Genomic DNA, 240,962 nt, shown 5'->3' on the forward strand with positions numbered 1-240,962 from the left:
CATTACAAATTAACAGTGGTCCTAGCAAAGCAGTGGGCTAAGGCGTGTCAAATAGTGATATGGATAAAGAAACCCAGCATTTTAAACTGTCAGAGCTGGGAGCATAGCTAGCCTTAGAACAAATTAATCACATATTGTCAACGCAAAGTTGCATCAAATTAACACATCGGATTCCAGCATATTAATGTGAGAATGCTTTCACCTGATTATTACTGCAAACCATTGCCACTCTCTGACTGCAAAGATATAATTAAATTGCTAAATAGAAAGTGCATATAATATCTCTGCATGCATTTAGGATGCATGAGCTGAAAAGATCACATCCTAGTAAGTGACAGTTTCTATTTGTGGTGAAACTTTACTTTTTTCCCCCTTTTTATTTACTTGGAAGTACTAGAGTATGAAATTAGAAAAGTTAGCAATGTTATTTGCTCTCTATACAGCTTAGGTGAAATACAGGTTTAATTTAACTGATATGCTATGCTGCGTATGAGTACATAATTAGCTTCACTCTTCTTCATCCTTTCCTGGGAGGAAAGAAGGGGGAAGACAAAACACTTGGCATAAAAGTTCAGAGTTTTAGAACAGAATAAGAAAAAGCGGGCGTCTAAATGTTGCAAAAGATGCTGCTAATTTATCTTAGATAAGTTCCTGGTCAATTTGTTTGAAATTAAACTGCGTTAAAACCTGTAAAGATCAGATATTGTCTAAGTTTGCCAAAAGTTTATTACATGTCCTGTGTATATTAACATGTGTTTGCTTATGAATTTGAATTACTTGCAGAAAATCTGTCTTGAACTTAAGTGCATTCATGGCAAAATGCTCAGTTTAATGAATTTGCTGATGAACAAAAGGTAGTTTTGTAACAAAAATAAATGTATTTAATTATCCTTTATAAAAATAGGTTAAATAATAATGGGAAAGTAATCAGCTGAGACTTTCTACTTTCCTTTGTAACCTTTCAAATAACATCAGGTGAAAAGTACTGCTTTTCACCTGTGCCTTTTAAGCTTGTGTCTCTTAACACTCTGGCTTCATGTTCTCTTTCACAGTGTCTTCTACACCTGGAACACGCTCTCTCTTCCCTGCCCAAATTCCATTTCTTTGCCCGGTTGTCTTGTGTTAATCTCTCATCCCTTAAATTCTTATATGAACCATTATCACAAAGATTGTGTTCAGGCTTGATTTTAAGTGCCTTATACAGATTGCTTTTCTTGTCAAAGGCCTTTGTATTTCAGCCATTTCTAAGTTAATGTGCTCCTCTCTAAAGCGTGCATGAGTACTGGAGATGTTGTGAAGTTTATGGACTTACTGGCATTCGAACTTGAATTTTTTGAAGTTTATGTGACCTTACCCATGACTTTTTGTGCATGGCAGAAGAGTGAATGGGGGACACACATTAATTCTCATCAGGATGGGGAACAAGAAACATACAGAGGTATAAACACATCAAAATAGGACTCACAGGGACTCGCAAACCCTGTTACTGGGATGAAGGGGAATAAAGAGCCCTTGGCTTCGATGGTGGGGCTAGGGTAGAGTGCCTTATGGAAGAGGGGGAGAGAGATAATTGTAGCTACTTTTACAAACTTAAAAACTAATGTAGTTTCCTGAACGTGCACTGATATGAAATCAAACACTAAAGGTTCCCCTTAGTAAGGGGGGGGAAAAAAAATCTCATGCTTGATATACTGAAAACAGTGTTGTAAAACGTTAAAATTATTGTATAATTTTAACAGTGTACATCTCTTCAAATTTGCCTTACTATAGCTGGCATCACTCGCATTTTCATTTAATTTTAACAGACGGGTGCCTACAAAAGAAAGCTTATACTACCTTTTACATCTTTAAAACTTTTTTTTTCATTTATCAAAAACAGTTTGAGTAAATATTTTACATATTTTAAGGAAATTAATAATGACCATAATTCAGGTTACATTAAGCTCTTCTGTGAGACTTAATTCTCTTTAAAAGACCGTAACCTGTCTTTAAAATTCTCTTTAAAAGACCGTATCTGTCCGGTAACCAGATCTATTATGGCCTTTTGTTAGGATCTGTTTTAAGTTTCCTAAGGAAAAGGAAAGTAAGTAACACAGAGGTTCAATCTGAAATACTTCGAAATGTTTGTGAAACATGGCACTTCCTACATTTCTGCCTTCATATTCTCATAGTGCAGTACTCGGAATAGTCGCCTGTCCTACAGCTGTTCTAAAAGCCAGGTGTGGCGCATGCTACGTTCGTCCTTCAGGAAAAGGGAAATGCTGGTAGCGAAGCAGATTCCGTTTCTGCCATTTATTTCATTTTGGGTTTTTTTGACGAAGTTCAGTGAAGGCTGGGGGGGTGGGAAGGGGGAAGAAGATAGTGTGAATAGAGAGATGAAGATTTAAGGCGAAGGGAGGCTGGGGAGAGTATGTTCAGCGTGGTGAGCGAGCTTTCCCGTAGACTGCGTGCACCTGCCGAGTTCTGTACTTGTGGTTTTTGCCTTAATATGCTTAACGTGTATGAGTTTGGATGGTCTGTGTTCATCTCTTCTTCTGCCAACATAGTCACCACTGATGAACAGACCAGCCTTGCCTGATTTATCAGATATGAAACAGATTTTGTGGCGAGTTTCCTGGGTTTGGCGTTAAAAAAGAAAGAAAGAAAAAAAGTTTCCTTACTTAGCAGTTTCTTTTATTAAGAAGTAACAAGCAGAAGGTACACTTTGGAGCCACAACTGTAAGATACCAGCCTTTATTTTTGCGAGAGAAATCATAATTCTGCTTGACTATTTAATTTCAAAAAATACTGTGAAGAGAAGACCATTGGGAGTACAAGTGGGAGCTCACTAACTGCTTCTGACCTTGCCCTGAGCAACCAGAAGACTCGAGATTTTGAGGGAAAAGCGAGTTCTTCTGCAACATACAAGCTCTTTTCCTTAATAGGAAATGTTATAAAAATCTTGAAAGGAAAATAGCTAGTTAAAATAAAATATGTAGAATAATTTTAATGAACTGGCAGTTTAGCGATGTATTTAAATAAAAAGCATTTTCAAAGCAATGGTCATTTAAAGCAACTTAATTAGAATTAAAGAATTTTAAAATAGATTTTATAATGCACTTGTTAATCTTTTGGTTGGATCATATTGTATTTTATTCTGTCTAATTGATTTTTAGCAATTTACTAATGTCATTATCTTTCCCTTAATTACAGATCAAACCAAGTGAAAAACGTATTCGTAAGTTAAGGTTCTTAACAGCCAAAGAAATATGGATTTGGTTTATTAGCAAATGTTTTTAATGTCTGATATTTGCAGGAGGATTGAATGTATACCTCTAACGGACATGTTTATTGTAAGAAACTTTTCTGAGGGAGATGAGTATTTTTTTAATTTCTCAGAAAATAGTCTTTTAGACTACACATTTATACTGACCCTTGTACTTTAAAAATAATTTAAAAACAGTGACACTAATTGTGAAGTAAGTGAATTTAAGGACTCTTTTATGGGTCTGTACAGGCACCTCAATATCACTAAAGAAAGAATTCTGGTTTTCTAATTAAACATTTAATCTACATGGAGCTGTAATAAGTGTTTTATTCTTGTTTCCACTACAGATCTGAATTTTCATAGTCTTTATGTTGTTTTATAGCACATTTTCTGAAATTAGAACCTAGAATTAGGTTCCTAACCACATACAGAATATTTTTATTTGTTTTTTTAATTAATTGTTTTAAATGGCTTTTGTCTTGAAATGATTTCAAACAAGAATCCAGCCTTTCCATTAAGTCAGCAGTGGACATACCTTGTGTCTTGTATTTATACATTATAGACTTTTCTTAAAGTAGTATTTTCAAGCAGAAATGTGCCACTTGTTTCAAATGCATTATGAGTAGGAAGTAAAGATCTATCCCGTATCCAGCCACAAGTGTAAAGCAAATTTATGAAGATAGGGTGTAATTATCAGAGAGAGATTTTACCCAAGATACTGGGATTATTAGACCAGTCTTCTGAAAAGTATCATGAAAACATTAATTCTGCAAAAAGCCAGGAGTTCAGGTTTTTCTCAACTCAGTCTGGGTTATTTGTATTGTTTGAGAATGTACATTATATGCTGTGTTAAATGGTATATCAAAGTAATTTTGTGTGCACAACAGTGGCAAAATCAATACTTTAATTAGGCAGAGTTTCAGTGCATATGTATAGATAATGTAAATATTATTTTCCAAAAGAGCTGGTTATAAAATTTTCACAACCAGTCAGTTCTGTCTATAGTCATGCTGCTAGTAGAAACGGAGACGATTCAGACACAGAAAATGTGTTAGGTTGCTATCACTACAGTTAATTAGAATTTCAGATTTCTTGGAAAGATAAAGCCATGGTCTGAACTTTGCTGCAGATTTGAGGAGTTTTGTTTGATAGTGCTGGGGAAGGGGTAGAATTAAGTCTTACAATTCTTTATTCTGCACACTAAGATAATTTTTCGTAGTTACCTTGAACTTAGTTACCCTCTTGATGTTGAGAAAGCAATGTCATACTCCTTTGTGTTCTCATTTCTTTCTGTTTGTAGGTCCTTCTTTGCAGAAGAATTAGTAGAAGCTATTAGTAGTTTTGCTGTTTCTGTCTCTTGTTCGCTGTGTCTGCAAGAAGAATTCAGGACTGGGTTCAGCAGTATTAAATGCAATTTGGCAGTAAAGCCCTGTATGGCAGTGTAACCCTGTTACTTAATCTCTGGAGAGAAATCATCAAACTGCAGTAGACTGCTGAGAGATCTTTTACCAAAGAGGTTTTGGTATTTTTCTTGGATTTAGTTTCTGTTCTTTTTGCATAAAGAGGAAATAGTTTCATTTGACAGAGCACTAAGGCGTTTATTCTTTTGTTCATCGATTTTGAACTACAAAAACTTTGACTATATTGCTGAAATCATGATTGTTTAAGTTTAATTTGAGTAAATGAATATACAATCTCCCTGACAAGTAATATATCCAAGTGAAACACTACATTATTTTTGTTTGTATAATCTTGCCTAGATTATTTGTCCTAGATCATTTTCTGAAGGCGGCATGTTTTATCCCATGACTTTTCTTCATGATAACAGAGTTGGGAGGAGTAACTTGCTGGTCAGCATCACATGTTGTGAGCAGCTTTGCAGTTCACTGCAGTGGTTAACAGTTATGATGTTCTCAGAAGTACCACGCGTGAACAGGCCATTGCTTTTCCCTTGCTATGTAAGCATGGCAAATCAGACAGCGTGATTAGTGTCTTGGGTTGTCTGGGTGAAGTCCCAGCTGAACTTATTTGACTTGTTCTTTGAGCCTTTCTGAATAATGTAAATGGAAACTTCAGTTTAAGGGACAAGCTTATGGAATGACTCTTGATGTGTATATATAATGACTGATGCTAAGAAAAAAAATCACATAGTACAGGAAATAAAATCCCATCTTCATGAGCAGCCTGACTGCTACATCATTTTCAGTCTCTCTGATGGTTTTTAAATTGAGGGGGAAAAAGCTGTTGTGATAATGTCACTAAACACTGCAGAACATATTTCCATATAAAAACCTGCCTAGATAGGAAATTCCAGTTAATAATAATTCGGAGAAAAACCTGTAGTAAAACTTGAGTGTGTTAACTATTAAGAGTTTAATTTGAGCTCTGGGGGAAATGATCTATCTAGATATGTACAGTAAAAATGATGAGATTTCAGGCAGGTTTTACAGATGATTTTCTCTTTCTTTTCAGGAATAATTGAGTCCTTTTAATGATAAACCTTGGTTGGTTTCTTTGAATGGTCTGTATGTAATTAGTTGTAACTTCAACTATTGAAATGTTTTGACAGAAAATATATCAGTTAGCCAATAAATTCTTTCTAGCATCTGTCTTAAGTATTTGTTCATTTTCTGCAACATACAGCTTCACTACTTCAGGTCAAATTTCAGATCCAACTCTGTTTTCTTTGTTACCTCTATCCTTTCCTTCAGGATGAGGGAGAATAATTAAACAGAACATCTTTTCCTAGCAGCTGGAGTCAAATTCCAGCTGACTGCAGCACCTGTGAAGATTGTACCTCTGCCTTCGGGCTGCGTGGTACGATGCCAGCCGTGGCTACATGGTGACGATGTGTTCAGAAGTGCACAGATTCGTCGTCGTAACGCGACTGCCCTTCTGTGAGCTTCAGATGGCAATAATGCCAGTGAATGCAAAGTGTCTGGTTTAGACTAATTAGAGGGATGATTTGTGAAACGTTGGCTATTTATTTAATTAATCACCAGCACAAAGCTATAAAACCCATATTTTAAAAATCCCTGTTAGTTTGCCATGTGGTTAATAGATTGTGGCACATTAAAAAGTGACATGGTGATGTATTAAAAATGTTCCACCTAAGGTTGGCTAATGTCCTCAAGGAACTTAAGCTGTCTGTTTTATGCAACAGAAGCTAAGGATTAAAGCCTCAGACCTGTTTAAGGACTGAATATTTGTAAAAACATTTATCTTTTGAATAGCATCTGTTCATTAAAATATCTCATGGCATATTTCTTGACATACAAGTAATGTTTATGGCATAGTTATAAGTTTTTGTTGCATTTTGTTATTACAAAAAATTACTCTATTCCTCAGTATTAGATTGTAATGTTTATTACTAAGTAAAATGTAAATAATTCTTCCAAAGTAGGCCATTCCTGTTCTTCAGTATGTGTAAACTAAGGTTAGTTTCATAGAACAAATGCCTTTTTGCTGCAGCTATAGCAATTGTATTTTGATAAATCTGAATGTATGTTTTCATTCTTCAGCAGAACTATTGGAACTGACTAGATAAGAGCATAATATCCCTAGTTAGCTCAATCCCATCTCAGTCGATATGAAATTCAGTCCTCGAGAGAAAGGCATCCCATGTACTGTGTTTGACTTCCATGATGCTGTAGGATTTGTGCTGACCTGCTGCACAGGAGGGGCTTTCATTGCTGGCAAAATGCCATTTGAATATGACAGCATTAAAGATGAACTGGATCCATTTGTCCTAAAAATGATACTCATATGAAAGTAAATGAGGCCTGGACTGTAAAAGGGGACTGTGGTCCCTCCATTTCTAAAGGATGTGCCAGAAAAAAATCATAACAGGAGATCATATTTACAGCACATTAAGTAAAATATTTTTAAGTGAATTGTATAAATGAATACATGTTACTATGATTGAAATATGCTGTTATAAGAATTGTATTTATTATTCCTTGCTTAGGACTTACCCAGTTTTATTAATTGTGGGAGTGAATACCAAGAAGGAACAGGCAGTAATTTTGGACATTTGATTAGCTGTTTATATATGTAAATCATAGTTTTGAGGTGCATATAAAAAATTGTTCAGGTGGAAGCTTGGAAGGAAACTGTCCAGCTCTGGAGGTTATGTTTCTCAGCTGTGTGTTGTATAATTAACTGGTACATTAGGAGGGGGGCTAGAATAAAACATGAGTATGTTAATGCAGCCTGGAGCTGATGTTGTAGTGATCATTGCAATGCAGATAAAGCATTTCTCATAACTGCTGCTGCCTACTGGAGCCTTTGAAACATCTGGACCTTTAATTGAAAAATAGTGTGGTGCTGTACAAAGCAGACATGCTAAGTGAAGTCAACAATTTAGAATAAAAAAAATTGTGTGTTATTTACCTTGCAGTTAAATATTCATACTTTGTTATGCTTTGTATAACAGGAAATTACCGGGTTAAATTTTTATGAACAGTGACAACATGAATAAGATAAATTAAGTATTTAACAATGTTAATGGAATTTTACTTTGTGATCTGCTAACTCTGCAACGCAAGCTATGATGATATAAAGGAGAATCCACTCCTGCTGGAGGAACGACTCTGAGGCTTCCTTTAAAACCTGTTCTCGGGATCGGCAGGCAGTAGTATGCTCACCTGCTGCAACTGTTCAGTCAATTTTGTGTTGTCCCATTGGTATGGCTACTGATATTTTTGATAAGTGACTTAAGAGTAATAAAATTGATCATAAGACTTATAGTAATGAAATATATCAACACTGGCTTAACCACCTGATGAAATAAATATCATTCTTATTTTGCCATTGTAGGGTAGTACGGCATGTTGGGGACTAAAAGGGGTAGAACTACCCTGTATTTTCGTATGAACAATAGGACCTAGCTTTATTCCTATGGATATTAATATAACACGCAACTGAACAGGCATTTTCTCCAGGCCTGTTTTAAGGCTGTGTAAATAAAATGAACAGACTATGTAGTAAATACTTAACCATCATGTTATGTTAGGTGATGATTTACTCACGGCACGAGGAGCTGCTCGTCGCAGCTCCGTGTTTCCCCCCGGGTAGCGTGGGCCTCGGATGTTGCTGCCGAGGGTGCTCATCGCCCGCCTGGCAGCCATGGGTGCTCTCTGCGCCGGATGCCGCCAGTGCCATTATATCGCACGATAGCGGAAGGGTCTCTGCCACATGCTTATTGAAAGCTTTTAAAATATTCGATCATCTGAACTTTTTTTATCACATTATTTTTTAGAACAGCCTTCTGTACTCATCCCCTCAAAAGCTGTTTTATTTAGAGGTGCATTGACTGCTTTATTTCCAATTATTTTGGATGAAGAAAAAATTACTCTAAAATACGACTTTGTTTTTAAAAATGCAGACCTTAAGAAATAGTGGTTTTCATGAGCTTCTTAGAAAAATTTTCTTTGTTGCCATAAACATTTCTGCTCTAATCTGTTAGAACTTTTGTTTGTGTTTGAAATCTATTAGCTCAGTGTTTACGGTTTTTTTCCCCCTTCATGTATTTTCTATGTATTGTTTAAATACATTTTTGAGTGAGTTATGTTTAGGACGAGATTGCTGCATCTCATAGTAAAACCAAATACCCTGTCACCTAAAACAAAAACATTTCACTTAGTTTAAAAGTGAGAAGAAATTTTGCATTTGGAAAAGGATAAACATTTGTTTCCATTTTGTATAATGTTTAACATGGTTTGCTGGGAGGTGAGTCAATGACTTGAATTAATTATAATTACTGGAGAGACGTATACTGATTGAGCAAATAAAGTAGTAAGCTCATTTGTGCCAAGGCCATCTAATTAAATGCTAACTTTGGATAAGCTGGATGTGCATGAAAGATTAATTTTAAGAGGTTTTTATGACTCTCACTAAATAATGATTCAGTAAAATCTTTGCATTATATCATTAGAGCATCTAATCTTAAAGTGATATAACATTTAGTCACAGAACTCTATTGTACAGGAAGATGCAGTAAATTATTATTGTTGAAAATTAATCATATTTTTCTCTAGGAAATGTTTATGGACTTTATTTTAATTTTCTACTGCAGTGTGCAGTAAAACAACTCAGATGTGAGAAGGACACAGCATACATGGTTTTCTCAATGACTATTTCATTAGCTTCCCGTTATCCAGGTACTTTAGAACTACATTTAGAAGTAAGTTGTCCTTGGGGTAGACAAAATTGTACCAAGTTTCCTATATAATCTAGGAGACTAATGGCCACACTGTAACCTTTTCGAGAAATACATCATGTAGTGTTGGAGAGAGGTATACATTCTTTAGTGGCCTTTGATTGAAAGTTGATATTAAATCTTAGAAAGACTCCTTGTATTCAAAGAATTGAAAGAGTATCTATTTCTTATTTTTAGATTTAACATGCTATATTTAAAGCATATTGACTTTATTATAGAATAAAATCGGGATAATGCTGAAACTGTATGAAGCCAATGAAAATCATTCTATATGCAGTTTTCCTGTCACAACTGTAGTAACCAGAATTTATATAATTAAACACCTCAGCTCATAAATATAATCCTACAAAATCTATGAAAATTCATAATTTGAGTTACCAGTCACATCTTTCATTCATGCTCCTATGTCTAGAAGTTCCAACAACATACATACATGCTGTTGTGCTACTTGTATAGTTATACTTAGCCCAATAACTTTTAAACCATTACTGTATATCCCCAAGGATTAGTGTACTATCATGTGTCTGTGTTTATTTTAGACAACTTGGGATATGTGGATTCACAGGAGCAGTAGTCGTAGATAGCAAATTATTCTTTTAGATGTAATTTGTTTATTGGTCGCTGTTACTTTCATTTTTAATTACAAAAGTGCATAAATATAAATTGAACTGCTTAATTCATTATAAAAAATAGAAAACAGGTATTTGTGAATTCAGCAAATTGTACTTTTCAGCAATGTCAAGTGTCAAATAACAGACATAATTCTGTGCAGTTCATAAATAGTAACAAAAAATAACTGTAATGTTATCTTATATAGCATTACAGTTATACAGTTCTTATATAAGAACAAAGATGTGCTAACCACTGAAAATTCTAAAGGTAGTTAAGAATTATTTCCTAAGTAGAAAACCCAGAAATATTAAGAAGCTAAGTGATTTCTTTGTGTGCACACTACCTATTAGCAATAAGTTGGGAAGTAGTATCCCTGTTGCTTGCCTACTCAAGCCCGTGTATGCTGCACAGGGCCATGTCTCCTCTGATGAATCCCAGTACTGTATGTTTGATGATAACGTGTCATTTTTGCTTTGCATGAGATGAAAATATTATAGAAATAGCAAATTGAAATTTTCATAAGAGCAGACTATATGAAAACACTAGGTAGCCTTAAGAGAATCTATTAATAAAAATATTAAGAAAATTTTGTTTGATCTATTGCATGTGTTTTGTGTGTATTCAGTTTCCCACTTTCTTAAAGGATTGGTAGAATATAACATTTCTAACAATAAAAGCTTAATGGAATCAGATTTGTGATTTCCTAGAAAATTAACGAGATATTTTGTCAATTTTATTCCAGACTTCATTTGTCAGAATATACAGTGTCCACTGACAAGCTAAAAGAATTTTTTGACAAATTAACTATGCCACAGGTGACAGATCAGGAAAATGTTAATTTAACAGCCCCTTTATGCCTCCCAGATTTATTGGAGGCTATTAAGGAAACTCCAAATGGTAAGGCCCCTGGCCCTGAATAGATTTTCCATTGAATTTTATACAGGATCTATTAATAAAGTTTGCTGCCTTTTTGAATATAGGTAATTGTACTTTATCTTCTGGGTATGTTCAACATTTACAGTCAGAATCCAATTTTTAGTTTGGGGAAAAAAGTAGTTATGCTTCCAGTAGTGTCTGTAATCTGGTTCTGAATGATTCCTCCTAAAGAAGTGACTATAAGCAACACATAAAATCCACAAGTTATTACTAGTTAAATCCAGTGTGGCTAGATCTTTGACTCTTGGCCACCAAGACACATAATTGGATCCCTTTTATTCAGTCCTTCCACCTACAAACCCTTACCTAATAAGCTTCGAAAAGGTAAGTAATTGAGCTCTGTGGGACTTCTTGCACAATTAATATTTTGCAGGTTCAGACTAAGAATATGGATTCATTCAGTCCAGTAGACAGGTACCTGATGTTTTGGATTTCTAACGCTGGTTCAGAACAAATGTCATCAATTTGTAATAAACATAGTGGAGATCTCCCCAACCCCCTTTGACTTAGTGATTGATCAGTCTAAGCCTTGACCCATGTATTTATAGGGCTTGCTAATTTTTCTTGCCTAATGTGACAATGAATGTTCTCATTATTAATTGAAATGTCTAATCAGCTTCTAAATCTAAGGTTTCGGCCTCTGTAATATCTTGTGGCAGTCAGTTTTAGAGCAGTTGTAATTTATACAAATATTTTATTTACTTTTTTAAAAATCTTGAGTATAATAGTAATGCTTTTGAGCCATTTCCCAGCAGTGCCACTAGTGGTATTGTTCCCCTGGTTTATAGGGTAACTGGTATCCTAATGCATGTATGAAGTACCTGTGTTTTAAGCCACATGTCATCTTCATGTTCATGCTGAATGTTTGTAAGCTAGAGAATAGTGATATTGGTAGTGGAGGGATTTGGACAGGCAAGACGGTAAAAACTGACTGGATGAGGCAGTGGAGATTTGGGGATGGGGAAGAATAAATTAAAAAAGGTAGCACAATGTAGGGCAAAGAAGGAAGAGAAGCACTGAAAGACAGTGTAGGACCTTATTTGTGATAATTGTAAGATCAGGTCCATAAGATGTATTCATTTTATCAGTACAGATTTTTTTGGATTAGAAGCTTATAAAACAGTCTGCACTTGTACTAGTGGCTAATGGGGTCGTCTGTCCTTTTTGCTTTTTAGTTGTAGTTCTCAGCCTCTTTCCTTTTCAGTCCTTTTTCTGCTTTTGTGCTATGTATATCAGTTGTAACCTTAGCAACAATTCTAACATCTGATTGTCAATTTTTCTTGGATCTTCATTAGTAAGTCTAAACTTTATTTTTGATCCTGACCTCTTTGGGTTTAAGACGTAACTAATTCAACACACCCAGGATTCACAATAATTTACTTGATAAGTGCTATTTACTGATTCAAAAGTAAATGTTGTTGAAACAGCAGGCCTCCCATTCTGACTGGTATGTCCAAACATTACCATAATGCAAGCAATATTCATAAATTTATGCATGTTAAGATATTCTCCTGGTCACTGTTTGCACCTGGACAAAGACAGGAACAGAGTTTGAGACTGGAGATTCATTATCTGATATTAGTTTAGTTTCCCTTAAAAATAAGCCTTGCAAGCAGGAAAGCAAGAGGAGGGGAATGGAGGGAGAGAAAGAAAGAAAACAAGCTGTTTTGTAGCAGTTACAGTTCTTTTGTGGTAATGTTTTCATTGGAGAAGTAAGGTTGTGGGTATAGTTGTTATTTTAGAGAATCAAAGGCACACAACAAGTAAACACTACAGCTGGATGCGTGCTTTAATACCTTCACTGGATCTTCTTAATTTGGAGTTAAAATTAATTTAAGAAAATGCCTTTAATCGCTCTCTTGCACATTAACATCTCTTGCCAGTTGCACTAGCGGGACATTAAGGCTAATCCAAATAAGCCTATGGCATGTCCCACATTCTGTGGAACGTGGCATTTAGCATTTAACGCAAACTTTATAGATCTTTATGTTGCTGTGTATTTTATGTTTTATATAGGTCTTAATCACCATAGTACCAAATAGATTTATTTTTTTTTTAATGCAATAAGTTCCAACAGAAAGCAGTATTAGTTTATACTTGGTTGTCTTCACATAGTTCAAAGTAGCTAAATGTGGGCTTAGCTGTATCTGCGATTTTGTCTTTGTCTTGGCAAACAAAGATCAAGCCTAAGATTTGTTTATAACCATATCTTAACCTCTGCATATGATTGACATTCCCTTTTTTTCACACTTTTATCCCTGGGTTCCGTTACCCGTTTTGCTTTCCCTTGTATGAGCAGTTTATGGCGTCTGTTAGCTGGTTGTGAACTAACCTTTGTTAGTTCAGACAGTTCCGTTGGTTCAAACAGAAGCAGTCACTGTTTCTGAATTTGTTTGCATCTAGAAGATCGACCCTTAAGTCTCATTAATTTATATGTGCAGACCTCTGTCAGCTGTGACAATCTCTTCTCATTCCTCCTTTCTGCTGGGAGGTGCTGGTCGGTCTCCCGTCTCCCTTACCTTTTTGTACCTGGAGAGTTTCCCTGCATTTTATCCCATTGTGCATCCAGGTGTGAAATCCTTTGCCTCCTTTTGTGTATCAGCAGGTATGTAAAATTGAAGGTGGATGGAATGAAAAGAGAAAAGAAAGAGAATGAGAACAGCCCCAAAGTAAAGCTGGAAGGAAACTAGAAGCATTAAAAAGCCAGTAGCACTGGCAACTTTGACATGTATTGCAGAACTAGTTTAGCCAGAGAAACTGAAGATGGTGATGAGACAGACTGCTTTGTGAATTAGGATGGAAGATGCCAAGGTACCAAAGAGAGAGTGATAGCTGTAGTAACAAGGGAATGTGAATTGACAGTTTTGCAGTTGAGAGAGGTAAGCTTTTCAAGCAGTGGGAAAGAAGTACAGAATAAAGCAGAAATGTAGAAATAGGAATAATGCTAACATTAAAGACTGATAGAAAAGCATTTTTTGAAGTTTTAGGTAAGCTCAATAGTTCTGCTTTTCTTAGATCTTGTACGAACATGGAATCTTGCAGTGAAGTTCACACTTTTTATGGAAATCTGTGAAATCATTGTGAAATCTTTCATATAATTTTTACCGATGCAGTAAACAGCATTAAAAGAATTGGAATTTAAACATTCAAACTTATTTCAGTTTTAAAAGTCATAGTAGTGTATTTTAATCTTATTACTGAAAGGAACTCGGTCTATAACAGATTTTGTATTACCTCTGTCATACTTTGTCTTCTATGCATTCTAATAAAACATGTTTTTCTCAACAGGGTCATGTTGGTACAACTGCAACCAAAAAAATTGATGTCTACCTCCCACTGCACACAAGCCAAGACAAACTGCAGCCTATGACAGTCGTGACGATAGCAAATGCCAAGGTGCACGACCTGATTGGACTAATATGCTGGCAATATACAAGTGAGGGCCGGGAACCAAAACTAAAGTAATGTGCTTTCTTTACTACCTCTTGATCTCTAATTTTCTCTTCTACGGCCCTTTTGCATAATGAAATGGATTTCCATACCAATATTTTTATAGCTAAATCTTACAGAAACCGCCTGCACATTTATCAGTATTTCCTTCTGAGCAATACAAATGCATGCATATCCATTTCTGTTTCAGTTCAGCTACCGAGTACTGTGTAATGATAAGCATGTGAAACCATGGATCTGTAAATGAACCCTAATTTCAAAACACTGTGTTAAAAATAATATAAATCTTATCTCTTCTAGTGTCATGGAGACGTCTTTTATTTTATGTCCCATCTATTTTTTTTTATAGTGTCCCTAATGACTAAGATCACAAGTATGTCAAATAGAATTTAGAATTCATCTGTAATTCCCTTCTTTTGTTTGTTTTGGGAAAAGGTACCAAGATTCTGACTGTCTTTTGTCTGCACCATACCAGGTTCCTCCTACAGATTCACAAAAAGAGGAATCACTGTACTGGGTGACAGAGTGTCTTGGAAGCATTATTAGTGTTCTGATGAAACCATATATTACATTTTAACTATAATGCTTAAAATAAGTCAGTCAGAATTCTATCATAGAATACTAGCATTATTATTTACTTGCTTTCAGTTGTCATTTTGCTGACATAGTGACCTTGATTAATATACACACATTAAAATATTTCTGTTTTTCTAAGAATTGACAGGTTTAGGGGCTAAAGGTGTATTGTGCTTTTCTTTCCAGGTAATCATCCTGGAAAAATAAAAAAAAAAATAAAAATATTCAAATAAGGATCTTGCAAACAAAATAAATACTAGTTTTGTTTGAAAGTATGAAAAAGTTGTATTCTTTATAACAAAAAATTATTAGTTATGCACTATTTTATAATTGCTATAAGACTTTGACCTCAATCACCTTGGCTTTTTGCAAAAAAAAAAAAGATCAAAATCTGTGTCGTCCTTTAGAAATTCTTGGTTTCAGTAAATCGATGGATTTTTCGGCATCTTTGGTAACCATTGCTTACCTCTTCATTGTGAAAAAAATTTGCCCTTAAATTTGTGTGACTAAATAATGGATTGAGTCTTGCCATGCTGGTGATCTAGCATTGTTTAGTAAAAGCCATTACTTTATCTTGATAGGTCACAGAAGTTATATAAAAAAGGTACTTCAGACCCACTCATCTAAATAACTTTGCTTTTAAAAGAGTTATATAAAATCCAAAGAAATACTTCCATTTTTTTGCTGGGTCATAGAACATGAAATAAGACATTAATATAGTTTATTACAGAGGCATTAATAACGGTTATTAGCTGATGACTTTTCTGGTGCAAAGAAAGGTTAACAGTTCTGGTTGATGTTTTTATATGAGCCAGTCAATTTTTCATGTTTCAGATTTCCTTTGTTCCTGGAATATTTGTTGAATGTTTTTTTCTTTGGTACTGTATTTTATAGTTGTTGCTCTTCCAGCATTTTTCAAAAATGTTTGAGAGCTCTATAATCTTCTCTGCTGCTATAGCACAGTTGTAAGGGGAAGACATCTCTGAAGGGGAAAGGGAAGGTGCTGAGAGTTAACTTCAACTCCCTTTCCTTAGGATCCTGCAGGTTGGCTGATTTCTGTTTAGTAGGTGAAGGGCAGCACAGAAAAGCAGCCCCTCTTGAAGACAGAGCTTCAGGGATGTTGGTGCATTGGGTCTAGGATTTCCCTTAGATCTTCTGAAGGAGAACATTTATTTAACGCCTTTTATACGGGAGAAGGAATGTAGAATTATTTGCAGACAATGCCATTTCATTTGCTGTTGTTAATTTCTGTTCTATAAATCATGCATTCAAAAAAGTATCCTTTGTGTATTATTAGCTTATTTTTTAACAAGTAAGACACCACTAATGTCAATATTTGGACACATGAATATATTTCAGGAACACAGCACACCTCAAATGGAACAATGCCAGTGGGTAGAAGTAGTCCGTGAAACATCATTGCCCACAGCAAAAGTCAGCAGTGGGAGGAAATGAATTTCACTGTCTGCCTTGAAGGATAAGATATTATGAGGTGTCAAAGAGTGATCATGACCAAGGAGGCTGTCCAATGTACTCAAATCTCAGGACAGAAATAATAAATAATGGAGGCTGAGGAAAAATAGCTTTTTGTAGGTTACACATTCTACATTTTGGTTTTGGCCCTGATTGAGTCAGTTTAGTCAGTATTTAAAAAAAAAAAAAAAGTATAGTTGTGAAGTTGCATTAAAATACATATAGATAATGTTTCAAATTTTACATACACTGCATGGAAAATGGCAAATATACTTACTATAAATACTGTTGGAGAATAGTGACAAGGTTATAGACTTAACTGTGAGAAACAGCTCCTCTGCCTTTAGGAAAAGATGTCTTGTGGTAAGATTCTTTTTCCTAAAAAGTAGATATAAGAGCCTACAGTGAGTGAGTACTGGATGACAGCTTTGAGGATGTTTTATATACATTTAGCCTAGTGGGTTTTTTTATTATTATTATTTTTTGTCTCTGTTCGCTGTCTTTTGATATGAGGAATCACTGACAGTGCTGGCAACTCTGTTCCTGGCCTGTTACATATGAACTTGAGTCATAACCCACTGGACCATTCTGGTGCCAACCCCTGATGGATGTGCTCTAATGGTTCTGTCTACAAAAAACAAACAAACAACCCATATATACTATAAGTATAAATTCTAGTGATACACAACATTCAAATAAACTTCCTTATTTTAGAATTTAAGAAGACTTACGTCCGTTCCTCACTGTAGTTAAGTTTTGAATTCTGTCCATAGCAAATGCAGATTCTCAAGATTTTGAACCTTGTAATTTGAATGCAAAATTCATGACTTTGATCTTATGCTGGTGGAGGTTCAAAATGCAAAACACGTTTACCCACTGGACTTGTTTTTTCAATAGATTACCTGTAATAGGTATTAAGAAAGTACTTGGTGTTATCTTCACTAATTATTGGGACCTCATCTATTTTATGTTGCTATTTTGATCTCATTCCAGATTATAATAAATGCTTGTAATAGCTCTGAAGCAAGCGTGTGTGAAAATAGGTACGATTTCAGTAGGCAGTTCTTACGTCAACACCTTAAAGTGTATGTTAATGCAGCATTTGCTTTGACAGAACATCAATGTCTGTATTAGGTCATTTATATTTCGATTCTTTTTTGCCACGGGTAACATGAAACAGTCTCTTTTTTAACACAAATGTGTGTTTTGATGAAATTCTGATTTAGCTCATCAAAATAAGCAGATCTTCAAGGCTGTGACTTAGCTTTGTTAACGTTCAGGAACCTACTCCATGTCTGAAGACATTTGCAACCCCTTTAATTTATGAGATGTAACAGACCTTGTGTCTTTGCAGTATAACTGGTGTAATATAAAATGGTATCACCACTGCCATGTTTGGCATTTGAATTGCTTTGAGACCATACTGAATGCGTTCTGTTGCCTGCATGTCTATATGTTCCCTTAGCTTTAATGAGTATGATGCAAGTGCATCAAGTACCAACTGAAAATGGTAACTTTATTTACCTAGAACTTTAAGCACACATCAGGCTGCACATCGAAAAATTCTGTCAAACACGTAGGGCCCTGTATTAGAAAATTAGCAGGAGACACAGAACATGGCTCTGTAAAGACAGGCTTTGGGTGAATATTCAGACTAGAATGTCTCATAACACAGGGTGATTTTTAAGTTATTTTGGAATGGACGTAATGAGGATGCAAAGCTTTCTTACTGTCTGTTGGTGGAAATCCAAATAGAATCAAAGAAGAATACACTTGCGAAGGACCTAAAAATCATGCCGGGCATTTCTGTAATCTGAGCAGGATCAGCTGTATCTGTACATTCACAACCTGTTTGTCTAGCTGATTCCTAAAAAGACTTGCAACAATGAAAGCCGCAAAACCTCCCTGAGCACTTTCTTTGTTTGGGTCGAAGCCCTTGCAGTGTGTAAACTCTGTTGCCAGTGCTACCTTTGACCAGCTTTCCTAAAGGTTACTTAAATGCTCTTGAAGAAGTTAAAAACTAGTTCTACAGTGATGTTCCAGTTCTTCACAACAATCCGGAGACTCATAAAAGTTTCTTTAATAGTATTGCAGAATTTCAAAAATTTATAGCGACAAGCATTGCTGGATTACCTTTTTGTTAGCCATCCATTTAGCAAATTTACAGTTTACATTAATATTAATGCATCATTATTACCTGTTTTATATAATAAATATCTTAAGTCGTGACAGTGTGCATATAGATCACCTGGACTAGCACTCTCAATAAAGCACAGTTGCAACCAAAGGTTTGTGAATTAATTGAGAAAATTGCAAATCAGGTAGTCAGTGAAATAATTCATTGTCACATCCAATCAATAAACTTTGTAAATCAACTCATTTAATTCAAAAAATGATCTATATAGATCAAGCGACCAATTAAACAATTAGCATACACTTTGCAATTAATTAATTTAAGCATCAATCATGCAATTAAAACTCCAAATTTAAACTGCAGAGTTTAGAAACATACTGCCATGTGAACATTCAGGCTATACTTCATGGCTCTGGAAAATGTCTGAATGATGGCAGATTTACAATAACAAAGGATACTTATTTGCAACTGAATAATTTAAATATTAACATTTGAAATAGATTTTAATATTAGGAAAGTATGATTAATATTATGTTTTGTATGGATGGATAGAGTTATTTCCCTATAGGTCTTAGTATGTGGAAAGAGGCTTAGATTTTGTTTTGCATCTTCTCCATGCAGCATCTGTTTAAAACCTCCTGTGTTATTTAGTTCTGCTTGTTAGTATATGCTAATTTTTAACAATTGGTACTGTACTGAACACTGTTTTTTTTTACTTTCCTTGTAGCTTCTCCCTTAGTTTTTGTTTATTACACTGTTTAGATATCTGAGATAGTTCTCTACTTTGCAAGTATACATTCAGTAAACTTTTTCACTGTTGCTTGATGTATAAGAGGAATATATGGACACTGTTTGTCCTTAATTCTAAAATTTAATGGTCATATAAATACATTTCCACAAATGGGGAAATAGTATCACCTGCTTTATGAAGTCATGAAACTTTTGTAGACTTTGATGTATTTTAATCACTGATCTGTCATTATTTTGCTTACAGTTCAGTTAATGCTGAAGTAAGACTTGAATCTTTATATAAATGTGTCATCAGTGGCTTTTAAGTGTATTATTTCTGTAACAAGTGTGTCTGCTTGCTTATTTTCTGTAACATTTAGCAGTTGACATTGATCTGCAGAACAGCGTTTGTTGTCTAGTTTCCCTCCTGAATAAATTTGCTTTTTGTCTGTTGCAGTGACAACGTCAATGCCTACTGTCTCCATATTGCTGAGGATGATGGTGAGGTTGACACAGATTTTCCACCCTTGGATTCCAATGAGCCCATTCACAAGTTTGGCTTCAGCACTCTGGCCTTGGTTGAAAAGTACTCGTCTCCCGGCCTGGCAGCAAAACAGTCGCTCTTTGTTCGAATGTGAGTATGGATGCGAACTTTGCAAATTATCTTAACATCTGGGCGTCCGTGCCACCTCCACATCTTTTTTTTTTTTTTCCCCCCTCTACTTTTCTTCATTTGAATTTCATAAAATTCAGGGGGCACGTGTATTTATGATTCTTTGCAGATGATCCTGCAGTATAGAGTCTTTCATGAGGCAGGTAAGAAAATAAATGCTGCTGAAAGTACCTCAGATGAGAGACTCTGAATCTAAAACTACAGAGGGAGGAAAAAAAAAGTTGTTGATTAATTTGGAAAAAAATAAATTATCGCACTCCTGCTAATAAGTATTTGAGCTCATAATCTTCATTTTGATCCAAACACGATGCTTATTTATGAAAAATATTTTGAATAACAAATGAAATAACATATGTAATAGGTGTGAGAGAGTTAAAGTTTCCAAAACATTGATGCTGGATGAAGATAGTTTACCCAGAGACCTTTGCAGTACATACCAAGAACTGATACTGCTAGTCATTTTTTGACTTTTTTGGGAAAATGTGTTAAATTTTAGCAGAAGAAATATACATGTATGGTGTTTGGGCATCCAAGAGATGAGACACATGAATCTTCTTTTTAAGCTTGATAGGCAAAGTAGTGAATTTATATTTAAAGACCAACTGAAAACATTTCTAATTGGTAGGCTAAATAACAAATAATTTTAAATGCAATAGTTATAGAGTTTTTTAATAATACTGCTCTGACTGAGGAGGGAAGTGATGAGTAAATAAAGGTAATAGTTAGAATATGACTAGAGAGGCCACTGTACAGTCCAGAAAGAATCAAAGAGGGAGCCTCCCACACAGTACTTAATCTTGAAACTGTCCTGTTTGTAGTTCAAGAGGAATTTGATATGTAGTTCTTAATAAATTAGTATCAGTAGATATATACTGTGCTTGACCGCCATTATTTTTCCTTACTTGTGAGAGAAGTGTCTTTTAAACCACAAAAAGCCTTAATTACTAATACACCGTATTAGTAACATAAGTCACTTCTTACTTGGGAAAAATATTTAATGTTTGAATTTCTCAAAATGAAAATGCTAATTTAGCTTTCCTGATTGTTTTTGCAATTTTAATAGAGTATTTTAGAACATAAAGGATTATTTACATTTCAGAATCATACAGCTGCTTCCAGTTCTGAATAATCAGACATAAAAAATGGTTCCTGACCTATTTAATTCATTTTTATATTCATTATTGTGGACTTTGTATCTTAGAAACGGGTCTAAAGTGTCGTACTGAAAGAGATTATTGGAAATCCCACATGTATTTCCCAAAGGCTCATTCATTCCTTTCCATTGCATTAGCTCATTGGAAAATAAAGTATTCTCTCAACAATATTTAAAAATAAGTTATTTAAGGTAACCATATTCAGCTTTGCTGAACTGGATGCTGTCATGTGGCAGCTTGCTTATACAAAGAGGGAATGAAGCCGTCTTTCAAGTCGTGTTACAAGGTCCTTTTTTGTGTTGTGCAGGTTGCAATCCCACAGTTGGGCCAGGCAGCTGACTGCTTTTCTTCCTATGGGATTGCAGAGTATTTAGTTTCCACTATCTGACTGAGGAATGCTGCATGTTTTATCTGAAAGATGGAATCTCTCTCTCACCTGCATGCATTCTCTAGAGTCAATGCTCTTCCCATGAATTTGATTTGTAATTGATTTTTCAGACAAAAATATCCTTTAAATCCTTTAAATAATATCTTGATTTTTCTTTTTTTTTGTAAAGTACTGTAACAAAATGTGAACAGTTGCTTGTATATTTTAACAAGTCTTTTTTCAGCTCCCTTCTTAATATTTACGAATGTTTTTTTAGCAGGCCTAAGGGTGACTGCACAAAATGTGCTCACAATGTCTTCTCTTTTGTGCACAGATATATCAGCTACCTTTCCACTTTCAGCCCTGATGCTGCTGTTACAAAAAATACCGTGACAAATTATTAGATGCTTATTAGGCAGTTCCAGAGAAGTGTATAGGAGGGGTTGTCAGCAGTTACAAGAGGAGTAGCTAGCCATATACAAAATAAGAATAGTGTTGGCAAAGTGGTGCAGAATTCACAAAGATTCGAAAAGCCAGAGCTTATCAGGAGAGGGAGAACAATTTTTCTGTAATGTGAGGATAGCTTTTTTTTTTAACAATAGTAGACTGAAGCATGTCAGTAAGATGCAACTCTAGGAGTTGGTGATATCCTCTTAGAAAAAGTAACTCTTTCATGGCCTTTTAAAATATCTCAGGAGAGGTGAAAGACAAATTTTGAGTCACATTTTTCAGGCTTTCACTGTGTTCATCCATTGAAAAAGAGGGAGCAAAGGAATTAAATTTGACAGGTTTCTTTTAATACAAATATGATCACATATTCCTTATTAGTAGGTAAAGGCAGATTATCTTTTGCTTTAAAATATTTTGTGGTCATGTGAGTTCAGTGTTTTGTATCCTAACCGGGCAGGCCCTGCCGATTAGAAATAGGACAACCGCATCCTAAGTAGTGCTTTTCTGAGAGAGTTTGTTCTTTGTATCCACATGTTAGTATGAAATTGTTTTTACTTCCTATGTAAATGGTTATTAATAAATATTTACATTTAAATTGGATTTTTAATGTGGTTCCTAGAATAGAAAATTGTTTGGTCATCACTCGATCAAAAGATGGTTACTACTGTGAGTTTAAATGTATATGCGGTCTCATTTTTATAGGAATTTGTTTTAAATTCTACATCTTCCTTTTCTGTCATCCTACTAGTGCATGTAATTGTGTTTTTATGTCTTGCATCTCTTTTTTTTTCTCCTCATGCTAAAGTATTTCAGCTGCTGCTTTGTCAGGCTTGTGACTTGTAGTGTTTATTAATATTGTATCACTGTTGAAAGAAGTTGATGCTTCTGAGAAGAAACTTCATGATGAAGCATGATGTTTTATTTCAGATCTCACCCGTCCTGTATTTTGGATATATTCTCAGATGTTGTGCAGTTCGCTGAGCTGACAGTTATGGAACCTCGCCGGGGACCCTATTTCAGCAGGACATATTTGAGCAAAAACAGTTTGCAGAACTTTATACGCTTAAACTCCTGCCAAGGCAAACTCTTACCCACTTGAGTTAGTTATAAATACCCAGTGGTAGTGGTTGGAAGTAGCCTACAGTGCATTTTATATTCTGAGCTGAATGTAAGTGTCTTTGTGGTTATACAGAGTAGTAAATAATTGAGTTTGATTAGGGAGAGGGACCTCATTATCCCCCCACCTGTGCCCAGCTGGTAGGGGAGGGTCGAAATGAAGCCATTAGCTGTCTCTCTTACTGGCATCTCAAAGAGCTCAAATACATCTGTGTCTTATTTTCTTTTCTGGCACAATCAGTCGAGCAAGCTAAGCAGGCATGACCGAATTTGGCAAGTTCCAAGGACTCTGGCAAAGTTACACAAGGAGAAGACGGAGGGCAGTCATTCTGGCTTCTAACTGCCCATTAGTCTAGCGAGTTATGTTTTTGGAAAATGTCTGTTGTGGAAAGGAGTACTTTGTCCAATGTCAAACGCTGCATTCTCAAACAATCCTCTTTGATGTCGAATATGATTTGTCAGAAGGAGTCAAACAAAGCACTGCATTCATGTAAATGCAGACTTTGTGAGATGGTGAAGTAATACCTGGAAGACTTGAACGAAAGTTGCTTAAAATAAATCTGTACTATCATTTAGGATTTTTTTTTCTTGGAAATTTTATCACAACTTGACATGCTGTATCAAATGGTGTTTCTAGGAGTTGTAACTCAGCTGCCAGTTGGCATATAGATGAAGTTTGGCAGTGCAGTTCCTCTGCTCAGTAGCACCTTTTCCTGTTTTAATATTATGTTTAAATTGCTTTGACTATTATGTATGTTTTTTTCAAAGTAGCACCACTATTATACCTGGTAGATTAAGGTTTGAAACATTTTTAAAATATCAAGCTTTCATAGTACATTTACAAATTCAAAGCTTTGAAATGTGTATTTATTCAGGCTAAAGAAGTGCTCCCCGATAGGCCTGTTACCAGTTTTTAGATAGGTGTAGGTAATCTATAAAATATATTTTAGAATATTCATAAAATGCAAATTTAAGAAAATTAACATAGGTGCCTAAATTGAGAAGGTAGGCTCCTGGGAAGCAGGGAAAGGTAGGATTCCAGGAAGTGAGTCGGAGCAGAAAGGTAACTTGTTAGATTTCTAATGTTAGATTATGGTAGTGTCAAAATATAGACAACTAAGCCAAAGAGCACAAGAAGTTATCTAAGGCTAACTTTAGATACACAAAAGCAATTTTATTTAGACTCATAATTAAAAATGTGGCTGGCATAGTCATTCTGATTCATAGCATTACGCATTTTATCTTAAAAAAAAAAAAAAAAAAAAAAAAATTACCCGTCTGAAGTTAAATACATTGTGCAAACTGGGATTTTTAGTCTTAACTCTGACTCTGTGCTGATCAAGTGGAAATCATTATTAGTCACTCCCAGGCACTTTCAACCATGCCAGCCATTTTCTGCAGAGAGCTTTAAGTGCTATAAATTCCACTTCATTAAAAAAAAAAAAAAAAAAAAAAAAAAAAAAAAGTTGTTCCAGGTTGGAAAAACAGCTTTTGGAAAAGTTTATTTCTCATTCAGAACAGAAGCCTTTCGTCTTCTAAGTGTCATTTTTTTATGTAAACTGAGCCCGTGGAGAAGATGCTGCAGAAATTCCCGGCCACCTCTGACCCCCTCTCCCCCCAGAACCACGTCCGCGGCTGCGGAGCTCTGCGGCTCTTGCCTTTGCTGTTTGTTTTCTTTTTCCTCCTCTGAACCTTGCCACCCTGGCTCCAGCACTAAGGCTGTAAAAGAAGATGGAAAGCCAAGTTACCTCAGAATGATCACTATCATTAACATTCACGGGTGGTTCACTTATCATTCCTGACTGCACAGACATGGCAGCCGTTATGAAACGTCCACAGGTGTAGCACGATGATACATATTACATTGTGCCACAATGGATTTATGTATTCTGTAACAAAAGAAAAGTGTAATGAAAAAATACAGAAGGTAATCCTTTATTCCTCCGCTGCACAATTTATCAGTAATGCCTGTGGATGATAAGTGCCAGGGATTTCCTTTGCTTGATTTAACCTTGTCACCCAGGTATGTTTTTGTAAAATGACAGAAAATACAAGCTAAGGAATTTCTTTGGCTTCCAATTTGTAAGCAGCAGTTCTAATTGATAAAATAGCATGTGTTTGTCCCACTTTCTAGTGTGCTGACTTAAAATAAAAGTATCACGTATTAGCAGAGTATGCTAAACCATACGTAATTTATAATCGTAATTAAGGGTATGCTGGAATAAGGTTGAGCAAGGGAAGTTCATGCACCCTATCCATACAGAGCGTAGCTGAGAAGCTGGCAAGGTAAGCTGGGACGTGTGTTTCTTCCAGAAGAGCCTCACTGTGCTGTTTGCCTATAAAGGAGGATAGCTGTGGATTGATGGCATTTCAAACGAGCCCGTGCTGAAGGGGAGCTCCAAGATGCTTTCGCTGTTGACTGGTGCTCCGGCGTGCCAGGGATAGTGCTCTACTTCTCCCTTTCTCTGCGGCGCAGGAAATGTGGCCTGACACACTGGCCCCATCCCAAGATGACGGAAGAATCTTTTTGGTCTGGGCTTCGGTCCACTTTCAGCTCAGATTTGTGGGTTTGCTGAGTGCTAAAATGTCGTTCCTGAGGTTCAGTGGTGCATTGTTGGAGGAAAACAATGCTGCGTGCTTGTTAAGCTGGAGCAGAGCAAGGGAAGAATAGTGCATGTGAACTCTGATTGGCATTTCAAATGCTTTTGGCTTTGTTCCAGAGCAAATATCCCAAAGTTTACAAATGTGGGGTGCGCTTTACATTTCATTGCTCTTGCCAAAGTCTCACTTACTGGAGAGCACACTAAATATAGTAAAACACAGAGGTTTTTCTTATTTTGCTTTGATCAGTAAAATAAACTTTCAGAGATTGTTCTGGGATGAGATCCAGCTTCTGAGGCAAAGAATGGCTGTGGTTCAGCCATGATTTAGTAACAGAGTGTCAGTAAAATTAGTTTGACAGTTCTCAGGCCAGCTGCTCAATAGACAGAATTGACCAAGTTAGAGTGGACTGAAACACTAGTAGGATCAACAACAGCATGTGCTTTTTAACAGCTGAAGTGTCAAGAATTGAAAGGCAGTTTTCCATTTTTGGGAGGTTACAGAGATGTCTCAGTATTAGCAAACCCAAATTAGGGCATCGGCGTTGAGTTGCCGTCGGTTGTTTCGCCCTCAGCAGGAAGCGTGGCTCCCCATAGCAGAGGTTGCAGGCCCTGCTTTGTGAGAAAACCCACTTGGAAGAAATCTTACGTTTGAGGGGGAAAAAAAGAAAAATGGTGGCTCTAGTCTATTTGGACATAGATTTTTTTTTTTTGAAGGCTTTATCTCCTTTCTTGGTTTTCCTTCAGTATTTTAAACTATTTTCATATATTTTGGTTGCAGTTCTCTTTAAAATATCCTTCTGTATTGCAGAATATTTTATGAATTACTTGAAGACACTGGATGCCTTTTGAAAAGTAAAGTTTTCACTTATCTCTGTTCTGTGTTGTTTCAGTGCTTTGAAAGCATTGCTTTTTTCTGTAGTGATTCATTGACAAACATCATAAATAACTAAAAGGGGAAAAAGTAGTTTCCTTTTTATAATTATAGTATAATGTAATGTTTTCTTTAAAAAAAAAAAAAATCCCCAAAATTTATCTCAGCCGGTCAGTCAAGACAAGAACTATAATGAATTTGGGAGGCTACCTAAATGACACAAAGCGAGGTGAATCAGAGAGAATGAAATGCTCCACATTACTTAGCGCATTGCAGGGTTCTGTAGCAGGTTAAGGAAGAGACTTGCTCACCGGTAAAGGGACTCGAGGAAAGTCTCTGCTTATTGTATGACATTGGTCAAAGCCCCCAAATCTTGAGGCGGTTCTAAGGGTAGAAATCTTACAGTTATAGAAATTGATACTCCCTCCTGTGGAACAGTGTACTCGGTTCTGATCATTCCGTATTAAAAAACATATGGCAAAAATAGAGGGTGGGGAAGTAGATGCATGAAAAGTTTGGGAATATTTGGTTTGGAGATGAGTAAGGCAGATTTAATAAATGGTCTAGAGGACATAAATTTGGGGCTTTTAGGTAGCTTCATTTTGCCAGGAACAAAGGGAAGTGAGAAAGAAATCCAGTGCGACTAACCCGCAATTCAGGAGAAGGCAATGTGGTTTTATACCATGCAGTTTGTGGAACGCTCTCTCGGGGGTGCAGAGCCCCCGTGGGGAGCCAGGGGACATTCTGGAAACAAATCTTTGTTACTTGTAGTGCTGTTACGGCAGCTATTTCTAGTTTTATGTGATGCACAAACGATACAACCACATGCCAAGGGAACAAGCTTTGATGGGGGAAGAAGCCTCCCCTTGCTTAGGTTATTCCATAATTACCCACTGCCCATTTCTTGACCCTTTCTCTTCAGACTGTTTTACCCGCTGTGGGTGGTATGATGTTGCGCTGAATAACTTGGGGTAAGGAAGGTAGTTCTGTGCTTTCACGGTTAGGTAGAAGGGGACAACATGTGCTTGCCGTCCGGATGTCTGTAGGAAGAGCGTGTGTGACCTCCAGAAGCGCCGTACCCGTCCGACGGCCGGCGTGCACGCAGGCATGCAGTTACCTGTGCGCTGCCCGCGATGCGGCTCATGGCCAGGATTAGGTATTAATGTGTGTGAGGGCTTAAGGTGTCATTTATTCTTCTAGGCTGTTTCACAACATGGGCGAGGGATGCCACATCTGAACTGATCCGAACTCATACTCTTCCCAGAGTTTGTGTCTGACAGCGACATTTAATGTGGTTCTGTTTTTAATGATGTAATTGTGTTGCTTGGATTGCTTTTGAGTGCCAGTTGCTTTTAAAATATTCCAGCTGTGATATTCATATAGAACTGTACTCCCTGATTAAAATTCTCAATTGCCAGATAAAAGCTCCTCCTCCTGTCTAAATAGCTTTGTGCAATAGTTTGTTCGGTGCAGTGCAAAGCCTTCCCCGTGGGTGCCTAGCAGCTCTAAAATTTCCGTGGGAACTGTCTGCAGTGACATCTACTGACATGAGCAGAGATTGACTGCAAGGTCTAAGGGGCAAAATTTACCGATATATTAATTCAGTATCTCTTTTATTATATTGTCACCTTCTCTGCTTTCCCAGTGATGCCACTTCCAATATCTGGCTGTCCGTATCTTCCATAACTATCTCCTGCTGTTTTCAGTGCTTGCTCCAAGCACGGAATTCTTCCATAGGCAGCAGCCAGGACAACTTTCATAACAATTCCTGTAAGGTCCTATGCTATGATGTTCACAAAAATATGTCCAAAAAAGCATGGTATTTATATTTAAAATAATGCTGTACATTAATGTTGCTGAAAAGCTGTTGTTGCTCTGGCTTTTGTTCTTCCATTTCTCCTTAATGATTTGTTAGATGCGTCATTGGGACGTGTATGAAAAGGACATTGCAAACTGTTTCTTTTTGTATGTGCTCTGAAACACTTAGCGATATTTAATAAGGAGTATTTGAGGAGTTCTGTGTGTACATTTGCTCATTTTTCTTTTTTAATGACAAACACAAACTGGTCAAAAATTAAGATGAGTTAGGAAAATTCTTTCACACCTTGAATCTCAATCCATTTTCTTCTTTTTGCTTTTTGTTTCTGCCTTTTCAAGGGAGTTTTTTCAGTTTCTCTTCCTAACTTAATTTACAACACAACTTTGTTCATTACTATGTCTTAAAAGTACTTTGCTTGTAACTCTAATGAGGATAGTAGTAAGCTGCCTGATGATGACTGTTTCAAAACATGCATGTGCATCTGTCTTGCAGAAATGCTGCTCATGGATTCTCACTTATTCAGGTGGACAGTATGAAGGTCACCATGAAGGATATCTTACAAAAGGCCTTAAAGAGAAGGAAAGGATCACAAAGAGGCTCAGGTGGGTTATTTATTTTATTTTGTAGAAGACAGAGTGTTTTTCCATGAGCATATTTTACATCTCTTTTTAACTGTTGGGAAGGATGCTCAATTTTTTTTCAGTGGGTATTGTGATTTTCAACACCACTTGGAAGCAGTTCTGTGCACAGGTTACATTCTAGATACTAGCAAAAAGCAGACAGTGAAGGAGCTGCATAACATTTGCTGCGAAGCAATATATTAATTACTGCAAATATTTATTTATGATGACAAAGCCATTTACATCCAAGTCCAGTTAGTGGTAGTTTGAGATGAAGGGTGGAAGCACAGAAAGACCAGTCTTTGATACAATTTCTATGCTTTTAATTTTTGTAAGGCAATGGTGCTTAATATGATTTTAAATAATTTAAAGGATTAGTTCTTACTTGTAGAGAAAAAATATTTACTTCCTGCATTATTGTTAAAATACTACTATTATAGTAAAGACAACATTTGAAAAAAAGAAAATGTACAGTACTTCCGTTATATATTAGAGCAATGCTTTTCCAGGCTATAAATGTACATTCACATACATATTATATATTTTTTTTAAAAAGTACAAGGCTGAGATATCTTTTCAGCAACAAGAAATAATTATTGTGAGAAATTGCACTGAGTCTTGTCAGGCAACAAAAGAACTTTAATATAAACCTATCTATACACTAGGTAAAGATAAGCATCTTGTCTTTGTAAATGAATGAAACCTCCTTATATCCCCTTAGTTTTAACTATGTGAAAAGAAAATAAACCCTGTTCTGTTTAGAAAAAGTAGTTCAGTGCAGTTTTTAAACGAGTGTATAATCTGTCATGGATTTAATTAGCTATCTTCAGATGAAAGCTGAAGTTTTAATAAAAGTTAGAAGAGATAACACAGTGAAGGACACGGATGAGCTGTCTCAAGGCCATATTCCAAGGGAACGATAAGAGCTGTAAAAAATGGCAGAGGAGAGCAATTGAATGAAGCAATGAAAATCTGATTCTCGTAAAAAAAAAAAAAAAAAGAGAGAGAGAGAGAGGAAAAAAAAAAGAGGGAGAGAGAGGGAGATGCTGGTAGGGGTGGTTGTAGATGAGACCCGCTAGCGCCTGCAAGCAATTTGGCTGCTTGCCAGGAGTCATTGTTCACCCTCGGCTGTGGCGGCTCGGTCCAGATGTGCCAACTGCACGTTGCGGCTTTTGCCAGCTGACTGCGCCGTTTGATAACCAGCTCTCTGGATGCCCATCACTGGCCGCAGAGATAGAATTAAATGATGATGATCTTCCCACAAGTTGGGAGAGGAAACAATGCATATAAATCTTGATTTCATCTCAGCGTGAGAAGTCTTTATCCATCATCACTCATAATGAACAAGTCGTTAGCTGCGATGAATGGTGTTCTGTTTTTTTCAAACACCTCTTTTGTTCACTTTTTGGGTGACTTTTATTTATTTCCTGGGGTCAGATTTCTCTTCCCTGAAGGGAGATGGCTAAAGGATTCACTTAGCTCAATCTTTAAACTACTTTCCTCCTTCGTGTAACAGATGTTACTCTTTGTCCTTTTGAAATTTATTTTTGCTTTAATTTTGTTACTTTTATTCAGTGGTTTAGAAAAGGAACGGAACTGTCGCTTATTCCTTCAGCTAATACATTAATTTCTGCTGTCTTGGCACTCCTGCTCAGAAATCTCTGTAATAGCAGTTTTTCCGGAGGTATATAAGCATATATGTATTTTTCTGAATTTTTAGATTATATAAGAAATCATTTACATTTACTTTACATAAATTATCCATGTGACATCTCTCTTTGAAATATGATCGTCATCCTTGTTGTGGATATAAATCATAACTAAAATCTGTTTTTTTCATTGCTTATATGTGTATTTATTTTTGAACATATAAACAGATTTGTAGAATTAAACAGTGTTCCTTGCAAATTTCGGTTTAACCTTGTGTATAGATAGGTCCAGAATTAGAACATGCAGCTGTAGGTTTCGTGAATTGGGAGTCACTGCTGGAAGAGTGATCACTCTAGAGAAAGCTTTTTGCTTTTTTTCCCCCATATTCCTGAATTTCATAAAATAAATATTTTTTATTTTTAAAACAGTGAACACTCATAGTGCATTATTGAAATCATATAATACTGTCACATGGGTGAAGCGATGTCTGAGATTCAGTATATATATATTAATATGGTAAATCATAAATTTAACTTTGTTATTCCAATTATTATTATGCTTTCCCTATCCAAAACTGTGACTCATCAGTTAGCAGACTTTTTTTTTCGGTCTTGCCTTTCATCTTTAAAACAGCACTGTATTGCAAAAAGTGCAGCTGTTTTCACAGAGGGATCCACTTGCTTGCACTGCCCTCTGGATCTGAAACAAGCCATTTACAGTCCCCCTATACTGCTGTTAGCAGAATGGGATGAAAATGCTGCCTGAGATTAAAGGACAGTTAAAACTCAGAATGCTACCCGCTGGGCATGGATTGACTGGAGATGGAGTAGAAAAAGGTCTTGTCTTCATTCTTCATCTGACACCAGATTTTTCATTTTTGGAGTGAATATGCCTCTTACTTTCATTGGGAGATGCTCAGATAAATGGAATTTAAGATCAGACTATTAACACAGTACGGTTCTGTGCCTTTGTAGTTTAAGTCATTATCAAGCAGTGGATTAAGATGTCAAAGTTCTGAATAAAAGAGGATATAATTTAGGAAAAGCATTTCTTCTCATTCAGCAACACTTCCTTTTAAGTTAATTGCTCTAATTTCTTTAAAAAAAAAATAGACTTAATATGTTTACTTAAAGTATCTGTAATAGTTTAATAAAAGTGGAATGCCTGTGAACTTTTCTGTATGTTTTCTATGTACCTACAGACCATCCTTCACAGGACAAATGAATTTATTATGTTTACAGTCTATGTTATTTTCAAGTGTTCATGTAAGAAATTGCTTTCTGAGCTGTTTTCACTACTGACTTCCATGATGTTTTTCAAATCGGTCCTGTGTTTATGGGAGAACGCTAACCTTGGTTGGTTGTTTTGGGTGAGGAAGAAACTGAAGAATTGCTGTTGCGGAGTCTGGCAGTGGACATCCCAGTATGACAAGAGCTAAGATACTACACTAGTTTTCTCCAGTTATTTTATTCAGCTAGTAATCTGCAGCTCACAAGTAGGTTTTTCAATGAGCTATTGAGTCCCAGGTTCCTGAAAATCCATATGCCTAGGTTACCTCTGTGAATCAATGACCTTCTGAGTTTCTCTGTTTTTGACTTTTGTTTAAAAATGCCATTACCATCCTTGTAGCTGCCAACCTTTACCTACCTTCTGAAGCATGAGACTGGTAATGACAGAGTTTGTTGTGACAAATGGTAGCACAGAGCTCAGTTTTTTAGAAGTTCTGTTTTAATATATGCACTGATGTTAATGTACAAATATATGTTGGGTGAACTTTCTCCATACAAATATTACAAATGTGTTTATTTCAAAATCCCTTTTTTGAAAAGACTAAAGCTGGGTATGGCTTTTGACTGCAAATTAACTTCAAGTCAAAAATAATTTGTTTGTAAGATATAGGTCAATAGGTTGTGATAGAAGTGGTTTATGACCTTATTTCATAACAAGTAGCATGAAAGAAATGGAAAAAGCATTTTAATTATATTTAGCTCTTCTTAGATATTGTGTTAGATTAAATTATTGCCAACTATACAAGTTACTTTGCATTCTTTGCAGTTGTCCTTTCTTAGTGTCACACAACTTTTGCCTTGAAGGTATGAACATTTTTAGTATTGAAAGCTACTGATCATTTTTAAATAATAGTCTTTGAGTAAATCAAGGGGAAACGCAAGTGGTAAAATCATCTGTATGTGTTGTAATTGAGAGAACCACACCCCGTAATTCATTTCATAAAGGCTGTACTGAAGCAGTGTTTTGGGAACCTCACAAGCAGTTCCACACTGGACAGCAGTAGGGGGTTAATGGGAATACTGTATCACTTCTTGCCACATGCCCAAATAACGAACTGGAAGAAGTGTGTGCAAATGGTGGCAAGTTAGGGAAAAGCCTGTAACAAACAGTCAATGCTACATACTGAAGATAAATCGGCAGAGGAAATTGTTGAGGCAGATGTTTAATTAGTTAGAGTAAGGCTGGATAAATCAGGATAGGAGTTGTCTATGCAGATATGCTGGTTTGCCTTGCTTTTCTCAAAGCTGGTTTCATTGTCTTTAAAACTAACTGTCCTTTTAGCTTAGGAAAGAAGCAACAAAAGCAGTCATATAACCTCTCTCCTATTGTAATGGATTTCCGTGTGTACACTCATAAAATATAAAATGTAACTGATGTTTTCTTATGGTAATGAAAAATAACTAAGTAGAATACTTTATATTCAATTTATTTAACCTATTGCATGCTCAGAAGCATGTACTGCAAATGCATGTTTTACATGAGAGCTGGAAATAAAACACTCTTGGTTGAGGAATGAGCTCCCAGAGGAGGCTGGTCTAATCCAGAGGTGTACCACCTTGACAGGGGCTTAGTGAAATCTTTCATATAAGAGAGTTTTCTCAAAAAAAAAAAAAAAAAAAGGATAACAGGATGGTGAAGGAAGAGAAGTAAGGATAGGACCATATCCTAACCAAGACATTCCACAGTAGTAAAGAGGGAAAAGCCGAAGGCTCCATTAAGTTCAGTAGGGACTTTGTTATGCATATCAAATTTACCTGGACAGTGCTTAGATATTATGGTAATGGCAGTGGAGAGAACCCTAATATATGTAGATAATGTCAGGATTGCTATGTATAAACTTGCTGTATGTAGAGTTCTTTAAAAATGATTTTGGAAACTGTGGGCAGTCCAGCAGCTGATGGTCTAAAATGTGGCAGATCTGAAAGGGAACCACATACTTGAAATCATGAGCATAAGAACTTCTCATTCTTCCTGAACTTGTCAGTGAAAATGTCAGATGTGGGGGCTGTGTAGATTTTGGACAGATACAACAATGGAGTCTTGAAATGCTTTTTGGAAAGTGAGATTTGGGTGTTTTAATACTCAATATAATTATACTCCCTAGAAATCAGTAACAGTCTTAATATTAATTTCAAGAAGGAGTAGACTTTAGGCATGCTTTCAATACCCCAGGCTCGTGTTTTGCAGATCAAGTCCTGGAAGAAGTACAGATAGCATTGTGTAAATGTAAAATACCATTATCAATATATCTGTTAATTTACACTGCTGCTAAACCATTTTCCTAGACGATCAATCTAGTGTTTATTTCTGCTGGTCCCACTTTTACCAATACTTACACGTCATCCAGTTAGCCAGTAAGGCTTACCTAGGAATTTGGGTTATGGTAGACATACATTTTAAAATCCTTCTTTCCAGAAAGGCACTCTGTTTCACCAAAGAAAGAGTAGTTGTTCCAAGATGAAATGCAGAGACCCTTGTATTCAGATACCATAGCACAGCTGAGTCGCGGTCTGACAGCATCCCACAAGTTGCAGTGGGCGAGTAGATCTTATCAGTCTTTCTGCAGCTGGATTAAAGCCCACTTTCAATATTCTTATGAAGTATGTTTGCATGGCTTACTACTTTAAGAACATAAGAAAGATGATGACTTTGTTCTTCATACTTTGTGTATCTTGATGCCATGGTAATTCTCTAATCAAATGCATGCAGAAATTGTATGTACACTTGAAAGCTATCTTCATCTTCCTCTCCTTTTTCAACTATCCCATCCCTTTTGCTCTTCCACAGATATGTTCTCTGGGATGCCAATTGGCCTTTCCTCCAGAGCTTAACTGTAAAGTAAATAAGAAGGCAAAGAGAATAAGTACAGAGGGTTTGTTTTCAAACAAATTAAGCGTTGATGTCAGTATATAAAAACTGAATGTTCTTACAAGGAAATGAGAAAGAAAACTAAACAATGTGAAATGCTGAAACATTAGAATAATCCTGCCTGTTTCTGGTCCTTGTCAGCTTCTCTTCATTTGAAATTTCATGTGAACAGAGAAGCCTTGTCTGATTAATCTTGTCTGATTTTAAGTAGAAATTCTTTGCAAGATGAACATGCTACTGATTATTATTTAATAGCTGCTTCAAACTGTAAACATCCCTAAACCAGGAATACTCAATCCTTTTAGGAACAAAATGCTATACAAGTTTAATTGTTATAAACAATATCTTCTGCCAACATTTCACAGACATGACCTGTATTTTCCGTAGGTTAGTGTGAGAATTATTAGCTTAGTATTCTGTTCAGTTTGGAGAAAGTCTAACGCTTTTTTTCTATAAATGAAAACAGCTGCTTTACAATAACATTCAAGTCCCCAACAGCTGTCAACTATTTCTTTTTACATTCTTTAAAATGTGTAAAGTGACCAAAAATAGTCTAAAATAATCTTACTAATCTGGATAAGTATATTATCTCACTGCCACAGGAAAACTGAATAATAAGGAAGGGGGAAAAAAAATCAAGAAACAGGGATAGAACATAAAAATAAAAGCTTCCATATCGTATTTTAGTCTGTAACATGGAATCAAAGGAATTATAATTTTAAAGGCCTATTAAAATAATCTGTTCCATCACCCGGGTAACTTAGAGCTGTGGCGAATGGTACAATCTATTAATGCATGTTCTGTAATGGTTTATTATTTTTGTGTGTAGTTTTTTGCACACAAAGCTATTACGTTATCTTTCAGAAATTTGAGAACAGTAGTTCAAAGTAAAGAATTCTGATAAATAAATGAGGCTTATCTTTAATTCAAAAAGCAACTAAAAAAAGAGATCCAAATCTTATTTGAAAATGCATTTTATAACATACCAGTTTCAGCATGACTTTTAATGGCAAATTTAATGTCTAAGACATGCTTTTGAAACTGTTTGTAAAGACATTTTATTCAAAACTTACGTGAGAGATAAGCAAAAACTGTAATACTGTTTGTATGAAAAAGCACTTATTGTCAAGTATTCTGCCAGGCCCAAGGGAAATTGCAAGGATGCAGTAAAATGAAGGTTTTCATTTAAACTTGTCCCATGATTTTCCTGTTTCTGGAGTATTTCAGCAGTTATGTTTGTAAATACTTGGTCCTGATGCTGTGCTGCCATATTCAATTTGTCTTGTTCCTCCCGGCCTCGGATGCTAAGGAGAACTGGCATGCTCTGAAGTGCTGGGAAGGGGCAAACAGCTTTGTGTCACTGCGGCCTGAAAGGAGGAAAGCAAGCACATCAGAGAGGAGAGGAATTGGGAATGAAGTGGTGGCGGCAGAGAGAGGATAGCTGGCAGTGAAGAGAAAGGAAAGGAGCAATTTATAACATGCATATCCCTTTGTGGAGCAGATTGTCTTCGGTTCTGAAGGCACGTATATTCCAGTGGGCTTCTCAGTGAATCTGGTACCTAAAGCACAAGATCAATGTCTTTGCCCATTTAAAATGCTGTTCTTCTAAAACTGCATCTTAGACTTTGAATACTGAATCTGTTTCCTGCAATGTACACACATCAATTTTAATTTCTAAATTACTGAAAGTTAGGTCTTTCAAGAAATATAAGGCTGTCACTTTTTAAAGTATCCTTCATAATCTCAGAAACAGACTACAACTCTTCTAAAGTTTCTCAATAGGTTAAACTCCTTGGAATCTTGTGGTGTTTGCCTTTAAATTACTATTAACATTAATGAAAATGTGTCTTGTTATTCCCTATAAATAAGTGTTTTCCTTTCAACAGAGGATTAAGACTGATGTTGACCTGCAGCGAGTTGCTAGCAGGTGCCCTGCGAGCCCGTGCTCTCGGAGGGAGAGGTGCCGCTGGGCGCTGCCGCCTGGAGGAACGGTCTCCTCCCTGCCTCCCTCCTCTCTCCGGAGGACTCGGCTTGCTCCCGGGGCAGGGTGCCGCCGTCTGCACCGCCACGGCCAGGGCTGCCGCAGCACTGGGAGCATGGGGGGAGCTGCCATTTTCAAGGGAGTAGTTATATGTGACAGGTAAACGGGAAATCAGGAGAGAACAAAGCATGGGCAAAAGTGCTAATTCTGAATATCTTTCAAACGGTCCCTGTTTTACCATACCATATGGTAGGGATCGTCAGAAAGGAAGCGCTTTGGAGAGGTGGAGTGATAGAAAGCAACAGGAGAGGGGGAACTAATGAGTTGTAGATTTTAAGGCCAGGAAAGAGCCATTAACTCTGAACTATTTTCTATCACGGGCCAGCAAATCTCACCCAGTCATCTTGTACTGCGACATCAGCATGGGGTAACTGGCAGAGTCGCACCTTCTGGGAAGGTGCGTGGTGTTGGTGGGGTCTAGAAATGCAGAATCCATCTTTTTATTTGTTCTTGATATTAAAAAACAATGCTCTAGATCTTCTGCTTCAGCATCCACCTCCAGTTCTGGGCTGGCTTTAACGCACGCATGCTGGGGGGGGGCTCTGAGCACAGGCAGAGCAACCTGAGAGCATTGGAGGAGAGAGATGGGGGAACAGGGGACAAAAAGAAATGACTGGAAAGATATATGAGAAAGGAGAATTAGGAAGAGAAAAGAAACCACGTAAAACCACAGCACTGTGATTAAAACGTTTTTAAGAGATGAACCATGATTAGAATGAACTGTCACTTAAATAAATTTGACATTATCATTGAATGATGGTAACTAACTGAAGAATTTAAAATTTTTAAGTAAATAAGTAGATTATGCATATGTTTGCACTGACTTTTAAAGAGATGGAAGCCTCAGCATCTGTGGCAGTGAAAAGCAAATTGATTTGGATTTCCCTGCATTTACATGTGTGCGTTTCTACTTAACGGGCAGTTTTGAGTTTCTGAGGTCTTCAGTGCTTTGTTTTGGATAATTATAGCATCCCTAAAGAGTTGTCTAGCCTCAGTTATGAATAGCTTTGTTCAGGAATTCTCTGTTTTTCTTTGCGTGAAGCTGTTTATATTAGAAGGATTTAAATTAAAAGACGCCAATATTAGTAGATCCTTGGTGAGGCTGTCTCCTGCTTGCTGCTCGTGTTTCACAGAAGAGGAAATGTAGTAAAGAAGGTGCGAGTTTAACTGCATAGCCCACCGTTGCCACACTGCTCTCCTGCTCCCGTCTGCCCCATTGCCAAGAGCGGTGCGGAGCCGTGGCGCTGGCCTGACGCTCTGCTGCGGAGCAAGGCGCTCTGCCTGGCCGCGGCTGTCTGAGCCGCCTACCAGCACCCTCGTTCCCACGCGTTCAGCGAGTTGTGTGTGCGTCTGACGTTGCTTTGTTTGGCCTCTGCCATGATGTGTGTGTTAGGTTTGCTTAGTATTTATTTAGCAAAATACCTTCCATAGGGTTGCTGTTCTGGGAGGATAAACACTCCTTTGCCGCAGAAGGTGCAGTAGAGGCTCCTTGAAATGATTTCCTTTCGCCTGCAAACCTCATCTCTGTTTGGCAAAGACTATAATTTATTTTATATATTTATTTAATTTCAGCAAACCCTTTCTCACCAGTCTGCGGGCGTTGGCCAGGCACTGGCATGACTGGGCGATGGGGACGTGAGCACCCGGGGAACAGCTCACCACGAGCAAAGTTTGTGGATAGTTTGTCAGAACAGAAATAGCTCGTTAGTCCTGGGCATTTAGACTGATGGGATTCTGCACATCAGCCAGAACTGCTGATGAAAATTTTTCATGTCTGGACTCTGAAATGAATGTGAAGGATTGAAATGAGTCAATTTTAGAACTGTTGGTATTGAAATCTTATATTTATTGTTTTTTCTGGATTGGTAATAAAGCTGGAATTTATGTGACCTTTTAAATTCTATAGTTCAGTGTTTGTATGATAGAGACTTTTTGTTTATTTTATACACTCTGATGAGAGGAAATATTCTTGATATACCTGGTACATGCATGGGACCATCTCCTTCCTGCTGGTTTTTGTGAAGCCTGAAATGCATCTGTCTGGGTGGCTGGATTACTCCTTATTGCAACGCTATTGCTTACACATCTGTACCCAGGGGAAAACACCTTTCTGACTTTATAATCCGAGTCAGTAATGTAGAGACCTTATTTTGATGCACATCTCAAATAACCATCTGAGCTTGGATTACAGGATGTTCATATTAGTGCTGTCTTTTAGGTAGCAGACTGTGGAGGTGGCTTAGTGCACGTTAGCTGTAATGTATACCTCCCTGGCAGTGTCCCATACAGCTGATTGCCTTGACATTTTTTCTTAAATTCGTGATTTAAAAAAAAGTTTTCTGGATAATGTATTTCTGCCATAGGTACATTACATTATGGATCAAACATGAGAATTTCTTACTCCTTTCAGCTTTATTTAGGGGTACACATTGCTAATGTAGAAAGAAAAGAAGTCTGTAACAGCGAATAAATAAAATACTTCTGTTAATATGCTGCTAATACCAGTTTGCTGCTAGTTATAGTGCATGCTTTCTTGTCTACAAGAGCAACACATAAATGAAGCGTGGTTGTTTCTTTTTAAGGGGATTTTGACTAAATTCTTTAATTTCACTGGCTGTCAAGGTAGTGTTAAGTAAAATGCGTTTGAACTGCTGTAGTTTTTGTGTACTGGACTAGATGTCAGAAACCTTTGCCATCACTGGAAATTCTGTCACTCTGGATTTACTATCTGTTTCCCACAGCTGAATTCTTAAGCAGTGTGATTTAACACCTTGGCTCTCCATCAGCCAGTCCTGGCATTTATTTGAATGCATTACACCACTGGTTTCCATAAACTATTTTACAATTGTTTCAAATAAATGACTGTTTATTTCTACAAAAACCATCTGTATTTCTGTGGAGAGCAGCAGATAACTGTATGTAAAATTTGGTAATGTCACAACAGTGCAAGTTAAGAAAAACAGATTGGACTAAAAAAAGTCTCATGCTTGTTAAGGGTTTGTTTTCACTGTTTAAATATCATTATTTATTAAGCAATATTTGCATTTTTAATGATAAAATCTTTATTCCACTTCAGAGGTGTTGAGGGGCTTTGGGGATTTTTAGCGGATAAACAGATTTAAGATGTCCTCATAGCAGTAGGATTTGAGATATAAACATTCTGGCTTTTCAACTATTTCCTCTCAAACTGTTTACATATTTTCTGTTGTTTTATTGTCATTGCCAAACACACAATGAAATCCTTGCCCCTTCTGTCATGTTCTAAGAAAAATTCTGCAGCAGAAGGCCCGAGACCTCTATCTGTTCTTAGTTTCTGTGTTTTTCATAAGGTATTGGTGCCTTTCCTTCTTCAGTTCTCTTTTGTTTATATTCTTTGTTCAGTATTCATCTTGCAACCAAAGGTCAGCATCTCGCACTGATGGGAAACCCAGGCTTCCCCCGCACCTCTAGAGAGCTGCGTTTCAGTGAAGACCTTCCAGAAGATGATGGCATGGCTCAGATTGTGTGTTCCCAGTCAGTGCTGAATGAATATCCAGATTGAACTGTTCTACTTCTTCCATATGCTGTGCACGTGCTGGCAGAGTGAAAGCTAGAATCCGTAGCCTAATACTTAGCACGACTGATACATTTTGCCAAATTATTTGAAATGATAGAGATACATGAACTCTCTTCTTTTTATGGCCTTGTAATAGTGGTAACATATTTCCAGCAAATGTTTTCTATAGCAATAATAAAAAAATGGTAACAAGAAAAATAAATATAAATATAGTTTAAACTCAAAAGAAATCACACTTTCAAAACCTATGGTTTGAGGAAGAAAGCAGTAAATCATATGTACTTGCAAAAGAAGAATCTTAAAATAGGAAAATACCATGGACATCAACGTTAAATGTTTATCAGCTGCTTTCTTTTGACTGCTTTCCTGTCTTGCCTCTGTACGTGGACAGAACCTGAAACATAGTCCTGTTTACTGTTTGCCTGGCATCTACTGCCTTGGCTCTTAGGGGAGGACAGCCAAAGTGTCCTTAAATTTCTAATTTTTCATATGTTACTATGGAATTGCAACCATGCAGGCACAGAACGCTTAAGATGCTGCGTGGCTGGCATTGCTGCGGAGGTGCGTGTGGTCTTACGCTTTCCTCCCAGGTAGCACGGACTGGCGTAACGCGGTCTCCTTCGTCCCCTTCCTCCTCCCCAGTGCAGTGAAGCTTACCGCTAAAGGAGTGCGGCAAACAGAGGCTTTGTGAAAGAAGTAGAGCTGAAGGAAAAAGCGGGACATGGTAATCTTTCCAGAGTATGTGTGTCTCTGAGTGAAGGCAGAGCGCCTTGGGATGGGACTGGAACTGGTCCCGCGGGGACAGGGAAATCCCCCAACGGCAATGTAAAAACTTTTAGAATTGTTTAGGGTTAACGGGGCGAGAAATAATGTCCTTCCCCATCATAGACTTTCTGGCAGTCTCAAAGGTCCGGGCATTGCTGACTCCCTGGGGACGTGTCTATCTGTTGTAACAGTGGACAAGTTTTAGTACTACTATAATACAGTAGCATATTCCCCTTTCTGCTACAGGCCTCAGCAGACTCCAACGTTGTAGAGGTTGAAGATGTTCTCATGCCAGAGCGCTGCTGTAGGGAGAAGCTGTCTGAGGAGATGTGCCAGCAGAATAAGTTTTAAAACAAATCTACAAACAGTAACAAATCGCCATGACCAGATAGTAGTCACTGAGAGTTTTGGAAGAGCTCGAATATGAAAACGCTGAACTGTTAAACATGATGTATAATATACTGCTCATATCAGCTTCTCAGAGGTATGGAAGGTGGCAAACATTACCCCTATTTTTGGAAAGAGCTTACGAAGAGACTAGTATATCTTGACTTTACTATGCAAACTGTAAAATTGTAAAATGAAATTGTTGCAAAGAATGGGATTAGTAGATGACATATGGACAAATATGATATACTAAGGAAAAAAATTGGCATAGGTTTTGTAGAGGAAGTGCCTCAGAAACCTGTGAGCAGTCTTTGAAGAAGTCAGAGACCCTCTGAATAAGGATGATGTGTTTTATATAGCAGGCGTCGACTTCCAAAAAGATTTGACAAAGGCTCATAAAGCAATTAAGCTGTCACAGGATGAGAAGGAGGATCCTCACATGGATTAATAATTGATTAAAAGACAGGAAACAAAGAATAGGAATAATGGCCCTCCGTTATTAGTAACTAGGTTACTGGTGGAGTTCCAGTGGATTTGGTAGAACCTGCATTGTTCAGCTAATGTGCGGCGTGGAAAAGGAGGTGAATGCTGATGTGACAAAATGTGCTGTTGGTACAAAGGAAGTAAGAATAGTGCAAATAAAAGCTGCCTGTGAAGCGCTGCAGAAGTATCTCTCAATGCTGAGTGACAGGACAATAAAACGGGAGAGGGAATTCAGTGTCAATGAGTGCAAAATAATATACATGGTGAAAAGCAACTGTAACTATACGTATACGATGATGGGCTCTAATTACCTTCTATCAGTCAAGAAAAGGATCTTGGAGGAGTCGTGGATAGTTCTCTAAACACTTCAGCTCGGTGCTTAGGAGCAGTCAGAAAGACAAATTGAAATTAGAAATTAGGAAAGGAATAGAGAACAAAACAAAAAGCGTTATTATACTACTGCATAAATCATGATATGCCCACATGTCAATTGTTATACTTTATCTCAAAAAGGATATTATAGAGCTAAAAAGATACAGAAGTGGATGAGCGTGAAGATGGATCAGACATGCGAAATGAGGAGTAGATGCTAAGTACAGTAGGTCTTTTCTAGTTTGGAAAAGACATGACTGGATAAAAGAGAAGTCTATGAAGTGTATGTGGTAGAAATGTAAATAGGGACAGCGTTATCTCTGTTCTTCATAAAACAAGAACTACACAGAACCAAAAGAAGCGGGTAGGCAATGATTTTGAAACAAAAGGGGATTCATTTTCTCACACAGTGCAATAAATTGTGGAACTCGTTGCCTTAGAATATTATGGAAATCGGAAATATAAAGGCGTTCAAAAGTGCTTTAGACAAATGTTTGGGCAATAAAGGAAGCAGAAGCAGTGGAGAAAGCATGGCTGGAGCTGGGGCTTTTGTGCAAATTACGGGAACTTGGGAGAGCAAGGCAAAGGCGAGGGGTAAACAGTGAGGTGTGTTGCAGAGACTAATGCTGTAGAAAGACAGTTTTAAACCAGTTTTTTTTGTTTATACAGATCTTCTTAATTTAGTTTAGGTTTGACAACTCCACAAAGATTCAAATATTAAGCTAAACCTTTATGTAATCCCCATTTTACACTGTTAACTTGTTTGCAGATTGAAGTGGGTTTTGTTTGTTTTTCTTTAAAGCGTTTTTTTTTCTTTTGGAGTGTTAGCGTTTGTTTATTGTGAGGATTCACCCCCTGACCATGGTATTCTTCATTGCTATTGAAAGTTAATAGGGGAAAAATTGCATTCCAAACATTTGAACCTGTAGTAGCCATGGCTGAACTTAGTTGATCTCTGGTGATCGGTTCAATTTAGTTACGATTTTTAGCCATTAGGCTGGGGCTGAATGATGGTGATTTGGTTGAGGCCAAATGTCTGTAGAAAATTGGCTGTTTGATAAGAGCCCTGTTATCAGAGGGGGATACTTTCTCATTTACATTTAGATGAGTATTGATTATTTATTTACTCAGAGAAGTGAGATTCGTTCCCAATCTTATCTCTCTCGTCTCTGCTTGTCAGCAGAAAGAGAGATAGAGCTCCTGACATCAGCCCAAGATAACAGCACTTTGTAGTGAAGATAAAAGTTGGAATGGGCCTTTTTCTAGTCTTGACTGAAAGGATAAGTTTTAAAAATTAGAACTGATGGGTCATGCTTTCAAAACCCCATTCTGAAGGCTTTGCAGCTTAAATGGGCAACAGAATTGGTTTGTTGCTATGCGGATGGCCATTCCCCTTTTGTAAGAGAATTGTTTAATTTGATTACGCTGTGTGATTCTCCCTGGGCCACGTTTACATTGTGCCACGGGAAAATAACGTTATGGAGTGTAGTATTTGGGTTTGTTTTCTTGTTTGTTTTTAATTCCTGATAAACCTTCCTCTGTTCTAAGGGATATCGTGTTATAATAAACTACAGTAGATATCTGTAAGCAGAAACCAGCCACTAATGGTGTGGATGGCTAAATGGGCTTTTTGACTGGAAGGGGTGGACATCGCTGAAAAGCACATCTGCACGGGAGGCATCAGGCTTGTGCATTGGGTCAAGATGTGCACAGCACGGCTTGGGAAACGAGTAGTTCTGTCCTTCTGTTGACGTTAGCCCGGTTCCTCAGCAGCTGGTAATCTCTCAGGATACTAAAAAATCCACAAGAGAGAAATTGCTGTGGCCGTGCGCACTACTGCTGGTAGCATTTGCAGTATGTGGTTTAGGCATTTGCTCCTACTTGCAGGGTATTTTACTGGTACCGTGGTCCAAGAATTGAGAACATCGATCTGCCTAGGGCAGCTTGGCTGCCAAATCTGCTGAAAAAGGGGCCCAACTTTCACGCCTTCTCCTAGTGCTGTGGGCTCTGCCGGGCCCCGAGCGAGTGACTCCTAGTGCTGGAGCAAAAGGGTTTGCTTGATGGCATAACCGCTTCTAATTCATCACGTTTGGCCATTGCAGACTGCTGTTTTGGTTCGTTCCTTCCTCTCTGGACGCATGAACATGTGTTTTTTCCAAGGCCTGCTTGCTTTGCCCCATCACCAGTTTCTCTCCCTCCAGGTATTTGTGGCAAGAGGGCAGAACTGGAGTAGGGATTTTTATTCGTTAGTCCGGTCTTTGGATATTTTGCCCCTCCAACTTCCATTTTAACATACCAGCTTCTGGCTTGCTGGTGGAACCTGGTGCACGTGGTGCAGTCTGCCGCATCGCTCGGAGGAGCGGCGTGGCGTGGCGAGGCGGCGCTGAGCCCCTGCTGGAGCAGGCGTCCTGGCGGGCGGGCAGGGAGCGCGCCGGGAGCACGTCCCTTCGCGGTGCCGTAACCGTAAAGGCTTCTTTTACAGCTCTGCGGAGCATTGCATCAGGTTACAGAAACCTGTAAAATCCAGCTTCGGTATTGCCAAATTTTGTTGAAATTCCCGGAGCAGTACTCTGTTAGGATACCATTAAATTACGTAGTTTTTCTACTATAATTACATCATTTGAACTTGTGAGAGAAGACTGGTAGTAAAACTCCTCCACAGAATTACCCTAATATTTTTCATCTGTTGTGAAGTAAAGGTCATGTAACTGTGTACAGATATTTTAACTATATTACAGAATCACAGATTATTTAAGAGTAGATCTAAAAATCCATTTACACGTTTTAATGAATTCCACAATATTTTCTATTTTAAATGAGTTATTCATAGAAAACTTGCCTCAATTTCTAGGCTTTTGTTCTGTTTCTTAGTTTATTAACAGGTGGTTAATACAACCTGGCCACAAACTGGATAAAAACAGTTTTGGTGATTTACATGATCACAGAATTCTCAAGTTGCTTCAGATAAAAATCATATCTTTTATATTGGCATGGTTGTGGTAAAGGTTATGATCGCTAACAGCTTTCTGGAGGATGGCAGGAGATGTATTAAGTGGAATGAGAATTGTTTCTGAGATATTTCATTTTCTTCTTTTAAACGTCTCTAGCTGATGGAGCCTGGGATCATGAGAGAGGATGAACCACTGCTGAGCACCTCTCTGTAACTTGGTCCCCTTGTTGTTGTGTATATGATTCAGCAATAATTTTAAGGCTTTTGTACCATTTATGTCTGTCTTATTACCTAATCTCACTGTCTCAAAAAATTAAGAGACAGCTACATCTCTGTCTTTCACCGGAGGGAACTGTGTGTGTCTAGTTGCTGGTTCCCCTGCAGTGTGTGTTTCATGCAGCATTAAGCAAATGAAAGAAAACTGTATAAATAGAAATGACTTTGTGGGGTAGGTGAAGGTGTAATACTTAAAAGTGCATTTTATGAAATTGATTTGCTCAGCTCATAACACAAGTGTTCTGGGCAACCTAAGAGGACGCCGGTGTAAAAGCGCGGTAAGGCTCAAGGAGAGGGGGACTGCGAAGGAGGTGAGCGGAAAAGGTGCACAAGGGGCTCAGCCGCGGCCTGTGCGAGAAGTGACGCTTTCAGGACGGGTTAACGTTACTACTTCCTTTATTTTGCTTTTGAATGTTTTGGGGGTGGGACAGTAGAAACAGAAGAAGTAGGAGGCTGGGACACGAGGTGGTGTGGGAGTCCTAGCCGAAGGATTCGGGCGCTGAGGTTAGCGGCTGCCTGTCGGTGGGCGCAGCGGTCTGTAGGTTCTTGCCCAGGGCAAGAGGCTTCGTCTGTGTTAGAAATGTTTGGAGTTACCTGTTTGGTAGGAGAATACCAATAATGCAGAAATTCAGATTAGAACCAACAATTCTGCAGGCTTTGTCCTTTCTGGATGTAATTTAGCATTTGGATGTTGGCTGGGAAGTGCTGGAAAGTATCTTCTACAAGCAGACACAGCAAGTAGGTTTTGCTGTCACGGGTTCTGTTGTCCTTACAAGTTTTTAAACTGACAGCAGTTTTTAAATCCAAATTGATTTATTACTTTGATATTCTTTTATAATTCAGGATATTTTGCTCCTACCTAACTATCCAGGCCTCTCTTCTTTATTTCAAGTTTTGAATCACATTTTCAGCAGTTGAGAGGAGGAAAGCTGGTGCTGTGCATTTACAGGGTTTTTTGCTGTTGCTGCTTATGAGAGATGTGTCTGCTGCTTCTGGAAGTGCAGCTGGTTTTATAAACGCTCGGAGGCAGCTCCATGGGCAGCCGCGGATTGTGCCGGAGGAGGGAGAGGGAGGAGCTGCGCTTTCCTCCTGCGGCCTGCAAAGAGCCAGCTCTGTGGCTGTTCTCAAAGTCACCAGGAAGAAGGAAACTCCATTTTACAGAAAAATAATGTTCTACTGCAGGAGCAGAATGCTCTCAGAGCATGCGGCATGCTCTTCACATGACTTCTGGGGAAACGAAATGAGAAGCCATAATTGAAAGTCTGCTGTAGTAAATTTAAAATTAATTGGCTAACAAATTCCATCTCTTAGGCATGCCATCTGAGGCTAAAATACTTAATTTTTTTTATGTTTTAAATATTTCATCATATACTATCATGACTCAAAGTCAGGAAAGCATTCAGAAATATTTTAAATACTAATAAAGAAGGAATAGATTTCATTATTTCAGTTCTAGCTATTTGTTATATTAAGACCTATTTAAAGATGCTTTGTATTACTTAAAATTTCTGAGGTGTTTATTTAGCCTAGTAGGCCAAGTGCTTTCTACAGTGCCCTGGAGAAAACGGGGGTTACTGGTGGCTTTCTGCCTGCCCAGGCTCGTGCGCGGGGGGATCCGTGCCCCCGGAGCCAGGCTTAGGAGCAGTTCCCTTTGCTCCAGCATAAGGCCGATGTTTAAAGCCCGGCCCAGCCGGCAGGCAGAACCGATTAAAAGAATATTGGCATCAAGTTTGCCTCAGAAATGGACACCTCCAGGGACATCTTTAACGGGGGCCCGCGCGGGGCGGAGGGGATGACGGCTGCCGGGCCGCGCTGCCTCCCCCCCGGTCTTCCTCGGCGACTCGCTCCGAGCCCGCAGGGAGCCGTGTCCGCGGCAGCGCCGGCTCCCACCTTTTCCCCCAGACCAGGAACCAGGCCTTTGGAAGTGGCTTTTTTCCTGCCTGTGTTCCCACACGTAGTTCAGCTTATCTAAATTACTCTTTTCATTCGTCTGTGTCCTGCTCCTATATGCTGTTAAGAGAGCAGTCCTGAAACTTTATATTGGTGCTTTTTTATTCCAGTTTAAGGATCTGTTCAACTAAAAGATTTTTAAAAAGAAGGAAAAAAGACTGTGTCCTTATTTTTTTAATAACAGTTTTTAATATATTTTCAGTAGTTGAAAGTCAGGTTTTGTAAGTACTGTCATCTTTCCTTCGATGATTAAGTTAGAGAAAAAAAGAGATCAACGCCTGAATCTTGAAAAAAATCTATAGATAAATGAAACATCTTTGAAAATAATTCATTTGAAGTAATAGCATCTGTACACGTTTATATCTGGTTCAGTTCTGTGAAGTGTATTTCTTTCATATTCAGCAGATAAAATGTTAACAGTATAGAGATCTCTGGAAAAAGATCAAATTCGTGTATCGATGACCCTTTGTGCTTCCTGCAGCTGTGAAGCTGCTAGGCGATATCGAACGCCATCTAGCATCGGACCTGTTACCTGGAACTGGGCACCTCTGCCAACGAATCAATGTGTCGCGTTATCTCCAGCGGAACCTGGTGCCGGTCACCGCTGCTGGTGCCTGAAGGAGCTCCTCAGCTCCCAAGCCTTGGGAGTAGAGCCTTTTAAGAAATACACTGTTGGTGGAGGTAGAAATAGCCAAATCAAATATCACAGAGCTGATTTTCATGACAAAATATAATAAAATAAGTCACGAAAGAGGGCATATTTTCATTCCCAGATATTTCAGTGCCGTGCACAGGCACTGCTGTGTCTTGCCACGTTCTGCTCAAGTCAATAATCGCCTTATCTGGGCAATTAAACTTCTCTAGGCTTTTTCACATCTGTGGAGAGTGAATGCATGTTTGGTTGAGCCCACTCTAAAGAAACAGTCTTTTTTTTTCCAAGCTGGGAGAGTAATGCACTCAGAGAAGCAAAGTAACACCCTTCATCTTTGGATGTGAGTAGTTTAGCTGTGCTGCAGCACATCTGCTTTCCCTTCAGAGTATGCTCCCACTTCCAGGCAGCAGGGGAGACTCCTGCAGTGCCCGGGCAAATAACCAGCTGGGCAGCACTCACGGCACTCCCGCTTTCATTATATAAAGAGCCATAAAGAGGGCAGAGCAAAGGGGAGCAAACGCAATTTACTCTTACGTGGGGAAAGATGCCCAAACAATACAATACATGCATACATCAAGATCTGAGTAGAAATTTCTTACAGCAAGCAATATCACCCATCTTGCAACGTGGGCAGGGTATTTAATATGGGAATAGCATGGAAGTGTTCATGAGAATTTTTTGTCAGTAGCGTAGTCATAGCCTTATTAGACAGTTGAAGGGAACATTTTGTTTTCATGCAGACCATCCTCCACCTTTTTATTGTATGGTCCTTCCCTTTGGAAAAGAGCTTTAAAACATAAACATCTACCTGCTTTGCTTCTAGAGTACAAATATCCTCACATTGATAGAATGTGATAAACCATCACCTTGTTAGAAAACAGATGATTTTACAAGTTACTTTATGTTTCAGGTCCTCAGTATCGGCTGGAGAAGCAGAGTGAACCTAATGTCCCCGTAGATTTAGACTGTACCTTGGAGAGCCAGAGCACTTTGGAATTCTGCCTTGTCCGAGAGAACAGTATGTTTGCCCTTTTCACTTTTGCTCTTGTAAACTGCTTAAACTCACATAAGTTATGTATTTTGGAATACAAACTGTACTGTCTGGGCAAGTAAGTTTTGACGAGACTCTCTTTCCTGAGGCACTTTTCAGTTATGCCAAAAGAATATTCCAAAGGGAAATGATTGATTTCATACCTTTTAGTAAATAGTCTGCATCCTGTTTATCACTTCTTGATTAATCTTTTTCTGTTAAACTCTGCTCTGTGAAGTTATGACCAACCCTGAAAAACACATGAAATATGAAGCTTTTTCTCTTGCAGGCACTATTTAGTGAATAAAGTGATTGGTCTGCAGTATATTTTGCCATGTCAATATTGCTGTTAGAAGAACTGCATTTTTTGGTAGCATTTACAGAAATTAACCATGCAGATAAAAGAGCAGTGGGATGATTTTTAAAGTACAAAACAACTAGTTTTCTCTCCAGCTATGCTAAAATGTTTTTACTCTTCTATTGTTTTAATGATTCTAATATTGTTTCCTTATTTATTTCTTTACAAGGAATTATCTGAAACTTACCACCAAGAAATTTAGCATAGGCCTGTGTTTGTCCTCCATACCATTTTGGTCCATCCTTCATTCTTTCCAACAGTTAGGCTCTCTGTTTTGTTTCTTTCTCATTTTAATTCAGCTGTCAAAATTTTGATTGTACTAATGAGGAAAAGTAGTAGCATCCATGTTCTCAGTTAAGCCCATGCCCAGAGGATTTGCTGCATACAATAATAATAAGAGCTTGTTTCAAAAAATATAAGTTTTTCTTTCTTTCTTTCTTTCTTTACAAAGATTAGACCCTTCCATTTATGTTTATTTGGCTATAGCTTTTCTTATTTTATCCTCAAAAGACAATAGAGCGCCCCTGAAGGAACTCCTAATTCCAGGGGCAAGTTATAGATTTTGCTCCCATTTAAGGAGTAGCAAAGTGGGGAGACAGTGAGCTGCAATGAGTTTTCTAGTAGTATGTCAGGAGCTGAGATTGATCACTCAAATTTTGCCATTCTTAGTAGGGTGGAACTTGCTCACAAAATACACTTGATGCTCCTGTTTTATTTCTTCATACAATGATTCTAAGAAACTGCAGGAGAAAATGGTAGAAGAGATGCTGCACATGAGGAAATATAGCAATTTTAACATTACTAATCAAGTCACACTCTTCCAAAGTCCAGAATTTCATGAGGTTAGCATCCCAGCTATTCTTTTTGTATCAATTTTTAATCTATGAAAAGGTGCAAAAAGCAGGGAGTTTTCCTAAGTATTGATTGAAGTACTAGCTGAAGTCATAAGAATGTCTTTTACTGAACCAATAGTAGTCATGCTTCTGGAAGTTTTGCGTATTTCAATTAAAAAGAACAAAATTTTTGTATCTAGACTATGTAATTCAAAGTGGATTGCATACGTTGCTTTTTTTAAAAAAAAAACCACACACCTATTTTCATACTCTGTAGAGGAATCCATACAGTGGCTTTTAGCTCTATCTATTTATGCTCTTAGTTGTCATGAGTTACTAGGTTCAGGTTGCCTCACTCCTTCAATGGCAAATCTGTCATAAATTTGTAAGTGGTTTAGCAGGAGGTATTCCCCCCTGCTCTGCATCAGTACAAACCTGCATCCCTGGCATGGTGCAGTGGAGACTGTTCCAAGAGGGCCTCCGAGGCCTTGTCTCAAAATAAATGTCAGTCATAATGTGGAAGGAATGCTTTTACCTTTTCCCCGAAGCGCTGCTGCAAGGACCGCTTCCCCTCTCTCCCGGACGAGGCAGCAGACATGCAAAAGCAAGCTCCTGTGCAGAGCAGAGCTTCAGAAAATACTGAATATATCACTGAGACTGTGGAGTCAAAAACGCTTTTAACTAATTACTGAGCTCTCCTGGCCCGTATTAGGCATACAACGTGCGCTTCTCTAACAGTGGCTTAGACCGGCTCCTCGGACAGCAGGTGTCCGGTACCCGTGCGAAGGCCCCGGCTGAGCTCCCCGCGGGCCGTCCCAGAGGACCGCGTGCTCTCGGCTTAGTAGATTGCAGCGGCTGCCGTTTCCTTTCCGATGCAATGTCGTAACGTAGGCTGTGGTTTCTCGTCCCGTTCATGGGTCTCATGGCCCTGCTGCCTTAGGTTTCTAACGTTAATGCTGTGCAGGTGGCAGCATAGCATAGCCGCTTCTTTCAGTCTCCACCCTAGCAAGCACTGGCATTTGCCATCCAAATCTTGGAACACATGAAAGTGAAGACAAAACAGATGCTTTGTACAGTTCAAAAGCAAGTCACTATTTTAGCTTGTTCAAGGCAAGCAGTAACCTAGGCAAACTAATAAATGCATGCATGTATTCTGTATCTTTTCTGCCTTGCTGTTACTGCATGTTCTCTGGAATGATACCAAACTGCACTAAGGAGTGCAGGATAAGTCTTCTGCTTATCGTTTCTCCCCCAAGATGTGGGTAAGTTTAATGTGATCTTCCTCTGTCCCTGCTCAGGGATGTATGTGAAACAGCCATGAAGTTAACATCAGTCAGAATTCATGCACTGTGCATGGGCTGGTTCCCCCAATACACACTGAGCAATTGCACTTTGTAGTGCTTAAGGATCTCTCTTTTGGGGGGTAAAATAGAATAGAAATAACTTGAAAATCGTAACATCAAAAAGTTATAGGTGTTTTGTGTGTTTTGTCTTATTTAAAATATTTTTAGCTTAGATATCCCAGTCAGGAAAAAAGTCTGTTATAACAGCTATTATTTTAAAATGTGCTCTTTATAGTCTCATATTCATATATATATGATATATGATGCCAAACAGCTGCTAGTAAAATAGCTGCCAGTTTCTTCTGGGGAAATACAAAGTTTATATTTCAAAGTATTAAATGAAACAAACTTTTCATTAATAAGAAATACATATGGAGAAATCCCCTGTCTATCCAGCATTTACTAATAGTATTCAAACTAATAAACTGTTTCCAGTATTTAGAACTTCTTAACTTGCTGGAAGATTTATCTTCAGACTAAAAGCCTGCACTTTGTCATGTGAAATGCTTTTATGTGAAGCAGCAAACTATTCATGGCTAATTTAGTTTTATTCTTACCATCTTACTTCTGGAAAGTTCTTTCTCATTTTATCATTAGATAGTAATTAGTATTCAAGGGAAATTGGTCTTAATATATTAAAATTGGTTTAGTGCCTTTAGACCTGTACCAAAGCCAATGTCTTATTGGAAAATGTAATTGGGGACTCTGTGTATGTAATTAATTGAATTACAATTAAGAACTTTCATTAAACAATATACTAGTACATTAAAGTAATAAAGGGACATTTTTGCAATGCAGTTAACTTTATATTTTGTTGTTTTATTCAGGAAATACAGGCTCAGGTTCTTGAATATCTATTTTCTTAAATATTTTAAGAAACCATACTATGTATGATATTTCTGTATTACCTTTGATATTGTTAATGTGTCTTTTTTATATGTCCCCAAATGCTTACAGAAGTCCCTTTTGGATAAGCTTCCTTGCTTTAGCTTTGTAGCTTATTTTCAGACTCTTGCTTCTCATGCCTCTTGTTTCTGTACTGTTTTGTCTCTTTCGACATCTGAAAATCAGGATCTGCTATTAGGAGAGTTGACTGAGTTACAAATGCAGCTCTCTCTTTCACAGTAGTTTGAGTATATGAACAAAGATACTACCTCTATACTGAACCTGGTTTAAAAAACAAACAAACAAAAAAGAGTAAAGAGCTTCAGTTGTTGCTTCCAGACTGAGAAATATGTGAATTTTCCGGATGACCATCAAACCTAGAGACTGAAAATGGGTTCCATAACTGTAACTTCTAACACACCGTAGTGCTTCACCATGGTGAGGTGGCTCGCTTAAAGTGTAGAACTGCGTGGCCCTTGAAATAATTGCTGCTTTTTCTTCAGCCCCTGCAGGCAGGCGACACCACTCAGCCTTTTTTTAAAGTAGCAAGCTGTGTTTTCACTTTTTGTGTGGTTGTGCTACACAAGCAAATTAAGCAAAGAGATGAAGAACAATTTAACTCTGACATAACTGGCGTTAGGAAGGGGACAGGAGAGATGATATGAATCAGATAGATAAACAGAAAGGACGTGTGGCTGCACAGAATACACGCTTCTGTATAGGATCCCCTCCTTCCAGCACCATCTACTGTTGTGGTTTGGCTTGAGTTTTAGACTTCTAAAAACATAATATCTGTGAGAACAACTTCACCCTTACAGCGTATACTGGTTTTATGTAGGAGATGGAGTGCTGCTCTGCCCCTGCCGGCTGCAACCATGGGGCTCAAGATCTCGAACCTTAATTCTGGCTCTGCGCACGTGCATCCATCCCGCCTTCGGAGCACTGGCACCAACACGGCAGCGCCCCGGATGCTAGAAAATGCAGCGCCTCCTCGCTGAGCTGAGTCCCACGTTACCTGGCTTCCCTGACCCAGGAGTGCGCGCGGAGCCACGCGCTTCCTCTCGTCCGTTCTTTTCCGGCTCAGCTCTGGGGGTTTTCTACCCCGCTTCTCCAAAAATAGCAATCCTATTTTGGGCTGAGGATGGAAATGCCTCCCTCGTGGAAGTCCTTTGCTCTTTGTGCAGATTCTCATCTCCCTCAGTGCCCTGTCTCTCCCACATATGGCATCAACCTCTTTCCCTTTTTATTTTCCTTTCACAAAGTAAATCTTCTCTAATTAGATAGACTCTAAGGGAAAAATACAGAGGTTATTGCAAACTTTGTATCCGTGACCTCTGCAAGCTGTTATTTGAAAGAGCTTGTTTCTGGGGCTGGGATCCGTTCTGCAGGCGCCAGCACGGTCTCTCTGCCTTCAGAGCAGCCTAGCTGGATGGGCTCTTGGGCTGAATAATAGACTGGAGCAGCCACTTTACTTGATTGTCTTCCCAAGCAGAAGCTTTTACATTCAAAAGCCACATTGTGATCTCCATTACAAACACCCTGACAGGCCTGTAAATATTTGACAGGTTTATTCACAGCTGCTTGCATGTGGAAAATATTTTTATGATTTTTCCTCCAATCAACTCTTGGAGATGGCTCTTTTCTCCATTGTTGAATTCCTTCAGTCTCATAGACATTTGCGCAGAGCTGCAGGGGTAAGAGCAATATGCCAAGTTCTGCAGTCAGGTTTTTCCCTGCAGGGCATTTCTCTCTGTTGTTACTGATATTACTGCTATTATCCAATGCACCCTCAGGGGTCTGAGTGTCTTGCCATCTTCAGACAGATGATCTGTTTTGATGGTGGAGTTCCTGGCTGTTCTCCCAAGAGCAGCAACTGCAGAAATTCTGTAAACCTGAATCCATTCACAAAGCTTCATAAAACAAAATCAGCAGAGATGGTGTGATATACAGAGGGTCTGAAATGCTTCCAGTGCAAAATCCCACTGTTCAGCTTGCTTCAGCTCCAGTAGTTAGTACTTGCACCATTTAAACACTGACAAGATATTCACATTTTATGTTACAGTGACAGCTTTTTCCCCTGGATATGAGCTGGCAGGCTGCTAATTTTCTTTCTAATACTTTTAATTTGGGGATATGGAATCTGAGATGGTTCAGCTTTGTAATAGGCTTGTAAAGTAGATATTTAGTGTGCCCACTTTGCAGGTAAATAAGCGCGGACAGTGAGGTTAGGGCTTGTTCAAGGCCAGGCAGTGGGGCTGGGAACACAAAGGCAGTACCCGGCAGAGCTTCACTGCCAGCCTTACTCCTTATGAAGTGCTTTAGGAACATTGTACAAGAGCTGCAGGGATGAGGTTAATACGCTGCTGTTCTTTGTGCTACTTCTGAATTTCTTGTTGCTGCAGGTCAGCTGGTTGGTGCTGACGCTTCATATGTGACGCTGTACTTGAGCAGCAGCTGTAGAAGGGACTGGGCATAGGAAGGAGAGCCAAGAGCCTCTTTATCCACCGTTAAAACGCAGCCGTTCCTTCTCTGGGAGAAGACAGCGAGCGGTTAGCAATGCACGGTAGTGTTGGGAGCCGCTTGGCAAAGGCGGTGTTTCGTTAGGGATAATATTAATTACCTCCTTGCACTCAGCAGGAGCGTGGCCGGGCCACCGGGGTCCACGCTGCTACGCCTGCGTCCGCCGTGACCCGTTTCTGCGTTACACGGGCTCGCGGTGACCGGCACTGGGTTTTGCGTGGTGGTTTTCTCCGCTATTTTTTTTTTGTCTGTCGAAGGCGATTCCTTCACGTCTGTCGCTCGCCAGCTTGCGCTTGCTCCCGGGGCCGCCCGGGCCACCGCGGTCCTGTTTGCCTTCCTGCGCCTCCGTGCCGCTGCGTTCCCGGGCGCGGTTAAGTGCACCAAAAGTTTGACATATCTCAGTGTACCTCCGAAGTACTGCAGCATGAGTGTTTGACATGATACATTATGATAATCCATAGTATAGAGACATTAACACAGGGGTCTTTGACAAAATACATTGTAATGTCTCTGAAGGAGCCATTACAATTTATCTTGTCATTCTGGAGCATAGAGTGGTTACAACGTTAAGATGGCTCTGCATAAATTCAGGTGGAAGCTGTTTCATTTGATTTTGGGTTTTTTTTTTCCCAAGTCAAATGGCACAGTGCAATTTGTGGCTTAACCCTTCCCCGTCCCCGCTTCCCAAAAGAAATGTTTCCATCCTTCCATCGGGAAGCTATGCGACGGGAGGCCGGCAGCGTGCATGTGTGTCACGCGGTCCCTTATGGATGGGGTGGGGAGCTGGTGTGCCCAGGGTCTGTGCAATGTGGATCTTCACTCTGTGCTCTGAACATGTGTTTTTACTCATTTAACAGCAAATACTAACCCTGCTTTTAGCGCAGATGTGAATGATCTTTATCACAAGCAGGGAAATTTGTTCCTGAATTAGGAAATAGAAAAGGGAATGCTTTCAGCAAACAGGAAAAATACTCAGTGTTTTGGGATTTTCTTCCTCTCCTAAGTTTATCCTGCTTATGGCCACTACCCTGACAGTTTGATGTGCTGAAGCCAGTGGGATGTAGTGCTGAAACTTTAAATCATCCCGTTAAAAGGAAGGCTGCTTCTGAACCAACAGTGTGTATTTGACCCAAGTGCCAGGTTTCCTTCCCCTGGGAGCTATTGCCGTTCCTGGCAAACGGTCCCATGGTCGGCAGGATCCACATATGGGAACTCACCGTTGCTCCACCGTGAGCTGAAATCCCCAAATGGGAGATGAATTTACATCACCGGAGAGTAAAAGGTCAGTGCAGGAACCATTAGAGTGTTGAGGCAGCTCCAGCTACATAAGTCTTGAATAAAATTAATACAGAAAATTTGACAAGTTTTTAGCCAGCTATACTGTAGCTTTAAGACTTATACTAAAATTCTACCATCTTGTCTGCCCATTATTAAAATTGCAGCAAAATATAAAGTTTTCATTAATCTCCTGCAGCAAATTTAGGACTCTGAACTGGCAGTTGATTCAGCTTTTAGGACCACATTAGCAGGGGTATTAAACAAAATGTGTCATTCTTCAATATCTTCTGTAAGAAGCTAGATCAGTTTTCAGCCATATTTATACCACTTTCTCTAACAGCATCTGAATGATCATTGAGAGCTGAGATGCTTTATTAGCAGCTGGCATAGAAATTACTCTGTGCAAAATTATATATTGCATTGTAGTAATGTTTAAATTGGTGTTAATCCAACGTCATAAAATGTAAAAAAATCTTTAAAGTGTGTTATATTTTTTCGGTAATTGGCATTTTGGCTTAATGAGATGTTACCTTTTATAAAGCTAGTACCTGCTGTAGTATTGAGAATACTAATCAGTAAATAAAGTGCGTGTTCTTTGCCATGGGCCTGAGATTACAAGGAGAAAGGTATTGCTAAAGTTTTAATAAGATGACAGTGTTCAGTTAAATCCCCCATAGGGGGACATGTTGAAACACAGGAAAACTGTACTAATGCAGCCATCCAAAGTGGGAGCGGAAGGTGCTGCGGTCCCTGGGGGCAGCGCTGGTGGAAGGCAACAGGCGCCTCGGCCAGGGGCCCTCTGCTTGCTCAGCCTGGCCGCCGGGCTGGCAAACTGCGTGCAGCCGCGGCCCTCCGGGACGCCAGCTCCACGCTGGGGGCCCCCAGCCCACCGATGTCTCGTGTCGCGTCAGAGCCTGTCGTTGGCATGTTGCTTAGCTCTCCGTGCAGGACGCAAATTTATATCAAAATGTCTTGTAAAGATTTAATGATTTTGGTTTCGGAAGGAACATGATAATTTCATTCTCCCAGACCCATGGACCCTGAGTGTTTTGTTCTTTCTTAAACAAATTAGCAAACAGCCCTCATGGTTTATGTCTAAAATCTTACTGCAAGCTGCAGTTGCAAGCACCATAACCATACTCGTATGCTAGCTTAATTGTATGCCTTATTTGAAACCTGTTGTTAATTATTGTTGGGTTGTTTTGCAGGTTCAAGAGGAGAAGAGATCTCAGAGGAGGACCCTCAAATCGATATAGCTACTGTTCAGGATATGCTTAGTAGCCACCATTACAAGTCCTTCAAAGTCAGCATGATCCATAGGCTTCGATTCACCACTGATGTTCAGTTAGGTAAATCAATCCATACTGTAACACTTAGGAGACTGGAACAGTTCAGACCTTTGGGCGTCTCCAGTAGCTAGCTGTCCATCACAGGCATTTTTAAAGCAGTCATCATCCTGTTGGTCTGTTTTACAGTGGAGCACGTCACTTAGGGCTGCTAGCGTTTCAACAGTTAAAAAGATTGCTTTCAGTTGAAAATGTTTGAGTATTATCCACAATCAGCTAGCATGCATTTCTTCTGCAAGAAGGCCATTACTTAATGACCCCATCTCTTTTTTCTTTAATCTGGGCTTCCTAATGGAAAGCTTCTTGCCAACTGTTTTGTTATTTTTAAATGAGGCTGTGCGCAATTAGGAAGGATGAGGTTTCTCCTTTTCTGAGGCTGAAAGATTGTCATGACCCAGTAGAATTTTGAGGTGGAACAAAAAATAACTAGCGTTCTCTAAAGGTTTTATATTGTCCCTATTAGCTTTCTGAATGCTTTTGAAAACCTGAAGGCCAAAGGATGACAGAATCTTGAATTATAAAAGCCCCATTACTGTTTTAAAATGATTGAATGGCTTTTTATCTTTGTGTTAAAATTGTGAAAATTTGATTAATGATGCATTGGTAAGTGACCTGTGACATTCCTGCAAATACCTTCCATAAAGAAATGTTACAGCAGTAAAATATTAAGGGCTGAAATGTTTACAAAATATGTTTATTCTGTAGAATTCAGCAGAATTGTTAAGCTATAGCACTTTCTGTGTTATTGTCACCTCACTCTTCCCATTGTTCCATCCTTAAGCGCATATAAAAGTATATGTCTCTAAAGTTTGTACATAGGAGGCTTTTTTTTGTTTATTTTGAACTGTCTTGTTAAGGAAGGATTTATATGCTGGTGTTGAAGCAGGACAGCGTTAGGCATGTTTTCTGCTTTTGAGCAAACTATCTGGGTGTGATAGTTTGCTTCCAGTGAAGTTTGACTCACTGTATCTGGAAACTGTCAGAAATAAGAGCTTGAAAAGGTCATGACAGATCGCTAAAGATAAATGGTTAAGGGAGAATAGCTGTTAAACGAAACAAATGGCTTAACTTGTTTAGTAGTGAAGGAGCTGACCCTGTCCACTAGTGTAAGGACCATAAAATCTCCCTTTTATAACACCCTACAAAAATGTGTATTTTTGATGGCAGTACAGTGACAATGTGATCTTTATATTCTAATTATTTTTTACAAATCAAAGAACCCCCAGTGAGGTATTCAAGGTCTGGGCAAACGGACAGCATCAAAAGCGCTAAATAGTCATAAGAATTGTGTGTTGGTGTTTTTTCCCTGGAATTTTTTTATGATACTAAAGAAGCAATGCTGTTAAAAATAAGCATTGAGGTGCTAGTGGGATTAGTGCTGCTGAGTGTTAAATGTGTTAATCTTCTGCGAGTGACAGACCGCTCCATAGAATCGGAAATGTAAAAAATCATGTCTAATATTTTTTCATGCTTATCAGTAGCTATGGCTTGGGAGACGGTGTGTGTCAGTTTAACGATGGTCAGCCACAAAGACTTCTCTTTGTACCGTTTTTATCTGTCATTAGTTTTATGTAACAGCAGTAGCAAAGTGACAGTTTTGGTGGAAGACCGAGGGCGCTGAGAAGCTGAAATCATCAGATTGCTCCCTTATTGGCAGTATTGATCACCTTGGTAGCAGTGCTGGAACATGTCTGCCGTCCAGCTAGCTGAAAAACACGGGACTATGCAGCGGTTTCACTGAAAACATCTGTGTGGCTTTTGGGGGCAGTCCCAGTTTCACAGGTTTAACGAGAAGGATGTTTAAATATGACAGAACCCAGAAGCAGGGGAGAAAAAAAGTTTGCATAATTTATTTGCATTCTGTCCAGTTGGCTGATACATTGTTAATACCTAAGAATATTATTTATTTAATCTGAATCAGTTCTGTCCTGGGTTCTATTTCAGTTGTGCAGAACAGGTAACAGTGACGTCAGCTACGTTTGGGAACTACTGTTTGCATATTGGTACCTTTTGAAACATTTTAGCTGTTTGAGGCCTCATAATTGAGTTTGAGGTCAGGTGTACTAAAAATTTTGGAGTGAGCTCGGTCTTCTCTACACTGGTGCATAGTTCTTGATAGTAAAAGGAGTTATGCAAATAACGGGGATAAGTGACCACCCTTTGAGTGATGGTTTTTATTACAGCTGAAAGCTTTAGCCATAGCAGTTTCAGGGTCTGGGGTTTTATGTTTAGCTCACGTCACACTGTAATGCACATATAGTATTATTGTCAACATTTCTACCCAGGTTCAGCCACGTTGTGAAGGAATAAGACGTATTTGCTTATGTACCACATTATCAAAATTAAAGGAAGCATATAGTCTTGGAAAATTACTGCTGGCAAGTATTTTGGAAAAAAGCGGGGGGGGGGGCAGTTGCAGAAGCAACAAAGGAAGCAAGAACAGAGCAGTATTACTGGACTGCAATATCAATGACACTTCTTTTGATAAAATGAATGAATTAAAAAAAATAGTAGGGGAAGCCTTTTTACCTGATTTTTTTTTTTTAGAATGACTAATTTGTGCTATGATACAGAGCCTCTAAAAGCCATATATATAATACTGTTCTGATTTTAGGTTTAAACACATACAGATTGTGAGAACAATAACACAAAAAAGACAACGTTCTTTGTCAGTGTGCTCTTTGGATGTGTGTGAGCTTAAGCTAGTGATGTCGAGATAAAGAAATAATGGATGAAGTATACAGCAACAATTTGCAGATAAAAATAATAGAAGTTAAAGTGTATTTTACATGATAAAAAAAAGATGAAAGAGGAGGAAGTCTGTTACATCTGAGATGGTTACAAAATCCATGCTTGGTGAAGTAGCCTCTGCTGAAAAGATTGATGCAATGGGGAGTGACCTTGGCTTGGAGCAGGAGCTGGTGATGTATGTATGAGCATCTCTCTGCTAAATGGACCCAGATTTGTAGCACTAATATACATGGAAGCCCAGAACCAAACTCAGGATGGCAATAAATCAACAGCCACTTTGGGTGTCATTTCTGGTTTATATTCCACTATTGTTCTATCACTTTAATTCATGTCACTATCATCTGTTCATCTGGAACAGTTTTATATAATTTTCCAGTGGAGTTACCTGACAAATCCTATCAAATTAACAAGGTACATTAACAGTATTGACTGACTGTGAATTCTGAAGTTGTAGGACCATACAATGAACATTTTAAAAGGATATTTCCAGGGGTGAATTTTTTTAAGGAAGGAATGGGGGAAAGGATTATTTACACACAAAGGATTTGCACATTTATTTTTAGAACTTGTCTTGACTTTTTCCAATAAGAAAATAAGAACTTGTGTCATTGACTTCATATTTTCCTTAAGCTGCAGGAAATGCCATTTTGAATAATTAACCATTACAGTGAAATAACAAAGCCCATTTTAAATAATCTGTGTAAAATTAAATTGCAAAACAAAATGGGCTCCAGATACCCCATCAGCCTGCTCATATTACCTAGTTCTAGTAGTCGTAGTATTAATTGGACTCTTGATACAGTGCTTAATTGAAATGTGATATCTCTGATGTGACGTATGTTTAATGACAAAGTGCATTGTTGGATTAATAGAAAAAGAGGGGGGGAATTACTCTAACCTATCTTACAATAGCCAGGGTTAAAATGAAGGTTACCTTGCGGTGAGCGGGCAGGACTGCAGCAAGACGCCTGCCGTATGCGTCTGTTACTCGCTATCTGCCTGCTTTGGTTTCAGAGCGCGTCAAGTACAAGTGAAAGGGCTTTGCGAATCCCACAGCCGGGACCAGACCTCAGGAACACTGGGTTAATTCTGGAGGGCTTGGGGAAGGTGTTATGAGTGTGGCATTTTGTTTTTCTTTCGCCACATCTCTTAAAAGTTTATTATCAGCTCCTGTAAGTTTTCTTGTGCTTTGGACAAAGCAAGCATAACGTATTCCGAAGCATCATAGCCAAAATCCTCAAGAGGGAGAAGGTTATCTCAGATGGCTTCCCAGAGATGCAAGAGTTACATGGTGTTTAAATACTTTTTTCCTCTGTTGCTTCCTTTTTTACTTTATCATGAGCTTCGCCTATAACTCATGACTTAAAAATGTAATTATTTTTAAGGCTCCACGCATCTCAGTATAAAAAGCACGCTGAGAAGTTTGTTCAGTCATGTCAACAGATACTAAACAATGATCTTCTGTTCCTGAGCGCAGCATAGCAAGGCTTTCGCTTTGTAATGCTCTGATAAAGACGGCTATAAATTACATTGTGTATCCCAGGGTAGAGTCCTGTTAACTGCAAACTTTCAGCCTGCTTCTGCAGAGTCCCAGATCAATGGAAAGGCTGTTCTTTCACAAGTGCAAGAATAACATTTGGAGTGATGATATAGTGAGCGTTTTCTGCTCTCACTCACAAAAGGTCTAGTGTAGGATTCGGCGTGCTAAAGTAGGCTGCGTATCCAGGTCAGCCTGCACACAGCAGCAGCGGAGCCCGAGCCATCTGGGGAAGTCCGCGTTCGGAAATGGGGCCTGGAGCCCGTGCCAGGAGCTACACAGATCCTCAGCTTGCTTTCAAAGCAGCCTCATTAGAGCTGGCTTGGAAAAGCCAGCAGTGTAAAAATGCGCAGGATCTCTGGGACTGGGCGTCTTTGCGAGTGTCTGGTTAACACAAAGAGTGTTAATATAATACTACAAATGTGTGTTGTCTTCTCATATAATATATGTAGTACATACTGCTGCGTGGCAGATAGAATAGTGACGACTGTGTGATAGTGTCTATTATATAATAGTGACGACTGAAAAAAGTAGCAGTATCTTTATATACATCTTGCAGTTCATTTAGCTGCTGCTTCCAGAACAGCTCTGTATGTGTTGGGAAGAATATTTTTTGTGATATTTCTTTTTCGTTGGTATCCTTTTTTCCCCAATAAGGTAGGAGAATAAAATGCAGATGATCAATGCAGTTTGATAATCATTTGCTTTTGGTTTCAAAAGCTTGTGTTCTTTCAAAAAACCCAAAAGGGCAATATACTTTCATCCTATTTAAGATTTATAAAGTGTGTCAAATGGCTGATATGAAATCGCTTACACAGATCACTATTGTGGCTTTCTATTCTTTCTCATCTCAGGTATTTCCGGAGACAAGGTAGAGATAGACCCTGTTACTAATCAGAAGGCCAGCACTAAGTTTTGGATTAAGCAGAAACCCATTTCAATCGATTCTGAACTCCTCTGTGCCTGTGACCTTGCGGAAGAAAAAAGCCCAAGTGAGTAGTCCTTTTTATTTATGTTCTCTCTTCTCTCCCCCTCTGTATGTGCTAGATGCCCAAAGAATTATTGCTACCATGTCCTTTTCTTTCTATAGGTGTATTTTATTCATTATAGGATGTTTTTAATCTGACTTGATTCTATTATATAGAACATTATGTATACAGATACCCATTTTATGAGTGTCCTTTTAATGCTGCTTACAGCTAATTGCATCATTAAGAGCGTTTCCTGCCCACTGTCAGTAACTGCTAATAGTGTCATACCAAAAAAACGCTGGTTTTGCCTATCTAGTCTAGCCCCATAGCACGATAGTCAAAATTACGCTTTCTCTTGAACTTCCTAACATCCCAAATGAATTTTAACAGTTGTATTCCTGGACACAAATTAGGTCTCAGATACACACTGATATTTATCAGCACAATCCAAATTTGCTTCAGCCACAGCTGCAGGATTGCCAGGGTTGTGACCTGCCACTCTAGGAGTTTAGTTGCAGGCAAACGCTGTCCGTGCCTCCCAAACGGGGCCAGGAAGGAGCGGTGACCTGGCTGGAGGATGGGTCGGGCACCGCAGCTCAGCCTGTTATCACAGAGGTCAGCGTCTGCAGCGTTCGGGGCGTGACTGCCGGAGCCGAGTGCTTTTGATTACTCTATCAGTGGAGTGATCAGAGTCTATATTTGTAGAATTTCTTTTAAAAAGCGCAAAATAGGACTGTAGGGATAGCATGCCCTGGCAAGAAAGAACCAATGGCTCCCAGTGGTATCAAAATGTAACTAGGTACTATCAAAAAGTACCTATGGTTCACACTCGGACAGATTTTATTACACTTATGCTTTTGCAGTGTAGAGATGCTGTGGATACTAAATATTAAGTATTTATCTGGAGGGTGACAGGGAGAGTTGGTGATACATATTTACTGATGTAATGATCTGTTGAATTCTTTTGGAAGAACAAACTCTTGGCTGCCGCAGATTTCATCAGCAATCGCTGAACGCTGTTCTTCTCCCATCATTACCCCTTCCCGCTTGCGTGTTCTTAGTCAAGTCGCTGTCTTCCTTGTCCGTCTCTCGGGCGAGTTTTGCTGTACGTGGGATGGCATGATCCTGAGCAGAAACCTCCCTAGCGAGCAGGCAGCTCGAAGCTCGGGACGCTCGTCTTTATAGTGCCCCAAGAGAAGGAATCGAGAGCGTAACCGTAACGGGTAATTGGCAGTTAACAAAGGGAACGGCAGCCTCTGCGATGCTTGATAAGTACCCGACTGCTTGATTTTCAGCTATGTCTCGCACCAGTTTTGCTGCTAAAGGTACAGTTTTGCGCTTGTAAATATATTAACACCTCTGGGTTTGTAGCCGCTTTTCATCATGCAAATACTTGCAGTGGTAAAACCGAGCCCACAAAGTTGGGCTTTATCTGAAAATCCAGCCTTGAGCAGCTAGGTTTCGGGCTCAGGCTCCTGGTGACACGCTGGTGCGTGCGGCCCCGGAGCTGGCCCTGGCCGTCCCCAGCCCTGGCGTCCTGGGAAGGAGGGGGCTGGCCCGCCGGAGAGGCCGCAGGCGCTGCGGCAGGAGACGGGGCACGTGCCCAAACAAAGCGAGCCGCAAAGCCCCGGAGAGGCGGGGAGCACAGCTTCAAACTCCCAACGCAGCCCGGTCACAGCGGGGGGCAGCCTGACCGAAGAACCACCATCGCTGCTGGAAGGATGCTGAGAGGTTCTGGCAGAGGTGACCTTTACGATCTGAGGGTTTTTATGTGCTCGTTTTCACGTGACCATTTGTAAATTCATTTCAAATTTCATATTAAATAAGTGTTCAGCATAATTCTAAAAGGACAAAATAAGTCTCCCTGAAATCTGCCGGCCTCTTCCAGATTCACTAAAGATGCTCCCAAAGTCATTATTTTAGGTCAGCACGAAAGACTTTTAGTGTGACATCCCAGAATGATGCATTTTGGGGAACTCTTAACAGCAGATCAGTATCTGTTGAATTTTAAATGGAAAAAAGTTATTTCAGTAGCATAAAGGAAAGAAACTCACTGTATTTCACAAGTTTTGTCTGTGATTTTTATCAGCATAGTGATATATGTTTGTAGCAGAGTTTACATCAAAAATTATTCCTGGATCTTCCTTGAATGAATTATTGCAAAGAAAGAGAGGCTGAGTAAAGATAAGCTGTTGGAGTTTTGCAATATATTTTGTTTCCCTGTTTTTATCTCTTGTAACACAAATATGCTCCATCTAGTCTTTCAAAAGTGTCCTGCAACATGTAACAGTGGTTATACAGTTATAGTGAGTGAAAACACAGTGTATTTTTTATTGAAGTGTCTGCTTTCTGTAGACATTAGCAATTAGGGCTATAATAAAGTTGAGTGCTGCTTTGCTAGACTGCCTTGTTATATTTTTGAAGAGAGGTAAAGGGTTTACAGGAGCATCCAAATATGATCTTTCTTTTTAGGTTAGGCAAGGGTACTTTGTGAAAGGAATTTGGTCACTGTGTAACTGAAGGTTTATGCAAAAATGGTTCTAATGTACATGATAATCAACACAGCTAAATATTTGATAGGCTCTTACTGTATTCTGGGGAGTAAAGAGATTTCAGAGTTTTTACTGGTACTTGTCTGCAGCAGTGTAAAAATAGAAATTGCATATAAATGTAGTGGAGTTCCTAAAGCTTATTTTCTATTGAAGTTCTATCTGAAAAGACAGGTTCAAGCAGTGAAGCTTTAGCGACATTTGTGTGAGTGTTAAAGGACTTGACGACTTCAAGGCTCACATTTTTTGAATATTTACAGATGGACTTGGAGCCATTCTAGTAGAAGCTGAAGCTTCCCTTTATTGTAAGTTAACAGAACTTAGAGTTGCATTTAGTGAAAATGGAAAGTGAAAATGGAATGCTTTGGCATCTAATTTGCCATTAGTATGGGTATTGTAGGCAGAAACGGCTGATGATTTTTGTTTGCCCTTGTAGTAGGCCAGGGTTAACATTTGAATTTTTATTTGTAAATTAAATCAGACTCTTTGAATTTAGACAGAGAGAAGAGGTAATGGCCTTACTACCTAAATCAAATGCCATTAGAACCTGAAAACACTGTATATAAACTGCTTGTTTAAATCAGGTTCAGTCTGATTATCACAAAAGATTCTGAACATTTCGAATCTTGAAAGGAAGCATCCTATCATTGAGAAATAAGATTTAAACCTTAATAAAGTAGTTGTCATTTTTATAGCTGAAAAGAGCTTTGTATCTCAATTAAGTGTACATAATACAAATTCTTAAGGAAGCAACATAATAGGTTTAATACAATTATATCCCTTTGCAATAGTGTAATTTAAAGGAAATCTGATTCTGTTAATGTCTCTTACATTATTTGGACAAGGGAGAAACTTCAGTGTCACTGAGCAGTGCATTTTTTACAAAGTGCACTGTGGACAAAGTGTGCGTTGTGATTGATGCGTTCGCTGCTGTCCCTCCGAAGGGCTGGGGTTACCAGGTTGCCTCGGCATCTGCACCACGGGAGCACTGAGCCGGCACTGATGCTCTGAGAGCGACTGGCAGATTTCAAGGTACCACTTTTAGTGCCACTGAGAATTATCAGTTGGGTAAACTTAGTTTCTAAAATACGGGCTTTTTTTTTTTTCCCTGATTGTGTGTGTTTGATGAGAGCTGCAGAAATCAAGTTTATGTGATAATTTACTTGAAACTGAAGAAATGTTCTCTATCCTTGGGTGTTTGGGGTTTTTTGGTTTTGGTTTTGGTTTTGGTTTTTTTAATAAAGCAGATACATCTCAATTTCTAGGTCAAAATATCCTTAGTATTAAGGTAGTTTAAGCAAAGGTGTTCTATAGGTCACAGAATACATTGGTAACTTCAGTTTATAATTAAATTGCCTGCTTTGCACCCTGCAGCTTAAGATTTCCTTTAAATTCTTATTCCATTGTTGCACTGGGGCTTAACAGAATGTTAACCTGGTAATAGGCACAGGGCCTCCCCATTATATGTCTCGCTATCGAGCGGTTCTGCATGACTAGTTAAAAAAGATGGCAAGAAGATTAATGAAAGCAGCCTAGTACAGAAGGGGGGTAGGTACCTTTGCAAGACTTCTAGTGAGGAGATATTAGAGCTGAACCAGAGCTTGGCTTTTTCTTTATCCTGTGACCTTTGAACCTGCCTTACTGTCGAAAGCTGCCAGCAGAGCCGACGTTTTGATTGATGTTGCTACACGAGTCAGTCTTTCCCATTGAATTCCACATCTGCAGGAAAATAGCTTTTCTAGCAGTATTCATACTGGCTGTAAGTGATAGCCAAAGTGATGGCTGAAATGCTTTTATGTAGTTTTCATTTAAAGCTAAAGGTATTTGATGTTTTAATTCAGTATCAAGTTCCTCCGGATTATGTACATTGGGTAATACTACCTTAATTAATTCATTATTGGATTATGAAAGGACCAAAAGCATAGAGAGTGTTTTAGGAAGGTGTGGATTCTTGCTGCGAAGGTAGCTGAAATAAAGATGTAGCCCGTTGGATCGTAGCCCTGCAGCAGAGCTGGGGGAAACGGGGCACAGTTACCCATGTGCTCTGTGAATGATCAGCTGTTTACACAAAATGTTTTGCGGTGGTTCCTAATATTAATGCTCTCACCATGGATAACACAGTATATGAAATAATAGAAGAAGTACATGCTGGATAGAAGACTAATCCCAGGTCCTGATCAAAGGTTAGGAAACAGATTCATCAGAGAAAATGTTGCAGACTCCGGTTTTGACCAAAAGAAATTTTGAAGTATACAACAGAAAGAAGTGAGTCCAAATGCATGTGGATGTGTTGTTTGCAGAGTGGTTAAATGCCTCAAAGAGAAGGTGCGAAGTCGCAGATGGCGCTTGATTTTGTTGTATTTTTCCATTTTCTACGGTAGGCTAAGCACTGCGCCCAGGTTAGTGACTCCCGGAGCAGCCGTCCTGCGCATGCCCCGTGCCGTAGGGCAGAAACCGGCACTGCTTTTCCTGTAGCACCGGAGAGCTTGGCCGATTCGACCGTGTAGGTTCGGCATTAATTTGTAAGGTTTCGTCCACCAGAGAAAGCGGTTGGCAGCGAACGTGTCTGCCCAGCTGGAAGAGCGGCCAGCTTGGTCAAGGCGTTGCCGTTCGCCTCGGCTGGCGGGGAGGCGAGAGCAGCTCCGGCCCGAGCGCCGCGCGCAACTTAGCCGAAACTTATTAAATACATCTGCGAGTCAATAGCCTTTTCATAAAAGTACTCTGGAGCACAATCAGGAGTGTGCATTGCCTCATCCTTTTAACAAATATGTTTTGTAGCCCTATTAAAAGGGGTCTTCATCTATCCTGTCAAAGCTAGTCTGCTGGGGTTTTTTAGTTTAATTACACTATCCAATTAAAACTCCGTGCTGCATTTTGATGCGCTTCTCCTTGGGCTTGAGTGGAGATGACATTTACAAGGCTCGCCTTCCGAGCAGACAATGCCGTGATTGATGAGGTGCAGGCGCCGGGAAGGAGGCGATTGCCATGTGGAAACACTGCTTAGTGCATTTTGATTTATTTATCATCTCCTTCCAAAACAAGGTTGCTGGGGAAGAGGTTTGGGGCAACCCTGGGTTCCACCTCGATTTTCACCATTCTTGAAAAAATCTTTATTAGTTTTCTGCCTTTGATAATAATTCAATGAAGAAATAAAAGGCTTTGAAACAAGATTCCAGATGTGTGAATAGTTACCGTAATTTGACATTAAACTGGTCGTACGCAGCACTTTCTTAATTGCAACTCTGCTTTCAGGACATCTGGAAACGAGGCCTCCACTAATAGCAATGTTTTATTATAAGCCTATGGTAGCATATAAAGATCTGAGTTGTGGGAAAAGCGTTCTTGAAATACGCTGCTCCCCGGAAGAATGGAACAGGCCAGTAAAACTGCAGCTTTTCTGTAACTCTGCCCGGTGTGTCACCCTTGCATCTGCGTCGTTTGTTCCTGCCTCGACGCTGCCTGTGTCAAAGGGGTGCGTCAGGTTTGCAGCTCCCCGCGTCAGTACGAGTTTCCCGTTGACGTCGGTGGGGTCAGGATTTCATCCGTAGCTTCTGCTGCAGTCACTACTTCTGAGGTACAGATCAGCTCTAAAAATGCACCTGCCTGTCTTGGGAAAATATCCATTACACAAAATGGGCTTAACCCCACGTTTTACACTCAGTGCAATATCCCCAACAGATCTGTATCGCTGATGGGGCTCAGGACTATATCCCTGCTAGATCTAGCTGCTGCTGTGATGCACCTAAAACTCGTAGCATCACCCTAGGCGCGTAAGAGAAGTAAATGTGTCTGTTTTATAAAGAAAGATTTTTGCAACAATGGAAAGGGGACGGGGGCTAATGAACAGATGCACGGATGGGGCTGCCGGAGGCGGGTGTCGGGATCCGGATGCCTCCGTTACCGCGAGTTTTGTGGGCAAGGTGCCCAGGGAAGGGACTGTGCCCCAGCGCTCCTGTCCGTCCTTTTCTCGTGGTTTGGGCCCTTTCGTCCACCAGTCTCAAACAAGAAGAAAATCGATTCTCTAAATGAGTGGTTTTCTGCAAGAAACTTTTCCTCCCGTTATTTATGTGTTTTCTTGTTCATTAGAGGTTTGTGAAGGTTGTTGTTTTGATGCTAATGCAATACTTGCATTTTTGTGGGACCTTCAGGCCCTATTCCAGGGTCACAGCATCCTTTTTTGAAGTATCATATATGGATTCAAAACAGCAGAGTTCCTCCCCTGAGTTTTTAGATTAAATATAACACTGGTTGATGAAGAGATGTTACATCATTTCATTCAGAAAGTTTTAAGTAAATTTACCTTTATTTTATTTTCATGATTCTTAACCTGTTTACTAGTGTATTTTTAACTCTTTACAATCCCTTCAGAGTCTGTGAAAAGAGAATTCAAGATTTAGTCCTGTTGAAGTAACACCTTTTGAAATGGTGAAAAGCCACGGTAATGTCAAATGATGAACATAAGTGTTTTGTTCTTCAGAGAGGTCTTTCTCTAGCTATTCATTGCACTGATATCTCTTAATTGTTGACTTCTGCCTTATGGCCCTGTAATGACAAAGCAATCATCAAGGAATATTGAAAAATTAACATAAATTTGCATTTCCCTGTGTTTGTTTTCTGTTTTGTCCAATTCATGAATATTCTTTTCATCCTTCATCTAATTAGTGATTTAATTCAATGGTACTATTTTAAAGAGTGGCATTGGCAAAAGAGAAAGAGCCTTTTCATACAGTCTGAGTTTGCGGGGAGATGGGGAAAGGAAGAAGAACAAACATTTCTAGTTTTGGCAGATTTAGTAAAAAAGCATTCTCTTTTATTGTGCAAAGTCATATACTCCCATTGTGTTCCAGGCAAGAGTGTATTTTTTTAGACTAGGTCTCTGCTAAAAAGAGTTTGCTACTGTGATTAAAAAGTGCAAATTTGCTTTCACCTGTACAAATTGAAGTATGATGGACTTTAAAAATCTTTTATATTTTTTACCAAGATGGTAGTTTGCAGCAATTTGCAAAAGATTTTCCAATTCTGGGGACTCTAATTCAGCAGGATTTCTCCCCTGCTGCCAGTAAACCCAGTGAAACAGTGGCGTGTCGGGGGGTTGAAGCACAGTATGCAGATTGCTGTTTGCATGAACACGGTCTCACTGAACATTGTAGGAAAGGCAGACAGGAAAAATGTGGGCAGTAGACATGCGTGCGGCTGTGCTGCTGGATTTGGAAAGATTATTTTTTATGCCATAACTAGCCTCTTTCTTCTCTTTTTTGGCAGTAATAAAAATTAGGAGACATGCCAAACAATTGAATTTAAAACATAATGCTGAGGGGTAAATGAGCTGTCCTCTTTTTCTGTGATTTAGCATCTTGCCCTTCCGCCTGAGTCTTTTGTACGCTTTTCTTCAGGTGTAACCCACACAGGGACTCGCTAGCATTCGAAAGTTAGAAAAGATTGATCAAAAACAGAGCTAAGGTCAAAGGGCGCCTGCAATAGATCTCTCTGGCAGTAGAGGATCGAGGGACTTGGGAAGCAGCAGCTGAACAAGAACGAGGTAGGTCTAAGCCAGGGTGCCGTTCTCCTGATGGCGGGTGACGTCGGGCAGCCTGGAGCAGCCAAACCAAGGGGGTAATCGGATAGACAAGTCAGCTGTTTAGATTTGTTGAACTCACATTATAGGTTGCACATACATCATGACAAAAACTTGTTATAACAGATGAGTTTCTAGAATTGCACTTGCTTTCCAAAAATGTTATAGCAGCTAAATATACATATTTTCCAGTTGTATGGCTGATAAATGCTGATTGCAAAATATTAAAATTTCCCCGTGTTCAGTTAACTCTTGACATCAGGTACCAGACACCAGTGCCCTCCTCTTCAGCAGCTCACGTTAAATATACACTTTTCGGTGGCCTCTTTATGAGGCAGTGAAAGACAACACTGATGTCTGCTGGAGTTGAACACTTGCCTTTCAAACAAACTGAAGGACAACAAACCATTAATCATGTAGAAGCGATTGTAACAAAGCCATTCGTACAAGATCTGCTTTTATTCTAATTCTAACATCAGGTATGGTAGAAACCACTTGAGCTACTGTTGTTTGTTACCAAATATTCTTATACGAAAATACAAAAACATTGAAGTTCCTATTGATCTCTGAATTGTCAAGGGTGGTGTTCTATTGGAAAGAGGTACATCACATATTTAAGCACTCTTGGAAATGGAAATCAATCTCACAATTCATAAATTCCATCTGGCTAGAATAGTAGCAGAACAAAGTGCCAGTTATGTTTTCAATGAACTAATATTTCACGCAGTAAATAGTATAATGTGGACATGGGAGCACATAAACATAATACTATAACGGGGCTTTCTAAAGAAAAGTCTTTTTAGCTTCTTTCCAGTAAATCACCGGTCAGAGTGTATAATGCCATTACGTAGCCTGCACCGCAGACCGTGCGCAACTGCGGCACGCACTGCACGTTAGGGCTTTATATCAGAGTTTGGAGGCAGTTTTATTTTGCCGTGTGACTCCTGAGGTTCGTTTCGGGAGCGCAAGTCCGTGTCCGAGCCAGCAGCTCGCCCAAAAGGTGGGAGCCAGAGCAGCTTGCAGAGTGGAGGGGCTGGGAGCCTGTCCGCTGCCGCGGCCGTGCCGGTGGCATCTCAGCGATGCCAGGAGCCTCCCTGGCGGCACCGCGGAGCTGGGCGTATCGGCAGAGACCCGTGAGCTCTGCCTACAGCCGCAGCGTTCGTCAGAACTCGTATTGGCATCTATTGCTCTAATTGGTACTGAAAGAGCTGACTCGTTACAGTCCTGAAACAAGCGCTTGAAATAAAGTAGCTTCTGCTTCCGTCAGCTGTATAAATGCTTTGGCCGGGAAGAAGGAATAAATCACTGGGTTAAAAGATGGGGATACCGAGGAAGGTTTCTTCGTCAGGCACAACGAAGCCCATGATCTCACTTAATTTTCTCACTGCTGTTCCCTTCTGTGATTCTGTGCCTTCCCTCCCCTCGCCATGTATTGCAGGACGGCGGAGCTCTGGAGGAAGCACGCTGTTGGCGTGCTGAGGTTTTGTTCTTTCTGCATCTGACGCGGGTTGTGTTTCTCCTCCCGGCGTGGAAGCAGTGCTGCAGAGCAAGGCGCCGTCCGCCGTTCGGGCGGAGGGTCTGTGCCGGTGCCGCTGACCTCGCTGAGCGGGCTGGTGCGCGTTTTGGGGGGAAGAGGGAGAAAGACCCCAAGGGAGATGGGCCTGGGGTGAGCCCAGAGCCCGTACGCAGCCTGTGGTAGATGGTTTAGACAGACGTGCGCCTCTGGGGCCCTGCCTGCGCGTCTGCTGCGGGCGGCTGACGGTCTGGGCCCTCTCGGAGGAGCGTCCAGAATGGCTGAAATGGGTCTTGATGCCCACGCTCACGAATCACCAAAGAAACATCCAAAAACAGTTAAAAAAAAAAAACTCTTTTGGAATCCGCTGGACCATATTTTCTGCAATTTTTATTTTAATTTTCAGTAATCGGTTTGTGTAGCTGTATTCAGTATTAACATGTTCAAGGGGAAATGTCGGAGCGGATGATTTCCAGCGCTGCGCCGTTTCTGCAGGAGTGGTGCACCGGCCCTTGCGGCACGGCAGAGTCAGCCCTGCGCCGTAGCCAGGCACGGAGGGATTGCCATCCCGGTTAGCTCGCGGCTAAGAGTGCCAGCGTCGTTAGTACCACCGAGGCAGCATGCGTCAAATGATTTTAAAAGTTTTTTTTGTTTTGTTTTGTTTCAACTCTTAGCCAATTTTTCAATATAGAATTTATATTCTGGATTAGGGTGTCATAATGGTGTTTAGTTAACATGCCACAATAAAATACTAAGGTCTCCAATTTTCTGGCTACAGATCTGGAGCATACATCGGTCTCTTTTTGGAAATCTGGAAAAATAGATAATGTAAATAAGACTTCAGATTAGCCTTCAGGAAAGAGGTGAATTTACAGTAATATGGTTGTTACTTTATGGATTATTAACTTTGCCCTTTGAACTGAATAAATTATGTGAAAACTGATGGAAAAGCATAATATGCAGAATATGCTTAATTTTAATTTTGAAACCATGAATGTCCATAGAAGTAGAGGATATTTTGCCTTCCTACATGTTTTGCATATAGACCTTTATGTTAAAGCTGTCCCTCCTGTCCTGCATGCGTTACTTGTAAAGGTCCCTTGCGTCTGTGCCTCTCCAAGGCAGCCACGAAGGTTTCCCTAGCTGTCATCAGATCATGTCCCTTTAATCACTTAAAACCTCCATTTGGGACTGAGCAGCAGTGAAGCCCACCAGCTAGGTACTACACAAATGAGAATAATGGTTATGCTTTAATTTTGATTGTTCTGCTTGTAGCAAGTGAGATTCCTGGGTCTGAATATCTTTTTCATAGTATCAGTGTTGCATCTTTTACATCTTACAATGACATTTTCCCTTGCCTTAAGCACCTGGGTGGGTTTGGGTGTTGTGTTGGGGAGAGGTTTTTGGAGTGATAATTCTGGGGTTAATTGGCCTTTTATTTTAAATATAACGCTTATCTTCTACATGTGATGATTATACAGTGAATAGTTACATAAAGTAGTTCTAATGTGGTAGTTTGACTGAAATATAGTCTTGGGCTGAATGGGAGCTAACTAGCCATTTGATAGATTTTTGCATTTCCTGCAGTGGGGATGTGATGGGAAAATGAACTTCACTGAACAGAGTTCAGCTGCTCCTGTAAGCCACCACTTGCCTTAAATTGAAATGACATGAGAAGCCTGTCAGCGTTTCATTACTTCCTTCTGTTGTGCTGATGGTATGCTAAGATCACCATCTGTGTTTTTCTTCTGTCAGGCACACAGGCGCTGCTGAAACTTTAGAGGAATATTCTGAACGTTTTTTCTTATCTTCACAGGTCATGCAATATTTAAACTTACATATCTAAGCAATCATGACTACAAACACCTTTACTTTGAATCAGATGCTGCTACCGTCAATGAAATTGTACTGAAGGTGAGTATTAAACTTTAACGGGACCCAAAATTCCGGGTGTTGTTGCCACTTGTTCGACACGAAGGTGTTGGAGAGGAGCAGGGAACGTACGCGTGTGCGCTGCCTCAGGAGCACCAAGGTGCTTTTAATTCAAGCGAGTCTGAGATCCGCGGGGGCTGCGGACGCTCCGGCGGCACGGAGGCCAGGCGGCACGGACCGGGCAGCGGCGGTCCGGCCGGCCCGCGGAAACCCGGAGCGGAAACCGCGGGAGCATCCCGAGCAGCCAGCTGTCCCCGGGAGAGGGGCCCGCGGGGGCCGGTGCCTGCCGGCGGCGCAGACGGCCCCTTCCCGATGGATTCCCGGGGCTGCCGGGGGAGCGAGCGGAAGGAGTTGAGCAGGGGAACATTTAAACACAAATTCCATTACGCTTCAGCGTCTCCTGTAGCCCGCGTTAATGTTATACGGAGATATCAGGAGGACTCTGGTGAAATTATCAGCCCGTCTGTGGCACTGAAATAATTTTCATGGCCACAGATGGATGCCGGGTTGGTGACTTCAACAGCGGATCAAGCAGAGGGTCGGCGTCTCGTCAGGGCACCACCTCTCTCCTTTCTTCTTACATATGCGCTTTCCAAATGCATGGCTTCATACAAAACAAAAATACTGTTTTTCACACCCTGATATTTTACAAGAATGCTTTATCAAACCTCTTCCCGGTCTTATAGCTCAATACCTACACAGACTGATTTACTGTCTGAAACACATTATCATAGTACTGTTGGAAGATTAAGCTTAATTTTTTGCAATCTGATATTTTGTAGCAATTCAAAATTTAAAAAATAGTAATTTTTTGCGTGCCATCCCTTATGCTTACTTTTACTTTCCATGTGAAGCTCACAGGATTGCTGAATAACTGACATGATAAAATATTTTGATGAATACTGTAGAAGGTGAATGTATATATTTTTGTACTTAATTCATGAACTGTTAGGCAAAATGTTTTTGCCCCTACTTTTGGCTCAGATAAACTATTATAATCCAGAACACTTGACAAATTTGAAACCCTTCATAAAAGAAGACTAGAGAGATAGATTTGCTATGAATAACACGAATATTCAAGAGAAAAATATTACTGAACGGTACTTTTTTTCTTAATTTTTCAAATTGTTTATATAGAACATTTTCTGGTTTTGTGCATAAGTTACCAGTTTATTTCCAATTCCATCAGCATTAGGAGATGCAGAGAAATCAGACTTTTCAAATTAGGCTTTTTACATGATCAAGTGAGAAAGACTGAGGCTTTATTGACCATGAAAATTCCCTATATTTTTATGCCTTAAGCTGTAATATGCAATGAAAGTGAAACACTCTACAGTGCATAAAATTGTGCAAGTTTTAAGCCACAGAATATTAACCAGCTAATGGTGGACCAAAGGGCATTTTTATCTTTTTGATTCTTGCATTAACCTTCCATTAAAATTATCTATATGATTATCACAAAGCACTGGAGATAATAAATTTAGGGAATAGCAGGCTTGTTAAATATCATTTAAAAATGCTTTCATCAAGTAAAAAGTGCCAAAACACGGGGAAACTCTGAGACGAGCTGAGTATGCAAACATCATAATGAAAGAATTATTTTTATTAAAGCTGATAAAATCCTTTATTGAAGCCCATTACTGTATTAGACCAGCGCGGTGGGTCGCCAGGCCGCGCTGCGCGCCGGGGCCGGAGCGGCAGAGCCGCGGTGCCGGGTGGTGCCGGCCGCCGGGGGCCTCGCAGGGCTCCCACCTCCTCCTCCTCCTCCTCCTCCTCCTCCTCCTCCTCCTCCTCCTCGCTCCCGTGTCCCCTCTCGGCCCCCGGCCCTGGGGACCGGTCCATGGGGTGGAAGCCTGGTGCCCGCCGTGGGCTGTTCCCCGGAAGCACCCGCGACATTAAAGACATTTCCCTGTTTTCCAGGTGAACTACATTCTGGAGTCGCGAGCAAGTACAGCCAGAGCAGAGTATTTTGCTCAGAAACAAAGAAAACTGAGCAGAAGAACAAGCTTTAGCTTCCAGAAGGAGAAGAAATCGGGACAGCAGTAACGGCTAGCCTGGAGGAAACCTGCCTGCCTCACTCGGAGGAGGGGAAGCTCCCGACAGCCGGAGACAGGTGGGAGCGAGAACTACAGCGCTCCTGTTGCCAACAGGCAGGAGCAGCCAGGGAAGAAAATCTGTATTATCCAGTCTCTCACGGTTGGTAGATTATCCCTCTTTGGTGATGGGAAGTCTCCCCTGTGACAAAAATAAAGAGCCATATCAACCGGAAAGAAGACTGTTACGCTTCAGGTTCCTTTGATTAGAAATAAGGGAATGACGTAGACTGGCATCATTTAATTACTATATTATGTACAATCACAAGAAGAGATGTGATTACATATTATTTCACAGCCTGGTTAAAATAAATTATATACATCTGTAATACACCCACGTACACACAGGTATTGCTTGTGACATGATCAAATTTCTAAAAACAAAATGTAGGACAAATGTATCCATTTTTACTATTAATAAACAGATGTAATCTTTCTCGAGGTCCATATGATGCACAGTTCTTTTGGGGGGAGGCTGCAGTCCCAGATGGCTCCACTTCTGTTGCCGAAGTGCAGGAGGCAGCCGGGAGACCCAGTAGCCGTTGCAGAGGTGCTGATTTGTGAAGAAATGTTTAGACAGTCAAGTCTTTTTTGTTCTGCCTTTTTTTTTTTTTTAATACTTTTACTTAACTCTGCTTCTCTGCTTTGCATACGTTGTGTTGGAAGTTACTTGCCTCCAGGCAGCACGATGTTTTGAAAACCAAGGCAGTGTTTCTGCAGTTAAAATGAGTGCATCTTCCCGAGTGTAGGACCTGCAGTGGTTTTCAAAGCGTGAACCAGTGGGTACGTGTCGCTCCTGAGCTAGGTGTCAGGTCTGGCTCTTTGAGACAACTTTCAGCCGAGGACTGAGAAATACCTTCACCTTTTTTTAGTATTAGACCAGTCTTTAAAAATAAAAATGAAAATCTGCTTTGTACTGGGATTTATAACTATTTTGGCCTTGTTCGTCTTTAATACGTCGGGGACGGTGTGAATGGGAGCGGTGGGAACCAGAGCTGCGTTTTGGTTTCGGTTCACCAGAGGTGTCTGTTATCAGTCTCTGAGTGGCTGAAGCTGGAGCTCTCTCAACTCTTGCAGTGGATTTTGTATCAAGAAAATGCCTCCGGTGCTAAGAGGCAATTTAAAAGACCACTGACCCTCCGTGGAAACCCGCAGCACTCCGATTTCTGCAGGTCAGACCGAATAGCTCCTCCACCATCCGCCTCCGCACAGAGACTGACCAGCAGGCAACCTGACCGGTTACAATTTCGTACTTTGCTTTTGTATAAGAAAAATCTTTCTGAGCCTTAACATATAGTCTAGGAATAAACACTAAGGCAAAGAGCTCTATTTGTCAGTTATATGTTACATTTAAGTTCTCAATTTTTAAACTTTTAGCTTGTTCCATTGGAAGAAAGTGAGTGAAGCCTTCCCGGAGATGCTGTCAGTGTGTCCTCTGTCCTCGCCACAGACCGAGAAGGCCTTTCTTTACTGTACAGTCTTCCATGATTATTACTCAGCAAAGGATAAACAAGAGAAACAATATTTTATAGTATATTACATTTTTAAATATTTTATATGCACAATTGCAGCATAGACGCAATGGAGAAAGCACCTTCAAATAATGCAATGTAAATGACTCCTTTAATCAAGTTTGTGAACTATTTAACATTAAAGTTGTTATGTGAATGTTCTTTTTGCCACGTAGTTTCAATTATTTTTAACTGAACTAAAAACTGCTTGCTTTCATACGAGAAACTACATAAGACTTCCACTTGTTTTCATGACTGTAATGCTGTTGCCATGAGCTTATATTTAAGTATTATAAGTAGGTATTCAGCGTGTTCACCTTTTGCTTGCAGTAACGCCTTAAGATTGACATAATAAAAAAACCTCGGCTGTCTCCGCTGTGATAAAGCCCCTGGGCCAGTGCTGCTGTCTGCAGGTGCGTGTGCACGGAGAGACGAGCTGCTCTTCCTGCGCTTCGGCTGCCCGGGTCAAATTCTGCCCTATCTACCGCAGCAGTTTTCTACTTTTGCCTGCTTTTTCCGCACAGCAGCCTCTGTCTGTGCGTGACACCGCCGATGGGAGCAGCAGGCACCGTGTTGCTAGCAGCCCGCGGCCCCCGGCGCAGTCTCTCCCCAGGCGCCTGCCCGTGGGAACGTGTCCCGCCGGCTTTGCTGGGCCAAGGCCCGGCCCCAGTTTATCCTCCAGGTGGTCTCGGGCCAGAGCTGAGCAGTTAAGAAGCGAGCTTACTCTAAAAATCAGGTCCAGTTTAGTGTACGGTCTAGAGGAAATCCTCCTTAAACTCTGGAAACGCCTAGCGTTTTGAGAGATGGTAGCCTCTCCCTCCTAATAACCGTTTCCTCTGTTTTATCCTTGCTGAAGGAGTTAAAGCGGGGCTCACGATCGCAATGTGTGCACACAGCTGAGCACGAATCCAGCACGGGCTGGTCTTTCCCTGGTAGTTGTAGATTTAATTGATTCAGATGGGCATTCAACTGGGTCAGAAAGCAAGCTGTTCGCTCCATGCCTTGTTCCTAGGCTTCGGCAGAGCAGGGTGGCTGCTGTCTCCTGTAACGAGGATAGCTCCTCACTCGAGTGCATCGGTGCGTATTGGCAGCATCAGAGTTTTACTAGATTTTCCCTTATTTCTGGGGCTCAAAGGGAATCTGGCCTATTTGTGCATCTGAGGCTTTGTGACCAGCTGCACGTCACGTAGCAAAACCTGCGCTCGCAAAAACCACCTGCGAGCGGTGAGCAAGCACCTGCGAGCACCTGCGACCTATATATATATATAATATAGGATTATATTATATTGCGCGTAGCGAGCGCAATGCCGGCAACCGGCAGCGCCTTGCTGCAGCAGCCCCCGTGCGGGCAGGAGCCTCCGGGGACCCGCGCCGGCGCTGCTCCTGCTGCCTGGCTTTGCCTTAAAACCGCTGCTCCCCGCAGAGCGGCACCGAGGCGCCTCCGCGGGCGTCCGGCGGCATCTCGGGCCCCGGCGCCCCTTTTGGGGAGGCTCCCGGGGTCATTTCTGTTGTGCTCCTGAAGGGGCTGGAACGTCGTCCAAGAGGTTTGCAAAAGAATAAAGTGACTAACGAGCGCGCGGTCCCTGCTGTATTCCTGATCTTACTGCGGCAACATCTGGGATGTGGTGCTGATACAGTATCCCGTGGGCTGAATAATACGGCCAGTGATTACTTAAAGCGATGTATAATACATGTGCAGAAGCGGCTTTATACAGCCATCATGCCAAAAGACTCTTCATTTAACACAGATAATTAAGCCTCTGTTTTAAACTGGATTGATAGGTTTTATATTTACTTTCAAACAAGAGAAAAATTGAATGATCCTCAGCCGCGCTTCCAGCTCATTCTCGGAGCCCGAAACTCCCACCAAGGCAGCGCTGATTTCTTCCGAGCGGAAGCGAATGCCACCGCTCCCCGTGCGGGGTTTTCTCCTTGCCCCAGCCCGGCTTTCCCTGCGGCGGATGCCGGGGCTGGGCGCTGCCGTCAGCGGCTCAGGAGCTGCGCGTTCCTGCCGCTCGGGATTCACCCACGGGGAGCTTGGCGCCTCCGTGGGTTTATCGGCGGGAGCCTGGGTGCAGCCCTGAGATTAATGGGGGGGGGGCGTTATTTATGGAGACACGTTTGTAATGGGCGCATGAATTTCATGGGAACGTGCTGCTGCGGTGGCGCGAGGCGCGAGGCGCCCGCCGCGGCTGCTGCGGCTGCTAAAATTAATGCCCCCTAAATCACAGCCTCTGCGGGTGCAGGGCCCGGCGGGGCAGCACCGTCCCCGCGGACCGGCCCGTCGCAGCCGCCCCTGCGCCCGGGGTTGAGCCCGGCGTGTCGTAGTCCGCCCGCACACCTCTGCTTAAATGCAAAAAGAAAAGACCTCAACGGGGTGTTGTTGGCTCTAAAAACCCTAAGCATGATTTGTGAACTCTCACAGCCTTGGTAATCTCATCAGAGTAATGGGATTATATTTCAAATCACCATGGCCTGTTCATTACACATTTAAACTCCTTTGACAGAGGAAAAGTTAAATAAAATGTGTGCGTCAGCCCTGGTTGACTTTCCCAGTTCTCTTTCTTGATTAGACAAACAGATGCTGAGCTCCAAAATGAAAAAATAATGTGCTCATTTATTCATTTTTCTGACAAGTCACAATAGGTTTTTAGCTACAAATGAGCCCCCTCCGCAGGGTGGGCGGCGCAGGGGGTCAGCGCGCCGCGCCGGATCCCGCTCGGAGCCCACGCTGCTGCCGCCGCCAGCACTGCCGGGGAAGGGGCCGGGGGGCCCCGCTGCCGCCGCCGCCGCCACCGCAGGGGCCTCGCCGCGGGGCCGCAGGGAGCGCCGGAGCCCCAAAGCGGCTGCCGGGTGGCTCCGAGCGGCTCCGCGCCACTCCAAGCATCCAGGGGCAGGTGGGGGGTGAGGCTGGGTCTGGCCGGGGGCGCCGGGGTTTAGCAGCTGGTTGATGCCGCGATGCTGATGTCCTCCACATTGCCGACATCCTCCGCGATGCCGATGTCCTCTGAGATGCCAACATGCCTCTTTCCCAGTTCCATTAGCAAATCCACACCGGATGGCGGGGCCAGGCCGCTCCCTGCTCAGGAGGGGGGATGTTGGGGTGCCATCAGGGAGCCGAAACACCAGATAATTAGAAATTTGCCAGCAAACACCATTGCTGCCAGGAGCACGCAATCGCGCGCAGTAACGAAGCGGTTATTAATGAGCACCCGCGAGGCTGTCATTAATTCCAGCTTTTCGGGGTCACGGACTGAGGCAAGTCAAAGCTGGCGCCGAGCCGGGGCGCGGAGGTTTGCAGACCCGCGGGGCTGCACCAGCCAGGCTCCCCTGGCAGAGCCGGGCAGAGCCGGAGGGCTCCGAGCGGCTCCCAGCTGCAGCGGCGGCTCCAGCCCCGCTCCGTGGCCTCGTGCCGGCGCTGGCGAGTGGCGCTCCACGGTGCAGCACCGCTGGCAGAGCATGTCCATGCCCGAGCCCGTGTCCACGTCTATGTCATGTCCGTGCCTGTGCCGGTGCCTGCATCCATGCTCGTGCCTGTGTCCTTGTCCCTGTCCGTGTCCATGCCCATGTCGTGTGCGTGTCTCTGTGCATGTCCATGTCTGTGCCCACATCCATGCCTGTGTCCATGCCCATGTCCGTGCCTGTGTCCGTGCCGCCCATGGTTCAGGCAGCGATGGGCGCAGGAGCAGGAAGGGCCAGCGGCAGCGGCAGGTAGCTAACGCAGGCACCGCACGTGGGTGCCGCGTGGCTCCGAGCACGGGAAACGCCATTAGCGCGGGCCGGGCCTCGCTCCGACCGTGCCGTGGAGCTGTGGCAGCTGCTCCAGCACCGTCTCCTTGGCGGCCCGCGCCAATACCGCAAACCTTCATCTGACCTCATGGTATCAAAGATTACTTATAATGAGTTAAATATGTTTTTAGCAGCTCCTTTCCACGCCGACTGCCACTGTGACTTAATTAGGGAGCCGGCACTGCAGAGATGGGAATAAATGCAGCTACAGAAACATATCTCCGTATAAATGAAAAAAGCAGCCACCACAGGTCAAACCACACGTTCAATCTCTTGCCCTGGTCCGTTCACTTGTAAATAGCTCTGCCTTGCTGGTTTCTAAGTGCAAGGCTAATGTTGGAGTGCTTGAATTAATCGTGACGCACACCTTTCATTATTGCTATTAAATTAGGTGTTGGGCGCTGATGGATTCACTTGTTGCTGGACTAAAAGCCTCGGCGACGTGGGTGTGCGCATCCATTTGGTTTTACAGCAGATTCAGGGCTTAATGTCAAGCCAGCCAGACCCGGGCGAGTTTCAGGCTCTAATTAGGGAGCCGGACGCCTCCCGCCGGCGTTCCCGACCCCGGGGCTGCGAGGAGCCTTTGCACCGCTTATCCTGCGGCCACCATTTGCGCCCCGGGCCAAGGCCGCCGGTGGGCACCAGGGTCCACGCTGGACGGCGGCACCCGGCGGCGATTCCCGCGGCTCCGATGGGTCTGGCACGGCCAGAGCGTCTGCCGGGCTCTTCGTGCAGCCCCTGGCACAGCGTGGTGCAGCACCACACGGCTCCCGGCAGCAGGGAAGACGAGGCGCCGGCGGCCGGACAAGCTGCTGCTCTCTCCCGCTCCCGGCAACCCAACCAGGACGGCGAGACCCAAGCGCAGCGGTGCCAGCAGCCCCACCGCTCGCTCCCGGCTTGGCAGCCCTGTCCGGGGAGCAGCTAAGCAGAGACACGGCCGCGGCCGGAGCAGCTCACTTCATGCTCGGTCCAGTTTGGAGCAGGGCATCGGGCTGGCGCACACATGCCCGGGCAGCTCCACGCGGTGCCACGGCCACGGGGATGGAGACGGGGAAGGGGACGGGGATGGGAATGGGGACGGGGATGGGAATGGGGACGGGGATGGGGACGGGGCGGCGAGCGCGGCTTTGTTCGGCGCTGCCGTCGTTCCCACTCCTCGCATGCCATCTTGAGGCCGCCGACTGCAGCCTGCGGGAACTGCCGGCTGCTCTGCTCCCAGAGACCCCTCGGCACCGGAGCTGTGCCGGAGCCATGCCGGAGCCATGCCAGAGCCGTGCCGGAGCCATGCCAGAGCCATGTCAGAGCCATGCCAGAGCTGTGCCAGAGCACCCGCAGCTCCTGTTGTGCATCATCCCAGGGTGACGGGACACACTGCTGCCGTGTCTCAGCCGCTGGGAAAAGCATCCCGAAAAGGTGCAAATCCCCGGTTTTGGCCCAGGCTCCTCGCGGCACTCGCCAGGCATCACTTTGTGCCCTGCGAGACGTGAGCGCCGCCGGGTTCCCGTGACGGCTCCCTGCGCCTTCCAGCCTGCGAGGGGAGACGCCGGCACCCAGCCCGGCCACGCGGCAGCAATGCGGAAGCAGCACCGGCTCCTTCCTGCATGGTGAAATTTCTCTCTTATAAAGCATAAGCCCCTGGGTTGCCGAAAGTGAAAAATTTTTAATGCCATGTTTCCGTGTGAGCTGCATTTCTGAATTCAGTATCCCTTTAGCAGGCGTTAAAGTTTCAGCGTCCTCAGGACGCGGCTGTTCCAGGGGAGGAGGCGGCACGTGCCAGGCAAAGCCGGGCAGCAGGAGCCGGGGCGTGAGGGCGAGTGGACACCTACCCCATGGCTGTGTTTCCCGTTGGAAGCGCGAGGATGCCCGGCACTGTGCCGGAGCCGGGAATGATCCCGTGCCAGGGCCACAGGCCCTGTGGGTGCCCCGGCGGGCGCCAATCCTGGCCTGCTCCTCCGGCAACCGCATGCCTACGGCACAGTGGTGCCGGGCGCTTGGCAGACGCCTTCACACAGGCAATGAAACCTTAAGGAAAATTCCTCCCTGAGGTAATGAGGGGCAAACGCAGCCCTGAGCCGGGAGCAGGCTCGTGGATGGGGATCGCCCCGGCGAGGGATTTCTCCCCCGGCTCCTCCGGGTCCGTCACCCCCGGCACCATCTCCCTTGGTGCCTGTCGCGCCGTCGAGGATCCCCCCCGCTGCAGCATCACCCCGGCGCAGCCCTGGAGGGGGAATCCAGGGACCCAGCGCTGCCGCACGCCTGCAGTGTCCCCGGCAGAGGCCAGCGCATCCCTGCGGGACGCTGCTCTCGGCTGACGAACACGAACCCGGCGGCCCCCGCGCAGGCACTGGCAACGCGTGAGCCAGGCACGCGCCTTGCTTGCCAAGGGTGTGTGCTTGTAACGGGCTTTTTTTCTTTTGGTCTTTTCCCAAATAATTTTCTGCCTTTCCATTGCTCCGGGCGACAAAATGGTGCACGAGGCCTCAGGAGGCGGGGAGGGGGGCTCCGGGGGCTCCGCATCCCGGCACGGCCCACATCCCGTGCCCAAACTCCCCGTCCGCACCCTCCTCCGGCGTTCCAGTGATAACAAATTACTGATCAGCAGCCACCGCCTCCTCGCTAATCAATTATAAACCGCGGTCCTGGTCAGCCCACACGGACCCCGCCGGCGCTGGCAAGCATGAACCGCACTACAACATCTGTAACACGGGACGTGCAGCCCGGTGAGACGAGCTGCTCAGCTGCCCCAGCCGCTGCAGGAGGCTGCAGGGCGCCGAGGGACCAAGACGAGGTGCCGTGCGCCCTCCCGCGCGGCAGCTCCGCCGCCCCTTAATGCAGATTTCCAGGGCTGAGCAGGTGCCGGAGGGGAGCACCGTGGCCCCGCGCCTGGGCAGGACACAGGCTGCACCTGCGTCTGGTGCAGGATGCACATTGCACCCATGTCTGGGGCAGGACGTGCGTTGCACCCGCACCTGGTGCAGGACACGGGTTGCACCCGTGGTGGCAGCAGGATGCAGCCTGGGATGCACCAGGCCGGCTGCGGCGCCTTTGCCCGCCGGCCAGCGCGGCTCCCTTGCAAGGGCCCTGCAGGAGCCGGGCGCTCCGAACCCTGCGGGAAACCCGCCACGGCCAAGGGCTGAGCCGCAGCCCCGACCCAACAGCAGCCGAAGCGCTGGGCGCGTGGCGGCTGGGATGCACGGCCGCGGCTCATCCCCGTGGTGGCCCCGTCCTTCCCCAGCGCGGCCGGACAGCCGGTGGCAGCACGGGGCGGCCGGCGCTGTCATCGCGCGTTTGGCAGCCTGCACCCGCTGGGGCTCGCGGGAGGCTGCGCTGGTCATTTGCAGGTCGGAGGCGGCTTCCAGCGCAGGAAGGAATTTCCCATTTCCCCGCAAAAAGACATTAACCACAACGCGGCCTGCGCTTTGCTCCCATGTCCCCAGAGCCAGCACGAGGCCGGGAACGGTCCCTCGCCCCGGCCCGGCCCACGCGACACCCTCAGCTCTGCACGAAAACGCGCAAGGCCTACTTACTTAGCGCAGGGAGCTAAAATGGGCAAAAAAGTCCCCTGGCACAGAAAAACGTGCCCGGCAGCACTGGAGGTGATCACGGAGTTACTGAAACTGTTCAGCGCCTGCCGGTGTTTGAAGGGCAAGAATAATCCCGTTAGTCCAACATCGGTCCCAGGGAAAATAGTGTAAAAGACCTGAAAATGGAGGCAATTGGTAAAGAATAGGAACATAATTAGCGCCAGTTAGCACGGTTTTATGGAAAGTAGGTCTTGTCAAAAAATTTGGTTTCGTTCTTTTAATTTAAAAGTTTAACTAATAAAAGTAACTGAGTAGCTGCGGTATGCTTAGGCTTCCGTTAGGCATTTGATTTAATAGTACATGACGTTTTGATTAAAAAATTAGCTCTATATAATATCAATACAGCTCACATTAAAAGGATTAAGAATTGGCTGACTGACAGGTCTCAAAAAGCAGTTGTCAATGGGGAATCATCACCGAACGGTGATATTCAACACTTCCATCCACGATCTGGAAGTAAATACAAAATCGCTGCTGTCAGGATTGGGGATGAGGCGGCCGAGCGGCAAGGTGCGGAGCAGCGGAGCGATGCCCTTCGCCGCCGGGACGCTCCTGGTGAGGAGCGCGCCAGCCTGGAGCGGCGCCCGATCGGCCTGCCGGGGCTGGGGAGCCGCAGGAACGGGGCCGGAGCCAGCACATGCACCTGCTGCTCCCCGGCTCGGCGGTTGCTGCGGAGGCCATTCCTGCACCACCCCTCCACCATCCCTCTGCCATCCCTCCGCCATCCCTCCGCCACCCCTCTACCATCCCTCCAACACCCCTCTGCCATCCCTCCGCCACCCCTCTGCCATCCCTCCATCATCCCTGCACCATCCCTCCGCCACTCCTCCACCACCCCTCCGCCACTCCTCCATCATCCCTCCATCATCCCTGCACCATCCCTCCGCCACTCCTCCACCACCCCTCCGCCACTCCTCCATCATCCCTCCATCATCCCTTCACCATCCCTCCGCCAGCGCAGATTTTCATCCAAAGGCAAATCCTCACCAGCACGGTGAGCGCGCCCAAGCCGCATTAATTCCCAGTTGTGAACGCTTTCAGTTAGCGAGGGGGGCGCAAGGCCGGCGAGATGAGTTCATCAGCAGCGCGGCCTCGCCGCTCGACCGCAGCGGCCGGCACAACGCCAAGGAGCCGCGCGGGGGCTCCGGCTGCTGCCGGCCCGGAGCAGCGGTGGCAGCGGGGCAGAGCCGGCGGGACACTGCCCGATCCACCTGGGCGAGCTCCCGGCTCCAAGCGCCTGCGGCAGCCCCGGAGGGCACCGCGCCGCTGCGAGGCTCTGCCAGCCCGATAAAAGATTATCAGCTAAATAAAACAAGAAGTGAGCGATGCCACTGTGCCCTGCTGGATGGAGACTGCGTGAGCAAAGTGGTTTTCTCCGGGAGATTTATCTCCTCTGCTGGCTGCAGCGGAAAGAAAGAGCCTTTCGCGCCGAGGCCGCTGCTCCCTTCTGGAGCCAGCGCCGGGCTTTTATCGTGTTTTTGAGGGAATCGGAATGCTAAAGGAAATGCAAACAGATATTCAGCCGGTAGGACAGTCGCTTAACCCCGCGCAGAGCAGGCGGAGGTTTGCACGCAGGCGGTGCGCACGCGTGGGGCGCGAGCCCGCTCCGCTCAGCTCCGCTCGGCCCCGAAACCCGGCGGCGGCCGCGGGAGAGCCCCGGGCGCAGCGGGCGGGACGCGGGCCGGAGCCGCAGGATCGCCTCTCTCGGAGGCGCCCGGTGGCCGCCCGGCAGCTGCGGGAGCCGCGCGACGCTCGGGGAGCCGGGGGGGGGGCCGCTAGTGCCGGCGAGGAGACGTGTTTACCTGGCGTTTGCAGGGAGAGTTACGGCGCTGGCCGTGATTGATGCACTCGGAGACTCGACTGCTCGGGCTAAAGCAGAACCAGCTGTTATAATATTTTAAATGTCAACAAACTAAAACTCAGCTTATGCTGAATTACGAGAGAATTTCTCTGATCCTCGGCCAGGGAGGCGCTAGGTCAGCGGGCTTCAGCCGGTTGCGCGCCGTGAATTTGGGGGTGGTTTTACAACCGCCGGAGCCCCGGCTGCAAGGCAATATGCTTTCAATAAGCAGGGAAGACGCTGCCAAAGCGCTGCCAAGCCAGGCGGCGGCTCACGGGAAGGCTCCTGCCGCAGGGCCCCGTCCGCAGGCGGCTTCCCCAAGGAGCGCGCGGGGGTCCGGGCTCGGGAGCGCGGACACGCGCCCACCCAGCGACTGCAGCGCTCAACGCCGCGGGGCTTTTGCCTTGGGCGAGCGCCCGGTGTCGAGGGCAGAGAGCCCAAACGCCAGACTCTATCCCAGCCCCCAGGGAGCCCCGAGGCTCCCAAACACGGCTTTTTAAGGTCATCAAATTTCTGCTGCGCGGAGCGATCCCCCCTGCAGATGTCACTGCGAAAATGGGATCTGAAACCGCTATCTATCGCCTCTTCTGCTGCGAGCTTCGATTTCAGATACCGTCACCCAGTAATAACTGGGCACCGATATCTGCCTCCGCACAAGCCCCCTCCACTGGAAAGCACGCCATTATATCTCCAGTAATTGTAAATATCGCAAAGTGCTCGAGTCAGCAGTCCTGCGGAATTTTGCTTTCGACATCTGCAACCCTATAAATCTTTGTCTCCTTCAGGTGAACTGTGCTCTCCCCTCAGGCTCCAATTTACATCCCTCAGCACTGCCTCCGGGAGCGGAGCCGGGCTCCGGCTGCTCCCCGGCTCCAGGCCAGGTCGCCCTTTGGGCAGGGAGCCCCTGCGGGCGCCCGGAGCCTCCCGCCGCCAGCCCAGCTCCCGTGGGAAATTCAGCGTCGCGCGCGCGCGTTGCTGTTTTGGGGGCGCTTTGCAACGGGGCGGCCGACGTCGGCACTGCGCCCTGTGCGGGATGCTGCGCCGCGCCGGGCTGGACCAGCTCCATGAGCCGGCCAGCGGCATCGCGACAGCCCCGGCCCCGTGCGGAGCCCGGCGGGAGGCTGCGGGGCAACGTGGCCCGCGGCTACCAGCTCCATGTGCTTTACGTCTAAACCTTATATTTAAGCAGACCTGTGCTGGGCTTTTTTTTTTTTCTTTTTTTAAATTGTTTTCAAAACAGATTTCATGTGGTCCCAAAATGAGACCATGATTGTAAATTAAAGTGTAATTAGCCTTTACGCTTTTATATTCATTAACTCTTCTCTGTTAATGATGCAGAGGCTGGAGCACAAACCCAGCATTATGAAACCACATCCAGGAAATAAAATAGTGATTTAGATAATGGCCAGAATGTATTGCTACTTACACGTAATTAAACAAATGCTCAATTTACACTTGGAAACATGAATGAATGTTGATTAACCCCAGCCCAATGATTCCGCTCGCGCTTTGGTTAAGTGCCGGCGCTGCTCTCGGGCTGGCGGGGAAGGGGGACAGAGCCCGGCCCCGGCATCCTGCACCTGCCTGGCGCAGGTGCTGCTGCCGCGCGGCACCGCCGGCCCGGCCCGCGGCTGCTCCGGGCTGTCCGCACGCCTCCGGCTCTGCCGGGCGCTGGCGTCCAGCGCCCAGAGAGATCCAAGGCTGCGGCAGCCGGGCTCGTCGAGCGAGCAGCGCGTTAGCAGCCAGATGCGGCTCCTCGCGGAGCGGCAGGACCCCGCGGCCGGGCTGGAGCCCGCTGCAGCGCTGGGCGCCGGAGCAACGCGCCTGCGGCCCCAGGCAGCGCCGTCCCCGCGCCGCTGCGAGTCCGGGCGCGCAGGAGGGGTCATCGCCGCTGCCGCCCGAGACGCCGCGGCCCGGGAGAAGCGCAGCAGGCCAAAGCTCCGGGCGGTTTCCCGCGCGCGATGCCGGAGGGTGGCGCGGCAGCCTGCCCGCTGCTCCGGCGGCGAGCGCCCGGCCCGCCGAGGCTTTGTCTCCTCGCTCCGCGCGGCACAACCGCCCTCCGCCGCCTGCCCTCGAATGCATCGGTTACTATGGAGACGCTGCTTCGTTAGCGCGGGAGGAGCCTAACGAAGCGCGCTTGTGCAGGACGACATTGTTTTCTGCTGCGGGCGCGGACACGAGGCGTGCGGGGGCCAGGCGCTGCGCCGCCCGCGTGCTGGTTCCTGCCCGGCCCCGCGGTCCCCTGCGAGCCCTCCAGCCACAGATGCTCGGCATCCCACCACCGCCACCGCCGCCGTGCCGGGAGCAAGGCGCCCAGGCCGTCCCGGTCCACCCTCGTGCCCCTGCAAGCCGAGCTGCACGGAGCGCGCCGGCCCCTGGCCCCGCTGCCACCAGGTGCCCGCTCCTCGTCACGCACGGCCGCCGTGGGCTCCGGAGCCGGGACATAAATCCAGCCCCTCGGCTGGGGCCCTGCAGGAAGGAGCTGGCGGATCTGGAGCCAGGTCGAGTGCCAAGCGGGGGCCCCCGCGGCTTTTCCCGATTGAGTCAGAAGCGGGCTCAGCGCCAGCACTAAGGCGGCCGGCTCTTGCCACCGGCTGCTCACGGGGACCCGCTCGAGCAGGGGGCTGGCAGCAGCACAGCAGCATCCCCGGGACGGCTGCTGGCCTTGCCGCAGCCCCGAGCCGGGAAACCCGCGGGTGCACAATGAAGCTGGGCAATGACGAGGGACGCAGGGGGTCGTTTAACACGCACCAGGCAGGTCCCGCGCGCGGCCTCTGGCTCTCTCTCGCCCGGAGCCACGCGACGACCGCAGCAAAGGCGGCGCTGCAGGAGGCTCCGCGCGGCCGCTGCACCCCGGCACGGCACGGCTCCGAGCCCGGTGGGAGCGGGAGGCGATAGCGGGCAGCACCCGCGCCACCCTGCTCCCCCCCAGCCCAGATGCGTCCATCCCTGTGCATCCCTGCGCATCCCTAGGAAGGGACGGGACAGACGGGGCTGTTAGGGCGCGGCGTGGCGGGACCCCTGCTCCCAGGGACTCCCCCGTTCACGGATCGTTGACTCAACGGGCCGCAATGGCTCCATCTATCGGGGTCAACACGGGTGCCTTTGACACATGATAGACAATAATTGCTCCTGCTTAGAGACTTTTGAGTTCATGGATCATTGACCTGATGGGCTGCAACAGCTCCAAAGGAGGCTGCAAGCGCGCTGTACACCCCTGTGCTTAAAAGCCCTCGGGAAGGAGCGGCTGTGTAACATCACAGCACTCGCGCGCAAACACCCATCCCGGCCCGTGCCGCGGCTCCCAGGGCTCGCCCTGTTAGAGAGTAATCACCAGGGACGGTTTCCGCTTCTTGTCCTACTTGAGAGCGAAGCCGTTTGAGTTACTGGAGCAGAAACGTGCTGACGGTGAGGAGCGGAGCGCTCCCGCGGCCCCAGCAAGCGAGTTCCCGATAAAACAGCCCAGAAACACCGCGGCCCGGCAGCGGCCCACGTCTGCTGCTGCGGCGGGGGACGCCGCGAGGCCGGGGTCTCCTCCGCTGCTCGTGGGAAGAGTCGCTCCCGGCGCCGCAGCCTGCTGCCGCCCGCCATCCTGGATGCGGTGCAGGGGTCGAGCTGCCTGCGCGGAGGCTGGCGGCTGCAGCCGGCGGTGCAGCACGGGCGCTGCTGCTGCAGCTGCACGAGCCGTGGGGAACGCGCCGTTAATGACGGAGACCATTATCGCGCCAGCAGGTTCCGTTCCACAGGGTCGCAGTGAGAGACCGCGATCTCCAAACCGCCTCTCCCCTCCGCCAGCTCCAGCACCACGATTAATATTAGCATCTGCCAGGCTCCGCACGGCGCCTGCTTCTCGGGTTCGGCAAAGGCAGGGGAGCAAGGGGGACACGAGGATGGAGCCTCGCAGGCTCAGCCTGCGGCACGCGGCTGCTGGGCAGCACCGGGATGGCTCCCGGCCAGGCGGCTGCCTGCGGCTCTCTGCAGCCCTCCGTGCCCTGCTCGCGCCAGCCTGGCGGCACGGAGAGGAAGGGATCCTACCACTTCGCCCAGGCCAAGACCCAGAGAAGAATCCGCAAAGCAAAACACAACAGAAGCTGCTTTCTGACAACCCGAGAGAGGAAAGGGGACAAAAAGGCTCCGAGGCAGGGTGCGAAGACAGCAGACAGAGGACTCGGGGCAGGGGTTCCCGGACCTCCGCGGATGCGGCAGCCACCGGCCCAGGCACATCTGAGCACACGGGGGCCGTGACCCACCGAGGGTGCTGTGTGCAGGCCAACACGCTGACGGAGGGCAGAGGGGGGCCCAGCACGTCCCTGGCCTTCCCACTTGGGGGACAGCTCCAGGATCAGCTGTTCCCGGGCTAGGGGGCCTAGCACACATTTCCCCTACCCAAGCCACAGGAGATGCGCAGAGCACATTTTACCGCAGCTGTTTCTCAGGCCCTACAAGCAAGCAGGGGCCTTCCAGCGAAGGGAGCAGGTTTCCCTCACTAGGCCAGCAGCCTTAAGTGTCCCTAAAAATACACATGCACACGCACAAAGAGGCAGTGTGTTCCCAGCAGGCTGCGCACTGTGCCGAGTTTGGGGCGCTGCGCAGGGGAAGTGGCCTGGAGAGCAGCAAGAGCAGCCACACAAGCTCGCTCTCATGCCCTTGCATTTCGGCTCCCACAGCAGAGAGAAAACCTAATCAAACTGCTCCAAGCCCCTTCATCTTTAACATAATACATCCAGCTCCCACCGAAATGAGCTCCTGATCCTGAAAGTCAGGTTAACCGAATGCACTGGGGTCCGAGGCAGCTCCCTAGGGACCACGGGCAGCGGGAGGAGAGGCCAGGAAGAGCCGTGCTGGGGGCTGCTGCAAGAGCCCCCCCCCCCATGGGAAGAGCCGGCCATGCCCAAACCGACCCCAGCAGCCCACAAGCTCCGTGGGGCCAGCGCGCACCGGGACAGCCTCACCCCCAAGGTCTGGAGCTCCCCTCTCCAACGGCAACTTCCAGGTATATGATTTAATGAAAGGCACAATAAGAAGTGAAACAATTAGAATTTCTGCCTCATTATCATGGTAATCTTATCAGTCGGATAATGAGGTATTAATGGAGATTTAATGTGCCTCTCATAACAGAATCCCTTGGAGAAAACACATAAGGAAATTGCTGTAAATCCACTTAATGATGGAAAGGTCCCCAAACACCATATTCCAGAGGATGAAAAATGCTGGATGCAAATGAGAGAGAATCAAGGTCAATAACACTGCAGGGACCGAGCTAATGGCAGGCCTGGATACGGGTAACGAAAACCGCACGTCGCTTCGCGGCGCCCGTCGGGCCCGGGGCGGCCCCGGTCGCGGTCCCGGTCGCGGTCCCGGCGGCGGGTGCAGGGCCGCGGCTCGGCCGCCAGGTGGCGCCGCGGGGTGCGGAGCGGTGCGGAGCGGAGCGGTGCGGAGCGGAGCCCCCGCAGCCGGAGCCCCGGTGCGCTCGGTCCCCTGCATCCCCCCCCCGCCCTCGGTTGCACTCACTTTGCATCGCTTCTGCCTCTGCTACACGTTCGTTTAACTGGGGACCGCTGCACTGCGGTCATTTTTGCGGGGCTCCAGCGCCGCCGGACCCCAAACGAGAGCCGAGCTGCGGCCCAGCGTTCTGCTCCGCCGCTGCGGGGGGACAACGGGGCGCCTTGGCGGCGGCGTGTTTCTTACCGAGGCCTTTGCACGAGCGACTCGCTCGCAGCGCTCCGAACCGGCAGAGGAATGTCTCCCCGGAGTGCGTGTGTGTGAGAAAGCCTTGAACTTCTCTGAAGCATCCGAGTCAAATCTCTACTACCTGGAAAAACATTTCCTTTAACAAAAAGTGGATGACTTTCTTTCGAAACACTGTGGTTTGAATAGAAGAAACTTTTCATTTAAAAATGCGCAAGTTTTAGTTACCAGCTCCATACAAGGCTTGTTCTGAACAGTAGGGGGATACCACAGACAGACTGAATTTAGTGAAGTTTTGAAGCTAGACAAGGTTTACAGGCAACTACACCACCACTTGCTTCCTCGATAGTCGTCCTTACAGTTCCAAGATGTCACCGCACACATTTCTACAGTTTACACAGTTATCCCCAAGATAAAATTTAGTCACTAAATTTGACTGGACTAGGTTGTAATTTTTCCAAAAAAAAATATATATATATATATATATTTTAAAAAGGGCTACACCTAGGAAAGTCTGCTTTTCAGCTACTACCTTGTAGCTAATGAGAGCGTACCTCTAGAAGCAGGATGACTGAATCGCAGTGCTCCTGAACTCCGGCCGCTCCGGGTAAGTCCCCCACCTGCCGAGCGGGCACGGCCTCGGCAGCGCATTGCAGAGGGATACCGCAGTGCTCCCGTCCTGAGGCGGGACGGCCCCACGCTGGGCTCGGCAGCTGAGCGTTTGCGACAGCAGCCACTTACTTCTTCCTCAAGCTAGTATAATAGCCTAGCTACGTGATCAAAGAAAAGAACTGAAAAGCGCCCTTTTAAGCAGCCACTCAAAGACAGCAGTGCATCTTCTGTTAACCAGGTCTTTCTTTGTGTCCCCCCCCCCCCCGTCGTCTACTCGCTGTGAGCTGTAGGTGCATGTGCGAAACAAGGTCTGCAGATATAACACAGCAGCAGTGCTAAACGGGAAACTGCACAAAGTTAGGGATAGTTGTTTATATCAGAGTAAAACTTGCTATCTCCAGCACAACTGCTGATCACATCGTAACAATGCAGAAACATGAAACCCAGTCAGTTAAACTGCTCTCCTTTTAATCAGTTTTTACAGAATAATACATTAATAATCACGTTAGAGACAAGATGGGTTTCCTGTATACAAGATTGTGCAAGCTCTTTAATTTAGATTTATAAAGGCTTTACCAGTTTCAAAGAGGAGAGGCAGTACAAAGCTTTTAAATAGAGGTAAAGCACAATTAGAAGGTACAGAACACACACTACTAACTCAGCAGAGATTAATTCTCAAGTAGTACAGGCTCAACCAAGTTATCAGCTGTTACCCAAATAAGAGTATTTTCCCCCTCCTTGTCCGCTGCTTTCTACTGTTCCCGATCTCCTATCGTGCTGGCAGCCTAAAGCCGCACAGTCACACCGCAGCGCAGCCACGTCTCTTACACTAGATTTCAGACAAACGCATTGCACCTGCTTGAAACTTTGCTAGACAGGCCTGCCTTCCACTGCTGCTCCGCTTCCGGCCTACCGAGCTTCCTCTACACGCTATTCAGCATTAACATGGCAGTGAGGTCTCAAACTTCTGCGAGAATTTGGCCTAACAGAACATTAACGATTCCACGTGATACGAACCAACACTGTGCTCACCAGAAACTCACTCGCAGGAAACAGGATCACGTTCGTGGCTTTCTTCCTGAAATTTATGGCAGTTACATTCAGCATTTGGTAGTATAAATTCTTCAAAACAAAAACCTTTAGATTTAAATAATTAATAGGCCATTCATGTTCCAGTTCTCCTTGAAGAGGATAAAAAAAAAAGTATTTAAAGGGAAATTTCATTTCATCCTAGGAATGAAAGAACCAAGGCTTTTCTTTCACTTTTCTACCTAAAAGAGGAAAATACCACCTCTGTAAAATTAAGAGGCCCAGTGATGCCAAAGCTTAATCTGGCAGTTTCTCCAGACTCACACTAACAATTAGCACTGAAGTCAGTGGCTGAGCCTCAAGTCTATCAATCTATTACTACTAACCTCCCTTCCCTCCCCACACCCTGCCCCAAAACATTCAATTCATCCTTCAGTGGTTGAAGTAATTTTAACAGAAAGCACCAAGTATATAACAACAGGTATACATGGTCGGCTGGCACCTTTTGGCAACAGTTCTGTTACTGTTTGGTCCTTTATGCACTGTCCTTTCACATTTACTACAGCACAACAAAACCTAACAACATCACTTCCTATACATGTAATTTATCATTTTAAAACAAAATGTTATGGGATACCAGGGAGAAAAATATGGATGACGTTACAGTAAGGTATCTAATTCTTTGGAAAGCCTAACTATATCAACGCTATATAGAAGACTCTTAGAGTAGGTTAAAAAATAAGAAGCAAAGGACCATCTTGCTGTTAAGATTCTTGGCTGATCTGGGGCTCACAGAAATGCTTTTTTTTTTTTTTTAATAATTTCTAAAAATTACTCCAATTGTGTTAAGTATTTTTCTACACATAAAAATGAAGTGATACAAGTTGTGAGGGAAATGAGTCTTGCCCTTTCCATAAAGGAGAGCTTTGAAAAGAGAGTCTCTGAAAGACCTGATGATGCTGATGAAATCCTTTGTGCCAAGTTTGCAAACAAAAGTAATGCACAGGGTAATCGTCAACTTGTGTCTTCATGCCATGTTTTAAACTTTGAAGACTTAGAATGAGATTGATTTAAGGTCAAATATTCTCCTCAACTAAAACTCAAACTACAGGACTAAAGGAACTTTAGTACATTGATCTTAACATCTCATATCTTCAAGTAATAATTAAATATTACAGGACACTTCAATATAAATAAATTTATATTGCTTTTAGATATGATCTGGACATATCTTCAAGGGCATATTTGTGCTTTGCTGCTGAGTGTTATTGGCCAGGGCTGTGCTTGCAATATTAAGTTACATGTTCAGCACCAAAAACCCACCAAGGCTAATTAACTAGAATATTGCAATGCTACGCAGACTGAGTTACCACAGTAAGGCAGATCAGAGGAATTCCATTTCTACCGAGTATTGCTCTTCTGCACGATCAAGTCTCTAATAGAGGAGAAAGACTATAAAAGAGAAAAGTTACCATCCCACCCTCTTACCTGTGATTACCTTGGCAAAAATGCTATACTAAATACATTAGAGTCCTAGAAAGTAAGTTTCTTTAACTAGGCCTAGACAAGTAGCACAGGCAAACTTCCAGCACTTGATACTTTACGTAAGTTGTTCTAATTTCAGTTAACCAAATGATTTTCATAACTATCAGTCACTTACGGGTTTTAATCATCAAATGCACACACACAAAAAAATCCTTAATCATATTTTGAAAAGAATGTGAGAAAAAGAACCTGTTCTGCTTTAAGATTTTGCTTCCTTTACCACTTACAGGCACAAAGTCTAACACACCCCTCTGTCAGAAGTGCAATAAACACTCCAGGAAGAGTAAGGAATAATACTGACATGAAAACGTTAAATGCTTGCTGTCCTTTTTCCACAGTAGCTCTAGCTGAAAAAGGACAGCAACTGCTTATATACAGGTGACAACCACTGGCCATCACTCAGACTATTTCATTCATGAAAAATCCATGGTGTTGTGCATAAAAACTTCTTTAAGTTCAGAATTGTCAGTTTAAGGGAAGGGTGGAGTGAGAAGTCTATAAAACACCCTGAACTGATGTCATGATATGTTTCATAAAGAACAGTGTTATATTTTAAAATATTTTATATGAACAATAAAATTTGCACCGCTGCATAGCAGACAACACGAAGAACATTTAGTAAAAACATTCACTGAAACCCCTGGCATATGTATTTAATGTCACTAATCAAAATATATATTACAGTCCAAGGTTCTGTTAAGGATCTCTGTTTGGGGTTTGTACAGTATACACAATATTTCAGAAAAAATATTACAGTAAGGTATTTAATATTAGACCTATCTATTGTAACTTACAGTCCCTCTCCTCTATAAATCCAAACCTTTAGAACACCCTAATGCCCTAGCCAAAAAGTGTTTAGCTATCTAATGAGCCCTGTCTATTATAAATTCCAGTTTCAGAAATTTCAGTAATCTTAATTACATTTTAATAAATAGTTCAGTTTGCCCTTTTTAATCTTTTGAAGAAGTCCTTCCGTTTACCAAAACATACTATGTCACAACCTGTTAGAGGTCAGAGAGGCTTTTGCTTGTTTATTCAAAGGATAACGAGTCCAAAAGATAATTGCAATGCATTAAATATAGTTATATAATATTTACATTGTCCTCTCAGACTTTAAATTTAAAGTGAAATACAATTGATAACTGATGTCAGCTACTACAAACTTTCAGTGTGGCTGGTGTTTTATTAATAAAAGGTGTATTAAGCTAGAAAGTATACTAAGTGGTTGCCCTGATTTTTCTTTTTTCAGTTTTCAATTAGAAATGAAGTGAATTATTCACGTGAGTAAGAATTCAAGAGGAGGGGTGGTGGGAAAAGCGTGAAGACTTTTTTTTTTACATGTTTTGAGATTCCAAAATACCTGAAATTTGTGGTCCCTTTTGCAGTGCCAGTATCTATAGGGAGGGAAAAAAATGCAACCAAAAGAAGAGGAAAAACCTGTTAAATTAATTTGATTAGTAAAGGTGGGTTTTAAAATGTCTCAGTTCTGTACAATATTATACAAGGAAAGTCTTGTCTTCAGCTTTTGCAGCTGTTGTACATTCTTACAGATGCTTCTTCTAACAGTCTGCCCATATATGTGCTGTTTTCAGTTACTTGCGATCATCAATAGTTTTAATGAATTCAACTGCTGCTGTGAACTGCATCCACCAGTATGATTCTTCTCCAGATAAACAATTAGCATAGAAACTACTAATGTACTGAACAGTAGACAGCAAGCAAGGTGGATTTGCCTAAGGATTAAAGAAAAAAAAAGGTACTTACAGTTTATTTGTAAACCTAAACATAAAACGTTACAAGTTACAGCACAGAAATAAAATTCTATTTGTGCAGTGATCCTCACAAAAAGTGTAATATATGATTATATAATGGGTAAGTAGGACAGTGACTGTTTACACAGACCACTCCCAATTCACACACTCAGAAGGCATAAGATTGAAAGAAGCATTTTTCCAACAAGGAAAAATGACTAGCAGGCCAAGCGTAAAAATAACACTGGTAGAATCTATAAAACAGTCATCAAGGACTTCAGCATGTAGAAAACCCTATTATTTTAACACCTTAGAAACAAGACACCATTCTCCAAACCCTCACGTTTCAAAAAAGTTCAGCAACAGTGCAAGTCAGTCCTAGTGTGGGTCTTGGTCCTGAAAGAGGACAATATTTAACATGCACAGACAACAGATGCTGGTGGACTCATCTCAAATAACAACAAAAAAACCCCACCTCAACAGCCTCCTTAGTTCCAACTATAAAGTTTGGTTGGATTCAAAAAGCTTAACCATGACCACATTTTTGAAGTTTAAATAAAAACTTGTTGAATTAGATCTGCTTCAAGTCCAGCATGCTCTCAGATATCTCAAATGCATGATTTTTCTTCCAAAAATTTGCTTATTACAAGAATTAAAGGAAACATTTTATTGCTGGAGTTTATGATCTTTGCAAGACAACTCACCTTTATGAGAACAAAGACCAGAACAGGAACAAAATCGTCTGCCCCAGGTACTGAATCTTCATTTGCCAGACTAAGCAGGTTCATGATGGTCGAACACATTCTAAGAATACACTGTACTTTGTCTCGGGGGGTTTTGTAAGCACTTATTGTGCGGATTTCAGACTGTGCAGATGGCCATGGTGCCTCCCGGAGATATACCTAGGAAAGAGAAACATGCTGCCAGTTCTAGTTTGTGCAAGCTACTACTGTGCACTACAGAGGATCTGAAGTGCCAGAGACTTAGAGGCAGGAGGCAAGGCTCTGGAGAAATGGGAAGCTCTAAGACAAATGGTTACGTTACACAATGAAGGTGGCTTCCGGCTGTGATATAATGAAAAACTACAAGGAGACAACACTAAGCGTGCAGCTAACATAGTTAGCTTGTACTGTTGCCCCCGACTTCTCCAGTACACTGTTTCAAAGGAAGATAGAGCCATATGTCTCAGTTTTCTTTAAAGCTGCTTTATGAAAGCTCAACATTTTGAGTTGTACAGTCTAAGTACTGAAATGAGAACTCTGAAGGCTGCAAACACCCAGCCTCTGGCAGACTTATGGCTACCAACCTGCTTTTAGTTATCCTGTTAACAATGAGAAAAGTGAAAACAGGGCATATTCAGAGATGTCAAGGTTGCATAAATTCTGGCTACTTCTGAAAGTTAACTTAATGACAGTAAACTACAGCCATGACATATGAACCACATTACAAGCATAAAGGGTTTGTCCATTTAAAGAAATTATCAGAAAGTTACTGCATCTTAGTGCAGTTTACTATTACTTCCTCAACCTTACTATCAGGACACAGGCAACACAAAGCAGAAAGAATAAAAGGGATTTGGATGGATTGGTGGAGGATACCAAGGTATCAGTATAGCATGTATCAGTATTTCAGATGTCATAGATATACTTAAAAGCATTATTTTTCTAAAGAAAACAAACTAACCCCCCCCACACCACAGCAAAGCCCCCCAACACACATATGAAAGTGAAGGGAAGGAGAAGTTGTTACCTCAGGTATCTGAAGTGCTTTGTGGTTTGCTGTCACTACTTTAGATAACCTCTGTATGTGCTCATGAAGGACCCTGAAAACAAACACACACACACAAAAAAAAAAGTGAGTGAGAAGTAAGCAGCAGCCAGCCACCCCAACAGCCCAAATGCAGTTTTGTAAGTATAGCAGTCACCCCATGGGATTTCCCACCAGTTTTTAGGTTGGTGTATTATAACAGAGATCTTCATGAATGTATATAATCATGATGATCTTACAGCTAATGGCCACTAGATCAGTAAGAGATGCAGAGGATTTTGCCATATGATCAAATAAAACTACACTCCCAGTAAAGCATTCAAACAGCAGGTGATCTTTAAAAAAGAACATAGAAAATACTGTATCAAAAATAGAAAATGGAATGAATGAGTCATGAGGCAGATTTTAATCACTCTCAGCAAACATTTGCAGAGCTGAAAGTTGCATCCAAACTCACTACATTTAGAATTTTATTGTTTTAGCAGTTTGTTGCAAACAAACTTTTGCACATGATGCTTGAAGTACTTTCTTGTTCTTTCACAAAACAAAAGACGACATGAGTTTGTAGGGCATCGTTGCCTTAGACAATCAAGTTGTCACATGAAGACAGTATAGCTTCCATTTGCACCAACTGCAGAAGAGAAATCAAAAACTTCAATTCCATTAACTTACTGGTCACGCAAAATATCTCCATCCTGATTAGGGTAGAACGCAAGTTTGAAAATACGATTCATCACACTGCGTTCTATAGCTAATTGCGCATCCTGAAGCTGTTCTTCGCTGGCATTCTGCCATATGGCATCCTGAGCCATAGCCCCATATAAGAACTGAAGAAAATCTTCAACTTGGGCTGTTTTATCATCTGCTGCCGTGAGTTTCTGGAAATCTGACAAAAAGCAAAAAGAGAGAAGGCTCATTTAAAGTACCAAAAAAAAAAAAAATAATAATAATAATAATTCTGATAGGTATTTCTGGAAAGGAGAACTCAGAACCCATTTCAGACTTCTTGCCAGGTAGCATGAAGGTTCCGTTTTGCCCCTGCCCTGGTGAGGGAAATGAAAGCAGAAGCACCTGAATTAAATGGAAGTTTTAAAGGAGAAGTGTACAGAACACATTTAGCAAAGCATATGGTCAAAATACTCTATGTGATATTGTGTTAATCTATTCCTCTGCAGCACCAGTTTTTATGCCTTCTTTCCACCCACCCACAGAGACAGACGCTACATCCTTGCAAAACATTCACAACAATCATTAGAACAGTTACTGGTAGGAACCAATACATACAAAGTTGTATCCAGGAGAAAAGAAAAAAAAGAAAAAATGAAAAGAAGTAAGATCAAGAAAATCGGTGCGTACCATTATCTAGCCTTACCTTTATTGAGTATTCACAGTTGCAAAATTCATATTTATCTACAAAATACAGAATGTGTGATACAGCCAAGTTAATGCAGCGTGACCAAATCGCTGGCCACTCATCGGCTTCATATTTATAGCATTCTGTACCAAGAGACAACTGCCACTCATCTGCCAGCAGCCTAAACATTACAGTTGCCAATTTCTCTTTTGGATCATCCAGGAATAGCTGCCTCCTTTCTAGGCAATGAAAGGGTTTAACTCCTTCCTGGGTCGTTGAATCTCATTACCAGAACTTTAAACCAAGTAGATACTAAGTTATCATACTAATTTCAACCTATTCAGACACATTTAATATGCAGCAGTATATACTCCAGGACCAAGAACTGACTCCAAATTTCTTATGTGCTTCATTAAGTCAGATGTGTGTCAAACAGAACACAGAAATAATTCATTTTAAGTAGGTCTGTTTTAAGAGTTGTCTTTCTGGTGAAAACACCCTTTATGCTATGACATTTTTCTCTTTCATTTATTTGATTCAAATTATCGCCGTTCCCTACATCTACTGAGGTACAACCATAGTGTCTGTACTCATAATGGAATGCTGCAACTTAATTTATCATTTATCAGTTATTCTAAAGTAACTACGTGCATTCATGCTTTTTTCATGTGGCAGATACTGGATAGTATGATTTAGCATGACTGTTTAGGCCAAGTGAGGTCAAATTACCTTTATTCTCTTGGCCTATGAAAAATGCAGACAGTTAACATGGCTTAGCTGATAAAGTAATTTGTTACATCACAGTAATCCGTCCATTTGAGCTGTTAGTACACTAGCTAAAACAAAGACTGTTTTAGAAGTCTGCTCCTCCAATCAGAAGTTGTACTTTAAAACCTTAACCAAAGAGCCAGCACCTAAATATGGAGTTAAGGAATATAAACAATCCACAGACTACATTGTTACCTTGAATAAACTCCCTTATTTTCTTTTCTTTGCTTTCTAGCAGTAACCTCACACATACTGTAGTGAAGTATCTATTGGCCACTTCTTTATCTCGCAGAACTCTTTGCAACAGCCTTTCCAAGTGCGCTTGTGTGGTTTGCAGGCCTTGGCGACATCGAGTTAAATAAGCAATATACGGAGCTCTTTTCCTAAAAAGAGAAGTGCTCTTCATTAGACTCAATTCAGACAGAATATAGTAGCTCTATAAACTGTCACATTGTAGCTGCAAGAGGAATCTTCAACTTTGTTTTTAAAATAAAGATAACTCCTGAATTAGGAAGTTCAGTCTTATACAGACTTTTCCCCCCAAATTCATTGCCCTTGTAGCACTCCACGATGCAACACTAAAGCAAATTCTGAACAGCCTCTCTTCTGTCAGAACTGAGCATTAGCCACAGTAATAAACTCAGATCAGATCAGTCTGTCTGGACTGACTTAAAGTTCCAAGCTTTTTTAATCCATTTCCAGAAGTAGGAGACAATTTCATCACATTGTGGGAAAATGGAGTTGTAATAATCCGACTTAGTAAAGTATCATTTAAATCAAAAGGGATCTTTCCAATCTGTTAGTGGATAAATACATGCATTTGGAAACCCATTAATAAGAAGATACAGAACAAATTACCTGTAATCTTCTGCAATAGATGCCAGCAGCTTTCGACAGGTCCTGTTATCAAAGCGGCTTACGCATCGCATTGTCTCTTGCAGCTGGGCCATCAAATTCTTGTCTTGGAGGTTAATAGCTTCAGCTAGCTGAACTTTCAAGAAGCACACAATTTCATTATCTAATCAAGAAAAAAGAAGAATTAAGAAAAGAAAATGTAGGCACAGTGAAGATAAAACTATGCTTTCAGATATGAGAAACATGCATGTAATAGTTTAAAACCATCACACCTAAAATAACATTTATTGCCTAAGGTACATACGAACAACTTTCCAGATATCAAAGTCTTCGTACCGTTAGCTTATTTAATAATTACAACCATTCTGAAACATGAAGTGGACCAGACAAGCTGACATATTCACCTCTCTTTAAATAAACTTAGAATAGATGGATGTGCATGCAGACACATGACACATACCAAACCAATACGAAGACTTTGTAAATCATTTAAGCCCCTATCTTACTACTGCAGGGTAATTCCCAACAGTACAAACATTTTAGGAGACTATTCTACAGCCTCAGGCTCTGCTTGCACTGTATCTGAAATACTTTTCATTAAAAAAAAAAAAAAAAAAAGGACCAGATTTAGTAGGCAGGCTTGTTTGTGGAGTAAGAAAAAACTTTTAGGGACAAAAGAAGGCCTATGTCTTCTATGCCTATGCCAGACAGAGGTTTCCATAAAGGTTGCAGCACAGATGCCACTAGACAGGCGAGAAGAGACACATACAATACAAAACACCTGTGTGTATATATAAATAAAGTTTACCTTCAGGGTCTGTGTGATCTGGTAGACCATTCCTTGTTGAATGGGTCAGCATTGGGAAGGCAACAGAATCTGCTGAACAAAGAGCCAGTCTCAATTTCTTCTTTGCATCCCTTAAAGAGGAAAAACATTTTCTTAATAAAGTTGCTGCAAAGGCTGTTTCTTCAACAAGCAGTCTTGTCTTTTTTTTAAATACTTCCTGAAAGTTATTCAACATAATTTTAATACATCAAGGCTGCCAAGATCAGTTTCAAAGAAATTTTCTTGGACACTGAACTGCTCTCCTCTCAGGAGGAAATATCCCTTCCTTCATCAGTGGGAACATGACTGTTTGAGACACTTAGAACTATGTCAGATAAAGGCACATAAAAGTTTACAATTAAGGAAGACACCACTATCCACATTAAGATTTTTGCGGAAATCAATCACACAACTTCTGCTTTTAATTCTACCTTGTACGTAAGATTAAGCATGCAAATATATTTACCTGTAGGAGAAAGCAGAACTTTGTGGCTGTGCTACTTGACTTGCAGAGTCTGGGAGATCATCTGCAGACATGTTTTGCAAAGCCTCATCACGGGGGGAGTCATGCATACTCTCACCATCCCCAATAGTCTCTGCAGAAATGAAAAAAACGTTACACTTGTTCAGTTTCTTCTATTGACTCCTCTATTCTAGTATTCATCTATTTTCTTCTCGTTATTATATGAAAAAAAAGTCCTCTGAGACAGCAAATAAGACAACTGTTCTGAATAAACAAAAACAAGTATGTAAAAATATACAATCTGCAAATCACTAAAAAGAAACTGCATCACTTTTGCATCAGTATACTTTGTTCAGTTTCCATTAAAAACAAACAACAAACCAAACACACCAATCCATGCTGACGTGAGATGTGTTAACTATGAATAAACAACCATCTCAGTGGCAACATGAAAGAGCTGTCCTTGAGAAAACTGATTTAGTTACCAGTCTCAGAGGGTCTATCCTACAGGTTAATGAGGAAATGCTTCTATTGTAGCACTCAGTTTATTCAGTTGTTAGTACTAACATTTGTCTAGAATACTGTTTTTTGTTGTTTTTTGTTTTTTTTGTTTTTAATCTTTAAGAAGAAAAAACTACATTGATGATGATTATAAAGCCAGGTTCTCACCTGCACTTTCATAGTTTACTATAGCTCCTTCACTAGGACTGGTTCGCTTAATTGCATTCCTGTATTTGTCCAGAATATCCTCTGCAGCCTGTGCCTGTGCACTGAGCCTTGGACTGGGATCATCTGAAAATGCAGCCAAACCAACAGGAGTTACCCTTGTATTGTATCAACAGAAAGCCAAATATGAAAAGTTAGACCCATGACTTTGGTCTCCGTTTTCAGCCACAACAAAACAAATACCTGCTTGTGTTCATAAAACCACAATTCAAATATATTTATAAAGTCTGAAGTGAAGGCAGAAAAAAAACAAGTACAATGAAAGTGAACAAATAAAGTCAGATCCATGGTATATTTATACTGTATACGCAAATGGTTATTGTACATTTGAAGTCTTCTAGAAATGATTAGGTAAACAAAAATATAAACCCCAGGTCCAAACCATGCTTAATTCAGCATAATCACAGAATATCACAGAAATGTTTGCAGCTATCCTGACAGCTCAGCTATGATGAAAACATGAGCTTTATAAAGCAAAACCAAAGTGAAAACTTGACTGAAGATTCCAGTATTACATGTATTGACAGAATTATGACTATATAAAAGCAGTCCTTCAAGGCAGGAAGCTATCTACTTTCTTATTCAAGAAGTCAGTTCTGAACATTAACTGCAATAGCATATACCTTGCTGTAAATAGATACCTGGTAAGCATTCCAGGATTCCAGAGGACATGTTATGAGAGAAATAATTAAGAAGATATTATTCACATACCTTGAAGTGTTGAATATCTGTCAGGCACCATGTCATCTTTGTCTTTTTCTTGTTTTTCTTTTTTTCTAAATGGAATAGGAGCTGAAAGTGCAAGGTACCTTATTAAAGACTATGCTGAGATTGAAGAAATTATAAGAAACTAGATAATCAAGATGTTTGTCATCAAATAAACATCAGCAAAAAAATAAGCCTGTCTGTGAGGTGGAACAGAACTGTACTGTCATCATATATAGCAAGCACTACCTTTAACAGACATACTACCATAAGCCAAGTAGAAAGCTTCTTCCTGAAGAGCTTTGCCTTCTAGGTATGTATGCTTTGCAGCTACTAGGAAAGGGAGCCAGGTGCCTTCCACTTTTATTTACATATTTATTTATGCCTTAATTTAGCTAATAATTCAAACTCGGGTATTGGTCATAATGATGTGAACCTGTTCTGGCAACTCCTTCCCATTAGTAAGTCTGGGAAGAAGATGCAAAGACTGCACAATGTTAAATGGAAGAGCAAATGAAGTATTAAAATACTTGTATCTACATTCATACTGAGGCTGCAAGGATTATGTTGTCTGTTTTCTAAATGACAGCCTATGTTTAAAAAAAGGCAAGAATAAGAATATCTAATATTACATACAGAGTTCTGTCACTCGTTGTCATTATTCACAGCATGAAAGCCAAGTGTTGGCTTACTTACAAAGTGAAGCTTTTTCTAGACAAAGTCTAATTTCCATTCATTCTCTGCTCCAAGAGACATCCTAAATTATCAATATTCTTCAACTGGCAAGCTACCACCCCTACTGAATTAAGACTAGCCCTCCGTGAAACTGCAATGAAGTTGATACTATACAACTACTCAATGACTGGCCTCACTAAGGATTCCGAGGTCACCAAATGATTAAGGTTAACACAATGTCTAACGAAATTTGTTTCAGCTTAGACACCTCTTTATAGTTACCTATACTTTATATTTCAGTATTTCTCTCTTTACTGTACCCCTTGCAGTTTTATAAATAAGAATCCTTTATTTCTCAAAATGAAACAGGACAGTTACTCTGTACAAAGTCTGGGTCACAGCTACTGAAAGTGATGATTTAATATCTGATGAAGCAGTAACAAGTTTCCATACAAGTGAATAAAGATTTAATAAAGCATGCACTATTAGTAAGACTATTACTAAGACACATTTTACCTTTGGGCATGGCAGACACAAAACGTTTCCGCCACCAGGGCTTGTTTCTGTCAGACTTCTCATCATCACTATCTTTCCGTTCTTCGATCTGTAGAAGGGCAAAGTCTACATTTCAGCATATACCATTCTTAAACAGTTATGCTATTTTTCAAGTGTAAAGACAGAATTTCTCCTTGACATCTACCAGCTTATGCTACATCAACTGTAAAAACAAAACTACCTCAGAATATACAAAGCCATAGGAGATTAAGTTAGAAATATCTGTCCCAAAGAGGACAGCCTACGCATCTTAAACCAAAGAGGTGAAGGAACTTAAACTTTTAAGAAAGTTACTTTTCCAGATGCTGCAGCATTTTAAGTTCAAACACTAAAACAGAGCTATTTCTGAAGTCCTGCCTAGTCAAATAAAGCTTATCAAATAAATTTAAGAAACACCAGGTCATTTAAGTCAGTCTGAATATCTGTAGCTTTAGCTTGTACAACATTACTGGTCAACTTTTAAAAGATGACAAAAGTACATTGTAATTCCTTGGCTAAACACATTTAATATCAGCTTTTGCTGGAATGAGATAAATAAAGTGGGCCTGCTAGGAAAAGAGAAGGGGGGGGCAGGAAAGGCAGTAAATACAAGCCTTACCTCTCCTCTAGAGGAGTCTTTACTGGGAGATGAAGATGATGACTGAGATGCAGCAACCAGAACAGCTGCCCCACTGTTGGTCATTGGCATAGGAAGATCCCTCTCCTCATTACCAGGACGTCTGTTCCACCCAGGATCACTCATAGGTCTCCGAACTGATGATACTATATCTGAGCTCCTACTGCGAACTAGCCTTTCTGGATAAGAATGCCTCTGCTTGAATGCTTCTAAATCGGTTGGAATTAAAGTGTGAGACCCGAAGTTTGGTAATCGGGCCTCATTACCTCCCATAGCTCCTTCCAAGATCGGTGGATCTGGTGGTGGGTGAGATGGTCTTGCATAGTGTACTTTAGGCCTCACTACGGCTGATACTCCTGGGATGATAAATAGAAAAAGCTGCATATGTTTCTTGTAAGATCTTTTCAAATTAGCCAATACTAACATAGAAGCATTGAAAATGCCCATCTTTCAGAAAAGCCTTATCCTTTACAACTTACCCTCATTTGATGACAAAGGGTCAAACAATGCAAGCAAAGAATCTGTCTGAGAAGGGGGAGATGTCAACTGACTGGCTCCTGAAATACAGGAGGAAAAGAAAATTAGAAAAATAGAGTCAGCACTGTGCTAAGAACTACCTACAACATACAGAACAAAACCAGCTGTTAATAACAGTTTTACAAAACTTATATTTTTAAGATATTCTGATATGCAAGGATCTTGTGAACTGAAACCAAAGAATTAAATCCCAAAAGCTGGGGAAATCTCAGAGAGTAGACCAAATTCCAAGAGGACAGTCAATGTAATCAAGCAGAACTAGCAAGAGAAGATCTTAGATCAAAGGGTAAAGCTGTAGTGCTATAAAATACCACAGCCTCTCTGTCAAATAGGAAAAAAAATGTTAAGCTTCTTGGCCACCAGAACTTTGAAATTTTAAGCTAGGAGAAAGTTTTATTTCACTCTCAGCTTCTGTTCCACTCCTATTAGAATGTAAAATTTATGGATTTTTACAAGTGTCATTTTAACCACTGTAAAAAGCCCTCAGTTATCACAGAATCTAGTTCTCATTTACAGGTAAGTACCTTACTTACCATGGGCTGTTTCATCCATGTCAGGACTTGTCACAGAATCTTTTCCTCCAAAGTCAGAGCTACATTCAGATCTGAGATCCTCAATCTTATTAGGAATGTCTTCAGATGTTGCACTAATACCTTACACATAACAAGAGAAGCATCTGTAATAGTCTTTCAGAGAAAAAGAAGGCAAAATCCTGAAGATCTTAAAATATTCTGTGAATGCTGCAATGATCAAGTCCTAACTTACAGTAGCACCTAGACATTCTGAAATTCTATCCTAAAATAAGATTTTTAGGATTTTTGGTTTACATCTTCAACTATTTTAGCATAGCCATGAGTACACATTATGATGGGCATTAGAAAAATGTTTCAATCTGCTAAATAATTTGCAGAAAACTAAGAAATGAAGTACCTATAAGTAGATATAAAAAAACAAAAAACTAAAACAAAAAACAAAAAAACACCACAGTAAAATTGTGATAAGTAAATGCAAGAAAGTTAGGAACCGCTTCCAAATCAACACTCCATTGCTAACCATTGCTCCTATAGGACAGGACATTTGATGCTCTGCTGCCTTCCCCCCACCACACATGCTTTGTAAGATGAGCAGAAAAAAACAAGTACAAGTAGCAAAAATTATTTCATGAGTGAAATTATGTATAATTAAAGTAAGTGCAGCAAAGTAGATGCTGATCATGTTTTAATACAGCAATGTGTTTTCAGAAACAAATAAACACACCTGATACAACGCTGAGGCCCGGTGTACTGGGACGAGAACTGACCTCCCTTACATCTGTGTCATCAGATGTGCTACCCAGCCCAGAACAGCTTTCCAGTTCTTGTAGCCTTTCCTCCTGCTTTAAGTCTGGGGCCTCTACAAAATGCAGACAGGGGAAAGAAGAGAGGAAAATTATTATTACAAATGCCACATTCCCTTAAAATTCACATACAGAAGAAGGGGTGAGGGGCTTCATTTAGTATACTAAGGTCTAAGTTAACTCAACTACTGCAACAAGAGTTTTCTCCCTACACAGCAGGCAGGACTATGCACAGATAGCAAAGTCCTAGCTCCACAAGCATTTTGGTAAGTTTTTATTCTTAAGTATTGTATTTCTTAGCTAGAGACAACAGTATACAGTTAACTCTTCATTAACTGAAGGAAACTGATACGACAGATACCACTACCCAACATTAAAAGAAAGGAAAGCAAACAGAAGTTTGCTTTTCAGTCTCTTCTTTCCTTTCTAGGCCATTAAGAAGTTTTTACATAACACTAAGTCTCTTGCAATCCTTTCCATCTTCTCTCTGCCTAGGAAGAGCTGGCATCTTACTTTTAATACCAGGAGTATTCACAAATTCTAACTTAACCCCAGGACACCAGTTTCTCAAGGAAATGGAGAGACAGATTTTCGCTTTGAATTATATGCTTCTGGAAGAGATTTGGTTCACACTGAAGGCATAAACAAACTGCAAGATTCTGACCTGAATCACTCGGTAACACTTCCACACTCCAAGCTTCACTTGTTGTTTCTGATATTGTCGAACCTGTGCAGGGATCAAGCAGCACAGATCCTGAACCTGGTAAACACAGCAAGCTGCCTAGCATGTTCTCTGCAGCTGCACCTGCAAGAGTAAAGGGAAAGTATATAGTTAAATATATGCTTTCAGAAGACAGCACTAGTATTAAAGAGCACATTAGAAATGTCCTTAATAAAGTAATTATGAAAGACAATGTTGAAAAAATAGAAGTGAGCAACCAAATAAAGTACAGGACATATGCACAAAATCCTCCTACAGAAAAGCTCCAGTTTAACCAGTGAAAACATACTTATTTAGAAAGAGAGGAGGACAGCTCTGTAGCCTTACTGTTTTACAGCAAGCAAAGTATTTTAACATACCAGATGTACCATCAAGTTACCTGCAATTTCTTGCAAACGATCTTCATCAATATTTGGATCAAAGTCACTACCCAAGACATCGGTACTCCATGTTTCACTCACGGTTTCTGATATATCTCTGTCATCGGTCAACCCCATCATATCACGGATTTCAAATTTACGGAGCTTGTCATCAAGATTATCCTGAGTTGTGGCTACAAAAAAACAAAAAGTTCTCAGTTTTTCAAAAGGCTTCTCCAATTACTTCTAACAGAAAATCTGTAAGAGTACATTACAGGAAAAAAACAAAACAAAACTAATTCTGTCAGGCAAGATATTGTTTTAAAGTAAGGTCCATAAAGCACCATATTATTAAGGTCCATATTATTCAAGAGATGCTGCCTGAAAACAGGTTTTTAAATCACATTTGAGACATAAGAAAATCTCTTAAATTACACATGGTGACCTATCAACCAAACTGATAGACAAAAGGTAATGGATAAAAGCCTACTATCAAGAAACTTATAGATAAGAACTTATTCTATTTTTTAGAATAATCTTTCTAAGACTAAGTTCTTATCAATTGAAAGGACAATATATATCACAGAATCATTAACACTGGAAGGGACCTCTGGAGATTGCCCAAATCTAACCTCCCTGCTCAAAGTTGGATCAATTAGAACAGGTTGCTCAGGACTGTGTTGAGTCACATTTTGAGTGTCTCCAAGAATGGAGGCTGCAGTGTCTCTCTGGGCAACCTGTTCCAGTGTTTGACCAAAATATATTAAACAAGAAGCTATCTAGATGCTTTTTACCAGTTCTCCAATCCAGATCACCTTTTTCCCTTCAAGGGAAAGCTGGTATCAAGCAAAATTTTACAAACAATTTCCTATAATCAACTTAAGTCTCAAAATCTCATGCAAATTCATTTTCCTAACAATGTACTACAAGAAATATTTCTATAGAAGAGAAAAACAATAAAATTTAGAAGTGATTGCACAACTGAGAACATTCAGGTGTTTTTTTTCTGAACTAGACAATTTTTCAAGCTTTTTCCCTAGAATCGTGCATTCACCATCTACAGCACCTCAGGCACTTCTACTAGAGAATTTGCACATGCCTTGTTCATGTTCTAACAGCTGCAGAGCTTCAACACCATTGCTCCCAGAAGGGCCTGCGCCAAGCTCTGATACAGACTCCCCTTCTAAATCCAAAGATGATACAGAATTGGAGCGATTTGAAGGACCTGTGAAAACAGATTGTACTGTTAATCTAACTTGAACAACATTTCCCAAACATACAACATTAACAAGCCAGAATACAATTAGCTAGAAAGATGACAAGAAATGAAGTAATTTCAATATAAAATACTGAGCTGATGATCTTGCCATTCACCATATTTTCTGAGTAGTTCATTATATTAAGATGAACATGCATTTTCTCTACTCTTGATCTCTACTCCACAGATACTTAACCCGTATCATAACTTGCACTTCATGTGTTCAGAGTGCCATGCTAATTATATTAATCTACAAATATTTTACCAAAGATGGCTGGAATCTCACCATTACCATATTTACTTTTAACCAAAAAGTCAATAAAGTCTTTGTCATTCCTTCCTGCCCCCTTCCCCTTCTCCACACAATACTTTATCTTGAGAAGAAAGAAAGAGCAAGAACTAAATTATGGAAGTTATAAAATCATGTATGCCAAGCAATTTGTACAAACCTCTTCAATACCACAAATAAACCCCAGCTTTGTTGCATCTGAGGTGCATGTAAAGGAGTTGTCCAGAGTCTGGAAGCCATTTTGACACATGGAATCGTTTATTAAAGCACAATGAAAAATAAGTCTGAGAACTCTAAGTTTAGAGATAATTTAGATTAGCTTGATAATTACTAGTGCACTTAAAGGATTTTTTTTTTCTAAAACTTATGTTTTCTCTCTTTAAATGTACTTTTTCTTCATCATTCTCAGGCTAGGTTATGCCTTTGTAGGTCAAAACTTAACTCCAGACTTTTTCCTTTGAAGGGCTAACAGAAAAGACAGGCTCTCAGGGTTAAATAGCACAACCTTTAAAATGGCAGAGATGACATGCTGTATTTAACAGAAGCTCCTTTTATTGTTAAAAAATACTAATGGACAAAACTTCTTCAAGACTTAAGTAACCCTTCACCTTCGGATATTCCTTCCAGATTATCACTGCAGAGGGAAAAGCGCAAGGTTTTATCAGGTTTACCATGGAGTTTGTTTTCATCAACAGGGACATCTCCTTGTCCGCCATCTGTAAGCTGCATATTTAAGACCTGGAGGGTGGGCCAGGGAGTGGGGAAAGGAGAGAAACAAAGCTTCCTTAAAAACCTGTTTTTCTGGTCAATTAAACAGCAAACAAAATATGGCACAATTTTTTTTACCATCTCTAGATATTAATGACAATCAAATTTCTAATACTCCATTTGAAAAAAAAAAAAACAGTCATCTCCAGAGTTAGAGCCTGGAGGGAACGTGAGACAAGCAAGAGAGTCCCGATAATAATGGAACCAGCAGCTCACTCATCACCCTGCTGTCTAATATGCTATGGAAACCGATCATCACAAGATTGCACAAGGAGCGAATCCAAACTATTGGGCATGACAGCAACAAAGATCAAAGCAGAATGTTGTTCTATGGCTGGTGAAAGGGAAGACCTAAAGGCTAACCAACATAGCCTGAAGGCGGCCATGGCAACCTAACAGCTCCACATTCACAAGAAACTGGGTCTGGTGTTTCAAATCTGAGCTGCCAAAAGTCTTAGGATCAGCGTTCCAATGCTTTGTCATCCACCTGTGCCACTCAATCCAAAAGACAGAGTATGCAGAGAGCTAACAGAATCCGTTTATTCAGCTTCTAAAAATGGGCACTGAAGTGACAGCTCAAGTTTGCTCTTAAGCATGTTGGACAGAAAAGCCTCTTCATAAATGGGAGGGTTTGGTTTTCCCACCTTAACACAGTCTTCCACACTCTACAGATATGCTAAGTGATGAAATAAACTTGTAACCATGGGAAATTTGAAAGCTACAATCCCAAAGTTCAATAAAAGAAGCTGAGGATTTTACTTTCCGTTCTGGATTTAATACCTAACTTAAGAGTCACAACCTCATTGTTCTGCTACTGGAGAGTATAAAGGCTGTACTTTTCAAAATACCTGATATTTGATAATTTTCTGCATACCTCATTTTCTGACATCATTCCTGGAGTAATCTGTGGGCCTGTCCCCAGAGAAATCACGAGCACTTCTTCTGGCTGAACTTCTGGGATGGTCTCCTGGGAGGATCCTTCATGGTCTCCATGCTGATCCATTTGAATATTTGATCTACTTCTGCTACGAGTTGCTAAAGAAAAGGTTTTAAAACATAAATGTTAGAAAGCCGTTCCTTGTTTAAGGAGAAAAAATACAATAGAAATACAGAACTAATGTTTTGCATTAGTAACGTGCATACTAATAAACTTAGAAAACACAAAGTCTTAGTAGACTTTGAGTGTTGGAACTGGTGTTTAAAATTGAATACTAGGCTGTGAAAAAGCATGTTTTTAACATAGAAGTTTAGAGAAGTAAGGTATATTGTGTCCTATTCACCTATACAAATTTCTACCAAAGATAATCAGAACTTTCAGTAATTTTAATGGATCCAGATTGCAAATTAAAATAAAAACAAGCAGTGACAGCAGATTGAGTGTTGTGGCTGTAGAGGAACTCCCCAATAGATATACTTGGAGACGGGAATATCAGAGATTTACATTTATTTTCTTTTGAAAGACTGTTCTGCCTATATAGCTTGAAAGAATCTGATACATATGCTTTAAACATTTTTAAGAACATTCATCTCTTCCCTCTTAAAACAGCAGTCATACAGCCCCACACAACCTAGAGAAACCTTCTAGTCTCATAAGAGATTGCCATTGTACTAACAAAAAGCACCAGAGAAGAAACAAAAAGATCTTGTGAAAAGCCGACTTCTGCACTTGTGAAATTAAGTGTATATGAGTTACAGAAAGACCCTTGCTAAATTAGTTCAGAAAACTATATGCCTGTTATCAACAAAAAAGGTCAAGGCTGCTGTGGCTTAAGATTTTCTAATTTGTTTAGAAGGTTTTTTCCTCCTAAAAAGGAAGAAAATTTATTCTAATGAGTGTCTCAAATCTAGATCCATATAATTTAACACCGAGTGGTTTTATTCTAATGAGTGTCTCAAATCTAGATCCATATAATTTAACACAGAGTGGTTTACTGTGATTATTTTGTGGCTCTTTATTGCACTTTTTTAGTAGCTGCATTTTCCTATGTTTGGCACCTTGGAAGGAAAAAAAAAAAGAAACGAAAAAACACCATAAGAAATCAAGATTCCTAAGAATGGCAGCATGATACCAGTTATTTCCTATTTGATCCAGGGAATACATGGCAAGCGTGTGGAAGTCACAGGCAAACTTTGCTTTTAAAATTCTCACACTAAGGGACACAAGGTGTTTTTAAAAACTACATATACACAGGAAGAGTTTCATATTGAAATGAACGAAGGAATCTGAAAAAGCAACTGACTGCCAAAGTAAACCAAATGCATGCTTAAGTATCATAGTCATGTGATATAAATAAAAGTTTTATACAAAGAATGGAAAGAGGGCATTACCCACCAAAAGGGGTTACTAGAGTTATATGAGCTGAAAGATTGGTAGCAGAAGTATCCCAGGCAGTAATGGCTGCCAATTGCTGTCCTGGATTTCGAAAGCATTAAAATGAAACAAAAGAAATCAAAACTTTGAGCAACAGAACAATTTTATACCATAAAATAAATGCTGTTGTGCCATTTCTTTATAGGCATAAGACCAGAACATTCAAAAGTGGAACACAGAGTTAGAACAATATGGGATAGGGTTTTTGTTTGGTTGGGTTTTGTCATTCATCAAGTTATACATATTTTGGTCATGTGACACTAATACCAAATCCCTCAAGTGAACAAGAATATCCTATGTGGTCATATTCCCATAAACACACATTGTAGAAGAGTACCACATTTCTATTTTAAGAGGAAATATCAAAATGGAAGAGTTCAAGATCCAGAAATCCTATTCAAAAAGAAGAAAAAAAACAATAAATACAATATTGTACTACCATATACTAACTACTGGAATTAGACCAGGAAAGAATGAAAAAAGAAGAGAGCTTTTCTTCTCAACACGTGGTCTAAGAGTTTGTTTGGGGTTTTGGGGTTTTTTTTCGTTGTTTTGTTTTTTGTTTTTTTAAACTTATTCTATCCCACTAACTAAATGTCATAGCTTCCATCTTGCCACTTTCCCAAGCAATCTTTCCCCCTAAATCTGCTTCCCATCTTCAAATTTTTCCTTTATTATCACTGCACTAGCTTTACTACCAATCACTCCAATATTTTTCTCCAGTTCAGTCCAGAGTAGGCAGCTCATCACACTTGCATCAAAAAGAAAGAAAGATACCTGATTGCCTATGTAAAAGAAAACTCCTCAGCATCTACAAATAAAAAGTGGGAATTGAAGATGTAGCCAAAGAGTAACCTAAGAGATGACTGAAAAAACAGCACAGAAAATGTAAAGCATTATTAGAAATCTTATAAGTTGTCTGCTTGCTGAAAGAATTTCACAGTTCTCCTTACCTATAGGTAATCGATTTTTTTTGTTGGCTGGAGTGCTTGCAGGAGAGAGCTGTGGGGTATTATAAGGAGTCATTTCAAGGCTGCTGCTTTTCCCTGGTTTGTTCTGGGGCAAGTTTGCCAACAGGTTTTCCAGAGCCATCCGATCTTCCTTAAGTTGGTCACTTGACATTACATTCCGCATAAAGCCAACCTAAAAATTTAGAGTTAGTGTTGGTAAGAATTGCAGCCTAAATTATCAGACCCATTTATCCTATCTGCAAACACATGGGGAAAAACATATATATTATTTCTCTTGACGAACTAAAATATTACCAGAATGGTTAGCTGGCTGTATGTCATGTAAACCACTGTTCTACTCAACCCCTCCAGAAGGTTAACTGAAGACATTGGAGGAGTTTCAACTGCACGTCCATCAATAACTACATCCAGGAAAGCAGCAACACAGCTCTGCAAAGGGAAGAAATAGTTCTGCAATGAGTGACCATTTACTAGAGATTGAAAAGAATACAAGTTATGACAAGAGCTAAATAGCTTACATAATGATGTAAGTTTTGCTTACTACTTTTAAGGTCTCAGGATAATACCATGTGTCATTAAAATCACTGAAGACTGAGTAAGGAAAGCATGCAGTTAGTTTTAGCATTTCTTTCACTGCTTTTCTGCATTCAAAACCTGTCATCAACTTAAACATTCTTCATAAGATTTAAAAAAAACCAGCAACAACAACAAAAAAGCTTCATTTCACAACAGCAGTTTCAGATGTTAAACTAAACTGCTTTATGGTAATTAAACTGCCCCTCCCTGAATCTGCTGAGCACAGTCTAAAAGCAAAACAAGAAAGCAACAAGCTGTATCACTTTCAGACTTGCACCTGACTTAACATTACTTGTATAATGAATGTATAACTTGCAGAATTACAATTAGCAAAAAAAAGGAATTTACACAAGCAAGCTAACAGTTTTTTTAATAAATGTCAGTACATCAAGAATTAGTTTCACTGTTCTGATGAAGTTAATTTCAGTATTACTAACATAGGAAAGGAAATGAAATGCTGAACAAAAAGCAAAACTGTACAGAAAAGGAACAAGTTCCTTGTGCTTGCAAGTTATTTTTTTAAACTATACTTCATAAAAAAAGTTGTCTTTTTTTTTTTCATGTTCAGTAGAAAAACAGACAGTAATTCAGCATTTCAGTTTAAAAGGTAACATGCTTTGATTTCTTTTTAGCTTTTTCTCTTAAGAAAAGCATTATGTCAGAGTAGAAATAAGAATCCATGACTCTTAATTCTAGTACTCAGTATTTTGTTCCCAGCTCTGTGCAGGATTTCACCTGCTTTTCAGTACATGTAACTCATAAATAAGTTAACTACTTGTGAAGTCCTTTGATATGACTTAGAAGAAAAAAAGAGCGAGCGAGAGGGAGGGAGAGAGCATGCGCACAAGCATAGGACAGCAGAGGGATGGAGGGATGAAGTATGCATATAAGGCTTATTCTTTTCTAGTCTTGATTCTTACTTTGTCAAATTTAGCAAGGTTGCTCTTCATACGTGGATCTCCCTCTTCAGAGCCTGTCATTGCCAATTGCTGCAGAAGTCTCCCAACCTGAAATCAGAAAGAACTGTTAGGAATACAAATTTCAAAGATTCTATTATAGAAATTAGTTAGGACAACTCTTCCATTCTAATTTTTTTTTTCCTCTCTTCATTTAATACTCCTAGAATTACTCCTGGTTGGACACAGTCTTGCCTTTGCTTTTAGGACAGAAATAAATTAAAGAAGTTTAAAAACAGCAACAAAAAACAAAACCAACCACACGCACAAAAGGCTGTTATTGCATTTAACTAGAAAATCTGCATATAGAATATGCTAGGAGTATCCACACTTCCTACCTTCCCGGAAACAAAGCATGTTTGCTTTTAGAACATGGCAGAACTGAGAGTTAAATCTAGACCATGTTAAATCTAGATATTTTTAAAGATTGTATATATTTTATTAAGTATATGCTGGGGGAGGTGAGGGAGAAGAGGGCTAATCCTTGTTTCAGAGCATATATTCCTTATTAATCTCCAACTGCAAAACTTTCAATTTTAAAGAGTCATCAACTGCAAGTCTTGTTATAATACACAAGCAGTGATACAAGACAGGAGTGCTAATGTATTTTAGAAAAGCACTGAAAGACCTCAATCAGGATGAAAGCTTCATTTGGATAATCATTATTCAGAAGAAAAAAAAAATGTTTAAAGACTGTTACTGTCCTGAAAACTCACTGGGAATACTACATAATACTATATACTATAATATACTGTGGGAATCACTTAATTGTCTCATTTATATACAACACTAAAAAGTAGGTTTTGTTACTTTTGTAAGGAATATCCTTATTCAAATGAGTATTGTTTAATACCCTCAGGCTACACCTCTGTACACTATCATTAAATTCTCCAAGTATTTGCTCAGAGACAAAATTTTGTCATCAGGGCTGGGGAATACTCTAAGGTCTAACAACACAGTACCTAGCTACCCAGCAGAAACGCTGGTCATTATATCAATATTTAATTTTTGTTTTAAGCATCTGGCATAATGTTTAATATTAGCAAAATCAGCAAAATATTAGTTTACACACATTCTAGAATTTGTCTTACAGTCACATTTATACTTAAGCTTCTATTCTTTACAGCAGCTTTTATAAAGTACATTTGCAACTCTTATAAGACATAAAGGAATACATGCTCTCAAATTTTTAAAAGTCAGTATTTTATAGCAAACGGGCAGATAAAATTTAGAGTGCGCCTTTCAGCAACTATGACATATATTGTTAGCATTCATTTTATAGGTAGCAGGAATACTTTTTACTTTTACTGTAATAACATCAGTTCTAGTGAACAAAAACACCTAGAGGATTTTTAATATAAAAAAACCTGTTTTCTTTAGACTAGCTTAAGATGACTCATACCTGCATCAGATTAAATCTTGCCACCTCGTTTATAGGAGCATCAGAAATTATCCCGTACTGTTCAGGGTTAACAATTGCAGGACAGATGAAACATGCTAGAAGAAGATCTGTGCACATTGCTCTGACCTCCCCAACCTCCAGTCTGTCTACACATGACAGCGTTTTGTACATCTGTGACACGATCCATCTCAAGCTGTGTGGAAAACAGTACGTATTTTGCTTGAGATAGCCAATGAATTTGTTCACCAAGGTCACCAGCTTGGCCTCATTGGAGTCGACCATCTCTTGGACTCTTTGCTTGAACTTTTCTGTGCCTTTCTCTCCAAATAACTTCTCCTGTTGTATTGGAGAGAATCTCTCAATTAATTTGTTTGGATCAGTTTCCAGGTGGTCTTCATCTTCAACCAGAAGCTGCATGATCGGCTCATGTAAAGTTGCAGTAAGAAAGAGTTTTGCAGAAAAGAGTCCTTCAGAGAAAAGTTTGAATAAGATGCTGAATGCACAGGTGCCTCGTCTCAAGAGCCGCCTAGGGTTGTCACTTTCCTTGAGTTCAAATTCAATCAAGTAACGAAGTACCTGTAGGAGGTAGCTCTCATCCTCCTGCATGATGCAATTGCCATAGATGGAGGTAAAGACTGTGTGAATGACACTCTGAGTGTTGTCCTGGTTCAGTTTCTCTCCAGCAACCAGACAGGATGCAATAAGCCTAGGGTTCTCTCTCAATCTGTTTAGGAATTCTCCATAAGCAGTTTCCTGAAATCCCAACTGCTTATATCCATCCACAAACTGTGTATCTTCCAAGATTTTAGCATGCTGACAGCATTCAGCCGGAGAAGCTTCAGCACTTGAAAGAAAACCATTGAAACAGTTTAAGTAACTTTTAAGCCAAACGAACTTGTTAAAAAATGCCACATGGTGAATTAACAAGAGTGCTACCAAGGAAAAAGCCTTTCCATATTATTTAATACAACTGATTTGCAAATTCAAGAATAAGTAATGTTTGTTCCCATAAACTTCAAACAGCATATATTGAAAAAGATAGTAGTTTAAACAGCCAACAAAAAAGTTTCAGGTGAGTCAGATTTCCTAGTTCAGATTTGTTTCAAAACTTTACTTTTTTATGATTAGTATAGCACAGCACTCCAGATACTAAGTGTAAAGTCTGATGAATTTGCTGCAACTCACAGAAGTTTAAGAATCTGTTTCCCTCAGCCCCTCTCTACACACCCACCCACACACAGTCACCTTGTTATGATAAGTCTGTCCAAGTTAATCCTTTGCTGCTTGGAAATCCATGCTGTGCGGTACAGCTTTTCAGCTGTCTTCAGTACATCTGCATTGAGCCTTTGAATAAGTTGCTTTTCTGAGTTTACATAGAGTCGTTCCTGCTTGAGGTGATGAGCCAGCGTGTGAATATCCAGCTTCACCATCTTTGACAGTGAGCAGACTACACAGTACTCACTGAAAGAAAAAAATAAAAAGGTGAACCCCATTAGTTACCAAAATAAGTACTAAAAGCCCCAAAGCAATAAGCAGGTTATAAACATACAGTGAACAGCAAATACTTCTATGCCCCTTCCCTATTAGCATATTAATATGCTCTCTCAAATCACAGGCCCACCTCCTAATGACCAAGTCATTCTCTCCTAATGTAAAGTTTCATAACTGCCAATTTCATTAACCACTTGTCATATCAGCACATAAGGGACACTTGCATATTACTGAATATCTTCAACTCAAACTCCTCAGGTGAAAGAGGGATGTAGCACAATGCTACAAAACTCTTGCACCACAGTTCCAATACACAAGATGAGCAACTGGCTGTTGCTTGGAGAGAGGTGGCCATTAGTACAGTTTAGGTGACACTCAAACTCAGGAAGACGAAGAGGAGTCCCACTCCGATACACTGTCTGGTGTACAGGGAAAAAGATTTTTGTAGTTACTATTTTGTTCTAAAGTATGTCCCCATAACACAGCACCATCCGAGTATTTGGATGTGGTAATCTCTAGTCCATTAAAACAAAAGAAATGTCCTCTCTCATCTGTACATAAGAGGTACCAAACTCCCAAAACACTAACTGATCATCTTTGCTAAAAAAAGAGCCAAAAGCATCAATACCCAGACAAGCCCAAAGCTTAAAACAAGTCTGAAGCCTCTGCTCAACCGTAGAATTAATTCAGCAGAAAAACATTCTCAAATATTTCAGCTCAGAAGAATCTTTGAGGTCCACGATCCAAAAATGCATTTTTAAAAACAGAAAAACTGAAACAACCTGAGGTTTTCCTATCACATCAGGGACAAAAAAACTACACAAACCACCATTATGTCTCAATGTAGCATCAACTAACTCCATAATTAGAAAGCATCTTAGTTACCAATTAACTGCTACATAAACAGAGTACCATACCATTCAAAACAAGTTCAAGGAGCTAGTTTGTCTAAAAATTAACTCTACTGAAGATAAAACCATCAGTTGCATTAATGCTAACAAGAGAAGGGGTACAACCATATAGACCAGATTATGTTTCCATGGAATTAGTCATTAGTTGCTTCATGGCTTCTTCACCACCAGAATTAACAGCCATACTAGATAATTCAGGAGAAAAAGGTTTGCCATTTAGATATAATTATATATGTCAAAGCTGTCAAGTGATCTGGTGACAAACTCTTCAAAGCCATGCTACAGTTAAATGAAAAAAACTTACTTCCCACAACCTGTAGTCACTCCAGAGGAGCTTTGCTTCACAAGACCATTTATTCCATGCGTGAGAAACTAAGAATAATTTACCATGTACTGGCCTAATGCTCTTTTTTTTAAATTGTTTTAAAGATCTGTGGTTCACTGCTCAGCATAGCAGGAGATGATCCTCTCTGAAGAATACAGATTAGCTCCCTAATTAGGCACAGGCTTTACATTTGTTGGGTTTTTTCCCCCAGTACATGGAGAAAGCCTGATAACCAGGTGCACTGACAACCATCACTGCTCCTGGAGTATGTAAATGAATTCTTTCATCTATAGATTTAACCTAACAACCAAAACCTCATCAAAGAGGGAAACAGATGCTGTTACAAGTCTTTATTCATGAAAAGTTTTAATCTAACATCTGATGGTTTAAGACCATTCCTATGAAATACGACAACCATGGATATAAAGCTCTCCAAAAAACAAAACAGCACAAAAAATAATCAAAGGGTTGCTCAAAAAAAGAAAAAAGAAAAAACAAATGCTCATGTAGTTATCCTATCTGAAGTTGAGATTAGCAAAGAACTTCAAGGATACAGTAATTTGTTTTTTTAACTATGGCAGTCTCAGATAAATAAATAGAAAAAGAAACACTGATGTTGCTGCCAAAGTTCTTTCAGAAAGAAACGATGACTACTTGCAACAGATTTCTTCTTAGTCACAGAATTTTAGAAAACACGACTAGCAAAAAAACCTGCTAGTATCAAGCCTATTACTGTATTTGCAAGGTAGTATAAGCTAATTATTAGACTTAGCTATTGATATCAGCAGGATACATTCATACAAATATATGTATTAGTGAAATCTGTAGAACTATCTCCTGTCTATTCAGATGCTTTCCACTGTAAGGCTGTACCTAAAATTTCTTAACAAGTCTTAACAGTTTTAGTTGACATTTCCTATTTTAAGGTGTCTGCCTGAAAGCTTCATTTTTCTGGATAAGAAGTTAGTCCAGGTGGTTTTCCCGTTCGTGAGCAAATATTGGGAAGGAATGAGGGAACCGCATGGGGTACCCCTTATGAACAGCCTGGTGACAGCTTGCGTTCCTAAATTTTGAAAATTGACAAGATAAATGTATTTATAATGAGTGATGCAGGTCTAGAGACTCGCCTTTAACAGCAGACATGCCAATTAACCCGCTTCTTAGGTGTCTCATATACTTACAAGTAAAGTTGCTTCTCTTGTGGAGAGTTTCACTCAGTGTCATTTTTTAATAGTGAAGATGTTTTCAGCATCAAGGATGGGCTTAGAAGTCAGTTAATGCTCAGAAAGCAAATAATACTCCCACACAATCTAGCGTCCTCATACACATGCATAAAATCCATCTAACAAGCAAAGAAAGCTACAAAACAGTAGACTAGATCAAACAACTACAGAAGAGTACTATATCATTTACGATGCCACCTGAAGAAGGGACGATATGTTTTTTGCACATACTCATGAAGTTACCCAATATAAAAACAATTTGGACATCTCCTGATGATACTGTATTACAACCATTAAACAAACAAACAAAAAAATCCAGAAAAACCTAAGCACAGAGTAACTGAGAAGTTTCACACTGTTATGCTTTAAAAAAAAGAAAAGTTATCATTAACTGTGAACTTCAATTCTGAAACAAAATAAGGCTCAGAAGACTACTACCACCTGCATCTGTGCTGCTAAATATACTGGTTCCATGACTACTTGATAATATCCTACAAATATACCACTATGAATGCATCTATCTTATCTGCCTCTACTGCAGAACACCAAATATAACAAGGGTTACAGGAGACTTGATTTGGAACTGAAATGTGGGAGGTTAACAAGTACCACTGTATTGCTGAGAACTGAAGTCCACTGGGCAGGAAACTAACTGCATGACAGCAGTTTTTATCCTATGTACAAGAAAAAAGGAACAGTAGCTTCCATGTTTTATAATCCTCCAAAAAAACAAAACTAATTTGACTGCTAGTGATTGCTACTGAAATCCCCCCTCTACAGAAGAGGGGTTCCTCATTATCTCTCATTCACCAGCCTTAAAAAAAATAAAATAAAAATATTATGAATTCACAGGAATACACCGAGTAACAGTGCAAACTGAACTTTATCTCCACCTTCCGTTTCTAGGAGACATTTGAGAGCATTAGAGCAGCACTGTAAAGAAGGTAGCTTAATACATATAGTACTTCAGCAGGCTTCAGACTGGCTCAAAAAAAAAAAAAAAAAAAGTGGCATAGTCAAACTAGTTGAGCAAGATGCACATGCTGTTACTGCTGTTCAGATACTGATATTATTAACACCGCCTATCTTGAAAGGCCAAGCTACTGTATCATTAATACATCTGTATGTCACACGAACCCCTTCCAAAAAGCTCTTCCCTTCACGATCTTTAATATTTAAGTATTAAGAGACAACAGTCACACTCTCTATCTTTCCCACACCACACAGAAGTTCACTCCACACCAGCACTTCGGACAGGATCTTTAAGAAACAGTTAGCCACAGTTACATATTTGGTAAGGGCAGTATTAGAACAAACAGAACAGCAACGGCTTTAGCTGGTACTAATTCCAAAAAGCTGTTTGGCAGACTAGCTTATCAGCTTCTCCTGAATAAAAAGGTGCCCATAATTATCCAGTTACCTGGCTTCTGACTACCAAGCATTGAACTGGAAATATTAGATACCTGTAAGTAATTGCATAAAAGAGACAATTTAGGAAATTTAGATATCCAACATTTTGATGTGGCTGAAGAAACAACACATTTTAAATAATTCCTTTTATCTACAAATTATTTATCAATCCTAGTAATTTCATTTTGATACAAAAACATTTGATTTTCTGTAAATTATTTCAAGACTGCTTAGTAGCTATCAAAAGCTGTGACAAGGCATGGAAAACTTTCCACAACAACTAAAATTATTTCACTTCACGATGCTCCAGCACATCAGCAACAAAGACTGTTAGGGTTGTGTGACCTGACAGCACCTAAGATGTTTTTTCCTACTGTCAACATGACATAAGCTTGTTTAGAACCCCAGGCAATCAATGACTTTAAGCAATTTATGTCTAATGTTTATCAAAGTCCTGGAAAACACTACATTTAATCTTCAGACACTGAATTCAAGATTACAAAGCAAGTGGTTTTGTACCATGGCATACAGAAACAAGTGACATCTCTATTAAATATTTCTGCAATTCACTTGACAGAAAAAGAGATTAAGAAAAGCAGTAAATATTTTAGTACACCAGATTCTTCGTCCTCCTTCAATATTTTCTGCTCAGGGTTATTTGCTCCTCCCGAGTCAAGCTACACAAGATTCAACTTCCAAAGCAAGTTTGGGCAGATCCGATGTGGGCAGGGCAAGGCAAGGCAAAACTGAAATCACTTCATCTTATTTAAAAAAAGAATTCCTAAGCAAGCTTCAATAGCTTCCATGCTAATTCACCCCAGATGAAAGCATCTCTTTCTTCATTAATATTTATAGTAACAACTAACAAGCCTTATTTGTTTATATAAGCTACAGCATATCTCCTAAAGTTGAGCTCAAGAAATTCATTTTTCAGTACGATAGTTCACCATGAATGGGGTTTTACTTGCTGAACTCTCCAGTTACAACATCCACCATCTCAAAACATGCATACAATATGCAAAATGCATTTCAATTAGTTACAGTTCAACTACCTAATCAATATTAATATGAAACTCATACCTCAAATTTTTTTCTGCCCAGTGGCTGCTCTGCAACCAACAGTGAAAACACTATCCAGTAAGATTTAACATATATGGGCACAGATTAGCACAACTATGACTTGGGCAAACAAGGTAGCTAACACTATTAGTATAATATAGAGGGGTTTAATCAACTGCCTACATTAGCGTGATAAACCAATAACAGTTGTCTTACGTTCTTCTGCATGGATTTCCTACACAAACAAAAACCCATCCTCCTACTTCACAACCCTCCACCATGAAACAGTGCAGGGAGAAGAGGTGAAAGTCGCTTTATTACAGGAACTACTTCATAAAAGAGAGACTATAAATATTCCCAGCACAGAGTTTAGAAATCCAAATAGCATTAGGCTTTCTTTGGAAGTCTTTTTCTTCAGCGGGGGGGAAGAAAGGGGTGGATGAGGGAATCACTAGTATTTTCATCCAAAGTGAACATCCTTTAAATCACAGAAAGATTAGTTGAAAATCATATACTTCTCACCATGTGGCAGATCCCCAACATCTACATCAATAATGATATTTAGTGATATCAAGATTTTTGTGGGAGGAACACCTTATTTCTCATGCCTTTTACAGGGCTTACCAGTAATGCACAGGATCAGTTGGCCACTAAATATCTCTTATGGTATCCCTATGTTGCATAAAATTAACAGAAGCATATGACTATGTTAAAATCTACTCCAGTTGCTTGTGATGTTAAAAAGAAGGGATCCCTTTAACTGAAATTTTACTAGTATGACTCATGTAACAGAGGTGCAGAAATTGAAATCTCTCATACTGATAAACACAACCTGTTCTCTTATTCTTATCACTGGAACTAGCTCTCTTCTTCATCCTGAAACATCTCAAATCTGCAGTCCACCATGAAGAACAACTGCTATATCAGGACAGCATACACCCTTCAGGACCTGACATACCACACACCAAAATCTTCATGTGGCCAAAGGCCACAAGACCTCAGAGAGTTAAGGGGAAGGAAAAAGTATGCAAAGGTGACAGCAGCTCTTACTACAAATAGGGTTGTACTGGGTATCCACTGAGACCCAAAGCACTACAGAGGTACTGGCATCATCAGTCCCAGCTAGCTTGCTTCCTTGTACAGTTTAGAATTTAGACCAAGTCTGAAACACAAGAGATTTAATGCAAATATAACCCTGTATCTGTTAAAGTGACTAGAGTGCAACTTCAGCAGTTTCACATTACAAATCATCGTCTAGATATTAACCATCTCTTTATCATTTCTTCTTTTTCTTACTTCATCTGCACAAAACTACCATAATATCTTGCAGCAAAAACTTCTTGAGTAAATTTTTAAACAAGTATTGGAATATCTTAAATACTTTGGAACCCTCCCATAGCAGCAGCAATCTAGAAGCCTGTTTCCTACAAGCCACCATCCTATTTGTTGCTGCTTTTATAGAAGCGCAGTATTTAAGATCTCACATACTGTCCTTGCCATTCCCCCTTCCATCATCTTCAGACTGTAGCTTCTACTTGTGAGACAATTGCACCTTCCACAAAAGAGCATTCTACCTAACAGTAAATATAGCATCATACACCCGGTTTGAGAACTTAATTCTAACAGCATGAGAAGCTCTGTTCCTTCAAAGAGCAGAGTATCATGACTTTGCAAGAAAAAAGACATAGTCATTTGATCAAGTTCTTCAGCATTAAGGTTCTATTAGTGTCAGAAAAAGGAAGTCATGATACTCTTCAAGTTGCAAGTTTTAACCCTTTGTCACATAAAAGCGATAAACGAGAGAAGGTACTGACATTTGTGCCGAGCCACTTAGAGCTAGGCAGCACATTGCCCGGTCCCGCAGCAGCTAAGCGCAGAGAGGGCCACAGCCACGAAGCTCTTTGATCCTTCGCGCACCGCTTACAGCCTCGAGAGCTGCCGGAGAGGAGACAGGAACATGGCAGGTAGGACGGGCTCCGGCTCGAGGCAGCTGACGCGCTCGCACAAGCAGGCACAAATAAACACTCAAGCAAATCTCAGGGCCAACTTGGTCACGGTCCCGTCGCCGCGGCGCTCGCCGCGCCCCGCCGCTCCGGGAGACGCGGCGCTTCCCCCCCCCCGGCCCGGCCCGGCCCGGCCCGCGGAGCGGCGCTTCCCCCCCCCCCCCCCCCCGGCCCGGCGGGAAGAGGCACCTACGCGTCCGCTCGGTCCTCGCAGCGCTGCCCCCGCGGCGCCGCAAGCCGCCCCGCTCCGGTCCCTGGAAAGCAGAGAGGGTTTTGTCAGGCCGCGCCGCCCCCAGCCCCAGCCGCAACCCCGCCGCCCGCCCGCCCGCGCCGGGGCCCGGCCCGGCCCTCCCCGCGCCGCGGCCCGCCGCTCCCGGCCGGCTCGGCTCGACTCAGCGCGGCGCGGCCGGCGGCCTCCTCCTCCCCCCGCTGCCGGGCCGGGCCCAAGGGGCAGGGCAGAGCAGGGCAGGGCAAGGGGGGCACGGGCACGGCCCCGGCCCCGCGGGGTGCGAGCGCGCCCCTACCCGGCCAGCGCCCCGGCTCCGCCGCCGCCGCCGCCCGCTCCCGCTGCGGCCCCGAGCCAGCTCGCGGCGCGGCGCGGCACTGCGCAGGCGGCGGGCGGCGGCGGCGCCGCGCTCCTGGGACATGTAGTCCCGGCGCCGTTGCCCAGGGGCCGCCCCCCCCGCCCGCCCGCCCCCGCGCCCAGGCTCCGGCCCCGGCCCTCCAAGGCGTACCGGCGGCGGCGGGGAGCAGCAGCACCGCCATCGAGGGGCGCCGAGGGGGCCGCGCCTGCGAGCCGGCAGGAAGGAGGAAGGGCGAGGGGAGGGGGCGGCGGCCCCGAAGCGGTTCCGTCTTTACCGTTGCCAGCTGCGGCGGCCGCTAAGCCTGGGCGTAACGCAGGTGTCGCACCCGCGGCCCTCGGGAGCGCAGCGGACCTGGCCCAGCCGCTTAGCACGGGCAGTCTGCTGAGCTGCGGCCGGCTCCAAGCTCAGAGTGGTGCAGGGGCGTCTTAAACGAGGCGAACGGTTTAGAGCTTCACAAAGGTTTTAAATCTACATTCCTAAAGTTTTAGAATTTTAATCTACAGCTTTAGGTGTAAAATGATCAAATCACACAGCTCATGGCACTCTGAGGTACTGTTCATGCGGTTCTCAGCACTGTGCCCCATGACCTCATTCCACTTCTCTATCAACATGCACACTGCCAACACGTAGATAAATTGCAACTGCTGAAGTTCCAAAACCTGCTAAAAACTAGTAACTTCTCTCATTGGAATGATTGAGTGCATATAATTTCGTTTTATACATGAAATTGAGACTTTCTGCCCCATTGCGTGCAGTCAGGAGCACAGTATTTTCAAACAAACAAGTTATATATTGCTGCTGTAGTAGTAATACTACATCTTAGTAGTATTGCTGTATTACTTTCTTGACTGCATTTTCCACCAATCCCCAATCAGTCCCTCCCCCAGCTGTGGTACTTTCTAAATAGCACCAGGATCTCCTTCTTTATTTAGCGCTTGCTAACCTGCCCATTCTGCACATTTTCTTCCCAGCTCCCATCTATTTTTGGAGGCATCTGGTTTGGAGGAGGAACTAGACGGTTGAAAGGCAGCTCATCTCTGAACTGAGGAGCAGTTCAGAGAAGACATTTTTGTGACAGGAAATGACTAGCTGATAGGAAGAGCAAGTGAAACCTTCTGTGTTTATTGTGAAGCATCTTTGATGTGGGCCTATTCAGTTGTGTGAAAAAATCACCCATTATGTAATCTGCTCCTGCTACTATAGGATTTATCTCTGTTGAAGAGGCAATTTAGGTAACCAGCACTTATCTCTGGGACATCTCTAGATATATCGTGCCTTTCATCTCCAGCTGCTTTCCTAACAGGTAAGATCCATAAGTGTCAACCATAAAAGTAGACCAAACAGCATGGAGCAAGGTTGTTAATAGATGGGTATACTAAATGTGAAAAGACTGCTCTGTATGGAGCAATCTAGGATGGATAATAGCAATTGCTTAATAATAAAAAGCAACATCTATAACTTTAGACTAAGACAATGATTAATGCATTACAGCATCAGAATGATTGTTACTTTGCCCTTCTTTTTCACCTCTCACACAAGATTCTCAAAAACGTACGAATGTTATTGACTGCTCATGTGATAGATGAGCCTTATACAACTTTACAGTTGAAAAAGAGGCACAGAGTGATTGAATACTATGCTAAGGTTACAGTGTGATTTATTTGCAGAATCAGGGTAGTGTACAAAACCACGACTCCCAATCTAACCCTTAAGTAATTTCTCCTCACAACACACACAAGTCAAATCTTGTACCCAGTTGAAATACCAGGGAAAATTCTCAATAGCAGGACATAATATATTATATAAAAATTTGTTAGCACCGAAGATTTAGAAAGTCTGTTCTCTCAAAATAAAATGATGGTCAGAGATGCTTAAGTACCATTTATAGTCTAACTCTGTGCTTCATGGCTCACTTGCAAATGGAATGCCTCATAATAGTATAGAATATGAGTAATAATCCTAAATGCCTAATGTTACCCAAACAGGAACCCTCCATGGTTCAAGGATTCCCACTCTGTGATTATGGATGTGGCATGCAGACCTAAGGATTGGTTAATAGAGATTTAAGCAAGAAAGTAACACTTCTTGAGTTACCAGGGCTACTTTCTTTTTCTGCCTGGATTATCTGTGCAGCTCTCCGCAACAACCAACTCAACACGAGACAAACATTGATATTTTGTATCTGTCACTCTCCAAAATTTTATCTATACATCTTTTTCTTAACTGGCACAGCTACTACCTTGAATTTTATTCTCTGATAAAAGACAATGTCTTATGTACTAGAACAATATTTTACAAACTCTAGCAAAATGAAATACAAGAAAAACGTTCATCGAACCCAAATACACAATGCATCAGCACACTGTTTGGTTTGGTACAATACAGCCAACTGCTACACTGTATTCCAAAGAGTAACGCAGAATAGCTACTGCATTTACGACCTTGTGCCCCCTACAGAGCTAAGAAAAATGAGCCTAAGGTCTAGAATTATGTAACTACCTCCTTATCTGCACAAGGTTTCCAAAGGAGAAATAAAATACTTACATTGTGTATGGTTCCCAGGACTCAGAGCTATACAGGAAATAATTCTCTTCCAATGACTAAGCTCAATAATTTGCTTCAGTCACCTCAGGATTCTTAAATGGAGAAAATTAAATAAATGTGAATGAAATGCAGAAGTAATTCAATAAAAAAAAATAAAATCCACAAACATATATAAAGGATACAAAAATACATTTCAAAACAGAGCTAACAGTAGCAAGATCAAAATGGCATTTACAGACTTATGTTGGGCCTCTCATCTCTCACCAAGTCTTTTCACAATGTCTCACTTCATTTTATTAAGAAATCCATGTAGCCAGGCCAGGCACGACTCATACAAGAGGTCATTTTTTATGGTGTTCCACACATACAGAAAGCTGTCTAAACACAGCAGTCTCTCACAGTTTGTAATTATATATGTACACTGCAATTACCTGAAATTATTTTAACTCAGATTTCAGATCTGGTATCGCCCAAAGCTTATTAACAGCTTTTAATTTAATTTCTCATTTTACGTCACTCTTTATTTCTCCAAAACTTTTTCATTTGGAGTTTTGCAGTTGGAATTTTTGACAGAAAATATAAGCAGGTAGGTATCGTCTGTACGCACGCTCAACAGACGCGAACGTTGACAGGCAGCACAGGCAGAGCTGGCTGTCACCCAGAGGATACAGGGAGCATCCGGGTGGAGGTTCGCGATGACTGTGCCCGCTCCGCCTGTGGAGTCCCTACCCCACCAGCGCGGCTGATGTAACGCCGTGCGGTGAGTTACACCGGGGCCAGGGGACGGCGACCCTGTGCCGCCGCATCCCGACTCCACGCGCTCCCAGTGCCAGAGGGGGGGCGCGTCGCTCCCCAACTGGAGCCGGCACGGCGGAGAGCCTGCGACCCGGGGCGGGCGCTGGAGCGGGGCCCAAGCGAGGGCCAGACCCCGGCCTCGCTGCGGCGTCAGGCCCTGCCTCGCCTCGCCTCACGGCGGCGGCCCGGCCGCGGAGGCGCTGCCGGGGCTTGCGGCGCGGCCTCCGCTGGGGCCGAGCGCCCGTAATGGCTGGCTCCCTGCCCCCGGCGGTAACCATAGAAACTTCCAGAACGGCCCAACCGCCCCTTGCCCTGGCCGCCGTAACGACGGCCGCCCCCAGCCAATGAGCCCCTTCCGCCTGGCTCACGCTTCTCTGTTGATAGGTCCGCGACACTGGCGGGACGAACCAATCAGACGACGGGAGGGGGGCGCCCCAGCCTTGTCATTGCGACCGCCCGATTCTCGCCAATCAGAGGAGGCCAGCTTAGTAGCAGCCAGCCAATAGAGACGTTCCACCGAGGGCGCTGCAGCCAATGGCGAGCCTCCACGAAGGAATAACGGAAGGTATATAAGGCCGGGCGGCGCGGCCTGATCGTTCAGCAGCAGTTAAGGGTTCGACGGCTGCGGTAAGCGGCGGCGGCGGGGACGGGCAGGATGCGGGGGGGGGGGGGGGGTTGCTGGGCGCCGGCCCGCGCACGTGGCGCGGCGCCTCCATTTTGTGCCGGCGGCGCCGCCTGACCGCGGCTTCTCCCCAGGGCGGCGGCGGTGACGGGCGAGCGGGCGACATGAGGCACCTCCTGCTGGCGCTGCTGCTGCTGGGCGGCGCGCGCGCGGACGACGAGGAGAAGAAGGAGGATGTGGGCACGGTGGTGGGCATCGACCTGGGCACTACCTACTCCTGGTGCGTGGGGACGGGGCGGCGGGGCCCGGGGGGGGGGGGACGGGGCGGCGGGAAGCGGCCTTTGGTTGGGGGGGGGGAGGGAAGAGGCCGGGGGGAGGGGCGGAGCGGAACGGCCTGAGGTGCCGCGGCGGGAGACTAGGCCCCGCGGGGGGGGGGGGGGGGAAGGGGGTAGAGTCCCCGGAAGCGGGGGGAGCAGGTCCCGGCGCCGCCTGACGGCCTCCCCTGTCGCCGCAGCGTGGGCGTTTTCAAGAACGGCCGGGTGGAAATCATCGCCAACGACCAGGGCAATCGCATCACGCCGTCCTACGTGGCGTTCACGCCCGAGGGGGAGCGCTTGATCGGCGATGCGGCCAAGAACCAGCTCACCTCCAACCCCGAGAACACCGTGTTCGACGCCAAACGGCTCATCGGCCGCACGTGGAACGACCCCTCGGTGCAGCAGGACATCAAGTACCTGCCGTTCAAGGTGTGCCCCGAGCCGTGGGGGGATGGAGGGGGGGCTGGCCTTTGATCGGAAGAGGAGTTGTAAATGCTGCTTTATGTATCACTTGCCCGGGGAAGCAATTGAATTGTAGAACTCTTTCGAGTTACCCTGCAGTTTTGTAGTCTTCCTGAGAGGTGCTATGGTACAGCGAGGTGGCTGAGGGGTGTAGAATTCCTATTCTTAGGGTTACAGAAAGCTAATGTTCAAATTAATGTTGGTCACAGAGGATCTGCTAACCCTTCATAAGGACAAAAACAAATAGTCTGATATTAGGAATAATTTCATGAATTGTTGGAATGTGACTACACTTTGTGTTTCTCAGGTTATTGAAAAGAAAGCCAAGCCTCATATTCAAGTTGATGTTGGTGGTGGACAGACAAAAACATTTGCTCCTGAAGAAATTTCTGCTATGGTTTTGACAAAGATGAAAGAGACTGCAGAGGCTTACCTAGGGAAGAAAGTAAGTAAATGAGTGCTACTTGCAAGAATTTAAAGCAGTAGCTTTACAAAACTAAAGATAACTGAGCTAAATCTGTGGTCTAACTCTACACTTGTAAACTCCTGTTCTCATTCTCTCTTGTGCAACCCAATTGCACGGGCTTTGGGGGGTTTTACTAATATTTGGAGAACAATGAACTTGTATCAATGTTACAAAGGTCACTTTGAAGTTACATTTTTTTTTTCCTTCATTTTTATTCCTTATTCAGGTTACCCATGCTGTTGTTACAGTGCCAGCCTACTTCAATGATGCTCAGCGTCAGGCTACAAAAGATGCTGGTACTATTGCTGGATTGAATGTGATGAGAATTATTAATGAGCCGTAAGTAGCCTTAACTATTTGGGGAAGGGGGGGGAGTAGTAAGAAGCAAAGTTTCCTAACTTGGTTATTCTCCATGCAGAACAGCTGCTGCCATTGCTTATGGATTGGACAAGAGAGAGGGTGAGAAGAATATCCTTGTATTTGACTTAGGTGGTGGAACTTTTGATGTCTCCCTCCTCACAATTGACAATGGAGTCTTTGAAGTTGTGGCTACTAATGGAGATACTCACCTGGGTGGAGAAGACTTTGACCAGCGTGTTATGGAGCACTTCATCAAACTCTACAAAAAGAAAACTGGAAAAGATGTCAGGAAGGATAACAGAGCTGTGCAGAAGTTAAGACGGGAAGTGGAGAAGGCGAAGCGAGCTTTGTCATCTCAGCACCAGGCCAGAATTGAAATCGAATCCTTTTTTGAAGGAGAGGATTTCTCCGAGACACTGACTAGGGCCAAGTTTGAGGAACTCAACATGGTAAGTATACAAAGATAGTTGCCCTAGCTTAGTTCTAAATTGGTAGCTTGTCACTACTTGGGAATGTGTAGCATTTCATATTGCAATTTTGTTATTTTTTTGAGCAGAGTATAAATCTGCTACTTGCACTGAGAAGCAAGAAGCTACCCCTTCCCAGGGTAACTAGGAAGGGGAGGGTGGGTTTACCATAAGCCAGTTGAGATGCTCTTGTTCTTTAGTGGTGTTTTTTGTACCTTAAGGCTGTGTAATTAGAGGCTAAATGTAGGTAATAGTCTTACTGTCTCCCTTTGTGTCCTCCTAGGATTTGTTCCGTTCTACTATGAAGCCTGTTCAGAAAGTTCTTGAAGATTCTGACCTAAAGAAATCTGATATTGATGAGATAGTTCTTGTTGGTGGCTCTACTCGCATCCCAAAAATACAGCAACTTGTTAAAGAATTCTTCAATGGCAAGGAGCCTTCTCGTGGCATTAATCCAGATGAAGCTGTAGCTTATGGTGCAGCTGTTCAGGCTGGTGTTCTGTCTGGGGACCAAGATACAGGTAAGTAACAGTTTCACTGTGACTTCAAGAGACTATTGGCTCTGAACAGTCATAATGGCTATTGACACAAATGCAGTAAGAAGAGAACTGAGTTAGGTTTCCTTTTCCAGCCCTTAGAATCCTAAGGCTGCTTAAGGGCTTAGTTTATAGTGATAGGATGTTGTACCTCTCTAAAGAGGATCTGAGGCTGTATCACATTCTTACCCTTTATCTGTTTTAGGTGACTTGGTGTTGCTTGATGTGTGTCCTTTGACACTTGGCATTGAAACAGTTGGAGGTGTAATGACTAAATTGATCCCAAGAAATACTGTTGTTCCCACAAAGAAGTCTCAGATCTTCTCCACAGCTTCTGATAACCAGCCAACTGTGACCATCAAGGTTTATGAAGGTAAGTGCTGCCTGTGAGAGACCATGTGAACAGCTGAAAAATGCCTCAAGTCTTTCATGCTTGCTGCTGCCTTGTTACAAAGGCTGTAGTGTATATGCTAAGTTTGCTAATCTCTATCTCCTTACAGAGGAGCAACAGAGTAACGGCACTGCCTCTGGCTGTTTAACAGCTGACTGTAGCTGCTCTGATCAAGTTTCTTGAGCTGCATCAAAAGCTGCTAGTATATTTTTCAAATATGGCTGTTTTTCCTGAGGTCACAGTTTAGAACCTCTTCAAGTAAGAGGTGATGCTGTAGGTGTGTAAATATATTGGAGTCAGTTTCAAAGTTTAACTTCAACTCTAAAATACCTGTAGCTTAGAGCTAGTGCTTCAGGAAAAAGTGCAAAACACCTAGGTAAGAAGAAAAACTTGTCACAACTAATTCTGTCTCTTCTAGGTGAGCGTCCTCTTACCAAAGATAATCATCTCCTGGGAACTTTTGATCTGACGGGAATTCCTCCTGCTCCTCGTGGTGTCCCACAGATTGAAGTTACCTTTGAAATAGATGTGAATGGGATCCTCCGTGTTACAGCTGAAGACAAGGGCACTGGGAACAAAAACAAGATCACAATTACAAATGATCAGAATCGGCTGACACCAGAAGAGATTGAGAGAATGGTTAATGATGCTGAGAAGTTTGCTGAGGAAGACAAGAAGCTTAAAGAACGTATTGATGCCAGGAATGAGTTGGAAAGCTATGCCTATTCCCTGAAGAATCAGATTGGGGACAAAGAGAAGCTGGGTGGTAAGCTGTCATCTGAAGACAAAGAAACAATAGAGAAGGCTGTAGAAGAAAAGATTGAGTGGCTTGAAAGCCATCAAGATGCTGACATAGAAGACTTCAAAGCAAAAAAGAAGGAGCTGGAGGAAGTTGTTCAGCCAATTGTTAGCAAGCTCTATGGAAGTGCAGGCCCTCCCCCTGGTGAAGAAGAAGCAGGAGAGAAGGATGAATTGTAGATACTGGCATCTCTGAATGTAGTGTGTGTATATATTGGACTCAGGAACACTTGTTTAAACTATTGAACTCTAATTTGGAATGTAATTTTGAATCTTCACTCATGAGTGGAGCTGGAAATGCTAGCCCAAAGTGGCTGTTTACTGCTTTTCATTAGCAGTTGCTTGATGCTTGGGGAGGGCAGGGTAGTGGGGGTGGGAGTGTAAATGAAAAGTGGGTTTAGAAGTATTCACAGTGGAAGTATTCTATTTAACAACTGGGTCATGTGCATTTGGTGTAGAATTTTTCTACCTGAAGTGACCACAATAAATTTGTTATTTACACTGGATTTTGTTCTGGCTTGTATTTTCTATTGCATAGCAGCACCAGCTAGCTTTACCAGAATATGAATTCTAACTAAATAGTTCAGATCATCTATTGATGTAGTAGTTCTTCAAGGTGAGATTTTTTTTTTTCAGAGGATTGTTTTAATTAGCTCTGCCCTGTGGTAGGTCTGTTAACTATGATACAAGTCAGCTTTATGCCTGAAGTCCTTGAAGTCTCTTTGGCTTTGATACTTAGCCCCACAGTCTCCTGTGGGAGAGGTGATAACAGTAGGCATGTGAAGAGATCTGAGTCGGTTTCAAAGTGTAATTTTAACTTTGAAATATCTACAGCTTAAAGCTAGTGCTTGTATTATGTAATACAAAAACAATAACAAATAGACTGGCTTTAAAGCCAAACTTCTAAGCTTTCACTGATTAGTCTGTATTTGAGTTTCCCTAGCTTTAGCTGATGAGTACAGTTCTAGAATACTGTAATTCTGTATTTGGACATTAACTCTGCTCATTAAACCTGAGAGCACTTAACCTGTTCTGTAGTGAAGGACAGTTTTAGCTCTTCTGCTGGTGTTCAAGTTCTGGGGGTGAGGAAGGGATGTTCTCTTAAAGGGTGGCAAATGCAAATCTTTTAGAGCTCTGAAGGAAAACTGACTACTGTATATGCATAGAGGTATAGTGCTGTGCTTAAAACTGACTATACTTGCATGGTGTAATAAATTTTTCTAAGGGGGGAGTAGGCTAGCCTGATTAATAGTAAAAGGTTGGGGGGGGTCTCTCCTTGGTTGTGCAGCTTCCCTGGAACCTGGAAAATAACTTTCCTCCCCCCTGGAAAGGTAGGATGTGGCTTGAGCAATAGCAGAACTGATCTTTTCAGTTTGAGTAAGAGGTTTTTATTCCCTTGATAGAACTGTAAATGTAAAGAATGCCCTGCAGGGGGGGAACCAAGCTTATTTACAAGTGCACAATTTTAATACCCTGTTAAAATCCTAGAGCTTTTGGGTCTTGGTCATAAACTACAAATCTTCTGATACTTGAAGACCACTGTGTATCAGTTACATGTTCTAAAAAGTTTGCTCCTTCAAAAGCAGGTCTTTATCTGATGACACAATGATCCTTTAGTAAGTGATAACATAGCTTTTAAGCCATATTTATATGGCTGCTTACATGCAGAGAAAGGCCAGGGCACTTCAAGGGTGGTTAGCACAGTACCATCCATTTGAGGGTAAGAACTTGTTTATTGGAGAGAGTGAACTTCAGTTACAGCCACTGCTGTAAGAACCCTGTTCAGAGAAGTGGTTGATGCTGTAAGGGATTGCAGACACTATTCAATCAGACTTACAATGCAGTCCCTGTGTATTTCCCCTTGAGTATTCATCCCACCAAATATTAACAGCAGGTGCATCACCAGGTCTTCAGCACTTGCTTTCTCCTTTTGGCTCTTCTGGAGGGGGTCAGCTGTGTCACTGACTGACACAGTTGCTCCCTGCCCAGTTTCGTCTTCACAAGTGACAGCTTCTGCATCACCGCTCTCACTGCTGGCACAAGCCTGCCAGGGAATGACGCACATGGAATGGTCCAGCCTTCCAGGGGGCAGCGGGGAATCAAACTGTAGGAGTGTCCACTGTTGCTTCTCTGCAGTACAAGAAATACACATAACTTTTTTAGCTAGCTTCACAGACTTAAAAAGAATGGGGGAACAGTGATATTGCTAGTTGCAGACTAGTTTGCAATTACATATCTTTAAAAAAAGCAGTAGAGCTAATTAATTTCAACATTGAGTGTTATACTGGTGTAATTCCAGTGCAAAGAAACTAAGATGAAACCCAAGAATTGCAGGGGTAATATATTTTCAAACAGACTAGTATTTACCATTGCACAGCTGAGAAAAATCTCCTACCTATGTGATACTTGTATGTAGTGTCTAGTGCCCCATCTGGATCTATTCCACCAAAAATGTATAAGTGGTCTTTAAACACAGCTGATGAGTGAGCAGCCCGTCCTCCTGGGACATCACCAGTGGCTGATATCTTAACCCATTTCATGTCATCTGTTGGAGAAAAACAGTATGTATCAGTAGTTACGCTTTACAAAAAAAAAATCTCAAGTTTTTTTAATGTAAATGTGATGATAGTACAACATCTCTGAAATATTTCAGGGAAACTACCCCAATATATGGATTTCCTCTATTTTAAAAGAGGGTTCACTGTAGGGTTTTGCTTTCCAGAGTTCAGACCACAAACAATGCTATTTCTTTTACAGCCAAACATCCAAACTCAGCTGCAGGTTATCAGATACTATTCTGCAAAAGTAGGAGGATGGTGTGGTTTTGAGTAAAGCTGAAAAGATGGCAATATACAAAGACTTTTCCTCCTGAGGAGTGTAACACATTTCCCTTCCCACGAAACAGGGCTGCCTGGCATTAATTAAATTCATGCTTTTTGCATTAATGTTTGTATTTCTCATATCAAGGAAAGCCAGTGTTATTAGAGACTTTCACACACTGTTTCACAGGCAAATGCCCCACTGGCAACAAGGGAGAGTTCCTCCTGCTTGAGAATGAACAGATAAGCCTGTGTAACTCTTTTCCCGCATGCTTACCTTGGCGGAAAGAGCAAAAGTAGAGTACCTCATCCTGCATCCAGCTTCCTGAAGCATATCTACTGCATTTAAGAACTGATCTTTTAGAAAAAAGGTCTCCCTGAAAGCAAAATACATCATGCAATAGCTATTGCTCTAAAGGTACCTATAGCCATACTCACTTATATCAATGCAGAACAGATCATTGTAAAAAATATCACCAGCTAAACCTCCATGTATGAAAAGTTTGGTCCCAACTGCAACCACCACATGTCCATGCCGAGGAGAAGGGGGATCACCATGAACATCTGGCTGGGACCAAGTCAAGGTGGCTAAAAATGGGAGTACATATGCATTAGGAAGAGAACTCTGGAAGCTCCACAAAGCAGTGACCCAGGACCCCTGCTGAGGCTTCCCGAGGAAGTGTTTCCAGCAGGGTCAGAGAAGCGTTAATGCCGTACTACAAAGCACAAGTAAGTCCTCAGAGGGAGTTCTGCGTGCAATTTGGATCACCCAGAAGCAGGCAAGATTGAACCAATCTGGAAGGCAAACTTTCTGGTGCATAAAGGGCCCCATGAGAATGAATGGGCCAACACCAACGGAGCCCGGGACGAGCAGTGCCGCGCGATGCTACCAGGGAAAGGAAACAGCTGCTGGGCAACTATGTCAACCCACTCTGACCTCCCTTTACATTTCCACCCCACACCTGTACACTGCTATATCGGCCCGAATTCCCAGTGCCTACATAGAGCTGCGCACGCGTCAATCACACATAACATTCACCGACCTATTTAAACTTGCAGCCAAAGCAGGAGCCCAGTATTTCCATCTCTGATTAAACCTGAAACGCAAGCCTCCCACGCGACAGACGATGAACTCGGCAGCTTGGCGTAAGGGCCCTTCCCGTGCGCAGCGGTACCTGTGTCGAACACGTGGAGCTGTTGGTCCTGCACGGGTTCGGCTCCTCTCTCGCCCCCTCCAAACACGTACAGGCGGTCTCCTATGACCGCCGAGGACGTGTGAAAGGTCCGAGGCAGCGGCTGAACGCCGGTCACTTCGGGACTCTCCCAGGTCCCTATTTCTAATTGAGAGAGGTCATTAAGGGTTTCAGGCGGACGCCCGGCAGCCGGGAGGCGCCGAGAGCGCCGTTCGCGAGGGCGCCGGGCGCGGCACTCACCGGGGTCCAGCACCTGCACGCAGCCCCGGTTGCCGGCGCGGTCGGCGCCGCCGAAGACCCAGAGGCGCGGCGGGCGGGCGGCGGGCAGCGCCGTGGCGTGCTCGTAGCGCGGCCGCAGCCCGCGCCAGCCGGCCGCGGCCCAGCGGAGCGCGCCTGCGGGCAGGACAGCGCGGTTGGCGGCGGCCCCGAGCCCCGCCGCCCCCCGGAGCCCCGCCGCCCCCCGCCGCCTCACCCAGCTCCATGAAGTGGGCGTCGGAGAAGGCGCCGGCGGCGTCGGCGCCGCCCAGCAGCAGGACGCGGCCCGGCCCGCCCGGCACGAAGAGGCAGCCGTGGCCCACGCGCCCGCGGGGCCGCTCGCCGCGCGGCGACAGCCGGTACCTGCGGGGCACGGAGGGAAGGGCTCAGCGGCGGCCGCGGCGCCCCTCCCGGCGCTCCCCGCCCTCCCGGCGCTCACCACGTCGCCGGCCGCGGGGGGCGCCCCGGCGGCAGCACCGGCAGCGCCCGCGGTGCCATGGCGGCGGCCGGACCGTGCGGCGCCAGCGAGCGAGCGAGCGAGCGAGCGAGGCGACCCCGCTTCCGGCGCCGGGCGGAAGCGGCGCTCCGGAGCCGGCGGCTGCCGCCGGAAGTTGCCCCGGTTTCCGGCTGGCGGCGGCGGGCGCCGGGCCCTCGGCGCTCCCCGGAAGTGGCGGGCCCCGCTTCCGGCCGCAGAGCCGCTGTCCCAAGATGGCGCCGCTGGACCTGGACAAGTACGTGGAGATCGCGCGGCTCTGCAAGTACCTGCCCGAGAACGACCTCAAGGTGCGGCGGCGGCGGGGCGGGCGGCGGCGGCGGCGTCGGGCCGGGGCGCCGGGCGGCGGCGGGGGGCGGCAGGCGGCAGGGCCCGGCGCTGACTCGCTCTTCTCCCGCAGCGCCTCTGCGACTACGTGTGCGACCTGCTGCTGGAGGAGTCCAACGTGCAGCCGGTGTCCACCCCCGTCACCGTCTGCGGCGACATCCACGGGCAGGTAACGCGCCGCCGCCCGCGGCTGCTGCCCTGCGCGGCGCCGGGGCGGGGTGGGGCGAGGCCCGGGCTGCAAACGCCCTGGTGCCCCGGTACTCGGCCGCCGTGCAGCGCCTGCTGCCGTGCAATGCCCAGAGCCAGTGCCCGGTGCTGTGCAATGCCGGTGCAGTATCGGGTGCCTGTACGGTACTCAGTGCTGTGCAGTGCCCGCTCTTCACAGTGCTGTGCAGGGCCAGGTGGCGGTACGGTGCCCGGTACGGTGCCCGGTGCGGGTGTGGCACGCGGGGCCAGGTGCCCCAGCAGCTGCGGCTCAGCCCCTCACGCCTGTGCTCCTCTTTGCAGTTCTATGACCTGTGCGAGCTGTTCAGAACTGGAGGTCAGGTCCCTGACACAAACTATATCTTCATGGTATGTTGAGCCTTCGCCCGCGTCTCGGCAGTTATTAAAAAAAAAGTTTAAAATTGAAATTCTGAAATGCCTGTTCGCTTTCACATCTCGCGTGTAAGGCTGTGTTTGCCTTTGCTGTTTGGCTACTGCGTATGGGCTTTGCTTTGTTTAGTAAAGTTTGAATTAGATGGTGCAATGTGGTGCAGCAAGAGAAGAGTGCAGTGCGTGTCAAACAAAGTTGTACTTGGTGGTGCAGACAAATGTTGTCCCAACAAAAGGTGTCCTGTGCGTCTGTCCAGTTATGTGTCGGGGTAGCTTTGGATGCATGCGATGACATAAAGATTGTTTCAGTTTAAAACTGAAACTCCAAATGACCACAGAACTTGTTTTCATAGAGTACAGATGCCGGGCTTCCTTTCAGCATTAGATCTCTTTATGCACTGAGAAATTAAGAATGGATCTATCACTTTGCGTTTTAATGTGACTTTCTCCATTTATGAATTTTTTTTGACTTGCAGGGTGACTTTGTAGATAGAGGTTATTATAGTCTTGAGACTTTCACTTACCTTCTTGCACTAAAAGCTAAATGGCCTGATCGTATCACACTGTTACGAGGCAATCATGAAAGCAGGCAGATAACTCAAGTGTATGGATTTTATGGTAAGTTTTTATCCAAATGATTTCTGAATAATGGTTAATGTAATAAACAACTACCTTATCTTTCCCCTGGACATCTGATTTTGAATGCAGTGCTACCTGTGGCTCTCGTAGAACTGGGTGAGAAATGGGCATAGTAAAACTTTAACTTTAGCGGAACATGTTCTAGTCCAGTGGTTCACCACTGGACTTCTTGTGCCCAAAGTCAAACCCTAATCTGGCAAAGTCTTAGCTCTTTTTTTTTTTTCCTCCAGCATCTGGGTTTTTTGTTTATTTGTTCTTAGTACCATATTTGATTTTAGAGACAGAGAAAGAGAATATATTTGTACAGAAAGTGCTTTGGTATCTTTTAATGAAAGGTTCCAGAAAAAAATCATAACGTTACTGTAATTCTCTTCAGGTTTCACTATAGCTAAAAATCAATACAATGTGTAGAATTTGCTATGGAAGCTATTTATTAACAACGGGAATGTGGGAGAATGCCACTGACTAGAAATAAGCAGCAGAGCAACTGTTCTAAAAACTGACAGAAGTAAATTGCTTGGAAATTTCTGTGTTGTGCGAGGCTTTGATAAAATCTGAGGAAATCCTGCAAAATACCTGCAACACCTGCCACAAAGAACATGCAGTTTGTAACATGCATTTTCTTGGGCAATGAGGCAACAAGAGCAAATGTAAGTGTTGACAAATGGTTTAAGGCTCCAAAGAAATACTTTTCTGTCAAGGCTACATGGCCCAGGATTGCTTACATCCAGTTTATTGCGTGTAGCTTTAATTCACCATTGCCAACTTTCTTTCTTTTTATGATTTCTTTCTGGTTTTACAAAGCTTGGGAATAATTGGGTCTTATTTTGCTTTCTAACTAAACAAAGCTACTGTAAGTCTTATCTGTAGTTAGGAAAAATTTTAATAGTACAGATAGCTTCACTATTTCTGCCTTAAATCTTCAGTGTAAAATGCTGTAATACAAACATTCAGCTGGTCTAGTCAAGGGTTTGTTCCCAGCCAGCTGCTTGTGGAAGCAGAGAAAGCATCATAAGTCATGTTGTGCGAGATCCTGTTTTCTCTGCACCATCCTCTCTATTGCTCGAGTGAGTGAAAAATGTTAGATATCTGGGTGTCCTTCCTACTAGTGGACCTAGATAACAGTAAGACATACAGCTTCCCGCTGAGCACTTACTGGTGCTTCTGATAGTATTTTTTATTACGCACTTGACTTTTCAAGTTCTGCTGTAAGTATTTGCCTCTGTTCTTATTACCTGAATTTCTTCTGATCCATTAAGAAGAAAAAAATTCTCTGTTTAACAGATGAGTGCCAAACCAAATATGGAAATGCTAATGCTTGGAGATACTGTACCAAAGTCTTTGACATGCTCACAATAGCAGCTGTAAGTGTAAATACTACATTTAAAAAATATATAAGTAGATTGTCTAAATATGACCTCTTGAATTAGTGGCCTGTAGTGGTCACGCTGGTAGTGTTCTGAGTTGGATTAAAGTGCTGCGTGTTTGACACACGTGTCCTTTTTCTCCAGTTAATAGATGAGCAGATTCTCTGTGTGCATGGTGGTCTGTCTCCAGACATCAAGACACTCGATCAAATTCGAACCATTGAACGTAATCAAGAAATTCCGCATAAAGGAGCCTTTTGTGACCTTGTCTGGTCTGATCCAGAAGATGTAGATACTTGGGCGATTAGTCCACGAGGAGCAGGCTGGCTGTTCGGTGCAAAGGTGACAAATGAGGTAATGATGCTGTTGCATGCAACCTAAAGGAATTGTAGTTATGAGATAAATTAAGGTGTTTAGCTACAAGTTCAGTGTTTACCCTAGTGGCAAACGGATTGAGGGCTGTGTGAGATGACTAAGTTTCCTGGTTAGATAGCTGTGGGTAAGCTCTGTGGTTGTGAAGAAGGTGCTCTTGCTTTATTGTTGCTAATTCAAACCAACTGCAAAAAATGAGCCATTTGAACTTAAAGTAACTGCCCAATGAGTGAGATGATATTGATGTTGCTTTTAAAAAGTATAATGCAGTGAGCAGGGGGCTTGGACTTAACATGATCTTTAAAGGTCCCTTCCAACCTCAACCCTTCTGTGAGACTAATTTTACTAGACTTTGTGCAGAAATACCTCCCTAAAGATTTGGGAGAAAAAAACACTGGAACATTTTTCCTAAAAAAAAATTCCTGACTTAATTTTTGTTACTCTTAGCGAAGGCGTGAGCAGACTTCTCTAGCCTAAAACTTGTTGACCTTGTGAGGTTTCTGAACTAGCTGCATTAGGAAAGCCTGCCTCATGGTGTATGCTGTCCTTTGTGGTCTTACTGCAGCATGTTCAGAAAATGTTTGAACATTGTGGCCACAACACAGACTTAGCCATCTCGAACAGTGACTGAATGGGTGTTTTTCAGCGTACTTTGAAAAGATGGGTCCATTCATGGCACCGTTAGCCTTAATAACGCAGCTAGCTGACAGTTCTGTGGCTAGGTCGGTGTGACTGTTTGGTCACTCTGTGAAACAAGGGGCTACTGCAGTTTGGTTCCTCCAGAGATGTTGAAGCAGGAGCCTTGAGTAGCTTCTGTGCAGCTGAAACTTGGCAGGATTCTGAAAGGAAGCTTCTGGGGCAGGTTTGGGAGCAAACCTCTTAACCAGGTGCAACACAGGGTCTTCGGGGGGTGTTCTAAACGGGGAAGGGCTGTTGTGCGGGTGATGATGTACGGTCCTTCACAGAGAATATTTACATGCTTTTCTTTTTCTCCTTTAAATTACAGTTTGTTCATATCAACAACTTAAAACTCATCTGCAGAGCACATCAGCTAGTACACGAAGGCTATAAATTCATGTTTGATGAGAAATTGGTAACAGTATGGTCTGCTCCAAACTACTGCTACCGTTGTGGAAATATTGCGTCGATCATGGTCTTTAAAGATGTAAATACAAGAGAACCAAAGCTATTTCGTGCAGTTCCAGATTCAGAACGTGTAATTCCTCCTAGAACAACTACACCGTATTTCCTTTGAGACCTTTCCCAGCCTGCTGTTTCCCTGCTCCCTTGTACTATCCCTTTACAATATACTTTTTACTGAGCACTTTGCTGCTGAAATGCTGCCTCTTGCCTTTTTTATTTTTAAATTATCTAAATTTATTGTGTATTATGGTGTCTGTAGCAAGTTCCTTTTTTTTCCTACCCTAGATTCATTTCAGAATATTTGTAATATGTCCTTGACATTTATACTACTGCATGTAGTTCTTACGTATTTCTGGGTTTAGAAGAAACATTTTCCTTTCAGAATCATAATACATTGGAACCAGGTCGATCCCACTGTATTACTCAGCTTTTTGTTTCGTAAGTTTTAAGAAATTTCAGCAGCAAAGTTACTATCCAGTGTGCACGATGGGGCTGTAAATGCATTGTGTTGTGTACACGTCCAAGATGTAGAACTGAATTGTCCCTGTTATATCTCATTTTAAGTGGATACAAAATAAAGTGGTCGAAAGGGCTGCCCTCCCCCCCTCCTTTTTTTAGGACTTCAGTTAAAAATACAGAAAGACCTGCTACAGCTATTGAATTTGTACATTAAAATAATTGTTCTGATTTTTTTCAGATACCTTGTATTTTTAATAAAGTCGTATCTTAAATGAAATCCACCTCTAGGTTAAATAATGCAAATAAAAATCCTGCGTTGGTGCCGTGAACGCGCGTCTCCTCCTTTCCGGCGAGAGCAGCCCGCCCGGGGGGGGCGGGGGGGGGGTCAACCCCCGCGGCGGCAGGGCCCCGCTTCCGGTTCCGGCGAGTTCCGGTTCCGGCGGCGGCGGGTTCCGGTTCCGGCGGCGGCGGGGCGGCATGGCGCGGAGCACGCTCTCCTCCCGCTTCCGCCGCCTCGACATCGACGCGTACGACGAGAACCGGTTCGTGGAGGAGCCCGAGGAGGCGGCGGCGGCCGAGCCCGACGCGGGCCCCGAGGTGGAGGCGCTGCTGCGGCAATATCCTTGCGGGCGCCGGCGCGGCCCGGGCGCTGCTCGCAGCGAGGCGCCGGGGCTGGGAGCGCGACGAACGCGCCGGGCGAGCGGTGGATGCAGCCGCCGCTTCGCCGGCTCCTCAGATTGCCGCTTTCCGGAGAAGCGAATTACCGCGGCTCAGCCCGCGCGCCCTCCTCCGCCTTCCCCCGCGGCCGGTGCCGCCGCTCTGACCTTGGCGCCCTTCCCCGGCAGAGCCCGCGGGAGGCGCCCGCCGGCGCCCTGCCCGCGCCCGGCGCCTGCGCCCGGCCGAGGCTCTTCCGCGGCCCCGGCGCCGCCGCCTCGCTCGCTTAGTGTTTGCGGCAGCGTTTACTGCGCGAGTTAGCTGTAGCTGTAAGCGACACGAGCGAGGGGTCTGCTAACTGCTTGTTGTGCCTCTGCTCCCTGTCTGTGCCACATCTAGCTGCTACCGGGTCTCCAGAAATCGTTCTTGTAAAGCCCGTCATTTATCACCTTTTATGGTATTCAGGATTTTTACACAAGATTGTCAGTTGTGTTGGAGTGAGTTACAATAGTGCTAATAACTGAGCGGTTTGAGTCCTTGACTTGCTGCGCTGCACAGGTGATACGCTCCAAGCTTTCCATACAGCCATAAGGAATTCGCCCGTTAACACGAAGAACCAAGCGATGAAGGTAAGTGGCGCCTCGGGGTTTCCTGAAGCGGGTTGTGTCACTGCCTTGCAGCAGTGATGCACCAACCCCTAGATTCAACAGCGGATCACTGGGGCACTTCAAAATGATGCAGTGTTACCCCACAAATCTGATTAATACCTTAATGCTGTTAATTAGTGATAAAATACAACAGTATGCTGTATTTTCTATGTAGGCTTTGTGTTCAGCTGCACCATCCATATGCAGGGTCTGCTGCTTTTCGATGCAAATAGCCTGTTAGATAGCCTGCTCATAAATGAACTCAGCTCTAATTGCCATTGGGGGGGGGGGGGACACAATGGAGCAGCTGATGCTTGTGAAGAAGAGGACAGTATTCTTTGGATAAACCAAACTTTCCTTGCTTAGAAAAGCAATTGATGGAGTTAGTGAGAATACACCTGAAACAGTGTTTGCATGTGGATTTTGCAATATGCTTTAAAACAAGGAATTTGGCCTTGCACTATCGAATTTGTTGCAGCTCAGCAGACGATTCTGCAACCCCTTTCAGTTAGCCCTTCTGAGAAAGAAGCATGAAAAAAATCCACTTTTAAAAGGTGTACCCATCCTCCTTCTCGCTGCTGAAACTTAAAGTGAAAAATGTTAACCTACTTGGTTACAACAAATAGACCAACTTTTTAAGGTAGTGGTCTTCTGAGCATTGTCAAACATAGGTCTTTGATACAGTTCCAGCTTTGCTGGTTCTAATGTTAACTTTTTTTCTTGCCTTTGCAGGAACAGGCCCAGGGAACCATGCTTAAAGTCCTCACATCTTTTAAAAGCAGTGAAATAGAACAAGCAGTGAACTCCTTAGACAGAAATGGCATTGACTTGTTAATGAAGTACATTTATAAAGGATTTGAAAAGCCAACAGAAAATAGCAGTGCAATATTACTTCAATGGCACGAAAAGGTAAGTTTCTTCGGGTGCTCTCCGGGCTCAGCCACCGGTCAGTATGGTTGTTGTCGGTGCTTCCACTGGAGCCCTCTTGTATATGATGGCAGGGGATTCATCCCAGAGGAGCACAGTACTTGGAAATTCCTTTCATCTTTGGTCTCTTAGAACTTGAATTCGTTAAGCCTTTGCCTGAATTTCAAAGTTCACCCTCAGCCAGGAGGAGACGTGAGACTTGTGGTGGGAGGGTGCAGTGTCGGCTGGAGGAAGCTCTGCCACCTTGTTCTGTGTGTAAGGAGTGCAATGGTTTCCCACCAAGGAAAAAGAACTGGGAGTGGAGATGTGATTGACTGAGCCCTGGAGCTGGCAGTGTTTCTTTGTAGTTGAGCATTTGGTTAATAGAATGCTCGGGATGCGTAGGTCTGGCAGAGTTTTCACCAGTTAAGTGCCTTTAGCAGCATACATGTCCCAGCTTAAAAGTAGGATTGAGCAAACCTGTTTAGTTTGCACAATAAAGGCTTTTGAGATCTCTGAAGAGATTCCACCTGGACCCAGGGCAGTCTGCTCTAGTTTCTGTGGAATGACTATTTTGAGATATGAGAGCGTAGGATGTGTTTAGCAGCTCTTGAACGTTCTCGTTCTTTGTCATGGATCGAGGCACATGAAACAACTGCTCTGTGCCCCTCCTCCCAGGTGGACATCTGTGCAAAATGACTGACATCTTCCCCAACTGCACAGGTTTTAAGTGCAGCACGGCCAGCTATTAATGGCTCTGTCATTTGCAAAAACTGCTCTTGCTGAGATATATAAAGACAGAAATTGTGTTTTTAATAGTGACTCTAGCTGCTGGGAACTGTCAGTTGCTTTGCAGAATGTTTAGCAGGGGAGGAGGAGAAAATATGTTCTCAGGACAGCAAGGAACATGTTTCTGCTTGATTTTTTTGTTTTGTTTGTTTATTTCCAGTGGAAACTTTTCTGTTAGCTGTGGGCTGGTGCTCCACAGTATATAAAATTACTCAACATTCTGCCCTGACTGGGAAGAAGTTAGTGCTTAGAGCATGTAGGCACACGTAGAGCATGTCTTCCTCATCGTTTTGAAAGGAACAAGGCAGGTCTGAAGTAGGCTGGGCAGTGTTTTAAAATGAAAGCTGTCCTTGTATTCTGCTTTCTGGCACTACTGGTAAGAAATGTGACTGGCTCAGGGAGGAGTCTGTGGTTCCGGAGTTCTGCCTTTGGAAAAGGCCCGTCTGTCACCCCAGGTAAAGCAGGTCTCATGACTCAGGAATGTTTGCATGCACACATCGTGTGCAAGTTCTCATTCTGCGTGGATGCTTTACTTTCATCTACGCCCTAATGACAGCAAGATGTCAGACACTGTTGATCATTGTTCTCCTTTCATAAATTGCAATACCCACTTGGCTGCATTTGAATTATGCCTTCAAAGTAAACATGCTGTTTTAAGCAGCTTTAATATTACTCATTTTGTCATGATTAAGCGCATCTTCTAGACTTTAGAAGGATGCACATTACTTAGGTTGAGGGATGCAAACCAAACTGAAACGCGCCTTTCCTCCATTCCCCATTCGGGGACATGGGAAGGGAGACAGAGTCTGTATTTTCAGTAATACACGTGACATGAGTATCGTTCACTAGAACTGAAAGATGGTTTGTCAGATTTTGGGGAATGTACGTTTCCCTTCGGATTTAGTGGTATATGGGTTACTAAATTACTGTAATTGGTTTTGTCTACCCTTCAGTCCCCCTTGGCTCTTGTGTCACTGAGTACATTTACAGAATGTCACCATATATGTATGTACTGCAGTAACATGAGTCAAAGATCACTCTCGTGTGTATTTACAGAGGGGAGGGGAGGCACACACTTCCCAAGATCATGTGAGGAGATAGGAACAAGCAAGGATCTGAATTCAGCACTGATCTCCTCAAGTAGCCTTTTTAGCTGTCATCCTAAGTTGTCTAGAGAACACACAACAAAGAGAAATCAGTGTGTGAACGTAGAACTTGTTACCACAGGAAGTTAAAGGCGGCAGCAATGTAAAAGGCACCTGCACAGGCATGAAGAGGTAGAACAGCTTGTAAACTGTATTTCCTGTTCTGTTGGTAGCAATTAGCATAAAGAATTGCTTTGTGGTCTTGGGCTAGCATAAGTTAACTGATACATACTAATGCTTTGTGTGATGGAGCGGTCGTACCAAGAGAACAACCAATGTCTGGCCTTGCAGGCTGTTGAGAGTTTTATCATGGAAACCTGACACTGCAAGATACAGTTTAGTGCCTAAATGAGACTTTAAAATGTCTTTAACATCAGCATGTGCTAGAGAAAATGAATAGATTTTTCCTAATGAACTGTTTTCAAGATTTGACAGCAAAAAACGGTAGAGTGAGAAGAAAAGCCCAAGATGCCTATGTGCGAAAAACAAGTTTTTGGAGAGGAGCCATATACTTCTCTGTTACCAAGCACAAAACTGTTTGTTCTTCTAAGATGCTTTTTGTGTGCGCTGCAGTGACTGTGTGTAACACCCATCTCCTTTTCCCATCCCCACAGGCATTAGCAGTAGGTGGACTAGGTTCCATAGTAAGAGTTCTTACTGCAAGAAAGACTGTTTAAAAGACTATTAACTTGAACCAAGAAGACGATCAGTTTTGGATCCAGAAGAAGGAATTAGCTGAAATGACACTGGTCCATCTTTATAGAGATTGCAATCTGCTGAAATACTATGGAAACCTCTTCTTGGAATGCTTTCAACTTTAAAGGTGGGGGAAGAGTAAACGTTATTCCTGTATGCTCTGACTATCAAATACAGGAGCCAAGACATTATCCTGATCCCTTCTTCTTTAAAAGGCAGAGAAAAGGCGAACTCCTGCCCCCTATTACTGTAAGTGAACAGGTATTTTGAGATGCTCCTTTATCAAAGTGCAGTGATATAAGATCCTGCGTCTACTGCTTATTTAAGAGGTAGCTATGTCTTTGGCAGATGCAAGATTCTGACAGCTTAAAGGTGGGAGAAATGATTATTAGAAAGAGGGTATTGTGCATATGGTCAAAGGACTAGCTGGACTGTGGGGCTGGTTTCATTGTAAAGTGCCTGCTGCATTAATAAAGTTCTTGGATCACATGAGTTAAGTAATTTATTTTTAGCTAAATTGTAAGTCTGCCATTGATTCAAAAGCAGACCAGCAATATACCAATTCTAAGCTAAGTGCCCACCTCTGCAAGAGTGCTCTTCAACTTCTTACAGAAGTTGTCCTCAAATGTAAATGTACTTGCTGTAGGAAGTGAAATCAAGCTCAGCTGTTCACTGTATCTTAGAAAAGGCCTTTGGATATAGTGCATAATTACCCATGACTTGATTTTACACTCTTGCCCATGCTAGGAAGTCAAGAAAATACTTCAAAACTTATTTATTAACCTATTTATGCATTAGTTTATCCTAATCTCTAAAGGACCATTTGACAGCATAATAAGCAGCTTCCTTTGAATGAGTGCAGGTGCTCCATCCTTGATTTGCCCAGATAGAAGAACACAACTACTCAAATGGTCACTGCTTCCAACTCAAGTTACAGCACCTAGGTAATAGTCTTCAGTTTCTACAGCGTCTCTCTAGAAGCTCATTTTGCACTGTGCATATGGAGTCTGACGGGTATCTGTTAGGAAGGAGACCAGGCCTCGCTTCCTTTTGTCACAAACAAGTGTGCTCCAAGTGAAGCAGCTGGTAAGGGAGGCTGTATTTCACTTGGTCTTTGTTTTTATCAGCTGCTAAAAGTGCAGTAACAACTGTCCCTGGTGAGAGATGACTTCAGGAGTCATTCCTGGCCTAATCCTCTATGAGAAATAGGGGCCTTAATTATATGGCTGACACGCCCATTCTTACCATATATAGGAAGATGGGTTTTGTTTCATTCTTTAAAATTCTCTCCATTTTAAATAGCTATAGCATCCCAGTGGAGATAACCAGAACTATAAAAGAGAAAAATCAAGATTAGCGTTTTAATCAAAAATGTATTGCACCACAAATTTGATAGTGTTTCATAATACAATCCATATTTACAGCAAAGAAGGAAAGAAATCCAATGGCCATAGAAAGGATTATGTATACCGTTGTTTTTATACAAGGAAAAAGTGCATTAGCTTTTTAATATATGTATACACACCATTCTTGCTCTGATATATAAAGAAAATTCAACACAACTAATTTATGGTAAGTTGATCCTGTAGGAACTCTGGGATCTTAAATTGAAATTGTGTTTGTTAGTAAATACATAAATCTCAGAATATTTATTACTATTTCTTCTAGGTTCCCTGTACTGCTTTTCTTACTGTTCAGCAGTAACCTTGCAAGCCAGGATCAACTTAAACCGATTAGTCATTCAGCAGCATCAGCAAGAGTAGATGAAATCCTGTCCCTTGGTCTCGGGTCCCTCAGATGCAGGGCAGGCCCAAGGGGACGTTCCAAAGAAAAAGACTTTAGGGAACAAAATCTGGGCCCTTGCCAGAACCCACAGGGTTATCCTGCCCCCACTTGGTTTCAGTATAGGAACACTTGATACAAATCTACTTTTTGATTGTCTATTTTCATGTTAAAGCAGAGCTGTACTCTTCCCGTAACTTTCCTATGCTATGCAGTTAAGTGCTATGAATCAAGTTACTAAAGACTTTGTTTGACAAGCTTCAGTATACTGAAAAATCTTGTTGTTTTTCTTCACTTTAAATAAATATAGCCTATCTACAAACTGAGGAGTGTCACTTTTGTCATAGTAATAGCTACTTTGAGTATCTGTGCCTGGCTACTTAAAATTTGGTGAGGTCAGCTAGGATATGGATTTGCAGCACATTTACTACTCCTGTAACTGACCTCGTGTGGAAGGATACTTTCAGCTTTACCACAGCGCGAGTGTGGGCAGGGAGCAGCTCACATGCTGTGACTCTAACACTGTATCTTACTGCCACCACAAAGGTCATTCAGACCTCTGACAGCAAAGCTAAGTTAAAACCCTGAACAGTGACTGTATCTATCTCCACCAGAGTACAGGTTGAATTTTCTTGAAGATATTTAATAAAAATATTGTAAGAGAACTACCAGAATTGGAGCCTGCTCATTGAATGCCACGCGTATGTAATTTTTTGAAAATATATCCCATTTTTAAGTCAGATTGATTACTGCTTCTCATTTTCATCCATTTTTCTGGTTAGTGACTAAGGACAAAATTCTGCTCTCAGTCCTTGAGGCAAGTCCCAGCTTGGTCCCCTTTTCCTAAGGTGGAAGAAAGCAGGCTGCTGGAGCTAAAATTCATTGAATAATATTTTGATTTTGCTCTCAAAAAAAAACAAACAAAAACTCATAAGCAGTGTTCCTTTTACCATGTAGTTAGGACACAGTTAATAGCCCGCTACATGTCCGTAACAGCTCTTTTAAGCATCAGTAATTGAAGTACATAAAACCACAACCAAAGAGGCAGATACTGGTTAAGAAAATCTGTTGCTAGCAAACTTGCACAGGAAAAAAACCAACAAGGTGTTTAGTACCAATATTCTTCACCCTTTGTCACTAGAGTTTTTTTTTTCTTTTAAATAAAAGGTATTTTCAGTGTGCATTTACAATACCTGTAATTCAGCTTTAAAAATTTAAAATGGTTTACTATCCCCTCTTCCCCAGGTTAACAACCTATGGTACAGACTAGTAGATTAGTTTTAAAGGCGACTGAGTATTAGGTACTATAATTAAGACCGTTTTAAATATTATTTTTCTTTAAGAAAAGTAAAATCAGACAACTCTAAAGTTGTGCTCTCAAATTAAATAATCATCATCATCAACATGCAGCCTTCAGGACTGCAGGCCAGGATATATGCACCTTAAATTACACAGTGATATGAAAAAATGCAAACTATTAATTATGTCAGTATAACAAGGCAAGGCAGATTTTTTTTTTTTTTTTTGGTTAAAGCTCCTGCTCCTGTTCTTTGAAAGGCTTTTCAAACCGTCAGGAATTCAATACAGTACTGCCAACATTCTTTTCATTGCTTGCTTTCCACAGCGAGACAAGGAAGCTTTACTGTACCTAGAGTTATTCAACTCTGGCATTTCATAACAGAAGCTGGAATCACCATCGTAACAGATGCAAATGTTAGAAGCTTGAACTGCCAGCACCAGTGTTAGTGAGGTTAACATTACCCTTTGGTGCCAAGAAACAAGACCGATGAGCACAAGGAGCTGACTTCCATTAAGAGACCATCGAGACGACAGTCCCTGGATCCAACCCAAGAGAGGTGTTTCAGTTTGTGGTGAAAATTCTCCTTGCACAGTATTACTTTTGTAAACAGTATCAAAGTTCTTGTACAAAATACTGCAATGACAGTGATTAAGACACACCTGAATTAGTGTGTTGAGTGTTCTTTTCACAGAAAATAAGTGGCTAGATGCTGACTGCCAGTTTTCAGGTTCCCTTAAGACCATGGTGTCCTTGGGCTTGAGATAGATGGCCGGATACTGCCTTTAGGAGATGGCTTTGACCCAAACCACGACATCTGGGAAGGGAAAGCACAATATATATTAGGCTAGTTTCCCACTTTTAGAGAAGCTGAAGATTTGGAAAAGAATGTAGTACACATGCATCTCCCCATCATTTGATGGAAACAACTATTTATAAAACATGCAACACTGCATAATGTAGACTAAGAAAGTGAACATAATTTCACACAGTCAGATCTGGAAGAAACAGCATCCTGCTTCTGTAAGCGAAGAACACTGAAGATAACATTTATGAATATTCCTTCAAAATAATTAGGGTAATTTAATCACAGTGTCCCTAGCCAACCTAGTATGAGAGTTCCCTGAGCGAGATGTCAAGGAATTCTCCCTCTCTTAGATTCGTGTATACTGAACATGTTTAACTTACTGAGTGGGCAGAGAGAAATGCAGAGCATCTAAGGAACTGAGGCAGCACTCATTGATGAACACACACTAATAACCACCTATCCAGGGGCATACAGAAGATCTTGTTTTATGCAGTGGAAAGTAGAAACAGATCATGTGTCTAAGTCCAATGTCAAATGACAAAACCACGAATCCAGTGTCCTACTCTTAAACATGAGATTGTCCTAGCAAAGAGCTTCTGGCTACACACAGTGCTTAGTCCACTGGGCAATACTGTGCTGCTTTTCTGAAGCACTGGAAAGTTATATTATATTTACCTTACTGAAACAGACAATTTCAACATGCATATATGTGATTAGTGCATACTTGAACATTAAGTGTTATTGTAGCTAAAGTATGGAAAAAACACTTTTCATGATCTCCCAGCATCTAAGAATTTTCGTTCCTTTTGCTGGTAGTCTACAAGCAGAACAGAACCCTTACCTTGTATTCCAAGGTTTCTTTAAGCATATTTTCTTCCTCTTGTGAAAAATTCAGTAACACAGATACAGCTTTAATTAGATGGAATGCCTGAAAGAAACCACAGTAGTTGGTTGGTTATGATGCTCTCGGTCTCTACATTCTGGATTATGGTGCAGCACAGATTTTTTGTAGGTTTGGTCACAGGCTTTTTAGTCGCAACTGTGAAGAGCAGAGCAGGAGCCTTCCATAAACCCCCAATAGATGAAGATGGCCTGCATGCTATTTCTTCTGTTTGTGTTTACTGGCTTTCTGTTCTTTAACAGTGGTTTACATATTTTAAGGGAAGACAAATTGGGCAGCCTAGTTTATTAGAACATAGAAGAAGCATTGCTCCTGTGGCACTGCATGTAGGCAGGAAAGAATCATGCCATTTTAAATATACACTTAAGTATAGTAACTCTTTAGTACTAATATTCTTAATTGGACACATCATTCAGAGACACTAAAGCAGTCAAGCACTCAGGATACCATGGAATTGCACATCTATTTCTTGATCTTACGGTAGCTACCATCTGATTTGCAATTAAGCAAAGTATACTGCTGGCATGACTTTTTTTTACCTATAACTTTTTTGACACTGAATGTGGAGAATGTAAAGGAGCTCTAAACGCACAAGGAATTAGCTCTTAGAGATCAACAGCAAGTAGTTTGTGTCTTTTTGTTATTTTTATATTTATTCTAATTTATTCTCTTCTATTTATTTTTATATTTATTCTACCCTGAAAAGCATATGGAGCATGTAATTAGTAGAGAGGGAATGTCTTGCAGTTTTGAGTTTTTAAACCTACAGATATAACTACCTTTTAAAAATTTATATTTCCCTTTCGTTTAGTTCATTATAATCTGTACTTCTAAACATACACTGTCAGCTGTTTTGTTTCACTTTGCTGAAATCAACTTCTTTTTAAGTGCAGAAACTGCACAAACTTCTTTTTAAGTGCAGAAGTGTAGAAATCAAATAGAAGTGTCCTATTTAGAACTTGCTATATCTGCATTTATTTTACATTTGCATTTAATTACATATATCTGTTGGGTAGCAGGTGGCAGTTTCTAGAGGAAGGCAGACTAGAAAGAGAAGCTAAGCATACATCTTTACCTCAGATTCCCGGCAGGACATGAATTTTAGTACAACATGTTTAAGGTATTCAAAGTTTATCTCCCTTGAGTCATTTAAATCAGAGTTGTTCGTGACAGTCACAGAAGCATTAGGCACTTCAGAATTTGTTTTTTCACGTACTTCAGGTCCCTCACTGTCAGGCCTTATTTTCTAAGAAAGAAAGAAAGAAAGAAAAAAAGAAAAAAGTGCATTGTAGACTGTGTCAGTTTAACACTGGGAGAGGATTCAGGTATGAGATGTCTAATACAAAGGGCCTGTATCCTCACAGTGGGTACAACCTGGGTATCAAGAGGACAAGCTTCTCCTCATCCTTCATGGGATCAGCAGAGAAGTGTCTTCTCCTCTCCCTAGACTCCAAGACAGAAGCTAGTTGCTGTTAGTGTTACATGTACATTACCCAAACCAGCATGGAACTGGGTCTAGGCTAGAAATTGTCATCTGACAATTCACCACAAACCTGCTTTGTGCTTTTTAAATGGGGGCTTTCTGCAAAAAGCTCAGAACAAAAATCACAATATCAGAATATTTTAAAGACTTTTTTTTTTTTAAGATAGTAAATTTTTTTTCTTGGAGAGGAAAACTGTTGTAAGAGGGATTAAAGAAGAATTTTCCCCAGGGCAGACATCACTCCCATGGTAAAACTCAGCTGAGTGGCAGCTAAGTATCAATCAAACCTCAGTTCTTCTCTCTACAGACATGTATTAAACGCTCAAGGTTACCAAACACAGGTCTTCTATACCTATCGATTCCTCAGCTGCAAAACTGGTAATCAGAATAACAGTGTTGCAACTGTTTCATTCTGTGTTGCATGAGTTGGGTGATGATGGGTACCGTCTATTCAATGAATCATTCTAGATCATTTGTTATTTATTTGCCTATATTGAGGATCCACAGATCTGCCTGCAAATACAAGGAAACTGCAAACATGCCTGGTAAAAAATTTACACTCTAGCTAGCAGTCAAGCTTTCAGAATTAGTAATACAAGTAACTGTGGCAGTAACTGCCATCTGGAGAGACTAAAAAGCATAACCCTTACCAACTCTTTCTGGAGCGTTTTTTTGAGTTCTGTCATTCTCTGCTGTAGCTGCTTTATCATCTGTAAGTAGAACAAAAACAGTGTTGTATTTTGGTATCTTGTTTAGACCTATCTTTCTGTGGCTCCAGCTTGGGCAGCACCAATTATCAGGCTTCTTAATTACAGTGGGAAAAACTAATAGCTGTTTCTGTTGTTTCAGTTTACCTTGTTTTTCTCAGCTATTTGCTGTTCCAGCTCTCTGTTCTCTTTTTGAAGTTGAATGATGTCTGCAGCTGCCACCTCTCCATTCTGTTCCATCACACGGTTTTCTGGAGGATGTAAATGTTTATTATTCAAGGCTCTTGCTGATTCCTCTAGTTCTGAAGCCTATAAAAGAGTAAATTGCAGAGGTATCACGACATTTGCAGCCCATGAACACTCCCCAGTGAGAAAGCTTTGCTGCTTATTTATTTATTACCAGAAAGCCTTAGTGGCAATCTAGTTGGCTACAACAATTTCTCACTGGCCTGCTTGGTGCTTTTCAGTCTCTATCTCATTGGTTTCATAATGGTTCTCTCAAGACATTTTATCATTCAAAGAAAGTAAGGTGCTGCCTTCTCTAAGCCAGTCACAGATCTGGCAGGAAACAGCTTCCCTTAAGAAGATAAGGAACAACAAATAACGATGGCCTACACTGCTGGTGTTTCAGGCATGAGCAAGGTGACAGAACAAACAATTCCAAGCCCATGTCATCAGGCATGATAGAACCAGAGCCTCTTGCAGAGTTATTTTTTTCCTGAAAAGTCTGAACAGAGCAGATTTGCAACTACACTCACATTTCTCTTGTGTTCTCTGGCCAGCAGGCACTCCTGTATCTGCAATTTCAATTCATCGATTTCCTTTCTTGCTGTTTCTTCTTTCTCTGCTGCTCGGCTATTACTTGCTTCTATATCAGATTGCAACTGGTGCATTTGCAGCAAGACAGCTTCACGGTCTGAGGAAGGAAAGACCTGCTTAGTATCAGTCTATGAGTCAAAAGGGAGTTGCTAATTATCCTTCTTAAACAAAGCAAGTTACAGTGACAGTAAATCCTGACCTCTTCACATTGCTCTGTCATAAAAGACAGAAAGACAATGGAGTTTAAGCCACCCAAGCTCACATACATGTCATTGCAACAGAGAAGTCTGGTTGTCTGAAACTCAAGTTTTAATACTTAAAAACGTAATTATCAACTATATCTCTTTTAAAAGAACATGGATCCCCATCACGAGTCAGGGCTCTCCAGAGAAGGAGAAGAATGAAGGCTGTGACTGTGCAAGAACAATCTTGGGGCTGAGCTGTACGCACAAACGGCTAGCTGGCACAAACGGCTACTGACAGATGGCAATCCACTGAAATGGTACCAGCAAGAAGCTAGAGTTTTGTTGCCTTTCTAAATAATGACAACACACAAAAGAAACACTGATGAGAAGTTAGGAACTGAATGAAGATAATTATATATTTTTAGTATGACAGTGTGACATATTAGTTTGCAGCTGCTCTTCAAAAATGTAAATAACTACTTTCAAGCAAGTGCAGATTTGAAAGCAGTGCAAGAAAGCAGCAGAGTTTTTGAAGGGCATTTCTTTATTTCATGTGTTTTGTGCAATACATTTATCTACAAAACAAAGTACAACAGGATTTGTTACTTATGGCGTATAAACACACAACACCTTTAGTAAGAGAAATGTGTGTTTTTTTTCTTTTAAGGATACAGTAGACTGTCCAACTGATATTGAAATGTAAGATTTTCAAAATTCTAATACATGAAAGATGGAAATAAATCTAGAATTTTTACAGTCTGTAGAAAGGTAAATGCAGAACTATAGACTACATTCAGATAAAGCTGTCTGGGATGTGGTGAACTCATTTGGTCTAACCTTGACTGAGCTGGTTTAGTTCTTCCTTCTTTTTTAGAAGCATGTCAGATTTTTCATCGATCAGCTGGTCCTTTTCCTCTATTAAGGAAGTCAGATGTGAAACCTTGAAAGCAGACAAACAAACAAACAGAATCCGTTAACAGTATAAATCTAGAACAGGTCACGGAAGGATTTCAGCGTATCTCAGAGCTTCAGAACCTTTTTTTTTTGGTGGGAGGAATGGGAGAAGAATTCTCATATCAGTAGCAAAGGCAGTGACTGGTACCTACAACCTGTACCTACAAGAGGCTGCCTGAGCTCTGTGCTAGGAACATACTTTGAAAAAGTGGTTCGTGCAGCATTAGCGTCAGATGCTACAATGTAGAAATCTGTGATCTATTCAAAGGCTCACAGAAGACATCAGCTCCACAGCACTGGCCTCATTAAAGAACAGAGATGTCAATATGCTGCCGGAGCTAAAGCATTCTTCTGTTTCTGGTAAGCTCTGTCCCACAGTTACAGATTGCCTCGTAACCAGCAGGTGGCAGCTGTGAGACAGCCACGGTGCAAAACTGCATTATTCACCATTCTACAGCTGGACCAAGCAAGCATAGATCTTCAACAGCTCCAGACAAATAGAGAAACCAGAAGATGGGACTGAATTCAGTAAGACTTGCTCAGTTGACAGTTCCCAGCTTAAACAAATGCAAGCTCACATTATCTACTAAGACCATTTTTAATAAAAAAAAAGACCATAACAAGACTATCCAGAATTTACACTTGCTTCCTGAATACAAACTCTTCTCTACCTTAGGATGAAGTTTGCAATTTTAGAGCTGCTGTGCTTCAGAGAGACATGATACAAGCACTGAAGGGAACAAAACCAACAGAATATATCATTGGGTTTTGTTTTTGTTTTTTAAGAACTGCTAACAAGTCAATGGATCAGGATGGCTGGCCCACTAGAACTACGCACCATCTCACAGACTGAAGTGCTCTGAAACATCAGTCACCTTCATTCTGAGCTTATCTGTTCATCTGTTATTATCTGGTCTTTCCTTCAGTCGTTTAAATCCAACTGCCAGAACTTGCGGTAATTGAGCCTACAAACTTATGAACTTCCCTAACTTTGCAGTCAGCAGCGTTCTACATGCTCCCGCTGAGATAACTCACAGAAGTTGATTACATTCTTGTGTACACATTTACACAGACACCCTTAACTACTGCCGTCTTGCATGCTGAAGATATGATTTTGATTAATGTTCCTGAGTATTATGATAATTAAGCCCAAATCTAGTCCGATCTGTGCAAGGTCAACACACCCAAACACATTTTACGCTGTGTCAATATTAACTAACCTGCTGTTGTAATTCCTCTTTTTGTTTTCGTGTTTCTTCCAACGCTTTGGCAATTTCAACACTGACAGTCTCTCTGCTGCTTAATTCCTTCTGCAAACCAAAGGTAATTCAGAGGTTACTTAGGAAAACTAAAATCCAGTCGGTCTCTCATCTTTAAGCCCAAATTCATTATCAAGTAGAATGCATGCATTTATTAACACATCATGATTTAAACTTCCAAATGAGACTTACTGTTAAGTTTTTACCAGTGTTGACTTAAAGCTGATAGATAGCTAGCACTCCTTAGAACTTACCATAAACCCAAGAAGTTATATTCAAAACCTTAAAACACCTTCTGGGCATCTGCTAAAATAATTGATTTTCATTTCTCTATTATTAAAACCATTATCATATCATGCCACTCTTGAGGCAGCTGCATTTCGGTGGTAGGCAAGGAAACCCTAACATTAATTTTAGAGTAATTCAGTATTCCATTTAGGTCTATATGAATTAAAGGATTACTGTTATCTGCAAATGTAAGAGCAGCACAGAAATGTATAGAAGAAGCTAAACACATCCAACATTAAAAAAAAAAAATAATCTCTTTTTAGCTTAAAGTCTGTATTACAAAGTGTCTCCTTCCTACAACTGACCTTTAAATCCAACTATGTATCCAAGAGTAGCTAGAGAAAAGACTTTCAACAGTCTAAATTTATATTCGAAAGAGTGAGCATAAGTATATATATTGGTGTGAAAAAGGAAAAAAGAAAAGAAAAGAAAAGAAGTATAACTAAAAAGCTGTAAATACCTGACAGAGTTCCATTTAGTTTTTAACCATTTTAGAAGTAATTCTTATGAATGGAATTTGATGAACTGTTATTCTCATTACTGCTAACAGGATTCAAAAGCTCTTCATGCCTGACAATATGGGAATATATAATTTCTGCCTGATTTAGGTAGATCCAAGCATTCTGTTTCAAGAAAGGATCAGCTATTTGTAGTGCTCCTCAAATGCAAATCAAGTGTCAAAGAAGATTTATGGCTCTAAGTATATACAACCTGAATCTAATGTGATTTTAAGTACTGAGAATGGAATACACTTTGCCATTAACTGTTTCTCAAACTAGGCCCCAAATTTAACCAGTCACTAACCAATTAAGCCCTTACCTTTAGCCTGTCCAGTTCAGACTCTTGTTTTTTTAAAGAACTCTCATACCCTTCTCTGCTTTTATTAAGATTTTCATTTTCCTTTTCCAATTGGCTCTGTAAAATAAAGTTGGCTTAAGTACTAAGCACAAGTATTATCATGCTTTGCTTAAACAATTAACACATCCAATGAGTTGCTTTATTCATACTCAGTGTCTCAAAGTATTAGATCTTTTGTATAATGCTAGAAGCTCTGAGCATGCTAGTTCTACAAGTTATGTCAAAATCATTTTGCAAAGACTCAAATGCCCCACTGAACAGTTTCAGTACTTACTAGCTTGTGTTGAGTAGCTGTTTTATCGAATTCCCAAGATGTTTTAAGAGCAGTTATTTGAGACTCTAGCCCAGCAACTTTCTCTTCATATTCATGTTTCACACTTAAAATCTGTTGCTGCAGTTTACTTCTTTCATTCTCTAGATCAGTTTGCTGAAGAAAAATAAACAACACTAGGTTAATAAAATAGCATTTTGAAGCTCTGATACAGACCAGACACCATTTCATATTACAAATGCCCAAAGTGAAATAAAACGGTATTTCTGTGGCAGCAGTGTCATGTATTCAAATACAGACACTAGAGTAGGAGACAAGCAGCAAGAAAACACTTGAGTAACAAGACCAACACACAGGGAATTGAGTGTCACTGGAGATGCTGAAAATCAATTTGGTACTGGTCAGTGAAACATCATGCGGAGTACTCACCAACATCTGGATCTGCAGATCCTGCTCACTAGCTTCTTCCTTGCCCTTCTTTAATGCTTCTGTTGCAATCTGTAGTTCTTGTTCCAGTTCTTTTTTCTAAAATACAACCATATATTAACTTCCTTATCCATTGGCATCTACATGCATGCAGAATGTGGAATGACTCAGTTGGATAAGTTAAACATTAAACCCCTGAAACTACACAGTTCGGAAAGACTGCCTACTTGACACATGCAGCTTTTTTCACAAACTCCACAAATTCTCTCTCCCTCTAAACAATGCCTGCACTTCAGCTGCTTAGTTCTTAGTATAGGGAAGATAGGCATGAAATCCATAGCTTCATAATCAGTAGCACTTCTCCACTCCTCAAGGTGAGATCATCACCAGAGACAATGATCGATAGGACTTTCCTTTCAAGACTAAATATGACACACAGTCTCACTTTTGGTTGAGAGCACAAGCGTAGTGAGGGGAGGAGGTGGTATGGGGCATAAAGAAGCTGGAAACAGTAGCAATTTGTAGCGAAGTAACAAATAATACCTGTGTTTCCAATAGGTTCACAGTCTCAGCATGATGAGTTCTGTCTGTTAGTAACTGCTGCCTGGTTTCATCCAGTTTCTGCTCAAGAGTAGTTTTCTGAAGATTGTGTTGGAGAGAAGAATGGGGCAAAGCATGGACAAAGATTATTTTACTTTATTTTTTTAAGATACCCTTATATGTTCCAATACACACTGGAGGGACAAATGTGCATGCATTACCTCATCGTACATTCCTTCCATGGGTAATAAGCAATGCATGTCCTAAAAGCTCTCCTTAAGATTGCACTTTTAAGCAGTCTATAAAAGTAAAACTACCTCCTTGAGAAGTTCCTGCACGTGTTCATCCCCCGAAAGATTTCTTTCTAGCTTCTTTTCCAAGGAAGACACTTTTTCCTGTAGCTGTTCAATAAGTTTATTTCTCTCATCATATTCAAGAGTCATCTGTTGGAACAAGAAATCACAAGATCTTCTTTGTAGCCAAGCTTTCATCTAATCCATTGTGCTTTGAGTTGAAAAAGTGTCATTAGAAAGAGAAAAGTCCTATTTGAAAAGACAATATGATTCTGAAACACTTTATAGACGTTAAATTTCAAACCCACTGCGCATTACCCAAGTACACATCTTTATACAAGTCAATAGTAGATGCATCTGAAAACACTTAATCTGCTCATCCTTTCAATACTAGTGTATAAAGAATTTATTAAACCTTCAGTTCTTATAGTTTCAAATAAAGCGTGAAGCACAAGCACATCTTTAATATATTTGTTTTCTAGAGAAAATTCAGTCAAAGTAAAAATACAACTAATACATTCACAGACAAGGCTCTGGGAATTAAAACTAGATCAAATAAAGTGCTTTCGGATCACACACAAACTAGACAATAAAGTACCTTTTGCTTGTGTTGTTCATATTCCAGCTTCAGAGATTCATGCTCCACCTGTAACATTTCCAGTCTCTTCTCACAACCAGAACCAGCAACTCGAGCCTAAAAATTAAAAAAAAAAAATTACTTGCTTTGAAACTCAGATTTCCAAAACCATGTAATTAATATCTAATCCTACTTCTGTAGACAGGGAGGTCTTTGAATCAAACCTCACTTATCTCAAACTTACATTTTGCAGGTCTACAGACAGCTGCTGAATGACAGTTTGTAGCTCCTGTTCTCTTAACTCCAGAGCAGTGATCTTATTTTCTGCATTTGTCTCAGCTGTCATTAGTTCATCTCTTCACAGAAAGAGAATAAAAAAAGTAACATAGTGTGCCAGTAAAACAATCTTTAGAGATAATTTTGCTTCTTATGAAAATAGACCAAGCAACACCAACAAGACCTTTTTGGCCTCAAACCAGCCATTGTCTTGATTATACATTTTACACAAAAGTAAGGGTTAAGCATTAGGTACTACAGAGCTCCAAACTAGGAGAAAAACATTATAACAAGCTTACAAAATCCTAAACAAGTTATTACTTTAATTGGCTTGAGAAGAAATCAATAAAAATCTGGCATGTACATCCACATACTAGAAGTGATTATACAGTCAGTTTACTGCATATATAAACTCTTACAAAAAGGCAGAGTTGGGAACCAAGTAAAAATACAAGGGGAATAAATACACTGCTCCTCACAGCACAGCACACCACATCCATACCTCTGTGCCTCTAGCTCCAAGCACTGCTGCCGCAACTCTTGAAGATCTTTTCTTAGGCCTGATGACACACTGCTTGTATCCTGAAGCATCTCTTTAGTGTGAGTTAGTTCTCGAGTGCATGCCTCTAGTTCCTGTTCTGCTTTGCTCAGAGATTCTTCCTTTTTCAAAAGCTGAATATTAGAACATTATCTTTGACAATACAGATGACCCAGTAACACTGATAAGGAATTCTCATTTAGACTTATCTCCTTTATTAAGTTATGAGCTTCAGCTAAATGAAGTAACTCCCAGAAAAGGCAGTGTTGAAATACTCTATGTAACACTGTATGTGTGTTCATACTGGTAGGATTTCGATGCTGAGCAAGTCTGCACATAAGTATCAAGGCTAAAAAAAATTATTGCAGTGGTACTATTAACTAGGTATCCTAAGAGAAATTTTAAAAGTCTTGTTTAAAAATAATCTTACCATATGTTTAACTTTGGCCATCTCCTGCTGCTGAAAGCCCTCCAGTTCATCAATTTCATCTCTCTTTTGAAAAAGGTTTAAACTCTGCTCCCTCATTTCTTGTAATCGTGTTTCAAGCATTCTTTTTTCCTGATAAACCAACAAAAACAAAAGGATTTCATGAATATCTGTACACTAATTTCAAGTCAATGGGAGTTTAGTTACGCTCTCTGGAAAAGGAATCTTGTCTTGCATCGATAAAGGCTCTCTGATGGTACTATATATAGAACTAGGACTTCTTCAGAACTCATGTTGTAGTAGGCAGCATGGAATAAATTACTTCAAAAATCTTTAAAATTTTGTCTTCATTAAAGTTCAGTCAAGTCTCACTTTAAAAAACAGTATAGAAGGTAACTCAAGCACAATATTACAGGTAATTAATTCTTAAAAAATTAAAAATTTACAGCCAATAGTAACGTGTTTAATGTCTTCAAATCAAGATACTTTAAAAGAGATTGAGCTAAACAGCTGCAACAACTACAGCAAGATTGAATTCATTTTCTAAAAAAAAGCCTACAAAATAGGTTCATTTCTTGTATGAAATAGATAACTTACTGCAAGATCTCAGAACAAGTCCCCCCCTCTTTCTGCATCCCAGCTGCTCCTCTATAAGGAAGTAAACTACTCTTCTACCTTACAGTATCACAACACCTTTCTCACTGCAACCCTCATTCTTTACTTCCCCACTCAAAACTAATTCCAGAAATATCTTCTGAAGTAACAGGGCTGGTAATGAAAGCATATCTCTGGCTTCAGTCATTGAACAAAGATCAAATAACAAAAAGGGCTGAACAGAGCTGAATCCCAATAAGTATACAGATCGGTGTTTAAAAATACAAAAATTAGAGCTTAATTACCTTTTCAACTTGACCCAATTTTTCCATCCACTCCTGAATGAGAAAGAAAAAAGAAAAATAGAAGAAAAATCAAAATCCATTTATAGACTTTTGAAGACTGCAATTATGATAAAAAAAGAAATTTTTTTGTACTGTTAAGAGATGTTAAACTGTGGTAATGATTAAAAAAGGAATGACTAAAATAAAAATAACAATAGGATTTAAATATAGAAAAGCTGAGGAATCATTTATGTACTTGAATACGTAAGCTTTATGCAATTAAAATGAAAATGACAATAGTTCTCCTGTAAAGGAATCTTACCAAATACAAAGGTGAGCTTAACTACTTTAGAAACTTCTGAGGGCTTTTTTAAAATCAACAAGAACATTCAGAACAATGACAAGTCCTACAACAGTTCTTACATTAGCACTTAATGTTCCTTCCTTTCTTTGACCTCAGCAAAGTAAGCAAAAGCAGTGCGGAACAACTATTTTCATTAATGGTGACACCTGCTGACTACACCAAGATCATGCACTCCACAGCTGGTTAAAAGTTCAGTTGTTCAAGCTGTAACTATTACCTGGTCCTTTTTTTCTAAGGCCAAAGCCATTCCTTCAGCCATCTTGGCTCGGTTGGCCTGGTGAGCTTCATTCTGCTCCTGAAACTTCCTCATGGAGGCTGCCAACAAAGAATCACCAGCTTTATTACAAAGCCATCTTGTTAAATCGCTTCTCAATTTCCTGTATGTTATTTATAACTTTAAAGAGTTTCTTATCCAAGTAATTAGCCCCATCTTGACTCTCTAGCACTGATCCTGTGCCATTTATTACATCACATTACACATTTGCTCGCACATTAGACAATTGCCAGAAACAACAGAAGACATGGGTACTGTTCCTCACTGGATTATAACAAGGCTGAAGGCTTCAAAAAAAATCTCTCCCCAGCATTAGCCACAAACTTGGTAAAGAGAGATTAATGACAACTTTGTTCAATAGCTAAACTATAGCTGGTTTTTTTACACTGTAAGAAAGATAAGCACTTGGGCTCTACTTTTTTGCAACCTAGAGGTGCACAGTTTGAAAGGAAATGCATTTAAAACAACTGTATAAACTCATTTCTTTCCATCTGCACTTAAACCATAACAGTTTTCAACTTAAAAAAAAAAAAAAGTACGTACAATCCTGATGCTTTTCTAATGCATTTTCAAGCTTCTCTTTTATCTTCTGCAAGTTTCGGATCTGATCAGCATAATCTTGTGTGAGGAGGGAGAGGCACAGACCAGGAATGGACATACATTGGGGAAGGAAATTAAAAAAAAAAAAAGAAGAAAAAAAAAGATGAGTGGAAAACAACAATGATTTTCTCAACTAGAAAATCATTTCTGCTGAGGAAAACTTGGGTAACCATAAAAATGAAGACAAGCAAATCCTGTCTATGCTGTCCATAGGGTATATGGTTGGTACAAACAGGAGGACCTGACCTAGGTGTGCTCATTACACAAAAAGGGCAGTAGACCTGGTACCACAGAACGAAGAACTATTCCCACATTTTACTCTATTCAAGAAGTGACCTAATTTTACTTCTGTTTAGAAAATCTCTCTCTTAAGAGTGAATGAGAAGACAGGGGAATTCAAAGAAGCTTGTACTTTTGCTCCATAACACACTTCAACCTGGACTCTGATCCACTCCATACAACAGGGATGGAAAGCAGTGTCAGAACAGAGTTCTTACAAGACTTTTACAGGACAAGGTATGATCGTAGAAAGAAAAACAGTCTCCACGTTGTTTTATACCAAATCCTTTGCTTTTTATTTGTTTGGGAGTTTATCTTTTTGTGGAGTGTTTCTGTCAACATCAAAAAGCATAGATCTTAACAGACGGGAAATCTCACATGTTCTGAGTAAGTAAGAAAAAATGATGGGGAAAGGAAGACAGCATCCAGTGAAGACTCTTTCTGTTTAAAACACATGGACAGAAAGCTATCCCAACTGTTCAAAAGAATCACACAAATGTTGCCAAGAAATCAGCAGAAAAGAGTCAGTCAATCAACCTTTATACAGTCAGCTTTACTGGAAGCTACGTAGATGACAATCAACCATGCTGCTACAAATTAAAGTTTTCTAAAAAAAAAAAAAACATTTTTATTAACAAATTAAAACATTTAAGTTCAAAGGAAAAATATTTCCTAAAGTAGTAAGGTTTTATACAAATCAAGACACATACCGGACAGTTTGACCTCCAGTTTTCTTATCTGTTCATTTCTTCTCAACAACTGGGATGAAAGATCCTCTCTAGAGCTGCTTCCATCAGAAGCCTCAATAGAAAAACAACACCCATGTAAATTACAAAATTTAGAAAAAATGATCCTGTCATATACTAACTTTAAAGATAATAAACACTATCCCACCTAGGAATGAGGTTTTCATTTTTCACAAGGGAAGAGTTGTACTAGCACAGCAGAATGTATAAAAGATGCTGAAGAAGAAAAAGAGTAAGGGCTTAAATGGTCAGCTCTCCAGTGTGGGCTTGTTCCATGAAATACAAGACTTTTAAAACCTATAGCTGCAAAGTATTTGTTCAAACTGACCACTGAGGACATGGCATAACAGAATGACTGGAAAAAGGAAAAATTAGGTTATACAGTGCAGGTTTTGGGATGGGTCCAAGTGAAAGGTGTCATTTTGGAAAACTAAGTAACCGGAAGAAGGAAAAGTAATACTTTTCATGTTGAATAAATTCCCTTAAGTGCTCATGCAATAGTCATTCCATGCAAAATCCACTGCATAGCTAACACATGATTCTTTACGTGGTTTTTTTTCTATACAAAAATCAACATTAAGAGCAATTAAATGGGAACTGCTAAAACAACTCATTCTTGAAGGGAGAAGTTTTATATGTGTGTGCGTGTATATATATATACACACATACATACATACATATACACACACACATATATACATATACATACATAAACATACACAGACAGTAAAACAGAATCATAAAGGGACCTGCTGTGCTAAAGCACTACAGCACATATTAACTGTTGGGTCCAACAGTGGTGCTACGCTATGACTTAATCCAGGTTTTGAGAAATACGATAGCCATCAAGGGGCAGAGGTGCCAGCGTTACAGGGTTTCATTTATCCCACGCACAGCCGTAATTATACAGCTTGCTTAAACAATACTGTATAATGAATCAGAGTTTAAACAAGACGTCAGAGGAACCAGAAGTTTTACTTGAATGCAACAAAACAGAATACGTTTTCTTGGCAGTTACATAAACAATATGCTCAAGCAGTAAGTGTACCAGAAACCTGAGAGGTAAACATAGAACCAGATCACTGCTAACACCAGTATCCAGCTTCCTTGTCTGCTGCTTCAGTAATTACTTCTGCAGGTAGGTATCTTACACTCTGCTACAGATTTATTCAGTATTTTGCATCTGTTTAACAGTGTTCTGTATTGAGATAGTTTTGTCACTTGCTTTTACATAACAATATAACCTTCCTAGTAACTACTCTTAATATATAAATATTTTCTCTTCAGTAGCTACATTCACTGAAGCTAGTGATTCATCTACATGTTAAGACCTACACCTACACAAACATCCTATATACCAGAACACATACCCAGCTCATACACCGGACTTAAAATGGTTGCCTGTCAAGCCGCACTGGAAATGCTGAAACAAAAAGCAAAATCCCAAGCAAAGTGCAACTCACAAAGTCATCTCCCGAGTCCGCTCCCACGGACGTGATCGACTCCTTGCTGACAGACCTAGGTATCCTGGCAGCTCCTCCCGGGCGAGGCGCAATAGCTGCCTCTTCCGCGATCTTCTTCTTCAGTTTCGCAAACATTTTACTGCTCCAGAGCCCCGAAGTAGCCAGGTACTTGGAAGAGCCGCTACCTCCGATACGGCTAGTGCACGGGTGCTCCGTGTAAAGCTTCCAGACGTCGAGATTTAATTTCGTGCCTCATCCACTCAGTTTTATTGCATCTCTAGTTCCATTAAAGCCCTCATGGCCTAACAGCACCTGCAAATTAAAGAGATAAGGTTTCCGTACCAAGGATTGCCACCAATATTCAATACCTAACAATAACTAAGTGCCTTTTAATTTCATACGTGCCATAACACGCTCAGAGCGCAGAGCAGCAGCCGCGCAGAGCAGCCGCGCAGAGCTCCCGCCAGCCCCGAAGCGCGCCCCGGGCGGAGGCAGCGGGCCCGGCCGGCGACTGCCGAAGGGCCCGGCGAAGCCCCGCCGCCGCCGCCGCGCCGCGACCCAGCCCCCGCCCTCCCCCGGTCGCCTCGCGGCGGCCCCGGCCCGGAGCGGCGCGGCCCCCCCGCCCTCACGTCCGTCCGCGCCGCGGGAGCCCCGCCCCTCGGCCCGCCGCACCGGCGCCGCCGCCGCCGCTGCCCCTGGCGACGCCGACCCGGAAGCGCCGCGCGGGGCCGGAAGCGCCTTGCGCGCGGGCTGCGCACGCGCGGGGCGGGGCGGCCGTTGGGAGCCGGCCCGCGCCCCGCCCCCTCCCCTCCCCTCCCCCTCCCCAACGGCCGCCTCAGCCGCGCGCGCGCCCCCCGCCCCACCGCAGCGCAGCGCAGCGCAACAGCCGTCTCCTCACATAGAAGCGTTTGCCACAGTTTATTAATCATAAACTCCTTCCATACCACCAGAAAGGCAAGGTATTCATGACAACAGCCAAATCATATATGTCAGAAAACAAGAACGTTACGTCTTAAACAATACGAGTCTATAAAAGATGTACACAGTTGGATCTCCGCGGGGAAGTCCGTCACGGGGGGGGGCGGCCGGCCACGACGGCGCGCGGCCGCCACCTCACACCTGCGTTACACGAGCAGAGCGGAACAGTACACAAATAAAAACCTAACGTAACAAGGAACAAGAGAGCACGGCTCGCGTACAGCAAAACTAAGGGAAACACGCGGAAAGCTAGTGGTTCCAGGGGCAGCTGACAGAAACAAAAGCATACACGAAAACTGCTTTGCGGAAGTGTCACTGAAAAAGGCTTAAACCTTGGTAATGGCAGCAGTAAGCAGGCCTTGTGTTTCATTTTTAATTACTAATACAAATCAACGTGGAAACTAAGATCTTTATTTTTGAAATGGAGTAGTAATATCAATTCTCACTTAATTTTAGTTTTTACTTTTCCCTGAAATTTTCAGCAGTAATACAAACATACTTCTTTCCTCCCAAAGACACCAAAACCAATGGCAGAATATTCTCTGGTAGTACATTGCTTTGGTGATTCACAGATCCCTTGCAAAAAAAGTCTATTTGCTCCAAAAAGTTTATTTATATATCTCTATATATTTTAAGTAAAATATCTGTTTTTTACCAAAATATGATATACAGGCACATGGCTGTAAAATAACTTTAAACCAATTCACTATAAAATTACTTTGGGTAATAAATAATCTGATTCGCAGAGGCAAAACACTCCTTTTCCCTTAGCAGATGGACTGTCTGAGACACAGTTCATCTTTCTGTATTTCCAAAATCCCCCCTCCCTCTCCCATCTGTATTTTGCTTGTACTTCTTGCTGAGCTGAGGGCCAGGGCATAAGCACCTTGTGCTTTTCAAATGTATGAGGCAAAATCCTGCTCCTAAAAATCAGTTACAACTGAGAAGTGGTAATAAACAGATGCCAAAAGAAATCTGCAAAGTCAGTGGGCCAGATACTCAACACAGGCTTTTTTTCTTGAAGGAATAATTGCTGATGTAAGATCCAATAAGGTCTAAAAATCTCTCAAGGGGCTACTTTGGGCAAGTAAACAGTAATTAAGTCTGCTCTCAATGTGAAAGTAGGATCTTTAAGAGCAAACCATCTATGCACGCATCAGGGCAGCTGGCCCAGTAATAAGAGTAAGTCAATGGGAATGCAGAGTTATTCCTTAGTCTTCTGAAAGCTCTCTCATATTCAGAAATCCTCAACTAGATCTCCTCCTCTGTCTTGGAAGAGCAATGGTTTGGAGGAAAAAAGTGATGACAAGGTAGGGTCTTTTTCAGAAGCAGTAGCTTTACTTTCACTCCTAAATATAAACCAGAAGTATTTGTCTGATGCTTCCTTCTCTGCTCTGTTTGTAAACATCCAAACTTTCAAAGCCTTGGAAATAGATTTGGTTGCACAAGCCAAATTACCATAAAAGTCAAAGATACTCAGCAATGTAAGAGAGCCATGTCAGGAATATGCAAGTCATCTACTCTGGACAGTTTTGCCCTGTCTTCTCCACCAGTATCCCTCACAGAGAGGTTGGTGGTGCAGCTTAGTCTAACATTACTGAGTCGCACAGAACAGCTTTCAGCTGATGTATTAGACTTCTTCCCTTGCGAGATTACTCTTGCTGTTACTGTCTGTGGAGCTCCCTCAGTTACAGGAACAACAGTAGCCGTCACACAGATCAGCTACCAACACCAAAGCAGCCACTTAATGTGGGATGGGCAGGACTAAACAAGGGCTCTGCCACTGCTATCATTAGTGACCTGTAATAAGAATATTTACTGAAGAATCTAACATAGATAAAGCTTTTACAAAAGAAGCCTCAAGACAAAAAAGTTGCTCAGAGAGATCCCAAGCTTTTTAGCTTTGGGGAAAAAGCGGACTTCAAGCACAGCACAGAGTCATACTATAAGGAATGGCGGGGGGGGGGGAAGGTAGTTCAAAACAGCATGCCTGTGGATGAATCTTGGAGCTGTACTTTCATTCCATCCTCAGACAAGAACCCTGACCAGAGCTACTGAACTTGTAGCTTTTGAAGATGATTATTTGAAGCCTCATTTCCTGTCCCCATCTACCTTCTGTGATCCTTAGAAAGACATCTCTACACTTCTCCCCATAGAGTATTCTTGAGGGTTTAATTAAGTCATGACCTGATGGACATTATTTTGACAAACTACCCAAACTGTCCTGAAACTTCTCAGGAAAGCACTCCAGGGAGCAACTCCAGTTTGCACAGCTCACAGAAATTAATGCTCCATTTTTGTTGCCACAGAGCCAAAGGACAGTGTCCAAATAGTAAAAACAGAGCTCTAAAAATTCATGGCCCTATTTTCCCCTCTCACTGTTATTTTGAGAAGTTGGGAGGAGCGGGGGGGTTGAGGGGGAGGCAACAGCACTGATTTGGCTAGATGTTCTAAAGCCAATTTGAACACAGGAGTACAAATAGAGATGCCTCCTGGGGAAGGAAGGTTAATTCAAACATATCGCATGCAGTAAATAGGGGCCTAGGCAGAAGTCCAATAAGGAAACATTCAGTCAAGTTCACATTTTCCTCTCCTTAGATACTACATACAGAATTTACCCTTTTAATTCAGTATTGCCTAATGGTAGCAAGTCTTCTCCACTAACATAAGCAATAAGAATATATGGGGAAAGGGAGAGGGATACAAGAGGGAAGGCATTGGACCTGAGAAGAAAAGGATCTGTTCTCTCCTCACTCAAAAAATGGTTCAGTCTTTGCTCCCCTATAGTGAGATCTGCTAGATATATAAACCAAATTTTTCTTCAGTACATACAAGCATACATAGAGAAGGTACCTACAACCATAGCACACAGTACACAGTAGCACAAGTTTAGAACGAATTAGTAAGTTCAAACAAGACAAGCTTTTACTTGGAGGGAAAACGTCAGTATTTTCATCTTGAATGCAGCTGCTTTTTTGGGGGGGCACAGGGGGTAGGGTGTCTGGCTCAAAGTCCAAGACCAAATACTCATCTTATCTACAGCTAGAGCAGACAGAAGGTATCAGCCTTTTCTTATAAAGTACAATTTCTTACTCCTACTGACACAACAGGAGTGAAATCTTTGTCTTTGAATATTCCTATCAGCAGCATACCTTCTGAACCAAAGGTCACTAGGTAAGAAGAGAATGAGGGACCTCAAGAATGAATTTTTGACCCGAACAGACAAAGCTGACAATGTGTTTAGCTTCTGAACTAATTTTCAAAGCCATATATTCTCCTCCTACATTCTAGCTTCTTTAGTCAGTTTTTGTTTTGTTTTGTTTTAAAGTGCATTCTCCTCTGATTAGATCTACCTAGTTAACAAGCAAACAGAACCTCTTCTTAGGGCTGCAAAGTGACTTGGAGGCCTCGCAGATCGCAAGCAAGGACTCCTCGCCTCAGCCCAGCTAAAACGCAGACTAGCGTGTCTGCCAAGGCTTTCCCAGTCAGCTAGCAGGCAATATTCCACAGAGGTTCAGCAGCCCACACTAAAGGAATCTTCACTCCTATGCTTCAAAATAGCACACTATTTTCCAGATACATGGAACCAAAATGAGAATAGCTTCATCAAAGCAAAAGCTAAAGCAGAACAAAAGCATCTGATTGGAAGGCAGTGAGCTGGGGAAAAGATACGTTCCCCTCTTCCACGCACATTAAACACTGCTGGTGGAGGAACAGCAGGGAGCGTAACAGAAGTGATAATCTGCAACTCTGACCTGCTGCTGCTTTAAAGGCTTTCCATATCTTTAGCTTCCACATATGATCCCAATTTTTAATAACTGGGGACCTCCTACCAGAAGGAAAGGCAGATCATCAGCTTCACCATTAAGAATCCATGAATCTAATCATTGTAATACACATAGGAGTACTCATAACCCCTAGCTAAGGCCTCCTGTACCTGATTTCAGTTCTGAATTACTTCAAGGACCTAGTGTAAGTCCCTGAATACAGAACTACAATGGTAGAAGAGTCATAACCTTACTACAGCCACAAATGATCTGGAACACTTTTTGGAATGCACCCAAAATGGCGTATGTGTGTATATATAAATTTTGTATATAGACATTGTACTGTTTCATACTTTTTAATACATATACAAGTACCTATACATATATACATATTTACAATTTACACCAGCAAGTAGATGTATGCATATTGTACATATACACACAAACGCCTAGAATACATATACACACACAAACACACACTCTTTAAAATAAACTCCACATCCCAGGTAACAAAGTCCTGCCATAGTCCAAAGAAGAGCAGCACCAAGTGGTGAGGGGCCCAAGATACCAGTTTCAAGACTGCTCAGAGAAACAAACACTAGTATTCATTGAATTTTTTACACTTGAGAAATTAAAGAATGGAGGGCACAGGCTACAGCCCAAGATATAGAGAACCTTCAAACTTCCCATTTCTACTCTAGCAAATCCTGCTGTTCTATACTACACCCTGCTGAATGAGGGTCCATCAGTGCTGATTTCTAGTCCTTCACTATTCCAGCTTTTGAGTTTATCATACCATTGTGTCACGGTTTTGCAAACATGCCTACTACAGCGGTCTCCACATTTTGCAGTTTTTTTTTTCCACCTGAAATTAGAGGCATGGCTCGGTTTCAACTTTAAAGCACTGATCAGACTTGTCTTTTCACTTCCTTTCCAGCACACGAACAGTGAAAACAGACTTGTTCATTTAATAGTTTAGAATATTTTCATTTTCTTCCCCCCCCCCCCCATGCCTTCACTGTCAGGAGTTGCAAGAGTTCCTCTAGCTCTGCAAGGAAGGAGGTACAGTCCAAAAGAATCAGCAAGCACTTTTTCTCCGCAATCAGAATATCCTTCTCCAGGAAGCGCCTTCACAAAGGTCACAGTACTCCTTAACACACCTATACTGAGCCCTATGGGCTGAGAGAGCCTATAGCACTGCCAAACAGCATTACAGCCCCTCAGTTTTACTGGCTTGAAAAAGGACTGAGATGCAATGATGGGCACTCACAACATTAAAGGGGCTTTGTGGCAGCACTCTTTTTTTTTAACCTCCAAGAGGAGCACCAGTGTCTCTTCTAGGGCACAGGGATCCAAAACAGATTGGTTGGATAAATGGGTGCTAAGAAGGGCTGATATTCAGCACTTTATGGGACACACTTTCAACTCTTATCAGGGACTGTTAACACTGTGGGAGCCACACGTTTCATTAACGCAAGGAAAGGACAGATTATACCTACTGGAGATTTAAGAACTTCTATTAGCTCAAAATGAAGAATGCCCTCTCCTCCTGGAAAATTGCGGCAGCAATACAAATGGCAGGATGACCCATGTTATGGTGAGAGAGGGGAGCCAACTTTCTTGGTTTTCTAATTCTAATCAGTCTACTAGCCATCCACCCACGCAGGCAGAGTGGAAATTATCCTTGGCCAGCAGTATAAATTTTGTATATAGAATTGGTGTGACAAATTTATAGGGAGCATTAAATCTCTTTACGACTTCATGTCAAACCCACTGCTCCAAATGCAGCTTAATCTAACCTCAGTTTTGTCTACTTACTTGCCTAAGACTGAAAAAATATATTTGTTATGAAGGACTCTGTTTTATTGCTATTGCTGGTTTGCACTGTGTGGTTCCATCTTTACCATTTCAAATTCAGAGTCTTTGGGGAAAAAATATTGTTTTTCTATTGATTTTTTTCAACTTTTTAAAATTGTATAAAAATAAAGGATTTCCACGAACGTGGGCTATAGGTCACCAATAGTACTTCTATGCTTAGGATCAGCTGTTGGAAATGTGGTTGACAGCAGCCACAAGACCAGAAATAAAACTCTAGTGATTCTTTAGTTTAACATTTAAAAGACATGAAAAGTTTCACTTATAAAATTGACCCCATACAGAATGGAACAGCTAAACTAACAGCTGTTTATTATTACGTTTTAAAATAATGGTCCTAAATTTAAAAATAAAATCAAGTACTTCCTTTTATGATTTTCACATTAGAAAACTGCACCATTCAAAATCTGTGACCAGGGAAACCCCTTTGCAGTAAGACAGTTTCTTTTAATAATCGTCGAGCGTGTTTTCCAGAAAAACATTTCTAACATCCAGTATGGAAGCCAGCTCCAAAATGTGCTTTTGGAGGTGAGGGTTCTCCACAGTTTCATCTCTTGGCAGCTGAGGATAAGATTCTGGATAATTTCGAGTTTCCTGCTAGACGACAGTGAAAACAGAGAGAAACAGACGTTCATTTATTTTTATAACCTTTTAGAAGAAGATTGCAAAAGGCCAGTTTCACCTAAGAAGTATCCTTAGCTGTTCAACATGCCACATGGAATGAAAAGATCCTAGCAGGAATAAATGCATGTTGTTTTTTTTTTCCATTGACTCAAAGACAGTCATAGTGGCAACACAAACGTTCACTCATCTAAGATGATTAAGTACATTTGCTTTTAGTTCTATATTCACAGAAGCCTTACCAAAAAGAAAAAAAAGAAAGAAAGAAAAAAAAAAAAGACTTCACACATACTTACCTACTACCGATTTAGGCTGGAGTTCATTTCTTGAAATTGTAGACATGTAAGCATCTCCAGTGGGAGATTCATCTCATCCTAAAACAGATACCTAAGACACTAGGGGCAAATCCATCCCCACTCACAAAAGATCTACTTTTTTTCCCTGCTGTCAAGGAAGCCTGGGTAGCTAACTTAGGCTTGGAAAACTACTAGATGTCTGCAGTTAGGCAACCTTAATTCTGCTACCTCTTTCCGTGCTTCTACCTTCATTTCTTCTGTAACACTTAAAGTGGAGCATGCAATTTATATGCCAACACTCACAAATGTAAGATGATGTAGATCCGGAAGCAGACTTCACTGCTGGCACAGTGTTAACCAACAGGGAGGGGAAATACTGTCTGTTTAGTTTATTCATTTACACTTGAAAGGCCTTTCAAAATTTACTCACACTAGAATACCTTGCAGTGATAAAGTTTTCCTCCTCTCCACTTTCTCTTATATTCTGGTTCTCCCCTTTTTTTAGTTACGCAGAAATAATAATCTCAAGTTAGTGAGAGGAATATTTCTAGCAGAAAAGACTATTCAGAGTGACATAAATGAATATGCTAATGTTAGAATGTGTCTACTACTTGTGTAGTGGAATAAGGCTGAAGCAAGTCAAAGACTTCATGCTCTATAATAACAAGGAGATTGACACAATACAAGCTGTAGGCATTAGCATGTGAATATCAGCTATATTTCGCAAGTCAGAGTGATATCCATAGCCATAAGACCCTTCCATCCTGAGGCAGTGCAGTTCTATCTGCATGAGATTGTTCTCACAAAGGACAGATTCCCCTGCATACCCGGAAAATTTTGTGCATCCTCATAGTAGCCGAACAGAAGATAAATCTTGTTAGAAGCAAGCGAAGAAATTCATCTCCAAAAAACTGAAGAAAGGACTGATCTGCAGAGAGACAAAGAAAACTCAGTTCAGAAAGGCTCTAAAAACAAAAAGGACCCTGGAGGAAACCACCACGTATACTTGTGCATTCCCTGTATTCACTATTCTGTCCCTTGGAAAGCCGGAGCAATAACAAACAAGGCGTCCGCTCAAGTAGCATACTAAGTTTCAATTGTTACATCTTTAGGCACGTACCTATGGAACGTGAGTGGGTCAGCAGCTGGGCAATATCTCGGTTGATTTTTCTAAGGTAATCTTGACACTTCTCCCACAATCCTCTGCGCATGCTTGATAATCCAGAGACAAATAGGAATGCCATTAAAGGATTGTTCAGAAAGAGTGTGAAGAGGCTACCCCGCTGAGACTGATCTAAAAATCAACAAAGAAAGAGATGCATTTGGCACATGAAACAGAAAAGCTGTCCCTGCTACAGAATGAAGTCCATCACCCACTATACTCTAACAGCAATGCCACTAGTTTGTCTCAGCTACATCTTCTTGTCTCCTGTGGTAGATCTGTTCTCAACGTGATGCACGATTAGCAATAAAGGATCAAGCAGTTGGACCCATAAACCCCCTCAAAGTCTACATAGTTGTCCTTTTGTTGGACAGCATCACTATGTCCTAAAGCACATTTATTCTGTGTAGTTCAACATGATACACAAAGTCCAAGCTTCACCTCAATAAACTTGTAAGTTAAAAGAAAAAAGTAATGCACATAAGATGATCATGTACCCAAACAGTAAGGCCACTTCCTCCTCAGCAGGGCTTACTAACTTGACATGGGTATTGCTTTGGTGCAATTCCTCTTCTTTCACAAGCACACAGTCCTGCATGGTATAATGCCGTCCTGACACAGAGGCTCAGCTAAGTTCAGCTAAGAAGTTTCTACACAGTGCTCCAGTGCGCAATGTAGCATCCCCTCAGAGCTACAGCAAGACTTTTGAGACTGGTCACTCAGCGTGATATAAGCATCCAGTATTTTATAAAGAATTAAGCTCTATTTTTTCAAAGTTTCTATTTAAACAGGATTCATTGTAACAATACTTATTTTCTACTGCAGTTTCAATTTCTCACACAGTCGCTCATGATATATGCCTAATACCGCTCCCTGTGGCTAAAGCTAGATTTTCATACTTGATTTTGTGATGAAAAGTAACCTTAACATGGCAAATTCTAATGAGAAAATCTGGAATTATATTTTATGGTAGTCACAAGAAGTGAAGAATATAATTTTCATTACCTGTTTCTACTATAAATGCAGTTTCTCTGGGGATACAAATCCAACAGCTTTCCTTAACTTACCCTCCAAAACCAGAACCAGATCATGGGAAGATTTTGCTTTACATCTGGCCTTTAAAAGCTGATACCTTAATTGAGTAGGTAACATAACCATGCTGACCTTCTGGTACTAATAAAGCTACCCCAGGTGCTACTAAGAGAAAAAATAAATTAGAAACCCACCACTGAGCTGGCAATTTTCTGAGTCTCAGTGTAGAAGAGAATTTGCCTTCTAGGAATTGATGAAACTGTTTGTACAAATATCATCATTGTTAGAAAGAGTTATTTGCCATAAACTGTAAGTAAACTTTATCATGCTACTTCAGGAATAATAAAATTATGATAAAACCTATCTTTTCCCTGAAGTACCCATTATATTTGTTTGGCAAAATGATAGATAAATGATGCAACTGCAAGCTGTTAGGAAATGCAATACTTACATACCTTGTAATGCTTTTGGATATGCTGTTGGAGAAAGCAAGCACACCAATGGCTGTCCAAATAAGTTTGTGAAGTTCTGTAACAGATAAGAATTTAAGTATTGATGGTCACTTTGCTTGCTTGCAAAAATTCAACAAGCTAGGGGTACAAACAAGGACTATTCAAAATACAGTATGTGCTAATGCCTGCGCATAGTTAAGCTTAGAGAGCAAGGCTGACAAGTTGACTTAGTCATATATCACAGCCCACAGAAGGAACATAACCTACTACACTTTAAAGGAATTTAAATTCTCTCATTTCACAAATCTAACAGCAAGTGATAGCAGACACTAATTTAATGGAAACACAGCTTTCAGTAGTAACACTTTACTAAAAAACAAACAAAAAAAATCTCCACTCAAGTTCTGAAACAAAAATGAAAGCCATTGGCTATTATGGGAAAATAAATCTAGCTTCTTTCCTTGATACCATCTGAATTATCCAAAGTGATTTATTTCCCCTTTTCTTTCTAGCAGTACAACTATTTCTGATGAAACAGGAGAGCTCACTGCAGAAAAGCTTTAAAATAGTTTCCTTGTAAAACTAATATGTCATAACATCTGTTATACTGAAGCCCCATTTTACAATACCTGCTTCATCCACCTTCCACCATCCATCTTAAATATTGCACAAGTGTTACATTACACAAGATTTCCTCCAGAAATCTCAAAAAAAGCCTTTGTCCAGTTTCACCAACATATACTTGGAACAGTCCTACTGAATCTCTAACTAATCCTTACAGTAATGATTGCCATTTTTCATTTAAACAAACAACCTCCCTACAACACCTGTTATACCTCTTACGAACAACAGCTTTCTTAAAACTGAAGGCTTTCAAAACCATAGAAAATGTAAATTTATGTCTGCATCCTGTCAGAAAGCACATTCATACCATGCATCCAGAGCCAGGTGAGTGCAACACAAATGTCTGCAAATTATATTTTTAAAATTGGCAGGTTATGAATGTTAGGTATAAATCACAAGAAACTATTTGCTTATGTAGAAACATCAAAAAAGCCTGTTTTTTTTTTAATTCCTCTGGCTTCTGTTTAATTCAAATGGAACTCTCCCTCCTGGGCAATGTGTTTCAATTAAATTTGTTTCGCTGAATTAATTTCATCCAAGTCTGCTAATACTAAAGACAGTACTCTAGTCTAATCAAAATAAAACATTTCCCATATCTGACAAAGTGCTGGCTACTCCTAAAAAGTCCTCTGTTTCATGAAGAGCCCAAGGGAGCTTTATAATGCTAGATATTAAGGTTTGATCTCTAATGAAGAAGCAAATACTATTATCGTGAATACAGTAACTGCAAGCCAACCCAGTAATTAGTAATATTGAAATTTAAAGAAACATTTAAAACTCCAGGAGTCACCGCAGCCATTGCTAGTTTGCTCTGAATGGACTTAGTGCTGTTGACACTCACAGGGCGCCCATTCTCAAACCACATGCATGTTCAGTATCCCTGAACAGATTCACAGTTTGGATTAAATCTGTTACCAGCCAGTTAGAGACCAAAGCAGATATTCCATACACTTCATCACTAAATGTAACAATGTTATTAAACACTGACTACTATAGAAGAAAAGCAAGGATCATTCATATATTTCATGAAAGATATTTATCAATGGACAGTATTCGAGATCATTTTGGACCCTAAACGTCCCAGCAGAGATGAAGCCAACATAGCCACTAAGTCCTGCAAAGGGGAGAAACTACATGGTTTACCATAACTAACACAGAACTCGCACTTTGGAAAAGAGCTGCTGGTGCCGGTGTTACATCTAAACTACAGATCCAGGAGTATAAGACACTCAGCTTCCAGGTCTGTGTCAGCTCTGCCCCTGACAAAACTCACTACCAAAGCCCAAGAAAGAACCAGAATTCACCCACCACCACCTCATTTCCTGATTCCCGAAACATTTCTGGTTCAAAATGAACTCACTTTTGACTTCAGTATTCAACTTTTCTAACACAAGCAGTGCTGCTTTTTTAAAATATGAGCCACATACATCTCTTTCCAAAAAAGAACTACCCAGCGTCTCCAAGAGAGGTCAATTCACAGGCAAGTTTTACTAAGCAGAGCATTTATACCATGTCAGACAAAGGCCTTGCATCCTTAGTTGCTAGAGCAGTACTTTTAAGACTTTGACCATAATCTTCGACAACTACAGCCACTAGAAGATACTGATTTAAAACATTATTTCATTTATATATACAGTGGTAATCTTCACAAACACAGCCATCTACATTTAAGCTGAGGTTTTCCAAAAAATTCAAAGCTTAAGTAGATATGCTCAATTTGCAGTTATCTTCCAGTTTTAGCTAAAAATACAGGGGAAGAAGCTGTTCGTGTAAGTGCAGCTGATTTGACAAACTGGCAAGTCACTTCCTGGCAGGACTCTCTTTCAGTCATCGCCATTTAAACCCTCCAGAAAGGCAGAGAGGGCAAGAATGTGTGCAGGAGAGAGAAAAAGACATGTGAAGAGTTGCTGTTACTGCTAGTATTGCTAGCGGTGACATTTAAATGTCAGGACGGCGACTGTCCTATCAGGAAAGCCCAGAGCAGCCACATGGAAAAAAGTCAGAACGCTGGCTTCAACTTTTCACACAGTCGTGCAGAACCTCTTTGTCCCAGTGCTTGAGTCTACAAAGCATCTCATAACAGACCCAGAGGGTACTCGCAGGACAGAGCTATCCACGTATTCTGGCTACAAGGAACCAAGCACGTACAAAATAATGACAGACAGGAATCTACAATGGCTAGAAAATACTGAGATTGAGAATTCTGTCGTTTGCCTTCAGTTGAAAGAAGCAAAACAAAACAAAAAACCCAACTCCCATATATCTATTTGCCTACGTGCAATGGTAATAGATTGTGAAGGCAAATGTGAGTTCTCAAACACTGAATGTATTTTATTTTTTAAATAGAGGTCCACGCTCTTTTTTTTTTTTTGCATTCTCTCCCTAGATTCCCCACAATTGTGCCCATACGATTTCTATCTGGGTTAGAATTCTTAGCAGCCATCTCCTTAATCCTGCCCTAAAATACTTTGAAAACCCACATTTCTATATTCCTTACATGCAGGCAGAGATTGGACTTTTCTTGTGGCAGCTGCTCTGTGTGCTTAACAGACAGTGCGCTGGGATATTTCACACTACTGATGATCAGTTCACTGCAGAACACAGAAAAGAAACTAAATGGAGATGAGAGTTTTTGCTTACTGAACAGAAGTTATTTTGCAATCTAAAGAGAATACAATTATCACATTTAAATGTAATACAAAAAGCACAATTCTACTGAAAACACTGTCAGTTATTCTCACAGGAACTAAAAATCTACATGTGGGAAACCATTAGAGATCCTTTGCTCTAAGCTGCCCATAGAACCCTGCTATGCCCAAAGCTGTATATGAATTAAGGGTCTCCAAGAATCCCTTACTCTCTTTTCCAGAGCAGATCCACTTTACATCTTTCAGCAATTCCACTAGAGAGGAGGGCAGGGGGAACCAAACCCAAGATCCTCTGCCTGCCCAAAACAAAACCAAAAACCCCTGTTGTTGCACTGGAATCCACATCAAGAGAGCGCAGAGGAAAATAAATCCCATTTAAATTCTCATTTTCTTAGAAAGACAAGTAAACTATTCTGATTGCATCTCCCTCTCTTTAAATGAGGAAGAGAATTTATATGTAATAAAAGAAAAAGCGGGTTTGTACTGAAATCTGATGTGGTGAAGTTAAATATAGTAGCATTTAAAAAGCCCTTGAAATGCATTACAAAACAATAATAAAAAACCCTACAGAAATGCCATATCATTTTAAAGACTGTTAGGTCCCTGGCTCAGTACAGGACTCACACTGATCACTGATATCCTAACTCTTGTTAGCCAACATATGCCTTTAAAATGAATGATGCAGGCTATGGATACTGAACAAAGAGCAAGTTCATCTCGCCACTAGACGTCCCTATTCCTCCTCAGAAGTGCAGCTGTGAATTTTCACTTTCCTCACTGCAAATAATGGGGCTATTAAAAGGAAGACATATGGAAGTGACAGTTTCTCCAGATATAGAACATTCTTAATATCCCATTCACCAATGAAATAATGTCATAATGCCATCCAGATGCAACTGGCGACTGAGATGAAAAATGTCTGCTTCTGTATTACCCAAAATGCAGATTCCCAATGGTGATTTGGTATGGAATAATTCTACTTTAAGTTCATAGCACCCCAGAAGGAGGCTCATTGTCCCAGCACACACCATTCTACAGTAACGTTGGGTGCTAATTTCTGTGTCTTGTTATTTCCTTGGTTCAGACATTTTTTCAGACACAGACACCCCTTATTTACAAAATCAGGCTCAATGCTTTGACTCCTGTTGCTTAAAAGCAACTGAGTGCTGGATGACTGGAGGAAAAAAAAAGAGCAGATTAGATTATCTCCCTCCCCCATGCACACACACCAAGATTTGTCTTTGGTATATAACAAAAATAAACCTCCCACCAGAGATCTTGGAAATCTTGAACCTTTTTTCCCTCCAGGAGGATTTATTACTTTCCAATGAGCGGCTGTTCATGTGCTTCTCCTTCTTGTTCCTATTCATAGGATCAGATCCTGACTAGCATGCACAACCTCAAAAGAAAAGAAAGACTGAATACAAAGTGTTTAAAAAAAATAACCTGTTAAAAGTGTAAGCTAACTAGGGGTTGGCACTGTATCCTATCATACATGCAGTTGCATTCAAGAGCCTTACCTTATAGGCGACACTGTTTGAAGAATCCACAATGATAAACAGGGGCTTTCTTGTAAAAGGGTAGAGATCACCAGGGTGAAGACTAAAAAGAGAAAGAGACACTTCAAAGAGCAGTAGAATTTCTGTGAAGTTGTGAAAAGGCACAAGTTTCCTAGACACACAGCTGCCTATATCTGGATAAAAAGAAAGCAGATTCCCCTTGCCCCAATTCTCAGATTCATCCTCAGAGAATAACTGCAAACCCAATTTGATATTGTCTACACTACAGATTATTTGACTTCTTATTAGTTCTTTCTCCAAAAGAGATCGTTGATCTTATTGAAGAGTCATCCACCACTAATTTGAAGTTTTCCAGTAACAGAGAAATTACCTTAAAATATAGTAACTTTTCTCTAGTGTTTAAATTGCGACTTAGAGTTGCACACTCATTTAGAGCTCTTCAAATTCAAGCCAACCTACATTTATGTCCTACACTGTAAATTCAAGAGGCTTTGATGCATTTCTCTCCAAGAAAAATTCTTCCAGATTTGCAGTTGTCAAGCTCATGAAACTCACCAGTGCATTTCCTTGTAAGATTGGTTTCGCTTGTGGATAGCATCCCCATTTATAATGTCCCGGTTACTATTTGTCAAAACGCCGCCAAAGTCATACGGACCTATATATGGCAAAAAGAAAGCTAAAATTAGCAGAGTCAACTCAGCTCATATGGATTTAATGATGATATGAAAGGGAGGAAGCAACCAAAAAACACTCCAAAATAAAGTGAATCTGAACTACTGCAGTTCTAGGGAGGGGAAGGAGGAATATGAAGACCTTCCAGTTTACTAACCATCTACTTAATTTTATGCATTTTTAGTAGTTTCAGCAACAACCAGACAGTAGAAGAAAACCCTACAACTTCATAACTTCTAATTTATTTATTCACTATTCAAAAGTGCAGAAATATAATGCAAAAGACCCAAACATTGATATAGCAAAAAGAAAAAACTCACTATGTATTTCACAGCAAAATCAATACCCTTCTTAGATTACTACATGAGCCAGTATATTCTAGAAACAGAATCTGTTCTTCAAAAATTTTAAGGCTAAATCAATTAAAAACCCTGAAGCCTCTCAGAATAAATATAATACTATCATCTGCAGTAAGAATACTGCAAAGAGTAGTTGAATACTGCAAAGAGAAGAGAAAGCTCAGAGAAAGAATATGCTTTCAGTACTCCCAGAAAGGATAAAACATTCCTAACCATGGTTCAGATCTGCAGTAAAGGTTAATTTTTAAGTTTTCAAATACAGAATTCCCATTTTTAAATGCACACAGCCTTCACATGTGTTCCTAAGGTAAGCTCAAGACATTCTACTAAGTTTGCACAACTGAACTACCTGCTTAACTGTTCGATGGACAAAGATGATAGTAATGGCTATAAAAACATCAAAACCTACACACAAAAAAAGTGCTAGAGATACTGGGAAATAGTAGAGCTACCAGAAAACCTCATAAACATTAATAAAAGACAGTATTAGGATTTCCCAATTCTGTTATGCATTTGCCGATTTGGTTGAATCATATTTTGCCACCAAATATGATTTTTTCATGTTCAGATACATAAAACACTTTTCCATTCTAAGGGAAGCTTTGGGAATACAGAATTAGGAACAAAACATACATTAATTTGGCACTGATGTCTCACATGTGACCTGTCAAACACAAATGGCTTATAAGAGCTCAACAATGCAGCCTGTAGCTGCTCTCCCATTTAATAAGGCAGAACATTTTGCTCTTTGCAGACAACACTACCTTATTAAGAGAAAGCAGTTGTAATGTCATTCATTTAATGAAAACTGAAGGTTGACTATGCAGCTCGTCAGAAGACGGAAACTGGATGCCTCTACAGCAAGGTATTAAACTGAAAGAAGACATGCAGTGAAAGTGGGCATAATGCAGGCTTTAAAGAACACAATTAAGTCAAAACATATCACCAAGCTGCAGCACAAAGTAAAATATTAAAAGCATTTAAAAAAAAAAAAATCACTGCCATAATCAAAGGTGGCAGGGTTTTTTTTTTTTTCCTCTAACATTTTAAGAGCTCTATAAATCATGCATGGGGATGGACCAGGCATGCATCTTATAAAGGAATGCAAGTCTCAAACAGATGAGGTACGTACAATATTTAGGATGTTAAAAATATTTTTTTTCTTTAATTATTTAAATGTAAACAGATCTTTTGACTGCTTTTGCTTCAGCCAACCGGTTTTCAGCTTTTAGATTGCATCTGCATCCAAATATTCTGCTAGGTTGCAAAGAACAGAAGGATGAGGTGAGAGGAGTTGTCAAAAATCATGATAAGGGCTTGAATTGTCACATCAACATGCGTGCAAACAGAACAATCTCTGCAGACACTTCTTCAGCCCTTTTTCCACCCTTCTCCTGACAATATATTCGCCTAGTATTGGAGATTGAGCCAGGTAGTCTTCAAAATTGGTGAAACTGAATACTTCTGATGCATCAAAAACTGGATATGTCCTTTGAAAAGCTTTCAAGTTATGCACACTGATTAAAACACAGGGAATTAACTGCTGTTTGTGTGAAGAAAAGGCTATCTTACTAAGTAGACAGGAGAATAAAATTGACTTGTCCTTAAAAAGGAGCTTTGTGACATCTTTCTTGGTCACTTGTCCTGGAACATAAAGAGAATTCAAGCCCTGTTCATGACAGGGAGCATTCCTTTATTGTACCTTCACTATCCGAACGACCTGAGGGAAACACGCCCGTGGCAGACAAGTAAATCAGCAGTACACTGTTCGCAGGCAGCTCCTGAAATTCAAGTAAAGAGAAAAGTAGCAAGGGAAGAAATGTATATATGTATTTTTACAGTCTATCATCAACCTGATAGAAGCACTGTCATTTAAACTTGTGCTATTCCTGCTTCTGACTTCCCTTCACTCTGTTCTTTGTATGTGTATTACCCCTCCCCACCACATATACCCCTTTGAATAGGAGAGCACAGGGACAAAAATGCAAACTGGTGATACACTAATACATTTTTTTCATACAGATCTTTAAAAGGTTGATATTAGAGGTTCAAGCAGTAGTAGAAAAGCAATGTTTGTTTCCACACAGACTCTTATGACCTAGCCAGATCTGAGGTTTCCCAAGAAGTGGAAACTAAGAGCTGCCAAGATCCATGCAGACCATAACTCCCAAATGAGTCAGGCTCCTAGAGTAAGTTCTTTGTTTCTAAAAAGACCATGGCCTGCAACACCCACCTCTTTCCCCTGCCTCTTCAAGCTTCTCAGCTGGAAAACAAACACAACATGTCCAGCTTCCTATATAGGCCTATAAAAGCGATCTATTTTCCATCTTTCTTTAGGCTGTCTTCATGAGGAAACAAACACTTTTAATCTCTGCAGAAAGCTGAGCATACAGGCACTCAAAATTATACGCGGTAAGGAAGCATTATTTTCATCTTATCAGCTGTGAAACTTATTTCTTTATAGGAATCATACTTTGCTACTAAATCTTAAGTTGCTGATTTGTACAGTCCCAATTAAGCATAATGACCCCTGCAACTTTATTAAATGAAACTGAGCTCAGCAAATGTACTAAAATCTACAAACGCATAGATTGTTTACATGGAACAGAGGTGGTTAACAAAGTAAGAGAGGCAGACAAAAAACAGCACATCTAGGAGACAGATGTGCAATTCAGAGGAAATATAGAATTAGAGACACAGAAGGTATATGAAATGCTTAAGAACAATAGTTTCTTGACATACTTCCTTGATTTTGTATTGTGTTTGGCACAATATGCAGTAGAGGAACACTAAGATTTTTCTGTTCTCCAAGTCTTTTATCTCAAGAAGTATTTCCAGCGTATATACATGTGTGTGCGTGCATGTGTGTATATACACACACATGCACGCACACACACAAAAATAAAATTACTTGTTAAGATAAATCACATACAATTATTACATTAGGCTTCCTATATTATTACCATGTTCTACTCTTGATACGGGACAATAAGTACTAACACTGCTTCCACAAGAGTAGTTCAGTCTTCAATTTGAAGATGCTATATTTTAGCAATGATATAATAACTTTTGTATAAACAGCAAGCTGGGTTTCTGTCTTAAGAAGAAGTTTTTCTTTCCATTAACAGCAGTCAACAAATTTGCCTTTATTATACAAATTACACATATCTATAATATCTCCATCCTCTCTGGTGATTATTTTACGTTTTAAAAAAAGCCAACAAAGCTTTCATTACCGTGAAACAGAAAAAGACTATCTCGGCCACATTTTATTCAGTGTCATGTTCCATTCTGGATATTTTTCTATTACAAATAAATTCACCAATATCACACACCTTAAACGATGCTGCTAAGAAAGTATATAGCTGGCTAAAAGTTGGTTTATAAAGTAGGTATTTATGAGGGTTTTCCCGCCTGGCTGGTTTCTCTGTTGACTCCTGTTAAAAAACAAACAAAAAAACCACCCTAATATCACCAAAGCAGCTTCCATTTACTGGAATGTTCATCTTCAATATACTTCCCCCATATAGCAGTCTCCCCATGCAGCATTTCCTACCACATAGCAAACAAAGATAAACAGCATTTGCACCAGAACTTTATATTATCTCTCAATTTAATGTTACCCAAATATTTCTTACTCTCTAAACTATAATTTAAGGAAAGAGTGAAAAAATCCACTCCCCTATTCAATTAAGTAAAAGAAAATCTAGCCATTTCCTTTTGCCTGCGGATTAAAACTATGCATTTTTTTGTGTTTTCTCTGAAGGGGATAGTTTTCAGATGTATTGGCAACCTCTTGTCTGGCTGCATGACTGCTAGGGTCAACGCAAAGGAAAGGGTGGGTATATATGGCCAAGGAGAGACATTGCACCCCTTCAGAAGAACCCCGGCTAGACTGATCTAAACCATTTGCAAAAACATGCCCAAATAATCATTTCTGCTAAGTTTTTGCTAGTGAAGGTTCCAATTAAAATGGAAAAAGTCATTACTTGAGTCAAACTGGTCTGAGCCACCCTCCATTAACTTCTAGTAAGAGTGATACCAGCCTTCCTAACCTGCTGTGCACAGTGACAGTACAGAAAGATCCCACCATAAATCAATACAGGCCTGTTGCCAGGTTGGTCGCTGAAATGGAACTCACCTGCATTCCAGGTTTGTTCATTTGTGAAGCTAAATTCATTGGTTCCCTTTCAAGTGCTTGTAGCATTCGGAACATATCAATTGTTAATTCACTGAACTTGACCTGCAAAAGAGTCAAACTATTTATTCTGCCTGATACACATTAAACAGTCTATTTCTCAGGAATTATCCAGGTAAGAGATTCAACTGCATCCCAGAGAGACTGTTTTCTGTCCCTCTAGGATCTGTCAATGCCATCTTTGAATCTCTAAAGACCTGTAAATGACTTCTGGAAGAGCTCATAGAAGACAAAGTCTATTTTATTACAGATCTGCCTAGCTGGTTTACTGTAGTGTAGACCCCTGCTTAGCAAATTATAGGCTTTTCTGAGGTGTCTACAAGTCAAGTTCTGAAACCCATCAAGTACTATGAATTTAGACAAAATCTGAAAGATATACAAGCTGTAGTTTAGATACAATGCCATTGCTTACCTGAAAAAAGAGCTCAGAAAGAAGTCATGAAATCCATGACTTCACTATCATCACCATCATCTAAAAAACCAAGATCCTGAATCTCCTGAAAACCCTTGCTCTTGCAACAAGCTGAAGTACATGTCATAAGAAAGCTTAAGTTAAGCTTTTTATAGACACACCTCAGAGGCCCCTCATGCTTGAAGACTGTTAAGAATAATCTCTTACATGAAAATCAATTGCACCTACTTAATTGACAAGATGGTCATATGTGATAAGAGATGAGTGCCACAGGTCCAGTAGCATAACAATCTTTTTTAAGTGGTCTCTTATTTCTGACAAACTCTCTGCTTGCTGCCACTGCAAACATCATTACTGAAATATTTGAATACTCGTCTCTATTGGAATCTCTAGTTTCTGTCACAGAGAGATGGACTGTGAACTCCAAGGATACAAACCCAAGTCCCTGCAATCTCCTTTACCTGGTTATTGCAGTTCCCAATAATCAGTGCATCTGCAAGAGCGAGCTGTCCCACTATCATTCCCTGCTCTAGCAATGGAGCTCCTGTTTCAGAAAGCCTGTTGGAGGTGATTACAATGGTGTTGTCATCATTTAAAACCATTACAGGGTCTGCCTAGAAAGACAACCAAATTAAATCATGAATTCAAGGAAATGTACAGATTCGCAATTAGAGAGAAGAAAGAAGTCTTGTCACTTACAACAAGCATTGCATAACTGAGGCAGATTTTTAAAATTAATTTGCCATATGTATCTTTCTATATTTGCATGCAGGCCACAGAGTAATGCCTTTCCACTTGGAAAAGCAGCAGCTCTTAGGGACTACAAGGAAATACCTGGTACAAGCACTTGAATGTATAGCTGATAGAAAAAACATTCTCCCTCAAATGATGTAACTCTGCTTTAGCTTTTCTAGACCTGAGGAACCAAATATCTTCAATGATCTTACAGTTCACACAGAATAAACTAAACATTCCTACACTACAGAAGAATGCTGCGTTGCTTTAGTTTGCCTTCCCTTCCTGGAAACAAATAGTAAAGGAGATGAGCCAATGATAATGCTGCCATCCAGTCTAGCAATATTTAAATAAATACTCGTTACACAGTGACATCCTGTACAAAAGGAGGACAGCAGAACACTGTCTACTGTTGCATGGAATAAATAAATTTATTTTCCTTTTAACAGGCTTTAGAAGCCAGCCATGTTACAACTATGCTAAGAGACACTATCAGTTAATTGTCATGATTACACTGTATTTTCCATTACATACTGCTCAGGCATTGCCAGTGTAATACGCCAGTACTCCAACAATCAAAGTACGCTCTGAAACACAATCAAAACGTCAGCAAATTGGATTGGCTTCCACAACAACAGGACTACAGTTGGTAGTCTTTCCAAAATACTGACCATGATAACTGCTGTGCTTTCAATTCCACCATTTTCTGAACACCAAGATCAAAAACAAAAAGGCGACCAAGTGGGTCTCTGCTTCATGCTTCTGTCTTCACTATGTTACATGACCAGATCTGACTCTTCAGGCACTTTAACAGCTGTCACTGCTACACTACTGTAAACACATTTCAATGATTAAGTTGGACAGGAATACTGTCCCCGCACACAGCACACCTGCTTACCACACAGAGGTGGTGGTACAGGAACACTTTGGTGAAGAAGTCAGAAAATTTTACTTTTAAATTGGCAATTAAAAGGAAATGATATTCTCACCTCAATAAAAGCTGCCACTTCCTGAAGAACCAGGTTCCATTCTACCTGATCCTCAGTATTAAAACGATGAGTGTAATCTTCAATTTCATCTGACAGCTCCTGATGGAAAAAGTTCAAAGAAAAACACAGTTACTTCTTAAACTGAAAGCATAATAGTCAGTCAGTAAGTTTACAGTTTGGTTAGCTGTGCTGGCCTTAAAACACAGCTTCTTTAAGAAGGAAAAAGATCATTTTACTTGAGAACTTATACAACACACTTGCAACTAACATGACAGCCAAAACATGCTCTTTCAGGAGACAGAATGCCAAGGTTACAATGAGTTTTTACAATACAAAGTGTCTTTTAAGTAAGTCTAAATGCAAAGAATATCTGGAATTAAGTTCAACTATCACACTTACATACAGCTGCCTCACTGGTTATTATTGTACGCAACAGATAACAGGGACTCAAATGTAAGGTTACAGGTAACTTTAGATGCATTCGGAAAGTGAATGGTATGCCTTTTATAGCTGCTGCTTCTGCTAGTTCAAGTAAGCTTAGATACGAAGACAGTAACACAACTTACACAAAACTGTCAATACCAGAAGCTGCTTACAGGAAAGTTGTTAGAGGGATTTGGGAAGCATATGTTGTCATGAGAAGCATGCTGTTGCTTTTGTTGTACATAAAGGTATCTCCCATTCTAAGCTGTAACTACTGGAATACTTTTAATCGGTGTTCAAACACCACTATCAAGTCATTTGGGCTTAAAGTTTCATTATTAAATGTCTGATTCACAGAAGATATTCTCCGAGTCGTATGTCAGATATACTAGAAAGGCAATGATGAACATTGGTCTATACTCTATTTGTTGTACCTAAAGAGTTGTGTTTATATGCATTCAGTACTTTACTCCCACAGCAGAGGCATATGCAGATCCAACCTCTCCAATTTCATAATATTATCTACATCCTTTAGCATTTTCATGGGTCTCTGGAAGGGGCAAAATGTATTCAGGATGTGTCCTAGAAGTGGGACAAAGTGAAACAGGTTGGAAAGGAAGAGAAATAAGCTCAATATCAAACTAGGAGACATTGGCTTTCACAGCAATGAAGTGTCATGAAGACTTGGACGAGATTGCACTGATCTTTTAAAGCCACTATGGGAATGAGGATATACCAAAGGTAACTGGATGATCCTCACACTTTCAGATGAATAACATCCATCTTACAGTTTATTCTCAGCTAACTATATACATTTGTACATTTTCTCTCTAGCCAAATGTTCGTGTCATACTGGCATGTCTCCACAGCTATTCATGTTATTCTTTCTTCTGTGATCTCCCAGAGCATGGTCAAAGTAAACAAGAAAAGAATGAAAAGCTATGCAGCCGCAGCTACACTACAGGTTTAACAAGTGAGATTTCAAATGAAATAGACTATAACCAGCAGCCCCCCACCTCTTAATCCTCATTTTAACATACCTTTACAAGGTCCTTTACAACATCCATTTTGTTGAGCAAGAGACAAACTACTATAAACCTTGCATAATAACGCAGCTTCTTAACCACCAATTCAGGCCTAAACACAGCAACGAAAACAACACAACCAAATTTGAGATTAAAACAGAACATTAACCGGCAATTGGGGAACTGGGAAGGAGGAGGGGAGGAGTTAGAGACCAGAACGAGGCTGAAGGCTCTGCAGATTAGAAGTTCTAGCTACATTCATGTGGAGACCAAACAATAGCTACCTGGCTACTTAGAGCTTTATTTAAAATTGAGACCAGCAGGGCATATTTGGCATACAGGGCCATAAAATACAGATCAGGAGAGCCCCAACCTCCCCCACAGGCTCCTTAGTTGAGAAGGGGCATGGGAGTCAGATAAAATAGCTGGCTCTTCAAACCTTTTGACAGTTCATGGGCTGTATCCAACTCCACTGCATCACATGATAGTCACAGCTGGCTCAAAGTCCAAACACCTGAGACAACTTAAACATCTGCAAGTCAGCACATCCTGTAATTACTCATCCATTTCTAAAATCTTCTAACAGCATCTAGAAACATGTGTAGTCAATCCTACGTTGTCTGAAAAAGCTCAAGTGCTCAGACTGAAAATGAGAAATTTTTTTTTAGGAGACAAGATCATAGGATTAACAGATACCAGAACAGAGCAGGGAAACTTTCATCTATTTGTAGAGCACAGATGCATTTAGACAACAGAATGTCTGCAGAAGTGCAACTAATGAAGTCCAGAGATCCTTGAATGCTTGGCAGGAAATTCCTTAACTGAATGACCTTCTGCATTTATGTTGATGATGATATCTAATGATTTCTTCTATAACTTTAACTTGATGAGGGGACCAAGGTTTACTAGATAGAACACAGGATCAGGATCCAAAACTGATTCCTCTACCTGTTCTTATTTCTTGATCTATGTTCTTGGCAGGCAGCACCTGTTCTGCACTGTCATGGCATAGCACTGTTTCAAGTATTCCTTTCTCAGTATGGTGTCTTATGGGAAGATGCTATTCCTCCTGCACTGGCCTCCTGAGGCTCCTGGATTTTGTCCCAGGCAGTTATAGAGGGCTGTTGTACTGCAGTACTGACAGCCCTTCCTCTGAAAAGCCTCATTAGAAGAAACAAACAGGTTCCTCTGCTTCATCCCCACTGACTTATCTTCCAGCTGCAGAATACTAGTTCCCAGCACTACTACTGCTCAGGACTCTAAGTGACAAAGCTGTGGGCCTAGCAGCTTGCTAGCCAGGGCCAGACAACAGAATATCCCTCCCGTCTTCCAGCAAAGCTCTTATTTATACCGAGGATTCTAATCATGGTTGAAGGATTAGAAGAAACTTCCTCCAACAACATTGATTTTATCCCAGTTTTGTTCCTACAAACATAGTTTATAATTATTTGTTATTTTCATACACAGTTCTAGTCCTGAAAAAAAGGAGGACATCAGTTCAGACATACCTGTCTTCTTTGTTGACTTGGGAATAGTATGACCTCTGCCTAATTGCTGAATAGAAGGAGAAAGCTTCATTCAGATAGCTGGTTTCAGAAGTGCGCAAGCTGTAGAGGAAGATGCAGATTAGCTCACTGCTCCAGATGGAAATCCATGCCCAACCCTCCCTTCCTGCCCCCTCAGCCATCTTGTGCATCAATGGCAAAACTCCCTCCTCAAGTAACATCGTATGAAAGCCAGACTCTCATTCTTTGTGCATGCAGGGAAGACAGATTTCAGAGCTTGGATTCTATTTCAGACAGCAGTCAGATCTGCCCATCTTGTGCCCATATGTACAGGTGACAGGTTAATTCAAAAGTTTAAAGGAACATTAAGCTCCCAAACTTGTAAATCTCACTTCTGCACAAGAGTCAAATGCAGCACACATGGAAGAATTGCAGATACTTTTGAGGTAGGAGACAAGTCCTTAGGCAGTATCAATGTGACTCTAGTAATGTAGTATCAGGCTCACAGGTGCCTCTCTCTGCAGCACCCCCATGCAGTCCCAGGTGCCTCCTCATTCAGAAACAGGCATCATGGCTCAACTGACACATTCATTTCTACCTCAGCGGCCTCCTGACTGAGTATCCATACATTTGGCATGGAACTGCCACTAACACTGCATTTCCCTACTGAATCCTTTTCTGTGCTTACTTACTAATAATGGTAATAGAGCTGCCCAATCTTGGAAGCAATTTCCCCAATTTGCCACCGCTTCAACCCATACCGATTGTCCAATACTTGTCTATTTCGCAAGAGAGAAAAGAAAGATTAAAAGGCATTCCAGAATTTCTCAGAACATCACACCAGACAAGACAAAGAGCCATTGTAAGGCCAAATTCTACTTTCATTACTGGTGTGGCATTCCCAGTGGCAGTCCCTCACAGAGCCAAGAGCATTGCATACACACACCAGACCAAGGACCATTATGTTGCAAAAACTTGACAGAGCTATATGTAAGTATGTTGCACAAAATACACAAAACAAAAGGTCACAACTTCCCATGAGAACACTCGGACTACACAGCCAACATAAGGTGTGAAAGATCAGAGACCACACTGCAGCAAGACACTTCACACCATTCCAGATGGGTTTCTGCACTGCAGAAGCCCTCATCCCAGCTTCTCTTTGGTAATACATTAAAGCAACACGTATTCGAGTAGAACAAAAGGTTTTGTTAAAAAAAAAAAAGTCACAGTGAAAACTCTGCAACATTTTAATTTATTAGACTGCGAACACTATAGTAAGTGACTATTCCTCCCTTCATGCCTGAATAACACAGTGAAATCTCAGTGTTAACTGGGGCCTCTAGGCATACCATAATACCACCGATTAAAGTTGCACTTAAATTCATAGAACACAGCTGCCTACAACGGTTTCTTACCGATGTTGCTGTTGAAATTTCCATAGCTTGGTGTAAACATCAAATGTTCGCCCAAAATAGGACTGCCACTGCTTTTGCCCATACTGAGGTAAATCCCTGCAACAGACAAGGGACAAATGCAGAGTTACTGAGCAGATTTCAGTCATCTCAGCATGTCAGCAGCAGATTTGCATCAATGACAGGATAGCTTTGTTCAGAACTGACTTGAAATGTTTTAAAATTCAGCCTATACCTATATTCTTGCTAAGAAAGAAATAATTTTATGGTTATATGCACATAAAAGTTAAACTGGATCCTTAAAATATCACAGTCAAAAAATCACCACCACCACACACCACCCCAACCCAAGAACAAGCAGAACAATCTAATGGAAATTAGTTCATTTAGACTCATTTAGATTGATAGTATTTCTCTTGTTACTCATTAAGGAAACCATCTTTTAAAAATGGATGAGGCTGCTCAATGTGTTCCAGAACCGGACCCTATAACATGATACATAAACCAGCTGTCCAAAAGTCACCAGGTCAAGTAAGCACATAGATGCCCACAGCTAACATTCACTGGGTCAGGGCACATCATCAAAGGAACATTTGTCACCCTCTAACTCTTGTTCAGTGATATGTCAGTCAGAACTTGAGTTCTTCTGCCTTTTTCACATGGGTCACCAGTGCTTTAAAACAAGTTAGTCAAGCTACTTGAATTCTGTCTCTACACCTTCACTTGATTTCCATGTTGCGATATATTCCCCTCCACCCCCACCTGTGATGTAGCGCTAAGGATTTTAGCTTTAAAGATATTTGTTCTCAATCTTAACAAAAGGCCTTCGTCTATGAGTTACTAGAATCTTGGAACAAATGCAACAGAAGAAACCAAAATCCCTCAGTCTCAATGAATGAATGTTGCTTTCAGATCTATGCAGGTGATTCAAAGCAGATACACACCTCTACATGGAAGTGGAGTAGCTTTTTCAAGATGCCATAATTTTTCTTTTGATTCAAGAACGATTTCTTCAGGGAATGCGCTATCAAATCACTGGGCTGGTTAACCTACCTGACCCATTTAATGCCTCAGTCTTCATCAGACTGGCACAGAAAAGCAGCATATTCCACTTCCAAGCCTGGGAGGGCCAGACTGCAGGGAAACACCACCTTTTGGTAACCATGCCATGTTCTCTGGAGGAATAAGACAAGCAAAGCAGTACACTAGGATTTCCAGAGCAATGTACTGGCTCATTTCTGCTAACTGTAATTGCATTAACAGCACCCTAGGTAGAAAGGAAATTAATATTCCTTTGCTCATCAGCCAGCTGTACTTCCCACACAGCTTGAGGGGACCTAGCTGAGTTACTATATGCAAAATGAATCTGTTATCAGCCATGTCTCCTACCACTCTGGAAAGCCATTCCGGTACCTGCTGCTGCTATTCTATGAAGATGGCAAGGAGTCTAGGCAGGATTTTACCAAAAAACAAGGTCCTTCCAAACTTGCAATTGGCTGTGCAGAATCTTGGAACACACTTCGATGCAGTGAGGGATAAGCAAGAGTATAAACATGTGCTTCAGAGCACCGACACAATATACATCTTCATCTAAATACAGCTTGATAGAAACACACACAAATTTAAAGCATTTACTGCAATGAATTGTTCACCACTTTCTATTGTGGTAATAGATGTAAGCACTTTAGCTAAACAAATAAAGTTAAGAAATTGTTCAAATAAATGTTTAAGATAGACTGTGTGCTTTGGTATAGCAAGAAGTAATGCCAAATTTAATTAGCTAGTGCACAAGTTTTCATGCTAAAGTTCAATCTTTATTATTTTCAAAAAAAAAAAAGTAGAATGCAAAATACAAAACAAACAACACTCAGAAAGGAAAAGAAAAAGGTGCTTCCTGGCACTAATTTCAAGAATAACTGAATTAACAAGTTGACTCAGAGAACCCTACAAGTAGTAATTTGGGTTTTTCAGGCCAAGTTGCCGAGGACGTTTGAGCAAAGGACTAGCACAAAGAGATGACAAAATGTACCCCTCCTCCTTCAAACACTGAGAAAAAGTAGGTATTTGCACAAACAAATCAGGAAATAAACAGCTATCTATTTTCTGATGATGATCATGCACTATCCATCATCAGTAGGCCACTACATTCTTTGTACCTCACCTGTCATCCTCCCTAGCACACCTCTCACTGTTAATGCCTTGCTTCCATACCTGCTTCTCTGTATACGCCCAAGCATTCCTATAAAGCCTAGTTCAGCTCAGTGCCCTGCATTTGTTCTGATTATGAGAAACGATTAGGGGCATTTTACAACGTCGCTGTCAGCGCGGTGTACACGTGTTTGGCCATTGTTGTCCCCAGTCACTGCTGGGTGTCCACACGTGCACTGCTCGAGCAGCATGCTAGGCTAATTGCAGCTGGCATAGCTGCACAATACCATGCAATTCCTCGGCTCCCCAGGGAACAGGAAGGATCTCCATGGAAACAGACACTAGCACTTGTTCTTTTGATAGTATTCTGACATGGCTATAATAAAACTTCATTTATGACAATGCATTACCATGTTTCCGTCACAGATTTTTGCAGACAAGAGTGGCCTTTGCTACCATCCATTTTCCTACCCATTTTGCTGTTTTGTGTTCACATGTTGCTCCCACAGATCAAGAAATTTTGCTGTGAGAAAGTGGATGGTATAAGCAAGAAAGGACATTTACTGCATAGTTTCTTTAATCAAGGTACCATAGGATCTGCTCTATTTGTTGAGAAATAGTCCAGAAGTACTTTAAAGGCTCAGCTGATCACAAAGTGCATTATTAACAGAGCCCCTCCCGCTCAAGTGGATACGGAATATACGATCCAGAAATATTACACACCCGACTTGAACGGAAAACAGCTACATAATACTTAAACGTTTCACTACTTTAAGAGCTACAGAAGGGTAACAGAGCTATACGGAGACAAAAAGGTGACAGCCCTTTCTTTCTTTCTTTCTTTCCCCTGTACTTGACTCAGGATGCTGGGTACAGAACAGGCAGGCGGCAGAGGTACTCGCTCATGCTGTGACTGACCAGCTTTACAGGAAGGAGGAAGCAGCACCAAGAAGCATTTCAGATGGAGAGGATGAAATGGATTTGCTTCAATTTAGGGCCGTTCTACACAGATGACTAGTTACCTACACCTTATTACACCAGCAGCACTTACAGCAACTTGCCTCGCTGACGCAATCAGTGCGAGAAGTCAGTCCCCTCCCAGGACACCCAGGGCTACAGCCTGCTGCATTAGCTGAATCTAACAGGGTCCTGTTTTTTCTAAATCATCATCAGTGAAGGCAAGAAGCTGCCCATTCAGCAGGCCAGCTGATGTGTCCGGACAGCTGATCTTCTGGAAGGGTAACTGAGGACGATGGGATAGTAACGTGAAAACTGGCATAAAGCCTGCAAACCTCCAACCCCAGGTCTTTTCAGAGAGACGAAGGGTAGCAGAGGAAACTTATATTGACAGGAACTTGTTATCAAGGGGATGCACAAAGCCAAATGGTAGCTGAATTGCAGCAAAGGGTACAAATGACAGAAGGCAGAAATATCCAGACAACAAAGCTAAAGATGCTGTTAGAGGGTGGTCTGCCCTGCAATATACTGCATCTGGACTACAAAATTTGTTTTGTGCATGACAACTGCCATGAACAGTTCTGTAACTCACACCCATTCATCCATCCACACTCATTTTCCTGGAGCCACTCATCCATTGGGGGTTTTTTTTGGTTTTTTTTTTGTCATATTCACAGTTAAGTCTAACGGCTTTTAGGAAAGGACTGTGATTTCACATTTTTAAATGGGAGCCATCAAGATCAACAGACAACAACCAGCATCATGCAAAATTAAGAGGTTCAGTTTGCTTCATGCATCTTACTAGAAGTCTGAGAAACAAATGAACAGTAAAACGCCACCATTTCTTTCCATGAAAGGAGCTGTCATGATTCCTGCAGCCTGCAAAATGAGCAACAAGGCCTTACATCCTGGGAAAGGAAGATACATGCGGAAAGTCTTTCCATTTCTTAAAGTTTCAAGCATCCCTATGATACTGAGCACATTTAAAACTTTTTAATATTAAAAAGAAAATAATAATTGGTAACAGAACACCACAAAAAACTGCTTCCTAACACACTCGCTCTTCTCCTCCAAGCATTTTTCCCCAAGAGAAAAGGTATTAGGAGTGGGAAAAGGAAGGAAAAGAGAAACTGGAACATACTTCATTAACAGTTGCTTATAACACATAGTTTGGGCTGTTCAACAAGGGAGGAGAGATACCATAAAGACGACCTCCCCTCTAAAAGTTATTTTAGCAGATATGGCCACAAAAGGACAAGTATCACTGTTGGTGCAAGCATGAAGTATACTTTGGAGCAGCAACTTTGGCAGATCATCATATGTTTTCCTCAAATGCTGTATTTGGCATCTACATTGGGAAGAGAGGAAGGAAATGCTACTGAAACAAAGACGTGGCAGGCTGAGCCCTTGCATTTTTGGCAGCAGCAATAACTAAGCAGCTGCCAACACAGCTATAGGCTCAGTTCCCTGCAGCTCAAGTGCCCAGAGGAGATTTCAGGAAGGAAATCACTGCTCTCCTCTCCCTCCCCCACCACTTCTTTTCATGAAACATTGTAGGGGCAACAGAATAGCATAAAACACTGCAGCAAAGGCCACCATCATCTTCGAAACAGAAGAAAGCAGGCATGCATCAATGCATTTATTATGCTAAAAGGAAAAGCAAGCAATTGGACTAAGAATCAGGGTACTTGCCAAGTCCTTTCCAGGTGAACTGTCCAGAAGAGAACAAAGCACTAACAAAGGAGATACCTGAAAATTATATTGCTGCTTTACCCGGTCATTATTCCCACAGGAATCACAGCCTCTGAGAAATACTGTGAGTGAAACAGTGTTCAAGTTCAGTGTGACAAGCAACTACATTAATCACGTGAAGTTACAGTAAGGACAGACGCAGGCTCCCATTCTGGTATGTTGCTGTATTCACACAGCAGAGCTGGCTGCTGAAGCCCATCTTACTATTCTTATCACCCAGATTCCATTCAAAGATATTTTCCATCCTCCTTTCATCTAGCTGGGTAAGATGGTTTCTTTTCTGCAAAATACCATGCATACAGGCAGAAGCTAGATCTCTCATTTGGAAACCTGATACAGGTACTAATTCCCTCTCTGCCAAAGAGAAAAGACAGAATGGCTGCAGGTGCTCCGCTGTCTCTGTGGTCTGAACTTGAGCGTAGTGGACCCACACATGAACAGCATTATTTTGTCCTCTTCAGTGCCTCAGGTCAAAATTTCAAACAAACTGCAACAGAAAGCCAATATGACGGCATGCACGGTACTAGAAATCCTGGCCTCAAGACCACAGCCATTTCGCTCTAGAGCCTGTTTCCTGAGGTGCTGAATGCAATCACCAGGAGCTGCTTGCCTTTACTGCCCATTTGCCATTCAGATTTTGGAGCACAAACTGTTTGTTTTGGACTTGAGCAATCATCTCCTAAAGCACATGAAAGAGATTATCAATAGTTTATGGGGAAAAAAAAAAAAAAGAAAGAAAAAACATCTTTGCTAACCATCTGTGTTTGAGTAACAGCAAGCTATACAGGCCCAAACATACAGTATTACTCAGAGACCAGTAAGAGGCTGAACTGCCAACTAGATATCAGCTAGAACTGTGTTGCTCATGAGATTCTACAGGAACACTTAGAAATAAAACACTTCTTAAATAAATTATCTTTAACTCAGAGTATATTAAAATAAGCAGGATGCCCATATCACTGTCTAAATGTGAACTATTTTCCTTGAATTCTCTATTATTCTTATTACTTTTTTTTTTTTATTGGTGCTGACAGAACAACTAGACTTTCAAGATTTTGTTGCAAATGTTTTGTAGGTAAATCCAGATTTGATCATTCTCCACAGTTTAGATTAAACGTAATTTGTTTCACCAGATACATACAGGCTGTGGTTTGGAAGTCTCCATTTATCACTTCCTAACTTTCTTCCAAAAATCCCCCCCCCTTTTTTTTTTTTTTTTGCTTTTCCCTCCCACCTAGGGCTATCCTGCTTGTCTCATCTGTTAGGTTTTTTGTTCGTTTTTGACATGGACTGGGGGGTGTCTGGGATGTTATCTTTTGAACTTACATGCAGTCTACTGTGTATAGCAACATCTGGTCCTCAGTTGCATACTTCTTCATACATAGCTTTTCAGTACAAATTCTATCAACTTCATGGAATTTCCAATGTCTAGTTTACTGTTAACTGACATGACTGAGACATACAACTCACATTTCTCACATCTCCTTCCCTACTCTCTCAGAAGTGCCTGAAACAAACTTCTACTCCTGCAGACATTCTTGCATACATGGTCCAAAACTACTCATAAATAAGTGCACTTTGTTCTCTTCTAAACAAACGTACTGTTTTTGTGTTTAACCTGTTCATTGTGCATCTGACTTCAGCACCACTCACATATTGAAATATATGTTCCAAAGCTTTTTTTCAAGGAACACTGTCAAAAATCCACTAACCTTAAGCCATTGAAGAGCTGTTTAGATTTATCCAATAAGTAACAAAAGTCTGTAACTGTTTTCCTCTCTGCTTGAGGAATATCATCTTCAGCTCCTCCTGATGACATGATTTCTTTTAGGGCAAACTCAGTCCTAAGAAGAAGAAAAGAGCCATATTACTCAATAATTGAGGGCCACTATGAACTCAGCCAAATTAGATGCATGTACAGTTCCACAGGGATGGTAACAAAGAGCATGCAACTCTCCCACAGGTTACCCTTCTCAAGGCTCATTAAAAATAACAGCTGAGAATCAAAGCATGGGAATAATTATTGCAAAATGCACTAGCTAACAGAGCAAAATTAAAAATAGAAATGGCACAACAATAATAAAATAAAATAACTGAGTACTGTATTCACAAACACAAAACTGTCAATAAAAGGATTTAAACAAACAATACTTGGATTTCATACTTGGACAAAGAAATCCTCTCTAAATTTGCCTTTCTGCAGAGTGAGTGTTTATCCTGCAAGAGTATTTAGAGAGAGAAAGAGAAGAGAGAGACAAGCCCCAGTTCTGTTTACATTTCATTTTCTTCTGCAACTGTTGAAAACTGTAGCTCACTAGTTGCTACTGTTATAACATAGCAATTTTAGACAGAATGGTAAAAAATTATATCATGCTTTCTCTACTTCTCCAAGATTGTTTAGTTCCATGGTTTTCACTCCCCACAGTGATACCTGCAGATCTATTTTTACTGTTCATAGGTGTAAAATGCCATATCATACAGTAATCACCTGAACAAAAAACTCTAAGACATAATGCTGATAAGCCTAGTAACTGAATGAGGAAATATGAAAGGCCAAAAAAGGCAGAGGAGCTTTTAAAAGCTTACTTGAAATGTACATACATGTAGCATTATCCTTTTGCTCATTCAAAAGTGAGCTACAAATTTCTCAAAAGCAGCAAATGGGCCCGTCTGGAAATGGCTGCCATGTCTTGGGCTCTTTTGTGCTCTCTAAGAATTTTAGTGCAAGATAAACGTGCCATTAACCGGGCAAATGCAGAGAGAACCAACGACTTACAGAAACTTCTCTACTAGATCTGGTAAGCATTTTTGTTAAGTAACAAGTTTCCATTTGTGCAGAAGCTTGTTTGGCTGCTATTTGCATAAATAATTACCTACAGGTCCCAATTCAAGCCAGGGAACATCAAGGCAAGCTTCTTACAATCACTGGAAAGTACCCAGAGGTATCCTTCACCAATTGTCATGATAAACCTTCACAATTACAAAACAAACTTTAGAAATACTTCCCTGAACCAGTATTTCATGCCTACCAAATGCAGAAGAAATTGGCAGATCCCCCCAACTATTGGGGATAAGCCAGTGAACACAACCTGCCAACCAAGCAGCTCTATGATTGCCAGGTTTAGACAAGGTGTAACACACATTCACTTGCCTTTTACATGCCCGCGAGACAGTGCGCTAGAGCACTAGTGCAGGAATACGGGGTGCGCTGCACAAGCCACTTGGTGAAGAGCTCCAGAAAAAGCCGGGAAGCAGCTATCCTACTCACAGTCAGGTAACTACAACACGGGCGCCAGACAATATAAAGAGCTCAAAACATACCAACCAGATGTCAAAGCCTGTTGGTGCAAGCCTAGCAAAGCAGGACACAAATATCTTGAAGCACCAGCCTGCGTCTGAAATCTCTAAACATTTACATTCACATGGCATGAAACACAACACAGTAAGTACTTCAAGCACCAACATATGAAATTGAAGCAAACAGTGAGAGCTAAAAAACAGATGTTGGAAGCAGCCAGGAGGTGATTCAAGAATTTCAGGAAGAGGGACAATACCCCAGGTCCTGCGTGCTCCACAGCAAGCTCGACCTAAATCCCGTGGCGAGGCCCTTGGGTTCTGCAGTGTTCCACTGTGGTAGACCGGACACTCTAGAGCAACTTCAGATACATTTTTTTTAAATTGAGGGGTTTAAATTGCAAAGCGCGTTTAATACAGTCAGTATATCATTCCTTGAATTTAATGGTAAAATCAATTTTATTTTATGCTACCGTTAAGTTATACTAACCAACTATCCCAACCAGCGCTAACACTGACCGAGTCAATATGTGTTAGCCCTGGAGCAGACAACTAAACCTACTGCTGTTCTCATATTAAAGGAGTCTGCTAGACCCACTGTGAAAGGAGCTGTTTATGCAATCAACTGATAAGCTAAAAAATTCATTGCCTGCCATTCTGAAAGGCATCGGAAGGCAGGAAAAATACTTTTAGAAAAAACAATCTCCACACCATAGAAACCTGGGGGAGAACAAAAAAATGAGAACATACGAATTAAAGGAGAGAAAGGAAAAAAAAAAAAAGAGAGACCTTTCAGACTATAGACAATTAAGATGTATTTTAAGAGCCTACTTCAAGACGAGCCAGTTCCTACATCTTCAGCACAATACTCATCTGTGGAAAGTCAGGAGAAGAATGGAGAAAAAGAAAGATGACCCAGCTAAAACCAAGACAGCGTGGAAAGCATTCCACAGGTTCAGCTTCCTGACCTGGCTGACAGCGTGAGGGCCTGGGCCTGCTACCAAGGCAGAGGGTAAAATCGTCTCTTCTGCTCATGGAAAGAAACTAGGGAAAGCAGAGGGAGCAACCTGCCTTCTTGTCAGAGACTGCTGGTAAAGGAACCTAGGAAACAAACCACATTTAAGCATATTCTTACATTGCAGAAAGACCTGAAAAAAATTGTACACCCTGAAGACACTCCACTAGGACATTAAGTTTTTTTCTCTACTCACAGCTTCAGGAATGAGGAACGTATGTTGCAACCAAGCCACACAGATGCTATAAAGACAACCAGCAGCCTGTTTAGACTGAAATGCAGTATTATAAATCTGGGGTGGGGAGTAAGAGGCAGAGACTTGCATGGGAAGGCATACAGTTCCCCTCCTTGCCCCCAATACCACTTAACGTTTCAGGAAAGCATCTGTCTTTACCCTAAGAGTCGTTCAGCCAATACATTAACAAATCATGTTGTAGAAAATATATTTTGTGCTGTTGCACAAAACCCACGTGTTATGTGCATTCAGCTGACATCCAAAAGTGTCTCTGTGTGGTCAAAGGCCAGGTTTCAAAGCAGCAGGGTAGCCCTAGGACAACAAGTTCTTCATGAATGCAAGCAGAACTATCTTCTCAGTCTGTAAAACCTATGCATGAGAAGTTCACAGGCCCCATCTCACAGACACTTTACGGCTGCCTAACCATTGATGCTTTTCATTCTCCTGAACTACCACTCTCTCATACTTGTACAGAGCACCTAAAAAGTGCAATTCCCAAATATAAGTTATAAATTTACATAAATGCTGCAGGCTGCTGCAGAAATTTAGCTTTCCTGTGGGGCTATTGCTCTCACCTAGGACATGTATACACTGCATACTAGATGAATTACGATGCTTTGAAGGAAACTTTTTACATTTTGCAGTATTCTACCAACATTTCTATCTTGAGTCCCAATACCATACCAAAGATGTTAAATATCAGTCCCTCCAGGATTTTAGGCATTAAAAACATTTACAAGTCAGGAAAGGAGAGAAGCATCAAGAATGGAAACAACTGTAAACAAAAAGTCCCTCTGATCTGATGCTGGAAAGAGATGTTATTCAACTGCTGATATAAACAAATCAAAACTGCCCTCACTTTCCTTAATCTGTTGTTGACTAATCTTTTAAAAGCATCATATTTACTAGAATACACAGCCTTTACTTTTTGAAAGGGGGGGAATAAAGTTGAGTCTCAGTCACTCAAAGGTACCTCCAGAAAGAATCACCTGTTGGTAAAACGACAACTGTTCCACGCAGAAGACTCACCAGTGAAACTGCAGTACCTGCAAAACTGCATCTTTACTCTACAACTGAGTAAACTGAAATCTTAAAAAAAAACGAAAAAAAAAAACATACACTAACACATGTATACATACATCGACATTTTAGCTTGTATTGCTTTAAGGATCAAAATATCAACAAATGCCTGCTCAAGTTCCATTCTAAAGCAAAACTGCCCCCCCCCATGCGAAAAACAGAGGCAAAGAAAAAACGTGAAGCACTAGAAACACAGGAAATAAACCAGAAGCAACTGGAGAACTAAAAATTCATTAGAATACAGAGAAAGTTAAGTAGTTCAGGGGAAGACAACAAAACTTCGCATCCCCTAAAAGCAGTATCTTACAGAATGTTTGTTTCCTTTGTAACTAGCAACACTTTGCTTTTTCAGCACAGAGGACCTGCCTGCCAGGTACCAACGGACTGCAACAACAGAAGGCTTTGGAGTCAACTGTACATCATACAAAGTTAGCAAGGACAGTAAAAACCAGATTGCACTGGAATATGTAGCAGTTCCACTGCATATTACTACCTCTGCATTTTATATTATTTAAGCAGATGATAATCATCACAAACGTGGGATGCTGTCATGGTTCCAGAACTGGTTATCATCCTGGAACAGCCAGCAGTGAGAAGACGGCAAAAAATGAGGCAGGCTAAAGCAAAAAGAGTTAGTATTAGCATTTGAAATTTTAAAGCACTACTACTGAACATGACCAAAACCCGCTGGTTGGAAACAAAAAGATAAAAAAGATGGAAACTTGAGTGCAGATGGAAATTAAAATCATGTGCAATACTCAGCAATGGGATGTTTATAAAAAAAGACTAAAATACAGTTAAAGGTATTAAACTAAAAAAAAAAAAAATTACTAAACTTGCTGTTTTGCCATATGTATTTCATATTATAGAAAGGAAAGACTTGAGTGTTTTATTCAGAGTCCAACATGCAACATATAGTTTCATCAGCATGCCTTGAATTACAAGTTTAATGCTTATTCTACAAAAGGCTTTGGACAGAACTCTCTACCAGAAACCTGAAAAACTCTGGCCTGTGTCATGATCTGTAAAAATTGTATCTGCCAGCTTTTCAGACATGCTTAGGCTAAGTTCATTATTGTTTGTCAAACATTTTGATGGTACTCCTCTCATCCAACTTTAATCACCTGAATATTAAGACAGGCACAAAATTAATCTCATTTTCTACTGCTGCTTTTAGAGGGAGGGAGGGAGGTGACCAGAAGGCACTTGATCTGAGATGTCAGAATTAATGGAGAAGGCTCTGGGTGCTTATGACGAGTTATTTTACCAGTACGTAGTAAATTAAACACAGAAACCTCAACATGCCTCCTTAGTTCCTAGGTGATTTTACAATAAAACAGCTAAATCACTGTTATAGTAGAATGAAATGAAACTGTAGTTATCTCCACAACTGTGAAACAACCTCTATTCTTAATGACCTGAAGATGCAAGCCTAATTGCCTGTGGGGTGGAATAGATATAATAGATGTATCCAGATATCACCTCCTCTGGGGTGAGAGAAGGCGTATGCTTCAAATAATCAACTTTGGACGGTGACAATGGATGAGATCAAGTTTCACTCTCTTCATGATAATTAGAGGCATGTTTTGGCTCTGACACATACTGTGTTCAGAAAACAGGAGTACTTCTAAACTATACAGCGCAATTACAGATGTACATGGTGTACTGGAAAGTCCAACTGAAAATCCTTAAGATTATGCTTTAAAAGTAAGCATGAGCCCTACTTAGCATGGGCTGGTTTCTTACTCACTGCAAGTCAAATTTATCTTCATTATGAATATACCAAAAAACCATACAGAAATTACATTATAAAAATATTCAGACTGAACCACATAACAGGCAAGCAGAGTCTCCCTTTTTCTAGGGCAAAAATAACCAGAAAAACAAAATAAGGGTTTAAAACAAGAAAGAAAGAAATGAAAGGAGAGAACAATTAAGACAAAGCAGAGTTGTAATAAGCATGACAATTTCCGTCTGTGAGATATTTTTAGAAAAGCTGCCAGAAGGTAATTCTTCCATAGATTCCAAATTCATAGAAGCATTTTTGTTACAGACATGACACAGGCGCTGCTGCAATTTAAACCCTGGTTTCACTCAGCCACAACACATGTCTGAATACAAAGGAAAGATGGGAAGGGGAGACGGAAAGAAAAAGGAAAACCAGACCAGTTAAATGATAGGTGAAGCTGGCTTTTTCCCCTCTGACAGAGAAGGAAAATATAATTATCTCATGCACTGGTTTTGGCTTATCATTCACTGGGGAGGATGGTATTTGGTGCTGTACAAAGAACGAACTATTAGCACGAGCTGCTCAGGAAAGGAGGAGGTCTTCCCTGCACTAAAGACCATGTTGTAACGCAGTAGCACTACAGACAGGAGAAAATTATTATTAGAAACAGCAAGTGGGCACAGCAAAGAGGGAGAAAGATAGCTACTGACATTGTCCTTCCCTCAGGGTCTTCTGAGCTCCAAATGAAAAAACATATATATAAAACACAGTGTGGACCTCTCCTTTCATTTGATTCCATCAGTAAACAGATCTGCGCTGCTCTTCTGCAAACAGCCAGTTCTTCCAGTTTCGAGAGACTAGCTATATTAGAAATATTTGCCTACTTAACTTTTTGTCCCTGTGCTTGATGTTTTTTCCTTTCTTTCATGCAAAAGAAACTGTTGGGTTGTTCTGCACAATAAATATTTTTTTAAAAGCAGTACGTGTTAGAATGATGCTGCCAGAAAAAAAAGAAAACTCCAGGGTCTGCAAAAGGAGACACTGAAACATTCATTTAAAAAAAACTTAAAATAAGTCAGAAAATGGTTACCTTCAGCAGAACTTATTATTCTCTCAAAGATTTTGCCAGCTCCTCAGGCTATACAATGGGGAATAACTGGGCTAGTCAAGCACTGCACTATACATGCCAGTTTCATTCCAAAATGCCCTCAGAACTCCATATTCCAGGTTTGCTTAGTAGAGAACATTAATATATTGTACAAATTCATCTCATTGCAACACCCAGGGTAGAAGAGTTTACAGGCATCCCAGAGACTGACAAGACTACACAAAGCAGTTGGAGGTGAAAGGCAGCAGGAGGAGGGATTACATAAGAAACGTATGAAAGTTTCATGAACTAGCTAGTATTTTTAAAAGTTATGTGTCACTTACATCACACTCATTTCCACTTCCCTGCGGTTTGCTGTCTTTTGGCTAAGGTTTTCCAGGCTCAGTCGGAAGGGAAAAAGACTGCTGAAGTCAATGGTATGTATGCACTCTCTACTGGCCCGATACTCAGACTCAAGCTTGTGAAGTAAGGCACCACTTACTGAACGGTGAAAGAATACTCTGCTTCAAAGAAATTAAACTGACAATGAAAGTCAAGCACAGGTACGTTAGAGTAACATAATTACAGACACACACCCCTTTAGCCAGGTCTATTATTCAGTCAAGATTACTATAACCTGCAATTCAGCTGTCTGGTGAAAGAGAGTACTCCTAACTTCACATCTACCACTTAGCAGGAAATAAAAACCTCACTCTACAGAAAAGTTAGCAATACTATAGCTACATGGCATATTGTACTGGAAGTTAGGAGTGGAAAAACTCTGTTGAGTAAGGACGGGGAGAAGCAAGGGAAGTTTCCTCAAGCTGCGCAAGCAGAGTTGAGTGGACACGGCACCTTGGCTTCCTGGCATTGAACGTTTGTACAGCAAATCTGCCTTTCGTGGAGCCATCACCTCCTCTCAGCTGGGGAATCTCGAGGGAGCGTCTCCTACCTCCCAGGCAACATGCTACAGCCTCGTCACATGGATATTTAGAGGATAAGAGCTGCACATACCATTAGCAGCACTTTACCTACTTCATCTAAATGGTCAACTGAAAAAACAACTATGTCCTCTCTAAGACCATTGGCATTAGACTTAAAACTCTCATCTTGTACTGCCAGAGACAAGCAATCTCATTATCAAGACTTTAGCTGCACATTTGTTCTGTCTTATATTTTAACAAAGAAATCAAAGGCAACAGTGATTTAGTCCATACTACTGAACACAAGCAATATGGAATACAGAGAATTTACATACATGATATACATCCTGTCTTTCTCATTTCAAAACCAGAAGAATTTAGTCCAAACTTTAGACGCATACTTTAAACCACCATTTTCAGAAAAATGGTATGATTTCCTAAGTATAAGAATTAGTGCATCTTTCAGAAGTAACTCTTCCAAAAACCAGAACACACAACTCATTTTGTCATTTAAAAGATGAATTCACGCACCTTACAATTACTGATTTGCATAGAGTTTCAGCCATTCAAAGATAAAGTTACCGTGTTCAACAGTCACATAACTCCAATAGATTTTAAATCTCATTGTTATGCAGCCTTGGTAAGCACTGACATTTAGCACTCTCATAAAGACATCATCTACTCAGCATGTAAGTCACAAAAGCCAGAGCACCATTATCACACCAACAAAACACTAGCAGAAGCTGCGTAACAAAACCAAACAAGTTTACAGACAAAGAGGAATCACAAGTACTGTTAATTTGTTCGATACCTCAATAAAATGTCAGGCTAGCAGTATATAAAGCCGAGCAGTCAAAGAACAGAAGCTTAAGTGCATTCTTTAGGAAAACCAAACCCACTTCCACTGTACTATCAAAACAGCCGATAAACAGCAAACCTCCAACTGCAGAAACTTTCTACTCTGTAGCATATGGCAAGGCAACCAAGGATACATTAACAAATGAAGGCTTTCTAGGAACCACGGCACTCTCGAGGTTTCCTGCAAACCAGAACAATCCTGAACCGTTGCAGCAACAGCAGCTCCGTTTCTCAGCAGTAGGTGAGGCACAAGCACAGAGAGGTTCTGCTGTCATTCATCTCCTGCTCATGCGTGAGGCATTTATGTTCCTCTGATGCAGCTGTGCAATTAAATTGCACATACAGTTTAAGTACCAAGCATGAAGCATTCATGGCTGACAGGTTAGGCTGAAGCCCAGTGAGGCTCCAAGTAGCGGACAACCACCAAGCAGGAAGGGGGTGATGTGGGAACAGAAACCTCATCACCTATACCAATTTAAATTTCCCCCACTCAGCTCAGATCCTGTACCTTTAAGGGCAGAAATTTTATCCAAGCAAAACAGAAACCCAATCACTTCTTAAGCTTCTTGGCTGTGATATTTCACAAGTGATTTCAGTGAAACCAACAAACAGCATGTGCCACAGAAGACTCCTGTATTGTCTTCTAATTTCACTTTTGCAAATGAAGTTTTTTTTGGTTTTTTTTTAAGACTCTGTTCGGCCTTTGAGCCTTGCCATTTACCCAAGCTAATTTCATCATGCAACAGTTAAAAATAACACATGACTGTCTTCATTGGTTAAAACCTTTTCAGCTTGAAGGTTACCAAGTTTAGCACAAAGAAGGAAGGAAATACAAGATTCTTTCATGATGAAGGCCATGAATCACAGGAGAGTCAAGGAGGACATTGGCCACAGACTACAGAGGTTAAAAAGGAGCTTTTAGTTTAAGGTTTAATCTAAATTTCTCTTACTATTTTAGAATGTGCACTCACACTTCTGCTAGTTAGTAACATCATCAACAATTTAAGCTGAAACAGCTCCAAGAAACAAGACCAAGCCTCAGAGAAAGACAGAAAAATTCCTCATTATCCACTGCCACAAAATTGGCTTTCCAGGAAAATTAGAGGCATTTTGGAGAATATTTAGTGACTCACTGGAGTGACCCTCGGCAAAGCTGCGTACAAGTCCACACCATCAAAAAGAGAGAAAGGCTAGCGGGGAGTCTCACCTGGCCAGAACTCAGAAATTTAGATGCACCTACAGTTCTGGACAGGTAAAGCAAAAGACTCAATGTTTGAGAGAAGACATACATGGAAGAAAGGGATTTATAGGTGGAAGCCATAAGCAATCTGCTTTGATATTTTAATTCTCTTAAGGTATTTCATTTTCTAGACTGAAGAAGTATATGTGCGGAGAGTTCAGGCAAGTAAAAGGAGAAGACTTTCCCTTCACATTTTCTGGGCTCCCAAAGTAATTATCAGTTAGGTTACCCTGTTTCTGCACTGCTCAGTATTTTACGGGCAGCAGAGCCTTGACAATTTTTCCTTAGCCTAGGGTTTACTGTTTCACAACAGTTCATCTTTTGAATTACCTGATCATGGGTGGTACTTTGCACATCACCCACTGAGCACCACACTTAAAAGGCCATTTTATTTTTTGGGGGGTGGGGAGGACAACTCCTTGAGTATCAGCCAAACTGCACAGCAACAAATTTTTTATGACCAACTGATCAATGTGACCCAGTGAAGCTTCTTGGCTAAAATTAGAAAGAGAATTTGTATTTTATTTCAGGCTCCAGCCGTTTTGATTACTGAGCTTTCAGCTCTGTCCCTTAAATAACCTGCACACAACCTTCAGAACAAGACAGCAGATGCAAATCTAACAGAAAGATCCAGGCTGGCTCGTGTTTGGGATGGGGCTAGGAGGGAGAGGAAGAGCTTTTTCTTTTTAGAAGGAATGCATTTCCTAATTATTCTTTCCCCCAAAGGTAGCAAACTGAAAACCAGGCAGTGAACTAGGTTAGATTGACTATATTGATTAACCTTTAGCTTCAGAATCAGATCTTGTGTTTCTTTGACAGATGTAATACACAATAGTAAATTGCCATATGAACTACATGTCCTAAACTCTTGCTGATCTGGAATTTCATTGCTTGCATCAAACACAAATTGCTTAGGATTTACAGTTGAGGTTCTGATTAACATTAAAATACTGGAGTTGAGCAGAAAATATAATCATGTGCTTACATGTGAGCTGATAAGTGATGGCTGCATCCTGACTCGCAGTTTCACGGATAGTTTTACCATTTTAATCCAGAAATCATGGCACAGATACTTAAAAACTGCTTTTCAAATGCCTCCTACTCCTTATCCAGAGACCCAAGGGGTAACAAAAAAGCAAAAGCAAACTTTTCACATCTATCCTGTTGATATAGTATTTTCCCCAAACTAAGACATTATTAGAAAGAAAAAAAAAAAAAAGAATCGGAACTGCTCCTCACAGAAATGAACAGGTGGAGAACACATTCCAATCTATTGGGGTTATAAAGGTCTTAAACCTTGAGTCACAGAGACCAGCTTTCTTTTCTCTTTTCACCCTGACACATTTCCCACAGCCATCATTGGCAGAAGATAATGTGATATAAAGCCAGATGTCCAGTTGATATCTATTTCTTATCAACAATTTAACAACGCAGATAAAACTAAGCTCTTGTACAGCCATATGGAAAGCCTGGTACCATCATCTCTCAAATCTCTACCAAGAAACATCTCCAATTCTCTTTTCCTTATTTCCAGATCAGATCTGAGCATTCTGCTTCCAGAAAGCTTCCAAGCTCCCACTAATAGATGATGAGATACTGTGCTGGCCTCCTAACAGCCCACTGACACCCTGCAAAAAAGAAAAGACAGCTACCAAGAATCTTCCTTATCCTTTATTCTGAGCAGCTGATTGTGCCATCTTGATAGCTTTTGACAGCTTTTTTTTTTATTATTAAATAAAGTATGGTTGGCAGCAGTACCCATCAAAATAAAAAAGAAAATCCTTGCATCTGTATTATACCATGATTCTTTCCCACTTCATCCTTTATACACACACAAAAGCTAAAAAAGCTATTGAACTATGGTAGATGGACCAGCACCACTCTGCTACCACTGGCCCAGGTGAGTAAGGTGGTTTATTTCACAGCACTTGCCTCCTTCGAGCAGCGTGTCCAGCTTTGCTCGCTATGTGCCTCTCCTTCCCTTCTGAAGGCTTGCATATTCACTTTTTGCATTTTGCTTCAAAGTTAAATGGCACGTTTTGAGAAAACCATCTGTGCATTTCCACGTTATCTAGCTCAGAGTGCTAGTCCTGACAGAGCCTCAGACAACACAAAAATTAACTAGAAAATAAATTCATTTCTTTGCCCAGAATACCTAATTCTCCACTGAGAGCCACTGCCCCAAAATTTCTGAGACACCAATCAATTCTATTCAAGAAAAATATTGAACTAAAAAAAAGACACTAAGAGCTTCATAGAATGCTGGAGTCAATGCTTCAGAGAGAATGGCAAAAAACACTAATATATCAGACCCATTAAAGCCTGACAAACAGAAGAATCAGATGCGTCAGGTACAGTGATTTTATAAAGAAATATGAGGAAAAAATATAGATTTCTTTATTATTCCAAGGTTTTTAGTAAAGGTTGGAAGCAAACACAGGCATTTCTCATCTCTAACCACTGTTCACCTCAGGGCACATCTGCACTGCAGTGACTGCAACTCTTCTAGATGTACCAAGCCCATTTGCAAGTAGCTGGCTTGGACACTGCAGGACGCATCTGAGAGCGGGCTAACAGACCACACCTGGATTCCTGTGCAGGGTTTGTAGTCCATGATGACAGTAACACCCAAATCTAAAGAGCGATCAAACTGTTTCTGCCCAAGCTAAGCTCACTGCTGTACAGACATGCACACAGAATACACAATGAAAAGCACCTGAGCAGAGCCCAGGCTTTGGAGGCATTTTTTGTTTGAACGCAACACAAAGCAACTTCAAATACAACTTAGGAAAGAGAAACAAGTAGCTATTTTATTCAGTTTATAATGCTGTTCAAATCATGTTCTCTCTGCCTGGATGTTTATTTCAAGGAGAAATGCAGCATAACGGAGGAAGGTAAAAAAAACAAGAGACTTCTGTTTTGTAAACAAATCACAATATGGCTGACCCAAAACTACCTGCACATACAACTAGCTCTCCTGCAATAGGGAATTCCCCAGGAAAGTAGCTTTCCTACTAAAATATACCAATTTTACAGCCAACTTGCAGAAGTAGTACTGGAGCAGCTCTGCAGACTGAGCAAGAGGCAAGACATTTTTAAAAAGGATTGAGAACATACAAAACCAACCAAGCCTTAGACACTACCCACACACATATGCACAGTCCATCATCCTCCCTCCTAGGGAGACAGGAAGCCTGGTATCATACCAACCTGTATTTTGCCCTGTTGACCTTTCCCTACCTACCACAATAACCCCAGACTTCCCACAGAGCAAAAGGAAGTGCTTCAACTCCCTCAGGGCTAAAATATGGGCTGACTGGCTGGCCAGATGCCTCCCCACAGCACGCAGTAACTCTCTTCAGTCTGTCTTTCCCCTCAACAGATGCACTAAACACGTCCCTCTCCTCTAACTTCCTTCAAGTTTTATGAAAATTACTGGCTAGACAATCTTCAGGACCTGTCTCCCTACATCAACGCTGGTAACATTGGACAAATGATTCAAAGGTTATTTGGAGAAGAAGGAGGAGGAAGCCTGAACATGCAATTGCATAAACCTTGTCTCCTAAAAAGGGAAAGAATAGGGAAGGGGCTATACAAGAAAACAAGATGAAAACACAAATTTAGAATTCTCCAGGTTCACGCTGTCCCAGCATGTGTACCTGAGAGACAGTAAGCACACACAGTTACACAATAAGCAGTTACTATCAAAGGAAAGTTTAATACTTTTACGTGAGTGCTTAGTTCATTCCTCAGCATGTCAGAAGACCGTGAAGTTTTGCAAATATGGTCTGACATTAAGACCTCAAAGTTCACATGAGCTGCCTCTTCTACGTTACCTTCAACCTCTTTGCAGGAACAGTCTCAAGACTCCTCACAGGGAAATAGCCCACACCACAAATTCTGCCCTGTTCCAATTCACATGAAATCCAATTCAAATAATATCCAGAACGCAGAATCAACCTTATTATTTTAGCTTGAAATAAATGCTTACACTACAGAATTGGTTTTTTTATTTGTATTATACTTAAAAAAAAAAAAATCTTTTTATTGTTTAAAGCAGACCTGTCTGTATCCAGAACGATAACTTTGGCTTTTTTTTTTTTTAACCCTCAGAACAACATGGAGCTACTCATTAGCATCATGTCGTGGAAACAAAAAGCTGTCCCTTCCAACCCCATCTTCTGCATCAAGAAATCATCTAACCCACACCTTACCAGCCGCACTTTAAATGCAAGAGACATGATACCATCATGTAACGCATATGGCCATTTTCAATTATCTCCATAACACAAAACTTTTGCTTCTCATCTTTATGTTTCTGCCACTGGCAATTTGTTCTGCATTTGTTAATTCTGTGCCCTCTGTGATCCCTCTTTCCCTGCAGTTCATGACCTCTTGTATATAAGATGAAAAAAGGGCAAAGGCTAAAAATGTCATCACAGTTGGCCTCTGTTCTTTTACTGACTTAAAAATGAACTCAAGCTCAAACTAGTTAGTAGCAAAGTCAGACACTGAGACAGAGTTTCTGGGTCACGAGAGTCCAAAAATCCCCAGAAGATGGTTCAGAAGCTATGTGGAAGAGGATGCAAGTATTTTCTCTCATCCACTTTTAATTCAAATCAGAACCTATAGTGGTCCCTGCATGCCACCTACACAGTACTAGTAATTTGCATGGTATGAAAGCGCAATAGAAGAAAAAAAAAAAAAAAAGAGAAGAACGTCAGGCTAGTCTACTTTTAGGAGGGATGGGAGGGGAAGAAGGAAGATAGATAAAATATCATCAGTCACTGCAGGCTGAATTGTATGTATTTACATTTCACAAGCTAAACTATTCAGTGGTTTATCTTCATACAGCGTGCTTGGAGCAGCTAAAATGCCAGTTGTATTTTTTCTTGATTTTGTGGCAAGGCACATAAGCCACAAAATCATAGAAAGAGTCTGCAAATGAGACATGAACTTCGTACATCTGGAAAAGTACATAAGCCACTGTGAGGAGAGAGACAGATTTTGGAAGCATAGGCACAAGGGTTGAAATGCATTAGCTAACATGATAAGGCACCAAAATACAACTCAGGGACTAAAAAACAACTATCAAGTCACCATACAGCTCCTGCTGCAGGAATTGCACATCATAATGTAATTTTCATAGCCAAGTCAACCTACAGCAAGGCATACCGGGGCCTCAGGTCTCTCTGGGCTGCCCCTCCATATTAGAGTGAGGAGGGAATTGAAGTCAGCTCCATTTTATGCACATTTGATGGCAAGACGCCAACACAACTGTTGACTGAGCCAAATCTGGGCCCCCTTGAACTAAGCCATCACCTAGAGCAGTGTGGAAAAGCACATGCCTCTCATCTAGAGCAGCCAAGTTCCTGAAAAGCATCTGAGTTACAGAATAGATTTTTTTTTCTTTTCTCAGAAAATCACTGATTTTTTTTAACTCCTTGATATACACTCAGTAGTTCAAACAGAAAAAGGTTGCTCTATGATGTAACTTGATGTTAATGTAGTGCGGAGAATTAGGAGACCTCCTTCTAGCCAGTCAAATTATTTACTAGATAGCCCAAATGGCAGTTCAGGCCAGCATTATCAGAACTGGAGGGCAGTTATCATCATACTCTATATCTCGTTAGCATTCTCAGCCAAGGTGTTAATGGCTGCTTTCCAACTGGAACCTTACTCTGACAGAACAGAATGCAGTACAAGCTAAGGAAACCTATTTGATCAGTTGAATTCACTTCCTCCCCCAAGCCAGCATTTGGAGGTAAGCTGCCAGCAAGCACAAGAATTGCATGCAATGCCATCACCCATGGAATTCACCCTCCAGAGCAGAAATCGCTCCTGGACCATTATTCTACCACATAGCAGAGAAATCCCTCTGCTAACTTCAGCTTTAATTAGATAAAGAAATTCGGTTTCTAGTCTTTGTTCCAATATAATAATAGCAATAATTCAAAATACTTCAAACAAAGAATCCTCTAGACCTGCTGTTCCACCCAGGCTTTTTGGCATAACACACTTCCTTTCTTGACTGACATCCTCACAGAACCAGACTAATGATTATTCTATTCTATTCCCATTACAGGGTCTGCTGGGCTCTCTCAGCACATGTAAACTGCTAGGTAATATTTGTGTTGGCAACCAGCTTGCATACTTTATAGAAACAGACCTCTGCTTGACCCTCCATGCAGCTCCCACACACAACTCAGTCCACTCCTTTAAACTGCTTCCTTCTGCTGCAACACATACCCCATTCCATGCCTCTGTTTCTAGTCTATATAAAAACTACATATCCAGGATGGAGTTTATGTGCTTAAACAGAGCAACTCGGCTGTAACAGGCAAGCCTGCAGAACGTCCTTAGACAAGATTACTAAAGAAAATTAGTTTAAAACTTGCCTATACAGGTCCTGGTTTTCCTTCTACAAAACTTACTCTGACCGGAAATTTCTTTGAAAAGTCGCATCAACACACAGATTTATGTGCTAAAACTGATAGTTGGAAAATGCCCTTAAAACAAAAAAGAAAAAAGAAAAAAAAAACAGTTAAGTCCTAGCTATTTGGGCAAAAACATCACCTCAGAATAGTTTAGACTTTCACACTAGGACTCTTCTTCCCTTGCATCATGCATGCTATACGCAGCAAAACATAAGCCAATGAAGTAATGAGTCCAGATGATCGAATTAATTTCCATTATCCATTTATACTACTGCAGTTTATCAACAGCTCTATTTAAAGCCAGCAGAGCTAAACCAGAATAAAAGAGATGCAAAAAAGAGCAGAGATCTGAATGGCACACACCAGGCTGAGCACAGCTGCAATGTGAACAGAGGACTGTGCAGTCACATCATGTGACAAGGAGTGGCGCTAGCAGCAGAGGAAGGAGAGTTACAGTTCCCCTTCCTCCCACCTTAGTAAATCTATGCCTGCAAGGAAACATTACGGAAAGCACATTTTTTTTCAATGCTCTTTTCAGAACAATGTCTACAGAACTGATTCAGGTTATAAGCTTCTCAGCCTTTTGAATCATTATTTTTTTATTACTTCCTTCCACCACATAAAAACAGTAATACAGAACTGAATAACAATACAGTCAAGCCATATCTTCTTCCTATTGCTACTCACTTTCAGCATTTTATCACACGTAGATCTGATTTCTCATGTGAGCACAGTGAACATGCAGCACGGTACTGTTACCTTTATCATTCTCACACTTAGAGCACAGCCCAACTAGTCATCTTTGTGAAGAAATCTTTTAATGCTTATAAGGGACATTATATATACATCTCAAAATAAAACTGTAAGCTACAAAATTCTATTGATAATCAATGATCACCATCTCTCTATAGCATAGCAAAATATTTCTTCCCTCCACACAGTTTCTATGGTGTTTTATATTTTCTGCAGCAAAATACCTGGCTATCACATTTGTGTAAGCTATCCGTATATTTTAGCAGCCCAGAATGATTGGAGAATTACGCTCCTTGCTTCTTATTAAGTGACTCACTGTTTCTTTTAGTTAATATAAAGCATGATCCAGTTTATCAAAACATCTTAGAAGAGACTGACTTATCTGATATCAAAAGGAAGGCTCTTTTTCCTATGAGCATGATCTACATTCAGTTGACATGCTTCTTAATCGCTCCTTCAACACTGAGCAACGAAAGTTACAACTGTTATGCAACAGGGTTCACACAAGGTCATAAAATGGACTGGACAGTAACTGCATCTATAAACTCCTACAGCAAGATCTATACTAGGATGATCTTCTATGATTTCTGAAGGCTGCCACCAACACTGCAGTTTTATTGCTAGCAGCAATGGTGGGAGAGCATGGGCATGCTGGGATACTCGCTTATACTGGCATTTTAATCATCATGTTGTCCAAGGGAGCTGCTTTGCATTAGCTTAGACAAGGCACTCGAATCAAGGATTGCATTTGGACAGCTCTTGCAAAATCTAGCAATTTTTTACATTACGGGATCCATTTGGGGGGTTGGAGGACTAGAAGTGTTTAAGGGAGACACAGCCTAAACACAGAAGCTTGAAGCCTCCTTCTTAAATTACACAGGTGCAACTAGGACTTTGATGGAAATACTTCCTATTCTATGCAGTGGGAAATTAGAGCCAAAGCCTAGAAACCGGCTGTTTTGATCCTAAATATTTTATCCAAGGCAACCTTTGGTCATCAAGACTTTTTGTAAATAATAACAGACAAGAAATTTGGGGGGGGGGGCCATAAAACCTGCACAGTTTTTATCCCCAAGGGTATTTCGCATCACCTACTGTACACAGCATTTCTCAGTACAAGTCAAGAATTTGGCACACAGCTAGCTGCTGAAATAAACACTGAAAATCAAAACAAATCCACGACGATCCTGCCGAACTTGCCGTTTGCACATCCAGCACTGCACTGACAGCTCTTGCGAAATCCAGCGGCATTTCGCACCACAGGATTCATTCACTGATGGAGAAACGCGGTCACCTGTCAAACGTGCAGCAAAACCCTACAAACCCCTGTTGGGGAGTGGGGGGGGGGGGGGAGGCGAACGGGGAGGTGTGAAGAGGAGGCGGCTTTTGTCATCCTCGCAGCGGTTTTCTGAATCGGAGCCCGATCGCCCCAAAGCGCGTCGAGCCGCGCCGCGCCGCCCCACCGCCCCCCGCCAACTGCGGCGGCGCCCGAGCGCGGCGGAGCAGGGCCTCAGCCGCCGCCGCCGACCCGCGCCAGCCGCCCACCGCAGGGCGCGGGGGGCCGAGCCCGCGCCGGGGAGCGGCGGCGCCGCACCTGCCGCGCCCGCCCGCCCGCGCCGCGCCGCCTTACCTGGGCCTCCGCTTGCGGCAGGGCTTCTCGGCCGGGCCTGCAGCTCTGCGGGGACGAGACAGCGGTGAGGGGCGCGCCGGGCCTGCCCCTACCCCCGCCGCCCGCCCGCCGCGCCGCCCCCCGCCCCGCCGCGCCGCCCCCCGCCCCGCGCCGCCGCCCGCACCTGGAGGCCGGGCCGGTGCGGGGCAGGCGCTGCCGGGCGGCTCCTCTCACCATCCGCGCCGCCTCCGGGCCACGCCGCGACCGCCGCCGAGGCGAGGGCTCCGGCTGCGGGAGCGCCGCTGCCGCCTCGCACTAGTCTCGGCCGGCCTCGCCCCGCCCCCGCCTCCTCCCATTGGCCGAGCGCCCGGGCCGCCGCCGGCGCGGCCCGCCCATTGGCGGCGGCGGCCGTCCATCCGGAGCCCCGCCCTCCCGTGCGCGGGCAGGTCGCGACGGCGGGGCTGCCTGGAGACGGCGCGTAGCGGCGAGCGGCGGCGCCACCGCGCGGGCAGGCGCGGCGCAGCATGGCGCTGCCCCGGAGACCCCCGCGGCCGCGGCCCCGGCCCCCCGCCCCGCCTGCCGCGGGATGAAGCCGCCGCCGCACCTCCGTCACGGCGGAACCGCCGCGCAGCCCTCGCCTGAGGGGCCGCGATGCCGCAGCCCCGGGCGAGGGGAAGAAACGGGCGCCGCCGCCGCCTCACGCCCCCTGTCAGCCCGCCGGGCGGTACCACCGCGCCGCCCGCGAGAGGGGGGAGGCGGAGGGAGCGGGCGGTGCAACAGGCTCCTCCCCCCCGCCCTAGGCGCGGATTGGTAGGTCCCGGCCGGCAGCGCCCTCCGCATCGTGTCCCCGCGCGGCTTCCGTCCTTTCCGCCTGGAGCCGCGCTGGTGCTGCCATCATGGTGAGCCTTTCCCTTCCCTTCCCCCTCTCCCGGCGCAATCCGGCGCCATCGGCGCGGGCCCGGCCGCCCGGGCCGCCCCGCCGCCGGCACCGAGCCCGCCGGCACCGCGCCGGGCCCCGCCGCCAGCGCGATGCGGGAGCGGGGGGAGCGCGGGCGGGCGGCGATGCGGGGAGCCCGCGCGCGGGCGGGCGGGGGCCGGGGCTGACGGCCTGTCCGCCGCCCGCAGGCCAAGATCAAGGCCCGCGACCTGCGGGGCAAGAAGAAGGAGGAGCTGCTGAAGCAGCTGGACGACCTGAAGGTGGAACTGTCGCAGCTGCGCGTGGCCAAGGTGACCGGCGGCGCCGCTTCCAAGCTCTCCAAGATGTAAGTGGGGCCCGGCCCGGCCCGGCCCGGCCCGGTCCGGTCCGGTCCGGCGGGCGAGCGGGGGGCTGCGGGGGCTTCCCCGAGCCGTGAACGGCGGCCTGGGAGCGGCCCTTCAGCCCGTGCCGCTGTGGGAGCGCTCGCGTCCGCGTCCTGTGTTTGGGAGCTGCTTTTACAGTCTGGAAGATCTCTGTGTTTGCTTTGTGGTGTTAAAAAAAGGGTGGCTATAAAGAGAAACAGGTGTCTGCCTAGAAATGGGTTTGCTTGGCTCTTTGTTTGGAGATGCTAAGGTCTGCCAAAAGTTGTTGCTGTTTTACTGCAGTTCGATGTTTATACAGTGCGAATTATTTGGTTGTAGCTTATGCGCATCTTCTGTATGCTGTAAAATGCTTGCTGGTTTAAAATCTGTGCTGCTTGCCCCTCAGTGTGTTCTGAGACATACTTTTTTTTCACCTGCAGACGTGTGGTCCGTAAATCCATTGCCAGAGTCTTAACTGTTATCAATCAGACCCAGAAGGAGAACTTGAGGAAGTTTTACAAAGTAAGTCTAAACATCTTATGTAGCAGCCGGTTTTTTTTTCTTATAGCTTCCAAACATCTAGTCCAATTATAGGAAGGCCTCAGTTGTGTAAATTCTTACTTGTGAAGCCTAAAGCTTAAGAGAGAGTATTTATGTTAGGTTTTTAAGCTATCTAATTATGGTTCCTTTTTAGATATTGTTTACTGCAAGACTTAGCCTAATACTGCCCTAGTTTCTGTAAACAGAGTGTGAGTTTGCTCTTGCCAAGAGGGTCCTCTGTAGAGCATTGCTATTATGTGGTTCAGTATACTTTCCAGAAGGTGTGGTTCCCAGAATTGGACTGCAGATACTGTTTGCTATATTAGAAGAATATTTTCATTCTGGTACTAAAGTTAGTGTTAGTTAGTATTAATGCATGTTTCTGAGGCAGAGAAATTCAAAAGCCTTCAGACTGTAATGACAGTGCTGGCAAAAAAAAAACAAAAAACCTCATAGTGCTGCTGCTGATATACTTATAGGCAGCTCAGCTCTCTATGAGCAAATGCACCTGATCCGTATATTGCAGTCTCTTAAACTTAACACTTGTGTATTTTTGCAAACAGGGCAAAAAGTACAAGCCTCTTGATCTGCGGCCCAAGAAGACTCGTGCCATGCGACGCAGACTAAATAAGCATGAAGAAAACTTGAAGACCAAAAAACAGCAGCGAAAAGAACGTCTGTACCCTGTGCGGAAATATGCCATCAAGGCATAAAACTGCAGTGTACTAAAAGTTCATAATTATATTGGCTGAGTATGTCTCATTAAATAGAATTTTGTTTGGAAGTTGTCACTGGTGTTCTCTTTAATAGTAGTGAGGTAAAGAGGTCATCGATTTCATGGAAAAAATCAGGATTCACGGAAGGTTTATTTTAATTTCTTTATTGCTGGTGAAAATATGTAGCTAGCACCTTAAGATTTTTTTCTCTGTGAAGAACAGGCAAATGAGTACAGATCTGTGAAGCTTGTTAACGTGTAAGGCAGAAGTATTTAATTTTTAGATTTATTTAAAAGCAAAACTTTATTTGAGATTTATTTAAAAAAAAAAAACTTTACAGAGAGATATTTACAGTAGATTGGTATTTGTCACACCAGTAGCTCAAGTTTAAGTAATGTTTAAAGCTTTTCTCTAGTGCCACTATTTAGGTGCTGTGTAGGTGAATTAATTTGCTGAGGTGTCTTGGTGGACTTCATTGAGACTGAAGACTTCTGTCAGCGCTTATTTTGGATCTTTGCCCAGCTGCTTAGAGCACCAAAGAATCCCGGTGTATCAACTGCTAGGATAGATGCCATAGGTGTAGTGATTTGTCTGGTTGAACCACCTGGCATGAGGCAGGCATTTTGCAGATGACTGGTTGCTAATCTGATCGCTGCTTCCTGGAGCTGCTCCAAGTGGTGGCTGGAGGGCTTGCTGCAGCCTCAGTTGCAAATGTAAGGGTTTGGTCTGTCTCGGGGATGAATCTGGAATATTACTGGTGGAGAAGAGCAATGTGTTTGAAGCTGTAAACAAAGGACTCTTCATTCCACAGCTCTCCTGGTAGGAATTATTAATGCCCTGTGTTCCACTTTGGTGGAGATACAGCAGCTTGAAAGTTAAGGCGTGAATCATGTTACAAGTCTTGGTGCATAAAGCTGATTTTTGGTGGTGTTTGCTGTAGCAAATCTAATCTATATTTGGAGTAGAGCAGGTACATGCAGATTTCTGGTCTCATAAACTATGACCTAAGAACTACAGTATTTTATTTGAAATCTGTTAATTTCTGTAATTTGCAGACTTGTTTGTTGTCTTTGCAGTACGGCCTAGTAAGTATTTCATCTTTTGTGAGGAAAAGTGCTGTTGCTACTTACATGGGCATCTTAAACAGACCTTTTAGTTCCACGTATAACAAATGCTTTGGTCTGCTTTCCCAACTCTAGAGATCATAAATTTTGTGATGCTGTGTAACTTGACAGCACCACAAAATCAATCTCAAAAGCTGCTGTTTTCATGGTTAACTCCAAAGAAATATTCTTTCCTCCTGGCATTGTTTGCTGTCTGATCCTGTAGTATATATTGTCACATCTAAAGCAATGTTACTAATCAGATTCTGTTCAGCAGATGAGATCTCTTTTGAAAACTTTATGGATACAACCAGTCATTTTTAGCAAAGTTCAAGGTCACTGCAGATTTCTCTATGCAATTCACCACTGTATGCTTGGTTCACTTTGTCTACCTATTCTAGCGATACCTGCTAGAGAGGCATCCCTAATTTTGTGATAATATTACATTAGTAAGGTTCTTTCAATGCTGTGTATTCCATTCCTTACAGAGATGGCAATGGAACTGGGTTAGTGTTCAACCCTACAACCCAGAAGTAGTAATGGTAGCTAGTAAAGCTGTTTAAGGATCACCTGGAGCCTGGAACACTTGTGACTAGGAATGAGCTGCTGCTGTCCCACTAGGGAGACTAGCATCTGCAAACCGTGTGCTTCGTAATCTGCAGTTGTCTTCAGCCTGCTGCTTCCATCCCTGCGATTGCTCACCATCCCTTTTCTCATTTTGATCAGAACGCTGGGTTCTGGCAGCATCCTCCAGGTTTGTTCCCACCTGCAGCTGATTTAATCTTGGCAAACAGCTCCTGAAAGAAAGAGGCCACCCTCCGGGGTGAAAGTGCAGGTGGAGGTTTGGTCCAACATCGCCTATCAACAGAGATGTGTTTCAGATCCGGGCTATGTTTGTGCTGTCAGTGCCCTACGACACCAGGGCCTGCAGCAGGGTAGGGTGCTTGCAGGCACCAACCCACACAAGCTGTAATGCTGCCTGCCGTGAAGTTCTGTTGCCTGATGCTGCATGTATCTTTGGGGTTATGAGTATAAAGGTGACGTGTTTCTCATATACAGGTATTTCTTTTGGATGAGAATAGTCCAATCGGGCTGTTGTTAGCATACAGCATGACATGCTGCAGGATGGGAAGAGAGGAATCTTTGTTTTGTTTGGAGTGTTAGGGAAATGTAGGAACATGATGGTATCAGACCAAAGCGCTCTCTGTATGCCTGTGAAGACTGATTGAGGTCAAATGAAACATGAAAACTGGACTAGAGAAAAGCTGGTTGAACTAAAAGATTGTTACCTCTAAAGTTTCTAGGCACTCGCCCATCTCACAGTTCCACACTTTGACCTGTGAAGCACAGAACTAGTTAAATGATTTGGTTCTCTGTCTGCCGTGAGTGTTCTCTCCAGCTCAAAGACTGAGTTGCAATTGCAAAAGCCTTTTTTTGGTTCTGATGTGATGAAGGGTAATACAGTGCTGTTCAAGCATTAGTGATGGTTTTTGTTAGTGTAGCTAATACATTCTCGCATGAAAAATTCTCTGCCTGTCAGGAGCCCCTGAGGAAGATCTGATAGATTCTGTCTAGCGGAAAAGATCCTAATTCTATTTGCTGAACTCAGTATAGGTTTGAAGAATTTTAAGCCTGAAAAATTTTAACCAGAGAGAGGTCTATTTATGTGTGCAGTAAAGTGAATTTCCTGTATCTTCAGCTGTTATGAGGGACAGTGTTACAGAATTATCTTGGCAGCTCCAGGTGATGCTGATACTGACTGAGAGAGCTTTGCTAGGAGCTTAGTGTGAACGTTAGCACAGTACATTCTGCAATGTGGAGACCCAGCCTGGCGCAGTTCTGGACCTGAGCACCACGTGTCCAGGCTGCTGAAGCATTATGTAAGATGCAGGATTGCACATGGGAACTGTTGTTCCTTTAGGCTAATGTTCATATTACCCTCAAGACTGGCAGTGTTTGAAAACGCTTTACGTTACCGTTTCTGAATATCCTGCAGTGGCCAGCAGTAGCCCATTCCCGGAGAAGGACATGCATTTCACCCAGCACACATGCCCCTTGAGAAGGAAAACGAGCATGCCGCTGCGAGGATCCCAGATCCACACACTCCTGTCCCAGGAACCTGATGCCTGAAAGAGAGGAGGGAGAGGCTGGTCCTGCGTGCTGGCGATCAGGCAGGCAGGGGCAGGATTCTTCTGTCAGACGGCGTCCGTATGAGCTAAGGCTTCTTTTCAGGGAGGCGTGCTGTACCCTAATGCTCATCTGGAGAGAAGCCTGGTGGTTCTCACCAGCATTCCTAATGTGGAAAAGCAAACGCAGGTAACATTGCCCCGATGGCCTTCCAAGATTCTGTCCTGAATGTCCGACTGTAAATTCCAGACTCTGACGGTATGATCCCAGAAACCAGTTGCCTGTCAGGAAAAGAGGGAGCATGAGCTGTGGTGTGATTTGAAAATGAAGACAGCAAGAAGCTGAATGTCGTGCAAAGCCTCTGCTAGGAGTAACAGCAGGGTGTGCTGCAACCGAAGGGGTTGTCGCATTCCACCCCCCGGCCGAGAGTGCAGCAAAACCGCCGGGAGAGAATCTTCTCTCTGAAAGATCTGATTGTGTTACAAATCACTCACTAACGTGCCATTCATTCATCAGTAAGTGGGGTGGGGGGAAGGGAAACTGAAGCCGAATTGCCAGGCAATGAGCATCCAAGGAGAAATCGCAGGTCTGGATAGCATCACGATGCCCAGAGAAGACTCTCAACATGTGACCTAACTGCAGAAACAAAATGAAGAGCAGCTTACAGCTGATTAAACATCCCGAAGTCACAGCTGAGGGGGATTTGCTGGTGTATGTATGTTTGTGCAGTTCTACAAGGTGCAGTTACAATCACGGAGTAATTCAGGTCAGAAAGCACCTCTGGAGGTCTCTAGCGCAGCTGCCTCCTCCAAGCCAGGCCAGCTTTGAAGTTAAATCAGTTTGCTCAGGGCCCTGTGCAGTCAAGTTTTAGATACCTCCAAGGACGGAGATTTTATAACCTCTGTGGGTCCCTGTTCCAGTGCTGCACCTCTCCCGCTGGGAAGAACTTCCCTTGATGCAGCTTGTGCCTGTCGCCTCTGGTCCTTTGACTCAGGACTGCCTGGCTCCGTCCTCCCCGTAACCCCCACTAGACAGCTGAGAGGTCCCACCATCTGCTGCGTTCTTGAAGCATTTCTACGTGCCCTTGTGAAACAGAGAACAGAACGGATTAGAGGACGCTCAGCTTCTGTCTTCGATGGAGCAGCCCCGCTCGCCCTGCAGTCTCTGGAAGTCCCCCTGCAGCTTCCCTCCGCTCCGCCGTGCCGTGCCGGGCCATGGTATCTGCGGCGCTCTGCACCTGTGTTCCCGTCCGAGCAGCTGGTTGTGCAAAGCGCGCAGCCGCTGCAGGGACGGGGGATTCCTGTGCGGTGCTTTGCCGTCGAGAGGGGGAGCGCGTGGCCTGCGTGATGCTCGGGCTGCGGAGCCGGGACGGCACGGCGAAGCGATCGCGGCGCCGTAGCTGGAGTTGATGCCAGAAAACAGCTCAAGCTTGGGCTCCTACACAATGAGCACCAGGTATTTAAGGAGATAAAAGAGTTCGTGGTGCTGCGCTAGATCCTGGGACTGAATCGCTGCAGCCGTAGCAGGGTGGCACAGCCCGGAGTCCAGCCTGTGGGGCAAGCATCCCTTTCAATCGCCGGGAAGAGCAGCGCCGATGCTCCCTGAAGGGAAGCGGAGGTGAAGCGACGGGCTGGCGCGGGCAGAGGAAACGCTCGGCACGCACGGCGGGGAGGGCAGAGAGGATCTCCCCGGCCCGGGGCCCGCGCGCCGCACGGCGGCCGTGCCGCCCCCACTTACCCGAGAGTCCCAGAGGATGGCCGTGCCGTCCCAGCTCCCGGACGGGAGCTGCCTGCCGTCCGGGCTGAAGCACGCCGTCTCGACGCTTTTGCGGTGGCCTGCAAGAGAAGGCGGCGGCGGGTGAGCTGTGGGCGCCCAGGCCGCGCGCCGCGGTGGCTCCTCCTCGCTGCCGCAGGCTCCGGAGCGCGGATCCCCGGCAGCGGCGGCGGCAGCTCCGCACCTCTCGGCACGTGGAGGCAGGCGGCGGCGGCCGGCTCCCGCAGGCGGGCCGTGCGGTCCTGCGAGGCGCTGGCGGCGAGCCGGCGGTCGGAGGAGAACCAGCAGCCGTTAACGGGGCGGACGCGGCCCCGGCGCCGAGCCCTACCCGCGCGGCCCCGGAGCTCGGCCAGCGGCTCTCCCGTCCTCGCCCACCACGGGAAGAGCCGGCTGTCGTCGGAGCACGTCAGGAGGAGCCGGCGGAGAAGGTGCAGGCGTTGACCTGGGGGCAAGAGGGGCCATGGGGCAGCACGTCTCCACCCGGAGCAGGGAAGGTCCATGCACGGCCGCAGCCGGCGCGGAGCGGCGTCTGTCGAGGTGAGGGCAAGCGATCCGCACCGGCGCCCCGGCTCAAGCCCCCCAAATCCGCTCACCTCGCCCTTCTGCCTCGCCAGGTACGTCACAGCGAAGCGCCCCGGCGGGCCCGTGCTGCCGGCACCGGGAGCCGTCGCTGCCATCCCCATCCCCGTCCCATCCTGTGGGAGCTGCGGCGCCCGGCGCTGTGTACGATCTCCCCAGAGACCAGGCGGGTTTTGCATTCCTCCGCGGATTTGGCATCCCGGCGGCCTCCTCGCCTCGTGGCTCCGCGCCAGCCTGCGCGGGGGCGGATGCGCTTTCCCGGAGCACGGCGGCGTTCGGGAGCGGCGTCCGCGCCGGCGCTCTCCCGGCCGACCCCGCGCAGCCATCAGCGCCGGCCCCGGGGTTCGCACCCGTGTTTGCAGGGTGTCGGGGCCTCCGAGGCTCGCGCTGTTTATTTTTTTCCTTGTAACCGAAGATGTTCCACAGCGTTGGAGCAGGCTTCCTGGGGAAAACTCTCCTTCAATAAATAAATAATTTCCAGGGTGGGGACGCGGGACGAGGAGCAGCTGCTGGCTGCCTGCGCCGAGCGCGGCCAGGGGCGATGCCACCACGCAGAGCGCTCTGGCCGCGCGCCCTGGGAACGGCTCCGGCAGGCCCACGTGTTTTCCTCTCCAGCTCCCCAGCGCAGCAGGCGCTGGCCAAGTGCCGGGGGCGGCTGCGGGGGCGGACGGACCCACTGCCGGGCAGCTCGCGCGGGGGAAGGGACGGAGGCCTGGGCACGGGGGCGAGGCGCTGTGCGCGGGCAGGACGTGCAGGGTGCTGTGCGTGGGCGGGTTGCACTGGACGCTGTGCGCGGGCAGGACGTGCAGGGTGTTGTGTGCAGGCAGGATGCACTGGACGCTGTGCGCGGGCAGGACGTGCAGGGTGTTGTGTGCAGGCAGGATGCACTGGACGATGCACGGGCAGGACATGCAGGGTGTTGTGTGCAGGCAGGATGCACTGGACTCTGTGCGCGGGCAGGACGTGCAGGGTGTTGTGTGCAGGCAGGTTGCACTGGACGCTGTGCGCGGGCAGGACGTGCAGGGTGTTGTGTGCAGGCAGGATGCACTGGACGGTACAGGGGCAGGACGTGCAGGGTGTTGTGTGCAGGCAGGATGCACTGGACGCTGTGCACGGGCAGGACGTGCAGGGCGTTGTGTGCAGGCAGGTTGCACTGGATGATGCATGGGCAGGACGCGCAGGGTGTTGTGTGCAGGCAGGATGCACTGGACGATGCACGGGCAGGACGTGCAGGGTGTTGTGTGCAGGCAGGATGCACTGGACGCTGTGCACAGGCAGGATGTGCAGGGCGTTGTGTGCAGGCAGGTTGCACTGGACGGTACAGGGGCAGGACATGCAGGGCGTTGTGTGCAGGCAGGATGCACTGGACGATGCGCGGGCAGGACGTGCAGGGTGTTGTGTGCAGGCAGGTTGCACTGGACGGTACAGGGGCAGGACGTGCAGGGTGTTGTGTGCAGGCAGGTTGCACTGGACGGTACAGGGGCAGGACGTGCAGGGTGTTGTGTGCAGGCAGGTTGCACTGGACGGTACAGGGGCAGGACATGCAGGGTGTTGTGTGCAGGCAGGATGCACTGGACGATGCGCGGGCAGGACATGCAGGGTGTTGTGTGCAGGCAGGTTGCACTGGACGGTACAGGGGCAGGACATGCAGGGCGTTGTGTGCAGGCAGGATGCACTGGACGATGCGCGGGCAGGACATGCAGGGTGTTGTGTGCAGGCAGGTTGCACTGGACGGTACAGGGGCAGGACATGCAGGGTGTTGTGCATGGGCAGGTTGCACTGGACGGTACAGGGGCAGGACGTGCAGGGTGTTGTGTGCAGGCAGGATGCACTGGACGGTGCACGGGCAGGACATGCAGGGCGTTGTGTGCAGGCAGGTTGCACTGGACGGTGCACGGGCAGGACATGCAGGGCGTTGTGTGCAGGCAGGTTGCACTGGACGATGCACGGGCAGGACGTGCAGGGTGTTGTGTGCAGGCAGGTTGCACTGGACGATGCGCGGGCAGGACATGCAGGGTGTTGTGTGCAGGCAGGTTGCACTGGACGGTACAGGGGCAGGACATGCAGGGTGTTGTGCATGGGCAGGTTGCACTGGACGGTACAGGGGCAGGACGTGCAGGGTGTTGTGTGCAGGCAGGTTGCACTGGACGGTGCAGGGGCAGGACATGCAGGGTGTTGTGTGCAGGCAGGTTGCACTGGACGCTGTGCACGGGCAGGACGCGCAGGGTGTTGTGCATGGGCAGGTTGCACTGGACGCTGTGCATGGTCAGGACGCGCAGGGTGCTCGGGAGTGACGCCGTGCCTGTCAGCCCCGCACCACGCGACAGCACCGGGCGCATCCCCATGCGCTCGGTCGTGCTTCGCCACCGGCTCCCCTCCATGCACCGGGGCGCGAGGGGCCCCCCGGCCTGCGTGCAAGCCGCGTATCGGCGCGTCTCGCTGTTGGCGCCCGGCCGGCGGAGGAGGGCTCAGCGCGTGGCCGGCCCCGCTCTGCCGCTGCCTGAATGCCCGTGTTGTGAGCGGGGCCGGCGGGCAGCGCCCGGGGGGGCTCGTCCCCCGTGAATGCGGTCAGTGTCCGGCGTGCACCCGCCGCCCCGCGGGCCCCGCTCCCGCCGTCTGGGGCTCCCGGGCAGCGCTGGCGCCGGGGCGCGGAGGCCGTCGCGTGCCGCGGCCCGCTGACGCCGTGCCAGCCCGGGGCAAAGCTGCAAAGCCGCGCGGCCGCGGCGCGGAGAGAAAAGCCTCTGTGTTCGGGGCCGGCGGGGAGAGCGGCGCGGGGGCGGCCGGCTCCCGCTGCCCCGGGGCAGCGCCCTGGGCTCGAGCCCCTTCCCGCCGCCGGCCGCCCCCGCATCCAGCGCCGGGGATGGAGGGGGGATGCAAAGCCGGGCAGCGGGCTGGCAGCGCGCGCCGCACCGGGCCAGGCCGGGGAACAGTAGCGAGTCCCAACATCTGGAAAAGTTTTGCATCCTGCAGTAGTTTTTTTCATTCCGGTCTCTCTCTGTTGAAATCCCGTCTGATGGATAGCGCGGAGCAGCGAGGGCTGGACGAGCCGGGAACCGCAGCACCCTGGGGAGCACGACGACCAGCAGGCACAGGGTCCAGCACAGCCGGCACTGGCATCGCTCCGTGCCCGGAGCAGGATAATGGGTGCCGGGGCCGCTCCGCCGTGCCAGCCAGTCCCTCGTGCGGGGCCGGAGAGCCCGGAGCACCTCGGCCCTCGGGGGCGCCCCGAGCAGCGCTGCCGGGCAGCGAGCCTGGGAACGGCTTTGTTTCCACTTGCGAATGACTCAGCCGGGCACGGACCAGGCCGGGCTGTTCCCTCCCTTCCCTCCCTTCCCTTCCCTTCCCTCCGGCCAGCTGCTGCTCTGCTGCCGCCGGCGCTCCCAGCTCGCTCCCTGCGTGGGCCGCCTTCGGCAGCGCCCCGGTGAGCGCGGAGCCTCGGCATGCCGGCAGCGTCGCCCTGCGGCACCTCCCCGGCTCGGCCCCGGCCACAGGAAGTGGCTGCCGTTCCCGGCTGCGGGAACCTCGCGTTCCCATCCTGCTGCAATGCCGCTGCCCCGCGCCCTGCCGGCGAAGGAGCCCCCTTGCCCGAGCGGGGCTGTGCAGGGCGGCATCTCTCTGCCTCCCACAGGTCCAACCTGCCCCATCCGGGGCCTCGGAGCGGGAGCCGGGAGCTCCGCAGCTCCGGGCAGGCTGGGGTGCCCCGGGCAAGCGCTGCCGCGGCCGGAGAGCAGCTCCAGCTTGGATTCGCTGGGGGCAGGATCGGGTCCCTGCTTGCAGCAGGCACCGTGAATCTCCCAGGCTGCCGCTCCCGGCGGATCACAGCTGGGCTCCAGGTGGCCTTTCTCGGGAGCAGCTGCTTGAATTTTGTGGGAAAACCAGGCATCCCAGGAGGCAGCTGCCCGTCCGCCTTCCTGCTGCCAACCTGCCCGATTAGCCAGGCCAGGAATGAGGCAAAATCACTGCAAAACCCGGCAGGAAGGGAGAGCGGAGCAGGCAGAGGGCAGGCGGGATTTCCTGCTTCACTGCCCGGCTTGGCAGAGCAGGATGCAGCAGAGCCGAGGTCGGATAACTTTCTTTTCTGGCTCAAAGAGGGATTAATGCTGGGACGTCCGGCTCCCTTCATCCGGGAGCCGGCCAGGTGCCGCAGCCGCTCCGGGGGTGCCTGTGCCGCAGCCGGTGGCGCGGGGGCTTCGGCCCCGCTCCCGGGCATCACGGTGCGGCATCCTGGGCCTCGGGCACCCGCCGCCCCTCGGCTCCCGCGTCTCAGCTCCTCTTGCTGCCGCCTCTCAGCCGAGCGGGTTTAATCTTTTAATCACGTTGTGGTCGGAGCTGGTGCCGGCCACGAGGAGGAGGAATGTTTGGACGGCGGCAGCGCCCGGCGCGGCAGGAAGCGTGTGCTGGGCCCCCGCGCCGTGTCCTGACGCCGGGTCACCCAGCCTGGCCTCCGCCTGGCAGGGAGCAGGAGCAGCGACCTGGAGGAGCAGGGAGCAGGGACAAGGAGGAGCAGGGAGCAGGGACAAGGAGGAGCAGGGAGCAGGAGCAGGGACCTGGAGGAGCAGGGAGCAGGGACAAGGAGGAGCAGGGAGCAGGGACAAGGAGGAGCAGGGAGCAGGGACAAGGAAGAGCAGGGAGCAGGAGCAGGGACCTGGAGGAGCAGGGAGCAGGGACAAGGAAGAGCAGGGACCTGGAGCAGGGACAAGGAAGAGCAGGGAGCGGGAGCAGGGACCTGGAGCAGGGACAAGGAAGAGCAGGGAGCGGGAGCAGGGACCTGGAGCAGGGACAAGGAAGAGCAGGGAGCAGGAGCAGGGACCTGGAGCAGGGAGCAGGGACCTGGAGCAGGGAACAGGAACAAGGAAGAGCAGGGAGCAGGAGCAGGGACCTGGAGCAGGGAACAGGAACAAGGAAGAGCAGGGAGCAGGAGCAGGGACCTGGAGCAGCCGCTCCCAGCCCAGGGCAGGTGTGGACAGGACCCCGGGTGGCCTGGAAAGGACCATGCGGGATCCGTGCGGCTCTGGAGGCAGTGAGCTGGCTCCTTCCCGTGCACCCCCGAGCCGTGGCCAGGGCCGGGCCAGTCGGACCACGGGCAGAAGCATCGGAGCAGGTGCTTAGAGGCATCTCCCTGCATCCGGTTGGGGCTGTAATTCCCTGACACGCAGTAGTGGAGAAAGGGGATCAGGGTGACTTTGGCTGGAGAGAAAGGCGCGGGGCGGCAGGGGTCTCGGAAGCGTGAGGATCCCGGCGCAAAAGCCTCGTGGGGAACAAAAGCCCCTTTGTTTTTGCTCGCTGCCGGCGCTGTGTCGAGCGGGAGCCCGAGCGAGGGCCGGGGCCGGCGCTGCGCAGGCAGCGAGCCGGGGCGAAGCCGCGGGAGCCCCGCGCGGGACCTGCAGCTGTGCAGATGTTCGCATCTGGAGCCGCCGCTGCAGCACGGTGCGCGTGATGCCGACCGAACCGTTGTGCACGGATGCAGGTTTTGGGGGGGGAGGCCAGGCAGCTCCCAGGGTGAAGAACATATTTCACGAGACGTCTGACATTTGGAGCTAGTTAAAGCCTCCTTGCCCGGCATCGATGGTAAGGAGGGCCACGCTCCCGGCGGAGCGCCTCCGCGGGCTGCCCCACGGCCGCGGTCAGGAGACGCTGCCTCCGGCCGGGCCACTTCCTTTAATTGACTTCGTCCCAGGCCTGCGAACTCATTTCCTCATCGGGCCGCCCAGACCATCTCCTCTTTCTCAGCTGGGTTCACGTTTTCCAAAGCATGGGGGCTATCGGCACGTGGTCCAGCACAGCGCTGCGTGGGGATTCGTTCGCCGGCGCAAAGCTGCCGCTGCGGAAATGTCTCATGGCCCCGTGATTTCCCCGCCGTTACCCTCCGCAATGACAAATATTCTCTCTCTGTTTGTCCTCGCAGCCTTTAGCTCCTGGGTGTTTCTCCTCTGCCGCAGTGGAGCCGCGGGTTTGAGCCGAAAGCACGGGCGCAGGAAGGGACGCGGGGCAACAGCCTGGCCGGAGCTTCCCACGACCCCGGGGCCCGATGCGCCACGGGGGGAGTGATGGGGGCGGCCCACGAGCGCCCCGTGCAGCAGGGCAGGCCCCGGGCGTTGCGCTTCCCTCCGTCGCTCCCTGCGTCCCAGCAGTCGCGGTTCGCCCATGCGCCGCTCGCCTGCAGCAGGATGCAGCGACCTGCCCCACGCGCCCGCGGCCCCGCACCGGCCCGGCCTGCCGCGGCGCTGGGGGCCTGAGCAGCACCGGCCGCAGCCAGGCGCGAGGAATGCAAAAAGGCAGCGGGAGCTCGGCCGGGGCCTCGCTCCATTTCCCGTGTTTTCTTTCCAAGAGGGAGGCGAAGAGCGGTCCTAACCCTAACGCTGTCGCTGCGTCCAGCACAGCGAGGCAGCGCGAAGCAAAGCTGCAGCCCCTGCGGAACAACAACAAAGCCCTGGAATTAGAGATGTGCCGGGAGTTTATTTTACTGCAAAAAAATGTCAGAAATCTCTATTGTTTAGACAGGGATTTGCTGGGGATTGTTAGATAAAAGCCTGGCAGAGACCCAGCCTGGGGAAAAAAAAAATCCAGCCTGCTGCCTTTCTTGTCGCGGGGGATTCGCGGCAGGAGCCGCAGCGCCGGGGCCGGGCGCCGGTGCAGCCCGTTCCCACAAGCACAGCGCTGCCGGCCGTGTGGCCAGGGGATACTGGAGCCAGGAGCAGCCGGGGCTGCAGCAGGTCGCTCCGTCCAGAGCGGGAGCACGGCACAGCGTGGGATGCGCAGGGCACTCCGAGGCTGGGGGGTGCAGGCAGGATGAGGAAGGGCGATACCCCGGCGCTGCTGGGCATCCCGGCGCCATCCCGGATGCGCTTCCAGCAGGAAGCAGGATTCCAGGCAAGCACGCTGTTGCAGCAGCGTTTTGCTAAGCTCCCAGCTGCCCGGATGGTCTGTGGCAACACAAAGAGCCAGCGGCAGGCGGATGCGGATCGCCGCTGGCATGCCAGGCCCTTGCTCCCTGCGGCCGTGCACATGGAGGTCGGTAGCAGGGCTCCGCTCCCGCTGCTTTTGCCAGGTTAAAGTGAGACTAGATTTCCCTGGCAGCGACCATCAGCTCCCAGATGTTACTGCTCAGGCTGCAGCTCAGACCTGGAAATGGCAAAATTCCCCCTTTTCCCCCAGGAGTGAGCCAGGAGATGCTGCCGGCCCTGCGCTCGGGTCTGGCCTGGCTCTGCGTGCCCGAGACACGGGCTGTGGGGGCTGCAGGCTCCGTGCCGGGATGCACGCGGCCGGCATGGGATGCAGCGTGGGAAAGAGGGAGCAGGGCCACTGCAGGATGCACGCAGCTGGCGTTGGAAGGAGGGAGCTGCCCGGCCGGCCGGGGCTGGCGGAGCTGGCAGTGGGAGATGCCGGGCTGGCCCTTCCCCCTGCGCTTCCTGCAAGCAGCACTCGGAAAGAAGCTCTTTAAGCCCAGTCAAATGCAAACGGTGCTTCCCAAGCCGGGGAGGAGAGGCAGGAAGCCGGGCCTGGGCGAGGACCCGGGCAGGCGGCCGCTGCGATGGGACGCGGGGAGCGGATGGAGCCGCGGGACCCGGCCGGCGCGGGGGGCGTCGCAGCCAGGTTCCCCCCCGCCGTGGCTCGGGCTGCAAGGAGCAGCGCGACCTGCGCGTGCGACGAAAACCACGCGCGAGCCCTGCCGCCGTTCCTGGCGCCGTGGCGGGAGCAATGACACAAGCACGGAGCCTGGGTTTACGTGTTTCTGTTTAATACTGTTCACTTCTAAAACGACTGGAAACCAAGCCAAGCACTCCCGGGGCGCCCGCCTCGGCGGCGGCAGGGGACGAACCGCGGCCCCGGTGCTTCGGTCCGGGCGCAGTGAGGCTGCAAAGCGCCGGTCGGCCGGGAGCGCCGGCTCCGCGCTGCGGCCATGAGTGCGTTTAAATAACAAGCTAATGAGCGGCGAAAGCAAAGGGGCGCGTGCCGGGACGGCGCCGGGCGGCCGCGGCGACGGGGCCACGCACTCACGGCCGGCGCGGGGCCAGGGCGGCCGGCTCGGCGCGGGCGCTGCGGGTGCGGCGAGGGATGCGCCCCGCAGGCGGCATCTCCCCGGGGTCCCGCCGCCGCAGGGGACGCCCGGGCGCGGAGGGCTGCGGGGCAGGAGCCGGCCGGGCGCTCACACCACGAAGTGGAGCCTGTAGGTCATCTGGTGGCCGTTGTCCCAGGCGTAGAGCACCTTCTCCTTGGGGTTGTAGTCGACCTGCGTGGTGAAGGCGTACTGGTTGAGGAAGGGCAGCCTGAGGTCCGCCTCGGTGCTCGTGTGCGTGTCGAAGGCGTAGGAGATCTGCCCGTCCTTCTGGCTGTAGGTGTCCACGGCGTAGAGGATGCCGCAGACGATGAAGCAGTTGCTGTAGGCGTTGCGCTTCAGCCCCGTCTTCCACGTGGTCTCCCTCCGCACGGAGAGGTCCGCGGGGTCGAGGCGGCTGAGGACGATCACCTCCTGCTGGGAGTAGTCGTAGTCCGCGGCCGGGTAGATGACCCAGAGCCCGCTCTCGTCCACGGCGAAGTCGATGTCCGAGTGGCCCCTCCACTTCCAGGGCGTCGTGTCCTCGTAGACCACGTCGTGGAGCAGCGCCCAGGCGGCCACGTACCGCTCCTTCAGGTCGTACTTGATGATGTTCTTGGTGAAGGCGCGGTTGTAGTAGAAGGCGCCGCGGTAGACCACGTGCCCGGTGCCGATCCAGTTGTACGGCAGCTTGTAGACGTTGCTCCAGCGGCCTGGGAGCGGAGCGGGGAGCCGGTCACGGACCCGCCGGCCGCACGCCCCACGCGGCGTCCGCTGACCCCCCACCCCCCGCGCCCTCACCCTGCTTGAAGCTGTCGAGGCTCCTGAACTCCACCAGGCTGTTGCCGTAGTAGTAGTTGGTGACGTAGACGCGGTCGTCCTTGGCGGCCGGGTCCTTCATCCAGGCGCCCTCGTTGCGCCCGTAGCTGTGCTGCTCGGCGGGGGGATCCACCGAGGCCAGGGTGCCTTCGCACGCCGCCTCCCGCCCTGCGGGGCGAGGAGGAGGAGGAGGAGGAGGAAGGCTCAGCACCTCCCGCGGCGCGGTGCCCCCCGGCCCCCCCGGCCGCGCTCACCCACCTCTGTTGGGCGTTTCGGGGCCCCGGGTGCCGTCGGCCCCGAGAGGGGTGACCGGGGCGGCGCTGGGCACCATGGCGGCAGCGCTGGGCACGGCGGTCCCGGGGCGCTCGGGGCTCCCGTCCGGCTGCCGCTCCGGCGCGGCGCCCTTCGCCGGGCTCTCTGCGGGGACACGAGCCGGATGCGCGGCGGGGTTTTTCGGGGCGCCCGCGGCGGCAGCCCCCCGGCGCGGCGGTTCGGGGGTCGCCCCCCGCGGCCGGGGGAGCCCGGACTCACCGCGGCCGCCGGCCGGCCCCTCCGCCTCCTGCCGGGCCTTGTAGTAGGTGATGCCGCGGAGCACGGGCTGCGGGGCCGCGGGGGGCCGGGGCTTCGCCGGCTCCCTCCTGGGCTTCTCGGCCTTGGGATGCTTCTCCTTGGGCGCCCGCGCTGCCGCCGCCGTGCCCCGGTCGCCCAGGCTCTTGCGGGCGCTGGGGTACCTGCCCGCCTCCTTCCCTCTGCCGCCGGCCGTGTCCTGGGCGCAGAGCCGCGCTCAGCGCATCCGCCCGGGCGCCCCGCGAAGGGGGGCCGGGGATGCCGGCGTGCCGAGCCGCGCCGCGCCACGCGGAGACGGTACCTGCGCCTTGCTGTCGGCAGCGGCGTCCTTCTGCAGCAGCTGGTAGCCCAGGTTGGAGATCTCCTTCTTGATGCCCATCATGATGTCGGAGTAGTTCTCGTAGCGCCGCATCTGGTCGCTGAGGTGCAGGACGCTCTGCTTCACCAGGTCGTTCTCCCTGCTCAGGTTGGTCTTGATGGTCTGCGGGAGAGCAGAGGGGTCGGGCCCCGCTCGGGGGGGCCCCGGGGACCCGCCGGGAGGGCGTCTCCTTCCCGCACGGGCCCCCCCGAGGACACAGCCCCCAACGGAGCGGGCGGCCGCTCTCCCTCGTGCGCCGCCGGCGGGACGGGGCCAACGGCTCGGTGGGGGTCTGAAGGTCCCTGGGGAGCAGGCCAAGGTCCCAGATCAGGACCTGGTGGCCTGGGACGCTGCAGCCACCCCCTCCGGAGGGCTTACCTCCTCCAGGGTGTTCATCTGGGCAACCACCTTGCTGATGTAGGAGTGGACCTTCATGAGGTCCATGCTGTAGAGCGTTCCCTCCAGCAGGTCCACCATGGACTGCAGCTGCGGAGGCAACGCCGGGGCTGAGCAGGGGGCTGCGCACGTCCCCGCTCGCCGCCGGAGCGCGGGAACCGGCCCCGCTCCACCGCTCCCGCGCGGGCCGAGGACCTCGGAGCCGCGGCCGCCCTGCCGCCACGGGTACCTTGAAGAGCTCGGGCGCCTGCTTCTTCATCTTCTCCATCTTCCACTCGTTCTCGCAGGGGTTGAGCGAGGAGGGGGGCGCGGTGCAGGAGCACTTGCAGTCGGCCCCCGAGCTCACCGTCTCCACGGTGTAGAAGTCCTCCACGCGCAGGCTGCCGTCCCGGACGCGGCTGCAGGCGTCCTTGCTGAGCGGCCGCAGGATGCACTTGCAGCGGCAGTCGGAGCCTTCGGAGGTCATCCGCACCTGGTTGCCCTCACCGAGTGCCTGCGCGGGAGACCGGGACGGCACCATCGGCGAGCGCCTGGGATCCTGCCCCCCGTCCGTCCTCGATCCCCTCTGGGGCTCCCGAAACGTCCCTCCGGCACTGCTGAAGAGCGCGGGGCAGCGCCTGGCCCTGAGCACCTGGTCCCGCCGCCCAGGGTGCTTTGGGGTGGTTTTATTTATTTTTTTTCAGACGAGGCACCGCTCTCTCTCCCCCATGACGTGGGCTGCAAGTCGCCGCACACCCGGCCGTGCCCGGCAGTGGCTCCGCTAGCAAGGCGGCACGACGATGCTCTGCCTCCCCGAGCCGGCACCTGCGCGCGGGCCGGGCCGGTGTTTGCTCGCGGGCGGCCGTCAGCCCCGGGTTGCGTGTCCTGCACATTCCTCACCCCGCTGCCGCCGGCCGCGTGCGCGGGGGGGTTGCAGCCCTGCCGGGAGCCGCCGGCCGCAGGCACCGCTCGCTGCCGGATCCGGCTGCCTCCGTCCTGGTCTGCCCCCGCCGTGGGAACCTGAGCTGCCCCCGTAACAGCAGCGACTTGTGCACGCGCGCGCAGCAGCCCGGCGCCGGGGATGGGGAGCAGAGGGCTGCTGGCTCCATTTCATGCCCATCCATGGGAAAAATCCACGCTGCTGACCTGGAAAAACTGGCTCATCTGTGCCCTGGGCTCGTTTCCCCCTGGCTGCCAGGCCGGAGCCGGCTCGGTGGCCTGCCGGGGACGTCCCCGTGGGGCCAGGCCCATTGCGGCCGCGGGGCTGCCGCGCTGCGAGAGCGGCTCGGGCAGCCGGGCTCCTCG

The 240,962-nt window shown here is 43.3% G+C and overlaps 10 protein-coding genes and 1 long non-coding RNA gene across 27 annotated transcripts in view; 5 read left to right on the forward strand and 6 right to left on the reverse strand.

Annotated features, from left to right (window-relative positions):
• The window catches only part of MAPKAP1 (MAPK associated protein 1), a 115,037-nt gene extending 36,560 nt beyond the window's left edge, over positions 1–78,477 (forward strand). For 2 of the 4 annotated variants that reach the window (XM_067308996.1, XM_067308997.1), the window contains exons 5-12: positions 14,304–14,476; positions 19,835–20,011; positions 28,923–29,032; positions 49,201–49,308; positions 57,746–57,886; positions 63,026–63,163; positions 74,596–74,693; positions 76,632–78,477. In XM_067308996.1, coding sequence (XP_067165097.1) covers positions 14,304–14,476; positions 19,835–20,011; positions 28,923–29,032; positions 49,201–49,308; positions 57,746–57,886; positions 63,026–63,163; positions 74,596–74,693; positions 76,632–76,757 — 1,071 coding nt within the window. In that variant the 3' untranslated portion in view covers positions 76,758–78,477. The remainder of the gene's footprint in view (positions 1–14,303; positions 14,477–19,834; positions 20,012–28,922; positions 29,033–49,200; positions 49,309–57,745; positions 57,887–63,025; positions 63,164–74,595; positions 74,694–76,631) is intronic. The other 2 variants (XR_010886135.1, XM_067308999.1) reach the window with 2 other exon arrangements.
• On the reverse strand, positions 48,294–49,956 carry LOC136993880 (uncharacterized). The gene is made up of 3 exons (XR_010886136.1): positions 49,866–49,956; positions 49,485–49,570; positions 48,294–48,307 (listed from the first exon to the last, which is right to left on the reverse strand). It is a non-coding gene; the product is annotated as an uncharacterized lncRNA (long non-coding RNA).
• Positions 78,478–94,275: 15,798 nt separating the features above from the next.
• On the reverse strand, positions 94,276–130,597 carry GAPVD1 (GTPase activating protein and VPS9 domains 1). 5 transcript variants are annotated; one of them, XM_067308994.1, is made up of 26 exons: positions 130,558–130,597; positions 120,253–120,468; positions 119,008–119,851; positions 117,570–117,656; positions 116,368–116,502; positions 116,056–116,245; positions 113,606–113,766; positions 112,572–112,701; positions 111,516–111,641; positions 110,437–110,610; positions 110,001–110,141; positions 109,258–109,392; positions 108,534–108,653; positions 107,943–108,020; positions 107,446–107,819; positions 106,809–106,896; positions 105,624–105,704; positions 104,856–104,978; positions 104,190–104,319; positions 103,706–103,815; positions 102,901–103,060; positions 102,238–102,425; positions 100,593–100,806; positions 99,903–99,975; positions 98,858–99,055; positions 94,276–98,135 (listed from the first exon to the last, which is right to left on the reverse strand). In XM_067308994.1, exons 2-26 carry the CDS (start codon positions 120,435–120,437, stop codon positions 97,995–97,997), a joined length of 4,386 nt encoding a protein of 1,461 aa, XP_067165095.1. In that variant the 5' UTR covers positions 120,438–120,468; positions 130,558–130,597; the 3' UTR covers positions 94,276–97,994. The 5 variants fall into 5 exon arrangements, with proteins under 5 accessions (XP_067165095.1, XP_067165094.1, XP_067165093.1 ...); XM_067308993.1 differs by lacking the exon at positions 130,558–130,597 and adding an exon at positions 127,623–127,683; XM_067308992.1 differs by lacking the exon at positions 130,558–130,597 and adding an exon at positions 127,241–127,355 and having other exon boundaries at positions 112,635–112,701.
• A 1,365-nt stretch (positions 130,598–131,962) lies between these two features.
• HSPA5 (heat shock protein family A (Hsp70) member 5) lies at positions 131,963–136,277 on the forward strand. The gene is made up of 9 exons (XM_067309162.1): positions 131,963–131,979; positions 132,109–132,254; positions 132,489–132,720; positions 133,061–133,198; positions 133,446–133,558; positions 133,638–134,028; positions 134,330–134,567; positions 134,788–134,955; positions 135,392–136,277. Exons 2-9 carry the CDS (start codon positions 132,139–132,141, stop codon positions 135,949–135,951), a joined length of 1,956 nt encoding a protein of 651 aa, XP_067165263.1. The 5' UTR covers positions 131,963–131,979; positions 132,109–132,138; the 3' UTR covers positions 135,952–136,277.
• A 1,207-nt stretch (positions 136,278–137,484) lies between these two features.
• Positions 137,485–140,573, reverse strand: RABEPK (Rab9 effector protein with kelch motifs). 3 transcript variants are annotated; one of them, XM_067309163.1, is made up of 7 exons: positions 140,478–140,573; positions 140,256–140,401; positions 140,024–140,176; positions 139,766–139,927; positions 139,029–139,178; positions 138,167–138,316; positions 137,485–137,901 (listed from the first exon to the last, which is right to left on the reverse strand). In XM_067309163.1, the coding sequence occupies exons 1-7, from the start codon at positions 140,534–140,536 to the stop codon at positions 137,591–137,593; spliced, it is 1,131 nt and encodes a 376-aa protein (XP_067165264.1). In that variant the 5' UTR covers positions 140,537–140,573; the 3' UTR covers positions 137,485–137,590. The 3 variants fall into 3 exon arrangements, with proteins under 3 accessions (XP_067165264.1, XP_067165266.1, XP_067165265.1); XM_067309165.1 differs by lacking the exon at positions 140,024–140,176; XM_067309164.1 differs by lacking the exon at positions 139,029–139,178.
• Positions 140,574–140,682: 109 nt separating this feature from the next.
• PPP6C (protein phosphatase 6 catalytic subunit) lies at positions 140,683–145,761 on the forward strand. Its single transcript, XM_067309166.1, has 7 exons — positions 140,683–140,821; positions 140,932–141,027; positions 141,366–141,431; positions 141,929–142,070; positions 143,376–143,455; positions 143,603–143,812; positions 144,837–145,761. Exons 1-7 carry the CDS (start codon positions 140,747–140,749, stop codon positions 145,083–145,085), a joined length of 918 nt encoding a protein of 305 aa, XP_067165267.1. The 5' UTR covers positions 140,683–140,746; the 3' UTR covers positions 145,086–145,761.
• A 122-nt stretch (positions 145,762–145,883) lies between these two features.
• ARPC5L (actin related protein 2/3 complex subunit 5 like) lies at positions 145,884–150,758 on the forward strand. The gene is made up of 4 exons (XM_067309348.1): positions 145,884–146,049; positions 146,643–146,715; positions 147,466–147,642; positions 150,188–150,758. The coding sequence occupies exons 1-4, from the start codon at positions 145,910–145,912 to the stop codon at positions 150,248–150,250; spliced, it is 453 nt and encodes a 150-aa protein (XP_067165449.1). The 5' UTR covers positions 145,884–145,909; the 3' UTR covers positions 150,251–150,758.
• An 858-nt stretch (positions 150,759–151,616) lies between these two features.
• Positions 151,617–170,256, reverse strand: GOLGA1 (golgin A1). Of its 4 annotated transcripts, XM_067309345.1 has the most exons (23): positions 170,235–170,256; positions 169,563–169,874; positions 168,064–168,154; positions 167,018–167,092; positions 166,418–166,515; positions 165,858–165,890; positions 164,962–165,090; positions 164,496–164,665; positions 163,962–164,073; positions 163,739–163,834; positions 163,165–163,290; positions 162,851–162,946; positions 162,311–162,406; positions 161,885–162,037; positions 161,572–161,667; positions 160,426–160,515; positions 159,089–159,191; positions 158,006–158,163; positions 157,395–157,556; positions 157,191–157,250; positions 156,133–156,303; positions 154,998–155,084; positions 151,617–154,165 (listed from the first exon to the last, which is right to left on the reverse strand). In XM_067309345.1, exons 2-23 carry the CDS (start codon positions 169,695–169,697, stop codon positions 154,085–154,087), a joined length of 2,418 nt encoding a protein of 805 aa, XP_067165446.1. In that variant the 5' UTR covers positions 169,698–169,874; positions 170,235–170,256; the 3' UTR covers positions 151,617–154,084. The 4 variants fall into 4 exon arrangements, with proteins under 4 accessions (XP_067165446.1, XP_067165447.1, XP_067165445.1 ...); XM_067309346.1 differs by lacking the exon at positions 170,235–170,256 and having other exon boundaries at positions 164,496–164,653; positions 169,563–170,007; XM_067309344.1 differs by lacking the exon at positions 170,235–170,256 and having other exon boundaries at positions 169,563–170,007.
• A 4,388-nt stretch (positions 170,257–174,644) lies between these two features.
• Positions 174,645–222,119, reverse strand: SCAI (suppressor of cancer cell invasion). 4 transcript variants are annotated; one of them, XM_067308824.1, is made up of 18 exons: positions 221,992–222,119; positions 221,409–221,453; positions 202,840–202,971; positions 196,274–196,369; positions 195,548–195,634; positions 194,859–194,957; positions 193,366–193,462; positions 191,903–192,001; positions 190,640–190,792; positions 189,710–189,811; positions 188,904–189,005; positions 187,271–187,349; positions 185,093–185,192; positions 184,538–184,619; positions 179,749–179,821; positions 178,220–178,393; positions 177,927–178,027; positions 174,645–176,779 (listed from the first exon to the last, which is right to left on the reverse strand). In XM_067308824.1, exons 3-18 carry the CDS (start codon positions 202,944–202,946, stop codon positions 176,630–176,632), a joined length of 1,701 nt encoding a protein of 566 aa, XP_067164925.1. In that variant the 5' UTR covers positions 202,947–202,971; positions 221,409–221,453; positions 221,992–222,119; the 3' UTR covers positions 174,645–176,629. The 4 variants fall into 4 exon arrangements, with proteins under 4 accessions (XP_067164925.1, XP_067164923.1, XP_067164922.1 ...); XM_067308822.1 differs by lacking the exon at positions 221,992–222,119 and adding an exon at positions 221,572–221,684 and having other exon boundaries at positions 174,645–176,776; XM_067308821.1 differs by lacking the exon at positions 221,992–222,119 and adding an exon at positions 221,572–221,684.
• Positions 222,120–222,196: 77 nt separating this feature from the next.
• On the forward strand, positions 222,197–223,989 carry RPL35 (ribosomal protein L35). Its single transcript, XM_067308826.1, has 4 exons — positions 222,197–222,286; positions 222,513–222,649; positions 223,106–223,187; positions 223,769–223,989. The coding sequence occupies exons 1-4, from the start codon at positions 222,284–222,286 to the stop codon at positions 223,916–223,918; spliced, it is 372 nt and encodes a 123-aa protein (XP_067164927.1). The 5' UTR covers positions 222,197–222,283; the 3' UTR covers positions 223,919–223,989.
• A 13,574-nt stretch (positions 223,990–237,563) lies between these two features.
• On the reverse strand, positions 237,564–240,746 carry OLFML2A (olfactomedin like 2A). 2 transcript variants are annotated; one of them, XM_067308872.1, is made up of 7 exons: positions 239,908–240,744; positions 239,661–239,768; positions 239,226–239,405; positions 238,889–239,123; positions 238,616–238,774; positions 238,340–238,525; positions 237,564–238,251 (listed from the first exon to the last, which is right to left on the reverse strand). In XM_067308872.1, exons 1-7 carry the CDS (start codon positions 240,196–240,198, stop codon positions 237,650–237,652), a joined length of 1,761 nt encoding a protein of 586 aa, XP_067164973.1. In that variant the 5' UTR covers positions 240,199–240,744; the 3' UTR covers positions 237,564–237,649. The 2 variants fall into 2 exon arrangements, with proteins under 2 accessions (XP_067164973.1, XP_067164972.1); XM_067308871.1 differs by having other exon boundaries at positions 238,616–239,123; positions 239,908–240,746.
• Positions 240,747–240,962: the final 216 nt, after the last annotated feature.

This window comes from Apteryx mantelli, chromosome 21 (assembly GCF_036417845.1).
Source record: "Apteryx mantelli isolate bAptMan1 chromosome 21, bAptMan1.hap1, whole genome shotgun sequence".
Lineage (NCBI taxonomy): Eukaryota > Metazoa > Chordata > Aves > Apterygiformes > Apterygidae > Apteryx > Apteryx mantelli.

What these genes read in the sequence shown, in the direction of transcription:
- OLFML2A (XM_067308871.1), bottom strand. Translation starts at nt 240,198, where the DNA reads ATGGTGCCGTCCCGGTCTCCCGCGCAGGCACTCGGTGAGGGCAACCAG. An exon ending in AGGCGCCCGAGCTCTTCAAG is followed by an intron (nt 239,769 to 239,907) that starts GTACCCGTGGCG and finishes TTGCCTCCGCAG; the next exon opens with CTGCAGTCCATGGTGGACCT. An exon ending in CTGCCGACAGCAAGGCGCAG is followed by an intron (nt 239,124 to 239,225) that starts GTACCGTCTCCG and finishes CTCTGCGCCCAG; the next exon opens with GACACGGCCGGCGGCAGAGG.
- RPL35 (XM_067308826.1), top strand. An exon ending in GCTTCCAAGCTCTCCAAGAT is followed by an intron (nt 222,650 to 223,105) that starts GTAAGTGGGGCC and finishes TTTCACCTGCAG; the next exon opens with ACGTGTGGTCCGTAAATCCA. An exon ending in ACTTGAGGAAGTTTTACAAA is followed by an intron (nt 223,188 to 223,768) that starts GTAAGTCTAAAC and finishes TTTTGCAAACAG; the next exon opens with GGCAAAAAGTACAAGCCTCT.
- PPP6C (XM_067309166.1), top strand. Translation starts at nt 140,747, where the DNA reads ATGGCGCCGCTGGACCTGGACAAGTACGTGGAGATCGCGCGGCTCTGC. An exon ending in GCGGCGACATCCACGGGCAG is followed by an intron (nt 141,028 to 141,365) that starts GTAACGCGCCGC and finishes TCCTCTTTGCAG; the next exon opens with TTCTATGACCTGTGCGAGCT. An exon ending in GTGCAAAGGTGACAAATGAG is followed by an intron (nt 143,813 to 144,836) that starts GTAATGATGCTG and finishes TTTAAATTACAG; the next exon opens with TTTGTTCATATCAACAACTT.
- HSPA5 (XM_067309162.1), top strand. Translation starts at nt 132,139, where the DNA reads ATGAGGCACCTCCTGCTGGCGCTGCTGCTGCTGGGCGGCGCGCGCGCG. An exon ending in CTGGGCACTACCTACTCCTG is followed by an intron (nt 132,255 to 132,488) that starts GTGCGTGGGGAC and finishes CTGTCGCCGCAG; the next exon opens with CGTGGGCGTTTTCAAGAACG. An exon ending in AGTTTGAGGAACTCAACATG is followed by an intron (nt 134,029 to 134,329) that starts GTAAGTATACAA and finishes GTGTCCTCCTAG; the next exon opens with GATTTGTTCCGTTCTACTAT.
- GOLGA1 (XM_067309345.1), bottom strand. Translation starts at nt 169,697, where the DNA reads ATGTTTGCGAAACTGAAGAAGAAGATCGCGGAAGAGGCAGCTATTGCG. An exon ending in ATTAGAAAAGCATCAGGATT is followed by an intron (nt 166,516 to 167,017) that starts GTACGTACTTTT and finishes CTTTGTTGGCAG; the next exon opens with CCTCCATGAGGAAGTTTCAG. An exon ending in ACTAAACCAGCTCAGTCAAG is followed by an intron (nt 158,164 to 159,088) that starts GTTAGACCAAAT and finishes TTCCTTCCTCAG; the next exon opens with ACCGTGAAGCTGTCTTGCTG.
- ARPC5L (XM_067309348.1), top strand. Translation starts at nt 145,910, where the DNA reads ATGGCGCGGAGCACGCTCTCCTCCCGCTTCCGCCGCCTCGACATCGAC. An exon ending in CGAAGAACCAAGCGATGAAG is followed by an intron (nt 146,716 to 147,465) that starts GTAAGTGGCGCC and finishes TTGCCTTTGCAG; the next exon opens with GAACAGGCCCAGGGAACCAT. An exon ending in TACTTCAATGGCACGAAAAG is followed by an intron (nt 147,643 to 150,187) that starts GTAAGTTTCTTC and finishes CCATCCCCACAG; the next exon opens with GCATTAGCAGTAGGTGGACT.
- RABEPK (XM_067309163.1), bottom strand. Translation starts at nt 140,536, where the DNA reads ATGGCACCGCGGGCGCTGCCGGTGCTGCCGCCGGGGCGCCCCCCGCGG. An exon ending in CGCCCACTTCATGGAGCTGG is followed by an intron (nt 140,177 to 140,255) that starts GTGAGGCGGCGG and finishes TCCTGCCCGCAG; the next exon opens with GCGCGCTCCGCTGGGCCGCG. An exon ending in TCTGTTCTGCATTGATATAA is followed by an intron (nt 138,317 to 139,028) that starts GTGAGTATGGCT and finishes TTTCTCCAACAG; the next exon opens with ATGACATGAAATGGGTTAAG.
- SCAI (XM_067308821.1), bottom strand. Translation starts at nt 221,624, where the DNA reads ATGGTGAGAGGAGCCGCCCGGCAGCGCCTGCCCCGCACCGGCCCGGCC. An exon ending in TTGTAAAGGACCTTGTAAAG is followed by an intron (nt 192,002 to 193,365) that starts GTATGTTAAAAT and finishes TTTTTCCATCAG; the next exon opens with GAGCTGTCAGATGAAATTGA. An exon ending in TGAACAAACCTGGAATGCAG is followed by an intron (nt 189,006 to 189,709) that starts GTGAGTTCCATT and finishes GTTTTTTAACAG; the next exon opens with GAGTCAACAGAGAAACCAGC.
- GAPVD1 (XM_067308991.1), bottom strand. Translation starts at nt 127,275, where the DNA reads ATGTGCTGCCTAGCTCTAAGTGGCTCGGCACAAAT. An exon ending in GGGCCTCAGCGTTGTATCAG is followed by an intron (nt 108,654 to 109,257) that starts GTGTGTTTATTT and finishes GTTATGTGTAAG; the next exon opens with GTATTAGTGCAACATCTGAA. An exon ending in AAGCACTTCAGATACCTGAG is followed by an intron (nt 99,056 to 99,902) that starts GTAACAACTTCT and finishes TCTCTTTCCTAG; the next exon opens with GTATATCTCCGGGAGGCACC.